The sequence below is a fragment of the Mytilus californianus genome, unplaced genomic scaffold (assembly GCF_021869535.1).
Source record: "Mytilus californianus isolate M0D057914Y unplaced genomic scaffold, xbMytCali1.0.p SCAF_7, whole genome shotgun sequence".
In the NCBI taxonomy this organism is placed as follows: Eukaryota; Metazoa; Mollusca; class Bivalvia; order Mytilida; family Mytilidae; genus Mytilus; species Mytilus californianus.
The window spans coordinates 94,332,949-94,557,274 of NW_026262723.1; the positions used below are offsets into that span (position 1 = coordinate 94,332,949).

At 32.0% G+C, this 224,326-nt stretch overlaps 5 protein-coding genes across 8 annotated transcripts; 1 reads left to right on the forward strand and 4 right to left on the reverse strand.

Annotated features, from left to right (window-relative positions):
* Nucleotides 1-71,864: 71,864 nt before the first annotated feature.
* LOC127708696 (toll-like receptor 4) lies at nt 71,865-75,059 on the reverse strand. The gene has a single exon (XM_052213813.1). The coding sequence runs from the start codon at nt 74,926-74,928 to the stop codon at nt 73,705-73,707; it is 1,224 nt and encodes a 407-aa protein (XP_052069773.1). The 5' UTR covers nt 74,929-75,059; the 3' UTR covers nt 71,865-73,704.
* Nucleotides 75,060-87,786: 12,727 nt separating this feature from the next.
* LOC127708734 (dynactin subunit 5-like) lies at nt 87,787-116,300 on the reverse strand. Of its 2 annotated transcripts, XM_052213860.1 has the most exons (8): nt 116,198-116,300; nt 102,256-102,324; nt 100,329-100,447; nt 96,609-96,720; nt 95,745-95,847; nt 93,721-93,835; nt 91,006-91,032; nt 87,787-88,648 (listed from the first exon to the last, which is right to left on the reverse strand). In XM_052213860.1, the coding sequence occupies exons 1-7, from the start codon at nt 116,243-116,245 to the stop codon at nt 91,020-91,022; spliced, it is 579 nt and encodes a 192-aa protein (XP_052069820.1). In that variant the 5' UTR covers nt 116,246-116,300; the 3' UTR covers nt 87,787-88,648; nt 91,006-91,019. The 2 variants fall into 2 exon arrangements, with proteins under 2 accessions (XP_052069820.1, XP_052069821.1); XM_052213861.1 differs by lacking the exon at nt 91,006-91,032.
* A 7,366-nt stretch (nt 116,301-123,666) lies between these two features.
* On the forward strand, nt 123,667-153,060 carry LOC127708650 (protein transport protein Sec24A-like). Of its 3 annotated transcripts, none has more exons than XM_052213706.1 (23): nt 123,667-123,897; nt 125,002-125,718; nt 127,456-127,545; nt 130,497-130,583; nt 131,696-131,790; nt 132,651-133,139; nt 133,467-133,582; nt 134,007-134,109; nt 134,588-134,714; nt 135,272-135,381; nt 138,232-138,298; nt 138,985-139,149; nt 139,819-139,976; nt 141,442-141,543; nt 142,323-142,446; nt 143,400-143,558; nt 143,910-144,083; nt 144,794-144,904; nt 145,463-145,641; nt 146,907-147,044; nt 147,579-147,776; nt 148,860-148,963; nt 149,370-153,060. In XM_052213706.1, exons 1-23 carry the CDS (start codon nt 123,873-123,875, stop codon nt 149,482-149,484), a joined length of 3,753 nt encoding a protein of 1,250 aa, XP_052069666.1. In that variant the 5' UTR covers nt 123,667-123,872; the 3' UTR covers nt 149,485-153,060. The 3 variants fall into 3 exon arrangements, with proteins under 3 accessions (XP_052069666.1, XP_052069667.1, XP_052069668.1); XM_052213707.1 differs by having other exon boundaries at nt 123,667-123,782; XM_052213708.1 differs by lacking the exon at nt 127,456-127,545.
* A 5,866-nt stretch (nt 153,061-158,926) lies between these two features.
* LOC127708690 (uncharacterized) lies at nt 158,927-186,268 on the reverse strand. The gene is made up of 14 exons (XM_052213805.1): nt 186,230-186,268; nt 180,677-180,788; nt 177,800-177,845; nt 168,435-168,559; nt 167,819-167,935; nt 167,213-167,284; nt 166,428-166,530; nt 165,374-165,469; nt 164,855-164,947; nt 164,112-164,251; nt 163,076-163,303; nt 161,341-161,422; nt 160,042-160,151; nt 158,927-159,090 (listed from the first exon to the last, which is right to left on the reverse strand). The coding sequence occupies exons 2-14, from the start codon at nt 180,764-180,766 to the stop codon at nt 158,947-158,949; spliced, it is 1,446 nt and encodes a 481-aa protein (XP_052069765.1). The 5' UTR covers nt 180,767-180,788; nt 186,230-186,268; the 3' UTR covers nt 158,927-158,946.
* Nucleotides 186,269-186,641: 373 nt separating this feature from the next.
* Nucleotides 186,642-223,277, reverse strand: LOC127709570 (meiosis inhibitor protein 1-like). Its single transcript, XM_052215174.1, has 13 exons — nt 223,225-223,277; nt 220,870-220,943; nt 220,542-220,647; nt 216,895-217,095; nt 212,704-212,916; nt 210,052-210,122; nt 193,984-194,083; nt 191,333-191,467; nt 190,403-190,579; nt 189,386-189,533; nt 188,842-189,002; nt 187,485-187,612; nt 186,642-186,751 (listed from the first exon to the last, which is right to left on the reverse strand). Exons 6-13 carry the CDS (start codon nt 210,086-210,088, stop codon nt 186,642-186,644), a joined length of 996 nt encoding a protein of 331 aa, XP_052071134.1. The 5' UTR covers nt 210,089-210,122; nt 212,704-212,916; nt 216,895-217,095; nt 220,542-220,647; nt 220,870-220,943; nt 223,225-223,277.
* Nucleotides 223,278-224,326: the final 1,049 nt, after the last annotated feature.

Consider the following 224,326-nt stretch of genomic DNA (forward strand, 5'->3'; position numbering starts at 1 on the left):
TAGAGACCAAATGACATATAAGTTAACAACTACAGTTTGTTTTGTATAGGTTAGTTTCTCTTTTACTAAAGAATTTGGTATTTAGATGTTATTATAAGTGTAACAGGATTCATCTGAACTTAACCTCATTTTCATGGTCAATTTTAAAGTTAAGTGACTGTCAGTTACTCAATACAATTTATAGATTAGTTATATTTCCCATAGATTGATAGCGAGATGTATATGTTTGTCCGACAGGGTTCATCTCATTTAGCCTCACATTCATGGTTTATTGGTGATTTTTTAGCTTTGGTGAATAGGCCAATTATTATACTATAAGTCAAAGTTATAATCTTAGCATGTACAATGATTAAAGGTGTACATTTCCATCTGACAAGATTCAATTGACTCTCACCTCATTGTCATGGTTCATTGCTCAACTTATGAATTGGTATGAATGCAGCAACTGTGTGACTGCAAGATGTATGAATACACATTCACATCTGATGTGGTTAATATGAATATGAGAAGAGATAAATTTGTGTGAGTATATTATACCATCTTAGACATACAATAGCCCTTGTACAAACTCTTGGTGAGTGACTTTTGTGTACTGCACTTGGATGTATAAAAACATTTCCACTTGGGGACTAAACTCAAATATTCATAGTTCATGGAACACAGGAAACATATTTTAACCCACTGTTTTTTATTTGAAAATAATCTGTACTAACAGGAATATGCCAGTTAGGCCCACTTTTTTTTCCCAAATTTACTAGCTTGAAAAAAACATTTCCACAAAATATGTCAGTATTTATGGATATTGAATATTGTTAAATTTATTTAGATTTTTTTTATTTATTCTGTGTCCATTGATGTCTACTCTTGTGTGTTCGACATACATAATCCAAAGGACTTTTGAACTAATTCAAACCAACACTTAAGTTTTTATTTCTCAGCACAATTTCGAAGGAATAATGGAGTCTCCTTAACCAGAGCATCCACATATAGTTTTCATTTACTGATGTTTAACTAAATATTGTACAAGGATACACAGACTGTTATTTTAAGATAAACAGTTACTTGCATTCATAAAACTAGACCCAATATTACTTCACTGGGCGTCACTGATGAGTCTTATGTAGACGAAACATTTGTCTGGGTTGAAATATTCGAAACACTAAGGGTTTTCTACCCCCAGGTATGACCATAAATGTCACACCTTTTTGGAATTTTCGGGTCTCTGGTGAGTCTTATGTAGACGAAACGCGCGTCTGGCGTTTAAAATAAGCCTAGTAATTTTTATGAGTGTTTACAACTACTTGTTCGATTCCACTGCAGGTTGACGTTTCGTTCACGAGAGTATAATCAGCCCAGTAGTCAGGACTTTTTGTTGACTTGGAATATTGATATGTTCATCTTTCTTTAAATTTGCAGTTTATAAAATATTAAATTATTTGAAACACTAAAGTTTCTCTACCCCAAGTATAGACTGCCTTAGCCTCGTTTGGTACAAATTTTTGGAATTTTCGGTTTTTAATGCTCTCCAACTTCGTATTTGATTTGGCCATCCAACGGTTTTGATTCTAGCGTCACTGGTGAGTGTTATGTAGACGAAGCGCGCGTCTGTTGTACAAAATTGTTAGCCTGGTGTCTTTGGTGATTTTTTTTACTTCTATGGGAATTTAAGTCTCCCGCCAAAAAGGGCCCAACCTTGCCTAGTTCTGTACCAAGATACAAAGTGGCCTATAGTAACATAAGTTCAGCTCTCAATAAGTTAGTAAACATGCAAGATGCATATATACGGAATTATTTCATTTAAACCGATGATACATAATAGGCTTCAGAGACTTTTCTAAGTTTAACTTGAACCGCTTTCATCTCATTCAAACCAAGTGACTTATTATCATGCGAGTTTTTGTCTTCCTTCTTTAACGGAACTTCTTGAGTGTACTCATTATTTAAATACTTAGAGAATATGCTATTTGCTTTTTTTTATAAACACCATACATTCAATGTTTACAATTAAACACTCCTAGTGTAAGAAGACTTCCCTTTTCAACATTTTAAATTATCCCTGTAACGACTAGCTTCTGAATTACCTCTAACCTGATGTTGACTACATTTAAATTTTCAACCTTTTCAACATAGAAAAATAACAGATTTTTTTTTCACAGGGCGATATAAAGATAAATTTGCAAGCTGTAATAATTGATGAGAATATTGATTTTGAAATAATACAAAAATATTATTTCATTCAATTAAATGAAAAAAATTATATATTGAAGGAATCAAATTTTTTTTCTTCTATTAATATGAAATATAGTTTACCGATGTTAGTTCAAATATAAAATTTAATGCATACCAGATGTGTTACGATATGGTAAAATACTCATCAAATTAACCAGGCTTGTAATTTAGAACGCCAGACGCCCTTTCGTTTTTATATGTTAAACTGATCAGTGGCACAAGAATTAAAACGGTTGGAAGACCAAATCAATTTCGAAGTTGAGCAATGAAAACTAAACATTTCCCAAGTTGTACCAACCTCAATAAGGACATCTATGTATGAGGTAGAAACCGATTGATGTTTTAAATGAATTTAACATCTTATTAACAGTCAATTCGCAGAACATGACAGTATCTATGACATGTCATGCCAGCACATGACCGCTGACTACTGGATAGTCATACTAACGGGAACGTAACGTCCACTAGCAATGGCATCGACCAAGTGGTTGCAAAACTAATCGAAGATATCAGACTTATAAATCAGTACAACAGACGCCCGTTCCGTCTACATAACACTCCCCATAGGCTCTCGAATCAAAACAGTTCAAAGAACAAATCTTAAGAGCTTTGAAAACTAAAGATTCACCCGAAATATACCACATCAGGTTAAGCTGATCAATACCTGGGGTAGAAAAACGTAAGTGTTTCAAATAATTTTAACATTTTATAGACATATTTCCATAAAATTACTGTTTAAATGCCATGTGATTCCAATTTCACACCCAGTACGGCAGTAGCTCATGTCACAATCGGGGAAAAACATGGAACTGGAATTAATATTTCTTGAAAAAAAGTGGCGATGTTTGATCTATACTACTAAAAAACAGTTTAGCAACACAAATTCTGATTGACAATAAAGTAAATCAAAATCTCGATTTATCTTTCAAGTGTTTGTTTTCTTTATCTTCAATCAATTTTGTGAATTCAAAAGTACTGCATTTATGATGGTCACATTTCAGACAGCTACACTGTTCGCAAACTTTGAGGGAAGGGTTCAAAATGGAAAGTCCCAATTTTTTTTTATTTTCTGCACATGGCCGAGTTAAAAAAAATAAGTACAACGCACACAATTGACAAAGGGGGAAATCGGGTGGCATAATTTATTATATACGAACAAATACTAACATTTCCCTTGCAAAAGAATTGAAAAAAATCTTAGGGCACCAATTCATCACCCTTTAAAACATTCTTTTAAATGCTGTTAATTTCAGAACGATTTGAGCATTTTCTACAAAGATATGAGCCTTCAAAGTTTGACCCCCGATAATCTCAATGGAAACAGTGCAAAACTTTTTTTGAGTAGTATATAATTGAATAACTAAATACTTTGTCCAGTCAAGTGAAATATTGCTACACTGTACAACCATCAACCAATTCGTAATGGAGAACCTAATTGTGCGAGTTTTATGTAAAACAATCTACTCAAAAGAACACATATTTTGATGGAGATATCCTCAACAACAACATGTTCTGACCTAAAGAGTAAATTATGTTTGCGTTAGTCGATGGAATGCTACTACTCAATAAAACAAAGTCCAATATAGAAAAAATGAAATCATTGAGTATTATTGAATGATTTGATATTTGGTCTGATACTGATAAGATTGTTATGTGTAAGCGATTTTCAATCTGCGCGCAGTCACTTTACCCACTGAGCATGAAATTTTTCGTTATATATTACTCAGCTTCCATATTATGGGATTTGATATTTGGCCTGCATCGTTTCTTGAATAAAATCTAAAAGAAAACTTAATTTTTAAAAGTTTTTCCATTGTAAACTTTCCATTTGTATAAAGAAACTCCATCAGCAACTGCATTTCCCTCTTGATACTGTTTCTTGCTTTGGTTTCTGTCTTACACTGAAGATATCACCTAGTGCAGCTTTTCATCGCAGGTTATTTTCGCCATGAGTAATACGACTGTTTCCACTGCTTTCTCTTCCGGAATACTTAGCTTATACACGATTTTTGATAGGGTTAATTTTGCTTAATCTTTAGTTTTCTCTGTAGTGTTTTGTCGAAAAATGTTTTGGTTTTTTTTTTTGCCTTTTTTGTCCATGTGTTGTCTGACATTCTTCAAGTTTTATGTTGGCCCTTTTGATATCTTCTTATTTGTTTAACTTTTAAATTTTTTTTTGAATACAGGTAAAAGAATAAATCATTATAGATACCAGGATTTCAATTTTGTACGCCAGGCGCGCCTTTCGTCTACACTAGACTCAACAGTGACTCTCAAAACCAAAAAGTTAAAAAGGCCAAATAAAGTATGAAGTTGAAGAGCAATGATAATACCACTTAACAATGTTTGTGCTTTTCGGGATTTACCTTCAACAAAAACGATCAAACCTTAATATTTGAAAACTAGGGATTTTTAAATACGTAGAGACATTAGGGACCTAAAAGGAAAGGCAAAATCATCTAAGGTCAACTTTATATGAGAGAGTTTAAACCTTAATTTCTTGAAAATTTCTTAATCTTTTAAAGGGGGAATTTTAGAAAAGTATGTTAAAAATCATGTCAGTACCGATGCTATGATCACTACTAAGTTGATGACACTCTCGAGACTAATAGTGCACCAACAGTAGTATCAAACCAGTAATAGTAATGGATAACAACACTTATTAACGATGCAGTACTCGCCATGCGAATCCACACTCAAATGTCACAATGGGAATAGGACATGGGACGCAATCTGTTAATGACTTTTCTAGTATCCAAAGATTTAAGACTGCAAAAACATGTCGCTGTTTAGTTGAGACAGAGACATATCGTATCGGTTAACCAATTCGCGATGATGACTGTAAAACTTATGTAGTGTCGATTATTGTCGTTTTTCCTCATAACTCTGTTGGATCAGTTCTGGTGTATGGTGCACGCTTTTTAATTTGAAATTGAACAAGCATAACGTATCAATTGAGATATATGTAAATGTATGTTATGATACTACTTAGAAATGTGAAGTTGACGACTAGTTTGAAGTTGTAGGAAAGGATCAAGATACTAGACCTTCTAGTTATATTAATCTCAAGTTCACTGGGATATGTGAGCACTAATAACCTGGCACGTCCGGTCCGTGTTTTTGTTACTTGTTTTTCTGCTTTGTATCAATCTGATGAGTTAAGCCCTTTTTAACTGATTTTTATAGTTTGTTCATATGTTGTACTGTTATAATAGAAAAACAAAGGATATGGGATATCCATCCATGACACAAAATCCGTACATGCGCAGCAAAAAACATCACTGTCTGAGGTTAGGGGAGGGTTGGGCGCCCGCTAACATGTTCAACCCCAACACATTCTGTATGTGCCTGTCCCAAGTCAGGTTCCTGTAATTCAGTAGTTGTCATTTGTTGCTGTATATCATATGTGTATTTCGTTCATTGTTTTAAAATAAATCAGGCCGATAGTTTACTAGTTTGAATTGTTTACATCTGTCATTTTCTGGGCCTTTTATAGCTGGATATGCGGTATGGGTTTTGCTCATTGTTGAAGGCCGTATGGTGACCTATAGTTGTTAACTTCTATGTCATTTGGTCTCTGGTGGAGATTTGTCTCATTGTCAATTATACCCCATCTTCTTATTTTAATACTCACTGAATTATGGGTTATAAAGCATTTATCAATATAATACAAAACTCTCACATAAGTGTTACCACTTGCAATCATTTAGGGCAAGTTTTTATTCAAAAAATATACAAATGTTTTTCATTTTATCTCAATAAAAAATGTCTGTTTCGGAAAAGCACTTCAACATGTTCAATATTTGCGACTCATCTTTGACAATCAACCTGTAAATAAATATTTTTTTATAATTATGTATTTGGAAAAAAAGCTTTTAGTACACTGGCTGCAATGACTCGAATGAATTAAATTACCCGCTCATGAAATTTTACCCGTATTCTTTATGCTATCCAATAAAATTAAATCTATAAATACCACAAACAAGTGTACTTTAAAACACAACAAACTTGTATCGATATATGTACAACTTTGATAAATATAATTATTGAGTGACAGGACATAATCAATATATCTGAAAGTGATATCAAAGAACTTCGCAAGATGTTTTTTTTTTCTTTGAGAAATTTTGTATGAATTCGGCTTTATATGAGTACAAAAATAAGTTCACCAGAAGGGGTGCAAAATTAGTATCCATTTGAAAACTGAATGTAAGTTGAAATATAAATCCACTAATCCCAACAATAAGAAGTCGATTAAAAAGTCCAGCATTTTGATATCATCCTCGTTGTATTTTTTTTTAAATCCGTGTGGATCTTCACAAAGTAAGATTTTCATGACCTTAAGCAAAATATTTGTATCTTCGAACCACCCCATTTTGTAGAAAAAAAACTCTGTTTAATGAGACGATGTATTCGATCTTTCAATTTACAATGGGAAATAGTTTTGTAAAGCATAGAAAAATCCTTTTACTATATACTACATACTGATATTACTGCATAATTGTAAAGATTGTGATTGAAGATTTTACAGTAGCTCTTTAGAATGTTTAAGAATCCACATCTAATTGACACCACTTCATTCCTATCTTGATTTACATCTTGCAATCTTGAAATTGGCAATAAAGGGTCGGTTGAGAACCCGAAAAAAGGTATGGAGTGCTTCGCACTATCATGAATTACGTCAACATGAAGCAATAATTGTTGATCGGGTCTTTGAATACCCATTTTGTTATCTTATTCCGTATCTTCAGCATTTGGATATTTGCCCTGTCTGGTACATGTTCCCAATTCTATATCACATTTTAGCCATAATAACCTTAGCCAAATGAAGATGCAGCAAATCAGAACCGATATTTGTTAAGTAATTATTTCAAGACGACGTGAATATCGAATGAAACGTATAGCTTCAAACAGTAATACGAAGCAAATACGAAATTGAGCATTCATTTATCCATTGCACTTCAACATTATCAATTAATCAAAATTAACTGCCTGAGCAAAATTATTCATTAATTGGGTATCGGATCGGATCTTGAATACTCATACTGTAAATATTTGATATCTTCTCCTGTCCGGGAACCTGTTCCCAATTCTATATCTCATTCTAGCCAACAGAATTTTTCCAAAATCATGAGAACCGATATTTGCAGCGTAACAATTTCAAGATGGCGTGAATATCGTATGAACCTAATAGCTTCGCACCGTGGTGCGTAGCAACAAGGGATTCAAGTGGTAAAGATGAAGTTATACCTTCGGAAATTTAACGAACGCCTTAATGAGTTGATTGACAGTTATGGTATACCTGTTTCACAGATGACGATAGATATGTTCCAATTATAACCACAATTCTGTTCTCTTTTCATCAATTGTGACATCACCAAATGAGATCTATCATCGAATTTGTACTTGCACACCCACATGACGAATGCCACATGTGGATCACGATCTGCGTACCCTTCCGGGCCACCTGAGATCACCCACATTTTTTGGAGATGTAATCAGTGATTGTCGTTGATTTATGCATGTCGGCCAAATATAGTAGTTACTTACAGTTTTTGGTTTATTGTTTTAGCATTATTTAAGCTGCTAGTTTTCTCATTCGAATTGTTTCACATTTTGTCATGCGGGGTCTTTTATAGCCTAATATAAAGTACCGTGTGGGTTTTGCCTTTTTGTTGAAGGCGATACGGACTGAATTGTCTCTATTTGTCCCAATTGTCGCCTAAAAGTTTTTAATATATGTATTTAGACCATTCAAATAATACTCCATAAATGGTCTATATGACGGTCCAATTTATCTTTACATGTATACGGTCCGAGTTGATTCATAGACAACTTTTTTATATAAATGGTCGAAGTTGTCCTTGGATCGAATAGCTTCGTATGCGGGCGTGTCTGGTTTTCATTTCAAATTTGGCGGAGAGAACCATTAATAGGACGTGACAATTGCAAGATACATATATTTTCCGGAATAGCCTCACTATTTTACGGATTATCAAGATTTTATTTGCGTTAATGCGTGTGCATGATCAAATAGTCACCATCAACATTAAAAACATGAGGTCCAAAGATTTTTTTTTTTTTAACTCATTAACTGTCAAAAATTTGTAACGTAGTAATATTTAGAAGATATTATAGCTATTTGCAAGATATTTACTTGACTTGAAAAAACCACTGATTTAAACATCAAAATGTATTATTTAACTCATCTCGGTACGACGCCACTTGTTACTCAACGAATTGTATATTTGGGGAATGACAGTCGAGCGGTAGTCGCACCGACTCAGTGGTATTATACAAATTTCAGTGCACACGAATTGTTGTTTTTTAAATAAATATCATCACGTACGTCAAAACAAACAGTTTGAGAAGTCGATTTAATGATATGACAATAACTATACAAATGCGATGTCTTTAGTTTTCTGTGATATGATGCGATTATTTTGATTCAAACACGATTGTGAAATGTACCTGTCATTGTTATATGACACAGGCATGGTACAGTGTCATTTAGATCAGATTGCAATTGTTAAAAGATTATTGAGGTATGACCTTTTTCTCTTGACCTGACGTGGAATGTCTTTAAAATCATTTTTTTTTATCAGCAACGAAAATAGCATCGTACTAGACAACGCGAGAGCTCCTTGCGTTGAATAAAATGTCAAATTGAATCCTTTAACATATGTCCATACCGTACCACTAGTTACTGAACAGATTGTACATTTGCGGAATGACGGTCCAGCGATAGTCGCACCGATTCAGTGGTAGTATACCGATTTCAGTGCTGTAAATTAAATCTCATCTGGTACGTCAGAATAAATTTTGAGAAGTCGAACTTATGATATGACAATAACTATACAGATGCAAGGTCTTGGATTCGATGTGACATGATGTGATCATTTTGATCTGAACACGATTGTGATGATGTATCTGTCATCGTTATATGAACGTGACACAGACATGGTTATTTAATCTGAACGTGATTTTAATTCAATGATTTGATAAATTTGATTGGAACGTAGCGCGAGGTAAACATGAATGCGTACAAACAGTGTCACTTAGATCAGAACGTTATCGTAAAAAGATTGTTGAAGCATGGCCTATTCTTCTGACCTGACGTGGAATGTCTTTACAGTCATTTTTTTTGTTATCTAAAACCCGTATGCTATGATTGAAAAAGTAAAATAACAAAAATACCGAACTACAAAGAAAATTCAAAACGGAAAAGCCTTTATGAAATGGCAAAATAAAAAGCTCAAACTCATCAAACAAAAGTGATATGATCATTTTGATTTGAGGGTGTATAGTAATTTTAAAGTTGTGGTCATTTCGATGAAAAGTTAAACTACTGTACAGGCGTGTTCATTTTGATCTCAACGTGATGTGATATGACTATAGAAGTGTTGTCACATTAGTCATGATAATTTTGGTGTAATTGAAAGGTAAATTGACGTTTGAAGCGTGATATTATTCGGAAATTGTGATATAAAATCGAATTTCATGCATTATCTTTCCATCGATCTAAATGATTTGTGAAATGACGATACGAAGTACAGTTACTATTCATGAGTCATTGTCTACATCTAGACATTATGTTAAATCACATTAAAGTCCTGGTCATCGGACTGTGATGCATAATGATTTTCAGTATGTCATTTAATTATAATGTGATCTCAAATGACTGTACATTCATTATAAAAATTTTTACCGGAAATTGACATGAAATGACTGTATTTTTACGGTCATTTTGATTTGTTTATGTACACATGCGCAGTAATTTTGCTCTGACCATTAAGTTCAATAAAGGTACAAACATGATAATTTTGATATGAAAAGTTTTTTTGTTCAATCATTAATGAAAGTGAAATAGTAAAATAATAATTCACTTTTACAAGTTTTAGCAGCCAATTTAGTTCAATTTTGTCAAAATAAGCTAATAAACATTGCCGATGAAGTATTCACTTGCAAGTAAACAATTCGACCTCATTGAATTCGTATTCATGTGACCCTCAATTTAACCCATTAGCTAGAGATTGGTTACGCATGTATTAGTCGTGTTCAGCCATTAAAAGGAAAAGAATGTCAACATTGAAAGTGAAACAAAGGTGAACCAATTCGTTGAATGATTCGATCCACAAAAAAAATCATTCTTATACAGGTAAAACGATGATTAACTTATTTTTTTAACCTATAACATGAAATCAAACAGACATAGAAAAGTCCAATTGCATGAGGTCGCTACCATTTATATTTATGTTTATGTTTATATCGGGTTATGTGACCGTCGGCAGTCTTCGGAGGTAATCATCTATCATTAATTAGATGGCGTCTTAACTAAAATACACACGAAATGATGATATATTTTATCAAATCCATACATTGTTAATTGTTTATTTCAGACTTATTGTAATTTGGATATACGTTTTAGTATGTTATAAATCAAATATGAGAATTTGAGTGAAATCGGTGAACATGAATTTAGATTAAGAAATGAGAAGTCGAACAGCTACTTAATTTTAGATATACACTTTCAAACTATATAATAAACTAATATTTATGAATTTATGTGAAAAAGTAGTATATCAATTTTAAGCATTTTATAAGAATTATTTAAGTATTTTTTCAATAACTTATGCTTGTGTGAGTAATTGAATAAAATGTGGTACAAGATGCGTACTGATATTAAAGTAAGGTTCCCACACTTTTTTCAAGTTCTATTATTCCAATCCAATTCTTTCATAAGGCAAGTAAGACTACTAATGCAATACCAGTATCATTTACAATTGTCATGATTTACTAACAATAACACTCTAAGGTGTGAGTATTAATTGGAATCACATCCACTTTAATGCCAATATTAATTGACGACAGTTTATATCTCTTGCAATACATAACTGAATAGACACTTTATTACACAGGTCAATACACAATTCTTGACCTAAATAGTATACCTATAATTACTTGTGTATACACTACATAAAATTATTCTGTTAATTGTGTGTCAACGATGATTGATTAAGGATTTATAAAATGTATTTTGGTCAAAGAAAAGACAAAAAATAAAATATGTTTACAAAGATGCAAGCAGGGTTTATTTCATTTGAAAAAAATAGGTGTCATAACCAACTGATAGGTCAGTAATTTCAGTTAACTTCAGTTACAATTATCAGTAATTTGCTTGGAACAATAAACAAAATTACATAACTCTACCCCGAGCATTTTCTGCAATAATATTTAATTGTTTATTCCCCATTATATTGCTATTTAACAGTATAAGGTAATTTTATTCATGTATATTTGTGTACAGGAAATGTATTTTTTCATTAATGAAGAATGAACACTAATTTAGATAAAATTGGTTATTAAATATTTTGTTTTTGGAAAATAACATTTAAAATGCCTCCTTCTGGAAACCTCAATAAAAGAATATACTACGCATTCTTTGAAAATTATTTTTTCATTTATGTCAAAATCAAATGTTTATAATAAATGATGTTGAAAATCAATGCTCCTTCTTTTGCACACATTTTTTCTCGACTTTTTATCAGTGTTTCAATCACTTTGATTGTAAGGAGTACTGCAGAAAAAGAACCAAAATTTCACAGAAATTCATTAGCTGAAAAAGGGATGATTTTAAAAGGAAAATTAATCTGTAATTTTCTAGTGAAATGATAGTAACAATGAAAATGATGTTCTACATTACAATCCTTGTGTTATCAGATTTTTATTAGACAGATGTTGGCATTTTTTTCACTGTTTTTTTTTATAGAAATTTACATTTTTTCCCAAAATAACTTATCCCGATTTTTGATGTTTGTCTTGAAATGTCTAACAAGAGTTGGTATAAAGAAAACCCTGTTGAAATGAGATTTGAAAACAATGTCTGGCTAGCTAAAAAATTGACTGGAGGACAGCACCGATAATGATTTCATTTCAATACGAACTTTTAAAATTTGCTGATAGTAGAATTAAGAAGAATAAATGGTTATTTCTTCATAGTTTACTTGGTGTTAGCTTCATGTTGAACATTCAAAACATGATTTACTTAAAACGGATCAAACATTTTTGTGCATATATCTAGGTCACCTCGACAAAATATTTCCAAGAAATGGCGATAGAGGGTACTTTTCAATGACTAATACTTTAAGATTAATCGCAAATCTTGTACCATCCATTATTTCTTAACATTAAATTTATCAATATATATTATTTTATATCGCGCTTAGTACACCGCACAACAACTCAAATTTTCAATCATAACAGGATGCTTGTAATGACCTTAGGCAGTGCACATTTTATTTTCACAACTTTTCTTTGGGTTTTCCCCCGAAAGACATCCGATTACTCATTAACAATTTCTTGGTACTAACCCGTTGACACCTCACTAGAATGATAACAATTTTTTTTAGACGAAAGGCTAAAAACAATTATTTGAAGATTCAGCAACTTTAAGTTCGTTCACGTTCAGAGAGAAAAATATATGCCGTATATGAACTTTTGCTGCTTTTAATATATTCCTGATTTAATTGGTTTATCTATGTGTCTATATGGCGTCTTAAACTGCATCAACAAAATAGTAGATAGGTGAAGATGATCTAACTTTTCGAACCTTTGTGTTAAGTGCTTTCATTGCTTAAAAAGAATTACATAGATACCTCCATACTGTTGTTTGTACATTTGAATACAGCGAAAAGTATTTCAGCATTTTGATGGACGACAACTATGTATTTCAAATTTCTGTATATTGTTGCTCATTGCTAAAGGCTGTATGGTGATGTAATTCTTGATTGTACCTTCATATCTTACAACTCTTTTTAATAATTTTTATGCAAATATTCATATAACTCATATCTTTGCTCAGTGTTGAAAGATGGCCTTATATTGTGTTCACATCATTGTCCTTTGGTTTGTTATTGGTAACTTTATCCCACAACTTTTTTCCCTTATCTGTATGCTCATTAAATGTAGCATTATATTACACCATTTATTTGCGACTGTCATAATCTGTATTGGTCTATATTCTAATATTTAGTAGTCACCTTTACAATGGAGAGATCATTTTAAAATTCCAGACATTGCTCACAATTTAATATGACATGTACCTTTGTCAATTATTTATCAGCACTGTGTCTTTTTTATCAGTTGCGATTTTTGGCTATACAAAAAATATACAGTGGCCGAGTGGTCTTAGTAGTTCATCTAAAAAGAATACTAGCCCGCCAGCTCAGAGTTTTGTGATTTCGAACACCGCTCGTTGCAAGTTGTATTCGAGACCGATCTTAATTGACCGGATTCTTAGTGGTTTTTCTTAGAAGTTTGATGGTTATCTCCGTTTACTCAGGCCTCCTCCATCAATAAAAAACTGGCCACCACGAGATAGCTATGGACGCTGAAAGTGTCGTTTGACAATAACAAATAAACAAACGAAAACATATAAATAGCTATAGTAATTATAAGATGATATAAAAAGTTATTTTCTTTTAAAATTGTTTATTATCAGTTTGACTGTGTTTTGTTTGGTTATTTTATAATCTCAAAATGTCAATAATCAGAACAAAAATTGGGAGTAAGTGAATATCAAAAATCTCAAAATGATGAAAAAAATGTTCCCCATAACCTAATGTATTGTTCGGCATTTGATATCGCAATCTTTATTTCTGTTGTGTTTTTTTTTATCATAAACCATAACAGAAATAAAGATTACCATATCAAATGCCGAACAATACTTTCCTGTCATAAATCTTATTCTTCGTATGATCTTAAAATCTAATCGTAGATTTTTTTTAATAAACCTAGGTAATAATTTGTTAGCTTCGACATATCAAGTCCTGGTAAATTTTCAGTTCGACAATATGTTGCTTAGAATTTATATATCCTTATTTATTGGGAGACATGTAATATTTTGTAAAGATACATGATCTTGTTTTGCAGGAATGAGATGTTTTATAAACTCTTAGGCTTAATCTTCCCTAGCAGTGGTGTGAGGAAGCATAACTAGAATCACCACTTCACAAGTTCTCCGGTATCCTTGTACATACTCAACAGTTTCTAAATGTTCTTATACATTAGTTATATTTTTAAAATGATAAAGATTTCCATGTCCACAACGCTCATCTGACATTATTGCAGGTTCGTCACGTTCCGCTGTTTCATGAATTGGTTAAACGATACGATATGTTTGTGTCTCAATTTACTAGTGACATGTTTTCGCAGTCTTAAATATTTAGATACCAGATTAGTCGTCCAATCTGTAACTTTACCGATTGTGTCCTATTTCCGATTATGACAATTTGGATGAAAAAGAGAGGGCAAACTTATAATGTGAAAATAATATTCCTAAAAAAGAAAAAAAAAACAGAATCACAACTGTACACAAAACACAACATAGAAAACCAAAGACTGAGCAACACGAACCCTACAAAAACTGGGGATTATTTCTAGTGCTCCGGAAGGGTAAGCAGATCCTGCTCCACATGTGGCATCCGTAGTATTGCTCATGTTAGTTCAAACCCGGTGATAAGCCTAATTCGGTAGGTCACATTCGGGGAAAAGGAGACGGGATTGTAATTACGACAATTGGAACATATCCGTTGTCATCTTTAAAACGGATATTCCATAACGGTCAACCAACTCGTGATGGCGTCCGTAAATTTATGATGGGACGATTTCAACTTAATCACTTGGAATTTTTGGTTTAAAAAATGAAAACAACACAACAAAATTTGAAGCGTCCGAAGCGCTTTTTGGATTTACCTTCATCAGGAACGCTCAAAGCCGAATATTTGAAAGCTAAGGATGTATAAGAATAGCTCCCTTGTGATCAGCAATCCTCACGAGATCGCGATAGGAAATACAAGCCCTGGAATATCGTATCAACTGGAAGACATATACTCCGTATGCAGGCGCTGCTTGAATGTTGCGACAGAGAAATGGAATGTTCACAATTGGGAAGCGAAAACATCTCTTTTGTCGTAAAGTTTTGTTTTCAACCGACCATCATTGTCAATTTCTAGATGTAAGTCAAGATATGCGTTCAACATAGTCACCAAATTTTGAATTATTTAGTGAGAGAACATCATCTATATAGCGGAATGTGAAGTTAAAGGATACTGCAAACTTCTTTTCTTTGTTCCTAAGAAGTTCCTGTATGAAGGCAGCCTCATATGAATAAAGGAATAAGTCAGCAAGAAGTGGATGAGTGTGGAATCGCATTGCGATTGCTGCATGCATAGCAGAGGACGCTTATCCGGTCGACGCATCCCACTACGCTCCTTTTAAAGTATCTTCTTAATCGATTAATGAGATTTGATAATCGGTAAACTACTGTTGCCTACATTTTTCAACTTTTTTACTGGATATGAATTGTAGTACTGGTATTGTCGAAACGTTCGGTCTCCCTTTTATGAGATAATATGCAATTTCTCTCTCATGTTCATTCATTTTTACCTGAACATTGGATATTTCAATTAACGTCGTTATATTATATGGATATTTATTTAATGAAGACTGATTAATATAAGTTATAAATTGTTAGCTGGTTTTGAAATTTAAAAAAGACATATTTATATATGATAAAACGTGTCTAAAGAAAAACATAGAAATCGATGTCCATGTCAATGTCATGTATTTGTATATCGATGTCCTTCATGAAAAATTAATGGATGTAAAAAAAAATTGATACGGCAAATGTGTAAGATTCAGGCATTTTGTAAAATGCCTTTCAATTTTTCCAGGCGTTTTATAGAATGAATGAACAAATATAGTCAATATATAAAATGCCTGAATCTTACAGGCATTCTAGAAAATGCCTATAAAGTTTTTATGCATTTTACAAAATGCCTAAATTTAGAAAATGCCTGTAACATATACCTATTTATACGTGAATCACTTTATCTCAGGGCAAGAGTTTCATCATTTTTCATGCGTTTATTTTATTATCAAATTGAAAGTGTTATTTCTTTGTTATATTTTGTTTTTATTCTTTGCCACAAACCACCATATAATTTTTAACAATACAGGATTACTATTATAATTTTTTTTAAATAACCAATTGAAAAATAAACCATTCCAGATCTACAAAATAGTCGATGTTGGCGTATCGTGAACTGGAGTTATTATTTTACATTTTAAACTGAAATGAAAGACATGTGCAAGCTTGCTAAATAAACGCTAAATTAAGTGCTATAATCACTCCTATAAATCTTATTAGATATCTTACATGAATTAACTTGAATCAAGTTGTGAATTTGATAATCTTAAACATCCTGAATATATTTTTTTCTTGAATCTTTTTTGTTAGATTACTAATTTGCGATACATTTTACAGTTGTCATGATACAAAGAATGGGTCCAGTGTCAATGTTCATTATATCAAACGTTTACCGTGACTCTCCAGCTTTGTTTCAATGTTTCAAATTACGTATATTTAGTTTTTAAAGTGAAAATCTATTTTCTCTTAATCATTGATTTATACTTGGGTAAGCTTTAATTGAATATATATAAAAGTGAGACACGACAGGTAAAATAACACATCAATAACAATAAAAAGCTTACAATTAGTATACACTTTTATTCATTCAGAGTCGAGATTTGTACCAAGTCAGGAATATGACAGTTGTTATCCATTCGTTTGATGTGTTAGAGCTTTTGATTTTGCCATTTGATTACGGACTTTCCGTTTTGAATTTTCCTCGGAGTTCGGTATTTTTGTTATTTATTTTTTTTGCATATTGGCACAACATTTCGAAAATGGACTTACACACATAACGTTACAAGCATTGGCGAAGCTACTGAGTTAGGTTAGGCCCATTATAATGATGGACGGCCAAGGTGTTAAACTGTTTGAATTTTTTGAAATTGAACATCGGTAAACTTTTGTTGTCTCTAATATCCATAAAACCTCCCTGTATCACCTCGTGATTAACCACACCTTCATAAATGTAATCAAGGAGTTATTCCCATAACCTGTAACTTACTATATATGTAATAAAAAGGTCAAAAATCATAACATATGGGATATGCATACAAGATGTCGTATACAATACGTCGTTATTGAACTTTTGTAGGTGGACTATCGTATTATTATTATTATTATTATTCAATATCTGCTTAAATTTAAATTTGTGCGACCATCCCAAAAATATAATATGTCAATTATGACATAATATTGTTCAATGAACGTAATATTGTTCAATGTACGTAATATAAAAAGTTAACATTTTACTAAAACGTAAAATACTCAAAGATGACTAATTAACAATTTCAAATTATAAAAACTCATGGTTAAAAAAAGAAATTATCAACGAAAACTGAACACCGACTATTTAAGGGAATGAGAGTCACGTACAATCAAATAAACTTTGGATAAGGTCCAGAAGATTCATTGGTCCTTATCAATTTATCATTGCCGATTTATTCACAGAAAACTAACTGAAAAGACTGGAACGAAGATGTAAACAACGACTCGTGGAATAGGTGACCTATAGTTGTTAATTTCTGTGCCATTTGGTCTCTTGTGATGAGTTGTCTCATTGGCAATCATATCACATCTTCTTATTTTTATATAAACGCTAGAGACCCTGCATCTCTTCTTCAAATCTATAAAGGCCAAAGCCTCGTGATGTTGGCGTTGGTGATGAATAGCAATGTACTTGAACTTACTAATAATGATACAAATAAATGGTAAAAATTGAAGTCTTCTGTCCAGTGATGACAATTTTAGGTGCGATAAAAATAGGAAGAATATTTTAAATATTCTGTACTGAATTTATTTAAGCTTATGTCTCTTATAATAGCACACATTATCAATATGTGTGTGCGTGTGTGTGTGTATTCGTGTTGTTTTGTTTTACGTGTCAATTATATGTATTTACTTATAGTAAATTAAGGCGATAGTAGTTTACCGATGAAACGTTTACATAAACTGTGTTAAGGGCAAAGTTAGAACTTTTATGACATATCGTAGGATAAATTATAACAATGAATTATTTTTTTTAATAGTGAAGAAAATTTGTCAACAATTTTTATTATGTATTAGAACTTTATAGGTTTTCTTCAAAAACAATTTATAGAGGATTTTTTTTAACTAATATAAATCAGAAGTCCTTTTTTGCTAATAGAAATTTAATTTGTAATATATTTGTACTAGGGAAATCATAGATCCTGCTGAATCGAAATTTTTAAAATAGAATATATTTTCACTGCTTGTTGAAATTCATGATGTGCAGTTTGTTCATGACAATGTCAATTATTTGATTATATACACTACAAATTACTATCTTATAAGACATTAAATGTTAAACAAACCTTACCAGCAAGTCAGAAAACTGTTATATAACATAACTTGCCCCACTTGCATGCAGAATTATATTGATCAGACAGGAAACAGTATTTACGACAGACTTAGGATTCATAAACAAGCATATCCGACAACCGGTATACAGAAAGTTCTCGTTAAGGGAACATTTAGAAATTTGTGCTGGAGGCAAAATATAATTTTCCCGTTTTTCTAGCGCAAAATTCGAACACAGGAGTACAGGATGATATAGATAGAAAAAAATATATCAATATTACACGCCAAAAGTGTATTTATTATTATCATTATTATTATTATAATTATTATAATTCAATATCTGCTTATAATTGCATTTGTGCGACCATCCCAAAAATATAATATGTCAATTATGACATAATATTGTTCAATGTACGTAATATAAAAAGTTAACATTTTACTAAAAACATAAAATACTCAAAGATGACTAATTAACAATTTCAAATTATAAAAAAATATGGTTAAAAAAAAAAGAAATTATCAACGAAAACTGAACACAGACTATTTAAGGGAATGAGAGTCACGTACAATCAAATAAACTTTGAAGGTCCAGAAGAGTCATTGGTCCTTATCAATTGAATTTAGCGATTTATTCAAAGAAAAACAACTGAAAAGAGCGGAACGAGAATGCAAATAACGACTCCTGGGATAGACAAACGCTAGAGATCCTGCATCTCTTTACTTAAGACAAATCTATAAAGTCCAAAGCCTCGTGATATCGGGCGTTGGTGATGAAAAACAATGTACTTGAACTTACTGATAATGATACAAAGAACAAAGTTTACCCAGGAAAAATTGAAGTCTTCTGTCCAGTAATGTCAATTTCAGTTGCAATAACGATAGGAAGAATATTTTGAATATTCTGTTCTGAATTTATTTAAGCTAATGTCTCTTAAAATAGCACACATTATCAATATGTGTGTGTGTGTGTGTGTGTTCGTGTTGTTTTATTTTACGTGTCAATTCTATGTTTACTTATAGTAAATTAAGGCGACTGTGGTTTACCGATGAAACGCTTACATAAACTTTGTTAAGGACAAAGTTAGAACGTTTATGGCAATATTGTAAGATAAATTCTAACAATAATTTATTTTTTTAATAGTGAAGAAAATTTGTCAACAATTTTTTTTATGTTTTAATGAATTTTGACGTTTCCATCTAGAACAAATTGTAGAGGATTTTTTTAGATTAATATAAATTAGGAATCAGAAATTCTGCGAATAGAAACTAAAATTGTAATTTGCACTAGAAAGATTATAGATTCTACTGAATCGCAATTTGTAATATAAAATATATTTTTAGATTAGTATCAATCATTGCTTGTTGAAATTCATGATGTGGAGTTTGTTTATGACTTTGTCAATTATTTGATTCTAAACACTACAAATTACTATCTTATACGACATTAAATGTTATGCAAACCTTACAAGCAAGTCAGAAAACTGTTTTTTTTATCTTTTATTTGTTTTTCAATCGGAAAACTGTTATATAACATAACTTGCCCCACTTGCATGGACAATAATATTGATCAGACAGGAAACCGTATTTACGACAGACTTAGGATTCATAAACAAGCATATCCGACAACCGGTATACCGAAAATTCTCATTAACGGAACATTTAGAAATGTGTGCTAGAGGCAAAATATAATTTTCCCGTTTTTCTAGCTCAAAATTCGAACACAGAAGTACACGATGATACTAGAGAGAAAAAAGTATATTGGCTTTTGACGCCAAAGGTTTTTTTTTTTAATTTATAATATTATTATTATTATTATTGTCTCTTCTCTTTTTATCTCATTAACAATTATTTTATTTCACTGAATAGTATTTTTTTTTATTTGTTAAGTGTTAGGAAATCCCGAAGGATCCTTATATATTTTGCGTGGGTTTTAGTTATTAAAGGTGTATATTCAACCCATCCCTTTTCTTTTTTGCAATAAATATATGCTGAATTTTGACCGACTAAGAAGCTTAGAATATCAACTAAAGCAAACTTAAAAATAAGTGGTAAGTTGTGTATTTTAACATTTATATATAAGAGAGTTAGATATGTTGTAAACTTCAATGACATAGGCACCAACAAAACAATAAATACATACGGTCATCAATGATAAAGCATACCATATGTCCAGCTCTAGAACGCCCCTAGTCTTGGAAAGTTGTGAAATGAGATAAAATAGGATAACAAAAAAATAAGTGCTAAAACTTTGACTTTTTCTGTATCAAAATGCAAATCTGATTTAACATAGAGCGTAGTTTCCCTGGATGCTGTTTTACATGTACAAGGCATATCCTATGAGACATCAAAGCGAGTATGTCTACAAAGATATATCAGTTAGAATTGTATTATAATTCACGAAATATTTTGGTGATAATTTACGCGCCATAGCTTCGTAAACGAGAAATGAGTTATCACTTTTACATACGATATTTATTCAGTAGTGAAATCATCACGTCTTGGATTTGGGCAAGGGGAGTTACTACTTTTTTTCTCTGATGAAATTGTGTAAAGCAATTGTATAAGATTTCTACAATGTCCATGCCTAGGCTGTGCTGGGTCCACTCAGAATTGCAGCGCTTGATATTATCATGAAGAGGGCACAGTTTGAAGTTTGGCATATTGAGTTTCAATAAATGGGATCGTTCTCTTTTACTAGGTTGTTTTTTGTTGCTGTTTCACCTGCATCTGTGTTGCGTTTTGTGTTAAATACCGATACTATACAGTAAAGAGCTGTTATTTGGACTGACTGACTGACTGATTTTATAAAATTTACTGTTTGCAAAATTATAAATTATTCTAAATAATAAGGATGTTCTTGTCCCAGGCAGAAAACCCTGGCCGTGTTAGGAAGTTTTGGTCCTCGGTGCTCTTCCGCTTTGTACTTGTTATGGCTTTCAAACTTTTTTCATCTGAGCGTCACTGGTTCGTCTTGTGTGGACGAGACGCACGTCTGGCGTATTGAATTTTAAGCCTAGTACCTTCTGCTAGCTATTATTCGTGTGTTTCTTTGTCCTATATGTTCTCCCATTTATTTGTATTGTGGTCCTGTCATGTGATGTTGTCGTTTTGGTGTTGTGTTTGACGTTGCCATAAAAGCGGAAGGTTTGGTATGCCAAAAAACCAGGTTCAATCAGCAGGGTTTAAGAACATCAGTTGTTCGACCTGTTAGTCAAATGCGTTTTGTTAAAATAGACCTTTTTACTTTTTTTGGTCTTTTGGAAATTGTTGTTTGTGCTGTAGTTAGACCCCTCTACCAAGCAATTTGTTTTACATGCACACGTATAAAAATTGCGGTTTTTATCCAACGCAATCATAGGTTTGGACGTTGTTTTCAATTTAGACTTTTATATATATATATATATATATAACACTGAAGAGACATTTATTGTCGAAATCCGGATATGGTGTACAAAAACCTTTGCACCTTTTGTTTTTGGTATACCATCTTTTCCGCAAGTTCATTGTTTTCTGTTTAGTATTAAATTTATAATTCCATTTATTACATTGGTGATCCGTTTATTTGGCAATCGCCAGTGGCAGTCAGCAGGGTTTAAGAACATTTGTTGTTCGACCTGTTAGTCAAATGCGTTTTGTTAAAATATACATTTTCACTTTTTTGGTCTTTTGGAAAATGATGTTTGTGCTGTATTTATACCCCTCTAACAAGAAATTTTTTTTTTGTACAGGGTCAATCATTTTTTTTAAGAATCGTTAAATTTTCAATTTTCAATATCAAAGGTATTCCCTTGTTAGATCTTTTCCGTTTTGATTTCAACAAAACAAACTGTCTTGATAGATATAATAATAACACTGAATAATACTTAGAAAGATAATTTTTTACATTTCAGTAATTGAAAATTACTGAGTAATGTTTCAAATGGAAAGTAGTTTTGTTATATTTATGTATATGTTTATCTGAAAAGATAACTCAGATACAGCGTCACAAGAATGACAAACAGACAGTATAATTCTCAGAAATATATGCAAATAACTTATGATTTGAAAAAAAAAGAAAACATTTTTTATAAGTTGATTAGCCAAATAAAGTATTCTGAAATTTTCAATTGATATTTGTTGACTTCTAGATGTTTTTTTTTCTTGGATACTTGTACACATATTTTATTACTGTTTATAAAAATATAAGGTTGGAGTAAAACTTTCTGCGAAATCAGTTTCCGGCTCGTATATGTGCATTCAGAAGAGTGCTAAAATCTTATACACATACATTGATACATCTAAATTCTATTTACTACGCTCCTAATGTTCCTTGAATATATATTAGAATTCGGTATTTTTGTTATACTTTGTTTTAGTTTAAACAAGAAGCTGCAATTATTATATATAACTAAAACCTCTTTGCTGTATGGAGTAAAATGTCTATTTGCATTCAAAATTATTAGAGCTAAATTCTCATAAGAAATAAAACATATATTTGTTTTATTACAAGATAAGAACAGCAAAAGAAAAATTAGAATTACTTGTGCACGTAAAGCCATCAAGATAAATAATTTCAAATTTATATTGTTTAAGCACCATCAATGTGGACAGCATGATACATGCACCAGTACATATTCTGGATTTTATTGATAACTTAAACAAACAGTTTCTTCTGTTCAGCGATTGTCCTCAACTTTAAAGTATCTTAAAATGCCTAAAATGTATTATTTTTGGAAGAAATTGCTGCTTTGATTTTGTACATTCTTATTCATTCTATCAATGTGATCAATATGACATTCTTTTTTCTACCTCACAAGCAGCTCTCGTGTTCGTGAAAGTAGAACTTTCATTTTTATCATAACGATAAGGGTCGTCGTCTATGTTTGACTTCATACAGGAAGTTCTTAGGAAGAAAGATAAGAAGTTAGTAATATCCTTTAACTCTACGTTCCGCTATATAGATGATGTTCTCTCACTAAATAATTCAAAATTTGGTGACTATGTTGAACGAATCTATCCCATCGAACTAGAGATAAAGGATACTACAGATACAGTTAAGTCTGCCTGATATCTTGACTTACATCTAGAAATTGACAATGAGGGTTGGTTGAAAACAAAACTTTACGACAAAAGAGATGATTTCAGCTTCCCAATTGTGAACTTTCCATTATTTCTCTGTAGCAACATTCCAGCAGCGCCTGCATACGGAGTATATATCTCCCAATTGATACGATATTCCGGGGCTTGTGTTTCCCATCATGATTTCCTTGATAGAGGATTGCTGCTCACAAGGAAGCTATTCAACCAAGAGTTCCAAATGGTGAAGTTGAAGTCATCCCTTCGTAAGTTTTACGGACGCCATCACGAGTTGGTTGACTGTTATGGAATAACCGTTTCACAGATGATATCGGATATGTTCCTTATGTCGTAACTACAATACCCTCCCTTTTCACGAATGTGACTTACCGAATTAGACTATTTACCGGATTTGTAATAACATAAGTAACACGACGGGTGCCACATGTGGAGCAGGATCTGCTTACCCTTCCGGAGCACCTGATATCACCCCCAGTTTTTGGTGGGGTTCGTGTTGCTTAGTCTTTAGTTTTCTATGTTGTGTCATCTGTACTATTATTTGTCTGTTTGTCTTTTTATTTTTGGCCATGGCGTTGTCAGTTTGTTTTCGATCTATGAGTTTGACTGTCCCTCTGGTATCTTTCGTCCCTCTTTGAGTTTCTTCTTCGTTTTTAGGGTCTTATGACGGATGTTTTTTCATTCGTTCTGTTGGTTGATAAAGTCTCACGTGTGATTTTGTCAGTATTTATGGACTTTTTGAATTTACCTTTGAGTCTGTAATTTTTGTTTATTTTTTTTTCCTTCAATATATATTTATTTGCTTTATTATTCAACATATCTATTACAATTCATTTTGTCAAAATTAAGAAAAGCAAAACTTGCATAAGATTATGAATGTAAAACAAATCTTTTTGACAACAGAGAATTGAAAATTAGCGCAAATTACTGCTTTTAACAAAACATAATTCTGGTCTGACATTCACGTGTAAATTTCCTTGGCTGAAATAGAAATGATGTTAATGTAATAATTGATTTAAACTTATTTCACCGAAATACCGTTTCATTGTAAAATCATAGAAAAAAAAGAAAATACAATTTATCAAAATGAAAAAAAGATGGGTATATCTAATGAAATCATGACCAATGTATTTACATAGAGTGGTCGGCAACCGATATGATTTGTCTTTAATGTAGGAGTTCTTTTAATAGAAAAAAACTTTTTTAGAATGAATATTTGACATTTCAATTTTATCATTTGTTGGCTATTACATTTAATGTTGCCCTCTTTGAAAAATAGTACTTTCAAATTGTTTTGTTATTAGTTACAAGTCACTTCGGCAATAAACTTATCGTGGGGTAGGCGAGAAGAAAACGTAAAGAACAATTTATTTACACCCACCTTTAGATCCCTAATTGCTACAATAATTTAAGAAATAGATACGTGTCGTAGTTTCTTTTATGATTTGCGCCTACCTTTGTCGAGCAAAATTCTATGCGGTTTCAAATTCAGATTTTAATTGCCCCGTGTTCACAGGGCCAGTTGAGTTAAAATCGTTTTCTCTGAAACCATATTGTGAACCAATTGAAATCAAGCATTCAAAATCACCGTTCTGGTGTATAATTAATTTTTTCCTGTAAATATTACTGTCCTTACTATATACAGAACATAGGGAAAAGGTAATAAATTATGGCTATCCGTACAAATTATCAGCTATTCTTTAAAAAAAATGTGAAATTATAGTTACAGCATTCTTTTGGCCTGACTTATGGTTATTGACCTGAAAATGATTTTCCACCCAATCATTAGATTGCATAAAAAGACAGTTTCTGGGGTGTTTTGCAGTCATTCCTGTTGGCATTACGCTGATATTAAGTATTAAATAGTATTAAACTACCAATAAAACTTTTAAAATATAAAGTTTAATTTTCTTTCAATAGTTATTTGATTTCGTTAATCATTGATGCAATCATATCTTAATAGATTATAAAACCAGTCATAGGAATGATAACAATATAAAAATAAGGAGATGAGATATGATTGCCAATGAGACAACTATAAGTTCGTATTTCACAAATAGTTATTTATTTATGAAACAGATGTGACCAAGTCGAAAGAAGTAAGCTGCGATAATTTCCCCGCGCCCTCTGTCGTCATAATGAGGCACTTAATATTGTTGTTTCCATTCACCTTTGACCTATTTTACATGATCACGTTACGAACTGTTATATCCTTGTTAAATAACAATGTACATGTAATTTATTATAAGAAATGACAAAGACCATCAAACACTTTAAAAGAAAAAAATTAACTAAAATTAAAGAAAGGCGAAGGCCTTTATTGCTATGATAAGTAAAAGTATAAATGTTATAAGACGAAAGCAGCATGTGAGCTCGAAAAAAAGAATGTCTTATATATATATATATATATATATATATATATATATATACTCAGAATTAGAAAACTTAGACAGAATAAGCATACATGGAAACATGGCGGCAAAAATGCAATCATAAGATGAGACGTAATCAAAGAAAATGCAAATAAAACATTGCAAAGAACATTTCATAGATTCAAATTGTTATCACGTGGTAAGAAAAACATGTCTGTACATGTCGCACTGAAATCGGTACAATAAATTTATATTGACATAATAAACGAGATATTTTTTGCAAGAGTCATACAGATAAACAAAACACTGATTGAATAAATAATCTATATGAATAGGCAGTAACAAAATTGACTAAGTATTAAAAAGTAGGAAACGTCACTCCAGAAAAATATACTATATTCGGTCAATCACACAGCACCACAACGAAAAAAGTATCCAAAATACATATTAAGTATGAAATTTAAGAAATTCGATGCGTTGGAAAAGAGAGGCGAAAGATACCAAAGGGATGTTCAAACACATAAGTCGAAAACAAACTGATAATAACATGGCATAACAAAAAGCGAAAAACGACCAAAAGACAAACAACAGTATTCAAAACTCAACATGCTGTGTGTTTGAGTTTTCACATTCGCTAGAGGTATAGGGGGATTGTTGATCGTAGATATAAATTTCTTGTTTTGGGTTATAATAATTCTTATTTTGTGAAGAACCACACTGATTCTATCAGAAATTACACTAAGATGATATTATCAAAATGCTGGACTTTTTAATCGACAATATATTTGTTGAGTTTGGAGGATTGATATTTCAACAGACAGTCGGTATTCTAATAGGTACTAATTGTGCACTCCTTCTGGCCGATTTGTTTTTGTACTCGTATGGAGCAGAATTCATTTAGAACCTTCTAAAAGACAAAAAGAAAAAGCTCTTCGCGAAATTCTTTAATTTTACTGTCAGATATATTGATGATACTGTTGTCAGGTCATTAAAGATTGCATATTTTGGCGTTAATATTGATTCACTTATAGGGTCTTTGCATCGGCACTAAACACATTTATTTAAAAACCAGTTGTTGGCATGACACGGGTTATGTTCTTCTCATATATGTTATGATGGTATGATACTAAACCCCTAACGGGAAGGATTGTGCCTGATATTCATATGATGAAGACATAATCTTTCAATCAGTTTAATTGAAGTCTGGAGCTGGCATGTCAGTTAACTGCTAGTAGTCTGTTGTTATTTATGTATTATTGTCATTTTGTTTATTTTCTTTGGTTACATCTTCTGACATCAGACTCGGACTTCTCTTGAACTGAATTTTAATGTGCGTATTGTTATGCGTTTACTTTTCTACATTGGCTAGAGGTATAGGGGGAGGGTTGAGATCTCATAAACATGTTTAACCCCGCCGCATTTTTGCGCCTGTCCCAAGTCAGGAGCCTCTAGCCTTTGTTAGTCTTGTATTATTTTTAATTTTAGTTTCTTGTGTACAATTTGGAGTTTAGTATGGCGTTCATTATCACTGAACTAGTATATATATTTGTTTAGGGGCCAGCTGAAGGACGCCTCCGGGTGCGGGAATTTCTCGCTGCATTGAAGACCTGTTGGTGGCCTTCTGCTGTTGTCTGTTCTGTGGTCGGGTTGTTGTCTCTTTGACACATTCCCCATTTCCATTCTCAATTTTATGATGTCCTATCACTGAATAACCCATATTTCAGTCAGTACTTGCATCTCATATATCCCAGTGAACTTGAAATTAAGGATACTACTGATACTAGAAGGACTGCTTCAACTTTGATCTTTTCCTCAATATTGACACAGATGGACGACTTCACACTAAAATCTATGACAAACGGGATGATTTCAACTTCCCAATTATCAATTTCCCACGTAAATTTTATGGACACCATCACGAATTGGTTGAACTAACGACATTTTTACCACGTCTTAGATTGTAGTTTACCATCTACGTCGTCTGTCTGTTAAGTACCGAACGTGACCTATTCCCGAATATGACTGTTTTGCTGAGTGTGAATTCGCATTGCTATACGACGTGTCTCGGTATTTATACATCCAACATTCATGTATTTAGTTATAATGTTTCTTTTGTAAGTTCGGTTGGATGTTGTGTTATGTCTTATAGTTTGTGGTTTGAATTCTGTATTTTCGGTACATAACAAAGATGTCTTATTTGTCAGTATAGTCGAGACAATTTCCATTTTCCATGGATAAAGTATTTTGTTAGTCCAAATAATTATGACGTCGTCACAGCATTAATTTAAAATAGCCTTTCAAGACCGTCGTAATTATGATAATTATTTGGACTAGTATTGTTAAAATGATTGTGAATTTTTGGGTCTCGTTTCATATAATTGTATGAATTTCAAGATTATATATATGTCATAAAATTACGTCACTGTTTATGGTTTCCTGTGCTGTCGTCAATGGGAGATGTCCGTTGTTATTCTGCGGTTTACATGTTGTAGTGTACTATTATATTATTTGTTTATGTATTCTCTGTGCTGAGTGTTCTTGAGTTTGTTTGTACTGTATTCCTGTCACGTAGTGTTGTTATGTTAGCGATATTTTTTAATATTGCCATATAAGCGGGAGGTTTGGATAGCCATAGAATCAGGTTCAACCCACCATTTTTTCTGAAAATGTCCTGTACCAAGTCAGGAAAATGGCAGTTGTTATCATATAGTCCGTTTCTATGTATGTTGGCGTTTGTTTTGGTTGCAGTTCAATGTTTCTGTTGTTCCGTTGTTTTCCTCTTATAATTGATGTGTTTCCCTCGGTTTTAGTTTGTAACCCTGATTTGTTTTCTCTTAATCGATTTATGACTTTTGAACAGCGGTATACTACTGTTGCCCTTATTTGAGATCTCACAAAACATGGTTATACGCATATTCCAAGTCAGGAACCTCTAGCCTTTGTTAGTCTTGTGTGTTTTTTATTTTAGATCATTTATATTTTTCGGAGTTTAGTGCTGTGTCCATTTCGCTGAACTATTATGCATTATTGTTTAGGAGCCAGCTGAAGCCCGCCGCCGGGTGCGGAATTTTTCTCGCTGCGTTGAAGACCCATTTGTGGCCTTGGTCTGTTTTCTGTTCTTTGGTCGGAATTTGTCCCTCTAAAACATTCGCAGTTTCCATTCTCAATCTTATAGAAAACTAAAGACCGCGCAACACGAACCCCACAAAAAGCAGGGGGTGATCTCAGGTGCCTCGAAAGGGTAAGCAGATCTTGCTCAACATGTGGCACCCTTCGTGTTGCTCCTGTAAGTACAAACACGGTGATAAGTCTATTTCGGTAGGTCACATTATTGAAAAGTGGACGAGATTGTGGTTACGACAATTTTCGTAACTACAATCTCGTCCCCTTTCTCCCGAATGTGATCTACTGAATTAGACATACCCTTCGGGAGCACATAATATCACCCCCAGTTTTTGGTGAGGTTCGTGTTGCTCAGTCTTTGGTTTTCCATGTTGTTTTGTGTACTGTTGTTTATCTGTTTGTCTTTTTTCTTTTTTGGCCATGGCGTTGTCAGTTTGTTTTCGATTTATGAGTTTGAATGTCCCTTTGGTATCCTTCGCCTCTCTTTTTGGAACATATTCGTCGTCATATGTGAAATAGATATTCCATAACGGTCAACCAACTGGTGATGGGGTTTGTATAATTTTCAAAAGGATTATTTCAACTTCAACACTTGGAACTTTGGTTTAATAGCTTCCTTGTACGCAGTCTCTATCAAGGAAATAATGATAAGTAATGTAAGCTCTTGAATATCGTATCAACTATAAGCGCTTTTCTGGGTTGGTCTTCACCATGCATGGACGCTCAAATAAAAGAAAAGGAAATTCGGCGATGAATAACTACAAAGAGAGCAATATGTTTAAAAGAGGTATAAAATAATACACAGAAACCATCTACGAACATATACATTCTTCAACAATGGACAGGTCCATAGTTTGAACAAGTTGTTTGTCCGTACAAACTTCATGTTTTTACTTTTGGCAAGCCTTTCTTGTGTGGTTTTCTTATTGTACTTTTTAAACTCGTGTATGTTCTTGCATGTTCATTACATATCGCATATTTATCGCAACGGCTTAAATCTTCATAGGATTGTTCTATACCAAATGAGTATGGTTAGATCGACCAATTTATTCGACGAGATATGTAAAATCTTTAAGAATATCATGTAAATTTTTTCAGAAAAAAGGTTTCTACTGAAGACTAGATGTAGAACCAGAAAATTATACTCAGCCGATGGACAAAAAACAAACAGCCTCAAAACAAAAGTTTATGCAGCGTCGCTTTGAAATCTCTTAACATACATGCTAAGAACCATCATTGAAATATACTAACGAAAGCTTTCGCGAAGAGAAATCCATCGACAAAATCCAATTTAACTGATTGAAAAATATGTTCTACACACCTAGGAAAAGTGACGTTTTCTTCCATTCCTTTTATATCTAGCCGTAGCAATGCATAGTTAAATTTGGAAAACGCAGAAAAGCTTTCAGATGAGAATTGAAGACTTAGAATTTTAAAATGTGCTCGATTTGGTTACCTTATGTCTGAGAATCATTTAATTAAAAACAACATATTTAAGTACCCAAGGCAAAGACTTTTAGTACCAATGCAATTTAAAATAATTCATGGAATAGGACAAAGAAATAATAGTTTACATTTAACTTTATGAAAACAATATCTTCAGTCTTTTTTTAGACATATTTCAACAATGAGCACCTTTTATTGTGCCTAGAAATATTTTATAAGAATTTGTCATCTAGAACACTTCATTACACGAGAACCAATTCGCTTGCGGAAGAAAAGTCAACCCTCAACCTCCACCAACCACCACCATTTTCCATACCCTCCATACATATCAAGTATTTTCATAATGATACAAGTAGAAATGAACTCCCTTATTTTATTGTGACTTGACTATAGATGTTGCTCTGCACTTATTGCAGTTTATATAAAATTCCGACCAAATTACAGTTTATTTTATCAAACCAAACTGTTCAACTGGTCAGAAATTTTTACAAACTGCTGTAGAAAAAAAAACTACCTATCACCATTTGCATGATAATTACAATAAAATTTGTATAGAAATTGTTAGACAGATTTTTCATAATATCATTGAAGTGGAATTTAAGTCGTATGGAATTGTAAGTATACTTTAATTATTTTATCACCTTGCACTTTCACCACTTGACTGTGTTTTTCTACAGCAGTTTGTTAAAATTTCTGACTAGTTGAACAGTTTGGTTTGATAAAATAAATTACAGTTTGGTCACAATTTTAAATAAACTGCAATAGGTGGAGAGCAACACTAAGAGTCAAGTCATAGTAAAACTACTTTTAATTTATGACATTGTAGATTCACAACTAAATATACTAAATCACATAATAACATTGTAACAAAATCCTCACTATCAGAGCTATAAACTTTGAATTGTAATCTAAATATTATGAAAGTTTACGTTAGTGGCTTCCTCCTATACAGTCTGATTATAGGTTGTAACCATTTTTTTTTCTTTCTTCCAATTGCCATAGTTTCCCATCAATCTTATATTCATATGGATATATTTAGACCAGGAACGATTTAGAGCTTGACACATCGATAAACAACTGTCTATTGTAGAGTCTAGATGTCATATGGTTGTTTATGACGTTGGGCGGATGCCCCATTGACGTATATAAATCCACGTCTCCTTTTTTCATATATAAAATTTATAAAAACAATAACATGAAGCCGTCTCAGTATTCGAATAAATCTGCATTCGTTGTATGATTTATTTAATTTAGATTTCTATACTACAGATCAATACAAAGACAGTCTCTGTAAGCTGATGTCATAACATTCGATCTAACTATCTCATGAAATTTTATGTGTCATTCAATCTATAATAGTGCTTGACTAACAAACTAGAAAATCATAATGTAGACTTGATTCTATGTAAAAATATCACTTTTAATTTTGACTTCTTAGTATTTTTAAAAATAAATTGCTAACAGGAGGCAAATCAATTAATATGACAGTAAATTTTATGACTGTTGATTTTTTCTTTTAAATTATTCAAACACAATGAAACAATAAAGTAAATTAGGTAAATAGTTATTAATCAACATTACTTTGTTATCTACTGAACGGTATAACACTAATCCAGTTCTCGTGGAACTAGCTGGCATATTTAAGATTATGGTTCTGAATCGTAAATTGTAATAAACACTATGTAGAAGTAGACTTTAAATTGGTTTGGCTACTTCTTTTAGACCCCTTTTAGATGATTAATCCGTATTGATTAACACCTTGGGCTTATTGATTCGAGCGTCACTGATAAGTCTTTTGTAGACGAAACGCGCGTCTGGCGTACACAATTTTAATCCTGGTATCTATGATGAGTTTATTTATCAAAGCTTTCCTGATATGTTATGGTCCAGCGCGTCAGTCACAACAAGTTCAGCATGTTTGGTCATTGGAAAGTAGGGATACTGAGTTTTAATTCATGATTCAATTTACAGCTATACATTTGTCAATTCCAAAGCAATGGTAAAGCACTTTTATGGCTGCTATTCATCCCTAAGTTTGAGTAACGTTTTTTTAAGCGGAGAAAAAAATCATGCTTCAAAGGCAGATCAAGCCAATAACACCGGTTTAGTGGAATTATTTGCTAGATGTCAATAGAGATACACCCGTGCATTGAAGAACACAGATATAGAATTGTTGTCAATATAATGGAATTATATGCGACTGTCATACAAGTGAAAGGTTTAGCTAGCTATAAAATCAGGTTTAATCCACCATTTTCTACATAAGGAAATGCCTGTACCAAGTCAGGAATATGACAGTTGATTTCCATTCGTTTGATGTGTTTGAGCTTTTGGTTTTGCCATTTGTTGAGGGATTTTCCGTTACGAATTTTCCTTGGAGTTCGGTATTTTTGCTTTTTTACTATATACTTGGTAGAATTTACAAATTACAGACTATACCCACAAACATTGTTAGGTACTATACATAAAACATAAAACGACTGAGGTTTAAGGGCATACGATACAGTTTTGATCCCACGGTGAATTTTTGACGAAAGTTTACATACAAGCTATTTTTCACCTAGTCAATTCAAATATGTAATAAAAAGTATACCTTCGTGTGATACTTTTAGAGAGAATACGGGGTAGAAATTTTAGACATTTACTGGACAATTCGGTTTCTTTGACATTTCTATCGTTTCGAAAGACATACCTAACTTTTTTGTTTTAAAAGATAAACGCAAGCGGATTTTTCTAAAGCATCTGGAATATATTCTCTCCATAATCGTGGTTCGAATTTGTGTAACAATTCTTTTAAAATAATTCATTTTATCACATTTTCATGATTTTAGTTAAAAAAAAAAAGGCATTTTTGGCTGTATATTTATCTAATTCAAAATTCATCGGTGATTTGTTCATAAAAATTGGCACAAATAGTCTTCATACATAATAACGCCAAATGGCATTTATAAAAAGAGGGGTCCATGAACTTGTTTTCGAGTTAAATGAGTCTGAATGATAAAAATCAGTCGAAAAATTTATCTTTTCTCGATATGTCACAGTTTGACGTCGCAAAAAATAACATTTTACGTTGGCGACGTCATCACCTCCCATGTAACTGTATCGTATGCCCTTAACAACATTATTCAACATCTATTGATTCATTTCTTCATAAATTAACACTCATGTGCACTATTTTTTTAATCTGTCTTTTATTTGGTATAGAGAATATATTATTTAGCACAAACAAGTTTTTTTCGTCCATTCATACTTATATTTATTTATCTATATATGTATTTGTGTACGATGTTTGCTTCCCTCGAAAACATATGTTGCAAATGCTACATTCGTCGATTTATAAGTAAACGGACAATAGAAATATTTGAAAACAATTGTATAATAGTCAAAATTGTCCATTATTTTGAATAAAATATTATAGGAGATGACTGATGCCAGAAAAGTATATGTTCAATATTTCATGGTTTTCAGGGAAAAAAACATTGTAATATATTTCTAATGAATATTTGAAATAGCTTATCCGCCGAGTATGTACCAATCACTTAACACAAATAATTATCAATATCTAATGATTTTCAAATAAATTTTTATGTTTATAGCCATTGTGGCCGAAAAGATGGATAAGCAAAGAAGTGTGTACCTGTCGGTAATAAAGAAAATATGAATTATTGAACTGCAATTACTGAATCAGGTTTTGTACCCTGTTATATAAAAGGTATATTTCAAGTTGCAAACAAGAACCAGAGACAATTATGCAGAAACAAGGTAGGATTGTGCATTCCTTTAGTATTTCTGTGCCTGAAGGTAAAAAAATATATTCTGTTTAATCTTTTCAAAATTAACATGATAAAAATAGTTTGTACAAAGTGTCCGCTAAACGAAACAAAGAGATAAGATTACTTTTCTGATTTTCTAACATCATTGAAGCATACAACCATGTCTTTTTTTACTTGATTCAAATGTTTTTAACAATTACTTTGCCAATTCAGCAGATTTATGGAATTTAGGGATCGGCAGGAAGCCACTCCTTTAACATAGTTTCTACTATATGATTAGTATGGGGAAAATACTTGGGGAAGTCCTAGTTTTAATTATTGCATGTTATATTTAGCAGCAGGATGTTAAGTAAATGTTGTGTAAATTAAAGATTTTTACAAGATCCTTCATAGCTTAACCGAGCAGAATTTACAAAGGTTAACAAATTCCACAACTATTGTTAGATGTGACCTAATGATAATGTTTTACATTAAGAAATATTTTTAGACATTGCGTAATCATGATTCACATCATGTTCAAAAAGCATCATCATGATGACGAATGGTCAGTTCAGATAAGAGAAAAGAAATTACACTTTTATGGTCATTTATAAGGACGGAGTGAATCGTGACGCTTTTCAACCTTTTAATTATGATTTAAATGGATGAAGGCGTTTATTATTATTTTTAAAATATTTATTCTATGGATACGACAAGTCATATATAAAAAATCGTTTGACTTTTACCATTCAAACTGTACGAAAAAAATCATGTCGTTGAAGATATCTTTATTAATGACAGTCTGTTACGTAACACTGTGTACATACGTAAACATTCCAGCAATCGATATATACTTTAGGAAGACACGACGAGTATGGTAAGTTCAATCGAATAGTATGTAAACGATATTTTCTGTTTCTGACGTATTTTGTAATACTTGATCATTACCCTAACTTAATATAACACATAGCAAAAATACAATTCTCGAGTTAAATAAGGATGTGAGATGATAAGGAATGTGTTTTCATTAAGACAGCGATATCAAGACGGAAAAAAATATTTAATTCGCTTGGATAAATTGTTGATCCAAGAAAAAATACTACATACCTGTACTGTGATTGAAACAGATTTAGCGCTCTAAATCAGTAATTGCCTATTAAAATTTTTATATTGAAAATAGCTCATTTCATTTTAAAAAATCAAAAAAGTTCACCATATATATGTGTGTGTGTGTGTGTGTTTTACTAGTAAAAGAAATTAAATTCCAATTAAAGATTTACCAGAATAATTTTCATTTTGATTAGTTATTTAGATGTTAAGGAAATTTAAAGTACTATTATGATATAAACAACTTCGTTATTATTTGAAAAATGTATCTCTATATAACATTATTGTCTTGATATATCCGAAGTTTTAAATTGTGTCAGTAACATATATCATTTGATAAAAAAGATTTGTTTTACAAGATTTGTAACATTTGATTTTTTTAATTTGAGCACCACTGTTGAATCTAATATAGACGAAACGCGAATCTTTCGTCACAAATTATGAGCCTGGTATCTTTAATGAGTTTTTACAACCACGGGTCGGTGCCACTGCTGGTGGAAGTTAAGTTTTGAATATCATTTATACGGTCATTTTCTGTAAATTTTTGATTTATGAATTTTAAATTACTCGAAACACTAAACTTGTTCTATATAGATGACCTTAGTCGTATTTTGTTTAATATTTCCGAATTGTTTGCATGTTATGAACTTCAATTTCATGTTGTTTTTGTGTCGTACCACATAGACTGTTTTTAAAACTCAGTCGACGCGCCTTTTGGAGTTAATGAGTTCCCTCAGTTTCTGTTTGTTACATTTGTACCGTCTTAATCGTTTTGAGAATTGAACATTGGTAAAGTATTGTTGTCTAAATTTACTCGTTTAGTAACACAGTACTGATAAATAGTACTTAACAAGAATCTCTTAATGTATTTGGGTGTTTTGTCGTTGAGATGCTGCTTCCTTGTTGTATACCAAAAAGTCGTTGTTCATATCATATCATGATTTTTATACCAGTATGGCTCACTACCGAATGAAAAAATTGCTTTTAAATATCAAGCATCAATCTAGTACCGTAGAGTTCTGGTACTAAAGACTCATCAGTGACGCTCGAATAAAAAAATTTAAAAGGCCAAATAATTACTAATTTGATGACCCAAAATTCCGAAAGGTTATACCAAACATGCCTTAAAAGTAATCTATTCCTTTGGTAGAAAGTCCTTAGTATTTGAAACAATTTAAAATTGTGTAAATAATTATTTTTTTAATATGGCCATAGTAATGATAATCCATGTCAACAGAGAAGTGTTGACTACTGGGCTGGTGTTACCCTCGCGGAATGGTTTGAAAGTACTGAAACCGAATACTACATTATCTAGGTGCAGTTTCAGTACCTGATAATGGTCAAATTAATTTAGAATAGCTTAGATTTTTTTTTTAATTCACGGAGAAATGGTACATTTATGTAGCGAACTGCAGTCTTTTGTTTATTGTATTATTTTATGTTCATCCAATCCCTATAAAATTCTTTTGAAATGTCTATTAATAAAATCATTAAGATAAATGCGTGATATAATCGATACACCATCGCAAAGCACTCATCTACTCATCATTACTTCATGCCAAAAAACGTGACCTTAATGTCAGATGACTTGAAAAACTTCCACATTTGGTCCTTTCGTTTGCCATGTGATAAAAGTGTTGTATTATTAATATATATTCAGAGAAACATATCAAGCAGCAAATGACAGTTTTATGTTCAGTTCTTGGATAAAGAAATCGTCACTTATAACATTTGTAAAGGCATTAGTAAGTATTCACGATGTGCTTCTATAAAAACAAAAATCTTTTGAATGAATAATTCATAGAATAAACTATTGTCAGTCATGAACAGACTGATACTTTCAATTCCCTTGAGCCATAATTCCAGCTTATACATATTTTTTTTATTGCAGACAGCATGAAAAGTAATGTCCTAAGACACTGTTTAGACTGACATAGAAATTAAAAAAAAGTCAAATAAGAAACCAAAACAAGTATAAATATTTGCTGATTTGGCGCATAACTTATTGTAAGATACAGAAATAGAACTATAAAAGGTATGAGTTAAAACTTAAAACAACGAACCAATGACCTATGAATACCACATACCATATATTTATTAAGAATTTATAATCAATGAATGTAAAAGAATTCAGACAACATTGTTTGAATATTTCCCACTCGGGTATGCTTTATTATAATAGTTCTGGTGATTGGCACATTTTTAATAGTTATTCGAATGATTAAATTTTCATATGTTTAACAATGACAGAAGTAACATTATAACACAGGGATCAAAATGATATGCACCATGGCAAAAAGAAAAATAGATGATAAGAAAAACAACAGTCCACGAGATATTTTCCTATTCCACTGACCGAGTTTAAAGGGAGAGAATTGGGTGCTCAATAAACTAGTTTAACTCAACGAGAGTTGCATGTGACTGTCGACTCAGGCCGATTTAGATTTTGACATATTTCATAGACACTTGTCTGTTGTTCACGACCGTATGTTGACCTCGAGATGTTTTATGATTTGGGTTATTGTCTCAATGACGTCTACTAGGGATTATTTTATGATACATTTTTTTGTACTAGTAGATATTTCTTTTGTTTTATTTAATTTAGAATTATTCAAAATTTATAAAGAGGGAGTTGAAAACTAGCCTGAACTATAACCGTAAGATATAGGTATAAAACACCAATATGCTTCCCTGGTGGACTGTTATTACCCGATGGTATCATCAGCTCAGTAGTAAGTGCTTCGGATGATTTATTTCATACCTTTCTCAGCGGATAAATTAAAAATATTTCGAAAATATGGTTCCAATTCGCTCGGGATCAGAGGTCGAGTTAGCTATTCTTTTTTTTATAAATCCACAAGTAATCATATAGTATTTATACGTCACTGACCATATCGTCACTGACTCTCATTTTATTCGATTTGGGCGTTCCTGATGAAGATCCGGGAAAGTATTTCGAACGAACCAAATCAATAAATTGTTTTTTCATTTTGATATAAAGGACAGTGTGAGTAAAAAAAGAGCGAAAGATACCAGGAGACAATAAAAAAATTCATCAGTTGAAGAAAAACAAACAATATCATGACCAAAAAGTAAAATAACGATAAGACAAACAATATAGTCCACACAAAAAAATGAAGACTAAAAACACGAACCCCAGCATGATCTCATGTTATCCGGAAGGGTACACAAATACTGCTCCATTAATGGTACCTGTCATGTGCAAGCTCTAGAGTATCGTATCAAGTAGGATATATTTACTCCATATACATCCTCGCTGGAATATTGATACATAGAAATAGAAAATTCACAATTGAAAAGATGGCTTTATGGGATAATGGCCTAGAGAACAATTGTTTAATAGTTTAAATCCTTAATAATAATTAATAACTTACAAAACTATAAACAATGGGAAAATTCAAAGATATCTTAAGCCATTAGATATTTGCATAATAATAGTTTCTTTTTGGGGGGATATAAAGTATACCGTCAAGTGATAGGTATTCTGATGGGGACGAATTGCTACCCCTTACCACAGAATTTTTAATTTTGCTACATTAACAAGAATAGCAGTTGATGGTTGAAATTCATGCATAGCATTTAGTTCCATCGAAATGCCACATGATAGATAATTTCAACAACGCCTGCGTGTGCGGTTATTTAGACAACATATATGTTCTTTAAATAATCAGTCACGTTTTTTATAAATGTATAATGACATTTATTCACCCGAACTTACTTTTATTATCTCCAATGTTAAATTTTAGAACGTAGTATTAGAATTTCTCTCAATGATCGTCATATTATAATTTTAAATGATAAACTTTTTCTTCACTAAGGTTAATTTTCCGTTTCTTGGTAGTGATGTTCTGTTGGCTGCTCAAAGAGTGTTTATTTCTTAGTTAGTTCATATGCGCGTTTCTGTTTGCCGTGAGGTCTCATAATTCAATGAACGTAATATTTTCATTTCATCTCACTTATACTTCATTGTCAAACAAAAGTAGTAAGTTCGGTAAGGGCCATATTTGGCCCCGATTATTAATTTCAATGTTTCAAGACAAAAAGTATTCTAAGAAAATTAGATAGACCTATTATTGTCATATTTTATTTTAAAGCGTTGATTTTTACGTCCCAAATAGGTCAAAAATAGAGATTTTTGCAAAAATTTACCAAATAGTCTAGATTTCAACAAAATGGAGGCATAGGAAACCTAGAACGTAGGCTCCGACAAACTAAATATTTAAGTCAGATTTGTCTTAAATGTCATAACAAATATAACGTTAAAAGGTCTTTTCTTGTCGACGCATGCGCTCTATGTTTCCTGTCCAAAAAAATCAATGGAAATTTACTCGTTTTCATTGAATTTTCGTGGAAAATCAAAATGAGTGATATTTTTGACGTCAGGATAGAACGCAAGTACGTGAATTTTCAAAAAAAGACATATTTCCCATCTAGTTATTGTTGGCTATGATTCATTGTGATATTGGTCAATAAATCCTTATTTGAAATTTTAGCTTGAAATAGAGGCCATTTTAGGGCCTTATCGAACCTACTTCTTTACTTACATTTATCAGAAATTCAGAGGTGTATTGTGGAAAGATGGTTCCATTCACTGCAGGCATTTAACAAACGCGTTATTTTTACACCAAACTTTTTATCATAATATCATTAAGACAATTAAGAATTTCAGGAATCGTTCTTCAAAATTGTCTTTTTGGCTAAGCAGACTTATTGAGAAAGGTTATTATAATACTGTTGTAGTTGAATCATTGAATCTGTTGATTATTTCTTTTTGTAATTGATTCGTAGTTAAAACAATACTATAATAATTTGTATATACTTTTCTGTATTGGAATTCTGTTCAAATTAACCGCCTTATTCATGACGTTACTGCATGAGATTTACTCCTATTTTTACAGCCACCGATATGAGAATGTACGAAAGCATGCTTTCAACATCAGGAGCTTGCTTACAGTAACGGTGAGCATCTCTTAATTTTCTTATCCTTAAGAACAATTGATGTAAGGCGGGATTAAAAGCTTGAAGTTCTGACGTGTTGTATAAACACATTTTACTGTGAAGCTGCTATGTCGGAATCCGGGTATGTTTTTTTATTATTTTTTTTTTCATATCCTTGGGTAGCCTCTTTGACTCATTACCAACATCTCAGTTCATTTTATATAAGTAAATTAAGTCAACAGTAGTTTACTGATTTTCAAATCTCACAAATCGATTAAGAATCAAATCAAGGCAACAAAAAAATCAAGGAAATAACATGAACTCCTCAAGCAGCGAGACCGGATGCGTCGACATGGTAAGCGTCTCCGACTAGGCATTCATAATCCTCAATGCGGATCCACTCGCAGGACACAATCGATAAAAATACAGATTAGATGACTATTATAGTACTTAAAGATGTAAAACCTGCGAAAAATGTCGCAAGTGAGCTGCGACACATCGTATTTGTCAACCAATTCGTGATAGTGACCGTAAACTTTATGTTGTGTCGATATCAGTCGTTCATGATCATACCACAGTTAAAGAGTGTCTGGAGCATATGTAAACGCCATACGATGGGACAGAGGGTATGTTACTGCTGAGAAATTGGAAAGTTGAAATTATTACGTTTGTCATAGATTTTAGTTTGAAGTTGTCCATCTGTGTCAAAATCAAGAAAAAGGTCAAGATATGAAGCAGACCTTCTCCTCTTTAATCTCCATTCCAGTTGGATATTTCAGATGCAAGCACACAAGTATGTTTGGCCAAAGGTCAACATCTGATCATTCAAATTAGTCAGATTAAAACAACTCAGAGTCAAAATTTTGGATTGATTGATAAATTATTGGTTTGCTTAACTTCCAGTGGCAAGCATTACATGCATGTTAAGGACGATGCAAATTTGGAGAGACAAAAGACATATGTATGGTTGTTTTAAGACTTAACTTATAGATAGTTTAAAAGTAAGATTGTTTCCAGTTTTGAGTTAGGGTTCATGTTGCTTCAGTTTTCTGTTAAGCGTTTTGTGGATTATTGTATGTGGGTCCGTTTGTGGATTATTGGTGGTATGTCTGTTTTGTGGATTATTTTAGATGTGTCCGTTTTGTGGATTATTGTATGTGTGTCTGTTTTGTGGATTATTGTATGTGTGTTCGTTTTTATTTTACTACATCATGGTGTCGTCTGTTGGTGTTTTATTGCCTCTTTAATGTTATCATTTCTGTTCCATCTGAAATAACATTCGAAATATGAAAATAAGGTATGACTTTAAAACATTCACATTTCGAAAACATTTAAACAAATTGAACCCAACGTTTTTTTTATAAAACAAATAGAACCATGGATAAATTTATGATAGCAGTAGATATTTTTTATAAGATATATCATCGTGACAGAACACCTGGTACAATTGTTTGAAAGATCGATACAATTTTATAGCAGTACTAATGTTCAGTTTTTATTGATATGAGAATTGTAAAAATTGTTGTACATGTAAAGCGCACCAATATTTGAACTAATTTGAAAAAAAACCCAGCATATTTGAGGTAATTTTATAGGATCGTAAATTTTAGATTATTTGTGTGGTTTAGTTGCGCAATAAAAGCTATAATATTAGTTCGGGGGCGGGGGTATTTTATATATAAGAGAAAGATATAATAAAATATACAAGTCAACCCAAGGCCACCAATGGGTCTTCAACACAACGAGAAATCCCACACCCAGAGGCAGCCCCGAGCAGGCCCCGAAACACAATGTACACTAGATAAAGAAAATGGACGCCATTCTATGCTCCGAAACATATAGATGAACCAAAATTAGAAAATATACAAGACCAATAAAGGCTAGAGGTTCCTGAATTAGGACAGACGCAAAAATGCGGCGGGGTTAAACAGGTTTTATGAGCGCTCAACCTTCCCCTTCACCTCTAGCCAATGTAGACATATAACTTAAACGTCCACAATTTTGAGTGCCTCTGCCAAAGAATAAATTTTGGGATCCCTAACAAATATTGCCTCTGCAGCTGCCCCAAAGAGCCCACTCTTAACGAAATCTGCAGAAGGGGTGTTTAACATATATGTACTATAGTTTAGTTGCTATCTTCCTTTACGTTTGATATGACGGTGCTAGCTATGAAATTTAATAATAATTAAACTTACAAGCCATCCGCTGTATTTCAAAAGGCTATCTTTTTCTTCAGAAAATAACCATACTTAATAAAAATGAATGGATTGCTTACATAATCACTACGCAAAGTAACTTTGCGTAGTGATTATGTAAGCAATCCATTCATTTTTTTTTTACAATTCTATAAGCAATCATCATTCAAAAATGTTAAAGGGGTACACCAAAAAATTAAAATAGTTTTCCCCATTTTCAAATCTAATTTTGTAACTCGCAACTCGACTTTTGTAACTCGCAACTCGACTTTCGTAACTCGCAACTCGACCGTCGTAACTCGCAACTCGACTTTCGTTACTCGCAACTCGACTTTCGTAACTCGCAACTCGACTTTTGTAACTCGCAACTCGATACTCGACAACAAGTGAATATATATCTTAGGCCATCTGTGTCTTTTTGTAATAAATCCCTAGTGCGTTTTCCACGTATTGTCTAAAAGAAAAAATGATTGATTGATTGTTGATGCTTTACGCCGGATCAGCATCAAAAAGAAAAAAACGACTGTAACCTAAAGAAACAACGCAAAAATGAATATCTGGACCGTGCAAATACGATCCGAACAATACAAATTTACATCACCATGAATCAATGTATAAATCAAATCATTGAATTATTTATAATTTTGATATGAAGTATTGTTTGCCTCATTCTATATATCCTGGTGTTTTGATTTGACTTTTTTAACATTTCCTATTTGTAACACGATGTCCTTTCACATCCAGCGATTCTCATGATATATACGATCCATGCTTTTTGGACACATATGTATGTATTCGGCCCATACGAGTTACGTATAAAAACACAGATCGTATAATTGTTTTACCATGCAGAAAAGAGCTTCACTTGTATATCACTATGTAAATTAATTCTCCCTATAATTTTATGAAGTTAACTTGATATCAATAATTTTAGAAAATGTATGTAAATTAACTTCCTTTTCCACTAAACAATAGTAAACACCATTTTATCGGTGAACTAAAATATTAAACGAGCTTATTTTGTCGGTAAAAGAAATAAGAAACTTTAAGCTTCCGCTTTCGGCAAAAGCATATAAGCTTTATTATTAATCGAAGAAGTGTTTGATACGCCTTTGTGTATGAAAAAGCGGTCATTTATCATGCTGGATCTCATCATATGCTGTGAAAGATATGGAAAAATGTTGGTTTCTTAAAACAAGGGAATAATGTCTTGTCAGCATTAAAAATTTTGCAAATGAATTTTTTTTTTCAAATAACATAAATGTCTTTGTTCAACAAACTGTAGTTTAGACAATAGAACAATCAAGTAATTTCTTTATTTGAACGATAAAGTCGTTGGTTCATATCAATTTTCTTTTATTTTGTTTGTCAATGACACACAACCGGAATGTGGCCTTGAATAAAGTACAAATATTTGTTAACAGCGCGTCTGTCCTTGATGGGGTTTCCCCAGCAGATACCCGTTACCATGTGTAAACAGGTACAGTTATAATCTCACGTTATTAATTCTAGATGTTTCCGGGGTAGGATTACAAGAATATAAGATAGATGTATACAAGTGCAAAAATGTTAAACAATGCAGAGGTCAGTCTAAACAGTGCTAAATGATTCGTTAACATAATTTTTGCGAAGTTCTGTTTGATTCATTGATCGCCAATTTTAAACGTATTTTATAATATAAACATGATTATGAATGATGTGTATGCCCTCGCTAGGGATAGATAAGTATATAGTGATGGTAGGGCGTCCATACTAAACTTCATCATTTTGCAACTTGAGTAAATTTAATTGAACCTCCCTGAATTATTCGACATATTATGCCAATGTCAATGTGCATCTTTTATTTCATTTTTCGGCCATTTCTTTCTGGATTTAAGCTTTTTAGTATATTTTCCGAACATATTTGTTTTTACACTTATTTACAGAATGATGGATTTTCTGTTGTATTAAAATGATATACTTTATAATAATTTGCTATTTGATAAATTAGGGGTAGCTCCAACTCAGCCTGAATTAGTAAAACCCCTGTCGACTCTTACGGATATAAAGATAGTTTTCGACTTGATTTATATTCTATCAGACTGATCTTTGGTGATTGTAATAGAAAAATACAGGGGCCAGCTGAAGGACGCCTCCGGGTGCGGGAGTTTCTCGCTGCATTGAAGACCCATTGGTGGCCTTCGGCTGTTGTCTGCTCTATGGTCGGGTTGTTGTCTCTTTGACACATTCTCCATTTCCATTCTCAATTTTATTTTACAGAGATATTTATGTTGGCTTCTTTGGAGAAGGCATTCCTCCATTTTCAACTAAATTGCTCAATAAAGGAAAAAGTATAAGGACACTATTTTGATCCCTTGAATTCGAACAATGATATCAAATTAAAACCTCCACATATTCACAAGACAGAAGTCATCCAGTGATCAGTAATATGTCTTAAATTTGTGAACACATGCAGTGCCTTGTGATCTTTAAAATGAAAACAACTCTCTATAAATTTGGTGTGTCCGAGAGCACTTTTCTGTGTTTACCCTCATCTGGAACGCTCAGACTCAAACATAAGTGATGGAATGATCAAACTTTTATAGTTTTGGGTGAAAACTGGTAAAAAAACCTTATTTCCATATCGTCTCAGTCTTATAAAGATATGAACAACAGCATTTGTTGTCAATCAAATGGTTTTTTTTAATCAATGCGTTTGGTATATTACATTTGCAATGTAGAGCAAGGTGACAACATTGGAAAGACGACACACAAATACCACTAAACGGTCTCAAATTGTGTTATAACAAAAAAATGAATTGTAAAGGGACATACCGGTATTTTGGACAAGTGCCAAATATGATATGTTGCTTACAATGCATATGTGATCAAATATGTGTTTTGCGACGATGTATTGTTTTACTCGTTTCCAGAGCATGTCTATAAAATTATAAACATTTATATCATTGGCTGCAGTGAACTGTTTGTAATGAAATATAGCTGTTTTCAAGCAGAATCCGATAATTCATGCACGTGTGAAATTAATTTACTTTTTTGACGTCATACAATATACAATGGAACTTGACCTTCAATCTTGACAAGACAAAAGCAATGATATTTAATAAAAGTGGTTTAAAGCTTACTAAAGACAAATTTGTTCTGAATAATGAATTAATTGAATGATGCACGTTAGGTATATTATTCAAACCATGAGGAATTTTCACTAATGCTATAAATCTCCTATGTAAGAAAAAGCTGTAAAGGCATTGTTTTGTATTAAAAAATGCATTGTTCATATATAAGATAGATGATTTTTCCCATATGAAACTTTTTAATTCTTGTGTTAGCCCAATATTATGTATTGTAGTGAGATATGGTTACTAAATATTGTGAAGAATAACAAAACTCTTGAATCTCAATATTTATCAATTGAATCAGTAAAATTTTAAATTAAATTTGCAAAAAATCTACTTGGGGTAAATTCAAAGGCAGTAAATACAGCTGTATTAGCTGAATTGGGAATGTACCCTATTTGTATACAGGCCCTAAAGTCTTTTTTGGTTGCGTATTTTCAATAAACTCAAATGAAAAAGAGTCTTTTTTATATAATGTTTATAAAGTTAACAAGCAGTTAAATGATGGATTTGCTTCAAAAGATAAAATGCCACTACATGTATCTAAATTGCATTTCACTCATGTTTGGGAAAATCAATGTACCTTTTCTAAAAAAAACGATTACTTTCAGCCCTAACTCAAGAAGCTCAATGAAAATTACAATATATTTTGGAAAAATTGTCTCTTTAATGGTGATATTTCAATAAATGGAAATAAAGTAAGAACCTACAGAAAATTTAAAGTAAAGTATGAACTTGAAAAGTGCCTTTTATTGAAATCAGATAGAAATATTCCAAAAATTATGCAAAAATAAGAATAAGTAATAGTATGCTAGCTATTGAACGTGGTCGATACAATAAAACAGCCTTAGAAAATAGAATATGTCCCTTATGCCATAAAGAGGTGGAAAATGAATTTCATTTTATCATAACATGTATACTACTTAATAAACTTAAGATCAAAATGTTTAATGAAATTTTTAACATTGTTCCCTGTTTTAATTCAATGAGTAATGAAAACAAATTTTCTTGCGAAGAATGTGATATATTAATTATCATTGTTAACGGTAAACGTGAAATGTATAATGAGAGAAACAACTATAATGTTAATACATGAACTGTGTATGATTCATGACTAATATTCAAGATATTTGAAATGTTAACTTTATAGAGGAGGCATGTTGTCAAAAATAGTATTGTAATAAATATTAACATCTTTCTTTTTTTTTTCAATGCTACATGTTTGTATTGTTCTCTGTCTATCGTTTGGTTATCTATATGTTTTTCTTTAGTAACAATACTACTGTTTGGATTTTAAACTAATAAAATTCTTACAATAGTTGGGGTAAAGCGTTGTAAACGAGGTCGGATCATCAGAAATGAATAGTAAAAGATATAGTTCCTTGCATTTTCTACTTAAAGTAGAAAATGCAAGGAACTATATCAATAATTTATATTTAAAATCATAATAAACATATGTACTAAGTTTCAAGTTTATGTGATCTCACCTTCATGGTCAACTCCCTTAACCAAAAACTTGATACGAGACTGATTATCGGACGGATGGACGAATGGACAAACAGACCAGAAAATATAATGACCCTAGGGCATAATAACACACTTATGGAATCTGAGAGTTGGTTTTGTCGAAATCTCGCTAAAGTATTTGACATGTATACATACAAAAATTATCATATCCGTTGTAGCTCTTGCGTATGTTGCGACAAGAGGAGCAAAGGATTAAAACTCCGCTGTTGTATTGTGCGTACTTTTTGTGTGATGGGTTTGTCAAAGATGTGTGATGCCACGGTCTGACGTAGCCATTTAGATAGAAATATAATTAATTATAAAGAGTTATGTGACTATTACATAAACATGAAAAACATTTAAAGTTGTTCTATTTATTGAACTTTTATACTTGAATGGTTAAATCGAACGATCATATAAAAAGAAGATAATACGTCAATTTCAGTTTCATTAATTCTGTTTTCTCCCACTCATATTGATAAAGAATCAATAATGTCAGGAATGACCTTCTCTGGTTTTATTCCTGAAGTATATTAAACTAGCCGGATATCTCGTAGCCATATAATTTACATTCATTTATCAAACAACATTTCAAAATACGTGCTGTTAGGTACACGAAATATGTAACATTCATTCATAAATTCAAATTATTGATTACCTCATCGTCACGTGAACTGCTTACATGGTTATTTCGACATATGACGTCAAAAGACACACCCACATACTATTTTTGTGAATGGATTTTACTACTACAAGAGTACACTTAAAAGCACATGGTTAGGCGGGAAAATAGTGATATAGAAGATTGCGTTAGTGACACATTAAGACGAATTTTATTTTTAAATTAAGCAATATCATGCGTTTATATTGAATCTGGAATTAAAATGACAAAACCTCAGATAACATTCAGAAACATATGGAGTTATCGTATATCGATCAAGATTTTTTTAAATGTATGCTGTGAATTTATGAAAACTTTCATAATTTGGATATACGTTTGAAGCGCAAACGAAGAAAAATTTGACCGAAATATTAATCTCTTTAGAAATTCCCAGGCGTGGGTGTTAGTCGTTTCCTCTGGCTTTTTTAATTTTAACAAATAAAAGTGTGTGAAACAACGTTAATTCTTTATCTGTTTGGATAGAATAACCTGCATATATGTAAGGTAAGTATTTTAATTTGTATACTGTTCTTTAAATTTGTTTCCGCATCGTCATTAATAAACATATATCTACGGTATAACACATGTTCCCCATATCCTGGAACAAACAAGTACTAGCCAAACTAATGTCACGGACGTGAAAGGTAGCATCTCAAGAAATAATTTCTTAATCAGAATCTATATTTATACATTACACCATGTTTTTAAATATTTTAGATACTCAGTGTTTGCAGCAGTATGAACCCTTCTCGTTTATTCGGGATTTTGTTTGACAGTCATGTTGATATTATCATACTGGCCTGCAAAATCCCAAATGGGGCGAGAAAATAACAACGGAAACAAAAATAATAACAGATTTAATGAATACAACAACGCATTGGATAAAAAATATACCAAGAGGTTTGATGAAAAGGATTTTTGTTCTGCGGTTTCATTTTCTCAATGATTTCTTAATGTTAATGTGAACTTAATGACTTGTATATTTTATTGTGGTTAACCCATTACTGAAAATCAATTTTATTAATTATAGATTACGGATCGCATGTGTTTTAAGTCTTACGTGGCTACATGCGTATGGTCGTGACGTCGTCGCACGACTTTGATCCAATGAAGAATCTATAGAAACCTATAAAACTGTTTGTTGATATTTTGATTCAGTGTTATGGCTATCGTTGTCAATACATATCGCCGGTGCACATACATTAATAATTTCTCGCTGAAACAAGTCACATGGGTGGACCCGGATACAGTCGAACACCTTAGTACAAAATAACTCAATTGGATTATTACCAATACTAGCTTTTGTTTAGTCACGAAACAAATACAACTCCATATTGTTATAAAGAGAATATATGACCAATATAAATCTAACCGCAGGTTAAAAAATAGAATGTGTCTGGACTTTTAATCCTTCTAATCTTCCGTGGCTTTTTTATTTGTTATTTTCTATTATGTTCATAAACAATGCATCAGTGGAATTATGTCCAATCTTTTACTTTTTTTGATAAATATCAAATCATAAAAATCTAAAATTGTATTGCCGACTTTTTTAAGTATTTATCTATTGATTTCATTTTTTTCAAGAGATTAAATATTAGCGATAAACATAGGCGATACGAATTATGTATCACATTCAGATTTTTTAACACAATACGTATAACAACCCTGTCAAATTAACAGGTAAGGGAGAATTGGAGTATTCAACAATGACTTTTAAAAAAAGCTATACATGTTTATATGTGGATATCGAAATTCTCTTGACCTATATCTCCCTTTATATACGTGATATTCTTAATACGAATTATAAAATAGTCCGACGATTCTGATTTTCTATCCCGATTAACAAAATTTGATAATTATGTTGCAGATATATATCTATCTTCAATATGAAAATAAGGAGATGTGCTATGATTGCATTTATCAACCTTAGTCCAAATAATGTGGAAAGCAACTATTGATAAAAATTAATCGTAAACCCTTCAATAATGAGCAAAACCCATACCGTATATTTAGCTATAAATTGCCCCGACAAGATAAAATGTGAAAGAATTCAAACGAGAAAACGAACGACCAGATTTACACTTTTTTTTAATTGACTCGAGGAAAACATCTCCTCCTTCTCTCTTCATTTTTCAATGAAAAGTTGGTCTAAAATTTAATGTTAGTAGAAAATATCAGTAAATAGTGTAATTTGAGTTAAGCCTTGAGTAATTCTCATTTTTTTTCTTCATATTTCATAAATTAAATGCGATAACTAAGTTAATTGATGAACTAAACATGTATGCCTAAGCTTTGTATTTACAAAAATAATGAAATATAGATAGTCTAAAAAAGAATTAATTTACTAATTAACGAAATAAATGTATTAGAATATTGGATATAAGTACAATATACAATACAATACAATAATAGTTTATTAACATCTCAAATACTTATTTCTACTTTTGCATAACGTTGTAAACCTTATAACATATCTTAAAGTTTATATATCGTAATTGAATTATATTTCTAATTTAATTCAATTTATTGTTTGGATACATAGAACTATAGAAATCATACACACATATATATAGGTATGTATATATAGAAATATATTATTTCTTTTTACTTTTTGCCATTTTAGTCCATCGTTTTATAAAACAAAAATAAGATGTAATTATAGTTTCATGACCGGATAGTCGAAAAATATATTATCTAAAAATTATGAGCAAGGAAATATTAGGTTTTTTTTTCAATCATTGGTTCACGAGAGTGATGAGAGCAATTGTTTTTTTTTTTTGCCAAATCATTTGTCTGCGTTATTGATAGTTATACATATTTAGTCATTTTACTAGTATTCAGATAGATTTTTGTATTCCGTTTAAGCGGTTATTTATTGAAAAATGTCTTTTGTCTTCTGTTTGCTATTATTTTTTAAAGAAAAGAAATATAAAACGTTTTAGATATAGAACGTCCTAGATATAGAATGGTATGCAACTTTCTAGATATAACGTAACAGTACCTAAATTGCACCCATTTAGCAAAAATAGTAGCTGAAATCTTACAAGCTTTCATAGATACTAAATTATTTGTATTTTTATGATTTGACATTATGCACGTCTTCCAACATAGCTTTATATATTTTTTAAAATATACTCAAAACTTTCACATATATATCAACAGATCAAGTATTCACTGGAAAAGTGTACGGAAACGTCGCCATGCGACTTCGCCAAAAACTCAACTTTTGAAAATGAACAATTAAAATATGTTACAGGCATCCATTTCTTAAAAAAGGATAGTAAGCATGGACTATTGTCAACTTGTTCTAAATATTTGGAGAAATAAAACAAAACATCAGTTATTCCATTTTTACGGATGTGAATTCAATCATGGATGCAATTTGGGTATTCCTCATTACAGAATCTTTGAGGTCGGTTCAAACCAATTTTTCTACGATTCAATATGGACTTAAAATTAAATTGATGGATTTATAATTATATATAGTAAATAAGGTTACATCTACAAATAAACACAGGATGGAAACTTTTGTCTGGATCATAAATAAACGTAGGTGAAAAAACTTTCAAAATTTGGGTACCCTCACGTTAAAACGAAATAGAACGTTTTAGATATAAAAAATTAGATATAGGACGTTTTAGATATGGAAAGTTATACTATAGATATATGACGTTTTTAGATATATAGAAAGTTAGATATAGGACGTTTTAGATATATAGAAAGTTAGATATATGACGTTTTAGAAATATAGAAAATTAGATATATAGGACGTTGGTTTAAAGATTAGGACAAAAATATTCCAAATATTAAATTTCGAATTATCATGACGGCCTAAACGTCTCAGTTGAAAAAAAGTTAGACTATTAGTCTTTAAAGTATATTATCAAGTTCACCGTATCCAGGCACGCTTAGTGCTAAATGATTGAAAAGCAAAATACAAGGTGAACTACATAACCAAAAGGAGTATAAAAGACCATTACTATACAAAATCAAATTTGTCAGGAGGAATAAGAGGAGAAAAGATACCAATGGACCAATCAAAACCATAAGTCGATGAAAAAAACAGACACCACTATGGTCAAAACGTAAAGCTATGGAAAAAAAACAAGAGTCCGCAGCATACACTACACAGAAAACTGAGCAACACGAACCTAACCAAAAATTATTTGTTTTTTTTGTATAAAAAAAAAAAGAAAGAAAAGATTACTATAAAAAAGAATGTAATAAAAAAATATACCTATGCTGAAGAGAGCCAAACACTGGTGGGATGATATGATATATATTTAATGAGGTCTTCTTTAGTGGGTGTTAGTTGCTTAACCGACATTATTCATAATATTAAGAAAAAACGTTTTTTTTAAATTATCAACATACACGGGATATAAATTACGCGGTTTTGAAAAAGACATAACCCAAAAAACAATTAATTATTATTTTTTTTTACTTGTTAATATATGTATTGCCTTCTTGTTTACCGTGACCAGCTTGACCTTGTTGAAATGTTAAAACTTAAAAAGCGAATTACCTAATTGTCGTTAACTAGTAGTTGAAGTTAGTATGACAGTAATATCTCCCTTTGTTCATGTTCTTGTTAATTTTGAGACAATAATGAAATGGATTAATATCTGTGTATTAAGTTCCGTTGAAACAAACAAACCATCGTCAGTTAAAAATGGGACTTTGACAAATCTGTTTAAGTATAGTAAGTAGGGATATTTTCGTAATAAGGAAAACCAAAAAAACTTTAACTGTCTAATAAATAAACATTATGCAACAAAGTAATTTACATTGCTGTTTGACATACGTGATTTAGACATTTCCGTTGAAACATTTGTGAATCCTTCTTTCAAATAAGACGACAGGCGGAAATATTTGGCAAATATGAAGTGTTGTTTATACTTTTGATTTTGAAGAAGAGGAGGAAGAAGAGGAGGAGGGAGAAAAATTTAATTTCAAACCATGAACACACTAAGAGCATGACTTTTGAACATAACAATCCAATCAATAATGCAACAGATTTAATCATTTGAATAATACAAGATTAAAACAAAATTAAGTCAAAAGATACTATTAAAGTTCAAATAGATATTCTTATGTATTACATTCAAGCTCATAATATTATAAAGCACAATGAAAGTGTAGCTGCTGTAATATAAATATATATATATATATATATATATATACACTTGTCATATAGAATTTACATTGATTGCAATGAGATACCGTGATTTTCCAGTCAAATAAAAAAACGAAAAGAAGTAAGATTGCGAAGAAAAAGATAAAGTTCCTTGTATTTTGTTTGGTTTTTTTTTCTTTTAGAGTTAAAGTTATAATCATGATAATAAGAAGAACTAATCACAGAATTCAACTGCCGAAAACTATTCAACACGTGACCGAACAACAGTATAATTAACTAATTCTCGTACATCCATCATAAGTTGTTCTATAAATATTAGATATATGAGAAGACTCTCTTTCAAATTACAAAATTGGAAAGATTAGTTGATATCTATTTTTTTATTTTTTTTTTATTCTGAAAGACACTCATAGGCTATCCATAATAATAAAGCTCTCAGTCTGAATGTCAAATTCAGAACTTGTCCCCTTCAATGATTCTATTTTTGGCTATTTCTATGCCCATTTTGGTCATATAGCACTTCACGTGTTTAGGGCTTATTCATTCTTGGCTTTCAAATGTTTTGGTTTTGAGCGTTCCAGTTGGAGGTAAACCCAGAAAAGCGTTTCGAACGCACGAAATTGATAAGATGTTATTTTCATTGAAAGAAGAGAAGCAAAACTAAATATAAAAAGAGATGAACACTTCAAAAGAATAAAATAATTATACACATCAAGAAACCATGTTACGTACTGGATTTGTGGTGTTCAAAGCGCTTTTCCTGCATGGATAATATTCATGAGTACCGCTTGGAGCCGAATATTACGATAGCCAAATATAACTGAACTTAATATTAATAAAGCAAATAGTCAAAAACCGGCTTTAGTAAAATTACCCTATGCAAATCGGCTAAAGTGAAATTACCCTACGAGTTGGTAAAAACTTCTTTTTTTTTGTGAAATTAACAAACAAAACATACCGATTACTATATAGGCTGAAGATACTGTCGGCAACTGATAGTTCAATATCATTGATATCAAACAATAGTTAGTACATTAAAGTAAAGATGTTGAATGTGTTGTGCGCATAGTTTTCCATATTTTTATTGAAAAAAAAAAACAAGCAAAAAAAACTTTTTATTTCCTTTTACTAATGGCCAACAGTTACACAAGTGCCTTATTTACAAGAGTACCTTAATCGCGATACATTTATTGCTCAAGTCACGATGTTTTAAAAAGATAATAATAATAATAATAATAATAATAATAATAATAATAATAATAATTTTCCTGTAGTCTTTACTGTAAATCATTGACGACATGATATTTTTTTCGAATTATACATGCAATTTCTATCATAATATACGGAACCTTAATTTCACATGTTTATTTATTTCACATCACATGTTTCTACTTTAAAAAATAAATAAAACTAAGATTGTTTCATAACAGTGAATGACGCACTAAGACCACTTAAGCGAAAAAGATATAAGTTATATCTGATTAAAAATAATAATGCAGTCGTACGTGTCACCTATTATTCTTATAAGGCTATTTATAACAATAAGGTTTAGGAAACAATTTTGTTAAAAGCGTCGTAAGTTAAGTTGAAACAAACAGACCACCATCAATTAAAAATGGTTTCTTTGATAGTTAATAAAGAAAGAGAAGCAACTCTAATGCATCTGTTAAATTAATATTGTACATCAAAGTAACTTATTTTTTGACAAATTTTAAGTTAGAACTTTCGTAAATAAAATTATGTATATCGAAATAATCTTTTTATTCCACATAGACGTCGACGTCGTCGTTGTCGTTTGTCTGCTGATGCATTGTTGAAACTCTTTTCTGTCCATACTATGGTTTTTGGTTGACTTTTGGCATCTTATTTTTTTTTTTGTTAAACATATGTATGTAGCATAGTTGTTTCTTTCAAATTTATAAACTGAAATTTATGAATTTCCACAAGAAAAAGATCTAGATATGAAATGGTAATATCATTCTTTTCTATGTTTGAAAAATTAAAGAGACACATAATTTACAAAGATCATAGTTTCAATTCTTTATGTGAATTTCGAATATTGATTATTTATCAAGTTTCCGCATGGATACATATTCTCCTATATGTATAATTATGTTGAGAGCTTACAAAAAAATAAAACAACACGTTAATTATTTCATGCGTCCGTAGCGCTTTTCTGGATTTACCTTCATCAGGAATATATGATGAATGTGCCAAATATTTAAAGAATAGTTAAAGAGCAAATGATGTGTCTGAACGAAGTATACACGTAAATTTATTTTTACAGAAATGAAGGAAAAACAACCGTCTAGGGTTGGATTTATTAATTGTTCTATTGTGCACATAGTTAATCTCAAATTGACCACAGCAAGAGCTGCCAGTGAATAAATACGCAAAACATTTGTCCCTGTCAGTTCTGTATTGTATCTTCGAAAATCCTTATAACACTTAAGTGATAGCTGAATGTAAAATATAGGATTGAGTCAGGTAATTTATTGACCTTTTCTTTAACTTAAAGAACTATCTACATCGATTTAATTACGTCATAACATTTTCTTTCAATTAAAGTTAACTTATAATATGACTGAAATCCGGTTTTTTTGTAATAGTTTTAATGTCACAGAGTGGCTGGGTAGTGACCTGTATGTTTTCACTATTTTACCTTCAACTGTGACAGTCTTTTATTTTTTATGATGGAAAGTTAAAGAAAAAAAAGTTAATGAATCTACTGTAATTTCCATATCATTATTTGATTGATATTAAAGTCATTACTTTTAAAACAAACGTGTGCTTTCGCTTTCCATACATACAACTGGTTTTCAATTACAACATTAGTTTAAGTGCAATTTAAGTTATTCGTGGGAATAGTCAACCATCAGCCTTACCCGTACAGTGTTGGTAAATTTATATATTTTACCTTTGTCCTCTCGCACGACACGTGTAACATGATCAGGTACATTAGAGACCAGAAGTTTTGAAAAACTTAAATATCAAACGTTTCATTGCACAAAAAAAACAAACAAAATGACTGAACATTTTTTTCCAAAACAGGCGTATATCAACTTTGATTTGATTGTAAACTACAAACACGAGAGGCAGGGTCACACTGTTGAACAGTTAAATCGAAAACTTCTGATTGCTCTTGTGCAAGTTGCCTTTTGATATATAATCTGGCTGGCCATGTTATAATAATTAACCTATTATCACTTCTCGTTTTACAAAGTAAGCATTAATATACTCCGATGTATTTTACGATATGGAATAATTTACAATGGCAAAAAATAGAGGCAACAGCAGTAAACCGATGTTGAGGTCACTCAAATCCAATCAGACCATACAAATTAAGGTCAAACAAAACATAAGGGAGTCGCATGAACCCCAAAAGAAGCGCGACTGGTGCGACAACAGGGTATAAACGTTTCCTTCTTATGCAGTTACCGCTATGGCAATCCACACTCAGTCACAATGTCACAATAGGGAATAGAACACAATCGGTTAATTTACAGGTCAGACGTATATCTCGGTAACTAAAGATCTTACACCGCGCACACATTTCGCTACTGAGTTGAGACATACAAATCGTATCGGACAACATATTCGTGATGTTGAGTACCATTTGGAGCATTTGTTTGTGTCATGAAATCATCCCCGTTTTATTTTTTTCAGGAACACAACTAATAGGTGTCAATGGAAGATATTTTTGCGCCTGTCCCAAATCAGGAGCCTCTGGCCTTTGTTAGTCTTGTATGTTTTTTAATTTTAGTTCCTTTATATGTTTTGGAGTTTAGTGTGACGTCCATTTTCACTGAACCAGTACACAATTTTATTTAGGGGCCAGCTGAGGACCACCTCCGGGTGCGGGATTTTCTCGCTACGTTGAAGACCCATTGGTGGCCTTCGGATGTTATCTGCTCTTAGGTCGGGTTGTTGTATCTTTGACATATTCCCCATTTCCATTCTCAATTTTATTATTAAAGACCTTTGTTCAGTCCTCAAATTCCTCTGTGAACAACAAAAATTTAGATAAGTTTGTTATTATTCGGTCATGTACTGGACAACTCTCAGATATATTAGATTTCAATGACAACTTGCAACATTGTTTTATTTCTAAAAGAAATTGTAAAAACTTTAAAATCTGTGGTACTCTCATTACAGATATCTGTTTTCAAAGTAACTTGAAGACCAAACTTTAAAGTAAAAATACACGTAGTCACGAGATGCATCTAAGATTTTAACCACAAGAGAATATAGAAGACTTCACCATGAAGGCTGTAAAAGCCAAAACCCCGATTACTTTTGTTCATCATCTCTATAGAAATATAGTCCCACCGGTCACGTTATAACCGTGGACATTGGTATCGTAAAAACAATGTACAACTGAGAGAGTTGTTAACCAAAGGCCCGATATATCGAATCCCTACTCAGGTTACTGATGAATTCATTTGAGGACTATGTATACCAGGAAATAGGTAAAGCGCGAGCCAGGAGAACATTTACTGGACACTTTAACAGAATGGATCAAAGCTGTTGTGATATCAATTCAGAGGCGTTAGAAACACAGGGGTTTCTAAACCATTTATGAAACCCGAGGATTGAGGATGCTTTATCCTTTCTTCTGGTTTTTCATCTCACAAATCTCAAAACAATATTGTTTTATATGCAAACATCATTATTTTTAAAGTTCTTACTATCATTCTTTTCAAAGTCAAAGATGGCCTTCAGAAATATAACGATGAATTATATTCAACCAGTGCTGTTATTCATGTGTGGATTCTTCAAATTTCTAAAGATTTTTACCAAAATCTTCAAACACAATCTTTACAACTTTTGATTTTTCTACGTTCAACAGTACAATTCCTTATGCTGAATTGAATGATAGACTACATCGTCTCATAAAACAGAGCTTTTACTTCAAAAATGGGAACCATAGATATAAATTCCTTATTTTAGGTAATAAAAATCTTATTTTATGAAGAACCACCGCACTGATTCGCTACAACAAATACATCGAAGATAATATCATAAAAATGATAGCATTTTTTAACGACAGCATAATTGTTGAGTTTGATGGAATAATATTTAAACAGACAGGTGGTATTCCAATGGGTACACTGAATAATCCACATTATATATGCCATCGAAGTTGAAATAAAAGATACCACAGATATATTTAAATCAGCCTCATATCTTGACTTACATGGAGAAGATGATATTAAGGGTCGGTTTAGGACAGAAAATTACGACAAAAGGGATGATTTCAGCTTCCAAAATGTGAACTTTACATTTTTCTGTAGGAACATTCAAGCAGCGCCTGTATATGGAGTATATATATATCATTTATTTTAAAGTGTTTTCAATAATGATTTCCTTGATAGTCGGTTGCTGCTGACGACGCAGCTATTGAACCAAAGGTTCCAAGTCGTAAAGCTGAAGTCATCCTTTTGAAGTTTACGTTAAAAAAATCAGCAAAAGAAATACTTCAAACCATGGAGGACTTGACTGTATATATATTCTTATAGTTCATTAGGATTCTGTAGACTGGTTTATTTTAGCGAGGATTCATTTTCATACTTTCAAGGATCAAACATGTTCACGATGTGATTTTTTCGCGTATTATTTGGCAATGACTCTTAATCTTCCTTAAAAAAACTTCCAAAATATTTCAGAGATTTTATCTAGGTCAAGAAATTAGCGACAATAGACTCCTCGCAAAACTTTCCCTCTTAACAGTAAATCAGATGTTGACACTCACTAAAGTAAAAATCACTAAACGACATGTCTTTCGTAATAAATTCTGAATTTATTTACTTATAATTGCCATAAACGAATTTTTGTATATTTAATCCCATTTTTCTTTGTTTGGCCTCAGTTTTCGAACATAACAAGTTTGACATCGAAAAACGATTATGCCCATGACCTAATGATTTATAATATGTCGTTCCCCTTCACCTTGTTGCAATGACAATTTAAAAGTGTTTTTTCTAATCTACGTGTTATTATCACTTTTCATATTTCAATATTTCTATTTTGAGTAAGGTGAAGTTCAGTGAGAGTGTTTTGTATGCTTATCTCCTTTTATTTATATTAATGTATAAAAGGGAACAACTTACAATCCTCAAACTAATGTAAATTAAACAGATCAATCTAGAAGGTTTCCAACATTTCTATTATCTTAGGTATGGTGTTGTAAGATGCCGCATTAGAAGTCAGGGTCATTAAACACGTAACACAGTATTATTATTTGCATTTCTATCTATTATTTTCCTTACACGTATTCGTCTTAAAGATAGCTTTACGTACCTTGAAACATTTTTTTTTGCTTAACTCTTTAATTCTCAATGTAAAGGTTAAATGTTAATTTATTCAAAAACAAAATTTTTACATTGTACATAAAAATCCATATAAAACTGTATCTAGCACAACATGTTAGTATTATTGTTTTTTTTTTATATATATATAACATTTCCGTGCAGACAAATTACATGAATCTTAGCTGATGATGCCCTCGGAAACTAGCAGTCCAAAAACAATGGTATTAACTCATTGCCAGAAAAGGTAATCAATTTTCTATTTGATCCGCCCGAAGCGCCAAGATGTATAAGTACTTGAGTATGTGAATAGCCATACGACCAAACAGAATACAACTGGAGGTGAACTCAGATGCCCTGGATGGGTAAGCAGTTCCTGCACCACTATAGCACCAATCTTGAAACTCATTGCAAATAATATCAGAACTCTTGACGGGATAACTTCAACTTTGCAATTTGGAATCCTTGGTGCAATGGCTTCATTGGAAGAAGTGACCATATGGCAAGCACAGCGTGCGCAATTGGAAATTTTAAATTATCCTTTGTCGTAAAGATAAGTTCTCAACCGACCCTCATTGTAAATTTCTATATGTAAGTCTAGATATGAAACAGACTTAATTATATCTGTAACGGCAACAGTGGTATACCGCTGTTCAATAGTCATAAATCGATTAAGCGAAAAGAAATCCGGGTCACAAACCAAGACCGAGGGAAACACATCAACTAGAGGAAATCAACGGAACAACGGAAACAATAAACTACAACAAAAACAATCGTCAACATACATAGAAACGTACTATTTGAAAACAACTGCCATATTCCTGACTTGGTACAGGTCATTTTAAGAAAAAAATGGTGGGTTAAACTTAGTTTTATGGCTAGCCAAACCTCCCGCTAATATGGCAATGTTAAAAATACCGCTAAAATGACAACGTAACGTGACAGGAATACAGTACAAATAAATGCAAGAACACTCAGGACAGAGAAATACATAAATAAATAATATAAAAGTACATTACAACATGCAAACCACATAATAACAACGGACACCTCCCATGAATTTACGACAGTACAGCAGGACACCACAATAGAATTATAAACTGTGCGTCACACGAATGTATCAACGCCACAAAAAGTTTATTTTATCACAGGTAAATTTGTAGTATCCTTTATTTTAAGTTTTAAGTGTTTCAGATAGATATATACAGTCAACAAAGTTACCAAACTAAAGTTAAAATTAATGCCGGTTTCTTTTCATTTTTCATTATTAGCTCTTTTATGAATTTAAAAAGAAGGAGTAGTGGTATAATAGCCAATAAAACTATAATTAAAAGTTCAAATGATGTAGACCAACGGCCTGATTTAAGACAAAACAATGAACGAAAAATAAATATGAGAGACAACAACCAATGACAACCACTAAATTATAGGCTCCTGACTTGGGACAGACACATAAAGAATTGTATCAAGTTGAGTGAAGTATGCCTCGTAAGAATAGGGAAACAAGTCGGCAAGCAGAGAGCACAGCTGGTTCACAGCTGAAAACTGATTATGTATTTGACCTTCCTAAAATAAGATATTTGTTTGTATCAATGTTGGTCATTCTGTTTTATGAAATAAAACTGGACTAATTCGTTCAGTCTGTTTTAAGTTTAGGACGAAGAATACTACACGTTTAAAGAGCAGAGAAGTAAATTAAGGCGACAATAGTTTACTGATGTTCAAATTTCGTAAATCGATTAGGAAGAGACAAATCAAGGTAACAAACAAAAAGTGAACTCCAAAAGGAGTGATATCGAGTGCATCGACAGGGTAAGCGTCACTTGCTATGAATGCATCACTCGAAACACAGCTTTAAATACTTATAGGTTATATCGTCCTCAAGGTATCAGCAGTCCAGTAGTCAGTACTTTGATGTTGACATGAAATAACATTGAATGTTCATTTTTTATTTAAATTATTCGAAACAAGTTGATTTTTCTACACCCCAGGCATAGAGTTCCTTAGCCGTATTTGACACAACTTTCCGGAATTTTATGCTTTTAATGATCTTCAGCTTCTGACATGATTTAGATTTCCATTTTTTGTTTTTTATTCCCGAGTCAATGATGAGTCTTATGTTGACGAAACGTGCATATGGCTAACACAATTAGAAGCCTGGTCTCTTTGAAGAGTTTTTATACGACCTCACAATTTTGGCAGTCGTATAATGTTATGACGTGGTCGTCGTCTTCATTGTCGTCGTCCGAAGACATTTGGTTTCCAGACAATAAATTGAGTATAAGTGTATCGATCTCTATGAAACTGTACCACAAAGTACCATACCACAAATGGAAGGATGTAATTGATTTTGGGGTTATTGTCTTAACTGTTTAGGAATAAGGGGCCATAAGGAGTCAAAAACAAGCCTTTTCTTGTTTCAGGACAATGACGTGTGTACAAAATAAAAGTAAAATAAGAAAAATACCGAACTCCGAGGAAAATTCTAAACGGAAAGTCCCTAAGCAAATGGCAAAATCAAAAGCTCAAACACATCTAACGAATGGATAACAACTGTCATATTCCTGACTTGGTACAGGTATTTTCTTATGTAGAAAATGGTGGATTTAACCTGGTTTTATAGCTAGCTAAACCTCTCTTACAAGTGAATGCATCTCTATGAAATTGTACCACAAGGCTCCATGCTCAACAGTAAAGTTGGGATTGATTTTTGGGTTTATCACCCAAATCGTTAAGGAATAAGGAAAAAACTAGGATTTTCTGGTTTCCGGAAAATTACTTAAGTATAAGTTTTTGGATCTCTATGAAATTGTACCACAAGGTCTCATACCAAACAAGGAAGTTTTGGGATTGATTTTAGGGGTTATGGCCCTGACCGTTTAGGGTAAAAAAGGCCAAAACAATACTTTTTTTCCATTCTCAATTTTATTTTTTTGATACTTGGTATAAATTGCTTACTTATTGACCAATTTGAATGGGATTTAATTCAAAGTCTTGAATTCTTGGGGTTCTTTAATATGCTGATTCTAACCGTGCTTTTAGATTTTTGATTTTTGGACCCGTTTTTAGAATGGTCTACATTGAGGTCCAAAGGTTCCAAAATTAAACTTTGTATGATTTCATCAAAAATTGAATTCTTGGGGTTCTTTTATATTTTAAATCTTACCGTGTATTTTGATTTTTTATCTTGGGCTCGTTTTCAAATTGGTCCACACTGAGGTCCAAAGGGTCCAAAATTAAACTTAATTCTTGGGTTTCAAGCTTGAATGTAGTGTCAATACTTGCCCCAACTGTTTAGGGTTCGACCTCTACGGTCGTATCAAGCTGCACCCCGCGGACAATTTTATCAATATATGGAATGGGTGACCTCAGGTATTGCATCTTATTCTAATTATTAAAAACTATGTTTCAACTCCCTCAGGCAAAGTTGACTTTAGATGGATTTGACTATTTTTTTAGGTCCTTTTTGGTAATATAGCTCTTCAACTGTTTCAGTACTTATAAATCCTTGGCTTTCAAATAAGTAGTCGGCCTTGAGCGTTCCTGATGAAAGTAAATCCAGAAAAGCGCTTTGGACGAATGAAATTTATAACGTGTTGTTTTCATTTTTTACAGCACTGGGTCGATACCTCTGTTGGTGGACTATCAGTCCCCGAGGGTATCATTAGCTCAAGAGTCAGTACTTCGGTACTGATATGATTTATAACAAACCTTTCTAAAATTGTCCGTTTATAAATTTTGAAATTATTAGAAACTAAGGTTTCAACTCCCTCAGGCAAACTTGACCTTAGATGAATTTGGGTATTTTTTATGTCCTTTTTGGTAATATAGCTCTTCAACTGTTTCGGCTTATACATCTTTGGCTTTCAAATATTGGGCTTTGAGCGTTCCTGATGAAGGTAAATCCAGAAAAGCGCTTGCTTCGGTTGCATAAAATGTATAATGTGTTGTTTTCATTTTTCATTAGCTAGTATTTCGCAAATATTCTTGAAGATTGCTTTTCAGAAACATAGAAACAGGAGTCGTTTGACCTGAAACGGGATCATGATAATATATGTCTACAATAATCGCTGCCCTGCACTCGGAGTGTTAGTCCCCTGCTGTGCCACATAACAAGTGGTATGATTTAAATAAACAATCCTATTGTTAACGTTCCGTTTATAAGTTATTCAAATATGACGAAATTTCAATTTGCAACTCCCTCGGGCATATTGGTCTTAAGCGATGTTGGATTATCATTTCTTTCTTAATTTCGTTGTATTTTCCTTTTGTTTTTGCTTTGTTCATAATTATGTCATAAACAATATTGGCTAATTTCCCCTGTATATGCTATAACATTAACGGGACAAGTCTGTCTGCACCAGATGCGCATTTTGACAATTAATGTCTCTTCAGTGATGCTCTAAAGAACCTATATCATATATAATATTCTTTATAAAAATGTTATACATCTCTACATATTACTATTGAATACAATATTGCAATTGACTTTATTATTAATAATTATAATTGGTCCAAAATTAAAGTTTGTTTCATTTCTACAAAAATAACTTATTGGGGTTCTTTGATATTCCGAATCAAACCGTGTATTTAGATTTTTGATTTTGTACCCCGTTTTCAAATTGGTCAACATTAAGCTGTATCATGCTTAAATGTCGTGTCCACACTTTCCCCATTGGCATTTATAATTTGGTCCCTCTTTCGGTAATACACCAAAATATTTTTAAAACCCTTAAGTTCACATCTCAGACTATCAATCTATCAATTTTAGTAAATATCTGATAGATAACATTTAGAAAATGCCTTGTGTGACATATATTCTTTGGAAATCATCCCGAATACTTTGACTTCCCAAACCTTTGGTTCTAAGCGTTTTTGATGCAGGACATTCAAGAAAAGCACTTTAACCATAATACGTTTGTATTCATACAATTTGTTTTACAAATACTTAAGATAAAATGCTTCATTTCAAACTTGTCATATTATGTATCTTTTCATTAATAAAGCCTGCCTAATTCTAAAATTGTCAAAACGGTAAAATCCAACAATTTGGATGCCAAACTCAACAAAAAGTTTGTAAAAGCAATAATTCTACCAATATTTGTTTACTTATTCCTTTTCTATGTCCATTTTAAAATTTCATTTCCAAACAAAGAGCCAAAAGAGAGGAAACAGTAGTGAATTAATTGATGTTTTAATCTCATAAATCCATTTAGAACATAGAAACCAGATATAAAAAAAATAAACCCGAGGGAGTCGCATACAAAGTGCCAAATCAGACTTACGGTACGATATGTTGCTCGTTGTTGTTGTTTTTGTTTTGTTTGCACGGCTACTATTTAGGAGGTGTCTGTTGTCGATGTTTGGTGTGGACTGTGGTGTAGTCCAATATTAACTCCTGTTATCCTTTTTGTGTATTATGTACTAGTTCCAGTCCGTGCTATCAGGCTTGTAAAAATAACCAGCATAGTATTACATTAACCAATAACAATAAGGAAGTGCCATAAGTTATTCGTGTAATCAAAAGATTGATAATAGTACGAAGTGCTTATCTGGGTTGTCCGTTATCACGAACGCTCAAACCAAAACTGTTGAAAGCCAATGATGTATAAGACATAAGCACACGAAGAGCTGTATGACCAAAAGCGACCTAAAAATAACAAAATTTATCTAAAGTAACTTTGCATGAGGAAGTTGGAACCTTTGTTTCTTAATATTTCATAATTTATCAACGGATACTTTACGAAAACTTTGTAAAATATCATGTCAGTATGGAAGCACTGACTACTGAGTTGGTGATACCCTCGGCTCGGGGACTGACAGTTCACAAGCAGTGGTATCCAACCAGTGCTAGTAAATAGAAATATCACATTATTAATTTTATGAGTCCGAAGGGCTGACCTTGATTTACCTTCATCGAAAACGCTTAAACTTTTGAAAGCCAAGGATGTATAAGACCTAAATACGTGAAGAGCTATATGATTAAAAGGGACCCACAAAATAGCAAGATGTATCTAAAGTCAACTTTGCCGGAAGGATTTGGAACGTTAGTTTCTTAATAATTTCTATATCTATCAATGGAGAATTTATGTTAAAAATCATGTCGGTAGGAGGCGCTGACTACTAACCTCGGAGACTAATAGTCCACTAGCAGTGGTATCGACTCAATGCTAGTAATAGAAAATAAAACTTTATCAATTTCGTGCAACCGTTTTCTGTATTTACTTTCATCAGGATATGATAAATAACAAGTTTGTTAATTTCTTTGACAATGTACTATTTCTCAAGAAAATGGATGTATTTCGTCAAATAAGTAAATGATTATAAAGTTCTGTTTTGGAACAATTGACAATATCGTTGAAAAAACTATTTCTAGTTTTTTCACATACATAATAACCAACCGATTTTCCACATGGCTATTTGTACAAACAGAACAGAAAGCACCAAAAAGAGATAAATGATCAACTAAGAGAACGAATTTCTGTATTTATAATTCTGATATAAACTTTCACTTTTTTCACTGTAATTGTGTTTTGTAGGGAATAAACTGTTTAAGTTTAAACATTTACTTGTCCTAATTTACACATTACGTTTTAGATGAGAACTTTTGCTATAGGTTGGAGCTGTACAATTAAGAGTATAGTGAAAATCATCACCAATCTCTCCAGACTTCCAGAGTAGTATTCATTTAACTTCCGGTTTCTCAATTATAAACCTACATAAGTTTGTTTATCTTGATATGGTATTTAAACGAATAAATATTCTTCTTCAACATTTCTTTCTTTCTAGGAAAACTTTATATTACACGGAAGTCCTTAAGAATGAAATTATACATTCAACTACATTCAAGGCCGTACGCTCCACAGAGAGTCATATAGTAAATAAGCATGTCACTACCACAGCTCAGATTAAGGCCTCCTCTGAACATTTGAAGGCCCCCACTATGTATTGTTTACCTGAACTACACATAAATCCCGTAAAATATCGTTTAATCTCGGCCTCTAGTAAGTTCTACTACTTATCTTTCGGTGCTTTTAACGAGTTATTAACTACTATCAAAGAACTTATCATTATGTTTTGTAATAAAACATATGAAAATAGTGGATTTAATCATTTTTGGAATGTAAAAAAATCATACGATGTTTTAGATAATTGACGTGCTTTTGATGGTCCTTTTGATTCGGTTGACAGTTTCGACATTTCCACTCTCTATACTACACTTCCACACAATCTTACCAAACAAAAGTTAACTTATCTAATTAAATGGTTGTTTGATAAATCTGATAGCAAATTTATTTGCTGCTACTCAAATAAAGCCTTTTTCTAAAATGAGAAAGGTAAATATGCTAAATATACTTACTGTCGGTGTGATGAGATGATTAAAGCCATAAATTTTCTCCTGGATAACATTTATGTACGTTTCGGCAATAAAGTTTATCGACAGGTTGTAGGTATTTCTATGGGCACGCATTTTGCCCCTTTAATATCAGACTTGTTCGTATACTATTATGAATCACAGTTTATTGCAAAACTCAGTAAAGGACCGTCTAAATTCCATTTAATTCAGAAATTCAACAACACTTACCGTTATCTTGATGATATTTTTTCGTTAAATAATCAAGAATTCTCTAACTTTTACCAATTGGACTTAATTAAATAAATCAAATATTAACAGCAATAACTGTCCTTTCCTAAATTTAGATATTTCAGTATTACACCAGAAACTCTACACACAAATTTACGTCAAAAGGCACGATTTTTCGTTCCTTATTGTTAGTTTTCCTTTTTTGGACTGTGATGTTCCTTTGGCACCGTTTTACGGTGTTTATATATCCCAACTTGTTCGCTATGCTCGTGTCTGTTGTGACACTTTGGATTTCAATGAGCGTAATCTATGTATTACTAGTAAATTATTAAGTCAGGGATTCCGTTACCACAAATTACTTGAAACCTTTACTAAATCCTTCAATAGATACAAAGAATTTGTTTGCAATTTGGCTGTACCTGTATAAAACTTATTTCAAACGGAAAATCACATCTTATATTTTACGGTGAATCCGAGGTCGGGAATTAAGATACGATCCGGGTAAACTTATCAATCCTTTAAATAAGATTTTTCTAAAAGGTTACCTATTCAACACTGTAATTAAATCTTTGAATACTAGTATTGTCTTTATCGGTATAAATATTGATTTTGTTTTCAGTAAATTAAACCATACAAAATATTACACATATGTACTTTCATGTTTTTACAATCTGTCGATAACTATATTCTGACATTGCACAAGGTCATGTTTTTCTCTGACGTCTTTACACTAAATCCATTGGATGTTGGATGTGTACTGATTGATATTTTAGTCTAGATACATGATTTTTATATTAGTTGTTATTGGCTTTGTACTAACTGTCAGTAACTGCGCGTACTCTCAGATCTGTACTTAGTATCTTTTTGTTGTTAGGGATGATTGATGGATATATACCCTGCCACGTCCTGTCTGTGTTTTGTTTGGTGTTTTTCTTTGTATCGATCTGATGAGTTAGGTCTTTTTCAACTGATTTTTATCGTTTGTTCACCCAACTTTCCTAGGTTAGAGGGAGGGTTGAGTGCTCACAAACATGTTTAACCCCGCCACATTCTTTATGTGCCTATCCCAAGTCAGAAGCCTGTAGTTCAGTGGTTGTCGTTGGTTCATGTCTGTCATATTCGTTTTTCCTAAGTTGTTTTGTCATGAATTAGGCCGTTAGTTTTCTCAATTGAATTGTTTCATATTTTTCAAGGACGTGCGGTTGCTTATAATTGGTTACAACCACTTCATTTGAACTTTGGTGGATAGTTGTCTCATTGGCAATCATACCACATCTCCTTATTTTTATATTTATAACATTATCCTTTTGAAGATTTTTCAGATTCCTATTTTTGATAAAATTGATAAAATGTTCTCTGTTTAATACTTATTAAAAAAAATATAAAAACAACACGTTATTAACTCCATGCGTCCGAATCGCTTTTCTGGATTTATTTTCATCAGGAAAGCTTAAAGCCCAATATTTTAAAGCCGGGGATTTTTAAGAACCGAAACAGTTGAAGAGCTGTATGACCAAAAAGTACCGAAAAAAAATAGCCAAATTCATCTAAGGTCAACTTTGCCTGAGAGAGTTGAAACCTTAGTTTATTTATAATTTCAAAATTTATAAACGGACAATTTTAGAAAGGTTTGTTATAAATCATGACAGTACCGAAGTACTGACTACTGAGCTGATGATACCCTCGGGGACTGATAGTCCACCAGCAGAGGTATCGACCCAGTGCTGTAAAAAATGAAAACAACACGTTATTAATTCCATGCGTCCGAAGCGCTTTTCTGGAATTACCTTCATCAGGAACGCTCAAAGCCGAATATTTCAAAACCGAGAATGTATAAGAACCGAAACAATGTTAGATTAAGTTTGGGATCAACACGGTTTATTACATTTAACAGTACTAATTTTACTACAAAATACTCTCATCTCGAAAATTAGTGATGATCGATGACAAACTGACAACTCCACGGCAAAAAACGGTATAAAAAACACAACATAGAAAACCTATGACTGGGCAACACGTACCCCACCCAAAACCGAGGGTGATAATAGGTGGTCGGGAAGGGTTAGCAGATCTTGCTCCATATGTGACATTCGTAGTATTACTCCTATAAAAGTAATATCAAGTGGTCATTCGTCACGCAATAGCGGATTGGTAATTGACCCTTATCTACCATAAAACATCACCAAATTCGTTACCCATCAGTCATATACTTTTTTTACCCTGAAACTTTACCAAACGTGAAATGTACGTATAAACTCGGTGATACTTTCGGGGATTTCAAATTCGAGGAAAAGAGAAAGGTATCGTGGCCACAATTGGAACATATCAGTCGTCATCTGTGAAACATTGAAGAGCTGATAAAATCAAAAAGGACCAAAAATACAGCCAAATAAAGGCAACAGTAGTATACCGCTGTTCGAAACTCATAAATCGATAGAGATAGAAACAAATCCGGGTTACAAACTAAAACTGAGGGAAACGCATCAAATATAAGAGGAGAACAACGACACAACAAAAACACAACATTAAAATGTAACACACACAGAAACGAACCATAATGTAACAATAGCCATTTTCCTGACTTGGTACAGGACATTTTAAGAAAAAAATGGTGGGTTGAACCTGGTTTTGTGGCATGCCAAACCTCCCGCTTTTATGGCAACGTCAAACACAACACCAAAACGACAACATCACATGACAGGACCACAATACAAATAAATGGGAGAACATATAGGACAAAGAAACACACGAATAATAGCTAACAAAAGGTACTAGGCTTAAAATTCAATACGCCAGACGTGCGTCTCGTCCACACAAGACCAACCAGTGACGCTCAGATAAAATAAGTTTGAAAGCCAAAACAAGTACAAAGCTGAAGAGCACTGAGGACCAAAACTTCCAAAAAGTTGCGCCTAACACGGCCAGGGTTTTCTGCCTGGGACAAGAACATCCTTATTATTTAGAATAATTTATAATTTTGCAAACAGTAAATTTTATAAAATGACTATATAATAGATATACATGATAAAACCGAAGTGGGGACTAACTACAGAATAAAAACGGATACATTACATAAAACAACTTAATCCAACACATAAAAATATACAGCCGAGTTAGCCAAAGCCTCAACGCACAAAGTGACGGCACATTTGAAATTCTAAAAAAAACACACAAAGTGACGTCACATTTGAATTTGTAAAAATATTTCCCAAAAATAAGATAGGATTAGGATTGATTCAAGATAAGATTTGTAATACTGACATTACATTTATTAATAACAATGAAAATTACAATACTTATTAATATCAAATTGTGGTAGTAATTAGATAATTAATTGTATTATCTAGCTATGTCGATGTTTCTTCTGAATCAAACTGTAAACCAAATATATCGTATAAATTTCGTTGAACCAAACTAAAATCTAATAAATGAAGGGGGTGATTAATTATCTTTACCATAACACACGAATATAACAGAAAAGACGTTAAGACATTTGACAAAATCCGACGAGAATAACAAATATAACATCAAAATTAAATACATGAATTTGGGATAGAAAAGTACGGTGACACGTCTTATAGCAATGCGGTTTCACACTCAGCAAAACAGTCACAATCGGGAATAAGTCACGTTCGGTAATTAAAAGATCAGACGACGTAATGACAAACCACAATCTAACACGTGGTAAAAATGTCCTTAGTTAGTTTGGACAAAGACACATCGTATGGATCAACCAATTCGTGATGGTGTCCGTAAAATTTACGGAGTGTCATTTTTAATCTGTCCTCCTCATAACTTTGTTGGAGCACTTTCTGCGTAAGGAGCACACTCCTGTATATGAAGTCCGTATAGTTAACAAACATAGTTAATTTATATGAAAATACATATTTATTCAAGACATTTAGACAAAAAAGTTACCATCCGATGTTTCATATACATTGACATTGACATTCTGTAGAATATAATCCATTTGAGAGGGATATTTTCGTTAATATCCTTAGTATACAACAGAAAATTTAATTGTAATCACTACGCCTACAGTAATATAATGCCTATTTCTTCTGACGTAAATAGCTATCCTTCGGAAATAAAATATTTATAATTTCTGAATTACAAGAAGTGTAAAAAGTGCTATCTATATTTGAAGATCAGCGATTCCTGAAAGTGGTGTAATTAACTGACAAATTGGTTTTCTTTCATTCAAACATTACGTAACAAATAAAATGTGTGTTAATTTGAAAATGCTAAATATTCATTTGTGAAACCATTATTTCGATTAATGCATGTTTCCCTTATATCACTTTTTTCAAATACGAAAATAATTGAGTTGTTCCTCTTTACTCGTTGGCATCATAGTAGGACTCACTAAAGTATACTTAATCCATTATTTTCCGTTAATTTCTTAACTGTGTTCTTTTGTTTTGTCATTAAACCAGTGTCCAAGGTAATGAAGGATTGATCAGTCATCAACATGTTTAATCCAGACACATTCTGTATGTGCCTGTCCCAAGTCAAAAGCCTGTAATTCAGTGTTTGTCGTGTGTTGTTTTCTGACATATTCGTTTTTCGTTTATTGTTTTGTCGTAAATCAGGCCGTTGGTTTTCTCAATTGAATTGTTTTACATTTTGTCATGTTGCGGCCTTTTATAGACGTCTATGCGGTATGGGTTCGGTCACTGTTGTAGGTCGTACGGTGACATATAGTTGCTACGACATTTGGACTCTGATTGATTGTTTCATTGGCAATCATACCACATCTCATTATTTTTAGATCATTTTCCTTAATATAAAAACTCATTCTGAAACTGACTACATTGTCTTCAAGCGATTGACTTTTTCACTTTTTAAATATACATGTAATAAAATGCAGAATTGCTTGATCGAACAAAACATTTACTTTGTTACCTCCATATTAAAGAGTTCGTATTCATCCATTGAATGTTTACCCGAGTGGCAAATATAGTGGATATGGTCTATCAATTCAAGACACAAAATCACAACGATCACTTGAAAAAAAATAAGTAAAAGCGTTTAATCATAAGACTAAGTAATTGGTACGGTGTGAATAGAAAATGTTATATCAATTCATTACAATACGTCTCATCTCCCAATGATACAAAGAACAACATTGCGTAAGGGTAACCATATACATATAAAGAGAGTCATTCTATAATAATTATAAGTGGCAATGACATTAGATCAGTACAAAGAATCTGTTTATTATAAAATGCATATATACATTATTTACACAATATAATATTTCACCTTCTATATAAATAAGACATTTAAACAGGTTTCTGCACAGCTACGAATCAAATTGATATCTAAAAATAAAATTGCTAATATCCGTTGATCATTTAGAGACATTAAACCAACATAAAATAAATCTTCCTTAATATCGTCAAATAATCGACTTGTTAAAACTACATGGAATTCATCTTCGAAAATATTTTTACACGTGTCACTATACTTCGTAAAAGTTTATTTTTAAATCTTCCTGTTTCGATTCTTGATGGTGGAAATAACATCAAAATGAATCCAATTTGTAAATGGCATTGGAAATTTACAAATTGAATACGTTTCATTTTCGAATCTTTTCTAAATGAGTTATATGTACGAAGTTTAATGCCTCTTGCTGTAAAAGTATTTTTCCACTGATCATCATAATATATAACATTTTAGACATAATACTATAAACAACTGAGGTATAGACAATACATTCTGAAATGTTACACAACTGTTCTACATTGTACTCAAAAAAATTTTTCATACATAGAAATGTAATTGTATTTCATATTTCATATTACATTCATTTACATAACGCATATACATAGATTCGTATCATTTTGTCTTTGAATAATTTAAATTTGGATGTAACACGTCTTCTGATTGGCTGAAAGTTTTTTGTCTATCAGCTCGTAGACATAATTTTGTCATGTGACCGTGACGTCATTCACGTTTTTTTTTCATGATTTTCTCCTTGAAAATGGAATTTAAAATTAAATTATTAAAGGAATGACTGCAATATTTGTTCTGTCTATTCGAAATAAACTAAAAAATGCAGTGCACACTTTTAAATAACCCGCGCAGTTTGCACCACATTTCTGATGTTATTTCTTTATAGACAGAAAAAATATTACAGTCATGGAGATTACCCTTAGACTTACTATGACATTTTAAACTAAATGAAACCTTATAATGATGTAGCTATGTGTTCGTTGTTAAAACTTATCCTTTTGGGCTGTTGTTATCGTTTGTGCATTAACGTTTAAACGTGAAAACGCTCCATGGCAAAAAAATAGGAATTTACGAAAGTCCGAATAAAATAAACCAAAAATGAAATTAAGGAACGTAAAACCATGTTTTAAATAACCATGAAATAAAAAAAAACGAAAATAAAAATATGTATTGAAACAAAATAAAAAAAGACTACTATAACTATTGAGCAAAACGAAGTCAAAATAAATTCAAACGTAAGCTTTTGGTGCTCTTCAAGTGTAAATAACTTCAGTTAAATAAAGTTACAGTACTAGTATTCATAGTTTACAGTTCAAAGAAAAAGTGTTTGGTTGATTTGGTTTGGTTTTATAATGATTTGAAATGCCATTACAGCTTGACAAATAGGTTACTACTAGGAACATGGATTCACTCAGTTGATATGGGACCCGACTTCCTCTATATTTAGGTTACTGTCTACATGTGTTTTATGTACTGGTGTGGGTTTTATTATCTTTTTTGTCCATTGTTTTGTCTGTCTTTCGATAACTTAAGGTTATTGAAGGTTTATTTGTTGTTTTCCTAATATTTTGCTTAATGTTATTCCAAAGTTATGGCGAATAGCGACTTCTTATAAACTTATTATAGATTCATACAGTTGCTTCCATGCGTGTAAGCCTTCTGTAGGAATCATTTCATTACAGAAACTATCATCAGATTCAATACACGTGATGCGTTCCCAGATATCAAGTAACGACTTCGGCATTTTAGAAGGTGGTATGTTTTCTATCATTACTGTAATAAGCAGATTTCTGTCTTCTTGAAATATCTGCATTCTTGCCATGTCTAGTTCAAATTTCCCCCATTTACTCTCAAGATAATTCTTTGTTATCAAGACTAATATCTTTTTACTATTCTTCATGGCATCCATAATATTGTCAGCAATATATAATCCTGATAAAAAGTCTCGTTGGTGGATACACAAACTCAGACCCTTTTTGCCTTCCAAAAATGGCACAATTTTTGTTTTAACAATTTTATAATCTGATTGATGATAGGCAACGAATGCGTCATATTTACGCCTTTCAATCTCTGTATCACTATCATGAAGTATTCTGTATTTACGACGAATATTGTAATACCAATATTTAAGTGCCATTCTATACTTATACGACCATGCGACTATCATAATTAGTACTACGAGAGAAAATGTCAGAAGAGCAGAAATCAATAGCCATGTTTTTGCCATACAACTTACCTGAATTGTTTGTAGGTTACGATATGTCCATGATGTGGTAGTTAAGCTTCCATCGGTATATTGACAGGTATAGTTTGCAACATTGTCAAAAAATATCTTTCTTTCATTTAACCATTCAAGGAACGTAAGAGTTTCACAGTTACATTTTACTGGATTCTTGAAAAGGTAAATCATTAAATGCTTTCTTTCAGTCTGTCTTAAAGCTTCATCTATTTCATTCATGATGCTCTCTGGAAAATATTCTATTTTGTTAGATCTTAAATCCAAGGTGGAAAGTTTAGGGAAATCTTTGACATTTATAGGAACGTATGGGAGTTTGTTATTTCTTAGAATCAGTGTTTCCAATGATCTTTTCTGTTTAGTAAAAAGTTTCGTATTGATCAATTCAATTCCATTTCCCGTGAAATCAACGTATGAAAGATTCAACATATTATAAAGTAATTTTGAATATCTTTCCTTTGGTATCACGGATCTCAAGTCCGCTTTTTGTAAAACAAGTTTCTGTAGACTTGGAAAGAAGTTGAAAAAGTCCACCGCTAAATCAGAACATGATGATCCAGAAAAATTCAGCATTATTAAATTAGATAAACCACTCATAGTTCCGGCACATGATGTAAACTTATTATTAGCTAAATCAAAATGTTTCAATTTGTTTCTTTTTGAAAAGACGAGATCCAAGTTAAATTTGGTAGATATGTAGTTCTGGTTTGAAACATTTAGATATTCTAAATTTTTGGGAATAGGTATAGGCAAATGTATATTCTTACTTGTGTAGTTTGTTGTCAATAATTTGTTTATATTGATATGTGTTGAATAATATAATCTTTGTTTCGAAATGTCAATTTTTTTTAAATTCTTCATTGAAAAAAATGGAAGAATCATCAAGGGTGAGAAATAAATTCTAGGAGTTATTGCATTTTCTGCTAGATTTAAATTTTGTACGCAATGTATATATGGCATTGTTAATGGGTCACCTATCTTTATATCAAGTATTTGGTTTCGATGTACGTCAATAGTAGTTACACAAATACTTCCCAGTGTAACCATATTGTTCTTTGTTATAGTATCAACTTCGTTCGATCGATAATTCCGGTGAAGCAATAGAGATGACATATTACGGCCATGAAAAATATGAAAAGATGGTAATAAGCTCGATATCTTCAGAAACTTGTTTTCGCTGATATCTAGAGTTGTCAATGACTGAAGTGGCACAAAAGCATCCTTATCAACTGAAACGAGATGACACTTTAACTGCAGATACGATATAGACGAGTTTCTTAGATTAACAAATGTTTCATTTGTCAACTTTGTGTATCCACACGGTCGTAATGACAAAGATTCTAAATGTTGCAGCTTCCCAAATCCTGTTCCAAATACTTTGCCATCAAAACCATTTATAACAAGTTGGTTCAGGTAAATCAGATCACTTATCTGAACATCTGGGTAGTTTGTCATTTCCCCAATGTTATCATTCATACCTAAATACCTCAGTGATACAAGCGGATCAAAGACACCATTTGGTAATGAGTGATCTCCAAATGAGTTTTTCCCCATGTCCAGACATTCTAGTTCTGACAAGAAAACAAAGGCTTTTTGTTTTATTTCTTGTATTTTACAGTTCACTAATATCAAAATTCGCAACTGTGTCCACTTTGAGAAAGTATAATGCAATATAATGGGCAACAAATTGTCTCTAATGTCTAGAAAAGTTGTATTTTTTGGACATTGTTTCTGAATGTTAGCTATATCTTGTTTCCGACAAGTGCAGGTAATGTCATTGGTATTTTCAAAAATTTTACAATTTTGTTCTGCAAAAATAGCAAGAGAACTTACAGAGATGAAAATTATGAATGGAACATATAGGTCATTTGTTTTCATTTTTGCTTCAGTTAAATCTACAATAGAAAAAGGAAAGAAATTATGAAACAAAGCAATGTAGAAAAACCTTAATTTCTTATCTTGTTTGCTTAATTCGATATAAGAAGATGTGGTATGAGTGCCAATGAGACAACTCTCCCTCCAAGTCACAAGTTGGATGTAAAAATATTCTTCTATGTGTTTTCTTCTTTGACAAAGTGTAATAGTTCGCAGAACCGGAAAGGTACGTTGGAATGCACGATTGCTTGGAGTAAAAGATATGATTTTATACTTCATTGTTTAGCTCAAACATAAGAAACTTTAAAAAATACTAGTACTTAATGTTTGCCTATTATGCTCAAGGGGACAATTCTTTATCAAAGTTCTGCGTGTATACAGTCATGTGTTAGAATATTATGCATATATAAGATTTGAGTTTTTTAGAACTTTATGCATAATATTGTTTTATTCCTGATATCTACTGTTATTTGATATACATACAAAAGTAAAAAGTACGGGAAAATATTGATAGAGTCGGTATGAAGTTGTTTCATAACTAATATCTATAAAGCTCCAGTTTTTTTATAAACTTGAATCTGCAGTTGAAATGTATTTATGCATTTTACTGGATGAATGATAACTGTCAGTCCAAAATAGTATCAACTAGTATTAGCTATGAATTAGGTAGATATGAATTAAAGCATCCGCTACTTTGTACATTATATTCACATTTTACCAGTACTGGAGAAGCCCTGTAATTTTCCATTTCAAACTATATATTTCAGTCAAGTATACGCGATATCAGGGGTAGTCTTCTGATGATTTTGACAATTAGAGAATATATTTGAATAAACGGCAGAGTTGAGATAAAATCTTTTGAAACCCTTGGCGATTTAGAGCTTGGCACATTATATAGACATCAGCTTTTCTATTGTCAAAGACCGTATATATATTGACCTCTTAGGTTTTGAAATTTTCTGATGAAGGTAAAGTAAGGCGACATTAGTTTTTCGATGTTCAAATCGCGTACATCAATTAGGAAAAGACAAACTAAGGTAATAACAAAACTGAGGGAATCTCATGAACTTCAAACGGAACGAGACCAGCTCAGGAAATACGCTTAGATAACAACAAAAATTGTTTTAATTTTAATTTACTAGCACTGGGTCGATACTGCTGCTGATGTAGTCGTAAGACTCTCAAGACATTATGGTTAACAAAGTGTTGTACAAAACGCTTTAGAAAGAAAACCACTCGACTTTTAGGATTGAAGTATTCAATCTTTTTGTATCTTATTATTATATAATTTAGAAATGGAACCAGTGCTTCAAAAATGACATGATTTAAATACTTGATGATGCTATTTTTTGAAAAGCCTCGAATTGTGTTTTGTAACAAATTTCATTACAAATCATGGGTAGCAAAAAAATTATAACAAAAATACCAAAAAACTCCAAGGTGAATTCATAAAGGTGAATTCATAAAGGTGAAATCCTTAAAAACTGACATAATCAAACGTTATCAATCAAGGGAACGAGTGAAAAACAACTGTCATATTGCTGACTTGATACAGGCATTGTCCAAAAAAAATGTTGGGTTTAACCTGGTTTTATAGCTAGCTAAACCTTCCACTTGTATGACAGTTGTGTATAGTTCTGTTATATTGACAAAACTGGGGGAGCAACTAAAACAGACATAATAGGGATCCATCAACCAAAATTGTGTAAACATACATCACAACTGACTAAAAAAATTAAACAAACATACAAATAAATCTAACACCTCCTTGTAGAATGAATGTCCTACAGTAGTAATCAGTGCTTCAGTACTTACATGGAATTAAAGATTTAAAACCAAATTATAAATTAAGCGTCAACAATCGCGTCAAGAAAATTAAAAGACATCACATTAAAGTTAAGGGATTAAACGTAATTATAAAAACAAGGCAATGGTGTGTAATTTCTGATAAGACAACTATCAGCAAGAGACCAAATGACATGAATGTTAGCAGCTATATGTCACCGTATGACCTTCAACAATGAACATAACCAATCCATACCGTTTAGTCTGATATAAAAGGCATGGCAAAATTTGTAACAACTCAAACGAGAAAACAAACGTCCTGATTTATAACCAAAAAAATAATGAAAAACAAATATCACCGACATTAACCAACTCCAGGAACATATAAGAACAAACTGTAACAAAATCAGTTTGAAATGGCATATCTCAATAGATTGGTACAAAGCACAAAAACAACAAACATAAATAATAAACACAAAAATGACCGATCTAAGAGTACTCGCAGTTATTGAAAGCTATTTCAAAGCCAATTACAACTTATAAGTAAATCATATTCTCACAGACTATATTAGTCAATTCAAAAAAAGATTATACCTTCAAAAGATTCCTTATGATGCAGAATATCTGTGGTATGTGTTACTCTAGTGATTATAATGATAACATTAGGGAATAATATTTTCAATGTATTCATAATTCAGCTCTGGTATATCGTATCAACTGGGAGATGTATGCTTCATTTTCAGGCGCAGCTGGAATATTGCTAAATAGAAACGGAAAGTTCACAATTGGGAGGCTGATATAATTAATTTCGACGTAAAGTGGTATCCTTCATTTCAATTTCAAGGGGATATATGAGTTCATTGTAGTCACTAAACTTTGAATTATTTATTGAGAGAGCATTATCTATATGGCGGATGTGAAGTTATATGATAATAATAGCTTCTTTCCATTCTACCTGAGAAACTCTTGCCTGCTGAAAAACACGTCCTCCAAACGTAACAAATATATTGTGGCGGTTAACGGTTTTTAAGTATAGATCTTTTAATTCCTTTAAATGTAATTTTAAAGTAGAGAAAATCTACTGAAAATATATGTGAAGGATGTGTGTCACAAATTATTGGACAATCAAAAGTGAAAAACGCACTTGGCAAAATAATTTTAATAACATGCCGCCTATAAACGAAATATATTGATCTGTGAGTTATTCAGATTTAATGTATAAAAAGTAAAATAACAAAAGTACCGAACTCTATTGAAAATTCAAAACGGAAAGTCTATTATCAAATGGCAAAATCAAAAGCTCAAACACATCAAACGAATGGAAAACAACTGTCATATTCCTGACTTGGTACAGGCATTTCCTTATGTATAAAATGGTGGATTAAACCTGGTTTCATAGCTAGCTAAACCTCTCACTTGTATGACAGTCGCATAAAATTCCATTTTATTGACAACTATGTGTGAACAAAACAAACAGGCATAATAGGTAAAAATGTTAAAAATAGGGGTACAGCAGTCAACATTGTGTTATCATCTTAATATCTATATAAACAAACAAATATGTCAACAAGGAAAAACAAAATGGCATAAAGACAAAGCACATAAGCAAAATTGAAAGACAAGAATACAAAAAATGACCATAGCACAATAACACAATGGCGGGATGTATAAGTACCGAGCCACGCCAAAAGGATATAACCAAAAATGGACTAAACAGTAAAGGTAAATAATTTACAAAGACAAATAAAAGAACCCTATAACACGTTATTAAGATGATGAATAATGTCAGTACCTAGAATCTATACTTCAAGACCATCATGTATTATTTGTGAAGTTGATACGAAATATTTATCAACAAGGTCTTGGTATCTTCCGATGAACTTTTTTTTTTAGAAAAAAGGACGAGACGTTATTTGACGTAACCCTGGTTCATCAACTTTTTGCTCAAACACTGGTTAAAACAAACCTTAAGTCAATCTAGGCTTCTGTGGTCATTGGTGGTCTAGATCCTTTTTTTATATAAACATAGGATCAACTGGGGCGAATAAGTGAAAACTTTATAAACTTTGTGCGTCCGAAGCGCTTTTCTGGATTAACCTTATAAAGTAACATTCAAACCCAAAAATGTGAAGTCTAAAGGGTGTATAAGTTCATGAGTAGCTTTATGACCATAAAGGACTTAACGAAATAGCCAAATCAATTTGAGGGGACTTTGCATAAGTCAGTTGGAAACATAGTTTCTCATAATTTCTATATTTATCAATGGAAATATATAAAATGCGCTTATCATGTAGGAAAATTTGTACCGTTTATATCATTAACAAAGATATATATGCTATTAATGACATCGAACTGTAGCACTGATTACTTAGCTGCTAGAGCTCCACCAGTAACGGCATCGACTGATTGATAGAAAATGGGGAAGGGGGTGGGGGGATTTGTGCGTCCGAAGAGCCATTCGGACTGACCTTCATCAGGAACGCTCAACCCCATAATTTAAAAAAGTATTTGAAAACAGGATCAGCTTTGCTTTATGACCAAAAGTTCATCTAAAAAAAATAACCAAATCCTTTTGAAGAAACGTTGCCTGGGGTAGTTGGGGCCTTGTTTCTCAATTATTCTAACTTTATCAACAGAAAATTTCAGAAAAACGAGGCTGGTGCAGTCAAATTAGTTTCGTTAATGTTATTAAGAAAGATATGATAAAAAGTATTCGTGTACCGAGGCACTTGACTACTAGGCTCATGATACCCTCTGGGATTAGCAGTCCATCTGCAGCGGTATTGAAGAAGTGAAAGAAAATAAATGATCATAAAATTAAAATTATGTGCCTCCGTAGCACTATTCTGGGTTTAATACCATCGTCATTGAAGGCTCAATGCCAAACATTACAGGGTAAAGGATGTATAAGTACTGGAAAACATAAGACGCTATATTACCAAAAAGGACAAAGATAGCCAAATTTATGGTGTCGATTTAGTCTTTTTTCCAACTCTGTTGGAGCAGTTTTTGTGTCGGAGCACACTCCTGTTAATGAGGTCGTCTGTATAGCGTTAATTTGGCAGAGCGTAACGTACTAATTTAGATACTATACACCACACGATAGTTGAGGTAACATAACCAATCCCAAGTTCAGTGGGATGTATTACATGCAAGCATGTACTGAATTGTTGGTAATTAAGTGACAAGACATCAATATATCTGAAAGTAAAATAAAAGAACTTTGCACGACGATTTTTCATGTTGTCTTTCAGAAGGTTTTGTGTCAATTCAGCTTCATGACTACAAAAACAAGTCGGTCAATCGGGTTGCATAATAGGAATTCATTATAAATCATTTCAGCATTGCCAACTGAATTGATCATACCCTCGTGGAAAAGAAGCCCCACAAGCAGTGGTATCGAACAAATGCTAGGAAATGGAAATAACACTTTATAACTTTTGTGCGTCCGCAGCGCTGTTTCCTTATTGTAACAACATTTTGTATGAATTATTGTTTGTATGCATGTTATATTTTGCTGTTGAATATGTACTGTGTGCATTTGTTTGTTTGAGCGCTTCAATGAAAATTAGACAAGTTATAATTGATATTTCCTCTTTGAAAAAAAATATCATTATTATAATTTTAACACCCGAATGTCATTCATAGGACGAACGAGAGTCGTCGGACCGAGACGTCAATAAATCGTTATTGCAAGTTGTTGCAAACTGTGACATGAGAACTGGATACTAAACAAAATCAACCTTCCATCGTGGCATTGCGTTTCAAAAATCAGGAAACTCAACAGTTTGGGGTTTTATTTGTATCTTTCTGAGTTGTTCTTATAGCATTTTATAGGCAAGGGAGATCTTTGATAGATGATAGATTTATAACAGTTTGTCAAGACCCGTGACGATTTAGAGCTTAACATATGGTATATATTACATTTGAACACTCTCAAACGTCCCCATCTCCCCAAACGTGTCCAATTCCCCCAAAAGTGTCCTTAAAATCCCAAATAACCCAAACGTGTCCGATTTCACATCCCCCAAAAGTGTCCGATAATAGTCATTCGCCAAAACGTGTCCCCTTTAAAACGCCATAACGTCTCAAAACTCAGCGACGTCAATAACGTTTACGATAATTCACTAAAGAGAAATAACTTTGTATGTATCACAATCATCCCTGATACCAGCCTTATATTTTATAATCGTTAAAAAAACATGTATAACTTAAAGGTAACGTTAAAATACGTTAAAACAGTATGCGTAACTTACAAGTTGCGAATTTAAGCCATTTAACATTCGTGTGACGCACAGTTCATAATTCTATTGTGATGTCCTGTTGTACAGTCGTAAATTAATGGGAGGTGTCCGTAGTTATTCTGTGGTTTACATGTTGTAATATACTATTATATTATTTATTTATGTATCTCTCTGTCCTGAGTGTTCTTGTATTTATTTGTACTGTATTCCTGTCACGTTATGTTGTCATTTTAGCGGTATTTTTAACATTGCCATATAAGTGGGAGGTTTGGCTAGCCATAAAACCAAGTTCAACCCACCATTTTTTCTTAAAATGTCCTGTACCAAGTCAGGAATATGGCAGTTGTTATCAAATAGTCCGTTTCTATGTATGTTGGCGTTTGTTTTTGTAGCAGTTCAGTGTTTCTGTTGTTCCGTTGTTTTCCTCTTATAGTTGATGTGTTTCCCTCGGTTTTGGTTTGTGACCCGGGTTTTGTTTTCGCTTAATCGATTTATGACTATTGAACAGCGGTATACTACTGTTGCCTTTATTTAAATATGCATCCTCTTTTTAACTGTAACATTACGTTAAATTTATTGTTAAAGAGGTAATAATCGACAAACAGAAAATATTGGATTAACTGATTGTTGCTTACTAAACATTTTGTGACAATTATTTCATGCATATTTAGGACAAAATATTAATTGATTGTTGGATGCGTAATGTCCAATGGCAAATATTTCATGCATGTTTAGAAGGACAACATATTAACAATAAATTCAATAGGTAGAACACGTTTTGGCGTTTTTAAAATACGGACATCATTGGTCGTTCACAAAAAGGAGACGATTAGGGTTCATTTGGACCCGTATTGGGGATTGGAGGTTGATAAAATGGACACGATTGGCCGTTCATAAAAAGGACACGTCTTTGCGCCTTTTAGCAGCTAGATAAGTTTTCGTAGTTCAGTGACGTTTGGGGAAGTGGACACGTTTGGGGGGATGGACACGTTTCTGAGTGTTAAAATTGAGAATGGAAATGGGGAATGTGTCGAAGAGACAACTACCCGAACAAAAAGTCATATATAGACATGTGTAAACTAATTTATCTTCCCTCCTATACATTTTTAGGAATAGCATTGGTTAATAGCGACCGCATGGAGACCCTGTATATTTAATATGGGGTTAATAGGCGTGGTTTATTTTAATACACGGTTAGTAGTGGTGTTACGTCCTTTTATAAAAACAACACGGCGTTGAGGAAAAATGTAAAACGTTTCACCAGAACAATAGATGAAGAAATTGATGATAAACGATTGAAATAAACGAAGAAAACACATTAAAAGCTAACAAGTTGTTATTGTTGGCATTTGTTTTTGTACAGGCCAATGGAAGTGGGTTCTTTATATTGAAGACTTGATCACTTTGATAGGCCACTAGTCTAAATGCCACATGTGAAGATAGCCGGTAAGATAAATTCGTTACACAGTGTGCTAGTGACCTACTACGATATATATTTGGTCAGTAACTTCCATATATATCGTATTAGGTCACTAGCACACTATATTACTAATAGTATATTTGATTTATCAATCGACGTATATCCCAAATGTCTTTTATCCATGTTTTGATTAATGTTTAATTGTCTGTGTGTAAATAATTTTTACCGAAAGATGCATCCTTGTTTTATTTTTAATTTGGAATCCAAAATGAAATCGGAAATAGGTGTCTTACCTTACAATGTTAATACATGTCAATTCGCTTGTATCTTTGTTGTGTTACTGATTGGTAACCGAAAATTCAATTTATTTTTTTGATAATAAAACATAATGTGTAATACATCAAAAACAAGGAAATATTTTAATGTAAACAGTCATTTTAACTCCTTTCAACTAACTTATCAGGTGAACTAAATTTCTAGTTAACATTTTCTAAAATATGATTTTATACTATAAGAATATTAAGTTTCCACTTCCCTTTTGACCTTACTTAGATTTGGCTATTTTGTTTTGTTTCCTTTTGGTCATATGCGATTTATAACAGACCATTCTTAAATTTCCAGTTTACCAATTTAGAAATAATTAGGAAACTAAGGTTCCAACTTTCTCAGGCAAAGTTGACCGTATGTTGATTTGGCCATACTTTTAACGTCCATTTTAGCTACTCAAGTATGCAGGTATCTATACATTCTCGGCTTTCAAAATTCTAGTTCAAGATAGCTTGTTCCAATGTCAAATGCCATGATCTAAATATTGATAGTCTTGAAGATCAGAAAATTATTTTTTATGGAGCATACCGATAGTCCAGGTAGTCCCGGGTATTTATGAGTCAACATTGGTAATGAAAACAATCGGAATCGCATGAACTCCAAATGGAGTAAACCCGTAAGTTTCATTGACAGAAAAGATTATAATTATAGAGTATGGAAATGAATATTCAACACAATAATTGTAGCCCCCAAGATGAAAAACTTGTTTCGTATATCATATACTTAGGCAGTATACCGATGTTCAGTTAACTCCTCACAAGTCCAGTTATAAACTGAGACTACTATTACACATATGAAATAGTAGTCGGGTGTTTTTAAGACAAAATTAGTAATGAAAAAAATGGGAATCGCATAAACTCCAAATGGAGTGAGACATTGAAAGAACAGGTGATAATTACTACAGAGTATGGTTATAAAAGAGGGGCGAAAGAAACCAAAGGGACATTCACACTCATAAGTCGAAAATAAACTCAGGAAGCCATGGCATAAAAAAGACCAAAAAACAAACAACAGTATACAAAACACAACAAAGAAAACTAAAGACTGAGCAATTCGAACCCCACTAAAAACGAGGTGATCTCATGTGCTTCGGAAAGGCACGCATATTCTGCTCCAAATGTGGCATCCTTACTTTTGCTCATGTAGTTACAAATCCGACGATAAGTCTTAATCGGTAAGTCACAATCGAGGAAAAGAGGACGGGATGGGTGTTACGACAATTGGAACATAGAAACGGTCAACCAACTCGTGATGGCGTCCGTAAAATTTGCGGAGGGAAGATTTAGTTAACATTTTCTTAAATACAAATTCATGTTATAAGAATAATAGGTTTCCAACTCAACGGGGAATTTGAACATTCCATTCTTAAATATTTCGTTTGTCAATTTAGAAATTATTGGGAAACTCCCTTAGGCAAACTTAACCTTGAATGGATTTGACCATACTTTTTATGTCTCTTTTAGCTCCTAAAGTATCAGGTATTTATACATCCTCGACTTTCAAATTTTAGTCCTGATAGTTTCAATTTCCAATGCCATGACCTAAATGCCTATAAAGGAGACAAAAAATATCTATTCACTTCCTGATGATTCTTGTTGATTAAAATCGATCACCTGGCTTGAAATTTGGGATATCTAAAACACTATATCAGGGATAAGGCGACGACGTTGATACATTGTATCTTAACAGCATCTAGGAAGTCCCCAACAACAGTCTATGGGTGTTGGAATGTCCTTGTATATATGCATCCCGACTTTAAATAAAGATTACTTTACTTTATTTTACTGACGGGGTAGTGTGTCAACAGATATTTTGATAAACTAGGACTTGCAATGTATTATGGACAACTACATCTCATAAACCAGAATATACCTCTCATGCTGGGGAAACAGGTATTGGTCATATATAAAATATCAGCAACTTAGTATATACATTGTATCTTAACAGCATCTAGGAAGTCCCCAACAACAGTCTATGGGTGTTGGAATGTCCTTGTTTAAAATAGTCCACCTTTTTTTTCCAATAGCTGTTTATAGTTTTGCATGTTGGAAGCCCACCTGGAAAAGATTTAATTCCGTCTGGATGGTCCATGCAATCTGTTATATTAAGATTTTACCAGGAAATTGTTTTATGTTTGCTCTCAGAGGAGGTATGAAGATATTGATGAATGATGGATACTCAACGGAGTAAGGAAAATTAAGTGGTTTTGTACGTTTAACTAACTCACACATGTCATGTATCCATGTTTGTAGAAATGTTTGGCCAATCTGAAAAACTTTTTTTAAAAGTATGACAAGGCTTGGACCTTTAACAGTCTAATTAAAATTGCTGGCAAAGCCTTAGAAATAACTTCAATGAAATAACAGTCTGCTTTTCAAAAATCTAGAATATACCCTACAGTTCAAATAAGTTATTTTACTATGCCAGGATCACATTATTTATTGAAAATTGGGACAAAAAATATAACATGAAAAATATTCACACTACTGCTAATCACATGGACTTCTAGTGAGGATTCAAAAGACCAACAAAATTGTTTGTTGATTATCTCAATTCACCTGTTTATCATTATCTTGTTTGCTAATTCTCTCTTTCCATACTTGTTTTCTGAATAATATCCAAAAACCTAAAATATTCATTAAAAACATCATTAATGAGCAATAACTCGTCTATGATTTATTGATGTAATTTTCCTTGATGAACATTTTGCTGTTTACAACTTCAGACTATCAATTATAATTTTGAAGAAAATAGTTAGTAATGGAAGGATTGTAGATCTTGACATTTTAAGCATGTTTTACTCTTACGAATTTACTTTAGTTTTCAAGATATTAGACAATAAGCAACATTTTACTCGTATGTTCTATTTCTAGCCATGGCAGCCATGTTGGTTATTTGTTTGGTTACAGCATAGTTTGGGAATTTGGTTCAGTGCTTTCAAAGGATGAACTACAAAGTACAGTAACAGCCAAAAAAAAATTTTTAAGTGCAATAGGTTTATCATTTAAAAATAAAAATTTATTTTGTAAATATTTTAAATAGAATCGGAAGATACCAAAAGGAGAATCATAACTTATAAGTTAAAGAGAGAACGACAAGGTCATGCAAAATATGAAAAATAATGAAAAGACAAATAATAGTCTTCAAAACAATACATAATAAAATTAAAGACTAAGAGACACAAACCCCCCCCCCCCCCCAAAAAAAAAGGGGTGATCTCAGGTGCTCTGGAAGTGTAAGCAGAAAAGTGTACTGAGGTATTGGTCATTAGGTGGATGGTAATCTCATAGACTGCTGGTGCTTCAGAATGAAAATCAGATCTTGCCTCACATGTTGCATTGTTGTCTTGCTCATTGTAAGTACAAATTCTGTGTTGTCACAATCTATGAAAAGAAGACTGAAGAAAATCTTCATTAATTGGAACATATCCATGGTCACCTATGACACAGATAATCCATAAGGGTCAACCAACTCATGATGGCATCCATTTAAGCTTTTGAAGGGATGACTTCAACTTTACCACCAAAACCATTTGTTAAATAGCTTCTTTATGGACAGCAACCCTCTTTCAAGGAAATCATATAAATTAGCATGAATATGTTCCATATGCAGGCACTGCTGGGATGTTGCTACATAGAAATGGAATGTTAAAAATTAAAGATGAAATCATCTCTTTTGTCGTACAGTTTTTTCTTAGCAATTAACTTAAAAAGGTGCAAAGACTGAAATAAAGAAAATTTGTGAGACTGGGAAATCTGAAAACAAAATATTTTTGCATAGAACATAGAAACAATTTAAAAAACATTTTGAGTGTATATATTTTATTGCACATTACATAAACAGGACTTTAATAATATATCACCTCATAATAAATACATAATATATAATCATTTTTCATCTTGTATTTTCAATTTGCACTAACCAGTATTTTCAATTATAACAAACAAGTCTTGAAAACAAAGATACTGTTCATATATAGTGAATAGCCATAAACAAGTCAAATTACTAAAAAGCACACATTTTTAAGTGGTACATTGTTTAATATGATCACTCAATTTTTTTTTCTAATATGCCTTTTCACTTTAGAATTGGTTTGAATAGACAGATGTTTTCAACTATTCTTCATTTCTTATAAAAAAAAAACAATATGCTTGCTTAATCTGAAAGTGATTCAAAATTATACAATGCTTTATTATGAATAAACAGTGAATATAGCCAATCTTAGCTCTTCTTTCCATTTTAGTCTTATAAAACACTATAATCAGAATAAAAATGTTTGATGTGACCCTTTAGTGAGATAAGAATGTGTCTATTTCTTCTGACAGGCCTTATAAGCAGATACCAAAGCCAAGATGATCCACAATCAATATGAGTAGAAATTGACATCCCAAAGAGGGACAGTTGCTGCACTATCTATAATAAGGACAACAAACAATAACCAGAGATTCTTATCCTACATCTTCATTCTGTCTGAACCCTTTATAGCATGTGTTACAACAATATATAACATAATGGTTCCTGGTTAAAGTAAGCATTAAAATAAAACTGCCATTCACCAAAATGTACAAAACTCAAATAAAGCACTCTTTCTTTCAATAAATAAAGTTCAAGCACTACAGTTTTCTTCATTTTTCCATTCTTTTTCAAACAATTCCAGCAATGTTACCTGTAAATATAATAATGATCATAATAATAATACATTTTTTTAATATAACTATAATAAAAAATGTTAAAAATTGCAACAAACAACTGAAAAAACTTTATCATTTTATTTTCATACCAAACAAATTTTTTTAGAAGAAGAGCAAAAAAAAAGACTAGATTCACCTTTTAACCATGTACAGGAATGTTTGAAAGGGTTCACCTGTCTGTTTGTCATTATTCTGTTAGATAAACCATGTCTCAAAATATTCTCTTTTACTTTTTTTTAAATGTTGTTTGTTACACTGTATTGTTTCTTACCAATTCCAAATATGCAAATAAAGCTTTTGATTTTCATTTAAACGGTACAATGTTCAGACAGAAACATTTTACATTTGAACTTTAGTGAATTCAAAGGCCTTGTTTAATTAGAATCTAGCCTTTAAAATTCCTTATTCAGTTTTGCAGATATTTTATTATTCCATACCATGTATAGATGTGAAACAAGGCCTTTGAATTATGAATTCACTTAAGTTCCAATTCTGAAGCCAAAATTGATGCAGAATAGGTGTGTAGTGCTGGGATAACTATAGTGCAACGGCAGCATTTCTAGGTACATTTTGCCTTGAAATTATTGTAGCTATCACTTGGAAGGAACATTTGTCCATTTATAACAAGAATGTAGGCAAAAAGGCATTTCTAGACTATAAATATGTGTTTTAGAAACACAATCTCCCTAATCTGCCAAACAAACTTATCACAAGTATTCAGAGGCAGGCTGTGTAATTTATATACAGAACAAGGTAAGCTAAACTACAAGTTCATTTTGTACTTTTGTCTGATACAAAAGAAATCTAAAGGTCAAAGCAAAAATATTATTCCTATCAATAAGGTATTTATTATATATAAACCATTTGATAAATATGTAAGACACAATTGTTCTTAATAGAAATATCTTAAACCTAATGCAAAACTTAATCAATGCCCACAAGCATAAAATGTAGGTCTATTCCAGAACCATGTTTTACAATTTACAAGCATTGATATCCCAATGTAGTGGTAAAATATTGATTTCCAAACTATATTGACCTACATATGAAAATAAACTAATTCACTCAAGCAACTTAGAGGCAAAACTTAGCATAGGCATTCAAGCATTCCAAGCATTAAATGCAGGTCTTGGTGAACTTAGTTGAACACTTTATGACAATTGTGATTGTAAAATATTGTGGGCTTCACATTTTTCGATGTTTAAAATGTAGGCCTGTATAATTGTTATCTCATTGATATATAGCCCACATCTACTTTCAGTTGAACTGAAATGTTCTTTAGGTATGATTTTCTATATCTATAAGGATATCATTTGTGAAAAAACACTGACATATCATCAAAGGTTTCAATGAAATTAACCTAAATGCAAAACTTATTTTTTATCTGAGAGTGAATGTTTGAGGCTTGCAAAAAGACATGGGAAAATCATTATAGTACAAGAAATAAAATTATAAGAATTTCAAATGCAAATTTATATATTTTTGTTTCCAGCCTCCATAAGCTTGCAAATCTGTATAATGTGGATTCAAATAATATGTCTTTCTAAACGAGGATTGTTATTCTTCTTCTTCAAATGTGACATGCACAAGTCCATGAGGTGAAAACAACAATTATAATTTATTATACTTCATGTCAAAATGCCAGATTTTGATTGGTTAATACGAGGGAGACAATTTACTCTATCCCATGGCAAATACTCTATTACCCTTCACAGAGACGCTTGCTCAAGTGTGTGCTTTAATAAATACGGATGATTGTTGTGTACAAGACGACATAGTTTATTACTTTGAATTTGAAATTTAATAGACAGTAATAACAGAACATTCAGTATAATAAATTGAATAACTCATATCTGAGAGGGTGATAGAGCAGATTGTTACCCCTCGAAAAAAACATTGTCAACCTTGGCTTTGCCTCAGTTGACAATGTTTTCTCAGGGTAACAATCTGCTCTATCACCCTTTCAGCTATGTGTTATTTATATAATGTCTACAGGATTTGAAAACAGATTTAGTATCAACAATTAAGGTGAAACTTTCACAGTACTAAATGTGCATATTAATGTTTAAATGGTTATTAGAAGGGGGACATCTGTTTTCCTGGTTCTTCCCATATCCCTCTAAAGAAAGAATATAAGCATTTTTCTTTCGAGTTAGGCATTGGAAACACTACATTTACATGGGCTAAATTTCTTTAATCATGAATTTCTTCATTTACCGATTCTTAATTATCACTAATTAAAAAGAAATAAATAGTTCTAAGGCTAGCCTATAAGATTTTAGGAAATAGAAGCAGGATTTAACCAGGTGTTTGGATTGTTCTATCAACTCACCACTGGTATCATGTTCATTCACTAAAACTTTGAAAGTTGATGGTGTCAACATAAATTTATACTCAAAAACACCTATTGAAATAGTTTGTATAGTATATACAAATTAAGTTTCATTTTATGTTTGGTTGGTATGCCACCAATTTATCATTGCTAACAATATACATTCTTCATCACAAATAGTAAATATCAAAACTTATAGGTGTCACGGGTATAGGTGTCACGGGTTCTACAGTTCTATCCTTCTATTACCTGTTTAATAAGATGGTTTATAATGACAATTGGTTATCCTACAACAAGTAGTAGAAGTAAACAAAAACCCATATTTATGAATGGTCTACCTAATAAACAAAGCAAACTAAAATGTATTGTACTACACACAGTCAAATAATTCAGCTGTAAGATTTAGCTTGAAATATATGTTCTATGTTTAGTACCATGAGGAAAATGGTGATGAAATTTCAAAATTAATCTTTTCATATTTTCTGTGAGGACTCATGAAAGCCTTGTCATAATGTTGTATCAAGGAATAAATAAAATATCATATAATATTATCAGTTTATTCTAAATATTATGAAATGAAGAAAAAAACAGGTTATAAGTGTGTTCTATAAAATAAATTTATAATGTTGCAATGTGAACTAATTCCTGTGCACCACATTCAAATTAATTTCCACTGGCTGTATATTTTACAGGAACAACCAGATACTCCTTAAAGGTATGAGGTTAAAAAAAATTGAGGATATATAGAACAAGAGTGCACACGCTGAAATGTCTCGCCTTCTTTACTAATCATTGATATTATGTTGATAGTCCTAAATATAAAGCTTTATTACAACTGTCACATAAACTTAACATTAACCAAGTAAACTAAACATTGACCAATGAACCATGAAAATGAGGTCAAGGTCAGATGAACCATGCTAGGCAGGCATGTACAGCTAACAATTCTTCCATACAACAAATAGAGTTGACCTATTGCTTATAGTTTAAGAAAAACAGACCAAAACACAAAAACTTAACACTGAGCAATGAACCTTGAAAATGAGGTCAAGGTCAAATAAAACCTGCGTGACTGCCAAATAGATCATAAAATATTTCCATACACCAAATATAGTTGAACTATTGCATATAGTATAAGAAAAACAGACCAAAACACAAAAACTTAACTATAACCACTGAACCATGAAAATGAGGTCAAGGTCAGATGACACCTGCCAGTTGGACATGTACACCTTACAGTCCTTCCATACACCGAATATACTAGACCTATTGCTTATAGTATCTGAGATATGGACTTGACCACCAAAACTTAACCTTGTTCATTGATCCATGAAATGAGGTCGAGGTCAAGTGAAAACTGTCTGACGGGCATGAGGACCTTGCAAGGTACGCACATACCAAATATAGTTGAACTATTGCACATAGTATTAGAAAAAAAGACCAAAACTCAAAAACTTAACTTTGACCACTGAACCATGAAAATGAGGTCAAGGTCAGATGACACCTGCCCGCTAGACATGTACACCTTACAATCATTCCATACACCAAATATAGTAGACCTATGGCATACAGTATAAGAAAAACAGACCAAAACACAAAAACTTAACTATAACCACTGAACCATGAAAATGAGGTCAAGGTCAGATGACACCTGCCAGTTGGACATGTACACCTTACAGTCCTTCCATACACCGAATATACTAGACCTATTGCTTATAGTATCTGAGATATGGACTTGACCACGAAAACTTAACCTTGTTCACTGATCCATGAAATGAGGTCGAGGTCAAGTGAAAAATGTCTGACGAGCATGAGGACCTTGCAAGGTACGCACATACCAAATATAGTTATCTTATTACTTATAATAAGAGAGAATCTAACATTACAAAAAATCTGAACTTTTTTTTCAAGTAGTCACTGAACCATGAAAATGAGGTCAAGGACATTTGACATGTGACTGACGGAAACTTCGTAACATGAGGCATCCATATACAAAGTATGAAGCATCCAGACCTTCCACCTTCTAAAATATAAAGCTTTTAAGAAGTTAGCTAACGCCGCCGCCGCCGCCGCCGCCGCCGCCGCAGGATCGCTATCCCTATGTCGAGCTTTCTGCGACAAAAGTCGCAGGCTCGACAAAAAATTAACACTTTTGAAATAAAGTTGCTTAGAAAAGTTCAATGGAACTACATCTGAGCATCCATTACTTTTAAAGTAGCTTTAATTTATGTTTTATAGCCCTTTTAACAGTTTTTTATAATTTTGTATTTTCGTAAAAGCAAAGCATAAAATGTCTCAGATCTTACTCTATTTTATTATACAAAACCAGTTTTGGAAGTATTCTTCTTCTTCATAGCTTCATATCTTATTCAAATTAACAACTTACAAAATAACATTTAATTTTTAAGTAAATTTGGTTAACTAATTTAGATATTTTCCTAATCACTATATTAAGATTAATGGACACTGCTTTAAATGATAATTTTGGAGAGAAGTTATCATTTACAAAAAAAAAGAACAAAAAGAAAGAAAGCTAACAAAAAAACAAAAGTTGTCCTTTTATTCATTTTAACAATAAAATAGTATTTCAGGAAATTTGTGTAAACTCAGCAATCTGACTGACATCCAAGAAAATATCATATAACATTTCAGTTTATGGAAACATTCAGTTCCAATATAATCTAAATGAGAAATGATATGAAAATGATTGAATACCTTTTCCTGTCTTTAGATTTTGGTCCTCCTATAGATTTGAAGTGGTCATAAAAACTCATTGTTACGTCAATCATTAGGTCCTGTGTACATTCTGGAAGCTCTGAAGTAAATCTACCTGTGAAAACAATTCAGTTGATGTCAAGTTTATTGTTTTTCACAATCTGACATAATAAGTAAAATGTGTTACTGATAATAAGGTTTAAGTACAGAACAAAGCTCTTAGAATTATTAATTTGTAGTTGAAGGATCAATATAGTTTGTTCTTATGTTGTACTGTTACACCACTGTCCCAGGTTAGGGGAGAGTTGGCGCCTTCAAAACTAGTTTAACCCCGCCATATTCTGTATGTGACTGTCCCAAGTCAGGAGCCTGTATTTCAGTGGTTGTCGTTTGTTGCTGTATGTCATATTTGTTTTTTTTTCATTGTTTTGTACATAAATAAGACCATTAGTTTTCTCGTTTGAATTGTTTTACATATGTCATTTCAGGGCCTTTTATAGCTGACTATGCAGTATGGGTTTTGATCATTGTTGAAGACTGTACAGCGACCTATAGTTGTTAATTTCTATGTCATTAAGTCTCTTGTGGAGAGTTGTCTCATTGGCAATCAAACCACATCTTCTTATTTTTGTAAGCTTGCTAGTGAGTGGTTTCCACAAAATGAACTATTGTGTTAGTGTTTTGAGATTTAAATGTGCACCATGAAAAAATGCATACTTTATAAGTTTTACCATGTGCATGAATGATAATTTACTTTAACATTATGCTTTTTCGAAAGAAATGTACTTTTGATGAAGTTTTTGACTGATTTGGACCCTGATGCATATGTTAACTTTCAATAATGCTTCAGAAGTGTTAAACACAAGATCAAGACATATACATGTAGTTAGGATTTCGATTTATAAGTGTATAATACAAATATATTAATTCTTTGCCTAGTGTTGAGATTAGCTCCCAATGTTTTCAATCAGTCACTCTTGTCCTCAGTAATTTCCTTTTTTTTCATTTGATTACAGCATCAAAGAATACTATAACATATTGAAATAGTAAATGTTGTACAAAGCAGCATAATTCAATAAATACTTTTTGCTATATGCAATTAAATAAATGGATTTGAAATTTCACCTTCAAACAGAGAAAGTTATTGAAAATATTAACAATTACATCACTTCTTATTCAATATTCAATTTTTGTGAAGATATTTTGAGAAAAAAATATCTTTATGTTAAAAATATTTTTGATGTATAATTTTTAAAAAGTAATTTGTTACTGTCTATGGCATCTAGTTTCCTATTTCTTGAGAATCTTGACCTATAAGCAAAATATAACTGGAGCAGACAAAGAATGTATAAATTGCAAACTTTCCTCTCTTAAAATGGAACAACATAAGCAAAGTGTTGATTTGAATTATTTAATATGCAATTATTTGTGTTTACGGTCAACCCTGCCTTTGAAGCCCCCTTAATATTAAGAACTTCCATCTTATACAATCTTATTTATTTCTCCCAAACTCTTCTCATTTTATTTCACTATTATATCATGTAAACTTGGCTACCCAACAATGGAAAGCATAGACATTAAAACAAAAAGATTAAAGAATAGAAAGCATAGGCATTAAAACAAAAAGATTAAAGAATAGAAAGCATAGGCATTAAAACAAAAAGATTAAAGAGGTCGAACCGCTTGTTTCAAGGACATGATCAAAACTTGCCAAGATCTTTGGAGTTAAAAAAAACAGTCTCAGGGAAAAAATGAATTCCTCAGTGATATGAAAATAATGTTCCAGGATAACAAAAACATCACATCACTATAAATATATGAAGCACTTTTTATTCTCACTTTAAATTTTATGACAAAGTTTACTTTTTTTATTTATATCAAAATATATTGAATTGTTTGAAATAATTTATAAAATAGCTTCTATTCCACCTGTCTATTTGAACCTTTTAGCAGTTGCCCTTGTAAATTCATAAAAGACAGGTTTTACTGTATTTATTTCATTACTCTTCTCCATTGCATTATACCTGGAGAACCAGAAAATACTGTGAAAGGAGGAACTACAGTTTCTGGAGGAAGAACTGTGTTGTCAGCTATGGCACAACAATCTTTCAATACACATCTTCTTCCCTAAAATAGAATTAATCTTATTTGACTTTAAACACGATAAAAGTTGTTGTTTAATCTCAGCATGCTTCAGTTTGTTATTTTTTTTAAGTTACAAAATCATTTTTTTTCCTTTCCTCCTGCAGTTTCCTGAAGGTCAGTTTTAACCTTAGTGTTTTGCATATTACTGACCTTCAGTAACTAAGTAACTAACACTGTATGCACACCTTTTACAAAACTGCTACCAAAGCATACTTAATTTTGCTGGGAAATCCATCAAAGAATGCTATACTATGTATTACATAAGACTCACACTGAACTGAAATAATTACTGGTAACGACAAAAATTATACATTGTCAAAAGAAAGTAGTCTCCAAGAACTCCACATGGACATGTTATAATGACTGAGATGGCAATAATGTAAACATGTGCTCTTACTCTAAGCAGAGAAGCCGGAAATACAAATTTTGAAGTCATGTGTAGATCAAACCAATGGCCTTATTGAGGACTTCATCCAAGCAAACACTCTACCACAAGTACAGGAAGACGATTTATGTCTATAATGAATGACTATAGATACTTTTGATCTCATGTTTATATTATTACTATAACTCTCTTGGACCACTTTGCACGGTTGCATTCAATTCATTCACACAAAACTATTTTTTTCTTATTAATGGCACTTTCCTATCCATTATTTGTTTCATTAACTAGTCTGTTAATTTGTACACAGAAATTTTGACATATGGCTTATGGTTAATGATTTACCAAGCTGTATACTTACAATTACACAGTTTTTACCAATATGAACAAAAGAACCAACTTGGGCTGCATTCACAATGGAGTCTTCACCAATAAATACATTATCTCCAATATGAATAGGGAAAAATGCCACACTACAATAAAAAGTTGTAAAACTATATGTGTATTTATAACAGTTCAACCCAAAATCAAAATTCAAATATTTGTTGCCAAATGAAATTAAACCAATATACCAATCCTTTAAGTTATAAAGTGGTATTGTTCCGCAAGATTATATTCTTTTGTTTGTTTGTGTTTTTTTGCTTACAATTGTTTTCAGCTTTTAAAGAATAATGAAAACCACTATGGTTTGACATTATATAATGAATGACTTATGAAGAGGAATAAAATGCTTCGCTGGGCGCAGCTTGATACGACCGCAGAGGTCGAACCCTGAAAAGTTGGGGCAAGTATGGACACAACATTCAAGCTTGATACAGATCTGAATTTGGATTGTGATTAAATATTTGACACAGCATAGGTTTCTGACACAGAAAGAATGTGGTCTAAGAACTTCAATTTTTTTAATTTACCTATTATGGTCCAATGTCCAAAATCAAAATACATGGTTAGATTCAGCATATCAAAGAACCCCATATATTCAATTTTTGTTGAAATCAAACAAAGTTTAATTTTGGACCCCAACTTGAACAAACTTGAAAACTGGTCCCATAATCAAAAATCTAAACACATGTTTAGATTCAGCATATCAAAGTACCCCAAGAATTCATTTTTTGTTAAAATCAAACTAAGTTTAATTTTGGACCCTTTGGACCTTAATGTAGACCAATTTAAGAAACGGGACCCAAAATTAAAAATCTATAAACACGGTTAGATTTGGCATATCAATGAACCCCAATAATTCAATTTTTGATGAAATCAAACAAAGTTTGATTTTGGACCCTTTTGACCTCAATATGAACCAATTTGATAGCGGGCCCACAAATAAAAAATCTAAATACAAGGTAAGATTCAGCATATCAAAGAACCCCATATATTCAATTTTTGTTGAAATCAAACAAAGTTTAATTTTGGACCCCAATTTGGACCAACTTGAAAACTTGTTAAAAAATCTAAAATCTAAATACATGGTTAGATTCAGCATATCAAAGAACCCCATATATTCAATTTTTGTTGAAATCAAACAAAGTTTAATTTTGTTGGACCCCAACTTGGACCAACTTGAAAACTGGGCTCATAATCAAAAATCTAAACACATGTTTAGATTCAGCATATCAAAGAACCCCAAAAATTCAATTTTTGTTAAAATCAAACTAAGTTTAATTTTGGACCCTTTGGACCTTAATGTAGACCAATTTAAAAAAACGGGACCCAAAATTAAAAATCTAAATACACGGTTAGATTTGGCATATCAAAGAACCCCAATAATTAAATTTTTGATGAAATCAAACAAAGTTTAATTTTGGACCCTTTTGACCTCAATATGAACCAATTTGATAGCGGGCCCACAAATAAAAAATCTAAATACATGGTAAGATTCAGCATATCAAAGAACCCCATATATTCAATTTTTGTTGAAACCAAACAAAGTTTAATTTTGGACCCCAGTTTGGACCAACTTGAAAACTGGGCCAAAAATCTAAAATCTAAATACATGTTTAGATTCAGCATATCAATTGCAAAGAACCCCATATATTCAATTTTTGTTGAAATCAAACAAAGTTTAATTTTGGACCCCAACTTGGACCAACTTGAAAACTGGGCCCATAATCAAAAATCTAAACACATGTTTAGATTCAGCATATCAAAGAACCCCAAGAATTCAATTTTTATTAACATCAAACTAAGTTTAATTTTGGACCCTTTGGACCTTAATGTAGACCAATTTAAAAAACGGGACCCAAAATTAAAAATCTAAATACACGGTTAGATTTGGCATATCAAAGAACCCCAATAATTCAATTTTTGATGAAATCAAACAAAGTTTAATTTTGGACCCTTTTGACCTCAATATGAACCAATTTGATAGCGGGGTCCACAAATAAAAAATCTAAATACATGGTTAGATTCAGCATATCAAAGAACCCCATATATTCAATTTTTGTTGAAATCAAACAAAGTTTAATTTTGGACCCCAATTTGGACCAACTTGAAAACTGGGCCAAAAATCAAAAATCTAAATACATGTTTAGATTCAGCATATCAAAGAACCCCATATATTCAATTTTTGTTAAAATCAAACAAATTTTAATTTTGGACCCTTTGGACCTTAGTGTAGACCAATTTGAAAACTGGATCCATAATTAAAAATCTAAATACATCGTTAGATTCGGCATAACAAATAAATATTGTGGTCAAAGATTTTACAAATCTAATGCGCCATACTGTGCAATTAAAGATTACTTCTTGAAATTTTTCAATATTTGAAATTTGAAAAAAAAATAATATTTGAAGAATAATTCTTTTTAATTTCTGAAATCTGAAATGAGAAAAAATTGACCCCCCACAATTTCTTTTTACCCCCCCCCCCCCCCCCGCCCCATTTTTTCCCCCAAACCATAATTACCCATTTAAATTTACCATAGTGCTAACTTAATCTATTTTATAATAGAATTTAAAATATAGTGTCAAATCTTTCATATGGATTTTTTTGTAAAAAAAAAAGATGCAACATTTGCAGATATTTTTACTGGTCTTCCTTTATAAATATGCTTTTCTTTCAACATAATTTAAAAGCAGTGTAAGGGAAGTAACCAAAACGTTGTATTTGGATTACCTCCCTTACACTGTTTTAAATTATCTTAATTGTTCATTAACCATTACTTTATACATAATTTAAAAGCAGTGTAAGGGAGATAATTTCAATGATGTATTTGATTTATCTCCCTTACACTGCTTTAAATTATGTTTTGTACTAAAGTATTTGTCCATTAACCAGGACAACCTTGTTTTTCCCCCTTTTTTGCCCCTAATTCTTAAACGGTTTGAGCCATAACCCCTCAAAGCAAATCCTAACCATCCCTTTGTCGTATGGAAACTTGTAGTATAATTTCAGAGAGATCCATACACCGTTCCACAGTTATTGTCTGGAAACTAGAAAATGCTTATTTTTGGCCCCTTTTTGGCCCCTAATTCCTTAACTGTTGGTACCATAACCCCCAAAATCAATCCCCACCTTCCTTTTGTTGTATTGAACCTTATGGTAAAATTTCATAGAGATCCATTAACTTAAACTAAAGTAAGAGTGCGAAAAGTAATGCGTATTCGGACGATGACGACGACGACGACGCCAACGTCATACCAATATACGACCACAAAAATTTTTTTGCGGTCGTATAAAAAGTGTAACTTAAAGAAATTCTAAATCTTGTGAATGAAAGTCTTTTTCTTTAAAAGTAATTAGAAACAAATATTAGTAATTTTATTCTATATATTTGCCGAAAATAAAATGAAAAAATACATAAATCAGACCCTTGTTTTTCTCTTTTGAATTTTTCGCCTTTTTTCGTGTCTTGTCTTTTATAGCTATGTGGTTCGAGTTTTACTCATTGTTGAAAGCTGCATGGTGACCTAAAGTTTACATCTTTGTCCTTTGGTCTCTGGTAGATAAATTGTAGCTGTCTCATTGCCAATCATACCACATCTCCTTATTTTATATAGAAACAAATTGAATTGTACATTTTCAATATATGAAAGTACTTCAATACCACAATTATCTTGGACAGAATTTATAATTACCTACCCTTTGCTAAACTTTTTAAATGGAGGTCGTATAACAGCTTTCCTACTAACAATACAATGCCGTCCTATTCTGACATTAGCTAAGTCTCCTCTTATAACACAATCTGTCATTATAACTGTCTGAAAAAAAAACAATCTGACATTAGCTAAGTCACCTCTTATAACACAGTCTGTCATTATAACTGTCTGAAAATATAAACAATCTGACATAAGCTAAGTCTCCTCTTATTACATAGTCTGTCATTATGACTGTCTGAAAATATAAACAATCTGACATTAGCTAAGCTTCCTCTTACAAATGATGGTCACTGTATGACCTTCAACAATGAGCAAAACCCATACCGCATAGTAAGCTATAAAAGGCAAATGACAAATGTAAAACAATTCAAACAAGAGAAAACAAACAGCCTGATTTATGCACAAAACAAATAAATGAAAAACAAATATGATAAATAGCAACAAACAACCACTGATTACTGGCTCCTCACTTGGGACAGGCACATAAAGATTGTAGTGGGGTTAAACATGTTTGCTGGCCCCGAACACTCCCCCTAACCTGGGACAGTGGTGTAACAGTACAGCATAAGAACAAACTATAAAAATTCGTAAGGGTTCCGCGGAACCCAGTGTCTCGCCTACTTTTGCTGTTAATCGCAGGCTCAACAAAAATGAGGAAAAAAATAAATAAAAATATTCCTCTCTATACTATCTTTTGATTGTTAGTAGCTTCTGTCCAAGTTTGGTAAAAATCCAGGATAGTTTATGAATCTAATAAATGTTTTAAAAACTTAAACTGCAGACTGTATGTAATGTTAACTGGAAGAAAAACAAAGTCCATTTATAAGTAAAATACGGAAAAAATCAAACAAAATTTTAACAAAATTTCCTTCTAGATACTAGCTTTTAATCATAAACAAGCTTCTGTCCAAGTTTGGTACAAATCCAGGATAGTTTAAGAAAGTTGTTAAAATTTTAAAAACTTTAACCACTGAGTGAATGTAATGTTAACTGGCAGAAAAACTAAGTCCATTTATAAGTAAAATACGGAAAAAATGGATTTTTTTTTTTACAAAATTTACTTCTGGATACTATCTTATGATCATAAACAAGCTTCTTTCCATGTTTGGTAGAAATCCAGGATAGTTTAAGAAAGTTATTAAAATTTCAAAAACTTCAACCACAGAGTGAATGTAATGTTTCTTGGCAGAAAAACTAAGTCCATTTATAAGTAAAATACGGAAAAAATGGATTTTTTTTTTTACAAAATTTACTTCTGGATACTATCTTATGATCATAAACAAGCTTCTTTCCATGTTTGGTAGAAATCCAGGATAGTTTAAGAAAGTTATTAAAATTTCAAAAACTTTAACCACAGAGTGAATGTAATGTTTCTTGGCAGAAAAACTAAGTCCATTTATAAGTAAAATACGGAAAAAATGGAATTTTTTTTTTACAAAATTTACTTTTGAATATTATCTTATGATCATAAACAAGCTTCTGTCAAAGTTTGGTAGAAATCCAGGATAGTTTAAGAAAGTTATTAAAATTTCAAAAACTTTAACCACAGAGTGAATATTTGTGGACACCGTCGACGCCGACGGAATGTAGGATCGCTATGTCTCGCTTTTTCGACAAAAGTCGAAGGCTCGACAAAAATCAGTTGAAAAGGGCTTAACTCATCAGATCGATACAAAGCACAAAACACCATAACAAAAACACAAGAGACATAAAGTACAGATCTAAAAGTACTCCCAATTACTGAAAGTTAGTTCAAAGCCAATAACTACTAACATGACTGATAAAATATCATGTTTCCAAGACTAAAATATCAATCAGTACACATCCAAAATCCAACATAACATAGATTGAAATGAATGCGTTTACATAAATAAGCACAGCAAAGATTTCAAAATTTACAGTTAGCATACCTTTCCATTAATAACTATATTCTGACTTCCACACAAGACTGACTGACGACTGACTTTATTGCCGGATGCCTAGAAGGATAAAAAAATGTAAATTATTGCAGGGACTCGTCATTTTTGGCCATGAAGAGTCCAACAGTGAGAACATAAAATTTTATTGCTATAAGAATTATTATTTCAGTTTCTATGACAAAATAGAGCAAGGAAATGACATGAAACACAGATAAATCTTTTGTTATGTAATGATGATATACATGTATGTGCTCAGTTGATACAACATTTTACAATCTTGATGCATCTTTGGACTCACCAGTTTTGAAAATGAAGAGTTGAGACAGATTTTCATTAGTCCAGGACTCATGGACTCACTTTAGTGAGAACCTTGACTTTCTTTTTGGTTCTGCATGAAATTCTTGAAAATTTGATATGATTTTGGAGGGGGGATAATTATTTCACATTAAAACTAAATAGACGTGAGTACACTTTTTTTTAATCTACATCTGGGAACAGTATATCTAACAGGAAATGAATCTGATAGGCTTTTCTGTATAAAATTGATAAAATCTTGAACTTAACGAGACTTCGCGAGATTTATGGATTTTGGAAGCGTCTGATTGAAAAACTATTGGAACGGCTCATTAAATTAACCACATAATTCCAAACGTTCAACAAATACAATGAATTGATAAGTTTTATCGTGAAGAAGATATATTTTGAGATATAACATGACCAATATAAGTGTGATTTATTTGATGTTAAATGTTTTATAATGGTTTGTGAAATTCGCGGTTACTGGGAATACCATCGGCGCCATTTTTTGGTTACCCTGTTTGAATTCTGTACCATTCTGTGATGAAATGAATGCGATTATGACAAATTTGAAGTGACAGATTACAAGTTCGATACACTGGGATCACTTATTACTTAGTTTGAATGACATTTTATTGATATTTTCAGAAATTATTAAGTTAATAGCGAGTACGTAAAATATGTCTGTTTCCGTATCGTGTCATTTAATAACTATGACCAGACGATAAAATCGGCTATAATTCATGCATGTGATGGACTGTGAAACTCAGATAAGGAGATTGGGAAATTTTGGTCAGGAGATTAGGACTCAGATCAGGAGGTTTTTAAACGACATAAATTTTGTCGTAAATGTAACCGTGTGCTATAGAAATTGTTTTTTAAAGTGGTTTTTTTCTTCAACTTTCCATCCGAATGTATCATGTTTATAGTACCCTTGTACTTATATTTTTTCTATCTTTATTCAACAAGTTCAAAATGTAATATCTTCAAATATTCCGGGAACGTTACGCACAAACCTTCGGGACATTAACTTATTACGTTACGTCGCTACGGCGATACCAATTGTATATTTCTTAGTCATTATTAAAATACCATCTGAATAATCAAGTCTTGCTGAGATCTTTCAATGGCGACGAGGATTAAAAACAAAGAAAGTAGCAGAGTTTAGCAGTGTAAATAAAGAGAAAATTTACCAGACACAGAATTTAAAGAAGACAGTGCTAAAACAGGGAATTAAAAGAAGATACCTCTAAAAATAGAGATTATGGACCGAGGAGAGCCCCAGCAGATAACGTTAGTAACAGAAACCAGAAATTTACGATCACAACCATTTATACAGTCGGACGATCAGATATCTACAGGAAAACATTGGGAAGAATGGCTGGAAAGTATAGAGAGGGAATTTAGATATTTCAGGATAACTGAACCTGCAGATAAAAAGGATGCATTAATCATTTATGGGGGAAAAGATATAGCAAGATTGGAAAGAAGTCTAAGAGATGAAGATGGAGAGGATGAGTATAAAGTATTAAAGAACAAATTAAATAAATATTACTTGCCAAAGAAGAACAAACATCATGCCAGGTATTTATTTTTAAAATGAAGCCATTTAGAGATGAAAACACAGTAACATATGTAATGAGACTGAGAGAAAAGGCACATGAGTGCGAGTTTGAAGCTACATGCGAAGAAAGAATATTGGAACATTGTATTCAAACCATAACCAATCAGGATTTGATAAAGAGGGCAATTAGCAAAGGATGGAATTTAGATAAATTTGTGGAAGAAGCAGGACAGATGGAAGACACATGCTTACAGATGAAGGATATGAAAGGAGATCACAGAGACATCGGTACGAGTTTAGTAAACAAAATACAGAGCAACAGGTCTTACAACAGAGCACAGGAATTTGAATGTGATAGATTTCAACAAAGTTATAGAACTGACAGAAACACAGCAACAAAGGCTGATCAGTGTAGTTATTGTGGATTTGATCATGACCAAGAGAGAAGATGCCCAGCATATGGGAAACAATGTAGAAATTGTGAACGATATAACCATTTCGCATCAGTCTGCAGATCAGAAAAGAGAAAAAAAGAAAGATATGACAGTCAGCAACAGAGCAGATCTGTGAACTATGGAAACAGAAGAAATGTGAAGAAAACAACAGAAGAGGTATATAAAACAGATTCAAATACAGACACATCAGACTATGAAGAAGATGAAGACTATTTTGAACAAACTATCAAGCACATGAAGAAAATACGAAGAGTAAAAAACATACAAGGAACAAGAGACATTGAAAAGACAGTGACAGTAAGGATTGATGATGTAGATGTGAAGGTGGAACCTGATAGTGGAGCAGATGTGAATGTGATGGATGAAAATCAATTTGATAAATTTCAGAAAAGAACATACGGAAATCCAGTTTTAGAAAAGAGTAAAATCAAATTGAGTACATTGCAAAATTCATTACCAATAAAGGGAGAATTTAAGACTATAATAAGAAATAAAACATGTGGCACAGAAACAAAATTTATTGTTGTGAAAGGAAAAATCAATTCTCCACCCTTACTAAGTAAATCTACTCTGATTGAGCTAGGGATGTTACAGATTAGATCTGATGGTTCTTTTGTAAAGACAAACCAGTTGAGAATACCAGACAATGGACCACCTTTCAACTCTGAGAAACTTGCTATTGAAAAGGGATTTAAACACTACCAAGTCACACCAGGACGCCAAATAGCAAATGAAGAAGTTAACGTATTTTGGAAACCCATCAACAAAACAGAGCAAATAACAAAGTTAAAAAAGAAAAACACTAAAACAGCTAAACAGGAGATGCATAGAAGATATCATCCAAACTTATATGAGAAGATAAATGAAAGAGACAGACAATGCAAGGAGAAAATTAAAGAGTGCTGAAAACAGAAGCAAGAAGATGAAGAAAATGGGCCCCCCGCAAGACATGCGTGGGAGGGGGCAGAGGACATACACAAAGGTAATGGGCCCCCCGCAAGACAGGCGCGGGAGGGGGCGGAGGACAAAAGAAATGGGCCCCCCGCAAGACATGCACGGGTGGGGGCGGATAAAGAGACCTTGGAAAACCAGAGATACACATCATGACACAGAAATCAGGAAAACCAACCAGAAGAACCACCTGATAGACCAAAAAGAGACAGACGCGCACCTCAACATTTAAAAGATTATGATATGTGATTGCGGGTGCATTGGACAGCATGTGAACTTTATTAAAACATTCATAAGTGAACATAACACTTTTATTACAAAAACATAAGTGAACATTTCAGAGACTGTGATAATTTAACTCATATATACAAACTTTATTTTACACATTATTAATATACAATTATATAGTTGTTTTCTAATTCAAAGTTAAGGAGGAATGTAATATCTTCGAATATTCCGGGAACGTTACGCACAAACCTTCGGGACATTAACTTATTATGTTACGTCGCTACGGCGATACCAATTGTATATTTCTTAGTCATTATTAAAATACCATCTGAATAATCAAGTCTTGCTGAGATCTTTCAATATATCCAACATTCTTTTATTTAGGTATGTTCTTTAAAATCTTTATTTTATATCTTTTGTATCATTATTCTACAGAATAATCACTGCAATCAGATCATTTGATTAATTATCTGCAAGTAGATCTTTTTTGCATGTTAAGAAACACATTCAAACTGCAAAGAATGGTCATAGTTATTATATAAATTTAAATTTAATCTTGAAAGAAAGTATAGAACCCTCAAATAATTTTCAAATTATTATTTTTTTGTTTGTCCTATAGACCTAAGACACTTAAAATCATTTAATTACCATCCTTTTATGATTATTTGTTCAATTTATATTTTATTTATATTCTTTTGAAAATTTACATTATTTAAAGGAAAGTAACTTAAAACAGGATAAATCAAGGGAAGTAATCTAAAATTCATTAATACAGAGAGTTTTTAATACACAACGGCAGTTAGCCTGAGGTAATAATCGTTGATTACCAGTATGTTTGACACCCAAGCTGAAAAGTGAAGCCATATAATTATGCCTGTTAATTGATTTACAGGTAAAATATAACTTCAGGTAATGTCAGTTACACCAGATTAGGCAGTTGTTGGGCTGAAATTTTTCATTCATGAAATATTTCATACACAGGATTTTTTTCTCTTCAACGGGAGGTCGGAGGAGACCCCTGAAAACAGGATTATTGTATTCCCGTCGGGAGGTTCACATGTATGATAATTAGGCAGTGTCAAGTCATGTCAATATATATGTTCCTGTCTACATGTAGGTGAAATTTGTCTCTGAATGACCAAGATCTGTCTCTGAAGAACCTTGACATCATACAGCAATCACTTTTTAATTATGACGTCAAATTTTGTAAATTGTGATGCATTATTTTACAGGACCTTGTGTGATTTTAGTAATGCTAACAAATTTGCATACAATTGTAAATAGGTCTATTTCCTAGAATCCAGGTCTGTTCGCCCTGATTCACGTTCGTCCTAGTACTGTCAACATATATTTGTTCCGCCTAACAGAAGTTCCCCTTGAAACTTTGTTATAAACAATGTCATAATATCTGTTCCTGTTGGAACAAATATTCCATACCCTTCATTCCGTAAGGAACAAATACTGTAATATTTCTTCAAATGGAAATAATATTACAGAATATTTCTTCCACTTGGAACTTATATTATGAAGGAACTTCTATTTCGTGACATATTATTTTAAATTAAATTATAACCTAATAAAATGCTCCGCAGGGCGCAGCTTGATACGACCGCAGAGGTCGAACCCTGAACAGTTGGGGCAAGTATGGACACAACATTCAAGCTTGATACAGCTCTGAATTTGGATTGTGATTAAATATTTGACACAGCATAGGTTTCTGACACAGAATGAATGTGGTCGAGGAACTTAAAAATTTTAAATTGGACATTCACCTATTATGGTCCAATATCCAAAATCTAAATACATGGTTAGATTCAGCATATCAAAGAACCCCAAGAATTCAATTTTTGATGAAATCAAACAAAGTTTAATTTTGGACCCTTTTGACCTCAATGTGGACAAAGTTGATAACGGGGCCCAAAAATCAAAAATCTAAATACATGGTTAGATTCAGCATATCAAAGAACCCCATATATTCAATTTTTGTTGAAATCAAACAAAGTTTAATTTTGGACCCCGATTTGGACCAACTTGAAAACTGGGCCCATAATCAAAAATCTAAATACATGTTTAGATTCAGCATATCAAAGAACCCTAAAAATTCAATTTTTGTTAAAATCAAACTAAGTTTAATTTTGGACCCTTTGGACCTTAATGTAGACCAATTTGAAAACGGAACCAAAAATTAAGAATCTAAATACACGGTTAGATTCGGCATATCAAAGAACCCCAATAATTCATTTTTTGATGAAATCAAACAAAGTTAAATTTTGGACCCTTTGGACCTCAATGTGGACCAATTTAAAAACGGGGCCCAAAATCCAATAAAATGTTCCGCAGGGCGCAGCTTGATACGACCGCAGAGGTCGAACCCTGAACAGTTGGGGCAAGTATGGACACAACATTCAAGCTTGATACAGCTCTGAATTTGGATTGTGATTAAATATTTGACACAGCATAGGTTTCTGACACAGAATGAATGTGGTCTAAGAACTTAAAAATTTTAAATTGGACATTCACCTATTATGGTCCAATATCCAAAATCTAAATACATGGTTAGATTCAGCATATCAAAGAACCCCAAGAATTCAATTTTTGATGAAATCAAACAAAGTTTAATTTTGGACCCTTTTGACCTCAATGTGGACAAAGTTGATAACGGGGCCCAAAAATCAAAAATCTAAATACATGGTTAGATTCAGCATATCAAAGAACCCCATATATTCAATTTTTGTTGAAATCAAACAAAGTTTAATTTTGGACCCCGATTTGGACCAACTTGAAAACTTGGCCCATAATCAAAAATCTAAATACATGTTTAGATTCAGCATATCAAAGAACCCTAAAAATTCAATTTTTGTTAAAATCAAACTAAGTTTAATTTTGGACCCTTTGGACCTTAATGTAGACCAATTTGAAAACGGAACCAAAAATTAAGAATCTAAATACACGGTTAGATTCGGCATATCAAAGAACCCCAATAATTCAATTTTTGATGAAATCAAACAAAGTTAAATTTTGGACCCTTTGGACCTCAATGTGGACCAATTTAAAAATGGGGCCCAAAATCCAAAAACTTAATACACGGTTAGATTCAGCATATAAAAGAACCCCAAGAATTCAAGAATAAAACCCCATTGAAATTGATCAAGAAATAAGCAATTTATACGAAGTATCTTCTTTTGCACAATACTGTGCAATTGAATATTTCTTGCTATTGCGCAATACTGTACAATTGACAATTTCTTGCTATTGCGCAATATTGTGCTATTGGATATTTCTTGCTATTGCGCAATACTGTGCAATTGAAGATTTCTTGCTATTGCGCAATACTGTGCAATTGAAGATTTCTTGCTATTGTGCAATACTGTGCAATTGAAAATTTCTTGCTATTGCACAATACTTATTATATAATAATTTACACATCCTCTTGGTGTGTATCTCCTACCATATCATTATTATTTGCTTTTAAATATTAATCAGAAATAACCAACTTAAAATGGAAAATTTTAAAAGAAAAAAAAAAAGGAAAAAAAAAAAAAAAAAAACAAAAACAAAAAATCCCCCCTCCCAAATTTTTTGAATCCCCTTATGATTCATCACCCCCAAACTCAATACCAGCCTTCCCTTTGTGGTATGGTACCTTGCAGTACAATTTCAGAGAGATCCATACACTTGAACACAAGTTATTGTCTGGAAACTAGAAAAATGCTTATTTTTGGCCCCTTTTTGGCCCCAAATTCCTAAACGTTTCGGGCAATTACCCCCAAACTCAATTCCAGCTTTCCCTTTGTGATATGGAACCTTGTAGTACAATTTCAGAAATATCCAAACACTTACACACAAGTTATTGTCATGAAACTAGAAAAATGCTTGTTTTTTGCCCCTTTTTTGGCCCCTAATTCCTAAAATTTTGAGGCAATTACCCCCAAAATCATTTACAGCCTTCCCTTTGTGATATGGAACCTTGTGGTACAATGTCAGAGAGATCCATACACTTACACACAAGTTATTGTCTGGAAGTTACAAAAATGCTTATTTTGGCCCCTTTTTGGCCCCTAATTCCTTAACTGTTGGTACCATAACCCCCAAAATCAATCCCAACCTTCCTTTCGTGGTATTGAACCTTATGGTAAAATTTCATGGAGATCCATTCACTTAAACTAAAGTTAGAGTGCGAAAACCAATGTGTCTTCGGACGACGCCAGACGACGACGACGCCAACGTCATACCAATATACGACAAAAAAATTTTTAATTTTTGCGGTCGTATAAAAAAAATTTTTAATTTTTGCGGTCGTATAATAAAGAATAATTTTTAACTTTGCTTTTCAGACACAATTCCAACAATTACACATCAAATTTTAACAATGAAATATCGGTTTGTAAATGATATAATACATGTAGCTATATTTGAAATAAAACATGTAGACAGAGAAAGTTAATTATTATAAACAAAAAATACATAATGAACTAATAATCATGATAATGTTGATGACATTTCATATTTACCATATAAATATCTAAACATGTTAATAAACCATTATACTAACAGAGACATATAATACAAGAGATTCGCAACTCTAGTAGAGTCTATATAACAGCCAATGAAATGACGTGGCCACCGGAAAGCCGATTAATCCGATGGATTTATGGGTAATAACCCGTATTGTTGTGTAAAAGGTTCTACGCCTCACGATTTTTCTAATGGATAATGCCGATACCTTTCACAGCTAAAGCATGCAAGTATATTTAAAAGTTACAAAAAACTAATTCTAATAATTTGTTATTGATAAAATGTGTTCTAATGATGAGATTAATCAAATACAAACAAAGTTAAAACTCGGCCCATTTTACTTCACCTATTGCCGTAGAAACCATTTGATCTCCCAATTTTTTTCTTAAAACTTGAAAATATGCTAATAAATATATAATTTTATGGGCCAATAGTACTCCCAAATGTTGTTTCGTGACTGAAAATAAGACTATTTTCGTAAAATTTGAACCAACAATGTGGCGATTTTTCCTGATTGATACCCGAAATTTTTTATTAAACTGGCTAAATATTGAAATTGTTCATGGACAAATTTCCTTAAATCAGTCCTTCTTTTTTGTGCACTATGAAATTTATAGCCTGCATTTTGTTAGACATTTTATTCATTTTTCATTCTGTTTATATCAAAGTTGTTTATTTTCTCCAATTCTGAAGTCATTGTTTTTTTCTTCTTTTTAGGGTGCCAAAGATGAACGAATGCAGTAAATTTACAAAAGGAGTAAAATTTTCCTAGTAAAGGAAACCTTCTGCTGGTCGTAATATTATGAATGAGCTTCATATGCATCTGTTGTAGTTTCAGACTACGCTTCTCGTTCAAAACATGAACCTAATTCATTTTTAAATTAAAATCGTATTGAGGACATTTCAATGGTGACTGCAAAAGATATATATATGTTTGTGGTATATCATCTTTTCCACAAGTTTATTGTTTTCTGTTTGGTATTTAATTAATATTAAGATCCATTTTGTTAGATCTGGTGATCAATTTATTTGGCAATTGCCAATGGCAGTCAGCAGGGTTTAAGAACATCAGTTGTTCGACCTGTTAGTCAAATGCGTTTTGTTAAAATAGACCTTTTCACTTTTTTTGGTCTTTTGGAAATTGTTGTTTGTGCTGTATTTAGACCCCTCTACCAAGAAACTTGTTTTACATGCACACGTATAAAAATTGGGGGTTTTTATCCAACGCAATCATAGGTTTGAACGTTGTTTTCAATTTAGACTTTTATATATATATATATATATATATATATATATATATATATATATATATATATATATATATTTGATAATAAAAGATTTTATTTACACCAAGGATTTGTATATGTATATACACATAAACAATCTTACTTTTAAATTGCCATCTCTTTACCCCAGAATAAAAAGACAAAAACCGCTACAAATGATTAAAAGACAAAAACCACTACAAATGATTGTATCGTGGAAACAAGGTTATAAAATACCTTTTAAATAGTGTCTTCCGTGTTGCTTTGATGTATGACCTGTGTTTTTTTATAGATTTTTTGTTGCTTCGAGGACATACATATCCATCTATGTATGCAGTATTGTCAATTGTTTTTGTTGGTGGGTCTCTCGCTTATGTTTTCGTCTTTTTCACTATCAACAAAGAGTTCGTTATCAGTTTATTCAACTAGGAGTATATCTAAGTCGTAACTATTAAGATTGTCATCCCACGAAATAAAATCGTAATTTTCCATATTGCGTGCACATGAATGAAGCTTTATTCAAATGAGAAATTAATTGTAATTTTCTTAAATATTAATTCTCAATACACACTTCGAACATGAAGAAACCATAAATTTACCGACAATCATTTAAAAAAACAACTCAATGCAAGCCTATATGATAAAACTGTCAAACAACACTTAGAAATCAAACATTTACTGACAATCCTACAGAAAAAAAAACTCAATGAAAGCCCAAAAAATGAGGAATATAAAAATAAATAAAATTTTAATAATTTATAAATATCAAGAATAAAAAACAAAGCCTATCATGATTAACAATTAATTAACAAATAAATTAAGTTTTTTTCCATATTAATTAATTATACATTTTGTGAATTGTATTTTTGGAAAGAGTGTGGACACCTGTGGTGTGACAACTTCTTGTTTACAAGGTGTCAATTAAAACTCATTATTTATAACATGTTCGTGATTTACCTGGTCATGGAATAATTCAAACCTAATATACATGTCACACTGTGAAATTATGTCTCCGAGACAGGTGTATATTCAATAGAAACCCATTATGTAACTATCAAATAAAATGAACTCTGACACAATTTATCAAGTGTTAATTATTTAATATCAGTTTTTTTTTTATACAATATCAAATTATGTCTCTTTTTCAATAATACAAATCTAAAATCAAAATTACATTAACAGACATGTGACAGAGTTGTCAAGCCACAACTGGAGATTTGGAAATTTTCAGCTGGAGTTTGGGCTTCATAACTGGAGATTTTTTATCGACCTATTTATCGACGTACGCAATGGTTTTTTAGTGTGTTTAAACTGCATATCTTCTTTTTTTGTTTGTTAAAAGAACAATAATTCCATACCTTTCAACAACTCCATATCCATTTTTACTTGATAAAAATAGATGATAAGGGGTTTTCAAATATTTATTCATTATATATAATTCAAGATAAAGCGATCAGCCATCATACAGAGTTGGCAAAAAGTACCCCTGATTTAGCTACATTGTCAACTTTGGTACCACTACTGATCATGCTTGTAACAGAAGGTGTTAAATTGATAGAGTTGTAGGCTTGCTGGTGGGTAGCTGTCCCCATAAGTTTGGTCAAATCATTAGGGCCACCACAGTCAGCTTTGCATGAAGTGTAGTAAGCATGGTCTTGATCCTTGGTACTGGATTAGCATCATTTGAAATCAGATCTCCAGGCAGAGTTGAATTTGGCTAGATACTTGGTCTTCTTTTATTTGCTGCTGGGGTATTTGGTGATAAAAAAATACGGTTTGCATTTTGTCAAATTCTAAAATTTTAGAATAGTCCAAGACAACTGTACTTATATAGGTATTCCATTGGCTTGGATAGAAAACAAGCCATAAATATCATATTTGAGTTGATTTCATTTGTCTTTGAGGTTCAGTAAATGTTCCATGTTTTCAACAGCATCAAATTAAATCGTTGTTTATACAACTTGTACAATTTAATCCTTTGTCAGTATTTTACTTTTAATCAACCTAGCTTGTGTCTTAAACTAGCTAGTTGATCGGTTTACTCCTGGTTTGCCCACTTTTAATTATACCAATTATCTATTAGTAAAGAAAACAAAAAAGACAAAAGGTTTAATGAACATACAATTGTATAGTCTGTTCCAACTTAGGAATATAGTTTATTAGTGTTTTCTATATATTCAGGTATTTTTTATTTTGTACTTCCATTTTCATCCGTATAGAAAAATAACAATTAAATTAAACATTTTTTTCTCAATAATTTAATATCAATTCAATGGATTCATTTAACTTACATGTACAACTATTGACAAAACAATGACATTCAGTAATAAAAGTGTCTTAATAATTCATTAGTTTCTGAATGATTTTCATGATATAAATACACCAATATATATAATATATATGAATCAAGTTTATAAATGCATTGCATATTAAGGTAATAATAAAGCACATGTCAAAATAAGTAGTATGGGGCACTATATGTATAATGATCGGAAATACAATATTTTATATATATGTATCAAAAGTCACAAAACATTAAATTTACAAAGTCACAAATTACAATATTTCACTAAGTTGTTCAGTTTAAATTGAGAAGGTGGGATGTTGCATCAGAGTAGTTGATGAGTCCTTGTTGGTATCTGTCTTTCAGTAGTTGGAGTCTATCACTCTGTATCTTCGTCTTTTTGGTGGGCGGGCTCCTCCTGCTGCATACTGGATAATATTACATTCTGTTAGTGCATGGGTCTTCTTCAGTAACTCAATGATCTCATAGATGTAAGGGTGGGCATGTTGGAGTCTCTTCTTGATTTTGTTGTGCCATCCGTCCAGGTGATGCGTGGTCCTTCTGTGTAGTAGTAGTTCCATAGAAAGTGGTATTCTTCAACCCAGAACTCTGTCACGTAATCAGTAAATGATGTTGTTACGGGTATGTTGTCAGCTTCACCTATGTATTCTAAAGTTGTTAGCCAAACATCCTCAACTAGGTGGGGTGGAAATTATAAGAGTTAATACTGTTCAAATGGTGTCATATACAAAGCTTGGCTACTGATGAGTTGCATTTTATATTCTATTTGTTAGAATTGATAGGATATTTTTTATATTAAATTTCAGAACAGTGTATTTATCAAAATTTAAAAAAAGAATAAGTTGAATAAATAAAAAGAAATTCAAATGACATTTATTCTAATCTTTTCTTAGTTTCATTATTTTACTTTAAAAAAATTTCAGAATGTACCAATAATTAAAACTATTTGTTGACAAATGCTAAAATTTAATTCACATTTTTGTACACATTTTTAGAATTTGTTTTGTTGTCAAATTCAATATATTTTCCTGCTAAAAATTATATCAAATATAAAATATTTTTGCACATTTTCCTTGCTTTAATAGCAGAATATAATATCTTTCATAAAATTTTACAGGTAAAATAAAAGGCAAAAAATATAACTATAATTCAGAAATAAACTATAATTGTTAAAACAACAATCCCCCCTATGTTTACATATGCATGTAATTAAAAGTGGGCAAACCAGGATGACACCAGTTGATCACTAGGTAATTGCCTATTATCTTTTATTTATTGTTGTATATACAGTTTAATCCTAAACACCTCAGGCTAATTTTACCTATTTTAACTTTTGACACAAAATCCATTACAGGAAACTTCCGTTTTTCTCGGACTTTTCCCATATCGATTTCGAGTTTCTCGGACTTTTTCTCTGTCCGTATCGATTTTGTAAACAAAAATGTCTAATGAAAATTTTACGAGGTTGACATTTTCAAAAAGCGGAAGATTTCAAATTTTAACGGGAGGGACGGAAGAGGGTCTGAAAAGCGGGAGATTTTGACTCCCGCCGGAAGAATCACATGTATGCATTAAAATAAATAATTATATATGTACTCAAATTATATTTAATTAATTATGATAAATTTAACACTGAAACAGTTTATGTTATGCTTAAACATTCGTCCTTACTTCGAGTACTTTTAATACTTTTATTAATGACTTTATTACCTAAGGAGATCTCGCGAGGTTTAACTAGTGGCCGCGTGTTATTACGGGATTTCGCCGAGTTGCGAATCTCTTGTATTATATGTCTCTGATACTAATAATGTAATAATATTAATATTTTTTTTATAAAAGTAGGTGGAACGGACCCAGGGCGAACACGTAATCAGGGAGACACAGACCCAATACCATTTCCTGTAGATTCCCAGAACCTGTTTAGGATTTTCAAAAAAAAATCATAAAAAGTAAAATAACTAAAATACCAAACTCCAAGGAAAATTCAAAACGGAAAGCCCTTTATCAAATGAAACTAACAAAAGCTCATACACATCAAACGAATGGAAAACAACTGTCATATTCCTGACTTGGGTACAGGCATATAGGAGCATACAAATTCCAACAGTTGTAATCATTTAAGTAAAAAAAGTAGCATAAGAAAAGTAAGACAAATATGCATTAACCACTTGATAAAAACCAGTAATCTTTGGGAGCTCATTAGGTACAATGTAGAACCTCACTAATAAAATTATAGCCAGGATAGATTTTACAAGTGTGTTAGTTATTTGTATGTTTTAGCAAGTGACTCATATTGAGATCTTCAAAAGACTGCTAAAATAAGACACATGGAAATAGTAATAAAATAATGTACAGTTTCAATATATTCTGCATTGTTGTAAAACACATCTTGAAGTTCCATTTTTCCTCCAGGAAAAAAATCGGCGGAAGTTGATTCAGTTATCCTTCATGAAAACATGGAGAATAAAAGAAAGAACATAAGTTATAGTAATACGTACAGTAGGACAGCCGTTATAAAAATCTAGGTATATATATATATATATATATATATATATATAGTTTGAATTCAATTTCAGTATTTTGTCATGCGGTAAAAATGTGATTTTAATTACTGAGGTGGAATATTGTCTAAAACAGCATAAGATATATACTTTCCTCTTTTTTATATCAAGGAAATAATTATTCTTATATACAGATTTTTAGTGATCCCTCTAGCCGATCACAACCATTTGAAGGTGAATCCTAGTGATCTTGATTGGGGGCCCCATATTAATAATATAACTTCAAAGGCAAATAAAACACTAGGATTTTTACGTAGAAACATGAAAAACTGTACACGTAAGGTTAAAAACCTTACGTACACATCACTTGTGCGTCCGACCGTCGAGTACTCCTCGCCAGTTTGGAATCCGTACAAACAAAGCCAAATAAACCAAATTGAGCAGATACAGCGTAAGGCAGCAAGATATGTTTTTAATGACTATAACGATAGATCACTAGGCGCTGTCACTGGTATGTTAAACAAACAAAAATGGGAAAACTTGCAATCCCGTAGAACAAAAGCTAAGCTTGTCTTGATTTATAAGATTAATGGGGGGTTGGTCGAAGTCACTAATGACGTCCTGACACAATCTGACAGGCGAACTAGAGGCCTACATAAATTTCGACATATATATACAAATAAAGACTTTTTTAAATCATCTTTTTTCCCAAGTACTATTGCTGTCTGGAACGATCTCCCAGAAACAGTTTGCATGTCACCCTCCCTAGAATCCTTCAAAGGTGGTATCTCCACCTTAACATTGGAGGTTCTAGTCTGGCTAATTAATTAGTGTATTTAAGCCACTGTACATAATGTGAATATGTTTAACATTAAGCTACAACTAATGTTATTTTAAATTGTAATTGAACTGTGGCAAATATTTTTATTTTATTATAACAAAATTTTCGACATCCATTTGCATGTACATAGCGCCACAGTTCCGGGATATTCCACACTCCGACACCGGAGTCTTTCCCGTACCAGGAAGAAGAAGAAGAATGTAGTGAAGCTGATCGAAAGTTGCCATATATCGGCGTCGATCAACAACAGAAAAAAAAATCATACCTGTTACCTGTTACCTAGTCTTTATCTTCCTCCTCTAGCAGGAGCTTCGCTTCTATAGCGTACTTCTTTATTTGCACCCTAACCCTTACACACGGGGCACTCATAAAATTATTTATAGTATTTGCTCATAAACGTTATTATTAGAAACAGTAACATATATACAGCATGCGGACTAATCCATCACCATGTAAACGAAGTACTTGGTATCAAAATCATACCATGCGCGTAAAATGATATGGGAGTATAAACAAAAAATTGAAAAAATTGTTTTCATACTTTGCCAAAATGTAGTATATATTGTGATCTGTTTAAATACATGTTAAATATTAAAGGTCACCGTGTTTATTTTCAAGGTTTAGGTTGTAAAAAATGACAAACTGTGTATGGACAGTACAGATAAAAGGCACCATAACGTGAAAAGAAGGTAAACTAAATGATTGAATTTTGAAATAAAATAGCCCTTTTAAATTGCTTTCAGAATATCAAAATGAAAAATGGTGTCCTCATACGTTTTTACCTGCTATGATATGAAATAGAAAAATTTCCTGATGATTCTTTTATCAATTATACTTGTCAGAGTTACCTCCCCTTAATAAGCACAGTTAGAGAAAAATGAAATCAAGCAATTATATTCTACTTTTGTAAAAATATGAGAGATAATGACCTAACATCAAATTGATTTGTTCATTTTGATAAAAATTCTAGTTAGTAAGTTGCATTCCTGCATCAAAATTTGCCGACCTAATTAAAATTCTGGACCTATATTGCGTTCTGCTTTTATACAAACCATGTTGGCGGAAGACACCTATACATCCTTAATTTTGAAGCCCCTTAAATTACACTCCGGCTTGCTCTACTTATCTCTGCTAGTTTGGTGACATCCGTGTTACCTCTGTTAAAATAGTACGGGTAAGCAGATCCTTCTCCTCATGTGGCACCCGTCGTGTTGCTCATATTAGTACAAACCCGGTAATAAGTCTAATTCGTTAGCCGGGTCACGTTCGGGAAAAGGGGACGGGATTGTAGTTACGACAATTGGAACATATCTAAATTATCTAATCCTAACATTGACCAGATATGAAAGTTTGAAATGAAAACAGGATGAGATCACAGCAGGGACATTGATAGATAATTATCACACCTTACATTACAGCATGAAATTAAAGCAAAAGCAGCGCGAATACCTTAAAAACAATACTAGGATGGACATTAGAATTCAAGTTCTCCGGAGGGTAAGCAACTTTAATTCTACTAGTAGCACCAAGTGTGTTGCTCATGCCTTGTCAAAATTCGACGATAAGTCGCATTTGGTAATGTTTCGATCAAGGATAAGAGGACAGAAGTGTGGCTATAACAGGTGGCCCATACTCATTGTCATGTGTGACGCAGATATTCCAAAACGATAATTCAAATCATGATGGCGCCCGTAGAGCTAAGGAGTGACTTCCTTGAAAGCAGCAACACCCTATCAAGAAAATCCTGATAGGAAACGCAAGCCCTATAATATGGTGTCAACTGGGAAATCATAATGTAATTCATAAATTTTTGTATGCATTTATTACAGAGATAGTTTTATAACAATGTTTGATTAAATAATGCGAAGAAATGCAGCGTACAAATAAGATATAAAAATTTGAGTTACTACTTTTAATATTTGCGAAACATATCGCGTCGCAATTTTCAGAATAATAAAAAAAAATCGCAAAAAATCACAATTTACAGTATATATATATATATATTTCATATGCATGCATGAAGGTGCCTACGCATTTTGCTACAGAGAAATGGAAAGTTCACAATTGGGGAAATGAAATCATACACTTTGTTAAGATTTCAACCAACCCTGATTGTCAATGTCTAGACAAGATATGAAGCAGATTGTTAACCGGTTCTGTGATATCTTTTAGTATACAAGTTGGATTAGAATATATGCGATCAACATTGTAACACAACTGACTTATTCAGTGAGAGGTCAGCATCTATAAGAATAACAATAACAATAACAATAACAATAACAATAACAATAACAATAACAATAACAATAGGAACAAGAATACTATTTTATATGCAGCGGTACATATGCATGTAACGTACAGAATAATATCAGTTTCTTTCGTTCTTCTTGAGAAGCTCCGGTATGAAGTTAGCCATCGTATTATTAAAACTCTAGAAAATAGGACACAATACCGATTTCTCTCGTAGATTTATCTAAATCTTATTGGAATCCTGTCCTATACTAGTAATTATACATGTATCCATTATGAGAATCACCTTACAACTCGATAGCATGAGTCCTGTTGCATTGTTCTTAACAAGACAAGACTGGAAATTCCGAATTACACCACATTTACTACCAGTGATATATTTTATTTTTATCCCTAAAAAATCAAACGATGTTACATTACAGGTTTTTGGAATTTAGCATTTTTGACATGGGATAGGGGCTTGTCATTTTGATAAAACTACGCGTTGGCATTTCTTGGAATCCAAAATGAAGTTTTTCCGAAATTTTGAATCCATGCATGGTTCCCTCTTTCTTCAAATATGACTATTATGAATATCAACATGCAAAAACATTCTTTTGACAATTACATAAATGCTCACTGTCTTCCTTAGTTTATCAGATACATCTCGATTCGATTGTTATAAAGTTAAAGAAATTTAGATCTTAAATATATTCAAAATTTATCTGATAGAGCTGGGACATAATATATTGACGTTATTTTGTATTTGTAAATTAAAAAAAAACAGTAGTTATATTTTAAATGCTTTATAAAGGACACACAAAAGTCATTGGGGAAACCAGGAGGTCCCTGACAAAAATAGGGACGGGAGGTAAACAATTTTGAAAAATGTAAAAACACCAGTTATCGGCTATATGGAGGGGATTCGCTTTGAAAAAAAAAACAACATTTTATAAATATTAAAATTTTACTAAAAATTGCCACAGACGGGTTGGCGGTGTATCATATCATAACTTTAATTGTGTTCCTATATAAAAAAATATATGTCTTTTGTAACACTTTATAGGATGTTACATATCGTAGAATATGATACTATGCAAAATTTTGAAATTATCCAATGTACCGTGAATAAATAGTCAAACAATTGTGTATCCTTTTCAATATTGTTAGAATTAACCATATCTTGAAGAAAGGAAAGGTAATCCTCCTATTGTATATTGTAAGAAGTAAAAAAGGAGGGTTCGCTTATAGATATAATTAATTAATGGATCTCCTACATTTGACCCCCCTTTTTTTGCCAGGTATAACAAATTAAAAGTTCCTAAATAAAATCCGATAGTATGTTCTAGATGGTCATTATTATGTATGATATGATCATGACACGAATATATTGATCTAATGGTGATTTAGGGGATAGATTAGTTTGTTTATTTAGAAGTTCTGTTTCATTCTATGTATTGGTGGCATGTTTTTCATGATCATCCAAACTTTGAACAATTTTGTGAAGAAGGTTTTTGTCTTGATGCACGAATATAGCTGTTGTTAATTCGGACTTACAGAGCCAAGCGAGTTATTTGCGGATTTATCACTCGGAATGAATTAACAACATCAGTATAATTACAACCTTTATATATTAAGCCAAAGAGAATGCTTTGAATGACAATCATTAACAACTTACTTCAAATATTTGCCAGTATACGTATAGTATGCAAATCCTTGCTTAGCTTTAAAATTGATTACTGTAGTATATGGACGCGACTACCACTTTTTATTAATAAACTTTTGGAGGAATTCTACCACTGTCAATCTTTGTATCAAGGATAAAATTTAATACAAGTTTTGACTAATTTATGATATCTGTCATAATATATATCTGTAGTAACTTGAAGTTTTTTTTCAGTATTAATAGAATATTACGTTTACTGAAATCTGAGAGGTCACTGATAATCTGCATATAGCGAATCAACCGATAAATGTACACGCAATAAGAAGGAGTCAACCATCAAGGAAAAGAAAATCTACAGTACAAACTGAAACTGAAAAAAATCGTCTCGTTTATCATAAATTTTAGTATTAAAATGTCCATGATGAACTCCAATATAAAGGTCTAAAAAAGTTACCATTCATGCACCATGCATGTTTAATTTAGTAAACAAAATTAGTTGGGTGGATATTTCATAATCATTGTTTGATATGTCAATGTCAATGGAAGAGTTTTGTAGAGTCAGACTTAATGAAGTTTTGCAATAAACACGTATAACAGTAAACAGGGGTGTAGCTGCCGTAAGGCACTTTAGGCACGTGCCTACACATAATTTTTTCACAAATGTTTTTTTTTTATTAAAAAAAAAAAATAATGACAACGTTATCTGTCACTGAGATGCACGTGAAGTCGTCAAAACTCTTTAATTATCAAATGTCATTTGTACACTAGTCTATCATCCTTAGTGAATGGAGTATTGGATAGAATTGTATGTACATTATATTAGAACTTTGGTTCAGATCATTTCACTTCCATCAACAAATACATGAATGAACCTCAACATGCTCAAAAACCTGACATTTTATTCTTAGATGCATGATTTTTTTTATTAGTTGTTGTTGGCTTTCAACTAGCTTTCCACTTGGTCTTCATCCGACCTACAATAAAACCCTTGCCAAGTGGGGCGTCCGTTTGGCTGTGCGGGATGTATAAATACGCAGTCACGTCTGGACAGAATGAGGACGTTAAATCCGATGCCTAGTGTCGAGAGAATGCCACGCTCTCTGCACGTTAAGAACACTTGCAACAACTCATTGATGGGTCCGTAGGTGGTCTGCTGAAGGCAAAATTTCTGTCCCTATCCAATAATCCCTCATTTCCCAATGGCATTTCCAAATTTCTAGACCTTCATCCTGGACGACCCCTATTACAGGACCTACCTGTTGTATTAATTGTAAATTTGTTTTTGTGCAGAACATGCATGAACTATTTGCCACTGGACGTTTAGCAATTAATTTTAATCAATCAGCTAGCTTTCAGTAACTTCGAGTACTCTCAGATCAACGTGTAATGACCATAATTATTCAAATTCCTTAGGTATGAATTTTACAGTACAGGATATAAAAAAATATGAATTTTGTTAGATAGTATGAACAGAACCGAACTTCTGGCTTCATTAGGTATCGACTGTGTGTTTGTGTGTCCGCGGAGAGTGAAGGTTTAAGAATCAAAAGATGAATGGTCGATCCCTAGCTCAAAGGATAGTATTATTATATAGTAGTCTCAGTGTTTAGGTGCCTATTTTTTTTTATGAATGATCGTCAAAATGTACTATTAATTGACGTATATATATATATCAATTATCCTCAATCAGAAAGGAATAGATATGAAAATACTAAATAGGATGTACTGCTTAATTAAAGGCTACGCTGATCTTCGGTGGGCAATGCATATTGTTTATATTTTTTTTTTAGATTTCCGATTGTACTGCGTCAATTCATCAGTCAGATGTTATTGCAAAATTTTTTATAATTCTTTTGAACTTTTCTTCATGTATATTATGATAAAATTACCAGTAAATTTTATTTTTTTTTTTTTTTGTACACAAACTTTTGCAACAAAAATGCTGAAAACCGTTTTCCGTCGGGGAGCTTCGCCCTCCTGAACCCCCTACCAGAGCTCTGCCATGGACCTGCTGGGATCCTTGAGCAGCCCCAGACCCCCTGCCGCAATTTGTGCCTACAGTATATTGGGGGTCTCATTTGGGGGTTCTGATCCCGGATCCCGCTTATTGTTTTGTCAGAATCCCGTGTCCCGCTTATCATTGTAATAATAGCGCTTGTAATTTCACGTGTCCCGCCCGACTTCGTTTCCCGTTTTCACGCAAAATAATTTGTTTTCTACGCGTCACGCTTACAAATAACGGCAAATCCCGCATCACGCTTACACCCCAATGAGACCCACTATATTGGATACCTAGCTACGCCCCTGTATACGGAATATGTCACAATACTTTTATAAATAAAATTTATTTCCGAAAAAAAAGATTGGTTATTTCACGGCTTCAGTGGCAGGCATACAGAAGAATAAAAGACGTGTTGGTAGAATTTTCAATAGCACACATTATCTATCTTGTTTTATTTGTATCGTATATGCTGAATGATCTGAATTGCTGGAAGATGTTTGAATCAAAATAAAGCATCTATGTGTCCAAACTCTTTCCTTTAGTCACCTTTTGCCACGTTTTGGTGATGCGCATGACCATAATTTGTAAGCTTCCGGTCTAGTTCAGAATGTGGACTCAACTGAATAAATGTTGAATTTTATATTCTTTTCAACCAATATGCGGTCTAAATTACTTCCAGTCCAACTTATTGATTTACAAGTTAGTGAACCAGTACCATTAACAAGAACATTTTGAATAAGGAGTGAATATATTCCACCCTAAAGACACCAAAGTCCTAGTAGATCAGAAATGTCAGACCCGTCTCGCAGCTCGGGTAAATTTTACCTTTTCGTTTATTTCATGTAGTACTCGATTTATTTTAATGGTTATGTATTTTAAATAAGTATTCTGAGTATTCACTGTATGTTCATATAAGCATATTCTTATTAAGGAACACGTTCAACAAAATTACGACAGGTGTGACGTGGTTTTTAACATCTTGTCATAATTTCGTGGCAAGAAATGACAAAATTGGACTACAGTATTTATTAAACGTAACTGTATCGTGTTAAATTTCTCTGCATTATGTGTCCCTGTTAGGCAACAAATATATTGATTGCTTGTATATGTGATATTGAAGCATAAAGATGTTATTACATGTAAGGTGTATCAATACTGGCATTCTGTATAGAAAGCAAAGAAAATAACATATGTAAGAAAGTAAGTAAATTTTATTTAGAGTTGGCATACATATAAAGTTATCAATAAACATGAGCTTTAAGACTGCTACAACCAACTACACCATTTATACTATAAAACTTCAAAGTATTAAGCAAACATAGAATAAGCATCAAAATAGACTTCTTTCATATTTGTGTACTTTCCTGTCCATTTTCGATGTCACAATGCTCAAATTATATTATTATGTCAGAAGTGAGATTCTATTGATCAATGACGTCATTTTCACTGATTCTACTCTGTTCAAGCGGGTTAACTTATTAAAAACAAACTCAAAATGGGTTTATGTACATGTATTTGACAGTACATTGAAGTGTCACTTTTCCCAATGTCCAAATTTTCATTATGCTTGACTGTAATGGTAATAAGATTTATATTTGTCTGCAACCATCTGCGGATAATCACCTGTGACTGTACAGTTTAATTAATTTATGAAATCAATCTCCTCAGATTATAAAACTAAGTAAATGTGACTGATAGAGTAAGACCATTAACAGGGTTCTCACTAAGGCAAGTCCATGATTCCTGAAAATCTGTCTGGACTCATCATTTTCAAAACTGGTGAGTCCAGAGATGTATCAAGCTTGTGAAATGTATCAGCTGAGCACATATATCATTTTAACAGTTTGACAGAGTATATATGCAAGACATTTCATGAAAGATTTGCTCATATAGTGTTAACCTGTGTTTGTTTTTGTAGGATTTCAGAATAGCAAATTTGAACCCATGAACAAATCTATACCTCCAAGTGTGCCAGGTCCTTTCCATGGAAAACCACAATCTCCAAGCCAAACACCATTTTCACAGTCAGCATTGAATGGTTCATCATATCCAACATCAAATACTACAATGCCATCAGGAATTGGGGGGCCACCAAATCAAGTAAGACCTAGTGTACAGGGTCTGGTGGGCAATGGACCATTTCCACCACAGCATCCAGGTGCAAGACCTGGTTTTCCTCCTACATCAGTTCCTGGATTTAGGACACAACAAATTAGACCTGTTCAAGGACAATCTGGTGGACCACCACCAAACACTGGAATAAGCAGGCCCCAGATGGGAGCACCAACACCTATGTATGGTCCACCATCTAGTCAGACAGGACAAATGCCACCTACTTCAAATATTCAACAAATCAGACCTGGTATGCGACCACCAATGACAAACATGCAGCAACATCCTGGTTTTACAGGTGGAATGCCAAATCGACCACCATTAGCAAATGGCCCACAGCAAGCAGGAATTGGTTCACCTATGATGATGGGTCAACCACCAGTGAGTATGGCACCTTCATATCCAGGAAGTCAGCCACCAACTGGACATCCACAATCACGAATGGGTGCACCACCTGTTGGCACAGGGCCACCTCAAGCTACTATTTCTCAAAATAACCAGTCAGGGATACCACAGCAATCAGGTAGGACATGTACATTTGATTTTTATAACATTTGCATACTGTTTAAAGATTCATAAATGATTCATTATACACAAATGCTTTTTAGACATTTAGATATAATTATTCAAATATGGAAATATTACATAGATCTTTATTTTTGTTTTATGCATATTTGTAATAGATATTTTTATTAATACCAAGTAAAACCCCGGTTTTTCAAGTGTTTCCCACTGGGCTGGGCAATACTCATCACACCAAGGTTTTTGCCAACCCTGCTTATAGGAAGAGTGCTGACCAACTATTGTAACAAGAGTTATGCCCCTTGAAAAAAGAAATGTATGGAAAATAACATTGAGATCTAGATCTAATGCCTACATTTCTTGCATTATATTTACTAAAAGATTAAATGAAACTTTATTTTTTTTAGTTATTGTCCGTGGACAGATAAAATATGTGCAATGCATGGACATTGGAACACTGTTCTTTTATTTTCTTAAATGAGTTAAAATTTTAAGGAGATAACAATAAAGAACTATATTTACAATGTATATTGCCTAATTCACACATATGTTCTGTTTATGGTACATTTTGTTACATGTATAACAGGCATCTTGAATAGGGGATCACATCATTTAATATAATTTTGAAACAAAGCAAATTGGCTACTGTCTACCCTATTTGTTTTTTGTCTGTTGTATTAAGCTTAAATCAGGATGTTGGTTTTTTTTTTTTATGGAGTTGTTTCACATTTTTGTCATACAGGGGTTCTTGTAGCTTTCTATACAATATATGGGGTTTGCTCATTGTTAAAGGCCCTATGGTGCCATAAAGTTTTAACATCCTCGTCCTTTGGTCTCGGCTGGTATTACTGGCATTCATATCACATCTCCTTATTTATATACAATAAGGATAATAAAAACTCAGTTTGCTTCCAATTGATTTATTGATTGTTGTTTGCTTAATGTCCAGTGGCAATTGTTTCATGCATGATCATATTTTAAAACAGGGTTCTTATTGATGTAAAAAGTGCTGGTAGACAAATTTAAAGAAAATCAGAATGGCAAACACAAAGTGGAGAGAAAAACCTAACACTAGCTTTTAGGTCAGATGAGTCCTTGGACTGCATTTAGATGATGTATAGAAAATATTACTTATATAATAATGTTTACAGTTCACTTTTGAGTTTTGGCTGATCAAATTATAGCCACAGGAGGACATATTTCTTAAAAGCTCTATTCCAAATACAACCTCTTTGCCTATTGATGACTTTGGTTACAGTTAACATTAGAGAAACACAGTAATTTATTTAGATATATAGATACATCTGTTGTTTGATTTTAAAGTCTCAAATAATAATTATCACCCGCCTTCATAGTAGATGGGGGATCATAATAAAAAGTCATTGTGCTTTGAGGCCTGTTAGACATATGAATCCATTCATCTGACCAATATCAGGTTAAAGTTTAAGGTAGCTAGTTTACCATGAAGTTGTGGTCACGTAAACTTAAAACATAGTGCTCATGTTCATGATGATGTGGACTTCTTAAAAATTATCCTGGAGTAGAGATTTAACAAAGATTTTGCAGTTCACCAAATATTGTGTGAGAGGGGCATGGTGTCCAAATGACATTTCATATTTTTGTTTTTACAATGTCTGTTGCTTCAGGTAGATGCATCATAATTTGCATTTGGCATATTGTGAAGTAGTTAACATCTGCATGGCATGTTTTTTTTATTGTGTGTATATATGTGTTGTAGATGGGCTACCTGTGCCATACCATGGGCAGGGACAGTATTCCCACCAAGTAGGCATGCAGCTTACACCTGGACTAACACCTAACAATTCAGGTATATTTTACTAAAATCAAAAGGATAAAAAAAAATTTAAAAATCAGATTTTTTATCTCATGTTTTTAAATTGATGAAATTTGGTTTTTATTTGAATTCAATTCAGTAGAAATTTGAAATAGAATGATATCTTCTTCAATTATAATGAATTACCCAGTAAATTGAACCTTGATTTTAAGTGTTTGTCATTGCTTTCTGATTATATTGCTTTGCACAGGTCATTATGTTTTACTTAATGTATATTTTCCTATGGAATCCTGAATTTTATTACTATATGTAGCCATCTTATTAGTCATTAAATCCTGATTTCGGGAGGGGGTTATATTACAATTATCTTAAGTCTGTCTGTCTGTCCAACAAATTATAATTAAAATATTTTCGTCACACTTATCTCAGAAACTGCTAAACAGAATGACTTCTAATTTGTAATCCAGCTTGACAGTGATAAGTTGTAACATGTGAGCACTTTTTGGATCTGTCAGATACCTACCTCCAGTTTGCATAACTTTTAATTTTCTATATCTTGAATGAATCTACTTTTTTCATCACTCATTTATTCTGTACTGCCGAATAGAAAGATTTCATATTTGTTTAGCAGCTCACCATTGATGAGCTGTAATATGTTTGTTTTCGATCTGTCAGGCACCTACTGCCTGTTTTCCAATACTTTGATTCACGAGTGAGAGTATGTCTAGAGCATGACAACATATGCATTCTTTTTTGCAAGTGAATATGAGATTTTAACATCCATACTGTTGTATTATTGCATTCATTTTCAAATCACATGATGAAAGCTAAAATGGAAAAAGATGTTTGGTGTCTCAAGAAAACAAAATTTACCTGACAATACAATACTATGTCTTAGTTTGTTTGTGAAGTTGTAATACTCAGTCTGATAAGTTACTTTAATGTATTAGCGATGATGATAGACTGTTTTTTTTTATGTGACACTTTAATGACAAATAATCGGTATGATTGAATGCATACATAAATAAAATATCGTTACATGTTATATATGCATTAACAGTAATAATGAATTATAAAATTAACTATTTTGAAAACTGTATTATTGGGAGATTTTTTATAGTTTATCATATTTTTATTAGACTTTCATATACAATTGTAATACAAGTTCAAGTTCAATATTTTATTGTCAATCAACATGATTAACATATGAAGAAAAGCATTACTATTAAGACAGTGATCTTTAGTACTAAATACTGAATGAAATGTTCTGTTCGACAGCGTTTTGCATTTGCGCTGATCTGCATTTCATTTGCACTGATTTTTTTTTTCATTTGCACCGATTTTTTTACAGGTAAATTACAGGTGAATGTTATTTTTCATTTATCATCATAGACCTCTTCCGTTAGTCAGTTGTACAAATGCTATGAATTGTCAATCAATTGGGATAGCCATTTACCAATGTCACTTGATTTGTCTTTATACTCTGTGCTCAGCCCAACCGACTGGATTTTCCTCCACCAGTTCTGAGTCAGATGAAAACGACAACAATCTATTCTACATTGTGGAATAGCATCCATAATTGCATTATGCATTGCTTGTTCAATATGCATAACCTCGGCCACAAAGGAAAGTTGTTTTGACGGCAGAGATCGCAAATTATTTTCCACATCACTTCATAACACTTCATATTTCGCTGGTAAGAGGGAGTAAAATAGAGGTACTTAGTTTCCATTTTTACATCCGTGTAAAGTATAGAACTGATAAAAGTATTTTAGACAGCACTTAAAAGTTCCATCTATAAATATTGCAGACATATCATTGCAAAGACATTCAAGATTGAGGTGTGTAGAACAAATAAGTATACCTTTCTCGCGATCATTTGCACTGACCTTCCGATATGTATGGCAAGTATTTACTCACCTATGTTAAACTGTAAATGCAATTAGGAGCAAATATAAAATCGGCGAAAATGAAAAAATGAAATCGGCACAAATGAAAGTATGAAAATTTTAAAAATCGGCGCAAATGTCATACGCCCCTGTCCGAGTCTGGAATATACCTGTACATAACAACAACAACAATACTTTATTTAAAGAGGGTTACACAGTTTGCTATATAACTCATCTTCCCTGAGACCCTCATCATAGAAAAAAAAGCAAACATGTACATGGCATACATAATAATAAGTATAAAAGTCAAGTATAATGATAATGTTCAGTACAACTGCACAAATATATATATGTAGTAAATTTTCGATTCGTTCTCATCATCACAATTGTAAATGAATAAATGAATCTTCTACCATGTCATGAATGTTACTAAGATAAATGTGCTCCCTAATAAGTAAAAATTAAGATTAGAATTTGTTATCTAACAATATTTGAATTATTGATCAAATTACAAACTTGATTTTATTAGTCACTATCATAATCATAAATTTTGTTCTGTGATTTTTGGCCTCCATGGACACATATACTTGTTATTCTTATGTATGCGTATTCAACAGTTCTTTTCAGTTAGTCATGCAGCCTTTATTTTCAGACAGTGCAGCCAGCAAAATTGTGTTTTGAACCTTTTATTGTTCACAACATTGTCTTTTGATGGATAGTTGTCTCATTGGCAATCCTACCACATCTATTTTTTGTACTAAACAGTTTTTCCCTGCCCCTAATAAAGCAATGAAAGGGATGATAAAGGTTCAATGAAATGTAACAAGAAAAGCATAAGATGTATCTGAAACCACAAAATAATTGAAATTACTTAATTGAACATTTTTATAGCTACACAGAAATATTCAAACTGTTCAGTAAGATGGTCAAGTTATTTCATTATCATTGAACGGATTTCATCTGGTATTTATGATAAGATTGCTGTAGAGATTTCCTATAGTAAACAGGTTTCTAACTGGCTGGTGACAGATAGTGTCTAAAAATGGGTTTAAATAGATATGTATATTCAAAATAACAGCTTTTTATCTTTTTCAGAACCCACATCTCGGAGATCCTCGAGGACCCCATCACCAATGAACAATAGTCAGACATTTGATGCCTTAGAAGGGCAGTTTACACCTGGTATGTAGTAAAAAAAAGGGGGAAGATACCCAGGGGCAATAAAAACTATAAATTAGGGGAAAAGAGACAACATGACCAAAGGAAAAATGATTTAAAGACGCAACAACAGTATTGAGTAACATGAACCCTAATTAAAAAAAAATGGGCAGACTCAGGTGTACGGGTAAGGTCAACTGTTCATGTACCATTAGTGAAACCCACAATATTTCTCTTGTTGAAGTACATTGCAGAGTCATATCATGTGATAAAGTAACATACAAAAGTGGATTGGTAAATGTCTCCTGTCTAATCATAAGACACTATTACAGCTCTTTTCATAATGCTAGCAAGACAAAGGTTTGTTTGACTTGCTTGCTTTGTTTGTATAAATGTTTGCTCAAGCATTGTAATTAAGATTGACATCTGCAAACAATATAAGTAGGCGGAGTTAAACCTGTGTATAGGTAAATTTGATTATTTGATAATGTCCAATCAAATTTAAATATAATGTATACAAGTTTAAATCCGCCTTTTTATGTTGTTTTCAGATGTCAATCTTAATTACAATGCTTGAGCAAACATTGATACAAACAAAGCAAGCAAGCCAAACAAACCTTTGTCTTGCTAGCATTATGAAAAGAGCTGTAATGGAATTTCATAAACCATCTGCATATATGAATAACTATATTTCTTAAACTTGATATTACATATGATGGTGTCAGTAAATCTTGAGAAAGGATGACTTCAACTTTCAATTACTTAGTAGTAATTTGCAGGGAACAACAATGTTATTGCTGAAATATTTTTAAAATCATGTCTTATGAAATGCATGAATATTATTTCTATATGGTTTATTCATAATTTATATCCAGTTTAGTTCAAATAAACCTTGGTTTCAGTGACATTAAGAATTTTCTTGAATCTGAGGTAATATCAAATACTTTATCTATGCTATTGATTCACACATTTATGTAAATGCATTCATTGTACATTTGATGATTTTCTCAATATCTTGGATTACAATTTCTACTTTTAAATCTCCAACTGGTGTTGTGATACACAAATGAAATACATTTTGTAATTAGATATGACCAGTTTGCCTATTGGTTGATATCACAATTATTACTATTTAGCGCCACTAGGTGAACAAGCCAAGCCAATGACACCACCTCTATCACAAGAAATTCAAGGTCGAGGAACACCACCAAAACAACCTCTTTATTCACAGGTATGATATGAAATATAGATAAGCAATATATCTTTGAGTTTGAGAGAAATTTTCTCTGTGATGTGCCTTTCCATTGTATCAGTAACTTTTATTAGGCAAGAATATGTCAATTTTAAGTTATATCACAGAATATATAATGATGAGAAAATGTTGTAGTATTAAAAAGTTTTTTTTACAGTTGTGTATAAATAGAATTTTTATTAAGAACAGAACATTGTTCCCCCTTTTCAAAGATTATGAATCAATGATATTAAGTAGATATATTTTTAACAGTTGTTGAATTTTAAGCATTGTAAATTGGATAATTATTTTATTTTATATAATGCAATTAATTGCTTATATGCGATCATAAATAGAAAAACCTAATACCTTAAATACACAAAAAAGTTTTTAAAACAATAGTAATTTGACCTAACAGAAATTCATATTAAAGTCAACATATTATTATATCCCCTACCGACGAAGTCGAAGGGGACTTTAGGTTTGCACTCTGTCTGTCCATCCGTCAGTCTGGCAAATCAGTTTTCCGCACTTTTTTCGTCATGCTTGAGGATATTGATTTGATAATTGGTGTATAGTTTTATCAAATCAAGTTCGAATTTTGTTCCGGTCTGATGATTTTGTGCAGAGTTATGGTCCTTGGACTTGGAAAATTCACTTAAATAATCAGTTTTCCACACTTTTTTTCGTCATACTTGAAGATATTGACTTGATATTTGTTATATAGTTTACACCATGACAAGTTATAGATCAAGTTAGTATTTTGTTCCAGTACAATGAACTTTTAACTGGTAGGGGACTATGTATTGCCTTGCAATACTCTCAGAATGCTTGTTATTATACAATTTTGTTATTTGCAGCCTGGTCCACCACCAAATGTGAAAAGTCCAGTTTATGGGCCTCCCCCAACAGGAATGCCTCAAAGGCCTGGTCCACCAAGTGGATCATCTCAGAATTATAGTATGGGGACAGGGCCCCCATCAGGGCCAACCAACTTTAAACCTGGTCCACCAACTGGACCTCCAAACTACAATGTTCAACCACAAGGCCCTCAACCTGGGCCAACACATAATATGTATCAGCCTCCTGGCCCACCAAGTGGACCTCAGAATTATGGAATGCCACCAACAAGTGGACAGTATGGTCAACCACCTCTACCACCAACTGGATACCAGCCAACATCTTCTGGTCCAAATACAATGCAGTCTAGGCCAGGATACCCTCCATCTAGTCAAGGATTGCCACCCCAACAACAAATGTATGGCCAACCAGGGTCACAACAGCAAGGGGATGGCTATGGTACAGGCCAATACAATAATATACCTAATATAGGAGGAATGTCTTTGACGGTAAGTTGACATATTGTATTTTAAACATTGTGTTTTGTCCATGAATTGAAGGAACGTACCATCAAATGTTTGACTATCAAATAACCAGCTTGAACATTTAGTATTGATTTAATGATAACAATCCATTGCTATCATGATGACTTGAGAGGTTCTCTGGTTTAGGATGATTTGTGAAGATCCCTTATGGTAGAATTTTCAAGTCTTAATAAATATTTAAAAGTGCCATTTACATTTTTCACAGATATGAATACATGTTTATGAGAGCCTTCTTTTCTGATGAGATTGAGAGTATAAATACAAATACAAATGCTTCATTTCATTTTACAGAATGATTCACGAGTTGTTAATTTATTACAAGAAAAACAGTTGATACCAGCTGATGGCATTGAGAACCCAAAGATAAAACTGCATAATGACTTCAAAAAAGTCAACTGTAGTCCTGAGTAAGTCATGTATCTGTATATAATTTAGAAAGCATTACAAGAATGATGATTGAGAAATAGGTATTTCTTTATAGAATAGATATGAAGAACAGTCAAATTCAAAGAGTTTGAAAATAAAATTAGAAGTGAATGTTTTCACACATAACATCAAAGGATTAAAGATATGTATAAATTAAGTTTCATAATGTAAAAAATACTCTTTAAAAGTAATGCAACTACCAATGTAATGATTACTGTTCTTCTTAACATTTAAATTTTTTAAAAAGGTCTTTTCTATGGGTTAATTAGAAAATTCGTCCTGTGATTATATAATAAAAATCTTCACAGGATATTATCTAGGAAGTTAAGTCAATCATTGGCTACTTAATTTATGATTTACATTTCGGATGTTAACATTAAATGCAAATTTTAATTTCTTTTCCAGTATCCTCAGGTGTACATTGACTTCAATTCCTCAAACATCGTCACTTTTAAACAAATCTAGGTTACCTCTGGGCATTCTTATACATCCTTTCAAAGACTTATCAGTGAGTATTCTGTTAAATCTTTTACCATTATAAGTTAACTTCCAAATCAGGAGCTGTGTTTGATTTTTCCATCATTCATCTACCCAGGAATAACAAACTATCTCTGTCAAAACAAATCTTATGGAAAGAGCATGTTTCATGTACAGAAATTTTTTGCCTACGCACCTATTTTGCAATCAAAGCTTAATGCTATTAAAATGTGTAATACATTAAATTTTTTTAATTTGGAAACTTAGTCAGTAATTTGTGTCCATACTGAATTTATATCCATTAAGATTATTACAAAGAGTACAAATATATAAACTTTATCTAAAAAAAAATATATATATATACACGATAACAATATTTTGACAGTTTGAACAGTTAGACTTTGTAGAAAATTTCTTTAGAAAAATAGCTTTGAATGTAAAGAATTAAATTTACCATTAGGAATATCTGTTTTGAACAACTACTACATATTAGTATGTTTCATTTTCAGCAACTTCCTGTTATACAATCTAATGTGATAGTACGATGTCGATCGTGTAGGACATATATCAATCCTTTTGTTTACTTTGTGGATCAGCGACGATGGAAGTGTAATCTATGTTACAGAGTTAATGAATGTATGTTATTAATTTGCATGAAATATTGCAATGCTTTGGAATGGGGAAAACTGACATTTAAGTGATTTCTAATTTTGATCCTTCGGTATATAATCACAATACCAAATGTTTAATTAGCAAATGAGACAACATAATTATTTTTTGTATACAAGAAACTCTGAGCTTAAGATGTACTTTCTTGTTTATGAAAAAAACTGTTTGAAAAATAATCTAGACCAAGATAATATTGTGTCTCTTTCTAAAGACAAAAATGAATTTAGTATTTAATGCATTTGTCTAAAGAACATGTAAAAGTTAATTTGCTAATTTTTAAAGAAGTCATTAGATTTAATGATAGAAGTCTTTGAATTTTCCATGTACCTTAAATGGACTTTGAATAAAATAGTTATGGTTAAATGTTTTATTTAGTTGTTAATTGTATGATACAAACTTACCAAAAGGCATGTTTTATAAACAAATAGTATTGAAAAAAATTATATTGTTCTGAAATCAAATGTATTTATAGTTGTGTATTATCTATATATTTATTTTAATATTAAGTACAAATCACTTTTTAGTGCCAGAAGAGTTTAATTTTGACCCTGTGACTAAGACATATGGAGAACCACAACGAAGACCTGAGATAAAGTCTGCCACTATAGAATTCATTGCTCCTTCAGAGTATATGGTAAGTTGATAACATTGGTACTGAGATTCATTAGCCGTTAACTGCTATGTTAGTACTAAATAATAATCAGATTGTAGTAAAATACAGTTATGGATACATGTCTTACTGTGGACCTTTCACTTGTGATCTGGCTGAATGTGTTGGTTTAGTATAGGATATGGTAATATATGCTGCTTTGTACCTTACAGTGATCTATAGTTGTTAACATCTATGTTATTTGATCTCTGGTGGAGAGTTGTCTCATTGGCAATTATACCACATCTTCTTATTTTTATACAACCGCAAACAAATTTTGCGGTCGTATATTGGTATGACGTTGGCGTCATCGTCGTCTTCTGAAGACACATTGGTTTTCGCACTCTAACTTTAGTTTAAGTGAATGGATCTCTATGAAATTTTACCATAAGGTTCAATACCACAAAAGGAAGGTTGGGATTGATTTTGGGGGTTATGGTACCAACAGTTAATTAGGGGCCAAAATAAGCATTTTTGTTACTTCCAGACATAACTTGTGTGTTAGTGTATGGATCTCTCTGACATTGTACCACAAGGTTCCATATCACAAAGGAAATGCTGGGATTGATTTTGGGGGTAATTGCCTCAAAATTTTAGGAATTATGGGCCAAAAAAGGGGCAAAAAACAAGCATTTTTCTAGTTTCATGACAATAACTTGTGTGTAAGTGTATGGATCTTTCTGAAATTGTACTACAAGGTTCCATATCACAAAGGGAAAGCTGGCATTGAGTTTGGAGGTAATTGCCCAAAACATTTAGGAAAAAGGGGCCAAAAATAAGCATTTTTCTAGTTTCCAGACAATAACTTGTGTTCAAGTGTATGGATCTCTCTGAAATTGTACTGCAAGGTACCATACCACTAAGGGAAGGCTGGGATTGATTTTGGGGGTAATTGCCTCAAAATTTTAGGAATTAAGGGGCAAAAAACAAGCATTTTTCTAGTTTCAGGACAATAACTTGTGTGTAAGTGTATGGATCTTTATGAAATTGTACTACAAGGTTCCATATCACAAAGGGAAAGCTGGGTTTGAGTTTGGGGGTAATTGCCTTAAACGTTTAGGAATTTGGGGCCAAAAAGGGGCCAAATAACAAGCATTTTTCTAGTTTCCAGACAATAACTTGTGTTCAAGTGTATGGATCTCTCTGAAATTGTACTGCAAGGTACCATACCACAAAAGGAAGGCTGTTATTGAGTTTTGGGGTGATGAATCATAAGGGGGTTCACAAAATTTGGGGGGGGGATCTTTTTTTTCTTTAAAATTTTCCATTTTAAATTGGTTATTTCTGATTTATATATAAAAGCAAATAATAATGATATGGTGTGAATAGGTAAATTAAAATTTTTTAAGTTCTTAGACCACATTCATTCTGTGTCAGAAACCTATGCTGTGTCAAATATTTAATTACAATCCAAATTCAGAGCTGTATCAAGCTTGAATGTTGTGTCCATACTTGCCCCAACTGTTCAGGATTCGACCTCTGCGGTCGTATCAAGCTGCGCCCCAGCGGAGCATTTTATTATATATGACATCAACAGATTATTATCACCCATGTCTATTGAAATCATAGGAACTAGAAAATGACAGTTCAATTTTGTGTTATTTATATTAGAGAAGTATTCATCACTAGATTTTCCGCAAAATAATGATGTGTAACATCAAAAATTGTTATTTTCATTGCTATTTCTGTATTTGGCCTATTTACATCTATTTTTAAAAGTACAGTAGACTGCACCTAATCAGATATCGGCTAAAAGAATATATCTGCTATTGTAATATTTTTTCAAAACACCTAACCCTTCCCTATATGTTTAAATGTTAATTGTATTGTGTTATTGAATATTGGATATAAGAATATATTGTCAAATAGGATAGGAATATTCAGGAAAATTAGTTCAAAACCATGCACAATCATATATTTTCAATATTTTTCTGACAGGAAAGGGACCCGGAAGTTACGTAATTACAATCTTGCAGTGAAGAAAATTTAGTTTTTACTTACTAAAAGGAACTATTTCTTAATAAATTGTTGTCTTTATTCATTGTCTTCCTTTGTGATGTGTATTAGATGCCCTTACAATTCAAATGGTTTAAATTTATTTATAAAATATACAAGAAAATTTTGATAAAACTCTTTAAGTCCTTACAGAATCAGAAATATAATTTAAACTGAATGTACCTCCTTCTGAATAATTTATTGCAATATACATATAAATCCCTTTTGAACTGAGAAATCTGACTTTTGTCTGGTATAATTATGTAACATGTGCATGACCACATGTCATGGACAGCATTTTCTTTTGTTTACATAATGTGAAGAAGCCTCGAGAACCATGACCTAAACATTAATAGAATCTTTAGAAAACTTGAACTTAATGCAAAAATATTTTATTAATCATGCTTATATTCATTGATAGTCAAATAAATTTGATTAATCAAATAAGATTTCAGTTTAGAAATTGTACAGAGGACATGCTGTATCTATTTATAGCCCAATTAGCTTACCTGTGATTTCACGACACACAAATGTAAATATGGATTACTTCGTTTATAAAACAAATAAAGACACAAACTATGGATGGTAGATATTTATGAACATTAACATTGCCGTGACGTACCTGAAAAAAAAACACTCCAAGCGGTCAAGGCTAGTAACATCTCAGGATTTAAGTCAACTTATTATTAAAGAATTTCAATGAATGTACATTTATAGTCTCATTCAATATATTGGGTAATGGGATATTTTTTGCTGACATTTTGAGTATCCGATTTGCCTGAGTCGACTGTAAAGCATGAGTTTTAATGATATAATTTAAAAAATTCTTGTGATTTGTAGTTGCGTCCACCCCAACCAGCAGTGTACCTGTATTTACTAGATGTGTCTTTCAATGCAATAGAAACTGGTGAGTTCTTAATCATAAATATATTTATATAAAAAGAACAATACATTGACAAGAAAAGATGTGTTTGTCTTTATCAATTGTTTTAAATGCTTTATAAATAGGGTTTTCATTGGGCTAACTGAAGAGTCTTGGTTAATTTTTTTCCCTGTTTAATGATGGAAGACAAATAACAATGAATGATTGTTAGTTACTTTAAATGGTAGCTGAAGAGATTTAGGCAAGTGAAGACAGGCTTTCTGATTGAAAAGTTAGAGAGGTATACTAAAAGGAAGGATCATTTTATATAGAGTTCAATAAGGATATATGTTATGATTGCTAATGAGATAATTATCCACCGCAGACCAAAAGAAAGGGAGGTAAACTACTATAGGGCACTCTGCAGCCATCAACAATGAGCAAAATTCATATATCAGATAGTAAGCTATAAATTGCCCTGGCATGACAAAATATGGAATTATTCAAAAGAGAATACCATCGGCCAGATTTATTCTAAAAAAAACAAACAAAAAATTATAATGCAGGCAATGTTACACAACTTGACTGATTTAAAGGAATCGGTTCAAAAGATCGTTCACATAATGGTTTAATTTTTCAGTATTAGAAAGTATAGTTTACCTCTTATAGGTGAATTGATAGGTTAAAGATAAATAGATACTATTTCTTTTACAATGTCATTTCTATTGCAGGTTATTTAAATACATTTTGTCAGACATTATTAGATGAATTAGATAAGATTCCCAGTGATTCTAGGACACAAATTGGTTTTCTGTGTTATGATTGTGCATTATATTTCTTCAACTTGGAAGAGAACTTGTCACAACCTCAGATGATGATTGTTTCTGATGTAGATGGTATGTATAATTCTCATATTGTAAAAATCAGACAGCTTGATATAGAAATAAACAATACTGCTGCACTATAGCTGAATGTCCTCTGCTGCTATGTATCTTTGAAATACGATCATCAGGTGTGAGTATGCCACAATAGGCTAAGAATAGTCAATGTTCCATATCTTCCCAAAAATTGTCAGATAGAAATGACGGGTAACGCATTGTCAAGTAGGAATGATAGCAAACCATTCCACAAATAACGCTTTCTACCCAACAGATTTAAAGAGTTGTGCTCCCAAAGTGTCATTGTTAGTATAGTAAGAAAAATTGTCAAAGCTCAATAACTCCAATGGTATGGTCATCAATACATGATGATAAACAATTCTTACAAATTTGAAAGCTTTCTGTCACACGGTCAACTGTCATGTTACACTACTTAAAAAATGGTCAAGAGAATATGATGGCAAATAATGAAAGCTTTCTAGCAAATGGTCTCTGAGTTTTACTGTGTTTAGAACAGATGGTCAGATGAAGAATCTTACTGTGTCCCCAATGGTGCATACAATGGGGACAATAATACTTCACAAAACCCAACAAAATTCAACTATGTAAATTTTTGTTATTATTGTATTAAATTAATTTAAGATGCACACTTTTTTAACTGTATCCCTGTTTTAATTTTACTTTCAGATGTTTTTCTTCCTTGTCCTGATAACTTACTAGTCAATTTACAAGAGAGTAAAGAAATGGTATCAGATTTATTAAATCAACTGCCAACTCTTTTTGAACACAACAGAGAAACAGGAAGTGCATTAGGTGCTGCACTTCAGGCTGCATATAAATTAATTGTAAGTGTGCTAGTATATAGAAAAGATTGTAGCTGTTGACTAGATCTTGTTATGTAAACATATAAGGAAGAACTGTGACAGCTGTGATCATTGATAGTAAAGTTAAATATTTATCAGAGTCAGGGTTAAATAATAGTTGCAAATCCTTTTTTTTTTTTTTAGAAAAAATATCTTTCTTCATGTCAGTTCTCACAAATTGTCCTCTTGGTGGTACTGTCCCTCCATTTTCATGGCTTTTTCATGATGCTTTGATATTCAACCTGACTTATTGTTGTTCTAATATTGTCTGGTTTTCAATTTTAGGTCTTGTGTAACTTAGTAGGAGTCCATAAGCTAAATTATTAATTTTTATGCCCCGGCCGCAGCGGAGGGGCATTAAGTGCTACTCTTGTCTGTCTGTATGTAAGTCCCAAAATAAGTTAACGTTCTTTAACTTTTGTTTGCCTCAACCAAATGTTATGAAACTTATACTAAATGCCTATTACCACAAAACTCAGATCAAGTTCAAATTTGGGTGGCATTACTTATAAAATTCTCTAGTTATGTCCCTTTATAACGTTATATGCAAGCAGGGGCCTCATCTGTGTCCCATGGACACATTCTCCATTTATTTTATCTGATTATAGGAAATCAAAACAAATTAGATAAACTTAATATTTCAACCCTAAATTACTTTTTGTAGTTTAAAATGAAATTAATGTACCAACCACTAATGATTGAATTTTGGAATTAATACTGTAAATTCAGAAATTATTGTGTGCATTTATTATTGCGATTACAGGAAAAGCTGCTTACAAATATATGTGTCACATTTCAGAATGTGAGTACTTATTATTGCGATACTCACTCAGTCGTATTATTCACAATGATAAAAACCTCATAATAAATTCTGAATTTATAATAATACTTCAAAGTTATTTACATAATATGTTAACATTTATATAAGAATAAGAATATTTTATTGAATCCAATTAAAGGGCCCATTTCCGAGCATATAAATATATATACATATAGTATTAATTATACAGTAATTATGCCCCCGCCGCTAAGGCGAAGGGGACATAAAGTGTTACCCTTGTTCGTTCGTCCCGAACGTACCCAAAATTAGTTTCTGTTCTCTAACTTTAGTTTGCCTCAACCAAATGTTTTGAAACTTACACACAATACTTATTACCACAAAACACAGATCAAGTTTGAAATTGGGTGGCGTCACTTTTACCGTTCATGTGTTATGCCCCTTTATAAACACATAAATTGCTGAATTTTTTCGTTTCCGTTCTCTAGCTTCAGTTTGCCTCAATCAAATGTTATAAAACTTATAGACAATGCTTTTTGCTACAAAACACAGATCAAATAATGCCCCTTTATAAATAGTAAAATTGCTAAATCTGTCGTTTCCATTCTCTAACTTTAGTTTGCCTCAACCAATAATATGTATGTTTAGTATATATGTTTTACATTATAGCATACAACAGGTGGTAGAGTAACAGTTGTACAGACAGTTTTGCCTACCATAGGTCCTGGTGGGCTGGAGTCAAGAGAAGATCCTAACCAAAGAACAACTAAGGTATTAAACCTACATTGATCAGATACAATTGTTATACATCTTGCAAACAAAATTCAAAAAATGTTTGTAGGTATTTAATTAATGGCTTTTAATCTTTATTTGTAAGAAATTAAAAAATCTTCCTACAGTTGAATAAGTGTTATTTAAATTTTATAAATATTGGCATGCACTATAGTAACAAATTTACAAATGTATTTTATAAAATTTAGATATTCCTGGTAAGTCATGGGGTCATTAAAGAAATGGTTCAAATTTACATATTCTTCTAATTTTTAGTATGAACTATGACACATGCTTTTATATACATATTATTTTAATAAATTATTTTCAGGTGTCTTTAACATTTATTCATCAGATCAACTGTACTGAAGGAAAAAATAGTTCTGCATGGCATTTAAATTTATGATACCAATATTGTTATGCATGACTTTTTCTCTGGAATAAACTTCCCCAGGGAAGTCATGTACATTAGAATATAGTACCAAACCAGAAAAGAACATAAATAGAACAGTCAAAACAGTCTTTGTTAACTTTGCTGGATTCAATTGCAACCCTAACCCCAGTAGAATTATAAATCATAAGTCTATTAATGAATGTTAAAGGGGAGATAACCAAATTAACTTGCTCTAATATTGCAATATGTGGTATTAGTCTCATGTAAGCTCTGGGGTATCCCACTGTTCTAGTTTATTATTATATTGGTTTTGTTTTTCGTTATTACTTGATATATTCTTAACATAAAGAATAATTATGTTAATAATTGTTTTATTGTTTTCCAGAATGTAACTAATCTAGGACCCGCTACAGATTTTTATAAGAAATTGGCATTAGATTGTTCAGCACAGCAAGTAGCCGTTGATCTGTTTATGTTAAATGGTCAATATGCAGATATTAGTTCTATTTGTAAGTTAACATTATGGGGTACTTCCCTGATAATTTCTAGACACAGTATTTCTTACTATATAAGTATTTGGTATAAAAAGATATGAAGTTAAGTCTGCCTGATTGCTAAGTGATCTTTGTTTACTTCTTACTGAAAACCAATTTTGTCATTATTAGCCATTCAAATCATAGGACAGGTAACATGAGGATGACAGAAAAACCTGTTTAACAGTCTGTTTGTATATAAACACTACCTAAGAAAGAATTCCTAATTAAAATAAGAAGATGTGGTATGATTGCCAATGAGACAACTTTCCTTTAGTGATTAAATGGCATAAAAGTTAACAATTATAGATCACTGTACAGCCTTCATCCATGCTCACCTATGAAATAAGCAAACTTAAGATTTGTGCACCAAGTGCACACTCAGATAATTTAAATGTTACATGAATAATAGTCTAGGAAAAAATATGCATAAACAACTTAATACCATACTGAAAATCATCATGATGACAGAAAATATACCAATATTTAATGAAAAACTTGCTTAATGGACAACAATGCATAGAAAAGAATAGAAATTGAGATAGATTTGATATCTAAGAAGAAGTGACAGAAACAACAGGTTTACTTGACTAGAAAGGCCATTTTGATTATTTCCTTGTATTTTACTAAAGTGTTGCTTCAAATACAACCATCTCCCTTCCTTTCCATGGAGATTAACAAACCGTTGTAAAGTTCTAAATTTTAAAAGGTTTGACATTAAAACTGTTCATATAGACAAACAAATGTCCAATGTCCAAAAGAAAAAAAGGTTAAAAAAAATGTATTTTATAATAGTATGTGTGTTACTTTCAGCATGTATATCGTATGTGTGTTACTTTCAGCATGTATATCATATGTGTGTTACTTTCAGCATGTATATCATATGTGTGTTACTTTCAGCATGTATATCATATGTGTGTTACTTTCAGCATGTATATCAAAGTATTCTGGTGGTTGTATACACTATTTCCCATCATTCCATTCTGTGAAGAACCCATCATTAACAGAGAAGTTTGAAACAGATCTAAGACGATATCTCACAAGGAAGATTGGTTTTGAAGCTGTTATGAGAATAAGATGCACTAAAGGTAAATCTTTTATCTGAACTTATTCACATACAAAATTTTAACTTGAGATGTAAAATATATTTTTTGTTTCTCAGAGGTGAAATTCATTATAAAATTGAAATGTATGGTCTCATTCTAAACAATATAAGAAAACAAGAAGAAGATTATATTCTAAGTAAATGTAAATTTTTACTAAAGATTGCAGATAACTTTACAAGAACTAAAATATGAAGGACAATACAGGGATGGGATGAGTATTAAGACATTGAAATGAAATGGCATATCATACTTATTTTCTTTATCTTTATGTCCTAGTCAAATATTTTCCATAGTTTGGGTTGTATTAAATAATTAAAACAATTTATATTTTAGGTTTGAGTATCCATACTTTCCATGGGAACTTTTTTGTACGATCAACAGATTTACTATCATTACCCAACATCAATCCTGATGCAGGGTTTGGTATGCAGATGTCCATAGAAGATTCATTGACAGAAAATAGTGTTGTATGCTTCCAGGCAGCTTTATTGTATACATCTAGTAAAGGTATGATATGGGAACCATAGGAAAGATGCAAGAAATATTTATTACACCACACCTTTTGGGGTGTAAACATTCTTATGTTCCTGTTACAATTTTTGACACCTTTGTAAGAATTTTTAGGAAATAATTTTATTTAATTTAACAACAAAATTTCATAAATTCAAACAATTTTTCACTTTGAACAAAAATATTGCAGACAATGACCTGTACCCTTATAGTTGTTAAGGTGAAAATAAGGATTTATTTTTACAAAAGTAGAAAATTAATTTCTAATGGAAAAAATGCTTCAGAATACTTCACTCTCTTCTTTAAAAGTTGGTATTACAAGTAAGTAATTACTTGCACTTTTTCTTTAAACTCTCTTTAATCACACAAGAATATATAGCAGAACCCATTATATAAAAAATTAAATACACTAGTTCTGTTCGAGTTTCTTAAAAAAAAGTTGTTAAGAGTATGATAGAAATGGAAAGTGTCAGATTGATATTGATATTTGATATATATAAAAAATTATTGTGAGCTGTTGCTATCATTTGCTTTCCATTGTTATTCTTAAATTTGTATTATCAAATTATATCTGATGACCAATCATTCCCTCCATTTATTGAATAGAAAAATGGGTAAAATAAAAAAATAATTCATAATTGATGTCAGTTGTGTAGTAAAAGTCCTTTGGAGTCAGTATTTAAATTTCATAACACATTTTCTTTTAGGAGAAAGAAGAATACGTGTACATACCATGTGCCTTCCCGTTACAAATCAGTTAAGTGATATTTATGCTGGGGCTGATCAACAAGCAATTATTGGATTACTGGCAAAAATGGGTAAGTGTGGCAAAACAAGGTATTAAAAATTTAACTGCCAATAAAATTTGTAATGAAAATTAGAAATAAGGACACTTACAGTTTGCAATTGAGTGTGGATTAACAGTTCAAATGAACTATCAGGTATTGTTGTATAAGAAGAAACAAACTTTTTTACTCTGGAATTCTATGGTTTCTCAATTATAACTTTATTATCTTTGAAATATTAACACCTATTGAGAAATAAAGGATAATTGTTTATCAGTGTTATCACTTTTTCTACCATTTTCTATATAAGGAAATGCCTGTACCAAGTCAAGAATATGACAGTAGTTTTCCATTCGTTTGATGTATTTGAGCTTGTGATTTTGCCATTTGATAAGGGACTTTCCGATATTTTTGTTATTTTACTTTTCATCATTAATTGGTTATGATCTGTGAAATTTGTAAACAAGAATGTAAAAACAATGTAAACAAGAATGAGAAGACAAAAAATTGTAAACAAGAATGTAAAAACAAAAATTTGTAAACATGAATGTAAAAACAAAAATTTCAAAAAATGAACATATCCTTTTACAGGTGCAGACAGAAGTGTAACGGCTTCATTACCTGATGCCAGAGAAGCCATGTTAAATGCTTCTGTAGATTCATTATCAGCTTTTGGTAGTACATTACCGTCTTCACAGAGAGTAGGCAGTTTACCGATCTGTTACTCTCTTAGATTATTACCAATGTTAATCTCAGCTATGTGTAAATTTGTAAGTGAATGTATATGTGTGTAGGGTTAAATTAGTTTTGTTGTGGGGAAATATTTTTTATTTGGAGTTACATTAGTTTTGTTTTGGGGAAATATTTTCTTGATCAAGTCAGTATTTTTAAATGACTTTACATATAGTACCTTGTAGTAACGAATTTGGATATTTTGTTTATTTTAGTGCACAGAAAGTATACTCTATTACAGGCAACAAAAATTAAGTTTTAAAAATTTATATTTTGAGGGTTACATAAAAATCATTGTGCAATGTATACATAGTAGGGATGTCAACTCGGTGAACAATTACTAATTGAGTACTTGTTGGTTTTATCCAGCAATACTCGAGAATTCGCTCGGGAATATATCTACAACATGGAAACACAAAAAAATCGTATTTTACATTCTGTGATTTGTTGTTCAACGGATGAAAAACCATCTTCATAAGTATCTGGGACAAGGAATTACACAGCATGATTAATAGCTCATTACCTACAAGTACTAATTAAGTAAAAAAAACAATATAATTTAATGAATACCTATTTATAAATTATGACAAGGAAAAACCATATCAAACAATAGTATTTGGTAATCGTTAAGAAAACAAATTTGTTTACATAGGCGTAAGAATTAGAAGTTTAACTATTCACTGAGGGTCACCAGAGGATGCAACAAATTTATTTTATTTGGAAACATTTTCTTGTCAACTATTACTATTATTGGGGACAGTCGGTTTTGCAACTTTGTAATTTACAGTCTTGCAGACGAAAATATTTGCTCTGACGGTTCCTATGTGACGGAATGGCTAAGACATGTTTTGTTTAAAGTGTAAGCCTAGGTATAGCCCACGTATTTTCGGAGGCATTTTAAATGACAATTTAGCACAAGCATTCGAAACTAAATGTATTTAATTTACTAGTATGACTAATCAGTGATGCCTATTTAATTTTCCGTAAGAGGTTCTAAGAAGATATATTTTATATAAAGAAGACAGCAATATTCTAACAGGAAACCGATTAGTTGAGTATAGTTTTGGTATTCAATACTCGGTACTACCGAGTGATACTCGAATACTCAAGTACTTGTTGACATCCCTAATACTTAGTCATATCAAATTGCTTAGATAAATTGAAATCTTTTTAGTAGCTTAACCTCTCATGTAGTACTTGATAATGATAATCAGTAAATATTTTCAAATATAGTTCACTTAACTGCATTTTACGATCCAAGCAGAGGAGTCCAATTATCAGTTTTGCTCTTTTTACATTTCAGACTGCCTTTAGATTTGGTACGACTACCAGACTAGATGATAGAGTATTTGCCATGCAGCAGTGTAAAAGTTTACCTATACAGTATCTTATACAGAGTATTTACCCTCACTTATATCCTATACACAAACTAGGTGAAACAGTAAGTATAAAGTTAACATGTACATCAATATATATCTAAAATACAAACATGAAATTTATAAAGCAGTTATCATTTGGTAGAAGTGAGCATAGCTATATTGTTAAAAGTGATATGTGGTTTGTACACTAATGAGTCAGTGAATACCAAATTTATGTCAATTGATCAGAAGTATTGCATTGAATATTCTGCTGTTGTTAATATGATTGCCTCTGTATAAACCAAGTGTTCTTAACTATGGTTTAAAGGTGATATGGAGATTTATGTACATTTAATTCATTAAAAGCTTGGTTTGCTTACTTATGTTAGTTAGAGTAGACTAATTCATTAACACTTACAAAAATGTACTTCATTATGTCTCAGAAAAGTGTTGTTTTTATGTAGGGATATTAGAATAAAAACTCAGAAGTATCAAACTTTGACAATTATTAATTGCTTTCATCAATTTCGATCTGCATAATGTGAAATAAATAACTTCCAATTTTGAAGGGAAAAAAAAAACTCTGATTTTTAAACATTTCTACCTATTTTTTTCAGTCGGTAATGGCAAAGAATAATACAGAGATTCCACAGACCATTAGACTTCATCTGTCTTCAGCCAATATTGACCGTCAAGGAGTATATCTGCTAGATGCATATGATCATATGTACTTTTATGTAGGAAGTGCTGTTGGTGACCAGTTCTGTCAAGACGTATTAGATGTTCCTAATTTTATGTCAATACCTGAAGGAATGGTAGGACTGCACTTTGTTTATCCTAAGTTGATCCAAGCTTATTCAATAATATATATTATATTGCAGCAAAGTTCAAAGTTCTGAATTCTGGCAAGAATATTTCCTAGCTGCTAAATCTATCCTTACAAAAACATTCAAAGCAAACACAAGTAATAATCTGGATAATTACTAAATTGGTAATACAACACAAGATTTTCGTTAAGGCAAAGATATTTTGCCTGTACATATATTGATGGATTATTTGTTACTTAATATCCATTGTTTAATATTTCATGCATATTCAGGACAATGCTTGCACATATGCAAGTGAATCAAATTAGAGGTTTCAGTAAAAAAAGAATACATCTCATCAAATTTTCTTTCAATTATTATTTTTTATTTAGATTTAATTGACTTTTACCTCAATAAGGTTTTAATGTAAACATATTCTTTGCAAATCTACAAAACACATGTGGTCTGTTCATTGTCTCCAATTAAGTTTAATTGCATTACTGTCCTAAATTTGCTATTGACCAAAATGGAAAATCTTTATTTTTTCTCTGCAGTGATAAATTCTGTCATAATATGTATTTATAAGAATTTGTTATGTTTGAAAATTTAAATTTTTTTTTTTTTTTTATTCTCCGTTTTCAGTATCATCAAATCGACTTTATTTGTAGTTAAGAATTTATGTCTGTAAATAAAGACTTGAATTACAGAATACAAAGATTTTCTATTGAAGTTTATTAATGTATATAGACCATAGTATTAAGTTCAAGAAAATCTGTTTGTATTTACAAGCCCAGAATACTGTATATCAGGTTATTTTTACATTGGGATTTGTTTGTGGTTTGAGCCATTGAAGGGACAATAAATTAATCACTGTGTTCATTATTTGTGTTTCCCAACCTTTTAAAGTGCTGTTGAAATGATAGTGAAATGTTTGCTCAGGATTAATTTCACAGTCAAATGCCAACCACAAACATAGTCAATATTACGCTAAATTTTCCAGCTATACGGTAGTTATGACAAAGTAGTGTATAAGTATGCCATCTTCCTAAGGAGGTGAATACTTCAAATGATTTGAATTATAATTTTTTACAGATTGATTTACCAGAATTAGAAAACCCCACATCAGAAAATGTTAGAGCATTTGTAAATTATTTATTGGATAATCGACCAAATGGATCAACGTTTTATGTTGTAAGGTATGTAGACATTTTAAAATATGGTTAAAAGGATGTTTATGTGCTTAGTGATTCTGAGATTAGTGTCTGTAAATCTGAAGTTGTCAATCCATAGCATGCTAACATATTCCATCCTGAGAAGCTTCTATGAATGATATTACAGTAAGGAATAGACAAAATAGTTAAAACTGTTTATAACCAAAAACTGAAAATTTTGAATTTTGAAGCCTTGCCTGTCAAGTAAAAAATGGGACTAAAAAGGGTCCAAAAACAGTATTTCGTTATTTTTATATTCCTCTCATTTTAAAAGGGTCACATTTGGGGTTAAAAAAAAAAGAAAATGTTGTGAATAAGACACTTTATTATATACCAAAAACAGATATTAATGAAAATAAAAATAATTATACCTTCTTTTATTATTTTTCAGAGAAGACAGTAAACTACGTATGGAATTTTTTCAATATATGGTTGAAGATCGGACTGAATCGTCAATGTCATATTATGAATTTTTACAGCATTTGCAAAAACAAGTCAAAAGCTGATTTTGTGATAAATAGTGCTTTTAATTTATTGAACAGCGATATTTCTATAAAAAGAAATGTCATTTTAAAGATGAAAGTACAGTCTCACAAGGCATACAGTGTTAATTTTCAGACATGGAAGATTTTCAGATGGGTAAATGGAAAAGTGATTAAAAGTTTCATGTATTATTACCCAAGTGCTTGCCACAGAATTAGAAGTTGTGTGAAATTTGAAAATAACAAACATAGCGATTCTATTATTTAATGTGAGACAAAATTTGAAAAAGTTAATTCTATTGTATCGAACAATGCAGAATGGAAGTTGAGCCAAAAATCATTATTTTATTCAGCATATATATGTGAATTTCAAATATGCTGTTGTTGAACAACTGTAAACATTTGTTGCAGATAGCTTTTATTTTGTCCAACAGATGAGTTAAAATTTATTTTGAAAATGTTAGATTATTAAAGTCTGTGTAATGTTGAAAGATTTCACTATTAAGATTTAATCAGTCAACAAATTGTCATGAATAAACTTGAATTGGTAACTGAAAAATATGATACATTAATTGATATATTTTCAAGATGAAGATGAATAGCTTAGGATGTGATAAAAGTTGCAACCAGAAGTTGGCATGACTGTGTATAAATATCTTGGTGCCAACATTTAAGGATGCAATTATTCATTTGTTGATTGTTGTAGTTTGATGTTTTGTCTCATGTTGTTGTTTTATTTTTATGCTTATTTAATGGTATCTATTGATAATATAATTCCTATTTGAAGTTTTTATAAAAAATTCATGGGAATATTTACAATAGTTCATTATTTTTTTCATTTTGCACTATCGATAAGGCCAGTTTTATAATAATTTTTGTGATGCATAACTGACCCAACATACTGTTTTCTTGACTCGTAGTAAATGAAAATGTCATTTCCTGTGGGTGTTGATCAGTTTTGATTGGGCAAACAAAATATATGTTTAACCATCTATTTTTAGAGGCTCCAGGATTTACTTAGCATAAGAATAAAATTTTATCAAGTTTTCAGTAGCGTTTAATATATAACACTGAAATTTAGATCAAATGGAATTTGATGACAGCCAATTAATGAACATCAAAATATTCTTGCTTTGCTATGTATTCCAGGCGGTGGTGGTGCATGTACATCGTCTTTCAGTTTCAGGTTTTGTGGAAATTGTGTATATTCAGGCATTTTACTATTGTACCATCCTGTGACCTTCAAATTAGATAGGGCTTGTTAAAATTTCATATTTTCTTAAAGACAAACTTTAGGAATACCAACTAAGGGAAATAACTCATCATAAATGGGTTAAGCTTGCAAAGGACATGGAGGACCTTTTTTTCTCTAGGAAAATGTTTATTCACTCTGTGGAGAAATTTTAAATTTGGAATTTATGTTCAAGATTAAGGGAAGGTAAAATATTATTTGGACTTTTATTCATTTTTGAAAATTTGATTGTGAAATGTACTGTAATTATTTCCCTTTGTCATTACATTCAAATTATCTGTGTTTTCTTGGTTTTTGTATGCATGATCAAAACTCAAACAGAATAACTCATGATATTTGATTGTCAAGTTTTTACATCAACACACTACACACTTTCATGACTTGTACGACTTTCATGGAATACTTGTAATTTAAAACTACTTTCATGGAATACATTGTAATTTAAAACTTTTTCCTCAGTGATCTCAGCTCCACTATTATTTTGTGTTCTTTGTATATTGCTCATACTTTTATTACAGTCATAGTCAGTATATTATTACATAGGGTTGTAACTCTTTTAGAAAATTTATCTTGAATCTGCTAGCTTATGTATATTTAACCAGCCCCCCTTTATGACCCATATTTTTGCAAGTTGGTCACTAAGATTTAACATCAGTTAAGATTTGGCATGAGAAATGCTGAATTTGAAGGTCCCAAAATTCTGTTGTTATGCACTGTAATGTTGATTATGTTAATTAAATCAGTATAAAAGTCGGATGTATTAGTGACAGCTACTTAATGTTTGATATTATTTGACAATTTCTGAAAGCTGTCTTAAGATAGTACAATGTTTGCTAAAAAATCTACTTTATACTGGAAATTTAATTGAAAAGAAATATATTTTACTGGCGTTTCATTTAATAAAAATACAAAGTGATTGTTATATGATGGTAGTGTATTTACCATTATATACCTAATTTTATTTAATTTTTAAAGGATTGTAATGTTGGAAAATTTAACTCAAAACAATGAATTTTAAAGTTGTTTTATATAAACATATATGTATACATTTGCATATTAAAATTCGAGATAAATATATTGTAATGAAATTAGAATACAGTGTTCTCCCCCAGAAGACAAATATCAGATATAGTAATCCTCCAATGAACTTGCTGGATTGGATTCCTTTCAGCAGAATAGCATAACCCAGTCTAGTGATGAATTTGAACTGATTTAATTTTCTTATTTTTTTTAAACATTACCCTGACTGATTTCTGTTGCAACACAAGTTAAATATATAATGTTAGAAAATATTTCCATCCATTATCATTATGTACTTCTAAGCTTCTTGTGTTACTCCATTTTACTCATTGAAACTCAGTTCATCTAGACTAGATTTAAACAATCCATTTTACTCATTGAAACTCAGTTGATCTAGATTTAAACAATCCATTTTACTCATTGAAACTCAGTTCATCTAGACTAGATTTAAACAATTATCTTAAAATATTGGAGCTTAATTTCTATCACAAAAGTTTTATCATTAAAAGATATTTAACAGAACATGAGCACATCAAGATTAACTGATAAAATTATGAGTACTGTGGATTCATTATTATTTGTGGGATCCCAATTTTTACAGGTAGACCACGAATTTAAATGTTCAACAAACTATAAATTTTATTTTGGCTTTTTTGCAAACTTTTATTACAAAGGCACAAGTTGAATATCCACAAAACTTCCTCAATCCACTAAAATTGGTACCCACGAAATTAAATGAATCAACAGTATTTGTTTACCCTTCTGCACACTTTAAACTTACATTTACAATTTAATAGCAAGTAAAATTGGATTGTGCAAGTTTTTGTCACCAGGAGATAAATCATTCAAAATTTCTCTAGGAGTTGGTTAATCCACTAGATGAATTGGGGAAAATTTTCATTGGGTCTGCTAATTTAATTTATTTTACATCAAACAAAGCTGTTCCTATTCCCAATATATCATTCTACACTATTATTTAGAAAATTATCATTTGTAATGAAATCATTTTGAAATGTTCTTCATCCCTTTTTTGTTGACTTAATAACCAGGCACACATTTGTTACATGTAATACATGTAGAAAATTCTTGTTTATAATGTACACTTAAAAGATTTTCAGAATTGTAATATATTTTAAGAGTACTTGATAAGGATGTTTCTGTTGTATAGTTGATAAACTAAACAGATACTTTGACGAATGATTGATAGAAAGGTATTTAAGGTGAATGTGGTGCTTTATTGTGTACTACGGTATGTTTTATCAACAATTATTGTAGATTTCATGCAAAGTTGTAAAATACCTGTTCATAAAATAAATTATCCTATTATATGCATCTTCTGATTTTTTGTCATTCATATATCATTCATTTTTAGCTCACTCTGCCCAAATAGCCATGTAAGCTTTTCTCATCACTTGGCCACCATTTTCTTACAACCATCATTGTTTGTTTACCTTTAGAAAAATATTCTCTTCTATAACTAATGGGCCAATTGGATCCTAACTAGACCACAATCTTGTGGTTTCTAGTTTAAACAAGACCATTACGGGGTCTGACCTGCGTCGACGCATGAAATTGATTGAGGTAATATGTATACTGGAGCATAACTGATCATTCCCTTTCACTAATGCCAAAAAAAATTTTCCTTGTACAATGATTGTTGTAAAATTTCAAACTATCAGCAAACAGGAAGTGGCTACATGGCAGATATAAAAAAAACTGCTTACTGGCTACAACTTATCATTATAAAGCTGCAGAATAAATATAACACTGAAGTCAAGAAAACTTTGACTATGTTGTCTTTCGGATGGGTGGAGTTGAGCGATTACTAGACCTGCTTCCACCTTCACCTTAAGCTGCACCGAGATCTAGGGACATTATGAAAGTCCTTGTCTTTATTCCTTTTTCCTCTAAGATCACATGTCTCAAAGTGTTAAAGTCTTTATTTAATTTTGACCTATTGTAGCTTTTTATACGACCGCAAAAAAATTTTTGTGGTCGTATATTGGTATGACGTTGGCGTCGTCGTCGTCGTCGTCGTCGTCGTCGTCCGGCGTCGTCGTCGTCGTCGTCCAGCGTCGTCGTCCGAATACACATTAGTTTTCGCACTCTAAATTTAGTTTAAGTGAATGAATCTCAATGAAATTTTACCATAAGGTTCAATACCACAAAAGGAAGGTGGGGATTGATTTTGGGGGTTATGGTACCCACAGTTAAGGAAAAAGGGGCCAAAAATAAGCATTTTTGTAACTTCCAGACATAACTTGTGTGTAAGTGTATGGATCTCTCTGACATTGTACCACAAGGTTCCATATCACAAAGGGAATGCTGGGATTGATTTTGGGGGTAATTGCCTCCAAATTTTAGGAATAAGGGGCCAAAAAGGGGCAAAAAACAAGCATTTTTCTAGTTTCAAGACAATAACTTGTGTGTAAGTGTATGGATCTCTCTGACATTGTATCACAAGGTTCCATATCACAAAGGGAATGCTGGGATTGATTTTGGGGGTAATTGCCTCCATATTTTAGGAATTAGGGGCCAAAAAGGGGCGAAAAACAAGCATTTTTCTAGTTTCATGACAATCACTTGTGTGTAAGTGTATGGATCTTTATGAAATTGTACTACAAGGTTCCATATCACAAAGGGAAAGCATGAATTGAGTTTGGGGGTAATTGCCCAAAAAGTTTAGGAATAAGGGGCCAAAAAGGGGCCAAAAATAAGCATTTTTCTAGTTTCCAGACAATAACTTGTGTTCAAATGTATGGATCTCTCTGAAATTGTACTGCAAGGTACCATACCTCAAAGGGAAGGCTGGGATTGATTTTTGGGGGTAATTCCCTCAAAATTTTAGTAATTAGGGGCCATAAAAGGGCAAAAAACAAGCATTTTTCTAGTTTCAGGACAATAACTTGTGTGTAAGTGTATGGATCTTTATGAAATTGTACTGCAAGGTTCCATATCACAAAGGGAAAGCTGGGTTTGAGTTTGGGGGTAATTGCCCTAAACGTTTAGGAATTTGGGGCCAAAAAACAAGCATTTTTCTAGTTTCAAGACAATAACTTGTGTTCAAGTGTATGGATCTCTCTGAAATTGTACTGCATGGTACCATACCACAAAGGGAAAGCTGGGATTGAGTTTGGGCCAATGGGGTGATGAATCATAAGGGGGTTCAAAAAAATTTGGGGGATTTTTTTTTCTTTTTTTCATACATGTAAACCTCCCGACGGTAGTACAATAATCCCGTTTTCAGGGGTCTCCTCCCGACCTCGCGTTGAAGAGAAAAAAATCCTGTGTATGAAATCTGCCCAACATATCATCTCAGACATCTGGTGTACCCGTATGAAAATTTCAACAGGAGTTCAACTGGACTCCAGCTGGACTTGAGACGTATTCCAGTCTGACTTTGAAAAGTACAGTCTGACATGAGCCGTACACGTACTTTTTCTTATACTTGGGTTATTTGCCAGCCGGTATTTTCTTAAAAGTCCAACCGCACTTTTTGTAATGCTGACAAGAAAATAAACACGGCTGGACTTTTGAGGAAATTTATTCCTTTCTGTAAAATGATCAGCAGGATTTTTGTCTTAGAAAATTTTACATTCATTTATGAGCAGGAATTTAGACTTAGAAAATTCTTTAACATCAATTAGAAACTTGAGCCATATAACAGTGATTTAATAGCAGTTAGTCTTGTAGAAATGTGCCATCTGTTTTCAATTAACCTCAGTCTGGACAGGTCACAGGAAGTACTATCTCCACAGAGATTGAGGCCATATGTAGGAGAACACATTTCGAAATACATATTTCTGCAATTACTATCACTTTTATTAAAAATTTCATAATTAAACAAATTAATAATTGATTTTCTTTTTTTTTTAATATATCACATATTAAAAATTAAGGCACATGCAATTAGTCATAAGAGGAACATTTAAAACAACTCCTCAAACAACCTCATGTATTGCAATACAACACAATTTGATTTTGGAATAAACAGGAAGATATGCTTCTTTCTTGAACAAAATGAGAATTTTACATAATTGTGTGTAAAGCAAATGTTTGGAAGTAGTTCTTTTCACATTAAATAGAGAAGATGGATCCTTCTGACTGGCATCAATGACAAAATTATTTAGGAAGATTGTTGTTTGCATGTGTTTTGGATTGCATATTCTGGTAAGTACAATAAATTGAATTCCACCATTTTGGTGGTATTATCTGATATGCTCTTTTTATTCAAAATATAAATAGAATAATTACAATATTATAAATAGCTTAATTCTTATTTTTGAAGAGTCAAAAGAATAAAAAAACCTACATCAAATATTTATATTCATGCAATAATTTTCATCTTGTCTGTTATGTCACTGTCACTTCCTGTTTTGAATTGTTAACAGGTTTTGTAAAAAAATGTATTGTTATATTTTTTATTCCCTCTGTATTAAGGAATGGTTATTATTTGAGTTGTTTTGAAAGTTTTTTAATTTCTACACTTTAAGTGATTTTCAAAGCCAACTTTATTTTATTTTTAGCCACTTTAAAATTATTTAGGCTATTATAACCACAAATTATTAGAAGTTAGCATTTAGCTTCTCAGTTCCCCATTTCTTGGATTTGCCAGTAAGACAGTACAAAAAAGAAAAAGAAATAACCAGTATATATGCATAATGTCATCTGTTGTTTTTGTATTTTCAGATTATAGCAAGGGATGCATGATGCAAATTAAATCAGAAGAACCAACCATCTGAAGAAAAACTGAGCAGTGGCGGATCCAGGGGGAGGGTTCCGGGGGTTGGACCACCCCCCCCCCCCCCCTTTATCCTCAGTTAGGAACCCCTCTTTTGAAAATGGCAGGATTTGCCCCTGCTGAGATCATCTTTAAAAGTCAAACCGCACTTTTTGAAGTCCAGCTGGACTTTTTAAAGTTCAGCCGTACTTTGTAAAGTCCGGCTGAACTTTATAGAGTCCATATTTTTGCCATAAATGCCGGCTGGATTTTTATTCAGACGTACTTTTATTAAAGTCCAGCTGGACTTTATGAACCGGACTCCTGCTAATTTAAATATTTCGAGCCGGTTTACGGCTAATTTCGCTGAAAGTCCAGCCGGGGTATCTATTATAAGCAATTCAAAGAAAAGTCCAAATGAATATTATAAGTACGGTTCTCAGTACGGCTACAGTACGGCTACTGTCCGGCTGGAGTACGTGTCATGTTTTTCGTACGGGTAACTGACATCACCTGAAGTTATATTTTACCTGTAAATCAATTAACATGCATAATTATATGGCTTCACTTGTCAGCTTGGGTGTCAAACATTCTGGTAATCAACGATTTTTACCTCAGGCTAACTGCCGTTGTGTAATAAAAACTTTGTGTATTTATTGGGTTACTTCCCCTGATTTATCCTGTTTTAAGTTACTTTCCTTTAAATAATGTAAATTTTTAAAAGAATATAAATAAAATATAAATTGAACAAATAATCATAAAAGGATGGTAATTAAATGATTTTAAATGTCTTAGGACAAATCAAAAAATAATAATTTGAAAATTATTTGAGGGTTCTATACTTTCTTTCAAGGCTTAAATTGAATTCATATAATAACTATGACCCATGTTCTAAATTTAAATGAGTTTCTGATTATTCAAATAAAATCTAACTGCAAATGCAGATTGGTAAACAAATGATCTAATTGCAATGTTTGTCCTATAGAATAATGATATAAAAGATATGAATTGTAAAATTTAAAGAACATACTAAAAAAAAAGAATATTAGATTGAACATGTAGAATATTAAGATAAAGAAACTTTATAAGTACAAGGGTACTATAAACATAATACATAATACATTCGGATTGAAAGTTGAAGAAAACACACTTTAAAAGACAATTTTTACAGCACACGGTTACATTTACGACAAACTTTATGTCGATTAAAAACCTCCTGATCTGAGTCCTAATCTCCTGACCAAAATTTTCCAATCTCCTGATCTGAGTTTCACAGTCCATCACATGTATGTTTTTTTCTTTAAAATTTTCCATTTTAAATTGGTTATTTCTGATGTATATATAAAAGCAAATAACAACGATATGGTTTGAATAGGTAAATTAAAAAATTTTAAGTTCTTAGACCACTTTCATTCTGTGTGAGAAACCTATGCTGTGTCAAATATTTAATTACAATCCAAATTCAGTGCTGTATCAAGCTTGAATGTTGTGTCCATACTTGCCCCAACTGTTCAGGGTTCGACCTCTGCGGTCGTATCAAGCTGCGCCCCAGCGGAGCATTTTATTTGTGACTGATCTGCCAGGCTGAAAATGTTGAAATTTACACAAGCAATTTTGGACAGGTGAACTTAAAAAATTATAAAGAAATAGACATCTGACGCCAACTGAAAATATTTGAGCTAGAAGAATAACAAAACATTAACCCTTTGAGAAATGTTAGATAGGGGGAAAAAATCATAACAGATCTTTTTAAGATGTGTGCAAAATAAATAAATGGAACAGAGAATGGAAATGGGGAATGTGTCAAAAGAGATAACAACCCCATCAAATAGCAGAAAACACCAAGGCCAACAATGGGTCTTTAACACAGCAAGAAAATCCCACCCGGAGAAAGACTTCAGCTTGCCCCTTAACAATAATGTATACTAGTTCAATGAAATGGACACTGAAACATACAAATAAACCAAAATGTAAAAAAACACAATACTAACAAAGGTTCCAGACAAAAATCTTCTCCACTTAATCTACTGGGCCAAATAGAATTTAACTAAGCCACAATTTTCAATAGGGTATCTTGATTGAAAAATTTATCAGATGACCCTGTCATCCAACCAACATGGCCACCATGGCTAAAAATAGAACATAGGGGTTTACTATAGAAGTCTATGGGAAAATTGTAAAAAAACAATTTCAAATGGTCACAACTTGAAAACTAATTTAAATAATGATAAGGGGTCTTCAGTAACTATTGTAAGACTACAATGGGATGACCTGCTTTAAATTTGACTACTGGGCCAAATTAAACCAAACTTGGTCTCAGTCATTATTGGGGTATTTAATACTATTTATTATGATTTTAACCTTATTTTACATGATTTCCAAAACCACAGTAGATACAGGTGAGCGACACAGGCTCTTGAGAGCCTCTAGTTTTTAATACTCTCAAGGTGCCATATCAAAGAAAAATAACTTGGTGAACATAAAACTTGTTTATTTACAATATTTTGTTTCTGATTCTGTTGAGTGTGGCATGATTTGTTACATCTTCTATGTCAATACATTTTATGAAATCTACTAAATGTTGATGGAGATTTGATTTCTTCTTAAAAATTGTTTCATTTTGATCAAGCTCTAACACCTGAAAGGATAACAAAAAAAAGGTTTAGAAGACAGCTCTTACTATATGTACATAATTATTGATATCATCGATTTAAACTATTGAAATTATTTCTGATTTTATATCTTGTATGTCCAAAGTTGTATCCATCAATATAAAAGTGGAAGTTCTGTACTTTTGTTGATCTGGTAAGTCTATGTTTCATTCACTTAACATCGTACACAGAGATCAATGAGATGATGAAATCGTCAGTCCACATTGTATAAAATATTGTTCAAAAGGGCCAAATACTGTGGATTCATTATTATTCATTGGATAACAATTTCCGTGGGTTTTGTGGATACAGGTGAACCACAAATTTAAATGTCAACGAATTACAAATTTTCTACAGGCTTTGTATGCAGAGATTGGCAAAACCACCAAATCAAATATCCATGAAAATGCAAGTTTTCCTCAATTCAAGAAATTTGAAACAGATGAAAAACAAGAATGTGTCCCTAGTACACAGATGCCCCACTCCCACTATCATTTTCTATGTTCAGTGGACCGTGAAATTGGGGTCAAAACTCTAATTTGGCATTAAAATTAGAAAGATCATATCATAGGGAACATGTGTACTAAGTTTCAAGTTGATTGGACTTCAACTTCATCAAAAACTACCTTGACCAAAAACTTTAACCTGAAGCTGGACAGACGGACAAATGGATGGATGGATGGACGGACGGACGAATGGACGCACAGACCGAAAAACATAATGCCCCTAGGTGGGGCATAATAAATGAATCCACAGTAGTGTCCATAGTCCATTCAAACTATATTATCTATAGATGTGGTTACACTAGGAGGAAATTATCAAACATAACAAGACAGATTTGAACAATTCTGTTCTGTTATTTCAAGTCTTTAACTATAACAAATGTCAAATGCTAGTTTAACTTAAATGGTCATATAGACTTTATTTCTGTTACTTACTACATCAATGAACTGTAATGTGGTTTGTAGTGAACTAAGATCGCTGGCTGTAATTGTGATCAGAACCTCCAATAGAATGCTGTTCCATGAACATTTTAACAGATCTGAAACTGACAACACCATTCAACTTTGATATATGTAGATAAGACTATTTCAGTCCTTGATTATTCATTGTGAAATCTAATAGTTGAAGAATTTGTAAAAGACATTTAAATTAATATGAGTATTTGAAATTACCTAGGTAAGAGTAACACGGTAAATTACCATGTAATAGAAAAACAAAGGATATGAGGTATCCATCCATGTCATAAAATTAGTACATGCACAGCAAAAAAACACAAAAAGCAAAGGAACAGTGCTTTCATTGTGCACATTAGGGAACATAGTTTTTGTCTTTGTTAATTCGTCTATTCAAATCACAATACACAGACTTTCGACGGAAAGCTTTCATACTTGGTTGAAATATTTTTCCTCATAATTATTCTCTTTACCAAACTACGGGTATGCAATCATTTTGATTTTTACAATTTTTTTACTGGAGTTTGACTTTGACCATTTTTTTACTTTTGTAAAACAATAACACCTTGTGAATGCAACACACCTTGTAATTTTATTCCACAGTATACAGTTGCATAGCAATCTGGCTCACAAATATTAATGTACCCATTTATGAACTATCATTATAGTGTAACTTGACGAAAGATGCAACTTAAAGCTGGACTTTGAATCAAATTTTAACCACACTTTCTCCTGCATAAGATATCTCCCATACTCCATAGCTCTCTTTATTTTTACAAACCTTTGTTACTATGCAAAATGCATTAAATAACAAAATGACCTTAGGTAGCCACCAATCAATAAATCAACTGACAAATGTAAATACTTTGTGAAATTGCGACTTGTATTTGCTACAATCTTTATCTAAATGAAGACTTAACCTGAGTAACTGAAGCAATAAATATCATTCCTTTATAACCTGCAATTGTTTAGAATTGAAGCTTAACAAGTCATTGGTGCATAAAATAGATCAAGGTCATCAAATTTTTACATGAATAATTATCACAAAATGGCAATTTTGATTCAATAACCAACTTTTAGAAAAAAGGCCAATAGCTTATACCTGATTCACACTGACAAAACTTTGCCTTGTACACTGAATATTGTAAAGTTTCGAACTATTTCGAAGTTTTCAACCCAAGGTATTTCAGACAGACAGATAAGACCTGCCGTTGCAGGCAAAAATACAAAAATACATCAATATAGCTTAACAGATCTAAATAATAAACAAACATAATTTACCTAACTTAAATGAATGTTTCTTGAGATATCTAAACATATCCTCTATGCATTGTACAGCAGTGGATTTCACATCATTTACATCCTATAAAAAATAACATTTTTTAATCAGGATATATAAAAGTTAGTACCATATATGGTGTCATGGACTAAATTCTTTATTCTCCACGTTATCTTAAAGATACATTAAAAAAAACTCATTAATAAGTTACCGGTATTAAACAGACAAATCTGAAAAATAACATGAAAATTTCAGTTTTCAAATATTGTCTTGTTTTCTAGGATGGTTTTTTGTTAGACAGTAATCATTGTGTTTTTAATTTAATTTGCAATGCAACAATAATCAATAATGGTTTACTTTTGAAATAATAAAAAAACTAGATACTCTTAAGAGCCTGAATTTCTCATCTTGCAAATTTACACATAATTGCTCAAGTGAAGATAGTTTCTGATTTTGCTTTAGATGGATTTGCTTGTTGTTCAATTGAACAGAATTTATATAGAGGGAATAGCATACATTATTCCTCAAATATTTGGTTCACATTGGCAAAGTAGTTTCAGAAATGAAGTTTAAAATGTGATTTCATTTTAGTTTTGAAATGGAAACATGTGTAACCACTGTCAAATTGTTTGCCACATGAATGACGTCGAACATGATGATTTTTTAGACTGTTCTAATTGTCAATGTCATATTTAAAACATTCGAAAGTTCCAGAGAAAGGATTTTTGAAAAATGGTCATCATAATTAAAAAATGCTACTTTGGCCCAAATGAAATAAATGAAGAGGTTTGTAAAGATACAAAATATATTTAAGTTTGGCTATTAGCCAATAAGTCTTAGTAAACATGAAGATGTGATTTCCAATACGATTTTACTGGAAACTATGTACCACCAATATCACCTAGTTTGCAACCAAATACACATTAGATGAGGATCTTTGTAGAGGGTCTCGAAATCATTGATCAAGTAAAGTTTCTAATTATTTGGCCTTATAAATCCAGGAGGAATTTTTTTACTATTGGCATTAGAATCAAAGAATGTCCTGGACTGCCATGTTTGTCATCCTATCAATACCGAGAATTATTTAGAAATTTCTCGTTTATATATCCCCTTCAATTCAAAAACATTGTTAGTGCATGTAAAATCATTATATTTGTGATAATATATAGACATCTCATTTGGCTTCATATTCCTTTTAAAGATTATCTCCGATGTTACATGTTAAGCTTTTATAATTATCTCCCTTGTAACAATAGTTGATCATAAGTACTTTTGTTATTATTTCCTCCTTTCAATCATAATCATCAATATTTCTACTTTTGAACCTTGGCCCTAGCTCTGGTACAACAAAATATATAATTTGGGAAGAACTTTCAATGCTATTCTGACTGCTCTTGGTCTGGATATTATCTCCCTTGTCACAATAATTTGTTTTTTTGGTGCTATCTCCCATACAAAACTAATTCATGAGAAATTATTACTGTAATAATTGAGATAAAAGAGTAAACCCTTCTGGTCACGTATTCAATTCCCTTCACAAATTTAGCACACTACATCCAATTACAAATATTAACTATGTGTATATAAAACTGTTGATTTACAGTAACTAGACAAAAAAGAAATACAAATTTGTTTTAAAATGTCCCTTTCTCTCAATCAACTTTTTTTGTAAGTTTATTAATTCTGTCATTCCTTTTTAATACTGGGTACATGTTCCCATGTTCCACACACATTTACCTGAAGGACTAGTTGTTGGAGGTAAATGAAGAGCACTTTAAAATCCTTGGTGGTAAAGGGACATGCCATATGTGGTGGATATCTGCCTGTATTTTTCAAGGACACTAGTGGACAGGTAAAATCTACCTGAAATAATGCTGACAACACCTGTAAATAAGGTGTGACGGTATTTATGTTCTGTATGTATTCTCCTACTGGATTTATGGTCAGTTCTACAGTCATTATAGCCTGAAATAAAGTACAACATCATTAACTCAATAAGCAAAATTGTACAGTCAATTCTTGTTATCTGGAATTCGAAGCGACAGTGATAATATTGTGAGTCAACCAAGGTTCAACTCAAGGGGAGTAAAATAAGAAACCAAAACAATGGAAGACAACTCGAATTTGCATAACATATACTTTATTTATATTTATCTGAAATTTCAACTCATACAAATTTTACTCAAACTGAGAAACTTAATATAAGTTGCAATTCAACAGTGGGACCAAGAAAATAATTTGACTCTTGCAGAATTTAGAGTCAATTAATTTTGAGAAGAGAGTTGCTCAGTCTTTCATTTCTATGTTGTGTTGTGTATACTGTTGTTTGTCTGTTTGTCTTTTTCTTTTTTTAGCTATGGTGTTGTCAGTTTATTTTCGACTTATGAGTTTGAATGTCCCTTTGGTATCTTTCGTCTCTCTTTGACTGTTTATTTAGTTGGACTGAATTTTTCATTACAAACTTTCAACTTAAATTACAAATGTTATTAGTGTTTGGTGTCTTCTTAACTAAAATAAACTAAAGCCTCCTTTTTCTAAGTTAATATTATACTGTAAATTCACAAATTATTGCGTGCAGTTATTATTGCGATTTTGTCATTTTAGCCTAATATGCGTTTTTAATTTTTGCGATATTGAGAAAAATCCTGTTTAATTCATATAAAAAATTTCAAAATGCGAGTTTAAATTATTGCGATTATAACCCTGTCCCATTTTTCGCAATAATAAAAACATCGCAATAATTTCTGAATTTACAGTATTGTGAAAAACTTACCTTTTCATTTAGTCCTTTTGTATTCAATATAACTAGTGATAAAATGTTCCAGCTAGCATTCTGAAGCTGAACAACAGCAGAAGTTATCAAGCTGTTTATCAATGCAATAAACTTATAACTGTTTACCATCAAGTTGACAACTGAAAAAAAATATCCATGTTAATAATTTCTTATAGTCTGTAAAACTTTCTTTTCCATTCAAAGCAGTAATAGACTATGTAAAGAAAGTAGATTTACTCCAAGCAATACAAATACTATCATCAATGCATCTATATGTGTCATGTAAGACTTGTACCCTTTCACCAGCAAAATGCATTAGCTGCAGAACATTTTTAACATTTTCAAAAAATTTAACTTCTCATTTTGATGGCGATTAGGCTTCCTTTCTTGTCATATTTTAAAACATGGCTGAAAAATTACTCCTCATTCTCATAAAAACAAAAATTAAGGTCTGGATAAATTAGAAAATGCATTGTTAGCCAATCAATCAAAACATTTTGTTGTATGCTTTTGGAAAATGTTTCCAATAATGGACTAGATTCTGAAACTGTGAATTCCACGAGGCTTGGCACACTACACTTGACAAGTATGTATCTATAGAGTTTGTCATCACCAGTAAAAAGTCAGTATTTTTCTGGACTTCTCCAGTCTTGTTGTTTCAAAAAGTGATATACTTATACTAGATTTAAACTTTAAAGCTATTATGTTATCTTCTGATTACTTGATATTGATTTTGATCTCACCTCTAGCAGGATGATAAGACAAAGCACCACTCAATAGCTGAAGACAGGATACAATGGTAGCTTCTTCTTTGTCATCATCCAGCCATGATGTTACTGTAAATAAAGGAAAATATTACATGGGTTTGAGTTTCAAAAAAAAAGATTACGAAAATATGAACCTTGTTTAAGCAAAAATGGATTGTCAAGCTCTTCTTCTTTTAAAACTTCAAAAGTTATGACAATAGTTAATGCCATCACCACATATAAGTGTAAATATGTCTCCCATTTACAGGTGAGACAAAAATGGCATATGGCATCATTGCCACCATACATGTCAACCAATCAGCACAAAGTTAAAAATATTTATAGAGGATCTCCAAGTGGTCATTCCTATAAAATTTGAAAAGATTTGCCTTTGTAATTTTTTAAAACTTTATTGGACCCAAGATTGAAAAATTAACTTATGACCTGCACTCAACTCGCCCAACCCCTTTGACCTTTGTAGGTCACGTTTCATTTCTGGGTATGACCTATACTTACTATGATATAATATTTTGAGAAAACTACTAGAAATATCCTCTGTGTTCCTACTGTTACACATCATAAGAATCTGCACATAAACTTCTATATTCATATCTATATAAAACACAAAATATCTCAGTGTATTTTTATTCATTGTTGATGGCAGATAATTACTACTTGTTTTTAATTTTATTCTCAACTTTTCAAGTCTTTTAAGCTTCACACAAGGTATGGATAACTATTGTTGAAAGCTATATTTTGCCCTCTTAATGTCTTTTCAATTTTGCTGGGTTGCTGTCTTATTAGTGAATATCTTAATTCATGTCATACATAAGTTCTATACTGGATCACACCCAGCACACCAATAATATGCTTACATTGCAATCTAAATATAACACTATAACGTTTGTTTCTCATCTTTTTCAGTTATTTAAATGCTGTTTCATATTTTACAATTATCTGTTGTTTGAAGTGGTTTTCTATATTTTTCTTCTCAGCTTTGTTTCAGGTGTATTCTAATTTTGTACATATATTTCTACACTTAATGAAAAAAGCTTCAAATTTATAAGATTATGAAAAACTAGATTTTTAAGCACTACCTATTTATCTTGTCAGATCAATAACATCACACATATGCAACAGTTATGAAATCTATTCAAGTATTTTGGCAACTTCAATCTATTTAATTCTTTTGTTCAGCCCAGTAGTCAGTGCTTCCGTAATGACATGAATAAAATCAAATTTTTCTAAAATGACCTGTTGATGAAATAAAACATTACTAAGAAACTAAGGTTCCAACTCCATCAGGTAAAGTTGACCTTAGATAAATTGAGTTATTCCTTTTAGATCCCTTTTGGTCATACAGCTCCTATAATGTTTGTACATATTTAAACATCCTTGGTTTACAAATCATTGAGTCTGAGTGTTCCTGATGGAGGTAAATCAAGAAAAGTGATTCAGAAGCACAGAAATTATAAAGTGTTGTTTTCATTTTAAAAAATGAAAACAACACGTTAGAATTTCATGGGCTATATAACTTTCTTATTCAAAATCGTATCTCCATTTGTATAACCTTCAGGTGTCTGCTCTGCATTTAAAAAAATCTCTACAATTTTGTCCTCAGTTATTGCAGATAGTGTTAAAAGGAAAACTCCTTTCTCATCAGAGTCTGTCATCTGCAAAGACAGAACAGTTAAATTTAATAAGAAAAAATGTTTCTCGTCAGGGTCAGTCATCTGCAAATGTGTTCAGACGATTAACTTTATTGCAAAATTTCCTTCTGGTCAGAATCTGATGTCTACAAATACATGACATTACTGTGGATTCATTATTATTCATGGAATACTAATTTGAATGGACTATGTGAGTGAATTTGAACCACAAATCAAAGTTGAAAAGTGATGAAACGGCATCACATGGTATAGCATGTTCAGATGAATCTTGAAATTAAACATCAGGAACTCTTTGATTGGTATTTGAATTGTAACAAAGTGTCATGAGACGGATGGACAGACAGCCTGCATAAATCCATGTAGTGGTTAATTTTGTTACCTACACTTCCAAGCCATTTTACTTTGTGGAGACCCCTTCTAAGCATAATGTTTGTAAACTATTTCATAGAGTTAAAATCAAATCTACATCATCAAATATAAATGTTTTAATAACTAGAGCAAAAAAAGAAAACTGATTAATAGTGATGTAATTTGGCACTGTAACAATGGATTAATACAGTAAGACATTCTGGCATTTCAATTTAACTTGTATTTGTCATTTAGTAAACAGTAAACACACTGTAAGTTTATCATTATAAGATACTTGTATCAGTGAACATATATTTAGAAAATAACTATTATATACCTGTGAAGTGTAATTTTCAAACAATTGCACCACCAACTTTACAGTTCTACCATTCATTCTTGATATACAAGCCTGTCAAACATGTTAAAAGTTATATTAATATTTAATTTCGATATAGGTTCAAATGCTACATTTACATACCAATATTTTAATACATTTTATACCATATAGACTACATGGCTATGGTATCATTATTAATCAGACCTTTTTTAAACTGTTAATAATAACACCAAGAAAAATGTTTCCTATACTGCAATGATATCATTATTTTGATAGGCAAAAAAACTCAAAAACTGTGGTCAGCTTCAGTGACTTTATCCTTACCTGTATATTCTTTGAGTTTGTAAAATGATTTTTGAGAAGCTAAAAGCCTAAATATTTTTCTTCACATAAAAGAGATATTTAAAAACTTCAAATCCAAGATTTTGTTACAGCTGTTTCAAATATGCCATTTTTTTCTTCAAATAAAGGTTTGATGATATACTCTGTTTCAACAATATAATAGAAACAACTTATTAGAAATAATAGCTTACCGGTACGTTCAATTTGAAAAATATATATCCACACTAATTTCAATAAAATAAAGACAATATATGTGCAACATACCAGAAGAATAGATATGAAGTCCTCATCTGTAAACATGTGATACAATGTAGTTATATCATTATTTACATCATGCTCAGTACCCTCTTTTAAGGAAATCACATCTAACCATTGTGATAGCTGAAATGTGAAATTTATGTCTATATCCTAGATTATACAAGTGTTAAATAATTTTCTGCAAAATTACTTCCATAGATGTAAATCTTTATAATTAAGGGATATTCTTTTGATATATGCTTGCTATATTACATGATAGCTGTTACTTTGCAATATTTTATGGGTGTTCATATTACTCCTTTGTTTTTTTTTTGAGTTTTCATTGAACAGTCATAGAAACATTAATTTCTGACATCCTGATGGAAGATTTTCCAAATAATTGCCCGTATCAATTAAAAAAATATTTTACATTCCCCTTTTTGGAGATAATTAAGTGTATACCCACTCTATTTCCCTTTTTTCTTGTATCTCTAAGAAAAAAAGTAAGGATAAAAATAGACTTGTGTCTATATATATATATTTCTTCTTGTTTTTGGAGATATACCTTAATGGTGTCAAATCTTAAGCACAATCATCCAATATGGAAAACATGCTTCCCATATAAACCTTTCTCCTAACTTACAACATTCTGACCACAGATCTTTGTTATCCGAGAATCTTTAAAGGACCAGTTTAATACAGCAGGATGATGTGTATACCAAACTGATGATGGACAGCTGTCTATCAACTTGACAACAGTCTGTAATCCTGAAATATATCAAACAAGTTGAACTATGAGCTATTGCTCACGAACGATATCCCAGCTTTAACAATTCTTGTCAAAGTCATTTTTAAATTAGTTACTGAGTCTTTGTGTTTACATTTTACAACGTTAATATCGTCAAAATCGGGATGTAGACAATATCGTATTAACATCATGTGTCTATTCTAAACTGATTATATACCCTTGTTTTTATATTGTTCACTTCGTCAACATTGTGATTTATGACTACATCATGTCAACCAAGTGTTATATTGTTTACCGAATCTACACCCTTGTGTCAACATCATTTCATATCGTAGATGTGTCTGAACATTGTGTTTATATCTAATACCTTGTCTACATCCTGATGTTAACATTGTCGACATTGGGATGTGAATATCTTGTCAACATCTTGTTTAAATTGTAAACCTAGTAAACACCCTTGCATTAACATCTTTTACATTGCAGTGTTGACAATATCATGCTTAAATTGTTTACCAAGTCTTCACCTGTGCTTTTATAAAAAAGTTAATTTTTGTTCCCCCCCCCCCCGCCAACTTTTTGAAACCCCCCTTGGAGTAATAACCCCAAAACTCAATCCCAGCCTTTCCTTTGTAGTATGGAACCTTGTAGTACAATTTCAGAGAGATCCGTACACTTACACACAAGTTATTGTCTGGAAACTAGAAAAATGCTTGTTTTTGGCACCTAATTCCGACATGTTTGGGGCATTAACCCCAAACTCAATCCCAGCCTTCCCTTTGTTATATGGAATCTTGTGGTACAATGTCAGAGAGATCCATACACTTACATATAAGTTATTGTCTGGAAACTAGAAAAATGCTTGTTTTTGGCCCCTTTTTAGCCCTTAATTCCTAAACTGTAGGCCCCAATAACCCCTAAAATGAATCCCAACCTTCTACTTGTGATATTAAACATTGTGGTACAATTTCAGAGCAATCGAAATACTTATACACAAGTTATTATGCTGAAACTAGAAAAATGCTTGTTTTGGGCCCCTTTTTGGGCCCCTAATTCCTAAACGGTTGGGACCATCATCCCCAAAATCAATCCCAACCTTCCTTTTGTGGTATTGAACCTTCTTAAAAAATTTCATAGAGATCCATTCACTTAAACTAAAGTTATTGTCTGGAAACCAATGTGTCTTTTGACGACAACGCAGACGCAGACAACGACAACATCATACCATTATACGATCCCAAAAATTTTTTTGCGGTAGTATAAAAAAATATATATTAAATAAATCCTTATTATATATGTTTATATATATATATATTATAATAAGAATATCATTATCTTTGATTTTGCAGTGTATTTTTGGGGGGAGTGGAAGGTGTAAAATTAAACTTAGTCAGGTCAAATTTTTGAGATGTTCCTCTCACCATGCTTTTGTAAAAATGGTATTGTATTGTTTTGATTAAAATGAAATTGACAAATCAAACACACCTACAACATGCTTGTGAATTAGCTTATGGTGTACACTATATTTTAAATTTAGATTGTAAACATATTTCTAAACTGGTTTTAAAATTTTAATGCAGTCATTACTTTCAGTTGGTTCTCTACTTAACTATAATAATTGACTCCGCCCAAATGAAGGTGGTACCTTTACTTGTAATGGTTTCGTTGTTCAGCTAGCAATCAAGCTTACCAAAGATATCACCTTTACCTACACACTCAAGTCATTGTGCTGTAAACCATTCCCCTTGACAGAAGCCAAGACAAGTTTGACAAATATTTTCCTTATACAATAAGTGTGTAAAATTTCAAACAGGAAGTGGCTACACAGCAGACGTAAAAATCGTGTACTTGTAACAACATTATCAAGCTGCAGACCAAATATTAAATTGTTCCCTTTCATAGAAGGCAAGCGAAGCTTTGACGAAAGTTTTCAACCGAAGGTCTTTCAGACAGACAACTGAGTTGATCAAACCGTTACTAGACCTGCTATTGCTTCAATGAAACAGTTAAAAATAATGTATGAAGTCCACATTTTTCTCAATAAGTAATGTTGTAGTACTTTGGCTTGCTTTGTTATAGTATATATATTAAAATCACCTCCTTTATATACCCATATGGTGTTATTTAATTTCAGAACGATAGGTCATTCCCTTAAAGAAACAACCTGGGCGATACCTAGTTTTAATGAAAAGTGCTTCAATGCATAAAATAATGACCTGTTGCCTTTTTAGCTTGTCTTTATGCTTTAAATGAATTTATATGATCAACTAGAAATACTGCTCAAATAGATCCCCCCCCACCCCCCACCCCCCCCCCCCCCCCCCCCCCCCCCCCCCCACCAAAAAAAAAAGACATGCACACAGTGGTACCCATTGACACAAAACATGAATAATTTGGAACTATTAAGGCTACCGCAAGTTTAACTTAGTTTGTGGCCTTGATTTTTCAACGATTAAAGTTCCATAACTCCACAATGTCATATCAGAAATTTATATAAAACAAAAGGGAGCTTATTTAAATAGATATAAACAAGTCTGACACCAAAATTTCATGAAAACTGCTCAAAGCATTTTTAAGTTATTGTCTGAAAACTGTAAAATCCCCCCTTTTTAATGAATAAAGTCCCAATACTCCGAAAAGTAAAATCAGAAATTTTAAAAAATCAAAAGGCCACTTATGGAAATATATATAAATAATTTACCAAAGTTTCATGAAAATTTCTCAAAGCATTTTTGAGTAATAGTAAAAAAACTGGAAAATCCCCCATTTTGTTATGAACAAATTCCCACAACTTGGAAACTTATAATCTAAAATCTATAAAGATCAAAAAGGAGCTTACGTCAATAGATATTAACAATTCACCAAAGTTTCAAGAAAATTGGTGAAAGCATAAGTGAGTTAATGCATTAGTGAGATTTTGTCCAAAGTGTTGACGCTTGGACAGACGGACATATACCCTAGTACGTCCATCTTTAAAGACAGGCGTAAAAAAAGAGAAAATAAGTTCCATTTACATTGTTGAAAAAAGAGTTAGTTTTTCTCTGTAAAAATGTCATAAAATCGGAGAGAAGAAAAACATAACATCCCCTTTTATGAAGGTAATATAAATAATTACTTATCAAGTACAATTGATTTACTTGTTTCTCCATTTTATTACAGTCAAATTTTGACTGAACTGGTCAGTAACTACTATTGTTTATATCTAGATTAATGAGTTTTAATTCACCTGTTAATTGAACTGTTGGGTGTTGTATACCCGTACCTAAATGCATGAGAAAAGAATATGATATATCCCACTTTAATGTGATACAATTTCCCGCAAATTTTTGCAGAAAATAATCATTTTTGACGGTATATGAGTCAGATATTGGATACTGTCAGTCTTTCATTTGAACAATCCTGACGCCCCTCGGTGTGTTATACAACAGGAAAAACTTTAAATTTGTACTATGTATAACAGAATTTACTTTAAAACTAGAAGACTCTAGTTGTACCAAATAATGTGGTGCAATAATACCAGCACAAGAGAACGGACTCTCCAGTTCTATATTGTAACGAATGCTGGTATTCCAGCTTTCTCTGTTATTATCGCACCACCTTACACTAGTGAGTAAGTTATTATGGAAAGTTCATTTCATCTAAATGATATTTTCCAATTGGTGATACAAAGTATTAAATAAAACTAAACTTTCAAATTATAGATCAAACTATATTTGTAAAATTATTATTTTTTTTTAATTCTATTTATCTTTAGATAATTTCAGTTCCTATATAATCCATAATGGTAAATATTATTCAAGTCAATTCATTTTTCAAAATAAAATAGTATCAAAGGGGAAGCAACTCTAGTAGAAAAAAATAACTTTTTTTGGTATTTTTCATCATTATTATTCTGAAGTTTAAAAAATGAAGATCATAACACCTCTGTAATTGTGTGGTAAATCATCAGAATAATGTACATTTCCACTAACAAAAATTGTGTACTCAAAATGTGCAGTAAATGAGTAATAAAATGTTCAATTGATTTACAGAAAAGACAGAAGATTTAAGGTTCATGTGGACCCTTTGGCTAAAAATGGCTGCGTTTTCACCTCAAAATTTACTCTGATTACAGAAACCTATGTATCTGGAAAAGTTTTAAGACATAGCATGACCAAGATAAATAAAATTCAAATGCATTTTATAGTTTTAGAAATTAAAAACTTAACTGGATTTTGCAGTGCACTTTTTTTCGTCCCTGCAGAAGATGATAAAATTAACAAACAATTTCACTTGATATGGTCCACTCAGTGACACAGTTTAAATTACCAAATACTGTCAGGTATCTATTTTCCCTCTATAGTCCATTTCAATCATTACAGTTCACTTCAATTATTACCTACATTGTTTATTTTGGCACCTTCTGTAGGTATGAATAAAAGTGTGCTGCAAAATCCAATTAAGTTTTTAATTTTCTAAAACATAAAATGTGTTTGAATTTTATTTATCTAGGGCATGCTATGCCTTAAAATTTTTCCAGATACTCAGGTTTGTTTATATTCAAGTTAAGTTATATTTTGAGGTGAAAATGCAGCCATTTTAGCCATTATAAGGGTCCACATGAACCTTAAAGAGAAGAACTGAAAAGGACCAAAAAGAACTCAAAAGAGCATTTTACAAAATTAGGATATTGTTAACAATTCCTAGTAATAAGTGAACAGATAATTCTAACTTAGATTGTAAATTTTATAGAAATATGTGAACAAAATGATAGTATAACTTGGTTTATTAGTAATACTTATCTAATGTTAGATTAATAAATTATCATTTATATTTCTTATCAAGGATTTCAATCTTACTATTAAAATATTTGTTTATATGCATATTATTATTTTGCGAAATGTTAATTACTTGATAGATTATTCTGTAAATAGACCTAATAATATCAACAAAAATAAATAAAAAGCAAAAACTACCATATTATTAAGTGCCAGTCTTTGTAAAAATCAGGCAATTTAGAAGAATTTCAAAATATGGTTGAAAAAACCCATTGACCTTACCATCCTGAGTTAGAAATGGTAGGTCTTTTGTTTCTGTAAGTCTGGTAATGTGAGAAATCTCTAGATAAAGTTTGGTTAGAACGTTAGCAAATTACGGAGTTTTCTCCCCTTAATTGTTAATTTCCAGTGCATTTCAACCAATTTATATCTTGAAATACCAAAACAGGAATTATTTGTGCACCATTATACATTTTGAAACTTAAATTAATGTAAACTTGAGCAGGTTTTTGTTTGTAATGTTTTCAACACTGTCTGATTCTCAAGCAGATTGGCACTTAATGTTTATCCTGTTAAAGAAAGTGTTTAGTTTGTTAATATAAAATATTCAGCATATTGGCCAGTGGCATTAGGTGGTATGCTAATACAATTAATATATACAAATCAGCACCACCATTTCCTCTTGGATGTTTAATGTCAAATAAACTAAGTTAATGTGCCACTGACACATATTGTGATTCAATATATCGTCAATTTAAAATTAATAAAAAGGCTTGTATTCTCAAGTATTTTCAAAATTACAAAAATGGTGAAATGCTCGTAAGTGTAAATCTCAATATGAGACTTTGGATTTCACTGTATCAGATTAAGGTGTATAAAGTATAGAATATTTTTCACAGTGTCATTTCAAATATAGAAATCCACACCAAATTCTTCCTATTTTGAGAAGGTAAAATAAGAAAAATATTGGACGAAAACCGCTGTAAAACCTTGCCAAACTTAATGTTCCTACTAAGTAAACAGAAAAAAAGTCACAAATTTGGTAGGGAAAAAGTCACACATTTGATAAATGTAGGGGAAAAAGTCACAGATCTGATAGGAAATAATTTCCGTTTTTGAACAATTGTCTAAAAGTATTTCATTTCTTTTCTCTTTTTTAAAAAATATACAGAACTTTCATTGATAATTAAATGATATGCAATTTAACAAAAACTATATTTTTTTTTTTTTTTTTTTTATTTTTATTATTTATAACTTCCAATTTACAGCATATAATATACACAAATATAATAGCAATATATGATATATAAATCTATTAATATTATCTAATCAATACATTTTTCTTATGAAGCTTTTTTTTCTTCTAAATATATGTATATAAACAGTCTGAACAGCAGAGAGAGAAGAGCGAGAGAGAGAGAAAAGTGTGGTGAGTTTACAATATAAATTCATCTGGAAATTGAATTATAATTCAGTAAAGGAAATCCTGCATTTTCGTTTATAGCAGTAGAAATATATACTTTAACTAAGTAATTTATCATTCTCTGTGAAACTGATATTCACTTTTGTTTTTCATAGCAATATTTTTATCAATTGCATACAAATATTTCATCTTCTATTTTACTAAGTATATTGATAGGTTTTTTTTAAAACATCTGTAATTATAAATATATTGTTTTATGATAAGAAAAAGAGTATTTTCTGCATTGCCTTTTGATATTTTTGCAATGTTACCAAACAAACAAAATCTTTTGTAAAAAGTACACTAATTCCATTGGTCAGAAACCAATTTTCAATCTGTTCTAATAATATCTGTGTATGATCACAATTCCAAAATAAATGTTCTAATGTTTCAATTTCTCTATTACAAAATGGACAATTTGGATTATCATAAATCTTAATTTTATGAAGAAATTTGTTTGTAGCTAAGATTCGATGATTGAATCTATACTGCAGCCACTGTAGCTTGGTATTTTTTGTGACAACAAATAGCAGTTTATAAATTCTTTCCAATGATTTTTATCAAAGCCAAAATTTTAGGTCCATCTTAACTGACTAGTGGGAACACTTTTATTTTTATTCAAAACAATATAAATATCTTTAGATCCTTTTGAACTTTAAACAAGTCTTTTAATAGCGGATGGAATTAAAGGTAGTTCTAATTTTTGATTTTTTCCAACAAATGATTTTGATGCTTGATGTACTATTATATCTCATGAAATTCACATTTATCTGATATATTTCTTCTAATTTTTGAAGAGAGAAAAAAGTCCCATCTTCATTTACAAATCTTATACCTTTTTCAAACCAATCTTTATAAAAAATAGGTTTATTTTCCACTTTTATGTTATTGTTAAGCCAAATTGGACTAAAAAGAAGGCATTCCCAACTGTCATATTCATCTTTTGCCGAGAAGTTGCCATGCTTTCAGAACATCTTATTTTTGATATTTTGTTGTAATCTTTGTATACATACACTTCCACAACCATAAAATTTTTCAATTTCTACATTTCTACCATCATCAATATCATTTTGTAAAACATCTCTCTTTATTCTATTGATTGGTGAACTCCATATAAAATTGTACATAAGTTCAATAACTTTTTTTAAAATATCTTCACTTGGATTTGGTAAGGATATAAACAAATGATTCAAAATAGGCAATATCAATGTCTTCACCACAGACAAATGATTCAAAATAGGCAATATCAATGTCTCACCACAGTAATTCTACCAATAACAGTAAGATTTCATTTTAACCACTGTTTAATTACACATTTTATTTGTACCATTTTTTTTATCATAATTCATTTTTACATTTCTATCAAGATTAACATCAAAGCTTATGCCAAATAACTTAAAATATGTTTCTTCCCATAAAAGGTTTCTATTTTGGCATAACACCTCACTATATTTCTTTTTTAAGTTTTTTTAAAAAGTGTTATAATCTATTTAGACAGTATAAGATTAACAAGAAATGTAAACAGTAAATTGAAGCTGTTTGTTGAATTGCTCCAGTAGGGCACCTCTCTCAGGTCACAAGATCACGTTTCAAAAACCGTCTCAGGTCACCAGGGTCACTTTTAAGCGAATAAAACATTGAAATAAAATGGTTTTGAACCTTTTTAAACGTCACAGGTCCTTTCATAGGTGACATCAAGTCACAAGGATCACCTGAAAACCCCACTCATACATATATTATGATCTCTGAGAGTATGATGTCCATGCTTTTTTCAACAAGCAAAAAGGTACTCTGGTCTACTCTTAATATATATATTTGAAATGCCAATCATAGCAACACAAGTGACCTTTTAAACTAGAGGACTCTAGTTATACCAAACAATGTGGAGCAATAATACCAGCACAGAGCCTGGACATGAACCTGACTGGTTCTTTCACCATGCACTAATATTATCACCCCACCTTACACATGTGAGTATATAATTTATAAGAGAAACATTCGACTAAATGTTAATTTCAAAATGATTATACTAAGTATTGAATAAGATCAGAACTTTCAAAATATAGACCACACTATCTTTTTAAAATTTTTATTTCAATTTTTATCTATTTATCTTTAGATAATTTCAGCCACATTATAGTCAATAATGGTAAAAATTCTTTAAATCTAATTTACTATTAAAAATAGAAATAGCATACATCTGAGGGGAAGCAATTCGAGTAGAACTAAATCACTATTTTGTGTGTTCAGAGGCGGATTTAGAGGGTTTTTCAGGGGGCCCAGGCCCCCCCTTTTTTGGGAAAAATTTGGTTGATTATATAGGGAATCACTGAAGCATGACTGGAGCGGGCCCCCTCTTAGGCAGTCAGTGGGCCCCCACTTATGAAAAATTCTGGATCCGCCACTGGTGTTTATCATCAGTGTTAAAAAGATCATGTCTTCATAAATGTTTATACCTCTGTGTGGTTCATCAGGATAATGTACATTTAATAATTTCAATTAGTGTATCATTATTTTAATAGTAAAAACAATTAAATAACAAGAGGATGCAAAAGTCATACCAGGCAAAGTATATGCATGGCCACCACTGGTTATCAAATATTTTTAAAATGTCCATGCAAGTAAAATAAAAACAGGAGGTGACTTACTAGCAGACCCAGAAAATTATTTACACAGAACAATTCAATTTTATAAAGTCACCAAGATCAAATATAAAATCATACTTTAATACAGATACAGAAGCTAAACATATAAAAAAAGTTAGGCAGACTAACAAAAGGATGAACTGACAAACAAAAAAACGGACAAGGTCATTGCAAGGTACACCATGGTCTATTGATTAAGGGAAAAAGTCAGTTGAGTTGAGGTATAACATCCATTCTGTTGAGGATTAAAATAAATATTCAAAGGAATTGTTCATAAGACATACTGCTAACTGGGTTATACAGAACAGAGTAAAAATTCCCATTTTATTCATGAGTTATAAGTTTCATTCCACACAAATGTGAAATACCAATGAAAACAATTACAGACTGAAATATTACCTTTAGTAGGAAGCCCAACAACATTTTCTGTCATACAGGTTAGCATCTGAAATAATAATAAAAAGTTGCTTCATAAAGATACTTAAGTCTAGCTATATTCTACATAAAACTCATCAAAGGTACCAGGCTTATAATTTGTGACGCCAGTCCTACGTATCATCTACATAAGCTTCATCAGTGGTACCAGGCTTAGAATTTGTGACGCCGGTCCTACGTATCATCTACATAAGCTTCATCAGTGGTACCAGGCTTAGAATTTGTGATGCCAGTCCTACGTATCATCTACATAAGCTTCATCAGTGGTACCAGGCTTAAAATTTGTGACGCCAGTCCTACGTATCCTCTACATAAGCTTCATCAGTGGTACCAGGCTTAAAATTTGTGACGCCAGTCCTACGTATCCTCTACATAAGCTTCATCAGTGGTACCAGGCTTAGAATTTGTGACGCTAGTCCTACGTATCCTCTACATAAGCTTCATCAGTGGAACCAGGCTTATAATTTGTGATGCCAGTCCTACGTATCATCTACATAAGCTTCATGAGTGGTACCAGGCTTACAATTTGTGACGCCAGTCCTACGTATCCTCTACATAAGCTTCATCAGTGGTACCAGGCTTAGAATTTGTGACGCCAGTCCTACGTATCCTCTACATAAGCTTCATCAGTGGAACCAGGCTTATAATTTGTGACGCCAGTCCTATGTATCCTCTACATAAGCTTCACCAGTGGTACCAGGCTTAGAATTTGTGACGCCAGTTCTACGTATCCTCTACATAAGCTTCATCAGTGGTACCAGGCTTATAATTTGTGATGCCAGTCCTACGTATCATCTACATAAGCTTCATCAGTGGTACCAGGCTTAGAATTTGTGACGCCAGTCCTACGTATCTTCTACATAAGTTTCATCAGTGGTACCAGGCTTAGAATTTGTGATGCCAGTCCTAAGTATCCTCTACATAAGCTTCATCAGTGGAACCAGGCTTAGAATCTGTGACACCAGTCCTACGTATCCTCTACATAAGTTTCATCAGTGGTACCAGGTTTAGAATTTGTGACGCCAGTCCTACTTATCCTCTACATAAGCTTCATCAGTGGTACCAGGCTTAGAATTTGTGACGCCAGTCCTACGTATCCTCTACATAAGCTTCATCAGTGGTACCAGGCTTAGAATTTGTGACGCCAGTCCTACGTATCCTCTACATAAGCTTCATCAGTGGAACCAGGCTTATAATTTGTGACGCCAGTCCTATGTATCCTCTACATAAGCTTCACCAGTGGTACCAGGCTTAGAATTTGTGACGCCAGTTCTACGTATCCTCTACATAAGCTTCATCAGTGGTACCAGGCTTATAATTTGTGATGCCAGTCCTACGTATCATCTACATAAGCTTCATCAGTGGTACCAGGCTTAGAATTTGTGACGCCAGTCCTACGTATCTTCTACATAAGTTTCATCAGTGGTACCAGGCTTAGAATTTGTGATGCCAGTCCTAAGTATCCTCTACATAAGCTTCATCAGTGGAACCAGGCTTAGAATCTGTGACACCAGTCCTACGTATCCTCTACATAAGTTTCATCAGTGGTACCAGGTTTAGAATTTGTGACGCCAGTCCTACTTATCCTCTACATAAGCTTCATCAGTGGTACCAGGCTTAGAATTTGTGACGCCAGTCCTACGTATCCTCTACATAAGCTTCATCAGTGGTACCAGGCTTAGAATTTGTGACGCCAGTCCTACGTATCCTCTACATAAGCTTCATCAGTGGTACCAGGCTTAGAATTTGTGACCCCAGTCCTATGTATCCTCTACATAAGCTTCATCAGTGGTACCAGGCTTAGAATTTGTGACGCCAGTCCTACGTATCCTCTACATAAGCTTCATCAGTGGTGCTCTAATGAAACAAGTTGGAAGGCCACATCAAACACATAAGTCAACAAAACTATATGTATAATTTTATGACTCTACTGAATTTTCTGCTTACCCTTTTTCATACAAATGATATCAAATTAAGAGGTTCATAGAGGAGCTATCAAACAAAATAATTCCAAGTATTGTTATTAGCAAGATAGTTTGAAATACAAAAGTCTGATTTTGTATACAATAAGTACCACTACTGCAGCACCTTGTTTGTCATCCAATAAAAACATGATAAAATTCATTGTAGAGGGTCTTCCAATATCTACTCTCTTAATGTTCAGAACATCTTGAAAAGAAGCTTTAGAGGAGAAGATATTTCAAAAGCAGCCACTCAGAATCAAATATTCCTTTGGTGGCCATATATTTTATTCTGTCTAAACCAAATGAGGAAAATTTGTAGAAGACTTTCATACACCACTCAAAGTTTGGCCAATATTGGAAAAGTGGTTTTAAATAAAAAGATGAAAATGTGAAAAGTATACATATGACATACTTCAAGTAATGACAATTGCTCACCTTACCCTTAGGGCCAGACGAGCAACCGATTCTATAATGGTTGATTCTAAAGTATAAGATTTTTTTTTGAAGGCTGACAACCAAATATAATCATGTAAATAGATTCCATATAATATTTGATAAGATGCAATATTTTCTATTATTACGGTCAAATATTTGTATTTCTATTATGACTTTTTAGGAAAATTTATAAAAGATTGAAGCTCATAATTTTTGTTATGTCTGATTGCTTACATCTTAAACAGATAACAAATACAGCCATTATCATTTTCTCATATCAGACTGCATGAGTGCTTAGATACCTAAATTGGTAAATAATAAAACATACACAAGAAAGCAATTTTTTAACAATTGTATCATAAAAAAATTATAAAAAATGTACAATTACAAAAAGATCTTAGCTTGTTTAATCCTTTTTGAATAAAGATAAAATCCTACTTACAGCCCACAGAAATACAAATTGTTTCTTTACAAAGGGAGATAATTCTGCTGCATTGTCATAGTCCTTAGAAAATGTGTCTAGAACAAACATCAATTCGTCACTTGGGAGGATTCTAAAATAAAGACAAACGTTAGAACAGAAAATTAGTAAGTGCCACTTTAATAAAACAGTATTTGAATAATTCTTCTTAGAAAGATTTCTTTGTTACTAGAATCATTGATAAATCAAATTTCATTACAAACACAACATACCAATAGTACGTTTATCAAATAATGCAAAAATAACAGAATGAAAATTAACTCTTAAATTATTGAAAGATACTCATGTCATTCAGTTTCTTGCATCATGACATTTGCTCCAGGATTAACAAAAACTGTATTGAAAGTCAAAAATGTAACTTTTATGTGAATAAGTCAAATATACTTGCCTGATACATTTACATTATAGAATAAGTTCCGCGTATTAGAATACTCTCATCGCAAACACCCGGGTGATCCGGAATTTAATAATACCGTATCCGCTTCCGGGTGTAAACCCCACAAACTATCCTGAGTAGAAATCACCCAGGTAAGAATTAGTTTTAATTTTTGCGTTGAATTGAACGGATGCTCTCATTCAATTCTTATAATTAGTAATAGTTTAAAACTTCGTCGCTATCTATTCGACTTTTGGTCTGTGTTGGTAGTTATTTCATATTTATATATCGTAATTATGGATGGCGATGATGACAGGCTTGATTCTGACAGCAGAGAGGCGCCAGAGTTTTCTCTTTTGTCCGCCGATACTGCAGGTGACAAACTCAAGAAAAAGTCTTGTAGTAATTCCAGTGCTAGAACTTCTAGTTTGGAGAAAGTAAGTAAAAAGAAACGTACATCTAAGAAAGATGCGTTACAGGCTGTTTACGATGAGAAATTGACAAATATGGAAAATAACTTTAATGTGAAGTTGGATAGACTCTTTCAGTTATTTGCCAATTCTGTTGACAATGATCAGAGTAGGGAAAGTTTTGCTTTGCCCGGATCTGATGGTCACAATGTGGATAACGTCCCATCTGGGGAGCGTAGACCACCACTTGTCAGTCTAGAACCGAACTTGGATCAAGATTTGGGGTCTCCACATGTTTCTAGAAACAGAAATCTAGATGTGCGTTCAGAAATATCTATCAGTATAGGTGATAGAGAACGTAATGAATTAGATATTCATTCAGATGATGATGATTATAGTGTGTCTGGAAACAGTCCAGTTAGAGGGAACACTAATCAAATGTCAAAAGGTGATAGATTTTTGAAGCATGTAAATGTACGTAATGAACAGGTACAGGCACAGGATCTTGAAAAAGTTAAGTCTGATGAGAGGCAGACAACAACTAATGTTTTGGCACAAATATTTAGTGAAGATCTGAGCAAAGAAAAGTCTTCAGTAGGACTTATTTTAGACCAAGCACAGGTTAAAATATTAGAGAGTTCTTGGCGTTGTAAGATCCCAGAACATCTATCTGCATACAAAGAGGAATACAAAATTTGTTTTCCAATTAATGATGATTCAGCAAGCTTTTTACAGGTGCCTAAACTTGATGATTTATTGGAACCTATGATCAGACAAACTCATGGTCAAAAATTAATTAGGTCTTGGGATAATCATAGACAATTATATAGTCAACCTTACAAGCAAATTGAGAAACTCAGTTTTCAGGGTCAACTAGCATCAAGAATGAACATAATTTCTATGCTATACAGTAACAGGCACTAGGATCTTTATTGAAAGATCTTGAAGAAGATGATGTTGACAAAAGTACAGCATGTCAGACGGTGAAAGACATTTTTGCTATGTCTACTAAATCATTAGACCAAGCTGGTCGATCTGGTGCATTTTTTCATCTTATACGCCGCAAAGCTGCTGCTCATGATTCAGGTTTATCAAATATTTAGGATTTGAGTTCAAGATGTCAGTATTTGCCTTTATCTGAAGAGGGAGTCTTCGGTAAAGGGCTTGAAATTAGTTTAGAGAAAAGGAAAGAACAGAAAGATCAATTAAGCGATCTTTTGCCAGAGTTTAGTAAAAAGAGGAAGTTTGAAGATTCTAGATTATCTTCAAACAAGTCAGCTAGATTTTCTGATCAAGGTGCTAGACCTACATGATTTCAGAATACTTCCGGTGGTTATACCTCTAATAACAATAGGAAACCTGTTTCAACTTATAATAGTTATAACAGTGCTAAAGATAAAGCTGGAGGTTCTAACCGACAAGAGGGGAACAAGAAAGACTTTAAAGTCGGCAAGACAACTACAAAGAGTTCCTGGGGTTCCTTTCGGATCCCCAAACGGAATGATAGTTGACTCAAAAGTAAGTCTAGTTATGTGTCCAGAAATTCCAGTAGGGGGTCGCTTGACAAAATTTCTTCAAAATTGGGAACAAATTACAACAGACAAATGGGTTCTTTCAATGATAAAAGAAGGGTACAAAATGGAATTTATTCAGAAACCGTCTTGGACAGGTATAAAGAAAACAATAATTTTTCAACAAAATTTGGATATTTTCATGGAAGAAATAAATACTTTGCTGGAAAAAGATGTTATAGAAAAAGTACACAATCCTCAAGCTCTAGGAGGTTTTTACAGTACATTATTTCTAGTTCCCAAGAAAAACGGGAAACTAAGAATGGTAACAAATTTAAGACCTCTCAACGGTTATTTGAAGAAAATACACTTCAAAATGGACACAATGCAAAAAGTGATAAACTTAGTGAAACTGAAAGATTGGGCAATTTCTCTACATATTTTCATCTCCAAATATGTCCAAATCACAGAAAATACATGAGATTTTATGTACAAAATCAGAGTTATCAGTGGAAAGCAATGTGCTTTGGTCCAACTTGTGCTCCAAGAGTATTTACAAAAGTTGTATCAGTAGTGGCAGCTTATCTAAGAACTCAAAACATCAGACCAGCGATTTATCTAGACGACTGGTTAATAGTAAATCAAGACAAGAATCAGTTGTTACAAGATCGACAGAAATGTCTAAATCTGATAGTTTCACTAGGTTTCATCATAAACAAAGAGAAATCAACTCTTATTCCAAGTCAGGAAATCACTTACCTCGGTGGAGTATTTCATTTGGACAAGGGTTTAGTATTCCCAACAAGGGAGAGAACACAAAAATTACATATGTTGATTCAGAACATGTTTCAAGGTCAATCAACAGCTTTGGATTTTTTGAAAATTCTAGGCACAATGGCGCCTTGCATCGAATTGATTCCAAATGCTTGTCTTTACATGAGACCCATTCAGTTACATCTTTTGAGTTTTTGGAATCCAATGATCCCATTTACACAACATCTAAAATCCCATCTTTTATGGTGGAAAAATTCAGCCAACACGCAGAAAGGCCGATTTTTAGTTTGTCCAAATACCACTGCTACAATCACGACAGATGCTTCGAAAAGCGGTTTTGGGGGTTATATTTCCCAGAACCAGATTTTTCAAGGGGAATGGACAGCAACTCAAAAATCTTGGCACATAAATTGTTTAGAAATGAAAGCTGTGATTTTGACACTGAAACATTTTCTGAATCACCTGAAAAACAATTGGGTTTTAGTCAGATGCGACAATACCAGTGTAGTACAGTATATCAATCGCCAAGGGGGGACAAAGTCTCCAAATCTCTGTTATTTGACATGGGAACTATGGCAATTAGCAATCCAAAACAACATTGTTTTGAAGGCAGCCCACATTATGGGAAAGAAAAACATTTTGGCAGATCAGTTGAGCCGAGTAAGAATTCGACCAACAGAATGGACTTTGAACAACACAGTGGTGAATCAAATTTTTGTTCAATGGGGGAGTCCTCTGATAGATCTCTTTGCATCATGGGAGAACAGACAGATGGAAATTTTCTGTACATGGATTCCACATCCAAATGCTTTGGCAGTGGATGCTCTAACGATTTCATGGGAGAACATGTATGCTTACATATTTCCTCCAATTTGTCTGATACCGAAGATATTAAAATATATGAGGCAGTTCCAGTGTCAGATTATCCTAATTGCTCCCCAATGGCCAAGGAGGGTTTGGTATCCAGAGATTTTGGAATTATTGGTAGCACTTCCAATAAGATTGCCAATGTTAGAAAATCTGTTTAGTCAACCCAAGACAAAGATTTATCATCCAAATCCTCAGATGTTAAGTCTAAATGCATGGCTTCTCTCGACCGAAATTTCGAAACAGAGGGCTTTTCAAAGTCAGCTAGAACCCTGCTCAATGCATCTTGGCGAGCAGGAACGCAGAAAGATTATTCTGCCAAATTCGAAACGTACTGTAGTTGGTGTGATACAACACAAATTGATCCCTATACAGCTACCGGTACTTTGAATCAAGTTGCTGATTTTTTAGCATTTTTATTTGAATCAGGGTTGCAATATCGTACAATATCTGGTTATCGGTCAATGTTATCAGCGGTACTACCTCCAGTTCAAAATTGTCCGGTTGGACAACATCCTTACATTTCTAGACTGATTAAGGGCGTTTTCCATTCCAGACCACCTAAAGTCAAATTACTTCCAGAATGGAATTTAGAAGTTGTTTTAAAAGCTTTAGAAAAACAACCTTTTGAACCTTTAAATGATGTACCTCTAAAGTTTTTAACTTTGAAAACAGTTTTTCTTACTGCAATAACAACTTTCAGAAGGTGCAGTGATTTACAGAGTCTTAGGATTGATCAAGAGTCAATGAAGATACAAGATAAGGGTATCACTTTTATTAGACATGGTTTAGCAAAACAGGATAGACAAAGTCATTTTGGGGCTAAAATTCATGTACCACATTTCAAAGATAGACCTTTATTAGATCCTAAAAGGTCCATTTCTGTATATTTAGAACGAACTAAAGTTATTAGACAGAAGTTACAATTAACAGACAAAGTCAAACTTTTTATTGCTATGAAAGAACCTCACAAACAAGTAGGTACAGTTACAATTGCTAGTTGGATTGTTCAAGCAATAAAAGAATCATATTCAGATGAAAATTTAAAAGTTAATGCTCATTCCACTCGTGCAATTGCTCCAAGTTGGGCATTATATAAAGGGGCATCCACTCAATCTATTTTGGATGCTGCAGATTGGTCATCTGAATCCACATTTGTTAAGTTTTATTTGAGGGATTTAGATACCCACAAATTTTTAGAATAAAATATATATGTTTTATTTCAGAATGATGATTAGTACAGTTGTAAATACCATGTGTATATATGTTTAGTTACTGTTTTTTTGGTGTTATGATGTTATTGGTGATGGATTTTAAAGAAGAAATTTATCCACCTTCCGAAGACCATTCACTGCTTTGTAATCAGTGAGTATTCTATAATGTAAATGTATCAGGCAAGTATATTTAACTTATTCACATAAAATGGATATTTTTGAATATCAAGAAGAGATTTTATGTGAATATATTAGTTAAATATACTTGCCTGAATCCACCTCCACCCCTTCATAAATTTCTTGTGTTGTATGATTGATAATTTATATTATCAATTAAACGCAACATTAAAACTAATTCTTACCTGGGTGATTTCTACTCAGGATAGTTTGTGGGGTTTACACCCGGAAGCGGACACGGTATTTTTTAATTCCGGATCACCCGGGTGTTTGCGATGAGAGTATTCTAATACGCGGAACGTATTCTATAATGTAAATGTATCAGGCAAGTATATTTAACTAATATATTCACATAAAATCTCTTCTTGATATTCAAAAATATCCATTTTTTCATCTATTTTCTTGTAGTCAAAAGTATTTAGCCAAAAAATATAATTTAGCACAAATAGTGATTTCAATATGCAACAATTTTTTGCTAACTATTAATAACTGATAAGCAATAAAATTGTTTAAAACATGTAAAGTTTATGCTGTCAAGCTCTATAATTGTCAAGAAAAATATTATATGTAGATTATCGAGTTCAATGTGGTTTTTACTTACATATCATCATTTTTGTAGCAGTGATAGAGTAGAAAACTGTAAAGAAAAACAGTGTCTTTACTCATACATGAATGAGTTAGGTAGTTGGCCACTTCATCAAGTCTCACTGAAATTAAATAACAACTAGAGGAGCCTGAATTGCTCATCTGTATTTATTTAGCCAAAACAGCAAAAATAGTTTTCGTCAGAACCAAAGTAATAACATATGGAACATATTTGGTTAATTTGGTTTCTATTGGGTCAATAGTTCTTGAGTTCTTTGAAAATTGGACCCCTTTTTGGCTTCTTGAAACCATATTGGACTTTTCATCTGGACCAACTTAAACAAGTACAGGGAATCTTTAATAGTAGTTCCAATCATCATCTGTTCTTCTGATCAACCTCTCAGATGATTTTCTCTTATCTTCATAAAGGGATAAAACATCTTTCCTCAATCATCTTTGAATCCTTTATTTCAGTTTGAGAGCTGACCTTAGATTTTTAAAACCATCTGCATAGTTTGAAACGGTTACAAGTGATCTAGTCAAGCAAGGGGAGACAATTCATGTGATATTTTTGTAGACAACTGTGGTGAAAATTAAAATCAATTGAAAATCAACAAAGACAATAAGAAATGTATATTCTTTTTTTCCATTTATTGTTGTCTTTTACATTACTATATTTTAAGCATCTAATATATGTTACTGAAAATTCTTGCATATCACCTTGTACTATGAATTTGAGAATGACATCTGTTATAAGTCCCTCTTTGAATTGATTTCATATCATTATTTTACTATTTTAAAATCATATTACAAGAATTATATTAATTACTGTGGACAAAATGAGAAAATAATTACCAAATATGTTATCTATGCTTATTTCTAATTCTCCAGGACAAGTATCATCTTTATTTTCTTCCTGATACAACAACAGACACCAAGTTAATAAGCAGGGGTCTACATGCTGTAGTATTGTATAGGAATCCCTGAAATACAGATACATAATGGAATTTCAACCCTTCTATGGATTCAAACATTTAAAACCTGCATGGAGAAAAAAATCCTAATACATATGTATCTGTATTATAATTTAATAATCATTGGCAACATACTTAGTTGTACAAGAATTCTATAAATATGTACTAAATGTCTAAATAATGATAAAATATTTCAGCAAATGTACTACACACAGAAACAAAAAAGTTATTGGACTGCAAAGGAGGTATGCCTTAAATATTAGATATTGCAAAACAATCATGTAAACACAAAATTAAAAAACCAATGAAATTGATTTATGTAAAGGGTAACAGTTAAATTAAACATTATAACTATAGGGGCTTCAGCTTCCTCCACCAATAAAATCTGGCCGGCCCAAATTAATCAATAGTGCTGAAAGTGGCATGACACACACCACAAATCAATCAATCAAAATTTAATGAAAAATAACTCTGTAAAATCAATTTACTTTACACTACTGTGAATTCATTATTTTTCGTTGGATACCAATTTTAGTGGGATTCGTGGGTACAGGTGAACCACGAATTCAAATGTTCAACGAATAACATATTTTCAATAGGCTTTGTATACAGAGATTGGCAAAACCATGAAATCAAATATCCACGAATATGCAAGTTTTTAGCAATCCACGAAAATTGATACCCACGAAAATAAATGAATCCATAGTATATTCAAAGTTGAATAGACCTGGTTAAAAGACAAAGGAATTGGTCCAAATGAATAAGCATACAAATTCTAAACATTATGTACCAGGGTCCATAAAAAAAACGCACACGACATGTTATCAAAATAATTAACCAATACATCTAGGTTCTTTTAATTTCAAGTGGGATATTCAGCTTTACAGTTTCAGAACTCCAAATGTCTGCTTCTGAGAGATGAACCCTAAAGTTTGTCAGCTGCTGCACAAGTGGAGATGACAAAAGGAGGAATCATTTTCAAATCACTATGGCAATCAAGTATTATTAAAAGCTTCTATAATAATGGGATCAAGAGTTTATAAACAAAATACATACCATATAACATGAGAAAAATACCTTAATCTAGACTAAACTCAGTAGTCACACAATCTTATGTCACTTTGAGATGAAGAATAGCAATAAAAGCATTGTTCCATTTGCTTTTTGTTTGTTTTGCTGTGCATGTACTGATCTTGTGGAATGGATGGATTCCCCATATCCTTTCTTTTCTATCATACCTTAGAGAACATCGTATATTAACAGCTTTAGACAACAATCCTCCACAAGTTAACTGTGATATAATATTTTTGTGCTCTTCTTGATTTAAATTTTGCAAACTGCTTAGTAACTGGAAAAGTAAACAGCAATGGTCTGGGCTGTCTTTATCATCAAGCAGACTCTGAAAAATACTTCAGAAATCAAAATTTATTTGAAGAAAAAAATACTTATTTTAGAATTTAAATTGTGTTCAATCCAGACTAGTCTATTTGGAGAAAAGATTCACGGTTTACTTAAGAAGTCTTTCACATTCATTGTTGTTAATAGATTGTAATCCCAGATCTCCTTCGTAAGATAATCAATTTCAAAGCAGTATAACACTTCATTATCCCAGTAATTGGTGACAGTTACCCAACATGTATTATTTTTCATTGTCATATTTAACCCATCACAATCTTATGCTATAAAGACAGTATAAAATGCAATAGATGCTTAAAGTATTCTAAAATATATATTATCACAGCCAAAGCATGGAAGCTAAACACATTCTCAACAGCACATTACCACAGCTAAACAGATAGTATTCTGTGATAGTATTGTGACTACTTGTTCTCCCAGACTTTCTATGGTAGATCCATTATTGTCCACAGCATCAGGAGCCAGGAAAGCAGACATACATGTTGATGGATCTTTCTTACAATTCACAACTAATCTAAGGAGAAAAGTAAATCCATCTGATTAGAGACAAATTATAAAATTATTGTTTAATTGCAAAACTAATATTAGATGGAATAAATTGAACAAACATCTATAAAGTACTGTGGATTCATTATAATTCCTGGTTAACAAATGTTCATGGATTTCATGGGTATGGGTTAACCATGAATTTAAAAATTTCAACAAAGTTTTCATTTTCTAAAAGCTTCTTTACAAGCTTCTTCAAATCAACAAAAGAAAATATCAACGAAAATACGAGTTTTCCTCAATCCAACAAAATTGGTATCCATGAAAATATTATATAAATCCAGAGTAATTGTTTTGTTTATTTAAGGAATGACTGTAATATTTTTTCTGTCTATGAAGAAATAACATCAAAAATGTGGTGCACACTGAATAACTCGCGTAGCGGGTTATTTTAAAGTGTGCACCACATTTTTTATGTTATTTCGAATAGACAGAAAAAATATTACAGTCATTTCTTATAATTTCATTCTAAATTCCATTTTAAACCGGAGTAAACCATGAAAAAACGTTGATGACGTCACGGTCACATGACAAAATTATGTCTATGAGCTGATAAACAAAACAACGTCAGCCAACCAGAAGACGCGTTACATCCAAAATTAAATTATTAGGTAAAATACAAATACATACTGTGAAGATTTTATAATGGTATTACTACATAATCATTGAGTTGATCATTCTTTGGATTTTAAATAAATGTAAACAGTCATCCTTAAAATTTCTTCAGTAAAAAATCAAGTTTTATTTATTTTTTCTATTTTTTATGAATAGAGATATGAAATCTCCTTTTATATTATGATATGGATAATGTTCAGCAATACATTTTATACTACAAACCTGCTTGCTGCCAACATAGCTTCACAATACATACTGCTTACATCACTGACTTCGGTTTTAGATTTCTGTTTCTCAAATAATTCTGTTTCACATACAAATATCTGAACTTTTCCTGTCATCTTCTGAAGAATTGTCTTCAAATTTGAAACTGGAACAGGTCTCAACATGTGTTCTTTTCTGAAAAGTATAAGATTTGTCTGAAATGTTATATATATTCATCATTAAAAGAAAATTCATGAAAATCATGTGACTTTAAAGATACACAATATACACTAACATGGAACAAATTCTTTAGTTTTGACATTTTTTAACCTTATAATGTCTATATATGACTTGGAAAATTATTAATGAGAAATGACATCCTATATCAATAAGTTTACATTGCTTTCTACTTGAATTCCTGGTTGTCAATCTTGTGTTTGATAAACAGTGAATTCTACATGATTTAAATTTCCTTTAAACAAAGCCTGTATGAGAATTCATAAGGAAATTTTCTTTTTCTTGTAGGTCAAATAAAAATTTACCAAAAACTAATGTAACATGCCACAAATATTATGGGTGTTTAGGTTTTATCAGAAGAAAGAAGGATTTAAAGTAATGTAAAGATACTTCTAAGATTGACATCATATTTTCCTGTCCAACATCAAGAAATGTCTTCTTGCTGACCAAGACACAGTAAAACCACATTTCTGTTTTTTAATATTACATGCTTCTCTGCATAAGACAACCATTTGACATCATATTTTCCTGTCCAACATCAAGAAATGTCTTCTTGCTGACCAAGACACAGTAAAACCACATTTCTGTTTTTTAATATTACATGCTTCTCTGCATAAGACAACCATATCAGTTTAAAGTGATCTGTAAATAACTAGAGTAAGCCATACAAACAGGTACCAAACGATTTTTTATTTCATTTTTTTGTCTCACCTCAAGAAGGTTTTTGTCATTTTCAAGGCTGCAGCAAAGACACCTGGATGACTATGTTCAACAATACTTATAATGATATCTAGACACAATTTCAGAGTGGTACTGTTTACAAACAATGGTGACTTAGATGGCTGTCTGAAAGAGAAATACAATACGTAAAATGATATCTGTACACAATTTCAGAGTTGTACTGTTTAGGTATAGAACCACTAATTCAGGCCCGGTCGGAAAGAACATACAAGAAAGTAGTACATATTTTAAACAAAATAGTTCCTACGCATAGCTGTATCTTTGTCAATAGGTGAAATATTTGGATAGTTTTGATATCAAATGAAAGCTTGGGGACATGGGATCACTGTAGAACCTCTGTTGAAAGTTTTTTTTTGAATAATCAAAAAAAAGTATATAAAAATATAATACGAGGGCACATTTGCCCTGTTGTTCAGATCAAAGTACCTGTTTTTGTACTATCAAACTTCCGGGAAGCAGTACGCTCTAATATGCAATTAAAGGTATGTTGAATTTTTCAGCACAAGTCAGGATAAGGTAAAGTTTTGACATGAAATAACTGACACTATATTTGAAATTAAGACAAAGTAGCCATTAATGCTTGAAATTGTAGAATTTAACATAGAAAGCAATGGGGCTATGAATTAGTGGTTTTATACCTATTACAAACAATGGTGACTTAGATGGCTGTCTGAAAGAGAAATACAATACTTATATTGATATTAAGACAAAATTTCAGAGTGGTACTGTTTACAAATAATGGTGACTTAGATGGCTGTTAGAAAGAGAAATACAATACTTAAAATGATATCTGTACACAATTTCAGAGTGGTACTGTTTACAAACAATGGTGACTTAGATGGCTGTCTGAAAGAGAAATACAATACTTATATTGATATCAAGACAAAATTTCAGTGTAGTACTTTTCAAACAATGGTGACTTAGATGGCTGTCTGAAAGAGAAAGAACAATACTTATAATGATATCTAGACACAATTTCAGAGTGGTACTGTTTACAAATAATGGTGACTTAGATGGCTGTCTGAAAGAGAAATACAACATTTATAATGATATCTAGACACAATTTCAGAGTGGTACTGTTTTCAAACAATGGTGACTTAGATGGCTGTCTGAAAGAGAAAGAACAATACTTATAATGATATTCAGCCACAATTTCAGAGTGGTATTGTTTACGAACAATGGTGACTTAAACAGCTGTCTGAAAGAGAAATACAATACTTAAAATGATATCTGTACACAATTTCAGAGTGGTACTGTTTACAAATAATGGTGACTTAGATGGCTGTCTGAAAGAGAAATACAACATTTATAATGATATCTAGACACAATTTCAGAGTGGTACTGTTTACAAACAATGGTGACTTAGATGGCTGTCTGAAAGAGAAATACAACATTTATAATGATATCTAGACACAATTTCAGAGTGGTACTGTTTACAAACAATGGTGACTTAGATAGTTGTCTGAAAGAGAAATACAATACGTAAAATGATATCTGTACACAATTTCAGAGTGGTACTGTTTACAAACAATGGTGACTTAGATAGTTGTCTGAAAGAGAAATACAACATTTATAATGATATCTAGACACAATTTCAGAGTGGTACTGTTTACAAATAATGGTGACTTAGATGGCTGTCTGAAAGAGAAATACAACATTTATAATGATATCTAGACACAATTTCAGAGTGGTACTGTTTACAAACAATGGTGACTTAGATAGTTGTCTGAAAGAGAAATACAATACGTAAAATGATATCTGTACACAATTTCAGAGTGGTACTGTTTACAAACAATGGTGACTTAGATAGTTGTCTGAAAGAGAAATACAACATTTATAATGATATCTAGACACAATTTCAGAGTGGTACTGTTTACAAATAATGGTGACTTAGATGGCTGTCTGAAAGAGAAATACAACATTTATAATGATATCTAGACACAATTTCAGAGTGGTACTGTTTACAAACAATGGTGACTTAGATAGTTGTCTGAAAGAGAAATACAACATTTATATTGATATCTAGACATGATTTCATAGCTGTACTGTTTACAAACAATGGTGACTAAAATGAATGTCCAAAAAGATCATCAAGGTAATGGGTAAAACTTTTACATGACATTCTATTTTAAGCTGTGTGGGCCCTGTTGGTTGTAAGGCGCGATCATAGGACACATTTTATACTAGATACCCTAAGGATGATTGTGATTCTAATTGGTCCAGTAGTTTCAGAGAAGAATTTTGTAAAAAAACAGATAACGCTTGACAACAGGTGCCAAGTGACGAGAAAAGCTAACTTGACGCTTCAGATCAAGTGAGCTAATATAAGAAGATGTTGGGTATTTGTCAATGAGACAACCCAACAACAAAACAAATCATGAGGTCAACATACAGTCTTCAGTGATAGAGGAAAGACCATAAAAAGGTCTAAAAAGTGAGGGAACACTGGCAAGCAGACATGTATATCTTACCAAAATTCTATCAAACTTTTTTTTTTTTTGTTAAAGTAACAGAAAAGGTCACCTACTCACAAAAATGAATCAGTAATGTTATCAAGTATATCATGCAATTTTCCTGAAAATTTCTTATATTTTCTAAACTAATATATCAAAGAATTTTACCTGTCAAATATAATGCCAATGATTTCAATAATTTTCTTTGTGAGAACATAATGGTTCATGGTCTTCAAGGTATGTAGTGTCTTTAACAGAACTTCTATACCTATTAAAATATACATAGAAACTGTTCAAATTTTAATGTATACTTTTGTTATTCCCTTCAATATTAAGTCTCTTGGTTACCTCACCTATAAATATTAGTATTTGCCCATTGTCGAAGGAAGTAACTGTTCCGTAGGTATGTGATTACAATCACACTTTTGGTTTTGAGTCATTTTTTATTGATTATGTATATATAATATATATGATAAAAAAGAATAATTTGTATGGCACTTATATTTCAATAAGAGTCCCCCTACTTTTAATATGAAAATAAAAGAACAGAGTTCCAATGTCCCCCCGCTTTGCACATATTTTATCTATCCAAGGTACAAGGACAATAATTAAACTAGAGGCTCTCAAGAGCCGGTCTCGCTCACCTGTATTTACTGATGCTTTGGAAATCATGCAAAATAAGGTTAAAATCATAATTAATAGTATTAGATATTAGATATTATAATGATATCTAAAATAATAACAAATAAAATGCTTCGCTGGGGCGCAGCTTGATACGACCGCAGAGGTCGAACCCTGAACAGTTGGGGCAAGTATGGACACAACATTCAAGCTTGATACAGCTCTGAATTTGGATTGCTATTAAATATTTGACACAGCATAGGTTTCTGACACAGAAAGAATGTGGTCTAAGAACTTGAATTTTTTTAATTTACCTATTATGGTCCAATGTCCAAAATCAAAATACATGGTTAGATTCAGCATATCAAATAACCCCATATATTCAATTTTTGTTAAAATCAAACAAAGTTTAATTTTGGACCCCAACTTAGACAAACTTGAAAACTGGGCCCATAATCAAAAATCTAAACACATGTTTAGATTCAGCATATCAAAGAACCCCAAGAATTCAATTTTTGCTAAAATCAAACTAAGTTTAATTTTGGACCCTTTGGACCTTAATGTAGACCAATTTAAAAAACGGGACTTAAAATTAAAAATCTAAATACACGGTTAGATTTGGAATATCAAAGAACCCTAATAATTCAATTTTTGATGAAATCAAACAAAGTTTAATTTTGGACCCTTTTGACCTCAATATGAACCAATTTGATAGCCGGGCCCACAAATAAAAAATCTAAATTCATGGTTAGATTCAGCATATCAAAGAACCCCATATATTCAATTTTTGTTGAAATCAAAAAAAGTTTAATTTTGGACTCCAACTTGGACCAACTTGAAAACTGGGCCCATAATCAAAAATCTAAACACATGTTTAGATTCAGCATATCAAAGAACCCCAAGAATTCAATTTTTGTTAAAATCAAACTAAGTTTAATTTTGGACCCTTTGGACCTCAATGAAGACCAATTTAAAAAACAGGACCCAAATTAAAAATCTAAAAACACGGATAGATTTGGCATATCAAAGAACCCCAATAATTCAATTTTCGATGAAATCAAACAAAGTTTAATTTTGGACCCTTTTGACCTCAATATGAACCAATTTGATAGCGGGGCCTATAAATAAAAAATCTAAATACATGGTTAGATTCAGCATATCAAAGAACCTCATATATTCAATTTTTGTTGAAATCAAACAAAGTTTAATTTTGGACCCCAATTTGGACCAACTTGAAAACTGGGCCCATAATCAAAAATCTAAATACATGTTTAGATTCAGCATATCAAAGAACCTCATATATTCAATTTTTGTTGAAATCAAACAAAGTTTAAATACTGGACCCTACCTTGGACCAACTTGAAAACTGGGCCCATAATCAAAAATCTAAACACATGTTTAGATTCAGCAAATCAAAGAACCCCAAGAATTCAATTTTTGTCAAAATCAAACTAAGTTTAATTTTGGACCCTTTGGACCTCAATGTAGACCAATTTAAAAAACAGGACCCAAATTTAAAAACCTAAATACACCGTTAGATTTGGAATATCAAAGAACCCCAATAATTCAATTTTAGATGAAATCAAACAAAGTTTAATTTTGGACCCTTTTGACCTCAATATGAACCAATTAGATAACGGGGTCCACAAATAAAAAATCTAAATACATGGTTAGATTCAGCATATCAAAGAACCCCATATATTCAATTTTTGTTGAAATCAAACAAAGTTTAATTTTGGACCCCAATTTGGACCAACTTGAAAACTGGGCCAAAAATCAAAAATCTAAATACATGAAAAAGATGAATACATGTTTAGATTCAGCATATCAAAGAACCTCATATATTCAATTTTTGCTAAAATCAAACAAAGTTTAATTTTGGACCCTTTGGACATTAATGTAGACCAATTTGAAAACTGGACCCAAAATTAAAAATCTAAATACACTGTTAGATTCGGCATAACAAATAAATAAATGTGATCAAAGATTTTACAAATCTAATGCGCCATACTGTGCAATTAAAGATTACTTCTTGAAATTTTTCAATATTTGAAATTTGAAAAAAAAAAAATATTTGAAGAATAATTCTTTTTAATTTCTGAAATCTGAAATGAGAAAAAATTGGCCTCCCACAATTTCTTTTTATCCCCCCCCCCCTTTTTCCCCCAAAAAAATTCTTTCCCTCAAGATATGGTCATAATCTCAATTCAAATTTCCAATGGAGTTGGCAACCATAATTACCCATTTAAATTTACCATAGTGCTAACTTAATCTATTTTATAATAGAATTAATAAAAATATAGTGTCAAATCTTTCATATGGATTTTTTTGTAAAAAAAAAAGATGAAAACATTTGCAGATATTTTTACTGGTCTTCCTTTATAAATATGCATTTCTTTAAACATAATTTAAAAGCAGTGTAAGGGAAGTAACCAAAACGTTGTATTTGGATTACCTCCCTTACACTGTTTTAGATTATCTTTATTGTTCATTAACCATTACTTTATACATAATTTAAAAGCAGTGTAAGGGAGATAATTTCAATGATGTATTTGATTTATCTCCCTTACACTGCTTTAAATTATGTTTTGTACTAAAGTATTTGTCCATTAACCAGGACAACCTTGTTTTTCCCCCTTTTTTGCCCCTAATTCCTAAACGGTTTGAGCCATAACCCCCCAAAGCAAATCCTAACCATCCCTTTGTGGTATGGAAACTTGTAGTATAATTTCAGAGAGATCCATACACCGTTCCACAGTTATTGTCTGGAAACTAGAAAATGCTCATTTTTGGCCCCTTTTTGGCCCCTAATTCCTTAACTGTTGGTACCATAACCCCCAAAATCAATCCCAACCTTCCTTTTGTGGTATTTAACCTTATGGTCAAATTTCAAAAAGATCCATTCACTTAAACTAAAGTTAGAGTGCGAAAACCAATATGTATTCGGACGACGACGCCGGACGACGACGACGACGCCGGACGACGACGACGACGACGACGACGACGACGACGCCAACGTCATACCAATATACGACCACAAAATTTTTTTGCGGTCGTATAAAAACTGCAAAATTTCTGTAAAATTACTAACACAGGGGCAGCAAGCCAACAACGGGTTGTCGGATTCATCTGAAAATTTCAGTGCAGATAAATCTAAATCTGATGAACATTTTTGAAACCTGTCAGATTTGCTCTAAATGCTTTAGTTTCAGAGATATAAACCAAAAACTGCATTTAACCCCTATGTTCTATTTTTAACCATGTCGGCCATGATGGTTGGAAGGCGGGGTCATCGGACAAATTTTTTAAACTAGATACCCTTATAATGATTATGGCCAAGTATGGTTAAATTTGTCTCAGTAGTTTCAGAGAAGAAGATTTTTGTAAAAGATTACAAAAATTTACGAAAAATTGTTAAAAATTGACTATAAAGGGCAAAAACTCCTAAAGGGGTCGACTGACAATTTTGGTCATGACGACTTATTTGTAGATCTTACTTTGCTGAACACTATTGCTGTTTACAGTTTATCTCTATCTATAATAATATTCAAGATAATAACCAAAAACTGCAAAACTTCCTTAAAATTACCAATTCAGGGGCAGCAACCCAACACAGGTTGTCAGATTTGTCTGAAAATTTCAGGGCAGATAGATCTTGACCTGATAATCAGTTTTACCCTATGTCAGACTTACTCAGAGATATAAGCCAAAATCTACATTTTACCCCTATGTTCTATTTTTAGCCATGGTGGCCATCTTGATTGGTTGGCGGGGTCATCGGACACATTTTTTAAACTAGATACCCTAATAATGATTGTGGCCTAGTATGGTTAAATTTGGCCCAGTGGTTTCAGAGGAGAAGATTTTTGTAAAAGCTAACGACGACGGACAATGGACGTCAAGTGATAAGAAAAGCTCACTAGGCCCTTCGGGCCAGGTGAGCTCAAAAAGCATTTTTTTTTATTCTATAAGACTTTTTATCAATATCTTAGAGAAATGAAGGCTTCAGAGCAAATGCAATGTGATTTCCATTATAATTAATATTTCGAAGGGGCATAACTCATTAAAAATATTTGATCAGAACTTATTTTCGATAGTGTTAAAGACATTGCTAATTTAAATCTATGATATAAGTTTCATAAAATTATGGCAATAATTGTACACATGAGAGTGCTAACAATGCAATTTTCAATATAATCAATATTTCCAAGCGGCATAACTCTTTTAAAAATAATTGATCTGCACTGATTTTCCAACTCATCAAAGACATGGATGATAGAAACCTGTAATACAAATTTCATCGAATCTGGCAAGAATTTGTACATATTAGAGCGCTCATAAGGCAATTTTCCATATAATAAATATTTCCAAGGGGTATAACTCAGTTACAAAACTTTGATCGACACTGATTTTCATACTGGTCATAGACATTGCTGATATAAACCTATTATTTAAGTTTCATAAAATTTTGGAAAAAATTGTTCACATGAGAGCACTAACAATGCAATTTTCCATATAACTAATGTTTCCCAGGGGCATAACTCTTTTAAAAATAATTGTTTGAGACTGATTTTCGAAAATCGTCCAAGACATTGCTGATATAAACCTATGATATAAGTTTAATAAAATTCTGGAAAAAATTGTTCACATGAGAGCACTAACGATGCAATTTTCCATATAATTAATATTTCCAAGGGTCATAAGACTCATAACTCTCTTAAAAATAATTGATCGGGACTGATTTTCAAACTCGTCCAAGACATTGCTGATTTAAACCTGTGATATAAGTTTCATAAAAATCTGGCAAGAATTGTACACGTGAGAGCGCTAACAAGACTGGAAGGACAGATGGATGGATGCCCGGTATTTCTATGTCCCCCACAACACGTTGCACAGGGGACAATAAGGAGATGTGGTATGATTGCCAATGAGACAGCTATCCACCAAAGTTCAAATGAAATGTATGTAAGCAATAATAGGCAACTGTGCGGCCTTCAACAATGAGAAAAACCCATACCCTATAGTTCGCTATAAAAGGCCCTGACATGAAAAATAAAGTTGTTCTAAGCACTGTTTGCAATTATAACAATGAAATTTTTGTACAATCAAACCTTCTGAGGGTATTGCATAGATATGCCTGCTGTGGTGTTTACATTGGATGTGTTTACACTTATGTGGGACAAACATTTAAATTTTTTTGCTGATTTCCCATCCATCTTTAATTTAGTCAACATATTTATTTAAAGATGCCAATTTTTCCAACAACTACTAGCCAAACCAAATCCATTAGGCATACATAACTTCTAAAGATATACTTAGGGCTTTACATACACAATTGTGGAAAACTGGGAATATTTCAAGTAATTTTCTATTTCCAAGTGCCACAACTTTCATAAATATCGCTTGACCAGAAAAGAATAAAGAACTGTGCCATCAGCACATGATAAGCCTGTGTTTTTTCAATGAATAATGTTCCATAACTCCTCAGTCATATCAGAAATTTATAAAAAACTAAAGGGAGCTTATTTAAATAGATACAAGCAATCTGTGATTATTGCATGGCAATACATAGTCCCCTATCGGTTAAAAATTCATTGTATTGGAACAAAATTCTAACTTGATCTATAACTTGTCATGGTGTAAACTATATACCAAATATCAAGTCAATATCTTCAAGCATGACGAAAAAAAAAGTGCGGAGAACTGATTATTTGAGTGAATTTTCTAAGTCCAAGGACCATAACTCTGCACAAAATCATCAGACCAGAACAAAATTCAAACTTGAACTGTAACTTGTCATGATAAAACTATATACCAATTATCAAATCATTACCTTCAAGAATGACACAAAAAAGTGCGGAAAACTGATTATTTTAGTGAATTTTCTAAGTCAAAGGACCAAAACTCTGCACAAAATCATCAGACCGGAACAAAATTTGAACTTGATCTGTAACTTGTCATGATAAAACAATATAACAATCAATATCTTCAAGCATGAAGAAAACTAGAGGCTCTCAAGAGCCTGTGTCGCTCACCTGTATTTACTGATGCTTTGGAAATCATGTAAAATAAGGTTAAAATCATAATTAATAGTATTAGATATTAGATATTATAATGATATCTAAGATAATAACAAAAAACTGCAAAATTTTTGTAAACTTACTAACTCAGGGGCAGCAACCCAACAACGGGTCGTCGGATTTGTCTGAAAATTTCAGTGCAGATAAATCTAAATCTGATGAACATTTTTGCCACATGTCAGATTTGCTCTAAATGCTTTAGTTTCAGAGATATAAACCAAAAACTGCATTTAACCCCTATGTTCTATTTTTAACTAAGTTGGCCATGATGGTTGGAAGGCGGGGTCATCGGACAAATTTTTTAAACTAGATACCCTTATAATGATTATGGCCAAGTATGGTTAAATTTGTCTCAGTAGTTTCAGAGAAGAAGATTTTTGTAAAAGATTACAAAAATTTACGAAAAATTGTTAAAAATTGACTATTAAAGGCAATAACTCCTAAAGGGGTCGACTGACAATTTTGGTCATGACAACTTATTTGTAGATCTTACTTTGCTGAACATTATTGCTGTTAACAGTTTATCTCTATCTATAATAATATTCAAGATAATAACCAATAAAATGCTTCGCTGGGGCGCAGCTTGATACGACCGCAGAGGTCGAACCCTGAACAGTTGGGGCAAGTATGGACACAACATTCAAGCTTGATACAGCTCTGAATTTGGATTGTTATTAAATATTTGACACAGCATAGGTTTCTGACACAGAAAGAATGTGGTCTAAGAACTTGAATTTTTTTAATTTACCTATTATGGTCCAATGTCCAAAATCAAAATACATGGTTAGATTCAGCATATCAAAGAACCCCATATATTCAATTTTTGTTAAAATCAAACAAAGTTTAATTTTGGACCCCAACTTGGACAAACTTGAAAACTTGGCCCATAATCAAAAATCTAAACACATGTTTAGATTCAGCATATCAAAGAACCCCAAGAATTCAATTTTTGCTAAAATCAAACTATGTTTAATTTTGGACCCTTTGGACCTTAATGTAGACCAATTTAAAAAACGGGACTTAAAATTAAAAATCTAAATACACGGTTAGATTTGGAATATCAAAGAACCCCAATAATTCAATTTTTGATGAAATCAAACAAAGTTTAATTTTGGACCCTTTTGACCTCAATATGAACCAATTTGATAGCGGGGCCCACAAATAAAAAATCTAAATTCATGGTTAGATTCAGCATATCAAAGAACCCCATATATTCAATTTTTGTTGAAATCAAAAAAAGTTTAATTTTGGACCCCAACTTGGACCAACTTGAAAACTGGGCCCATAATCAAAAATCTAAACACATGTTTAGATTCAGCATATCAAAGAACCCCAAGAATTCAATTTTTGTTAAAATCAAACTAAGGTTAATTTTGGACCCTTTGGACCTCAATGAAGACCAATTTAAAATAAAATGCTCCGCTGGGGCGCAGCTTGATACGACCGCAGAGGTCGAACCCTGAACAGTTGGGGCAAGTATAGACACAACATTCAAGCTTGATACAGCACTGAATTTGGATTGTAATTAAATATTTGACACAGCATAGGTTTCTCACACAGAATGAAAGTAGTCTAAGTACTTAAAATTTTTTAATTTACCTATTCAAACCATATCATTATTATTTGCTTTTATATATAAATCAGAAATAACCAATTTAAAATGGAAAATTTTAAAGAAAAAAAAGGAAAAAAAAATCCCCCCCCAAATTTTTTGAAACCCCCTTATGATTCATCACCCCCAAACTCAATCCCAGCCTTCCCTTTGTGGTATGGTACCTTGCAGTACAATTTCAGAGAGATCCATACACTTGAACACAAATTATTGTCTGGAAACTAGAAAAATGCTTGGGTTTTTTGCACCTTTTTGGCCCCAAATTCCTAAAAGTTTAGGGCAATTACCCCCAAACTCAAACCAAGCTTTCCCTTTCTGATATGGAACCTTGCAGTACAATTTCAGAAAGATCCATACACTTACACACAAGTTATTGTCATGAAACTAGAAAAATGCTTGTTTTTTTGCCCCTTTATGGCCCCTAATTCCTAACATTTTGAGACAATTACCCCCAAAAACAATCCCAGCCTTCCCTTTGTGGTATGGTACCTTGCAGTACAATTTCAGAGAGATCCATACACTTGAACACAAGTTATTGTCTGGAAACTAGAAAAATGCTTATTTTTGGCCCCTTATTCCTAAACGTTTTGGGCAAGTACCCCCAAACTCAATTCCAGCTTTCCCTTTGTGATATGGAACCTTGTAGTACAATTTCATAAATATCCATACACTTACACACAAGTTATTGTCATGAAACTAGAAAAATGCTTGTTTTTTGCCCCCTAATTCCTAAAATTTGGAGGCAATTACTCCCAAAATCAATCCCAGCATTCAAACCCTCAATCAGCATCATTTAACAGTAATATCTAAAAATGGAAATTACATAATAAAGGTATTAAAATAGACAAGAGTGCACACGCTGAAATGTCTCGCCTTCTTTACTAATCATTGATATTATGTTGATAGTCCTAAATATAAAGCTTTATTACAACTGTCACATAAACTTAACATTAACCAAGTAAACTAAACATTGACCAATGAACCATGAAAATGAGGTCAAGGTCAGATGAACCATGCTAGGCAGGCATGTACAGCTAACAATTCTTCCATACAACAAATAGAGTTGACCTATTGCTTATAGTTTAAGAAAAACAGACCAAAACACAAAAACTTAACACTGAGCAATGAACCTTGAAAATGAGGTCAAGGTCAAATAAAACCTGCGTGACTGCTAAATAGATCATAAAATATTTCCATACACCAAATATAGTTGAACTATTGCATATAGTATAAGAAAAACAGACCAAAACACAAAAACTTAACTATAACCACTGAACCATGAAAATGAGGTCAAGGTCAGATGACACCTGCCAGTTGGACATGTACACCTTACAGTCCTTCCATACACCAAATATACTAGACCTATTGCTTATAGTATCTGAGATATGGACTTGACCACCAAAACTTAACCTTGTTTATTGATCCATGAAATGAGGTCGAGGTCAAGTGAAAACTGTCTGACGGGCATGAGGACCTTGCAAGGTACGCACATACCAAATATAGTTGAACTATTGCACATAGTATTAGAAAAAAAGACCAAAACACAAAAACTTAACTTTGACCATTGAACCATGAAAATGAGGTCAAGGTCAGATGACACCTGCCCGCTAGACATGTACACCTTACAATCATTCCATACACCAAATATAGTAGACCTATGGCATACAGTATAAGAAAAACAGACCAAAACACAAAAACTTAACTATAACCACTGAACCATGAAAATGAGGTCAAGGTCAGATGACACCTGCCAGTTGGACATGTACACCTTACAGTCCTTCCATACACCAAATATACTAGACCTATTGCTTATAGTATCTGAGATATGGACTTGACCACCAAAACTTAACCTTGTTCATTGATCCATGAAATGAGGTCGAGGTCAATTGAAAACTGTGTGACGGGCATGAGGACCTTGCAAGGTAAGCACATACCAAATATAGTTGAACTATTGCACATAGTATTAGAAAAAAAGACCAAAACTTAAAAACTTAACTTTGACCACTGAACCATGAAAATGAGGTCAAGGTCAGATGACACCTGCCCGCTAGACATGTACACCTTACAATCATTCCATACACCAAATATAGTAGACCTATGGCATACAGTATAAGAAAAACAGACCAAAACACAAAAACTTAACTATAACCACTGAACCATGAAAATGAGGTCAAGGTCAGATGACACCTGCCAGTTGGACATGTACACCTTACAGTCCTTCCATACACCGAATATACTAGACCTATTGCTTATAGTATCTGAGATATGGACTTGACCACCAAAACTTAACCTTGTTCACTGATCCATGAAATGAGGTCGAGGTCAAGTGAAAACTGTCTGACGGGCATGAGGACCTTGCAAGGTACACACATACCAAATATAGTTATCCTATTACTTATAATAAGAGAGAATCTAACATTACAAAAAATCTGAACTTTTTTTTCAAGTAGTCACTGAACCATGAAAATGAGGTCAAGGACATTGGACATGTGACTGACGGAAACTTCGTAACATGAGGCATCCATATACAAAGTATGAAGCATCCAGACCTTCCACCTTCTAAAATATTAAGCTTTTAAGAAGTTAGCTAACGCCGCCGCCGCCGCCGCCGCCGCCGCCGCCGCCGGATCACTATCCCTATGTCGAGCTTTCTGCGACAAAAGTCGCAGGCTCGACAAAAATGACATCATAGTCATGGCTAAAAATAAACAAAATCCTTAATCAGCAACATTTTACAGTAATATCTAAAAATAAAATTCCTTTGTAACCATAAAAGCCCATTTAAATACATCATGACAGATATTAAAATAGAAAATGACATCATAGTCATGGCTAAACATAGCAAAAACCTTAATCAGCATCATTTAACAGTAATATCTAAAAATAAAAATTTCTTTGCAACCATAAAAGTAAAATAGAAAATGACATCATAATCATAGCTAAAAATAAACAAAAATTTTTTTTATTACCAAATTTTAAATGGAGTTTATTAAACTAAAACAATAAATTTGCAACCATAAAACCCCATTTAAACACATCATAAAAGTATTAAATAATTCAACTACATCATAAGGCTATAAAAATAGAAAATGACTTCATAGTCAAGGCTAAAGGTAAACAAAAAACCTTCATCAGCAAAATTTTATATTGGCAAATTTCCAATGAAGCTTATTATACTAAAATTGTTGGCAAATTTCCAATGCATTTATTAACAATAAAGTTATTGGCAAATTTCCAATTTACATAATTTAAAAGCAGTGTAAGTGAGATATTTAAATGAGTTTGAATTACCAACCTTACACTGCTTTTAAATAATGTTTTGTACTTATTTGTCTATTAACCTGGAAACCCTTGTTTTTTCACCTTTTTTTCCCTTATTATTTAAAGGTTTGAGCCATAACCCTACCCCAAAGCCAATTCTTAAATTCCAAGGTAACCTAAATTTACAATATACATAACTTCAATTTAAGTTTTTGATAAAATCAAACCACATCATTATTATTTGCTTTTATATCTAAATCAGAAATAATTAACCAACTTTAAGTGGAAAATTTTCACAAATCACGCCCCCCCAAACTCAATCCCAGCCTTCAGTTTGTGGTATGGTACCTTGCAGTACAATTTCACAGAGATCCAATTACTTAAACACATTTAATTGTTGGAAACTAAAAAAAAATGCTTATTTTTAACCCCTTTTTTAGCCCCTTATTCCTAAACATTTGAGAAATTATCCCCCAAACTCAATTCCAACTTTCTCTTTGTGATCAGAATTAACCAACTTAAAATGGAAAATTTTAAAGAAAAAAAAAAGGAAAAAAAATTCCCCCCTCCCCCAATTTTTTGACCCACTTCCCTTTGTGGTATGGTACCTTTAAGTACAATTTCAGAGAAATCCATACACTTGAACACAAGTTAATGTCTGGAAACTAAAAAAATGCTTATTTTTGCCCCCTTTTTTGGCCACTTATTAATAAATGTTTTGGGCAAACATTTTACAATAATATTTAAAACTGAAATTAATTTGTAACCTTAAAATTAAATAGAAAATGACATCATAGTCATAGCTAAAAATAAACAAACTATTGGTAAATTTCCAATGGAGTTTATTATATTAAAACAATAAATTTGCAACCATAAAAGCGCATTAAAATACATCATAAAAGTATTAAAAAAAATTTAACTACATCATAAGGCTATTAAAATAGAAAATGACATCATAGTCAGACTAAAGGTAAACAAAAAACCTTCATCAGCAAAATTTTATATTGGCAAATTTCCAATGAAGTTTATTATACTAAAATAATTGGCAAATTTCCAATTTACATAATTCAAACATAGTGCAGGTGAGATATTTAAATGAGTTTGAATTACCAACCTTACACTGCTTTTAAATAATGTTCTTTACTCAATTATTTGTCTATTAAAATGGAAACCCTAGTTTTTTAACCTTTTTTCCCCTTATTCCTTAAACGAAAAAAAATAATTACCCCTTTTTTGACCCCCCCCCCCTATGATTCATCACCCCCCCTTCCCCCCCCAAACCAAGCTCAATAACAGCCTTGCCTTTGTGGTATGGTACCTTGTAATACAATTTTAGAGAGATCCATACACTTGAACACAAGTTATTGTCTAGAAACTAAAAAATGCTTATTTTTCACCCCTTTTTAGGCCCCTTATTACTAAACGTTTTGGGCAATTACCACAAAACTCAATTCCAGCTTTCCCTTTGCGAAATGGAACCTTGTAGTAAAATTTCAGAAAGATCCATACACTTACACACAAGTTATTGTCATGAAACTAGAAAAATGCTTGTTTTTTGCCCCCTTTTGGCCCCTTATTCCTAAAATTTCGAGGAAATTAACCCCAAAATCAATCCCATCATCAACCCTTTGTGATATGGAATCTTGTAGTACAATGTCAAAGAGATCCATACAATAACACACAAGTTATGTCTGGAAGTTACAAAAATGCTTATTTTCGGCCCCTTTTTGGCCCCTAATTATTTAACTGTTGGTACCATAACCCCCAAAATCAATCCCCACCTTCCTATTGTGGTATTGAACCTTATGGTAAAATTTCATAGAGATCCATTCACTTTAACTAAAGTTAGAGTGCGAAAACCATTGTGTATTCGGACGACGACGCCGGACGACGACGCCAACGTCATACCAATATACGACCACAAAATTTTTTTGCGGTCGTATAAAAACTGCAAAATTTCCTTAAAATTACCAATTCAGGGACAGCAACCCAACAACAGGTTGTCAGGTTTGTCTGAAAATTTCAAGGCAGATAGATCTTGACCTGATAATCAGTTTTATCCATGTCAGATTTACTCTAAATGCTTTGGTTTCAGAGATATAAGCCAAAATCTACATTTTACCCCTATGTTCTATTTTTAGCCATGGCGGCCATCTTGGTTGGTTGGCGGGGTCATCGGACAAATTTTTTAAACTAGATACCCTAATGATGATTGTGGCCAAGTTTGGTTAAATTTGGCCCAGTGGTTTCAGAGGAGAAGATTTTTGTAAAAAGCTAACGACGACTACGACGACGACGGACGCCAAATGATGAGAAAAGCTCACATGACCCTTCGGGTCAGGTGAGCTAAAAAGTGTGGAAAACTGATTTGCCGGACTGACGGATGGACAGACAGACAGAGTGCAAACTTAAAGTCCCCTTCGACTTCGTCGGTAGGGGACTAATAAACCAGTAAACAAAGTTTCATGAAAACTGCTTAAAGCATTTTTGAGTTTTTGTCGGAAAACTGGAAAAATCCCCCCTTTATTTATAAATAAAATCCAATAACTATGAAACATAAAATCTGAAAATTATAAAAATTGAAAGGGAGCTTACGCCAATAGATATAGACAATTCACAAAAGTTTCATGAAAATTGGTTAAAGCATTTTTGAGTTATTGTCCGACATGTTGACGACGGACAGACAACGGTATACCATAATATGTCAAGTAAACGGCATATAAAAACCAACCTGATCTGCAAATTCTTTTGATGTGACTGTATAGTAAATATCTAACCATTTGATTCAGGCAAACATATTTTCAAGCATTTTCTTATTATTTTCATGGGCTAAAACTTCAGCAAAATTGGTCATCCTACTTGATCAGTAGCTACATATGATATAATTGTATACCAAACACCTTGTAATAAATCCCTTCAAGTATTACAGAAAAAAAAGTGTGGAATACTAAGATTTTCCTGAAGTTTACAATTTCAAAAAGCCATTACTACCATAATAAGCTGTTGACACAGATATATGTCTTGCCTGTTTGTAATTTTGATAGTAAAATGAAAATGCTGTTTAAAAAAAAAAAAATTTTAAATGGCAATACTTTTAAAACATGTAAAATATGCAAAACATTCAAAGTCAATGAACAATGGCTGAATGTGCAGGGCCAAATAATCTACAGGGAAATGAAATATACCAATGCTAATACCACTGCATACCAAATATCACTGACTTTTCATAACTTAAATTGGTTCAGCTTAAACTGACCTTATCACAAGCTTTTAACAAATTGTTGACGTTTCCTACCGACAGCGTGAGAAACAACATACCTAAATCTCATCTTCGCAACTTAGTCTAGGCAAGAAAAAAAAAAACTTGTACTGGAAGAAAATTTACATGTAGTCTGTAACTTCTAATGGTATGGCTGTATACAAATATCTCATCAATTGATTCAGGCATCACAGAAAAAAGTGCAGATTCCCAGAGGCCACAACTTTGGAAAAAAAATTCTCAACTGGAAATGAAAGTCATACTTGATTTGTAACTTCTAATGATATGACTATATACCAATTGTCATACTAAAAGATAGAAACACTTCAGGAAAAGTGCTGAAAACTTATCAGACAGAGTGCAAACCTATAGTTCCCTTTGGCTTCCGAATAACAATAATGATAATCTCAGGCATTGCCAGTCAAATAAAAAAAGTTTACTGTCTTAACATCAAAATAGAAACCAAACATTAAGAAATATTGTAAGTTTTTCAATGCTTATATCATGTAGTCAAGTAAATTAATTAGGCAAGCAATAATCAATTAATCAAGAAAAATTATCCATGATCAAAAACCCAGGAACTGTTATACAGAATACATATTGCACTCTAATATGTCTATGTCCATTTATTTTTTATTCAACTGAATGAAAAATTATGCTTAAAGAGTTGTTTGTATAAAAACAGATCACCAATGAAAAAATGCAAGAGTTACTTCTCTTTACACTGTTCATCTCTTATCATTCTTATGCTTCATGTTATAGATCAACAATTTGAATTATGCCTCAAAAGAAATTATTTGCAGTACATTTACTACAACTCTAAATATTTGAGGTGATATTTTAAGAGAAAAAATAAATTGCACTTGATTTCAAACTGAAACCACATTTATAACTTTCTAAAAAAATAGGCTGAAGATGCCAAAAGGGCAATCAAAAATTATAAGTCAGAGAAAAACAGACAATACCATGGCCAAAAAGAAATAAAGACCAAAAGACAAACAACAATTCACAAAGCACTACACAGAAAACAAAGGACTAAACAGCATGACCCAACAAATAACTGTGGGTGATCTCAAGTGCTAAAAGAAATCTTTCAAAACTCTTTTGTAGTGAAAAATGCAGGATTTTTTCCATAAAAATTGGCAAATTTTATTTTCTAAAAATATTCTCAGGCTAAAAAATAAAGAAATGTGTAAATTTCTTAAGCTGAAATAAAATCACATCTACATATGTTCAATATTTTTTAAATCAGTAATATTCAGCAATAATACTGTACAAATATTGATATTTATTAAGATCAAGATGACCCTTAAGATCTTACCAATTACTAAAGGAAGTTTAGCTAATACTAGTAACAGACACAAAAAAAATAATAATAAAGTCAATAACCTTGAACTACTCACCATATACTGAATGATTTCTAGAATAGAACTGCTCCATGTGACTTAGTGGCTGTAAACATGCTAAAATATGTCTAAAATACAAAAAAAGTAATTATAAACATGCTAAAATATGTCTAAAATACAAAAATAGTAATTCTAATTAAAGATTTAAGAAAACTAAAGAAATTTATTCAGGTATAATAACAAGAAAATTGCAAAATAATATTAAAATTTGCATAATGCATATATACCAATGTAACCATTTGCAAAAATTTCGATAAAACTGATTATCATGACTAAACAAATTTTAATTCTTATATCAAAGTTATATGTAGAAATAAAGTGAATAATTTCTTCTTTTATCCTGAAATATGTTTTGATTTTCACAAAATTTTCGATTGGTTTTATATTGAATTTGATCACAATAGACTGAAATAACAGATTTTTCCCATTCTTTTTTAACCATATAATTAGTAATTTTAAGATAAAATAAATACAAACATAAAAGATACACCAACAAAAATAACTAAAAATTCAACAGAATTTCAAAAAATATAAAAGGAAATGAAACATCAAAATTATGGTGATAATTATCAAATCAGATAATGTGTTAACATAAATAGACCCAGGCATACACATTTATTATTTTTTCCCTATTCTTATGGAACCCTCATAAAGACTTAATGATAAAACCAAAAAATTCTATTTCTAAAATATTCTGTATGATGACATTAAACATAAAATCACAATAAAGATACCCCAATACTCTTATTTGGTTTAAACCGCATAACCCTGAAAACTTCACTTGGCTATACAATGTTACAACTGAATGGAGGTAATCTATGACTGTCCAGGAATTTACAATAAACTTTTTTAAATTGTTTTAAATTTTTGAGGATAAATAAAATGTATTCTGAATGAACTGAAAATGTGGCTATTCATTCTTGATTCTATGAATTTTCACAAAATATTTCAAAACCTGGAGAATATTAATTTTTAGCTTAATTATCTCCCCCTGGATTTGACAAATTTTTTAACAAGTTATCTCCACTCATTAAATAACTTTCTCCTATTTTATTACATAAATTAAATAAAATGTGATGTGGGGTATGTGTCAATGATATATCAACAAAAAGTCTTGCAGCAGTCACTACTAGTGGACAGGGGCAATTCTAAAGTCAAATGAAAACCATCTTTTAAATTGGATATAAGACATTAAAATTAATGTTATGCATTTTGTTGAGGGCAATTGGCACAACTATCGTATATTTAAAAAAAAAATCAACACTTCCCTCCCGCTCTTGTTTACAGTACAAGAAAAAAGATGCAAAGTGATAATGTCTTCCCATATACCTTTTTATTTTTTCACTGTCGAACAGAGCTTTGTAAAATTTTTATATAAATGATCCTATTCAATACTAGACCAATTGTTCCATTGAATTTTGTAAATGTTCAGGTGAGCTTTGACTAAAATTGTGAAAAGTATAATCAACTGTGAAGTCATTGAAAAAATGTTGTAGTTATCTCCCTTTATATATATATGCTGGAAGAAAGAACGAAAAACAAAACCAATTCTTACTCAATATTCTGGGTATTTCTGGTATTTAGCTTCTCAAATAGAAATTCTGTACAAAAACATCATTGTGTTAATTGTTCCTTTATTACATGTGTGATAAACACAGAGAGCTATTTAAGTACATACTGTATATAGTGCACTTTAGAAAGTTATGAATAAAGTGCAGGTTAGTGTACCTGTGATGCAGATTTCAAGAACAGAACCATTACATGCAATTTATAAATATTTATTGATTGATTGATTGTTGACCACTAATTTCAAAGTCTGTAAAGAAGATTTTCATTTTATAAAGAGGATCACATGAACGTGTATTCTTCACCTGAATGTCAACGGCATTAAACATGCATCTATTTCAATGTTTTGATTGATTGGAGTTTGCTTTACGCCGCCTTAGCGCAAAAAGGCTATATCGCGGCGAGAGCTTATTCAAATATTTTTACAATCTAATGTATATTTTTAAAATCAGACAAAAGATCCTTCAATATACTAAACTCAAGTCTAAAGCAAAATTGCTTATTTACAAATAAAATTCAACACTAAGATAACGTGATAAAAATTAAATCATTTTAAATTTATACAACATTTTTATATTTTATAATATATTCTAACTTCTTTTAAGAATGAAACAATATTTGTAATTGGAACACTATCTAATAAATCATACATATTATTGACATTTCATTGTTGTGATGAGATTTATTCCATATAATTTTACCTAAAGACTAACGCTGGGGGACCCCTTGATGGTTTCATATTGGATGCTTGTTGTCAAAAACTTTTGTTTTTTATTGGGTCCATAAAAAATAAGTACTCAATTTACCCATAATGACATGCAGAACCAAAGTAACAACATAACTTCCCATTAAAAAAAGTTTCTTCCAGGACTGGTTTCAAATGGTTATGTGGTGCTGAGGAAGAATATCTTACATTGGGGACTTTCAAATAAAATCAATCTCTCTATATTTTTCTATAAAAATAATGGTCATATAAGAACTAAAATGAATAGTACATCTTTCTGGTTATTTCTATCTAATTTCCTTCCATATTTCCTCATAATGTAATATAAAATTGAATAGGTCCATGTGACCTTGTAGTACCTAGAAGATCTGTCTGAAGAATATGGCAGGAGTAAGCTTGTTGACTATCTTTTTGTATTATGCATGACAATATCTGTATAGCCAGTTGTTGTACTACTTCAATAGTACAAGCTACCATCTTCTTCAGTACTGCCAGAAGTGTTGTTCCATCGACAGTCAAGGTCATTATAAAGTTTGTCCATCTCTCACTCATCAGTAATTTTGCAAGCAAACCTAGTAAATGAAACCAACATAATTTTATTTAAATGTAAGGTAATATTATTCTAGATACATTATATATAAAATGCTCCGCTGGGTGCAGCTTGATATGACCGCAGAGGTCGAACCCTGAACAGTTGGGCAAGTATGGACACAACATTCAAGCTTGATACAGCACTGAATATGGATTGTGATTAAATATTTGACACAGCATAGGTTTCTGACACAGAATGAATGTGGTCTAAGAACTTAAAAAATTTTAATTTACCTATTCACACCATATCATTATTATTTGCTTTTATATATAAATCAGAAATAACTAATTTAAAATGGAAAATTTTAAAGAAAAAAAAAGGAAACCCCCCCCCCCCCCAATTTTTTGAACCCCCTTATGATTCATCACTCCCAAACTCAATCCCAGCCTTCCCTTTGTGGTATGGTACCTTGCAGTACCATTCCAGAGAGATCCATACACTTGAACACAAGTTATTGTCTGGAAACTAGAAAAATGCTTGTTTTTTTGGCCCCTTTTTTGCCCCAAATTCCTAAACATTTAGGGCAATTACCCCCAAACTCAAACCCAGCTTTTCCTTTGTGATATGGAACCTTGTAGTACAATTTCATAAAGATCCATACACTTACACACAAGTTATTGTCCTGAAACTAGAAAAATGCTTGTTTTTTGCCCCTTTGTGGCCCCTAATTCCTAAAATTTTGAGACAATTACCCCCAAAATCAATTCCAGCCTTTCCTTTGTGGTATGGTACCTTGCAGCACAATTTCAGAGAGATCCATACACTTGAACACAAGTTATTGTCTGGAAACTAGAAAAATGCTTATTTTTTGCCCCTTTTTGGCCCCTTATTCCTAAACGTTTTGGGCATTACCCCCAAAGTCAATTCCAGCTTTCCCTTTGTGATATGGAACCTTGTAGTACAATTTCAGAAAGATCCATAGACTTACACACAAGTTATTGTCATGAAACTAGAAAAATGCTGGTCTTTTGCCCCTTTTTTGGCCCCTAATTCCTAAAATTTTGAGGTAATTACCCCCAAAATCAATCCAAACATTCCCTTTGTGATATGGAACCTTGTGGTACAATGTCAGAGAGATCCATACACTAACACACAAGTTATGTCTGGAAGTTACAAAAATGCTTATTTTTGGCCCCTTTTTGGCCCCTAATTCCTTAACTGTTGGTACCATAACCCCCAAAATCAATCCCAACCTTCCTTTTGTGATATTGAACCTTATGGTAAAATTTCATAGAGATCTATTCACTTAAACTAAAGTAAGAGTGCGAAAACCAATGTGTCTTTGGACGACGACGACGACGACGACGATGCCAACGTCATACCAATATACGACCGCAAAATTTTTTTGCAGTCGTATAATAAGAAATTTTGTATGTTTTTCGACACTTTAGAAATTAGTACTTTGTTTTCTTTTGATTTTTAAAAATGTAAAAAGGTTTACATATGAAAACTGGATTAACACGCTGTTTCCAGAAAATATGATTTTTATTGCAATTAAAAGGGGAACTGATAAACAAAAAAGTACTGGATGTAAGTAAAAACAATCATTCAAATTACAAATTTTGTGCAATGAAGTAATAAGGGTCTTACCAGTAGAATATGTTAACTTTATTTCAGTATTTTTATTTTTCAAATGGCAACAACTAAAACAAAAAACAATAAATGGGGAATGTGTCCATGGGACACAGATGATGCCCCCGCTTGCATATAATGTTATAAAGGGACATAACTCAAGAACTGTAAAAGTGAAACTACCCAAATTTTACCTTGATCTGAGTTTTGTGGTAATAAGCATTGTGTATACGTTTCATAACATTTGGTCGAGGCAAACTTAAGTCAGAGAACTGAAACAAAAAATCCAGCAATTTTTCCATTTGTAAAGGGGCATAACTCTTGAACGGTAAAAGTTATGCCACCAAAATTCAAACTTGATATATGTTTTGTGATGAAAAGCATTGTGTATAATTTTCATAACATTTGGTTGAGGCAAACTAAAGTCTGAGAACAGAAACGAAAAATTTAGCAATTTTTCCATTTGTAAAGGGTCATAACTCTAGAACGGTAAAAGCGACGCCACCAAATTCAAACTTGATCTGTGTTTTGTGGTAATAAGCATTGTGTATAAGTTTCATAACATTTGGTTGAGGCAAACTAAAGTTAAGAGAACGGAAACCAATTTTGGGATGTACGGACAGACGGACGGACGGACAGACAGACGGACGTACAGACGGACAAGGGTAAAACTTAATGCCCCCTCCGCTACGGCAGGGGCATAAAAAACTTAAAATGTAATATAAATGTATAATTTAGATATAATTCAATCCTGGTATCTATGATGAGTTTATTTAGCTATGCACAACATGTGTTTTTACAAAACTTCATCAGGTATGCTTGATATTTAAGAATGTGGCATGTCAAAAGCACAAACATTTAATTGGATCAAATCCAATAAAGTCTAATGAAAGCAGCAATACAATTAATAAAATCTACTTAGTATTCAGGGAGTTGCAATATTAGTCAAATATAAATCATTTTGTGAATAAAATCTAAATTGGTCTTCCTTTTCATTCCAAAACATTAAAAAGAAAATAGAACTAATGCAAATAGCATTGAATATCATAATAATGAAGTTCAAGACATAATTTGTAATATATTTTTCTAATAAAGATAATGAAAATAGCATTGAGTATCATAATAATAAAGTTCAGAACATAATTTGTAATAAATTTCTATCTATATTTCTGATCACTTCCAGTTTAAAGAATGTTAATCTTTACACCCAACAGAGAAGTTAATATCAACTCCATCAGTGAAGAATGTTGTTATGATTACTTAATAAAACAGTCTATTACTTGTAGAAGAAGTTTTAAGTGCATTAAATCTGTAGATATTTACATAAAGGCTTTCTAAAAGATGATTCTGATACCATATCACCTCCGATTACATAATCAAAAGTAAATATTAATGGAATCCTATAATTAACTTCAGATTGAGTACCAACTGATAAAAAACAATTGTTCTATTGTCTCTTTGCAACATCTTAAGGTTTTAAAATGTCTGATGTTTGTAATACAATAATGAACTATTTAACTGAATTGTGAAATAGTTTGTTTAACATAAATTATAATAATTTTAGTTGGCTGATAGTAACAGATCTCCAACCATCTTTTCCTGTAGTATCTTACAATCTCTATTCAGTTTGAATCATTTTAAAGGTTTTTTTAAGATGTAAGCTGATATCTCTTCATAACCCTTTTTGTTTTTATCATTTTTTATTTTCATTTGGATTTATTGTTAAAGTTTTTGTGAATAAAATCTAAATTGGTCTTCTTTTTCATTCCAAAACATTAAAAATATAATAGAACTAATGAAAAAAGCATTGAATATCATAATAATGAAGTTCAAGACATAATTTGTAATATATTTTTCTAATAAAGATAATGAAAATGGCATTGAGTATCATAATAATAAAGTTCAGAACATAATTTGTTATAAATTTCTATCTATATTTTTGATCACTTCCAGTTTAAAGAATGTTAATCTTTACACCCAACAGGTTTTTTTTCATATTGTTTTTTGTTTGTTTGGGCGTTTTTTAAGTAATGTTTTTTTGTTTTTTTGTGTGTTTTTTTAATATTTTTGTTTGTTAGTGTGTTTTTTTGTTTGTTAGTGTGTTTTTTTAGGGAAGTGATGATGCAACCAATTCACTGTATTATTTTAAGATTATCAAGAAAATACCTCTCTTGAACATGTTGAACAAGTGTCAATTATAGATAGATACAAGAAACTGATATATCGGCTGTTTATCTATTTTTATTTAGAAAAAATTTGGTCAAACAAAATGCAGACTTGTTTATTTTGGGTTTGGTATTTTACATCTGGTATCTCACCATTAATTGTTTACAATGCAGCACCTGTAAAATACTGCAGATATGGTGTGATAGACTTTGATATTTACCCAAAGAATTCATCATTAATATCTGTGTTTTGGCAGAGTTAAGCATGCACACAAGATCTTCACACAGTTGTGTTAGTTGCCTAGGAGATAAAAAGTCTTCCCAACGACCTTCAAAGATGTAAACCATTATGAACAAAATTGCAGACTGCACATCTTCTTCAGGACAACAAAGTCCTGTACACAGCTTTGTAATTAACTGTTCTACAAGTAAATTCAAGATATTTTACTGGAATATGCCATTATCTTAATAAATAGAATTAATGTATTAGTAAATATAGGTACTGTGCTTTCTCTATATATGAATAACCTTTACTAATCCGATATTTGTATAGATTATAGGAATAATTTGGGACTATTAAGTTCTAACAATTAAAACTATAATAGACTGACTCTCCCCTCTTTATTATTGAATACTTATTGTTTGTTATCTGTTACTTAATTGGTATGTATTGTAATGATAATATATAGCAATAACATGTTAATTATTGTACAATTACTGTTTGTATATATGTATTAATTATCATAGTTATATTGTATTGTCTCAATTTGTCTGTACCTATTACTTAATTGATATGCATGTAATGATAATTTATGTGGATAATATGATTATTATTGAATAATTATTGTTTGTTATATGTATTAATAATCCGTGTTATATTATAAAGTCTGTTTATGTTACTTAATTGGTATGCTTGTAATGAGTGCAATGATTAGGAAAAGAAAAATATTAGTAATATATTAGTAGTACATGTAATAGTATAAATATTTTCATATAATCATAATAGCTTGTGTCCATGTTGTTATAATTTACACAGAGAAAACATTTTGACATCACAATAACAGGATTTTGCAGGTGTAAGAGTTTTTGGAAAAGTAGGAGGGAGGGTGCCAATTAATAATCTAAGAAGAATATAAGATTCATTATGTACAGTTTAAACAAAGAAGTGAAACCGAAGACAGAAGTGAAAATTGAGATGGGTGATAGTAATCTATTACCAGTGATAGGCAAAATAATCATTCAACTTCTTTAGGTTTTTAACATGTAAATGGCTTGTAAATTTGAATCAGTCCTATCTCTTTTAATATGTGTACTTTTTCTCAAAAATAAATGTTGTCAGTTCTTAGCATAAGAAAGGCAGAGATTCACCTTTAAAAAGGTCAGTTTTATAAAAGGATACGACAAACTAATTGACTGAAAGTTTTTCAAAATTCGCATGCATATTATACAATACAATTAATGTATATAATAACTATTTAACGGATAATAGCATTGCATAGTTTTGTTTTTATTTTAGGCTCAGGGCAAATTAGCTTTACTGTTAATAAAAGGCTGATCCATTTAAACATTTGTGGTACCAAGGCACCCTCATAAAAACATCAGAGTTGGAGCTCAAAATTAGGGTCAGTCAAGAATCTTAAATACAATGTACACATATTTTGTTTGTTTGTTTTTTGCCTGATGTGACAAATTACAAGTAAACAATTTGATGATAAAATTTTTTTTTAAAGAAATTAAAAACAGATTTAAATTAAACATGGGTCTCAGAGAGTGTTAAATCAGGTTTACTGATTATAGATCACATTGATCTTCTTTTATTCATAGAAATTTGGTCAAGGTTTTTTAACCTTAAATGTACATTTATTCCTGTGAATGTGTGTGCAATTAAATCCTTTTCCCTAACAAATTTTATGCATGTGCTATTAGAAACATTATACTTCAGGATTAAACATGAGTTTTTAATTGTTATCCCTCCCATCCCCTCTTGTGAAGGAAAGAGGATCATTATCTTGTCTATATATATAGGTAATACTACTTATTAATTAATAACCTTACTTCCTTGAATCTTATCTTAATCTTCATTCATAAATATAATAAGCTTAATCAGAAAATACAAGTGTGTCAATATGCATTCCTTTGATGTTCATTGCACTGAAGTAATTTGATTAACGAGAGAAGCAGAATGGCAGCTTAAGCTCTTCTCTCTGTCTATATCAATCAAAGTTTGGTTATTGCCTATGTCTGGTGAAGATCACACACATGTAGATGTACTAATTCAAATCAACAGATATGAAGAGAATTAATCATCAGTTTCATGCTCAGGTTGATGAGCTTCTCACTGTTCTATGGCAATTTGACACAGCTTTCTATATACATTTTAAAAATAATTCATCAAATAAATTTAGCATATATCAATTAAAAGACTACTCAAATATATTTCCACTGCAAGTTTTTGAAACATGTTCATGTATGTTTTTGTCATCTGAACTTTTTCAGTTAAGCAATTTTTCTAAACTAATATTTTAATCATGCATTTCTTTCAGTACCTTCTGTTATCCTACTGATTATGATAATAACGGGGCGGGGTGAGCACAATACAATGAAAAACTAGTTTAACATTCCATATGTAAATGTGCCTGATATGTTCTTTCACAACTTTTAGAGATGATTTTGAGCTTGATATGTAGTATGAACACTTACTTAGTATCATTCTGTTGCAAACAGTATGTTGACCTTTAAGATGTCTTTTTTTTTTATACCCTCATTTTCCAGTGGCAGTCCAAATTGCTGCCCTTCATCCCAGTTAACTCCTATTACTTGACCTACCTATTGTATGTATTGTTAATTTGTTCTCGTCCTGAACATGCATGACTTATTTTGCCACTGGACACTAAACACACAACAATCAACCTATCAATTTATTTTGCAATGTTAGGTTGTTGTCTCAATGTCATAAATAACCATATCTTCTGTTTTTTTATATCTACACCAACAGGTGCACAATGACTGTTTTCCATCTGTTTGGTCCTCTGTAAAATATTTTTGACCAGAAACCATAAACCAATAATACTATGACAAAAACATATTTTTTTATTGGGAAGAAGATTGACCACATAGAAAAAGTTCTCGTGTCTACAGAGGACACAGACAAATCCATTCCATAATGAAATACCATTTTTGTTGTTGTGTAAAAGTTTACTTGAAAGTATTCATTTTGTTTCCCTGCATTGTGCGTAAGCAATACAGTCATACCTGAATTTACATGTATTCTCAACAGATCAATCACTATATTTAAATACAAGAATGTGGGTCACTTTCAAAGGCATGAAATGTCAATAAATTATCAATTCTAATTGAAATCCTACCACAAAAAAACATTTCTCAAAATCAGAATTTTAACAAAAACTAGGTTTTTACTTCAAATTTTTTTCCAATTTTCACAAATATTGAAAGGGATCTTCCTATTTTATTTATAAACACTGCATAAAAATTATTGAAATTAGTTGACACAATCTTGACTTTTCATCTGAAATGAAAGTGCTGGTGGACTGACAGACAAATTAGTTTCCATAGGGCACAAGTGACTATCAAGGGGCCAAACATTTGTTTCTTAAAATCAGATTTAAAAAAAAAAATAAGTTTTTACTTCAAAATTTTTCCAATTTTCACAAATATTGAAAGGGATTTTCCTATTTTATTTATAAACACTGTGCATAAAAATTATTGAAATAAGTTGACACAATCTTGACTTTTCATCTGACATGAAAGTGCTGGTGGACAGACAGACAGATTAGTTACTATAGGGCACAAGTGACTATCAAGGGGCCAAAAATATGATTCACAAAATACAATTTAAATCAAAATTTACCATAATGTTGTAAGAACTTGTCTGACAGCTCAGAGAACTTTTGAATTAGTCTTCCCAACAGAAGATATAAAGGCAACAATTCCTTGTGACTATTTATCATTTCCATCTGAAAAAAAGGAAGAAATTTAAAAATATTGGTCCTGCCAATGATAAAACTATTAACTAATTGGTAGAAACCATAAGCAAAATTAAGTCAGCAATAATAATTGATGATTGAGTGAGTTAAAACCATAAAAAGATATTTATTTTATAGTTTTTAATTGCCTTTGTATTCTATTTCCAAATTAATGTCAAATGATAATTTTAGTATAAGAGAAGTTACACTGACCTTGTTCTCAATATCTTGGAGTATGAAGTCAATGATGTCTTCAGAATCACAACTTTGAACAAGTTTTAAGCAAGCTGTAAAGCAAAAGTGAAAATTGTTGGTCATTTGAACTCTTTTTAGCTGGATGCTGACATAAACTCCAGGATGCATCCAAATACCAATTTACATAATACTGCTAGTGAGATTTAAAGTCATGCATAAATTGTAATAATAGTCATTGTGAAGCAAAAAATAAAGCTACAGTAACCTTTTAAACTTACATTATCCTACAATGTATAGTAAACACAAGATGTGAGCTTTGATACAAAACAGTAACTTAATTTTGTGTAATTGTTGATCTACACTTCAGGTACATCCATACTTAAGTTTACTTGGTCCCATTATGTGTTGTGACTGAGATATAAAACTAGACCTAAGTGAAATAAACTGCTTCGCTGAGCGCAGCTGGATATGCCTGCAGAGGTCCAACCCTGAACAGTTGGGGCAAAAATGGACACAATATTCAAGCTTGATACAGGTCTGAATTTGGATTGTAATTAAATATTTGACATATTATAGGTTTCTGAATAAATGTAGTCAAAGAACTTGAAATTGGTTATATGAATTAAATTTATATTCAATTTAAGATTTCTTGCTGTTGTGCAATACACTGTGCTGTTGCGCAATACTTAGTAAATCTGTTGTCAGACTATAAACAAATAAAGTTCAATTAATTCTCAATGTCATATTAGAAATTTATGGAAATGTAAAGGGAGCTTACATCAATAGATATAAACAATTCACCAAAGATTCATGAGAATTGCTGACAGCATTTTTGAGCTATTGTCCGAAAACTGGAAAATCCCCCATTTTCTAATGAATAAAAACCCATAACTCAGAAATGATAAATGAAAGATTTATAAAATTCTAAACGGAGCTTACATGAATAGATATAAACAATTCACTAAAGTTTCATAAGAACTGCTGAAGTTATTGTCCGAAAACTCGAAAATCCCCCCTTTTTTAATGAATAAACCCCATAACTCAGAAATGATAAATGAAAAATTTATAAAATTCTAAACAGAGCTTACATCAATAGATATAAACAATTCACCAAAGTTTCATAAGAACTGCTGAAAGCATTTTTGATTTTTTGTCAGAAAACTGGAAAATCCCCCTTTTTTTATGAATAAAACCCTGTAACTCGGAAACGTAAAATCTAAAATATATAAAAATCAAAAGGGAGCTCATGTCAATAGATATAAACAATTCACCACAATTTCTTGCAAGTTGGTGAAAGCATTCTTGAGTTATTGTCTGATAACTGGAAATTCCTCCTTTTTTTAATGAATAAAAAACCCCATAACTAGGAAACGAAAATCTAAAATTTATAAAAATCGACAGGGAGCTCATGTCAATAGATATAAACAATTCACCAAAGATTTATGCAAATTGGTTAAAGCGTTTTTGAGTTAATGTCCGACATGTTGACGATGGACACACAGACGGACAACGATATACCATAATACGTCCTGTAAACGGGTGTATAAAAACTGGAAAATATTGATCAGTCACCAATTCATGTCTGGATGCTTACATCCACTCCAGGATATACAATTCACTAGTTTACATGACCCTACAGCCTACACCAACTCAAATTTAAAACTAGGAGGAACATTGGCAATCAAACTGAACAACAATTATCCAAATTTTCACTCTATTTATAATGAAGCAATGGCAAGGCCTGTTCAATATAGCTTACTGACTACCAAAGACTATATGGCAGTTTAGACATTCAACTATTTTTGCATTGAGTACTTTTCCTCTAAGCACCCTTGATTCTTTGATCGATAAAAATATAGTGCAAATTCATTGCAAGAGGCATTTAAAAAATAAATAAGGGAATGTGTCCATGGGACACAGATGATGCCCCTGCTTGCATATAACGTTATAAAAGGACATAACTAGAGAACTGTAAAAGTGACGCCACCAAAATTAGAACTTGATCTGTGTTTTATGGTAATAAGTACTGTGTCTGTGTATAAGTTTCATAACATTTGGTTTTGAGGCAAACTAAAGTTAGAGAACTGAAACGAAAAATTCAACGATTTTTCCATATATATAAAGGGGCATAACTCCAGAACAGTAAAATTGACACCACCCAAATTCAATCTTAATTTGTGTTTGTGGTAATAAGCATTGTGTATAAGTTTCATAACATTTGTTTGAGGCAAACTCAAGTTATAGAATGGAAACTAATTTTGGGATGTACATATGTACGTTTAGAAGTACGAACATACAGTTAAGGGTAATACTTGATGTCCCCTCTGCCACAGCGAGGGCATAAAACAACAATTGACTTCAAACAGTACTTACCATCTGAGGCAGAACTAATAAAGGTTGTATCATCTGTCTGTAGCAAAGTATCTGAAAAAAAAAAAACACTTTGAAAATTTGGTGCTTCCATGGTACTTTTCTAGATTTACCATTATCAAGTAGGCTCAAAACCAAAACACAATTTTATCATCTTAATTTGCTCTCAAGAGCTTTTTAAAACCAAAGCCACTAGGTTTTTTTTACCTGAAGTTATCTTTAAATTTATTAATGGTACAAAATATGGGATAAGATTCAAACTTTTATGTGATTTTTTTCACCGTTTTTACTACAATGGTACGTGATGTTTATGATAAGACTGCAATTTTTTTCTTAACTAAACACCACATATAGCCCTAATATGAAACAAGAAAACTGGTAAACAGTTAAATTCCCTCAGAGAAAAACACTTTTTCATCAGTTATAAAATATGAGAAATAAACTTAAATATTGGTGAAACACAAAATTATGGCACAAAAATTATCTCCACTGTCCATCAGATCTGTTGATACAAGAAATCATAAATCATACAAAATGCTGAATGCATGTATTATAATATAAAATCTACTTTGATCTGTATGTTTGGTTTTTTTGTATAAGTTTTTTTTATTAAAATGTCAATTCATCTCTTTTGTACACATTCTACATATTATTTAAAAATTTATAGTCAATGTGAATCGAAGTTTAAAGACTTGTTTTTATAAGGAAATCCTTATATATAAGTTATAATAATTTACATTTTAGTCACTTTGTTTTTTTACCTAAAATAACATGAATGATGTGATAGGTTACATCTTGATCAGACTTTAAATCTTGAAGTACAGTTGGTATCTGGACCAGCTTTGTCAATAAAGCTATGGCTGGAGTCTTCCTCAGATGTGATATCTGAGGATCTTCTATTGTCTGTACAATACATGCAACACATGCCATCATGTGATCTGTTGAGTACATCCATTTCTTGTCATGGCTTATGTGGTCTTTATGAAAGTCTTCACACATTCTGAAAAATTGATGAAAGTTTCATGAACATTTACTGACTTAAGATACAATGATCCATGTAATGTTACCTTCTGATTTTATTGTAAGGGATAAATAAGTTCTGGAA

What these genes read in the sequence shown, in the direction of transcription:
- LOC127708696 (XM_052213813.1), bottom strand. Translation starts at nt 74,928, where the DNA reads ATGAGTGGTTTATCTAATTTAATAATGCTGAATTTTTCTGGATCATCA.
- LOC127708734 (XM_052213860.1), bottom strand. Translation starts at nt 116,245, where the DNA reads ATGGAACTTCAAGATGTGTTTTACAACAATGCAGAATATATTGAAACT. An exon ending in ATATAGTTATTAATGGAAAG is followed by an intron (nt 100,448 to 102,255) that starts GTATGCTAACTG and finishes TTTTTTTTTCAG; the next exon opens with ACAGTTATAATGACAGATTG. An exon ending in TTGGTAAAAACTGTGTAATT is followed by an intron (nt 95,848 to 96,608) that starts GTAAGTATACAG and finishes ATTCTATTTTAG; the next exon opens with GGAAGAAGATGTGTATTGAA.
- LOC127708650 (XM_052213706.1), top strand. Translation starts at nt 123,873, where the DNA reads ATGTCAGACCCGTCTCGCAGCTCGG. An exon ending in AGAAGGGCAGTTTACACCTG is followed by an intron (nt 130,584 to 131,695) that starts GTATGTAGTAAA and finishes ATTACTATTTAG; the next exon opens with CGCCACTAGGTGAACAAGCC. An exon ending in TTGCTCCTTCAGAGTATATG is followed by an intron (nt 135,382 to 138,231) that starts GTAAGTTGATAA and finishes TGTGATTTGTAG; the next exon opens with TTGCGTCCACCCCAACCAGC.
- LOC127708690 (XM_052213805.1), bottom strand. Translation starts at nt 180,766, where the DNA reads ATGTTTGTTCTAGACACATTTTCTAAGGACTATGACAATGCAGCAGAA. An exon ending in TGTTGGGCTTCCTACTAAAG is followed by an intron (nt 168,560 to 177,799) that starts GTAATATTTCAG and finishes GATATATTTCAG; the next exon opens with GATTACAGACTGTTGTCAAG. An exon ending in TTGAAAATTACACTTCACAG is followed by an intron (nt 166,531 to 167,212) that starts GTATATAATAGT and finishes CTGTCTTTGCAG; the next exon opens with ATGACAGACTCTGATGAGAA.
- LOC127709570 (XM_052215174.1), bottom strand. Translation starts at nt 210,088, where the DNA reads ATGGAGCAGTTCTATTCTAGAAATCATTCAGTATATG. An exon ending in AATATACGATGTTCTCTAAG is followed by an intron (nt 187,613 to 188,841) that starts GTATGATAGAAA and finishes TCTGTATTTCAG; the next exon opens with GGATTCCTATACAATACTAC. An exon ending in AAGCATAGATAACATATTTG is followed by an intron (nt 186,752 to 187,484) that starts GTAATTATTTTC and finishes ATTTAATTTCAG; the next exon opens with TGAGACTTGATGAAGTGGCC.